The sequence below is a fragment of the Schistocerca piceifrons genome, chromosome 7, assembly GCF_021461385.2.
Source record: "Schistocerca piceifrons isolate TAMUIC-IGC-003096 chromosome 7, iqSchPice1.1, whole genome shotgun sequence".
NCBI lineage: Eukaryota > Metazoa > Arthropoda > Insecta > Orthoptera > Acrididae > Schistocerca > Schistocerca piceifrons.
In genome coordinates, this window is record NC_060144.1 from 516,600,379 (window position 1) to 516,888,736 (window position 288,358).

General features: G+C 42.3%; 2 protein-coding genes across 2 annotated transcripts; one reads left to right on the forward strand and one right to left on the reverse strand.

The window, feature by feature from the left end:
* The first annotated feature begins 20,225 nt into the window (after positions 1–20,225).
* LOC124804592 (apoptosis inhibitor 5) lies at positions 20,226–112,408 on the forward strand. Its single transcript, XM_047264783.1, has 10 exons — positions 20,226–20,494; positions 23,208–23,369; positions 41,097–41,262; positions 52,170–52,333; positions 52,413–52,619; positions 68,740–68,934; positions 69,401–69,570; positions 77,465–77,690; positions 77,901–78,054; positions 111,168–112,408. Exons 1-10 carry the CDS (start codon positions 20,420–20,422, stop codon positions 111,242–111,244), a joined length of 1,596 nt encoding a protein of 531 aa, XP_047120739.1. The 5' UTR covers positions 20,226–20,419; the 3' UTR covers positions 111,245–112,408.
* Positions 112,409–115,641: 3,233 nt separating this feature from the next.
* Positions 115,642–165,085, reverse strand: LOC124804593 (mediator of RNA polymerase II transcription subunit 7). The gene is made up of 4 exons (XM_047264784.1): positions 164,957–165,085; positions 164,351–164,552; positions 116,276–116,566; positions 115,642–116,199 (listed from the first exon to the last, which is right to left on the reverse strand). Exons 2-4 carry the CDS (start codon positions 164,537–164,539, stop codon positions 116,020–116,022), a joined length of 660 nt encoding a protein of 219 aa, XP_047120740.1. The 5' UTR covers positions 164,540–164,552; positions 164,957–165,085; the 3' UTR covers positions 115,642–116,019.
* Positions 165,086–288,358: the final 123,273 nt, after the last annotated feature.

Below are 288,358 nucleotides of genomic sequence, written 5' to 3' on the forward strand. Positions count from 1 at the left end.
GAACTCGCATAGATTTTAGTTATTTAAAAAGTCACAGTTTATACATAATATCCGGAATTTCGCGTATTCCTCTTCAGCAATGGTTTGTGCTCACTTTTTAGCACTCAACTATTAAGTGTAACACGTAAATCAGAAAAATTACCACATCTGTTCAAAGATCCTAATACATATGATCAAGCATGATGAAGGCTAAGCTCCGAGTTTAACCTGGACTCCATACAGCACTGCTTTATCTTACAAAGTATTCACCAATGGACTCTCGTCTTTTAGCTGAGAAACATCATAGCCAGTATGCCACATTATTAAACTGCACTATTCCATATTTTTTTACTATGAATCAATCAGGACATAATATCTTTTGTAGGGAATTTATTAAATGAACAAATTCAGAAAACCCACAAATCTAAAAAAGACTCCCAGTTTACATAGCTGAATTGTCATAAAGTATTTGTTGTTTTCCAGTGCCATAAACTGGTGAACTGGACTTTACAAAACTTCCCCTGAGCATATGACTCACTCTCAGTGTACAGACATATTTCTAACACTTTCATATATTCCTTTGATACACATAACAGTATTCATTTACTGTATTACTTCACATTCAATATTCATTTGTATCAATAACTAAACATATTACATCACGAATACTAAACATAACATATAATATTCACAGAAGATACAGTTTTGTTTCCAAAACATAACTTTTTGACTGCTTATGATTTCATAGTCTATGAGATGCTAACATAGTTTGCCCACAGCAGTCACTATTAGGAACGGCTGCTGGATTGGAGTGGATATCTGCCACACTAGAATTGTGACTTGTTGCCTGTCTGAATCTACCTGCTATTGTCTTGCTTCTACAGACACAAAAAATGGGCTATGCCTCGCACCCCTATGTTTATAAAAAAAATTTGCCAGTAAATTTTTAACAATATTATAACTTTGTGCCTGTTTCCCAAATGCTAATAGTTTTCCAAAAAGCTAACTTAATAAACTAAAATACACAATGCTTACTTCAAACTTTACTTTTTTTTATAACTACATAGTTCTAGAATAAACATATCCAATGTTTCTACAAAATCTCATTTTTGCTCAAAATTCTTATGCAATCAAGTTATATACAAACCCCTTTTCCAACGACAAATTTACTTCAGTTTTCAGAACATGTCAAATTATTTAAAACATTTTATTTAAACACTGAACATTTTACTTATTTATTTTAATATCTTCACATTCATGTTGTTCTACACATATCGCTCAGTAATGCATGAGCATATAAGTATAATTCTATTCCCAACATATAGCTGGCACTTCAATAGTGTCCTTTTACGTTTGTAACATCTTCATGACACCTTATTTTTGTGTCACATCCATAACACTCTGCCTTCACTTTAATACATTCAGGCCTGCAGTAACACAACAATTTTCTTGAAAACTTAGTATCATCTAAGGTAGTTTCCTGATAGACTGATATATGCCAGTGTTAAACCATTTCATAAAAAGGGGGATAGATCTGATGCCAACAACTGCCACTCACTCTCACTCCTGATAGCTTTGTTTCAAATTCTTGAAAAGGTAATGTATTCAAGAGTAGTTTCACATATTTCTAAAAATAAAGCACTAAAAAAATGTCAACTTGATATCCAGAATGGTTTTTCAAAAGAAAATGCCATAGTCTATGTGATTTCACTGATCGAATATGAAATGCTTTGAATAATCAAAAATCACCAATTGGGATTTTGTGTGATCTCTCAAAGGCTTATGACTGTGTAGCCCACAGAATGTTTCTAGATAAGCTTAAGTATCGTGGTTTGAGTGGGGCAATGCACAAATGGCTTATTTCATATTCAACTGGAAGAATGCAGAAGGTTGAAATAAACAGTTTACATAATATGGAAAAAGCAAGAGATACCTCTAATTTGGGAAGCATTAAGAATGGGGTTCCATAGGGTTCAGTCTTGGGTCCCTTATTGTTCTTGATATAAATATTCATGAAGGTGGAAAGACAGTTCCTTTTGTGACAATATAAATATAGTGATCACCCCCAACAGATAAGCTGAGAAAATAGTAAATAATCTCTTTCAGAAAATTATTTAGTGGTTCTCTGCAAATGGACCTTCATAATTTGTTAATAAAACACAGTAGATACCGTTCTTCACAGAAAATGGCATAACACAATTAATAAACTTAGAATTTGAACAGAAGTCTGTAGCTAAGGCAGAATATTCCAAATTTTAGGGCGTGTGTATTATAAGCGATTGAATTGGAAGAAAGACACTGATGATCTACAGAAACATTTGTGTTCAGCTACTTATGCTACTAGGTTTATTGCAAAGTTTGATGATAAACATATAAATAAGTTGGCTTACTATGACTATTTTCATTCACAGCTTTCGCACAACATCATATTTTGCCATAAATGATCATTAAGCAAAAAGTATTCATCACACAAAAGTGTGTAACCATTGTAATAGTTGGAGCCTACCCAAGACCATCTTGCACACAATTATTTAAGAAACTAGAGATATTCACAGCAGCTTCACAATATATATATTCACTTATGAATTTTTTTATTAATAACGCACACCAATTGAAAAGCAATAGCAATGTACACAGCTAAAACACAAGGAGAAAGGCTAATCTGCACTATTGTGCGTTTAGTCTAATTTTGGCTGAATTAAGCTGCCACAAGAAGTCTTTGGTCACTTACCAAACAGTATAAGAAAACCTGACAGGTAGCCAACTAGCATTTAAAAATAAAGTAAAGAAATTTCTGAAAGACAACTCTCTCTCTCTCTCTATTCGTTTAGTCGGTTCCAACACTTCGTGACCCCCATGAACCAAATCACTCCACTTTTTCCTGTCTTGCACTTTCTCCCGTAGACCTTCCAGGTTGGAACACATTGCTTCTGGGATGCCATCGATCCATCTCATCCTCTGACATCCTCTTCTTCTAGTTCCTAGACAACTACTTCTACTCAATAGATTTTAGAATTTTTAGAAGTAAATCAGTAATCACATATTAACTTAAAAAAAGAAAATGAGGAAAAATGTTTGGCTTATGACACGTAAAGAATCATTTGTCTAACTGGCAGGTTCCACATCATTACGATGCGATGTATTCATGATCTGAGGAACAAGTATTAATATAATCTAATCTTGTCTACTACTATTTTACACATCATTTTCCTCAGAAATAAACGTCTGTAGATATATTTTCTCTGAAATTATTTTTTTCTCTACATAATGAATTATAACATTAATTGTATTTTAATTGTTCTTCTCAATGGAAGTAAATTGACAGGGAATTTTCTTTAACTAGCACACTGAAGTCACACAATCTGAAACTATTTGAAATATGTCACAACTCCTTATCAGTTTAATAACATTAGCAAAATTGATTGCTAGTGGAAGCACCTTCTAATTTTACTTAAATGATTCAGAATACTTGCTTTGTGCTGGTTTATCAAAGTTTTCAAAAAACTTAAATCTAGCACCAATTATTTTGTTACAAAATTTGCAAAATAATATAGTTACCGTTATTTTTACCAGATTCTTTGTAAAGCATTGTAGACAGTCCCACATATAGTAAGGTAGGCTACAGTGCCTCTCAGATTCTTCACACACCTTTTGCCTAATACAGAAAGAGAGTATATCCCAAATCATGAAACTATTTAACAAAATTCTTCATATCACTTTCTTTCATTTGCACTCTTGTCACCTTACAGGTTAGTCATGTCAATATTAGGATATCTATTCCATTTTCCCATTGAAACTTCTACATCACCATATAGCTCAGTTTCTTTTACTAGCCACATTTGGTAATTTTTCCCATTCAAAAGATATTACCCACTTTCAATCACAAAAATTCATTCTTTTGTATATATATGGATGCTGGAGTCATTTGTATGAAAATTATGTTTACTGGACTCAAATGATTTGCAGCTTGCAGCGGTAGCTTGTATACTAGAGAAGTGCTAAAAATACTGTGGCTCAAAAAAATATCATTACGTAGTACAAAAGAAGAAGTTCACACGCTGCACAGGGAGTTTAAGGAGGAGGGATCTGCGCTTTATATTTCACAAAGTCGAACCATCAGTATTTTTAATTTGCTGCATCAAATTGCACTCAGAATTACTAAGAGGAACGCTGTGTCATGAGCTGCCATCATATCCTGTGAGCAACTGGATTGGTTAAGTTCAGGTTTAGTTGCCAGTCCAGTACAAATATTTGTGCTGTAGTCACATTCTCTCAATACTTCTCCGTTCAAGATTCATAGATTTTCTTTACATCTTGTATTTGGCTTCTAACAACTCAAGTGCCTTGTTTGTATTGGGGTTAGCTAGTAAAACTGTATGCTTGCAAAACTATTCCATGTACAGTCCAGAGAGCTACTAAACAATAAATAAGACTGCCAGAAACATACACTTAAACAAAAAACTCTAATACATTACTTGATGTACACCTACAGAAAAGGACCAGTCGGAAGAAAAGTTACTGAATTGAGCCCAGAAGTTAGAACAGCTCCCATGAAACGACAAAAAGCATACATTAGATTTAGTTTCAATGAAATGAAAGACTACCTAGCAGTGAAGCGAAAAATTTTGTGGTAAACAAGTAGTAATTTATGGATACTTGTGGGAAAAGGCCATATTAGGAAAGACTACCATAAAATCAAATAAGGCTCAGTTTTTGTACCATACAAATATAGGAGTAAAAGGGCAAGGGAGCAGAGATGAATGTCACACATATCAATCCCTCCCAACAAGTCAAATTTTAAGAATGAATTGTGGATAGGCATCTCATAAAACTAGAAAACAATGAGGATTCTAATGACACCATTATGTGGCATCTGCATAAAAAATAGATCGTGATCGAGGAGGAAGAGGGATGCTGAAAGAGTGAGAAATTTCCGGAAAAAGTGACCAGATAATACCATAGACAAAAGCATGTGACGCAGACTGAAGTGGAGCTTTATCTGCCTACAAAAAATCAGGAAAGAAATTTTTGGCGAAATTTCAGAACTATGTGGTGTAACAGAGAGCCAAGATTAACAGCAGAAGTAGAACTGACATATGGTGCACGCGAGCAAATTTTGGTACGAGAAACTAGGCAGTTTATGTAGAATGTGACAATAACTAACCTGAGGAAAATATAGTTCTGCCTACAAAAGTAATAGAAGATTTGGCAGTACAGCATATGAATCTGCAACGAAGACACTTCAAAGCTCACAGCCATTTCGTATGCTGCGCGACCGCTACGGTCGCAGGTTCGAATCCTGCCTCAGGCATGGAAGTGTGTGATGTCCTTAGGTTAGTTAGGTTTAAGTAGTTCTAAGTTCTAGGGGACTGATGACCTCAGAAGTAAAGTCCCATAGTGCTCGGATCAATTTTGAATTTCGTATGGAGAAAAAACACCTACTACAGAGATGTAAACAGTACAACACAGACTGGAATAGAACTGTGGCAGATTATGAAATCATAGAGAACGTGACGTAATTCACTAAGCTGGAAAAGCCACTGACGCTTACTACAGCGTTGAGACATGACGTAAGGAATATGCATCCAGAACGAGAGTATATTACGTTTCCTGTGCCTGATTTCGTAGACAGAATCCACTTCAAAGTGGAAAATTTGCCAGCAGAAGAGGAAAAACTATAGAAGTTACTGAAACATGGTTCTGGTGGAAGGTTTGAATCGTTCTCATTAGATATGTTATATAAACAGTTTGAAGTGATGCATGGTCGTATAGTGTGGAAGATGAGAATATACACCCATCATCTCTTAACGATAAAAATAGACATCTGAATGCCATGAGAAGTGCCAGCATAAGACTAGAAAAGTAGCAGAAGCGTTGCAATTAGACGTATTGTCACCCAAGGGCAGCGTTCTATGGCAGCAATAATAGTAATGTTCAGAACACGTAATCTGTTGGAAAGTGTTAACCAGAAAAGAGAGTTGGATCCTGGTTTCTATGTATTTTCAATTTAATGATGAGATCGATGAATAGCAGCTGAAGTTAAAGTATATTTGTCCCTTAAGACGAATCAAGCCTCTTCTGTGCACAGCTGATGCAAATGCGAAATCAGGATTGTGGCATAGCTACCTGACTGATGATCATGGAAGACAAGTACAAGAAACCATCATGGAGCTTAACCTACAAGTACTGAATACGCCTCACAAGGGAAGGTTGGAGAAATGTCAAGCAGATATGTCACTCTAGCAAATATGGAAACGGAGTGCCTAGTGAATAGGCTTGGAGGTTGTGAGTGAAATGATAACGACTCATCACAATATCATACACTATGCCATCACAACAAGGGAAATCCAAGTTACTACAGGAGATGTGCTCATAAGTCCCAAATACAACATCAAGGAGGCTAACTGGGAAGAACTCAGAAAAGTGTTTTAATGTCCAAGAACTCCACCGCTGGATTATGATGTAGACTTTAAAGTGCAAGAACTGGCGGTGGCCACCCATGCTGCAATGGATGCATTGATACCTCTCAGGATAGATCTCCTCCTAGAAGAGTATCTTGCATTTTGACTGAGACACTGCAAAAATTAAGATGTGAAACAAGAACAGCCAGGAACATATACCAGAGCAGCACGACCCAATGAGAAAGAATCTGAAGGTTGCATAGATATAGGCACGTTAAACAACGTTTGAAGTAAGAGTTATGGGGAAAAATGGAACGATGGATATGATTTGTAGAGACTAACTTTGAAACGAATCCATGGAGAATACCATACCAAAATGTCTGCGAGAAAATACGATCACCAACAGTCTTGTCCACCCTCAAGAGAAATGATGGGACAGTAACAGAAAGTTGGGAACAGTCAGAGCTGCCCTGCTAATGGAAATACCACTTATTGACAATGGAGAAGAAGATGAGACAGAAGATCAGTGTAGACTACGAATTATGTTAGGTGAATACTATAGAAGCAATAAGCTTGTGTACTCCTTCACACAGAAAGAAATTATACAAATAATTCTCAGGTCGAAAATGAAAAAATCTTTATTATCAGATGGGATTCCCACTGATGTAAAAGAATCCTTATGTGCCCAAATAGATATTTACTTGTGTAAATTGTACAATGAGTATCTCTTGCAAAGAAGGGTCCCTGCACCATGGAAGAATGATGTGGTTGTAATTATCATTAAAGGGAAAGACAAGGATCCGATTATACCAAAATCCTATCGACTAACTTGTCTTGCGAATGTTCTTGATAAGGTAATTGAAAAAAAAAAAATTATGTAAAAGATTATAAGATCACAAATTACTACAAGGGATGAGCTCCACCTGTATAGGTTTAGAAGAGGCAAGTCAATTGAAGACGCAATTAACAAGGTTCTCTTGCTAGCGACAGATACTGACTTTATGCACACTGTAGCGATGGCGATCAATATTACTGGAGCTTTCGATAACCCATCGTACCCGTCTTCCTTTGGTCACTTTGGGAGTTGAAGTGTCTGGAAGTGTTGTACAACTGCCTGAGAGTCAGTTGCCATGGGATACATGAAACTTTAATATGCGCAGGAAAGGAAATAACGAAGATTGTAACAAAAGGCTTTCTGCGGGGATCAATGTATGGTCTGCCATTTTAGGATATGTGCTGTTCGATCTATGCAGTGACTCCAGAAGAATCATACAAGATAAATGTAATGCAGCAGTCCACGGGCCTGAAAGAGAGTGTGGAAGTGCAAAATAGTAACTAGTGCCTCATAAAACCATGTGTCTCTTGCTGAAAGGGAATCCAGCAAGGATTCTTAAGGTTAAAATTAAATGATGTAACTATTAGAAGAAGTTCAGTAACGAAGTATCTAGGAGTACTGACGAAGAGATGTCGTAACTTTGCACATCATATAGAGGAGGCAGCCAGAAAAGGTACTAACATGATGAACAAAACTATAATCATCGCCAACAGGCAATCTCGACTTCCCTTGAAGACAATCACAGCATACCACCATCCTCTATTATCTCAGTCATTGGACATGGCATAAGGTCCGAACGATGTATTTTTAGTAACTCTGGGAATATGCCCACTGCATTCGGAAATTGGGAAATGGGGAACACTTTATTGGTTAAAGAAAGGCTGTCAAACAGGAGTACGAAGGACCCTTGGAACTGAGGCCAGTCCAAAAAGGTTAATGCAACTTTGGCAAAATGAGTGTGACTCTGTAGGCACCAGAAGGAGGACATATAGACTACTCTCTAACATCAGGAAGAGAATGAAAATGAGATTTCTTCAACCATCGAATGGTCTGATACATTACATGAATGGTCATAGTACACAAATTAAAGCAACAAGCGAAAATTTTGCAAAGTTGCATTTATTTTGCCACAGAAAAAAATAAACAGGTGATAGTAAAGCAGAAACAATGGAAGGAAACAGAACATAAACAGCTGCAACATGCATAATGGTAGACAAAAATGTTCTTCGTGTTTTACAACTTCACACAGATTTTCATACACATTCCAACAACTGGTTAATGTGTTCAGTATGTGGTGTGACCACCTCTGGCAGGGGGCATGCTGTGAACGATGTCATCAATCTCATGTTGCGGAAATAACGTCCATTCTTTCTGCAGAGTTGCTCACAAGTCTTGGAGAGTGGTCGGTGGATGCTTATGTGATGCAATCCATCTCCTTAGTGAATCCTAGACATGCTCTTTAGGATTCAAATCGGGAGAGCGAGCAGGCCACGCCATGAATGCAGTATCTTCAGTTTCCAAGAAAACATCAATTACCCACGCTCTATGAGTTCGAGCATTATCGTTCATCTGTACTAAGTCTGGGCCCACAGAACCTCGCATCAACCACGCACAAGGTCCCAAGATCTCGTCACAATACCTGACAGCAGTTAAACCTTGCCAATTCACCCATACAATTTCATGAACAGGTGTTCGAATGATCGAAATAATCGTTGCCCACACCATTAGGAATCCGTCTCGATATTGGTCTCTTTCCACATTGTTTTGGTCCCGAAATTGTGTTCCACGTTCCCTCTAGATGCGAATCCGTCGAGAATCACTCACCAGACCAAACCAGGACTCTTCTGTTGAAAGAACATTGGCCCACTGTTCGACTGTCCAGGTGGAATGTTGATGACTCCACTCTAGACGTTCTCTTCTGTGGAGACATGTGAGCGGTAAACACACAGAAAGTCTTCGACAGTAAAGGTCACTCTGTCAAAGCCTTGTGTGCACCCTTTGCCGCGATACAACACGTCGACTGGGTGTTGTGCGATGTCCTTAGGTTAGTTAGGTTTAAGTAGTTTAAGTTCTAGGGGACTGATGACCATAGATGCTAAGTCCCATAGTGCTCAGAGCCATTTGAACCATTTGAACAACATGTCGAGTGGATGCTGCGAGGTCATATGCCTTTTGCAGTGCAGTACTAAGGCGGCACCGTCGTGCCCTCACAGCCAAATAATGGTCCTCTCTGTCTGATGTCACACGCTATCGACCCTGCACTGGTACAGTTTCAGACTCTATAAACTGTCGCCACATTCGTGAAACAACAGAACGATTCACATTCACCCATCGTGTCAGTCTTCCTATGACCCTCCACAGCAGAGAGACTGGTAGGGATCTTCTCTGTGCCATGTTACACGGTCTGTAACTGTGCACACAGCATTTGTGGACGTGGGACTACCCAGCAAACACTCCCCCCTTTTATACGTGCCCTACTTCATCACTGGCGTGGTTTACCGTTGAGTGGATTGACACCTTTTGTGCAGGACTCGATTGAAAGGAGTCTGTTGACAGTTTGACGATTATATCGTGAATTAGACGCAGGATGGGGAAATAACGGTTTGTTGCCAATGTATGTTACATATATGTACAAAATCAAAAGGGCTATTAACGATAGATACCCCTCCAGCAGTATGCCCACTCCAGAGCAGATGTTGTGGGGCTGTGTACTCTATGAAGATACAGCTATAGTATCCAGATAGGCCAAGGAAGAGTTCACAAGGTACTCAGTGGCATGAGAGTATGCTGCCATCCGTTAGATGAGATACTCTACAGATGAAGAGAAGACATCTCAGATGAGTGACGACTAAAATGAAATTGTTCTTCAAGAATCTGATACAAGTGACCACAGAAGCGTGAATTCTAAGACATTACAGTGAAATGTGGACTTGTTTGCAAAGTCGGAATGCTGCTAATGTGCTGCCCTAAGTCAAAGGAATCCACAATCGAATTGCTACTAACCAGGTCGGTCTGAGGGCGGACCAAGCAGTGGAAACATATTAACAGTTTAGATGTCCCCTAACAAAAGATCATAAACACTACAGAAACTGTAGCACTAAAGTAGTATTAAGTGCTGAGTAATTGATTAAGTGTTTTTTAAATTGCAGTTTTAGTGGTAGACAATAATTGTGGCATTTTTGTTGAATTAGATATTTTAAAAGTACCAGAAACCGATTATTAATACAGGTATATTGATTAATATCCGCAAAAATGTGACATTATGCCCTCTGTTAGCTATTATACAGGATGGGCGGTTGGGAAGGCGGTGGGCGTTATGGAATGAATAGGATACAATTTAGACAAAGGCAATTTGTTGACGAAAGCATGTTAAAAAGGGGTCACATAGTCAGGACCAAGGAGGCGAGGTTGAGCCAGAGTGTAGAGTTTGGCGAAACATAGTTCGCGAAGGTAACGAAAGTTGGCGTCTGCCAATTGGGCCAGTCCGAGCCAGCATGCCGGCTGCAAAAATTAAGTCCACGGCGCCACAGCACCGGGAGAAGCGGGAGACGTTCGCTGCTACAGGATATGCCCAGATAATAAACTCCAAAAGGCGCTGTTCTGTTGAAAGTTGACAGATGAAAGTGGTTAGGATAGTCTAGGCCGCGAAACCGAAATGTGAAGGAACGGCTTAGGCAGCTAAGGGTCTTCACGGGCTCCAGCCGTGTCATGTCAGGTACGTGCCCTCATGGGTGTGATACTCTTGTTCATCCAACAGACTAGGTGTATGGCCAAAGCTTACTCGTTCTGCGGGCGTGATTCACTCTGTTTACGTTACCTGTCATGGGGGTAGACATGTGGTATTTCCCTCCAGATAAACATTCAGATACAAATGAAATAAAACATGGTTACATCTTAAATTACCCTTCCAAAATAATTTCTTACCTAAAGCATCATTACTACTAAACACTTAAATAATTGGCAATACTCGGGAACTTATTCTAGCATACTTGAAATGCCACAAAAATGATTACCCTCATCATTCTAGTAACACAGTGACACATGGAAACACCAGGATGATACAAATACTAAATTACTGGTGCTGGCAGACTCTAGCTAAAATTCTCTAAACATTTGATAGTAGCATAAATGAGTCATGGACAAAATGAACAATAGTAAAAATAATACATCGACATAAGTAATTGGCAACTCGCCATTGTGATGCAAGCGGTGGGAAAACCGCAACAAAAGCAAACGTTCAATACATTATTTCCTTTATACAATACTTCCTTATCCTACAGTTACATTTCGTAGCAAAATGAATGTAAGTATTCGCTGGTATTCGTTTACGCTCTTGTTTATGTTTTCATACCAACTGATAGTTTTTGGTACTTCTACCTACAAGAAAACTGTCGTTAAGTCATGGCATACATGTGGTATGCTGTTTCTGGTGTTGATTTGTATTTGTAAATATTGGTCATTATCAGTCTCCCAATCAATCGTTCAAGCGTATGATTGTTGTTCCTTTTGTTAATTCTCTCACCTATGTGCTTCCATACAATCATTATTGGTGGCTCAATGAAGCTAGTTGCATCTCGAAGGGATATACAGGATGGGCAGTTGGGAAGGCAGTGGGCGTTATGGAATGACTAGGATAAAATTTAGACAAAGGCCATTTAATTACGAAAGCATGTTAAAAAGAGGTCACATAGCCCGGCCTAAGTAGGCGAGGGTGAGGCAGCTTGTAGAATTTGCAAAACACAGTTCACGTAGCTAACAAAAGTTGGTGTCTGCCAATCAGGCCAGTTCGAGAGGCATGCTGGCTGCAAAAACTAAGTCCCCGGCGTCGCAGCACTGGGAGAAGCGGGAGATGTTCACTGCTACAGAGGGCGCTACAGGGCGCGCGTCCAAGAGAGCGAGAAGACGAGAGAGCAGGCCCAGCGACGGGTGGCCGGGTATATTCGATGCACTGTGTGGCTTCCTTCACCCTGATTGATTGGGATGGAAAAAACCGTGCTGGCGGCACGGAATTTTCCAGAGCGTCGCTTGTTCAGCAACACCTGGGGCGGCGTTACCTCGTCAGCATGCGAGGGAGGCTTGTGGACAAGGTGCCCTGCCTCGGTGCTGACTTCCTGTTGCCAAACTGTGGGACAAAAGAATTTACAGACAGCTAACACTGCCGGCCGTGGCTTGGCCGTAATGGAAAAATGAAGGTAGCATTTGAAAGCTCACGTAATAAAGTAAAATCCCCTACTGTCTGGCTCATCCTTTACAATATCTAGGTAATAGAGTGTAATGTGAATAGCAAATAAATAATTAAAAATTTGCTCTCATCTAATTTCTATAGGCATGATATGACATTCTGTACATCAATGTACAATCTAAAAAAAATAAACTTGAATCTCCACTTAACATTACTATATTATGCTTGGAAGGCAAGAAGTTTAATAATGTGTGAAGTTGTCTCACAAATAATTCAGATTTACCAGATGGTGACCTGTATGTTATTACTGTTATTAACTTTTCCCAAAAATATACTCCTGTAACAGAAACCACAAAAGACTGATCTCTGTAAAACCTATGAGTATCAAACCTTTTGCATATGTATCCATTCTTAATGTAAGTAACAGCTCTTCCTTTCTCCATAGCCTACTTGACCTGCAGTAACATGATGCTAAGTTATATTTACACATACTTTGTATTCCTATGCCACTGGTCCAGTGACGTTAAGAAACACATCATGTATTACAATTTTCAGGCTGTAGTTCTTAACGCATCAGAAGATTCTTGATTTATTTTTAAGCCCCAAATATTTTGCTGCTACACTTTAAGAATCTTTTTATCTTCACATATTTCAGGCTCAGCAGTTTCCATTAACATGTATTTCTTTCAATAGGTACTGACACCTTGAAATCTGAGTAACCCTAACAAAGGTGCTGCGTTTACACTAATGACTACAGGGATATAATCATGAGTGCTAACGTCCCTCTTTAAAGATTCTGCTATCACCTCAGCCATTCTTGTATGTGTTGCTCCAATATTGTCACGCCAGTGATGTTTTGTAGACCATTATAAATATGTTGCGTCAGACTTCATGCCAAGCTATGTGATTTTTTCTACATTTTGCAGGTCTCCTTGGATTATTAATAATATTAGGAAGTGGAAAATCCTCTTCTCTATACATGTCTCTGCTCAACACTTGACATCATATTCTAATATGTTCACCATGTAAAAGAAGCAAAATTTGAAAATAACTTACAAGTGAAGATAGAATTCAGGACTGGAAAGAAATCTATTGCGCACTTGGTGTGTCTGACAGGGTTCCTCATCCGAAATGTGGAGATTGCCTCACCTGTGGGTATTTAGCCTGCAGAGTGCAGTACTCCGCTCACGTCAGCACATGGGTTCAGGGGCTATCCTCAGTTCATATAGTCTGGGGTACTCCGATGAACACTTGCCAGTCAGTACACAGATAGCAAATCAGAACATGTTCAGAGTAAGGATACATCGACTGTCAAAATTTTGTCAGTAAGTTATCGAAGTATTCATAACAAAGTTCCCGCAATTTACTGCCCTCTAGGAGAGTTCTCACTCCTAAACTGTTCTTGAGAGTGAGTACTGGCTGAAACTCAAAGTACAAGTGGAAGGCACTGATATATTAACGAGTCATTGAACATATATTAAAAAGACAGTTTAGATGCCATAGGAGGTAGAGTGTTCATTGCAATTCACAAACTACTGTCTCTGTTGAGGTTGAAATTTAGTGTAATGGTGAAGTTACCTGGTCATGTGTAATAGGACTAGAAGAAACCAAGTTAATTGTTTGATGATTTTTCTAACTACCAAAATCTGCTATGACTTTCCTAGAGCCATTCAAAGAAAATCTATGGTCAGTAGCATGTTAATACCCAGATCACACAGTACTAGTTTCAGGCGACTTTAACCTACTGATTGTAGACTGGGGTCTTTATGGATTCACTGCAGGGAGCACAGACAGACAGTCTTGCAGAGTTCTTTTGAATACGTTTTCCGAAAACTGTCTTGAGCAGCCATCTCAGCAGTTCACATGCAATGGAAATATCTTAGACCTTGTAGCTTCAAACAGGCTGGACCTCATTGACTACGTTAGTATAGAGATGGAGATTAGTTGCCTTGATGTCACAACGACTCTGGTTACGAAAGTTAATAAATCAGTCAAGAATGTTAGGAAAGTGTTTGTGCTGGAAAGGACATATAAGCTGTTGTTAGCATCTCACTTAGACAATGATGTGGCATCATTTAGTTCCAGTATGATCGATGTAGAGGATTTATAGGCAAAGTTGAAACATATTGTAAATCGTGCTTTGAAGAAGTATGTGCCTAGTACGTGAGTTAACGATTGTTTAACAATGAAATTCGGAAAATACTGAGGAACCAAAGGCTGCTGCACCCTAGGTACAAACGAGAACGCGTAAATGACGACAGGCAAAAGTCAGTAGAGATTCGTGCATCTGTGAAAAGATCTGTGTATGAAACATACAACAACTACCACCACCACACCTTAGCAAAAGATCTGGCTGAGAACCCAAGAAAACTCTGGTCTTATGTAAATTGCTAAGTGGGTCTAAGGTTTCCATCCAGTCACTCGTTAGCAAGTCTGGTTTGGCAGTAGAAGACAACAAAACAAAAGGTGAAGTTTTAAATTTCACATTTAGGAAACCGTTCATGCAGGAGAATGGTCCAAACACACAATCGTTTGACCATCGTACAGAGTATGGACAACATAGTAATAACCATCCCTAGCTTAGAAAGTGCAGATAAGCAACTAAAAGAGCTCTAAACAAATAAGTCGCCAGATCCAGATAGAATCTCAGTTCGGTTTTAGAAAGAGTACTCTGTGGCATTGGGCCTTACCTAGCTTGCATTAATCATCAATCTTTCAACCAATTAAAAGTTCCAAGTGACTGGAAAAAAGCGCAAGTGACTCCTGTATATAAGAAGCACAAAACAAAGGACCTGCAAAATTGCAGACCAGTATCCTTAACATTGGTTTGTTGCAAAATTCTTGAACATATTCTGAGTTTGAACATAATAAATTTCCTAGAGACCAAATAGCTAATGTCTACGAATCAACAAGGTTTTAGAAAGCATCTCTGGTGCAAAACTCAGCATGCACTTTTCTCATGTGATGTACCGCAAACTATGGATGAAGGGAAACAGAATATTCCATATTTCTAGATTTCCAAAAAGCGTTTGACACAGTGCCCCACTGCAGACTGTTGATGAAGGTACGAGCATATGGAACAGGTTCCCAGATATGTGAGTGACATGAAGACTTCTTAAGTAATAGAACCGAGTACACTGTCTTCAATGGCAAGTGTTAATCAGAAACAAGGGTATCGCCAAAAGCGCCAGAGGTTAATGGGATAGAACCGCTCTTATTTTCTATATACATAAATAATCTGGCAGATGGAGTGGTCAGTAATCAGCGGTTGTTTATAGCTGATGTGGCGCATACTAAGGTGTCGAAGTCGAGTGATGGTAGGAGGATACAAGATGACTTAGACAAAATTTCTAGTTAGTGTGATGAATGCCAGCTAGTTCTGTATGCAGAAAATTGTTAAGTGAATGCAGTTGAATGGGAAAAAGAAATACATAATGCTCAGATACAGCATTAATAGTGTCATTTAAATATGTGGGCATAAAGTTGCAAAACGATATGGAGTGGAACAAGTAAGTGAGGATTGTGATGGGAAAGCACATGGCCGACTTGGGCCATGGGACAATTTTTGGAAAGTGTGGTTCACTCACAAAGCAGACTGCATATAGGACACTAGTGCAACCTGTTCTCGAGTACTCCTCGAGTGCATGAGATTTGTACCAGGTCAGACTAAAGGTAGACATCGAAACAATCTAGAGGTGGGCTTGATGTGTTACCAGTAGGTTTGAACAATATACAAGTATTATGGAGATGCTTTGGGAACTGAAATTGGAATCTCTGGAGGAAAGGCAATGTTCGTTTTGAGGAACACTATTGACAAAATAAAAAACAGGCATTTGAAGCTGGCTACTGAACAATTCTACTACTGCTGCCAACATACATTGCACATATAAAGACCACAAAGATATAGTATGAGACATTAGGGCAAGTACAGAGGCTTATAGATAGACGTTTCTCCCTCACACTTTCTATGAGTGGAACAGGAAAGGAAACGACTAGTTGTGGTACAGTGTATCCTCAGCCATGCACTGTTAGTAGGCTACATATATTGATTTATTTATTTAATTTTGGACCTGTGACATCTTGTACAGATACAGGACAAATAAATAAAAAACATGGGGGAGGTAAAAATTACACACACACACACACACACACACACACACACATATATATATATATATATATATATATATATATATATATATATATATACTAACAGAATTTACCGCAGGTGATTTCTTTGGATAAGTTTGATTTAAATGCAATACTAACTAGTGAGATGGAAGCATCTATGAAGGAGATGAGAAACGGAAAGGCAATGGGAATTGATGAGATTCCTGTGGAACTGTTAAAGTCACTAGAGAAAGAAAGTAAAAGGAAGTGGACTGAATGGTGTAATCAAATATAAATGACAGGAAAATGACCAAAGGACTTTACAGAAAGTATCTTAATACTATAGGAAAGAAAAAGAACAGCAAAATGTATGAGGAACATAGAACAGTGAGTATGATATTGCATGCAGCCAAAGTCTTGCTGAGGGCGCTCAGCAGAAGACCACATGGAGAGCTGAATTGCGTAATAGGAGATGAACAATTTAGTTTAAGGCAAGGCGTGGGACCTAGAGATGCCATTGGGCTACTGGGAGTGATAGGGGAGAGGTACGTGGAGCAGAAAAAGAAGGTGTATGTTGTGTTCAGTGATCTTGAGAAGGCTTTTGACTGTGTCAGATGGGACAAATTGATGGAAATCCTAAGGAAACATGGAGTTGACTGGAGGGATAGGCGGCTAATTAGAAATTTATATTTGAAACAGAGAGCAAGATTAAGAATAGGAGCTGTGATAAGTGAAGAAATTGAACTGGGAAGAGGTTGTTGTTTATCACCAGCACTGTTCAATATCTATCTGGAGGAAATTGTTAATGGAAATTTTGATTGAAAGAGAGGAGTTTGTATAGGAGGTCAGAGAGTGGAGTGTATAAGATTTGCAGGCAACATGGTTGTGATGGCAGAGAGTGCAAGAGAGGTGGAACAATTGTTAGATGATCTAAACACAAAATTAGAAGAATATGGAATGAAGATTAACAAGAAAAGAACGAAAAGCATAGCAGTTGGAGGAAAGGGGGGAAATGCCATATGAATATAGGGGGAGAGGAAATAGAGCAAGTGAATAACTTCAATTACTTGGGAAGTGTAATAAATGGATGGTATGCATTGCTCAGCAGATTTTAGGAAAAGAATTGCAGTGGAAAAAGAAGGATTAAAGAGGAAACAGAAATAACTTTATGCACCACTAAACAAAGATCTGAGGAAAAGACTTACCAAATTTACATCTGGAGCCTTGCAATGTACAGTGTGGAGATCTGGACGTTGAGGAAGGAAGTGAAAGAAGATTGGAGACACTAGTGATGTGGACATGGAGGAGAATGGAAACAAGTGAAATGGGAAGACCGAGTAAGGAATGAAGAAGTATTAAGAAGAGTTGGAGAAGAAAGTAACATGCTGAAAGTCATCAGAAAGAGAAAACAGAATTAGATTGGACATTGTTTGAGGGGGGACTATTTATTAAAGGAAGGAACAGAAGGAATGGTGGAGGGAAAAAGGGGAAGAGGAAGAAGAAGATATCAAATGCTGGACAATATCAAAGGAGACAAATATTCAGAAATGAAAAGATTGGTTATGGACAGACAAAAGTGGAAGAGGCGTAGTCCATGACAACACCTGCCGTAAGGCAGAATACCATACTACTACTACTGCTACTACTACTACTACATGCAAATTATTGTGCACACCCACAAACACACACACACACACACACACACACACACACACACACACATATATATATATATATATATATATATATATATATATATATATACAGAAATATATTTATAACAGAATTTATCAGAAGTTTGAGGTACATGCAAGTGACTTTATTAATACAGTATCATACATACAATTACTGTGATTTATCACAAACATGATTGCTACATTACATCTGATAATTTTATATTATAAGATTCCACTTAATCGGTAAGGAATTCGTTTATAGAGTAGAAGCTGTAATCCACTAGAAATGAATTACTTTTTTTTAACAATCTTTCTTCCTTTAATAATCTGATGTTGAAAGGAAGGTGATTATAGAATTGCATATTTCTATAAAGAACACCTTCATGAGAGGTTGGTGTCCTGGCATGGGACATGTGGATGTTATTGCCATTTCACTGTGCACAGAGCTAGTTTGCTGATATCCATTGGAGGTTCCTAAATATTCACTTATAAAGACTATAGTTTCAAATACGTGAAGGCATGCAATGTTCAGTATCCGTAATGTCAGGAAAAGAGGGTGACATGAATTCTGTTTCTTTATATTGCAGATGATTCTGACTGCTCGTTTTTGGGTCTGAATATGGATTGACCACAAGGTACATTCCCCCAGAGTATTATTCCATATCTAACTTCTGACTTGAAATATGCATGATATGCCTATATTACTGTTTCTCCGTCACAGCTTGCTTTAAGTATCCATAGCATGTAACAGATTGATGACAGTTTAGCTGTAACAACTTCAATATGTGTGTTCCATTTTAGGTCATCTGTACATATAGTCCTAGGAATTTCACGTCCTCGACTAACTGTAAACTTTTGTCAGTTATCATCAGTGAGTGGTCATTTTGTTGCTTAGGGTGGAATATATGAAAGTTCATGGTTACTGGTTTTTTGGTGTTTGTGATAAGTTTATTCCATTCAAACCAGTGTGTTAGGTCCAGCAATGATGTGTTTGTAGATGTTTGAAGGTCATTTTGGTTTAATCCTGTAATCAAAATACTGGTGTTATCAACAAATAAAGTTTTCTGTTTGGCATGAGCAATTTCATTCAGGTCATCTACATCCAAAAGAATAAGGATTGGACCTAATGTCGACCCCTGTGCCACACTATATTTCATTGTAGCTTTTTCTGATGTGTGTGTTGTTGTTTCTATGATGTTTCCAGTGATTTTATCCTACTTAAGAAAACCTTTTATGGTGGTTAGTAAGATATGATTTAACTCACTCATTTGTAACACCTCTAATTCCCTTTCTTTCCTATTTAGATAATAGCACAGTGTGATCTATAATATCCGATGATTTTGTTAGCTGAAAGAAGATTCCAGTGGCCATTTCCTTTTGATCTATAGCTTTTAGGAGAGCATGCAGGAATTCGTAGACTGCTGCGGTTGTGGATCTTGAGTGCCTGAAGGCATGCTGATGATTTTACAGCAAAGAATTTTTGTTGATAAATTCTAGCAATCTATTGTATAGATGTATATGTGGATATAGTACTCTATACTACTCTGGAGTTCTTATGTTTACCTCCGTGCCCTCATTAAGGGAGTGAACGTCTCACGAAAAGTCTGAACAACAGCTCTCGAACACACTGACTAGTACTTCCAATCCGAAAGTTATGAAAACTCATTTAGAGAATACGAAGCTAAGAAAAACATTACTTATTCATCAAGGATTAACTAAATAACGCATCGTAAGTTTGAAACAAAATTGCTCCAGTAAAACGTAGGATTGTGAAACACAGGCAAAGAATTGTTAGCTTGTGTAATAATCACTAAGTTTCTCCTAACACTCATAGTCAACTCAATTAAAGTGAAACGTTTAAGGATTTGTTGCGTGAAATATATATTTTGTGTTTCAGTTTTCTATTTTTATTTGTTTGGCCACTTTCGCTACTCTATAATGTTACTAGTATCAAATAATGCAATGTTTTTAAAGTGAGATTAGTGCACTAGCAGAGATCACTACTTAAATCGATAGTAGATTTGGCTCTTTGCCATCGAATGTCTGTATTCGTGTTTTCCCTCTAAATGTGGAGAAACGGTGTGCTGTGGGCTGATGCTGAGCAATTCACGGTGTTTGTTTACGGAAGTGTAGCTGTGTTCGTGTAGTGTGGCCTCAGTTTATTATTTTCTACGAAACTTGATTATTTCGGAAGAAAAATAATTTACAACGTAGATTTGGTGTATGCTGAAGTGCAATGGCTACTGATAGCATAGAAAAACTTTATAAAAATTTTGGTATTTTGGCAGACGCTAAAGAGAAGATTGGAGAGGTGAGAGCGACGTTTATAAACCATAGCAGGGATTTAAAGGTTTCAAGAAGTGCATTGATACTTTCTTAAACATGCAATAGGTGTAGTGTTCTCAAAAGATGTGCATGCGCCGAAGTAATTGGAATTCCTGAAATTTGTTGTTTGATAACTCTTTCTCCATTCAAGTTCTCGTTTTTTTTTTTTCCAGCATTGCACTCCGTATGTATGTAGCTATAAGCGGATTCAATGTGTAGAGCGCTTAACCTTTGCGGTCGTATAAAACTGTTATTACCAAATATTCAACATTAACAATGCCACTGGTTGTGTTCCAGTCATTAAATTGCAGCAGGTCACTGAATGAAACATAAACAGTATAGTAGTAGTATAATTTGTTTCCCAGATCATTTAAACAAAAAATATTTTTGACTGAAATTTGTAGAATTTAAAAGTCAGCCACCGCTACAGTTTTGCATTTATCGTATAACAATTTTCGATCTGTATGATCATCAATTATGCCTGTCTTGCCACCACAATCTTATAATTAGACAAATTTTAAACATTGTTTAGTTGTGCTCTTCACTGTGTCATAATGTCGCATTTCATCCTTAGTTGGGACAAGTCGTTGGCTATATGTGAGAAGGATGTAGTTAAACTAGGCCTGCTGTATCTTTTTTATTTGTTGGGTAAAACACGTGACTTTGAGGCCAGCATCTACTGTGGATATAGGTGTATGGTAGTAAACAGTTAAATGTTATTTTAAAGTGATGCTCATGTGTAAGGAGTATTTTTTTCCCTTGTTGATTGGCTTATGTTGTACGCTGACGAAATCGTTAGAGAGAAACAGTATGGTGAAGGGCTGAAGAAATGAAACGTGCATCGTAGCTAGTGAAGCTATATTGCAGTAGGCCAATATGAGAAATGTGAGCTTATGTTTTTGTGTACATGTTACTGATCTGGGACCATTAGGTAAAAGTAATTGTAGCTATCACATTGAAGAGCTCATTAAAGACAACAGGAAATACGGAAGCGTCCGATCCCGCCCGTCTGCTTTGACCCATGACGTCACAAATATGGCGGAAACAAAAACAAACACACACACTTTCCACAAGAAGCCTAATGACACTAACAGGACAAGCACGGCAATTGGGGTGTTTTGGGTGGGGGGCAAACTAAATATAAACAAATTTAGACGCCTTGCGTAGCTACAACGTGTAAGTGAAGACAGCCATGCATGAATACCCACCCAGCTCCCCAGGGGTCGTAACCCCTGGAACCCATAGAAGATAAAGATGCTTCAGTAGCTGATTAGTGTTTTTTGTCTTTTTTTAAAAAAAAATAAATCTCACGGGATAGAATGAACAGATCAGAAAGATAAATATAATAAACTAAAACAGAAATTCGAGGAAACAGATAATTAAAATATGTAATAAGTGTTTTTAAATTAAAAAAAAAATCTCACGAGATAGAGCGAACAGATCAGAAGAGTAAATAAAATAAGATAAAACAGAACTGGAGACAGCCACACTCAAACCAAACTCCGCGCCGTCATGACGTCACACACGACAACACTCTTACGTCACGGGTCAAAGCCAACGCGTGGGATCGGACGCTTCTGTCGACCCAGACAACATGTTGTAAACATCATCAGAAGTGCTGATAGAAGTCTTTTATAAACATAAGGAAATGTGTTTAACATGATAGTTTGTAAGTTTCTTTGCCACAGGACGTTGCTTTTGCACAAGACCATCCCCCCATCGTAATAGCATTAAGTGTCCTCAGATTTCTGTTTTCTTCTGCACATTAAAGTTTGTATCTCCTCATTTCTGCAATTGACAGTTAGTTCATACATGCACTGAAAGTTTTTCAGCTTTTCTTACATTAAGATATTTTACTAATTACTCTTCGTTTACGGGTTACCATAAAGGAAACAGATACCTATAATTATTCAGTCCCTTATTCAAATTTTCAAGTCTGCAGTTATACACAGTGCAACTTTGATGCAGTTTTGGCACATGAAAAGAAAAGGTTTCAATACTTGTTATAATTTGGCCAAAGATGATTTTCGAAATGTTTCTCCAGCCATTTCTTTCTGTTTTGTTCTCACATTTATCCATGTATGCCTTTCTCATTAGAGTGATCATTATGTTTTTTAAGATCTTGTAGGTCTTCCAGATTGTCATCTTTGGAACACTGTGTTGGAAATGTCGTGTGGCTAGGGCCTCCCGTCGGGTAGACCGTTCGCCTGGTGCAGGTCTTTCGATTTGACGCCACTTCGACAACCTGCGCGTCGATGGGGATGAAATGATGATGATTAGGACAACACAACACCCAGTCCCTGAGCGGAGAAAATTTCCGACCTAGCCGGGAATCGAACCCGGGCCCTTAGTATTGACAGTCTGTCACGCTGACCACTCAGCTACCGGGGCGGACGGAACACTGTGTTAAATAATCTCTGTGTTCCTCTTTGGCACATAATTACATAGATATACTCGGTCCTACAGCTAGCTGTAATTTTGTTGCGGAGTGCATTCTTGTGGAATTTTCTTCAGAATATTGTATGATATGTGAGGTTTCAACAAAACCGTGTAAGATCATGAGAAGCATTTAATTATCGCTGCTTTGTCTTTCCGTTTAGTACAATCTGAAGATCTTTAAAAAACTTGTAACTGTTTGTAAACTTTTGTTTTTAGTGTCTATAACTGTTCAGTTTCATGACTTTCTACAACACTTTCAGCATGAAAATGAATACCTTGAAATCCTAAAAGCTGTCAAAGGTTCACCAAAGGAAAAAAGATTGGCCTCGCAGTTCATTGCAAGATTTTTCAAGCACTTCCCAGCCCTAGCTGACAAAGCGATTGAAGCACAGCTTGATTTGTGCGAAGATGAAGACATTGCTGTAAGTATACCTAATCAGTCATCTGCATAAATGGAGAAAAAAAAATGAGCTAAAGTTTCGAATTGGATCCCGTCCTAAAACCTTGGTTGTGACGACAAACTGATCTGTAGTGCAGCCTGAGGTCTAGGTTAGTTTGGAAGGTGACAATTTTGTTGTAAGCTGGCGAAGTTAATGAATGTGAAAACAAAATCTGACTGTGGTAACAAACTGACCAGCAGCAAATCCTAATGTTTATGTCTGCATCATATTGAAAACTGCAATTGGGGTCCAATACATAACTTTTACCATAATTCAGTACCATTTTATTAATTATTGGGGTCCATGGAAGGGTTCTATTCCACTCATGATGTAATAAGGTTGTGGCATGTGTTTGTAGATGTCGTGTTGTATTTGATGGTGTCCTCTGGTGGTGGATGCTGACATGCTGAATTTAATATGTGGTATTAGGTTCATTTGAGTTTTGCTTGTCCTCGTGCTAATGTGGTTTTGAGTTTTTGGTAGTTGGTGTGGTAATGTAGGTTGTGGAAGTGTTTTTTAGTAAGTTGTTTTTGTGTTCAGCATTTTTGATGGGTTGGATTAGTTTGGTGCTTGTGTGGAAATGAGTCCAATTTTTCTAATTGCTTTCTTTTGTTAGGTTTGGCTATGTCAGTGAAGTTCGTGTGTGTGTGTCAATACACTCTGAGATGGGTAATAATATCATATCTGTCATACAGTTTCTGCAGGTGTTCGGTCTTATTGCTGAATAAGTTAGGTGTCACATTTGTGGAAAGAACATAAGGTTGACGATAGTTCCGGCAGCTTGAGCCAGGGGCATGTATACGTGGTGTTGTCGAGGCGCATGGGTGGGGGGTGGCCAACGTAGGTGGTATTGCCCGAGGCTTTGATCGGTAAATAATTTTTGTTTTGGTTTTATTCTATAGTAATTGTGATGTTTTTTGTGTTACCTATTTGCAATAGGTTGGTTACATTTTAATTAGTGTAGTGAATATGGGGTATTAGGGTTTTTGATTCCACCTTTTGGAGTCATAGTTGTTGATTTGGGTCGACAGAAGCGTCCGATCCCACGCGTCGGCTTTGACCCGTGACTTAAGGGTGTTGTCGTGTGTGATGTCATGATGGCGTGGAGTTTGGTTTGAGTGTGGCTGTCTCCAGTTCTGTTTTATCTTATTTTATTTACTTTTCTGATCTGTTCGTTCTATCTCGTGAGATTTTTTTTTAAATTTAAAAACACTTATTACTTATTTTAATTATCTGTTTCCTCGAATTTCTGTTTTAGTTTATTATATTTATCTTTCTGATCTGTTCGTTCTATCCCGTGAGAGGTTTTTTTTTTTTTTTTTTTTAAAGACAAAAAGCACTAATCAGCTACTGAAGCATCTTTATCTTCTATGGGTTGCAGGGGTTACGACCCCTGGGGAGGTGGGTGGGTATTCATGCATGGCTGTCTTCACTTACACGTTGTAGCTACGCAAGGTGTCTAAATTTGTTTATATTTAGTTTGCCCCCCACCCAAAACACCCCATTTCCCGCACTTGTCCTGTTAGTGTCATTAGGCTTCTTGTGGAAAGCGTGTGTGTTTGTTTTTGTTTCCGCCATAAGTGTCAGATTCGTGTGGTTTTGTTGGTGTAGTGGAATGCTGTTAATTAAATATTTTTGTGTTATATGTTTTGGGATGGTGCAGTGTTCTTTTGTTTATTTAGTGTGTCCCCACCCAAACCCACAATTTTCTGCTGTTGTCCTTTTAGATTCATTTTATTTTTGGAGTGAGATGTTACTGTGTCATTTTTATTTTTGTTCTTGTTTGTTGACATATCTATGTCGTGATGGTAATGTCATCATTTTACATACGCTGGAAGTAGCCGTTTCAGTCATATTGGTGACTTGATGGGTCAAAGCAGATGGATGTAATGGGACGCTTCTGTAATGCGATTTATTCTTTATGTGATTGGTAAGGTGCCAACTTAGTGGGATATAAAGAAATGACATTAACCTTTAGCGTTGTTTAGTATGTGTAGAATGCTAAGTTCGAACGTAGTTTAAATAGCAGAGCTGAAGATCGCAGTATCACCTGTCAGCTTTGACCCATGACATCATCAAGGAGGAGGTCGCCCTATTTCAAGTGCAAACAGTATGGTGACCATGACATCACTCACTACATAGGCAAACACGCATGAATAATTCTAGAAATATTTAATTGCAGAAATACAATGAAACGAACAGAACAACCACAAGTATTTGATGAAATGCTGTAGATAAGCAACCAAAATATATTACCTTCTGTATTATCCCAACAGAAACATTTTAAAAAATGGTTGTTCTGACTGAAGTTTTGTAAAGATATTTTTAAATATATATTTTTATAATGTATTGTGAAAGACATTTTAATTTTAACAGATGTATTCATATTTTTTGAAAGATAAGCTGATGTGAATAGATACGAGATTTTTAAACCCACACCTATAAAAGAGGTGACTGAAATGTAAATTTTGTTTTCTGTGGTTGTAAATTATCTCTGGATACACTTTGCCATGGATGTTACAAGTACTGGTACTGTTGTACTGTCAATTTCTGCCACTGCTACCAAAAATTAATCTGGTCTGCAGCAGACTTGCTTTTGATCTTCACTTTGACATAATTAGAACAAAAATCACACACTAGACATTCTTTGGTGCCTGTATCAGTATACTGCTTTCAGTGTCTGGCTGGGCAAATTCAATTTAATTTTGTCCATATTTTGCAGCTTCAAATGTGACTGTACTCAATACACTCGAGGTATGAGTTAAAAAATGCCTTCAGTCACAATTTTGTGTATTGAGTGCTGCTCCCCTAGGACTGATGTTGGTAAGCAGCACCTACATGGAGCCATCCACAAGGTGCAGTCATGGGGTGTCTCCCACGGCTTCCATTTTTCGGCCGCTAAGTCATGTGTTGTGCACTTCTGTTGGTGTTGTACCGTTCATCTGGAACCAGAACTTTACCCTCATGATGATCCACTCCCTGTAGTGGAGACATATCGATTCTTAGGACTGGTTTGTGACGCTCTAGTGATTTGCTACCTCACCTTCCTCTGCTTAAGTGGAAGTGCTGGCAGCACCTCAATGCCCTCCGCTGATTGAGCAACACCAACTGGGGTGCAGCTCTGCAAATCCCTTCTTCAATCCCACCTTGACTATGGGAGTCTGGTTTATGGTTCGGCAGCGCTGTCAGTGTTGCGTGTACTCGACCCAGTGCACACCACTGCAGGGTTCGCCTAGCGATGGGAGCTTTTAGAACGAGTCCGGTGACCAGTGTCCTGGTGGAGGCCGGTGTCCCTCCATTGCAGATCAGATGTGCACAACTGCTCACCAGTTACGTTGCACACATTTGTAGTTCTCCTGAGCATCTGAATTACCATCTCCTTATTCCATCCGCAGCAGTTCATCTCCTGTATTGGCGACCCAGGTCAGGGCTAACAATTGTGGTTCACATGCGATCTCTTCTGTCTGAACTGGAGTCCTTCCCTTTACCACCCCCCATCCAGGTCCATCTGCATACACCTCCATGGTGTACACCTAGGCCGCAGATTCATCTGGACCTTTGCATGACCCTAAGGACTCAGTTACTTCTGCCGCTCTCCACTATCACTTCCTCTAGATTCTTGACATGTTCCATGGCTCTGAAGTGATTTACACTGACGGCTTGATGGCTGATGGTCTTGTTGGCTTCGCCAACGTCCACAGAGGCCATTTTGAACAGCATTCCTTGCCCGATGGCTGCAGTGTATTCGCTGCAGAGCCGGTGGCCATCTCTTGTGCACTTCAGTATACCCGTTCGTGCTCCAGGTAATTGTTTCGTCTGTGTACTGACTCCTTCAGCAGCCTACAAGCTATCGACCAGTGCTACCCTTGCCATCCTTTCGTAGCATCCATCCAGGAGTGTATCTATGCCCTGGACCGGTCCCGTCATTCAGTGGTGTTTGTGTGGACCTCAGGACATGTCGGCATCCCAAGCAACGAAATTGCTGACAGGCTGACCAAACAGGCTTCGCGGAAACTGCTTCTGGAGATGGGCATCTCTGAATCTGATCTGTGTTCTGACTTACACCATAGGGTTTTTCGGCTTCGGGAGACGGAATGGCATAACAGTACACACAACAAACTGTGTGTCGTTAAGGAGACTACGAATCTGTGGAAGACTTCCATGCAGGCCTCTTACAGGGAATCAGTTGTCGTCTGGCGGCTCCGCATTGGCCACATTTGGGCGACCCACGGTTATCTCCTGCAATGTGAAGACCCGCCTCAGTGTCGTGCGGCGCCCGGTTTGACTGCCCAGTGACGCAATCTTGGGTTACCTGACTCGTTGCCGCTAATTTTATCTGACAACGCCTCATTGGTTGATTTAGTGTTACATTTTATTCATAAGAGTGGGTTTTATCATTTGATCTAAGTTTTTGCACATGTCCCTTGTCCCTCTGTGTCCTCCACCCTAGTGCTTCTAGGGTGGAGGTTTTAATATGTTGCATAGTGGCTGGCTTCTCCTTTTCTATTCTCATGGTCAGTCAGCCATGGTAATCTGCTTTGTAGTTTTAATCTCTTCATCCCATTTCTTGCGTTTCTGTGGTTTTCTTGTCCCCTTTTGTCCATTTATATGTTTGTTGCGCTTAATCATTCTTGTGATTTTTCCTTTCATTCTGTTTTGAGTTGTCAGTCGCGTTTGTTTTATTCGGAACAAGGGACTGATGACCTCGTAGTTTGGTCCCTTTCCCTCTCTTTTAGTCCAACTAACCAACCTTCTGATAGCAGACAAACAGCAACTGTATTGTATAACTTGCAAGGTATCAGCTTTTTTCGAAGTAACAGTTTTCTTTCTAATTTATGTGATTGTATTTAGCTGACTAAAGCCTGAATAGCATTAAGCATTGTAGCACAAGTTTATTACTATTTATATTTATTTAACATGTTCCATTACATTGTATTATAAAATTTGTGCTACTTTATTCTCAATAGAGGTTAATTTTCTGTGATTTGTATGTCTTAGATTTGTGGGTATCTCAATGTCTATGTAGGTTTCCTCATTGATGGACTTCACAGAACATGATGACTAAATTATTACTATACGTCTGCTTGTGTCTGTATATGTGTGGATGGATATGTGTGTGTGTGCGAGTGTATACCCGTCCTTTTTTCCTTTTTTTCCCCCCTAAGGTAAGTCTTTCCGGTCCCGGGATTGGAATGACTCCTTACCCTCTCCCTTAAAACCCACATCCTTTCGTCTTTCCCTCTCCTTCCCTCTTTCCTGATGAGGCAACAGTTTGTTGCGAAAGCTTGAATTTTGTGTGTATGTTTGTGTTTGTTTGTGTGTCTGTCGACCTGCCAGCACTTTCATTTGGTAAGTCACATCATCTTTGTTTTTAGATATATTATTACTATTTTTTATTTACTTACCATGTTCCATGACATTGTGTTACAAAATTTGGGTACTTTATTGTCTATGCATTTTAATTTTCTGTGATTCGTGTGTCTTATATTTATGGGTATCTTGTTGTCTGTGTAGGTTTTCCTCATTGAGGGAATTTACAGAACATGATGAATAAATTGTCCATTTGAGCATAGGTCATTAATTGATCTTTGCATGAGACTGATACTTGTTCTAGTTAAACACTGTAATGCCCAGGTCAGTGTTCCTTTCGTGCACGCAAGTCTTTCATGATGCAGAATAATACATATCACTGTGTAATACGTACGTAAGCTGTGGGCCAAACACATACGAGGCCTAAATTCAGTATAGTGAAGTCTCTCCAATCTCCATAATTCATAGAGTAATTTTACTAACATCCATCAGTAGTTCTAAATCAATATTTTCAAGTACATTAAAACTGGTAGCTGTTACAAATCTTTCTTACTTGAGTGTGACATACTACAACAAAGAAATTAGAAGTTTAGGATTGATCACATTTTAGACTAAACGATTTAGTTGGACAACCTGTGATGATGGTTAGCCAAATCGGAGCATTCGGTGTTTAAAACATACCTTGAGTGCACTGTAGATACAAAGTCCGAGAGCGTTATAATTATCTGAGGTTGTCTTCTTCTCTGTTCTCGGTACCTATTATTCATACAGTTTCATATTTCTTTGTACTTAAAACCATGCACTGCTTTTTTAAGAATATTGATGTGTAATTTTATTTTTCATTAATTTTAGTTTGATCACAGCAATGAAATACACTTTCATTTAATAGTCGTACATTCAAGGTTATAGTTGCAGTGTATTGTTATGCAAACCCAGTGCCACAAATGGACTCCCAGAAACCGTGTTAAAAGTTTATAAATGGCTGCCCATGCTCACAAAAAGTAAAGCTGTCATTATTCCAAAGGTAGGCTTGAATACCACAGTGCTTTGCTGGGAATGGACCTATTCAAGGTGACAGACTCTTGCCTTTTCTCTAACCCGTGAACTAATAGACCCTTGTCTTCCTATAATCCTTAAACTAACATATCCTGCCACTTACAGGGGCCCAAAAGTTTAATGTGTGCTCCAAAACATTGTGCATTTCTGCATTTTCCACAGTAACAAACATTGCGAGAGGTGGAGGAAGAGAGAAGTGACAGTTAAAAATCCTTGAGCTGACTGTGCATCCAACTGCAGAACTTAAGATATGTAGTCTGGCATTTAACCTCCAAGCCAAGAAATCACACTTAGCGTGACATAAATCCCTGTAACACCTCCTGTAAGCTAACATTGGAATTAAAATAGTTGACTTGACAGAAAATCCTAGCATGGTTTGGCCTTTTGCTAAGTCAGTAAATGGCTCAAAGTCATCTGTCCAAACTCTTTGTAACCATAATGGCACCTAAATGGAGGATGACATGGATAAGGTCAAAATACTAAACTCATATATATATATATATATATATATATATAAAAAACAAAGATGATGTGACTTACCAAATGAAAGTGCTGGCAGGTCGACAGACACACAAACATACACACAAAATTCAAGCTTTCGCAACAAACTGTTGCCTCATCAGGAAAGAGGGAAGGAGAGGGAAAGACGAAAGGATGTGGGTTTTAAGGGAGAGGGTAAGGAGTCATTCCAATCCCGGGAGCGGAAAGACTTACCTTAGGGGGAAAAAAGGACGGGTATACACTCGCGCACACACACACACACATATCCATCCACACATATACAGACACAAGCAGGCTTGTATATATGCTTGAATTTTGTGTGTATGTTTGTGTTTGTTTGTGTGTCTGTCGACCTGCCAGCACTTTCATTTGGTAAGTCACATCATCTTTGTTTTTAGATATATATTTCCTACGTGGAATGTTTCCCTCTATTATATATATATATATTAAAAAAATCACTGAGGAAGATTACACTGTAATTCTTCATTTAAATCATCGCACTAACATCAAAATGACAGATATCAAAATAAGTGTCCATGAGATAGAAAAGTGACTTTGCTCAAGAGAAAAAAAGCCCATGGAACCTGGCTGGGTACCACTACTTTTCTAGTGGCAGTCCACTATAGGTTGCTTAAAGGAGCAAAGTGTTGTTGGTGTTGGGGAAGAAAGTGCAGGTCAGTCCTGTTCTTGAGAAGGGTCTTCAGATGGATGCACAAGACTGACGTCAGTCTGTTGTAGAATTTTGGAACATGTCTGCTTGCATATTATCACATTTCTGGAGAACTGTGTCAACAATCGTCCTAATTTTAAATATACTGTTGCATCTTCAGACATGTGAATTAATTTTAGAAAGTACTAGAGACCAATCTTAAAATAAAATGAAAAGTGTCTAATGATGACAAAATTTTAACAAGATAAAATAAAACTTATTATACCCATGGCTTCCTTGGAGGATGGTAGGCGGAGCTCTCCTCAGCTGCTATGAAGTCAATCGATGGCTATGAGTGCTGAGCATGAGCTTAAATATGCAGGGGCTCCGCCTACTTCCTCTTGCACTACTTCACAACTGTCAGTCAGCATTCATAATATGACACTATCGTCAAAGTATAAAAGTGCAAAATACACTAATAACATAAAATTGATTCATTTAAAATGTCTGATTAACAGATAGCTAGTATGTGTAAAACTTATTATATTTTACATAAAAACGGTAAACTACGATGTGTAATAGCTGTGCCCTCTATGGGCAACTTTAATACTATTACAGTGTCGGTTAAATCAAAGATGTAAAAGTCATGGAGTTGTGGTATATATCGATTATACCGAGTCGCCTACCTGACAATTGCATCTTTGATGGATGTTGCAGAATCGTCTTGCTTTAACTGTAGTTTTCATAGTTACATTCTTTATAACAGTAGGGTAGCAGCCAAGAGTACGTTCCGCATTATGTATGTCTGAATAACTGATGAGACCATCGATTAAATATTTAGAACTCATTGATCTAATAGTTTTTATTATAATCAATCTCAATTTAATGAAAATTTTATATGTTGTATAGCATATTTTTCATACATAGCTTTTGCCATGGGTATAACTAATCTTATATTTTAAAACAAAAGAGTAGGTGCATCTTCTCTGTAAAATTTTGTCGAAAAGGTCGTAAAAATATTTTTCGCCAAAATCTAATTGTTCATTGAGCAGCATTGATGATTTGGTTTTCAAATGAGTATATATCTCGATTTCTTCTAAGATTTTCACAAGTAAGCCTTTATTTGTGTAATGAAGAACTTGTAGATTCTGCTCTACTGTCCCCTCAGCATGGTTGTTAAATGTTATGTGAGGGCCGAATACAGATTTTGTTCGTGAGGTACCCGACGTATGTTCTTTGTACCTTACTGCAAAATTTCGACCTGTTTGGCTGATATTTATTTTCTCACAGTCTTTACATTGGATCTTATACACTCCTGATCTGGTAAATTTTTCATTATCTTTACTTATGGTATGTCTTAATTTTTGTTGTAAAGTATTGTCAGTTGTGAATGCTATTGTTATTCCAGAATTTTTGAATAAATTAGTAATTCTATCTGATATGTTTCCCATATATGTCATCTTCATATATTTTTGATTACCTGTTAGTGGAGTACTTTGTGATTGTTGCACTTTATTAAAAATGATATCTACCTGACGTGTGTCGAAAGAGTTGGTTTTCGCAATTTGTTTTAAGATGATCATTTCCTTTTTGATCTCATTAGCTTCCAGCGGTAATTTTAGTATTCGGTGTATCATAGACTTGAAAAATGCTTTTTTGTATTTGTCAGGATGACATGATGTGGCAATAATAATAACAACAGTGGTTGTAGGTTTTCTGTATATGGTGAAGCAATGTTTCCCATTGTAATTAATTATAGTGAGATCTAGATAGTTAATAGACTTTTGATTTTCATGCTCAACCTTAAATTGTAACTTCGGATGCATAGAGTTTAATTTTTCAGCAAGCTTCTCAATTTCAACTTTTGAACCATTATAAAGCACTAATGTATCATCTACATATCGCTTGTAATATGTGATTTTGTTTGCGATATCAGGGATGTTTTTCAGGAATTGCACCTCAATGTGGCTCACAAAAATTTCTGCAACTGTCCCAGCTAAAGAATTGCCCATTGCTAAGCCATCTTTCTGACAATAGATTTTAGTATTAAAAGATAAATAATTGTAGTCTGAAGTGAACCACATTGAGATGCAACTTGCCTAACTCTGATTTTTTTCTTACTCAAGTAAGTCTTTTCACCACCTGCAGTTAAGGAAAAAACTTAAAGAACTTTTTGGTTCTCTTTCCAGTCTTCAATGATTGTCATTCCAGCATCCATTTCAAAGGCTAATTTAGTAACTGAGTTACCTTTGTCAAATCTTTTCAGAACACGTGGTTTCTGTTCAGTTGTGCACACATCACATGTCCTTGTCTGACTTGTAGCCTTTTTTAGTCTTTCAGAATTCCTTACGCTTCTGAATCACAACTTAATAAACTGTATGAAACTACACTGCAAATTTAAAATTGAAATGAATACAGTAATGAACTTAAAAAGCATGTGTATAAAACAACATATTAAAGAGTACAGTAAAGCAAACATCTACATCTACGTGATTACTCTGCTATTCACAATAAAGTGCCTGGCGGAGGGTTCAGTGAACCACCTTCAAGCTGTCTCTCGACCGTTCCACTTTCGAACAGCACGTGGGAAAAACGAGCACTTAAATTTTTCTGTGCGACCCCTGATGTCTCTTATTTTATCGTGATGATCATTTCTCCCCATGTAGGTGGGTGCCAACAGAATGTTTTCACAATCGGAGGAGAAAACTGGTGATTGAAATTTCATGAGCAATGAAAAATGCCTTTGTTTTAGTGATTGCCAGTCCAATTCACGTATCATGTCTGTGGCACTCTCTCCCCTACTTCATGATAATACAAAACGAGCTGCCCTTTTTTGTGCAGTCTGGCGGTACAGTAGTCTTTCATCTGAGTATTTGTGAGATGTGTGGACACCTGTTGTGACAGGAGTAAAATCGATTGATAATGATGGCACACTGTTCTGTATGGGCTGCAGACGGATTGTCGGATAATCCAAGAAGCCAGGAAACCAAAGATGGGATAATCAAGTTTCTGCTATAGTCCTGCAGAAAGTCTCTTGCTGAAGCAGGAATCTTCCCTATTCAATCCCTGTCGTACCACCCTTTGATGTGCTACACAGTCACTGTTCGACAGTTTTCTGATCAGGCCATGTATATTCCATCCTTTTTGCATGTCGGTATCCTAGGGAATAAAATGGCCAACCATTTGGCAAGAGGAGCGATTATTCTACCTCCATTAGTTTTGACGATCCCAGGTGAAGGTTTGCGGGTGCAAATAAAACCTCTGCTTATTCAAAAACGGAATGACATCTGGTTGGCTACTGCCCCCTCTAATACATTCCACACCATCAAAACTGCTGCTGCATGTAGCTCTCCCCTTCTGCATGGAAGGAATCCATCATACTATGTTGCCTCCATATTGGCCACACTGGGCTAATCAATAGGGTTTGGGTTTTTGTGTGTGTGTGTGTGTGTGTGTGTGTGTGTGTGTGTGTGTGTAAGTAATTGGCTACTCCTACACTATGGCTGTGTCACTCTACAGATAGTAGCTCATATCCTTGCGAAATGCTCCCTCCTTTTGGCCCACCATGCTAATAATGGCCTTTCAGATTCCTTGCATGTAACATTGACATACAGTTCGTGGACAGTTGAATTGGTTTTCAGTTTTCGGTGAAGGTGGTTGTTATTCTGAGATGTAAGGTTTTAAACTACCTTAGGGGCAGGGGTGTGGTGGCTGCAGGCTGGGTCTGAGGGACCCCTGATCTTACATCTTTGACGAGCTCACTTTTTTATCCCACTTTTTCTCTGTTGCAATTGCTTTTAGATATGGCTTACCTTCAGGAGCAGGGATTGGACAGCTTTGACTGGGATGACACCTGTCGCATGCTGACTCTCGGTAATACCTGCTTGCTGCATTACCTATTTATCTCCTCTTCTTTTTATAGTTGACAGTACAACTGAAGTCCATTATATTTTTAGCCTTCTTACTTTTAATGGTTACGAATCTGCCAACTAGAAGAAATTCTTTGCTTTGTTGCTGTCCTCGCCCTTCATCAGGTTATCAGGGCTCAATGCGGATTGGGGTTTTTCTCACCATTGGACGAGTCATGGGAGACCCATTGTCCACTCTGACCTACTTATCAGCCCAATCCAAATACTTCTCTGTAATTTATTTGTCATTCCTGGTTATTCCCTTGTTTTACTGCTCATATGTAGTTTCATCACCAGAATTCAGACTTGGCAGACATCACCAACAGTGGATGAATTCCCCTGGATCTAGGAACTGACAACCTCGCTGTTTAGTCCCTTAAGGCCCCAGTCAACCAACTGGAGGAGGATGTGCTAAGTGGGTGAGCCTGACAGGTGTTGCACTTCGACGTTCTGAGTGATATGACCCATTGGCAAACATTGGGAGTGATTGTAGCATAGAGATGGAGTGGAATATTGATTAGTTTGGAAGGGGGGGGGCAGAGGAATGCCGCTTCAGGACGTGTGAGAAGGGTTGTGAATGGCATGTTCCTAATTTCTGAGCACAATGATAGATGGCCAAATCCTTGGCAGAGGATATGTTTGATTTTTTCCAGTCTGGGATGACATTCTTGTGTAACTTTATGCATTTCATTTCTTAAAAAGGGGCTAAACCAGAGACATGTTGTGCTAATATCTCATTAGAACTTAGATCAAATGCTGTCAATAGATCACTGAGAATCCTAGCTGAAGATTCTTTGCCCTATTATTTATGTCCTCTGTCAATGAAATAATTTACTTAAACACCCTTCAATCTATTTCTTAATTGTTTGAAGTCTTGTGAAATAGAATTTACATCCAGTCTATTACATCCTTCAGAAGTCACACTTCAGTATTTCTTTTGTGTGACACTATTAGTAACTGTAATTAGGATGATACTGAGTTAAGGATAATTCTGTAAGAAATGATTTTGTTTGACATCTGCATTATCCAGTGAGTGACCTCTTGAACTATGACCTCACCGTATTCAAAGTGCTTCCTATTAACATGGTTTTTTAATGAGCCCACACATGTAGGTTTAATTTGATGATGTAACATTGTTGCTCTGAATGTTCCCAGTGAAATGATTGCAATAATTCTTTTGTTTGCTTTTGTGGGTGAGGGCAAGCATTTTCATCCAGAAGAATCACACACATTGTCAGGAGTGCAACTCTTCTCCTGTGTACTGCTTGTTAAGATTCCTACAGAATGTGTAGCAGTTTCTTTTTATGTTGTCCCCGGTATAGACCTACTGCATTGCTACACTGGCTGAAAAATGGGGTTTGAGGTAAACACTGACAACTTAGAATGATGTAACCGACAGACTCACATTTTCATTTCACAGAAGTTTACTTTTGCTTTTCACAACCCCCCATATACACATTTAATATGGCCAGTGCACTATTGTTTAACTTTTGATAAGCCTCATTAATAGTTTTCAAGCAAACATCTGCATACTGCTACAATATTTTACTATTGAACATCTACAAGCAGTAGAAACCTAACCACAAAGTTCACAGTCTTGAAGGATAGAAAGGTACATATGGAGCAGACACTGTCACTGTTTTAACACACAGCCTAATTGTGTAACACTTATTTCACAGTTACCTTGAAGCGTTGTTGTTGTTGTTGTGCTAACCAACACAGATTTCTCATCTGAAACTCATCCATTTTGTGACCAAAAATCGGGGCCTTTATGTATCCTCACAAAAATATGTGCTGAAACTACTCATTGTTCGAAGTTAAATTTACAGAAATTACAATTAAAACTTAACTCATTAAATTAACTGACTACATCGAAAAATTGTCTTTTTAACAGTTTCTTCTACTACAAGGGTTAAACTGAATTATTTGTTTAAATCAAGAAATTAACATATATATATAAAAAACAAAGATGATGTGACTTACCAAACGAAAGTGCTGGCAGGTCGAAAGACACACAAACATACACACAAAATTCAAGCTTTCGCAACAAACTGTTGCCTCATCAGGAAAGAGGGAAGGAGAGGGAAAGACGAAAGGATGTGGGTCTTAAGGGAGAGGGTAAGGAGTCATTCCAATCCCGGGAGTGGAAAGACTTACCTTAGGGGGAAAAAAGGACGGGTATACACTCGCACGCACACGCGCACACACACACACACACACACACACACACACACACACACACATCCACGCATATACAGACACAAGCAGACATATTTAAAGACAATATGTCTGCTTGTGTCTGTATGTGTGTGTGTGTGTGTGTGTGTGTGTGTGTGTGTGTGCGTGCGCGCGCGAGTGTATACCCGTCCTTTTTCCCCCCTACGGTAAGTCTTTCCGCTCCCGGGATTGGAATGACTCCTTACCCTCTCCCTTAAAACCCACATCCTTTCGTCTTTCCCTCTCCTTCCCTCTTTCCTGATGAGGCAACAGTTTGTTGCGAAAGCTTGAATTTTGTGTGTATGTTTGTGTTTGTTTGTGTGTCTTTCGACCTGCCAGCGCTTTCATTTGGTAAGTCACACCATCTTTGTTTTTTGATAAATTTTTGCCCCGTGGAATGTTTCCCTCTATTATATTAATTAACATATATAGTTACACAAACAATACTTTTGACAAAACTGTTGATTACTTTGGAATTAATAAAGGGCTGGTTTTGCTAACATGTTTTCAAATAGAGCCAAATAAATACTTAAAGACTGCTAGTATTTCGTCTTCCAAATGTTTGTAATTATTGTAGAATTTATATTTGTTCAACAACAGAATTTAAGCTACGAAACAATTACTGATTTTCTTCAATAAAATTCTTCAGGGTATCAGACCGCATCGTCATAATTTAAAATGCGCCAACGTTTCGGCCAGCGTTGCAGCTAGCCTTCATCAGGGCCTTACGTTAACTACTAAATGAACACACTTGGTTCCTTAAATAGCTGCACGAGAAAACCATGTCGTTACTTGATTGGCTGTAAAAGGTGGAGGAGGAGGGGTGAAAGGTATGCTTTATTGGTGTTTCCTTTATTATCTGTCATTGGCTGAAATAGCTGTTTTCTATTGGTCTTTATATTAATCTACCCCATTGGAGGAGACGGACGAATAGCGAACAGGTGATGGCTGTGACGTCACACTGTTTCCATGCTGTCCAGAAGCCGGCTGCGGCGTGCCATTGCTTTGTGTGCTCGCGACCACTGCTGCGGCACTCCGCGTGTCTGCATGGGCCGCCACGGCTCTGCCGCCGCTCCGTAGCCCTGCTATTGCAGGCAGCCAAGACCTCGGAAGCTTGTACCCGTCCTCTCTATTCATGTTGGCGGGTCTTTTGGCTATTTCTATCGCCTCTCTAATCTTTCTTTTGAAAGTGAGAGGCTGTTTCGCCAGGACGCGGGCTTGTTGAAAAGTATTGGTTTTCCGCACTCGTCTCGATGTTCCGCCACTGCTGACTTAGTGTGTTGTTTCAGGCGGATATATCTTTCATGTTCCGAGAGCCTTCTGCTAATCGGACGTCCCGTCTCACCTATGTAGACTAATCCACACGCACAACCAATTTCATACACGCCAGCTGTGTGTAGTTTGTCAACTGCATCCTTGGTAGAACCGAGCATGTCTGAAATTTTGTTTCTACTTCGGAAAATTGGTTTGATGTCGGCTTTTCGTAGAATTTTGCCAATACGTTCGGTGACCCCTTGTACATATGGTAACACAGCAATGCTCTGTGCCTCCTTCTCCTCTTCCCTATTAGTCTTCTCCCTTGTCGACATAGTGCTGTCTATCATCTGCTTCCCATAGCCATTAGTTCCGAAGATGGACCTGAGGCATTCAAGTTCTGTCTTCAGATGTTCTTCGTCGCTTATCATGTACGCTCTCTTCGTTAGCGTGTGCAGGGTGGACTTCGTCTGCGTGGGGTGATGGTGGGAGGAGGCGTGAAGGTACCTGTCCGTATTGGTTGGTTTCCTGTACACTTTGTGGCCAAGTTTACCATCAGGTTTTCGATAAACTTCCACGTCGAGAAAAGGCAGCACCCCATTCTTCTCTGTTTCCATTGCAAACTGAATTTTCCTATGCTGTTGGTTAAGGTGCTTGTGGAAGTTCTGTAACTCCTCTTCTCCTTGGGGCCAGATGACGAAAGTATCATCGACATAGCTATGGGAAGCAGATGATAGACAGCACCATGTCGACAAGGGAGAAGACTAATAGGGAAGAGGAGAAGGAGGCACAGAGCATTGCTGTGTTACCATATGTACAAGGGGTCACCGAACGTATTGGCAAAATTCTACGAAAAGCCGACATCAAACCAATTTTCCGAAGCAGAAACAAAATTTCAGACATGCTCGGTTCTACCAAGGATGCAGTTGACAAACTACACACAGCTGGCGTGTATGAAATTGGTTGTGCGTGTGGATTAGTCTACATAGGTGAGACGGGACGTCCGATTAGCAGAAGGCTTTCGGAACATGAAAGATATATCCGCCTGAAGCAACACACTAAGTCAGCAGTGGCGGAACATCGAGACGAGTGCGGGAAACCAATACTTTTCAAGAAGCCCGCGTCCTGGCAAAACAGCCTCTCACTTTCAAAAGAAAGATTAGAGAGGCGATAGAAATAGCCAAAAGACCCGCCAACATGAATAGAGAGGACGGGTACAAGCTTCCGAGGTCTTGGCTGCCTGCAATAGCAGGGCTACGGAGCGGCGGCAGAGCCGTGGCGGCCCATGCAGACACGCGGAGAGCCGCAGCAGTGGTCGCGAGCACACAAAGCAATGGCACGCCGCAGCCGGCTTCTGGACAGCATGGAAACAGTGTGACGTCACAGCCATCACCTGTTCGCTATTCGTCCGTCTCCTCCAATGGGGTGGATTAATATAAAGACCAATAGAAAACAGCTATTTCAGCCAATGACAGGTAATAAAGGAAACACCAATAAAGCATACCTTTCACCCCTCCTCCTCCACCTTTTACAGCCAATCAAGTAACGACATGGTTTTCTTGTGCAGCTATTTAAGGAACCAAGTGTGTTCATTTAGTAGTTAACGTAAGGCCCTGATGAAGGCTAGCTGCAACGCTGGCCGAAACGTTGGCGCATTTTAAATTATGACGATGTGGTCTGATACCCTGATGAATTTTATTGAAGAAGACAACGGCCGCGGAAGCCTACGCTTACAATTACTGATTTTGCCCTATAATGAAAGATGCTAACTAGAAATATTCAAAATAAATTAGAAAATCAATTACATACATAAAACTAAGCATAGAATCAGATCTGGTGTTATCGTCTTTAAAACTGAGGGCCAAATGAAGATTGTATTCATGTATGTTAATGGTACTTAATTCAAAAAGGAAAAAAATGAATTTTTAGGGGGCAGATGGCAAAACGAGATGAGAAATAAAAATATCCCAGCTTGCTTCATCACAAATGGTGCAGTAGGAATGTGGCTTTCACTGTTGCAACTGAGATAATAATGTAAATGATCTTCACAGATTGTTCCTGACTCATTGCAGCGGGACATCAGAAGAAAATTACACAGGACCACCAGTCTTTCTCATCTTTTGCTGATTACTCTAGTGAATTGAACTTAACTTTCTGTGAAATACAAACTATCAGCAGATACAGGATGCATTGCGTGTTGAACATCTCTTGGACGATACCATTGACAGCAAAAATTGCACAGCTGCGTACTGTCTTAATCATATATACTCCATTAATGCACCTGCTGTCTTACACTGGCTGCGGTTCATTGTCCCAGAGCATTGGAACACTTGTTGTCTTTCAAATGAAATGTGCTTCCGTCTTCTAGAACCACATGAATATGAAATTTAAAACATCTTGCAGTATTCTGGCTTTTGCTACTTATTCATTGAATCACCTTTGTAGAGCCTTCTTGATGTTTACCTTATCTGACGCTCATGTAATTGTGGCTAGGATAGTTCTATAAGAAACGTGTTTAATTTCAGTTTTAACACTGTTTAAAAATAGTAGCAGAAACCTGGACTTGGAACTAGAATGGAGCATCAGTCAAAGTACAGAATATTATGTACAAGATTCCATGGAAGAAAGAAGTACATAATTCATGGCAGTTAGTCATTGTTCTTAGAAGTTTTACTGTTTTATGACTTTATTGAGGGTTTTTGTAAATTTTGTTTGAGGCTTGGCTTTGGGGCAATGTCACATATGAAAACTGCCCAATGAGCAGCTTTAGTGTGTGTATTGTAAATGGCCGAACAAATCGCTTTCTTTCCGCAGATACGAAAACAAGCTGTAAAAGACCTACCAAATTTGTGTAAGGATAACAACAAGCACACAAGGAAAATAGCAGACATTCTGGCTCAATTGCTGCAAGTTGGAGATCCTACAGAACTTAGCGTGGTTCATAACTCACTGATGACACTTTTTAAAATGGACGCTAAAGGTAAGGAGACTTTGGTTCATATTATCTGTTTACTGTTAAGTTACTGAATGATTGAAAGAATAGCTAGTATGCTTATTTCCATATTTTGCTTATACCTGCCTTCATTTTTTAGTATTTCAAGTGGTATCTACTACCTCTCAGAGATGCAGCAAAACTTTGTATTAGAATTACCTGGAAAATAATGATGCAAAACAAAGTAAATTTTCTGAGACACCATTTTTTTATTTTAATATGATGAATCTCAAGAATATACCTTCAATTGCTTTCCCATGTAATAATCACTAATGCCCATACATTTTTTGCTTATCCCAAATTCATATTTTGTTCCGTCATCCACTTTATCACTGCCTCTTTTTAATATCTTCACTGTCAGAAAAATACTTTTTCACCTTTGTATTCCTTAAACTTTGGCAATAAATGATAGTCACTCTGTGAGAATAGGAGCACCAGATGCTCTGACCAAAGATTACCAACAATTACTATGTGCAATACACAGACAGCCGTTATCATAAGCTGTTAACATATTTTTCCCAGCTGAAAACCTCATCTTGTGTTTAGAGTATCCTGGCACCATTTTATAACTCTCGCAAGAGACATGACCATCTGTTTGTGTCTATGTGACAAAACTTAGTACATTTCCATTGACTGCCATTTGTTGGTAACTTGCAACCCATCCCAGCTTTGCGAGATGGTATTTAGTACCTACAGCCAGATGACTTGTCTGGCATAGCATATTTTGTTTGTGGTCTACTGGGTAAAGTTATGAATAAATTTCAAAGAACAACATAAGTAACTGCATATCATCATTTTCATATAACTTCACCCATGTAAGCAGCACATGCCAGGAAAGCTGTCTGGTGGCAAGATGTTGTGTGTCACATATTAATTTGGTATTTGGAATGATACCTCATTTCAGTGTGGTAGCACATTGTGGTGTAAATGATATGTTTACAACCATTCTAAATATTGTGTGTGTGTGTGTGTGTGTGATAAAGAAAAAATAAGAAAAAACATGGATGATGTATGGGGTGTCAATATTAAAGTTTCAGTTTCAGAACACTGTAGAAAGAGAACCATTGCTCAGAATATCAAATTTGAAGAGCATATTAATGACACAGGAGGAAATGTCATGGAAAAAAAGAACAAAAATTTTACCAATAGATGGCACTGTCATCTTGCATAAAAGTGATCCTACCCACACAGCCACACTGTTGGAGGGTTAGAATGACATTGGCGCACAGAAAAATCTATTATAGTGTTTACCAGTGATGGTACAGGTAACAAGACCCGCAGAGCTCATCTCAAAAAAAATACGGCCCTTTGATGATGCAAGCCAATGACGCAACACAGTCACCTTTGTAGGATGAAGTGGTACTGGTTGATGTGCATGCAGATTTTCCGTTACCCATATTCTGCAATTTTGTGTATTGGCTTGTCCTTGAGGATAGAAGTGGGCTTCGTCCGTCCACAGAATGTTCCATTGCCATTCATTGTCAACTTCCATGTGAGCAAGAAATCCCAGAGTGAACGTTTTTCTTGCTAGCAGGTCAGCAGGAAGCAACTTCTGAATATGGGTGATATTGTATGGATAGCAATGCAGGATGTTTTGTAGAATTTTATGCTCTGTCCTTGCAGGGATGTCCAACATTCCGTCTATTGCCCGTCCATTGCAAGTTTGCACACCACTACTTGACCCCTCATGCAATGCTATGACCACATCTTTGACAGACACCGGATCAACTACTTTCCTCCCTCTGCCGCATTGCACTTAAGAGAACTTGTCATTTTGAATTTTATAATCTTTTCTCCAGACTCTTAGCAGACATTGGACCAATTTGCCAGCAGTGTGCAATCCTTCATGGAAGGTATAACTGTGTGCCGTGTGTCTCTTGGTGTGCATATTCTGACACTTAACAGTGCCATGTACTGGTAAAATTTTTGTTGGAGTTGTTTTTATTCCATGATGTTTCCCCATGCGACAGTAATATTGTTGATATTGTGATCTTTAGTCAGAAGACTGTTTGATGCAGCTCTCCATGCTATTCTATCCTGTGCAAGCCTCTTCATCTATAAATAGGTACTGCATCCTACATGCTTTTGAATCTGCTTACTGTATTCATCTCTAGGTCTCCCTCTGTGATTTTCAGCCCCCTCTATATCTACATCTATACTCCACAAGCCACCTAACGGTGTGTGGCGGAGGGTACTTTACGTGCCACTGTCATTACCTCCCTTTTCTGTTCCAGTCGCGTATGGTTTGCGGGAAGAATGACTGCCGGAAAGCCTCCGTGCACGCTCAAATCTTTCTAATTTTACATTTGTGATCTCCTCGGGAGGTATATGTAGGGGAAAGCAATATATTCGATACCTCATCCAGAAACGCACCCTCTCGAAACCTGGACAGCAAGCTACACCGCGATGCAGAGCGCCTCTCTTGCAGAGTCTGCCACTTGAGTTTGCTAAACATCTCCGTAATGCTATCACGCTTACCAAATAGCCCTGTGACGAAACGCGCCGCTCTTCTTTGGATCTTCTCTGTCTCTTCCGTCAACTCGATCCGGTACGGATTCCACACTGATGAGCAATACTCAAGTATAGGTCAAACGAGTGTTTTGTAAGCCACCTCCATTGTTGACGGACTACATTTTATAAGGACTCTCCCAGTGAATCTCAACTTGGTACCCGCCTTACCAACAATTAATTTTATATAATCATTCCACTTCAAATTGTTCCGCGTGCATACTCCCAGATATTTTACAGAAGTAACTGCTACCAGTGTTTGTTCCACTATCATATAATCATACAATAAAGGATCCTTCTTTCTATGTATTCACAATACATTACATTTGTGTATGTTAAGGGTCAGTTGCCACTACCTGCACCAAGTGCCTGTCCGCTGCAGATCTTCCAGCATTTCGCTACAATTTTATAATGCTGCATCTTCTCTGTTTACTACAGCATCATCCGCGAAAAGCCGCATGGAACTTCTTACACTATCTACTAGGTCATTTATATATATTGTGAAAAGCAATGGTCCCATAACACTCCCCTATGGCACGCTAGAGGTTACTTTAATGTCTGTAGACGTCTCTCCATTGAGAACAACATGCTGTGTTCTGTTTGCTAAAAACTCTTCAATCCAGCCACACAGCTGGTCTGATATTCCGTAGGCTCTTACTTTGTTTATCAGGTGATTTCATTTGTTTCTTTTAATGTTTGCTCAGTGTACAGATTGAATAACATAAGGGATAGGCTGCAACCCTGTCTCCCTTCTCAACCATTGCTTCCCTTTCATACCCCTTAACTCTTATAACTGCCGTCTCGTTTCTGTACAAGAAGTAAATAGCCTTTTTCTCCATGTGTTTTACCCCTTCTACCTTTAGAATTTCAGAGAGAATGTTCCAGTCAACTTCATCAAAAGCTTTCTCAAAGTCCACATTTATCCTCTAGCCATTCCTGCTTAGCTATTTTGCATTTCCTGTTAGTCTCATTTTTTAGCTTTTGTATTGCCTTTTGCCTGCTTCATTTGTGCTGCATTTTTAAATTTTCTGCTTTCATCCATTAAATTCAATATCTCTTGAGTTATCCGAGGATTTCTACTAGACTTGTCTTTTAACTTGTTTTGGTCCTCTGCTACCTTCACTATTTTGTCTTGTAAAGCTATTCATTTGTCTTCTTGTGTGTACTATTCCCCTGTTCTAGTCAGCTGTTACTCATTGCTCCTGAAACTCTCGACAACCTCTGGTTATTTCAACTTATCCAAATCCTTTTGTGCTATTTCTTCAGTTTTAATCTACAGTTAATCAATAAATCATGGTCAGAGTCCAGATCTGCCCCTGGAAATGCCTTACAATTTAAATTGGTTCCTAAATCTCTAACCGTTGAATGATTAATCTGAAACCTTCCAGTGCCCTTAGGCCTCATCCCCTTCTTTTATAATTTTTAAACAAAGTGTTAGTGATGATTAAATTGTGGTCTGTGTGAAATTCTACCAGGCGGCCTGCACTTTCATTCCTTTCCCCTAGTCCATATTCACCTATTACTTTTCGTTCCCTCCCTTTTCGTATTATTGAATTCCAGTCCCCTAATCACAGTTAGATTTCTGTCTCCTTTAACTATCTGAATACTCTTTTATCTCATTATACATTTCATCAATCTCTTCATGTGCAGAGCTAGTTGGCATATAAACTTGTACTACTATGGTAGGCGTGGGCTTCATGGCCATCTTTGCTACGGTAATGTGTTCACTATGCTGTTTGTAGTAGGTTACTTGCATTCTGTTTTAGTATTATGAAAAGGATAGTTGCTACTCACCATATATTGGAGATGCTGAGTCACAGATGGCACAACAAAAAAGATTGTCACAATACAAGCTTTCGGTCAACAAGGTCTTTGTCGAAACTGGACGACTGACTCGAATGTCACCCCTGTTGGCTGATTTTTTAAACCACGTCAATGTCTCCTCATATTTGGGTGCATTTGTAGTTGTATCAAAGTACATGATATCAATAAAGATCGTTTTACGAATGCCCCAGAATACAGTTGTGGTTACCGTTATTACAGCTCTGTCTATCAGTATGTTTTCGATTTTGGATGTCGCTGTCTTCTACCCAGACTGTGTTTTTCACTGTATTTTAACTGTGTAATTGTACGTAAATGATAAAGGTTGATCTCACGAAAACTTGGGGGGGAGGGGGGGGGGGGGAGTGGAAAGAGGGTACACAACCCAAAGTAGTGTCTGCTTAACACCAAACAAAGCTTATTTTGTGACAGTCTTTTTTTTATGCCTATCTGTGACTTGGCATATCCACTGTATAGCGAGCAGCAACTATCCTTTCATAATATGGCTGCCAACATGAGTAATTTAGAAGTAGGTATACTCGACATAGCAAAGCCTCTTATGCTGTTGCAGGTGGAACATTAAATAATTTGTGTGGTGTGCTACTTATGAAAATAAACAGAAAAAGTTCTATGAACATGAGTTTGTTTTTCAATCATTTGGGAACTGGACCGAGCTGAGGACTACACACATCCATGAATGATTATGAAGTCAAATGTATGATGTATGACAAATGTATCCATTAGGAAAGCGCAGTGAAGTGTGGCATTAGTGGGCTATGGAAGCAGACAACTAATACGAGTGCCTTTGCTAACAGCGCGACATCACCTTTCATGGACCCGTGACCATATTGGTTTGACCATAGATGACTGGAAAACTGTGGGGTGATCAGAGGAGTCCCTATTTCAGTTGGTCAGAGTTGAGAGTAGGGTTAAAGAGTGGCACAGACCCTATGAAGCTGTGGATCCATGTTGTCAACAAGGCACAGTGCATGCTGATGGTGGCTTCACAATGGTGTGGGCTGTGTTTACATGGAATGGACTGGGTCCTCTGGTCCACCTGAACTGATTATTGACTGGAAATGGTAATTTTTGGCTACTTGAAAACCATTTGTATCATTCAAGGATTTCATGTTGCCAGGCAATGATGGAATTTTTATGGATGGCTGTGCTCCATGTCACTGGGCCACAGCTGTTCGTGATTGATTTAAAGAACATTCTAGAAAGTTCGAGCGAATGAGTTGGCCCTACAGATCGCCGGATGCAAATCTCATTGAACATTTATGGTATATACTCAAGAGATCAATTTGTGCACAAAATCCTACACCGGCAACATTTTAGTGACAGTAGAGGCAACATGGGCAACTACTCCTGCAGGAGATTTCCGACAACCTGTGCAGTCCTTGCAATGTTAAGTTGCTGCACTATGCTGGGCAAAAGGAGCTCCGACTCAATATTGGGAGGTATCCCATGACTTTTGTCTCCACAGGATGCCCGAGCTTTCGGCGTCAGTAGCTCGTTGTTGTGGTAGAAGGGTTGAAGGGGAAGGAATAGGGATGAAGGAAAACGACCAGCAAGGTTTAGGAAAGACTGATCAGTATTTCCTTCTCACCCTGTCTGGTAATCTCCCCCGACCTGGGACTCTGGGCGACTTTTCTGCACTCTCGCCATTTCTTAAACCTTGCCACCCTTTTTCATTGTCCCTCTTCCTTCCCCTTCAACCCTTCTGCCAGAAGGAGGCCCCACTAGCCCTGAAAGCTTGTGCATTTAGTTAACCTTTATGCGTGTTTTGTCGTGGCGCCACTTGGTGAGTAGATTCTTTTGATCTATACAACTGCCTCTGTGAAACTTCCTGGCAGATTAAAACCGTGTGCCCGACCTAGACTCAAACTCGGGACCTTTGCCTTTCGCGGGCAAGTGCTGTACCATTTCTGCTTCGGTAGCTCAGATGGTAGAGCACTTGCCCGCGAAAGGCAAAGGTCCCGAGTTCGAGTCTCGGTGGGGCACACGGTTTTAATCTGCCAGGAAGTTTCATATCAGCACACACTCCGCTGCAGAGTGAAAACCTCATTCTGGGAACTGCCTCTGTATTTGCAAAGAGTAATGAGTGCCACTGACAGGGTTTCTCAGCTTGATTCTATTTGTCTAGATATCCATAACACTTTCGACACCATTCCTCACAAGTAATTATTAATCAAATTACGTTCCTGTGGAGTATTGTCTTGGTTGTGTGACTGGAGTCATGATTTCCTGGCAGGAAGGACACAGTTTGTACTAATTAATGGAAAGTCATAGAGTGGATCAGGAGTAATATCTGGTATTCCTTAGGGAAGTGTTACAGCTCCTCTGCTGTGTTAATATGAATTATTTGGGAGGCAGCGTGAACAGTCTTCTCAGTTTGTTTGCAGTTGCTGGTGCTGTTTACTGTCTAGTCAAGTCATTAAAAGAAGAAGAAGAAGAAGAAGAAGAACTACAAAATGGTTTAGAAAAGATCTTTGGTGTAATGTTGTGAAGCGATATGAAATGGAATGACCATGTGAGGATTGTGGTAGGGAAGGCGAATGGTCGACTTCAGTGTATTGGGAGAATTTTAGGAGACACTGTGTCATCTGTAAAGGAGACCGCATACAGGATGCTTGTGCAACCTAGTCTTGATTACTGCTAGTGTGTGTGGGATCTGCAGCAGGTCAGATTGAAAGAAGACAGCAAAGCAGTTCAGAGGCAAGCTGCTAGATTTGTTACAGGAGGTTGATCAGCATGCAAGTATTATGGTTATGCTTCAGGAACTCAAGTGGGAAGCTCTGGAGAGAATAAGACAATCATTTTGAAGAACACTGCTATGAAAGGTTAGAGAACCAGCATTTGAAGCTGACTGCAGAACCAATCCTACTGCCACCAGCAAACATTTCGCATAGTGACCACAAAGATCAGATATGAGAAATTAAGATTCATACGGAGGCATATAGATAGTCGTTTTTTCCTTGCTCTATCTGCGGGTGGAATAGGAAAGGAAACTATTAGTACTGGTACAGCGTACCCTGTACTGGTACAGCATACCATCTGCCATGCACCGTGTGGTGGCTTGTGGAGTTATGTATGTAGGTGTAGAATTGACCTCAAACACTGAAAAATGTGAAGTGATTCACATGATTACTTAAAACTGTTGATTTCAGTTAAATGGTAAATTGCACAAAAGTAATGCTTGCCAATTCAACTAAATACCTAGGGATTACAATTACAAACAACTTAAATATTGGAATCATCACATAGAAAATGTTGTGGAGAAGGTGAATTGCATTTTATTGGCAGAGCACATAGAAGATGCAACAAATGTACTGCACTGCCTACATTACACTTGTGTGTCCTCTTTCCTGGAGTATTGGTGCATAGTGTAGAATTGTTACCTGATAGGATTGACAGTTATCAGAATAGTTCAAAGAAGAACAGCTCATTCTGTATTGTCACGAAACAGGGGAGAGAGAGAGTCACAGATAGCATAAGATACTTGGTGTGACAATCATGAAAACAGAGGTGTTTTTCATTGCAGCAAGATCTTTTCTTGAAAATTCAGTCACTAACTTTTTTCCTCAGAATGTGAAAATATTTTGCTGGCTCCCATCTGCATAGGGAAAAATTAACCATCTTAATAAAATACGAGAAATCACATCCGGCATGGAAATATTTAGCTGTTTGTTTTTCGCTTGTGCTATTCAAGAGTGGAATGGCCGAGAAATAGTCTGGAAATGGTTCTATGAAACATTTGCCAGACACTCAAATGTTAATTCCAGAGCAGTTATGTAGAAGGCTAAGTTGAGACCAATTGACACCCCTGTGCCATCTGCCATCCCTTTGGTCTGTCATTGGCACATCCTATGCCATTAAGAAGGTGTTCTTTTGTGAAGGCAGCTGTGCCACATGTGAATTTTGCTGCAAACATTGCATGGCTTTCAGTGTGCACTGTGGACACATTGTCTGTATGAGTTGTCAGCTGCCCTATTGCCACCAAGGGCAATCTTGACAACTCAAGAGAAACTCATCACACAGTTTGGGCCATTTAAAAAGCTAATTCTCAGTGGATACATTACATCCTCATTGCTGTTAGTTCTTGCTGCTTCCAGTTGCGAACATCTTGGCCTAAGTATTCACTGTTCCTATCCCCATTTCAACCTCCTGCCCTCACTAGCTATATTTTTCTGCTTCTGCTCTGCTTTAATTATATTGTAATTTTTCCTGTGAGGGTGTTGCTGTCCTCATGCTCTGTTTTTTTCCCTACATCAAACAAAGTCTTCAACAGACTCCCTACCTTTCCATTTTACCCTTCCTGTGTACTCCTCTCTATAGACTGGAGGCAGCACAGTGGTAAGACACTGGATTTGCATGTAGTAGGATAGTGGTTCAAATCCCCATCCAGCCATCCTTATATAGGTTTTCTGTGGTTTCACTAAATCACTAAAGGCAACTGCTGAGATAGTTCCTTTGAAAAAGGACTTGGCTGATGTGCAGATTACAATGGTACTGGGCACTATGCACTGTAGTTTGAATAGTTAGCTTGAGCTCCCATGTGCTATGGCACAAAAATGTATGTATATTTGTTACACTCAACACAGCTTAATTGCGCAACCCAGAGATGTGGTTGGTCTCGATGTTTGATTAGGTTTTTTGTCATAGGGTGCCAGCTCACACCTGTTGTAAACTCAATTTTCAAGCTGAAATAAAATTTAAGAAGCAATGCAGCAGGTATTGCAGTGAAATTTGAAAATATTGAGTCACTCACATTGATTTATAATTTGAAAAAGTAGTTTATTTCTGTTTTTTTCACAAATAGTCTTCAGTATATTGACTAAACACTTAAAATGCAGTCTCAGGGGCTTTTACGTAAGGGTGGCCATTAATAACTGATGCTACAACACTTCACTATAAAATTCACCTGTCGTGATCACAGAACTCGACAGTCAGTTCACAGTTCACAAAATACATTGTTGTCTGCTGTCCTAAACCACTATATTGTGCTCAACTTGATCATTTTCGAATGTCGCTACATACATACATACTTGTCCCCGATTGTGGCTACCAACCCAATACTAATCCCAGATGGGCAGCACGTCTGGCTCTTAGCATCGCTCAAACTCAACTGTCCAAAGAAGGGCGCCCTATATGCCCTTGAAATGACTGCCTAACTCAAAACAATGTTTGACAAAAAAAAAAAAAAAAAAAAAAAAAAAAAAAAAAAAAAAATGCGAATATTCTAAAACTAAACACAAAAACACGCATGATATGTGGGAAAATATGTAAATTTTCTGGGCAATAACAATTTAAAGTCCAATTTTTTGTATCTGTCACCGCTCTTTTTTTTTTCTTAAATAGTTTTCTTGTGGCATGATTTTGCTTTTCGCGGATTTTTTATACTAAACATAAATAAGAATACATACTTAATTACTCACCTTCCGCTTTAAACTTTAGAATGCTGCCACCAGCTTTGTCTCTCTAAATTTATTTATTAACAAAAACACAGTTTCTCTCTGTCGAATCCCATATTCCGACCTCTCGTTCAAAAATGGTACATATTCTGCCAAATGAGCTATGATTGCTCAATGCAGCTCTACTAGCCACATTCATAAACACTTTTTTTGTATTGATCGGCCAAAACGTTGCCGAGATATTAGCTTTTGAATGTTCATAAATTTACAGTTTTTAAGACAACAATAACTTTTAAATTATTATATATTTTTGTGGCACATCTAGATAATTTAGCTTTACATATTTTTCTGTCCATGCGTGCCATTTCACACCTCTGTGGCACTGTTTTTTGTTCTGTTTTTATCTATTTTTCTTTGGCATATAAATTCCTCCAAATGCTCCAACACAGCCATACGCTCCCCTGCTGAGCTTGCACTCGGGTTTTTCCTAAGCCGCGTAATTGTTAGTCGCACGCCACGTCCCTGTAGCAACCACCAGCCATGTGCTCTGCAGCAGAAAACTGCCGTTAGCATTGCTGACTGCTTGTGTAGTTTGTAGTTCCCAAGTTAAATTCTTTGATGAGCTATGAGAGTTAAAACTGGTACATGAGCTTCCAAGTCAGAAGGTTCCTCTAAACATCTGAGCCGCATGACTACCAAAAGTGTTTATCTATTGATCCCTGCACAGAAAGTCTTGGTAAATTGACCACATAATCCAGTTAGTAAGTCAATTGTGTTGAGTGGTAATATTTCCTTGCAAGTGGAGTTTGTTACACAACATTATAAGAATTACAAACTTCAGCCTGTCTTTATCAGTAAACTCTTCCGGGCTAAGTTGCCGTGGTCGATCTGTAGAACTTCTTCTCCCTGACGTTTCGTTCTCAACTGCGGAGAACATCTTCCGAGGTGAGTCGACTCACCTCGGAAGATGTTCTCCGCAGTTGAGAACGAAACGTCAGGGAGAAGAAGTTCTACAGATCGACCACGGCAACTTAGCCCGGAAGAGTTTACTGATAAGGACGCCGGCCGTGAAAGCCTACATGGAATGATTCAGCCTGTCTGTCATTTTTAAGGTTTAAGTTCCATTATAAACATAATTATTTTCCTCCTCAGGTACCCTCGATGGAATTTTTTCACAAATTTTTGGAGAAAATGAACTCGGCAGAGAGAAATGTATCAAATTTCTAAATGCAAAAATAAAAGTACTAGGTCGTGATGTTATTGACAAAGAAGCTGAAGATATTCTGATTTCGGAATGTAAGAAAGTGCTAATGCAGGTGAGTTTGTAATGAGACAGTAGTAAAGAGAAAGATAATTTGTTTTGAAGTTTAGGATTGGTCATTTCTTCTTTTACAGGCAGTGACAGAAGACGAATTTCGTCACATAATGGAATTATTAGGTTGGTCACGCTTAAGCCAGACAGTGAGCGGACAGCAAGAACTGGTAGATTTGGTTGCAGAACAAGCTGATATTGGCCAACCTTTTGATCCTCACGATCCTGAGATTGAGAATGTTGTTGACAGGCTCATACAATGTGTTCGGCATGCGTTGCCGTATTTTTCAGTGAGTGAAATATTGATATGCAAGCACTGTTTGTTCTTCATAATCACTACCATCTGCTCAAGTTACAGGACTTGCACATCAGTCTTCTAATTTTTTGCTGCATTTCGTTAGTATACAGGGTGGACAGAAACCGTCTGAAAAGCCTGTATTTTGCGGGTATGTTCAGCTGAGAAATAATTTTAAGAAAAAAAAATTAGACATGTTTCACTGTTTTTGAGTCGGTTGTCATTGAAGTTAGCCATACAGACCATTGTGTGTGCATATTCAAGCAGCCTGCCAGAGACAAGGTTGCCAAATGTGTGCTTCATTTAGTTTCCTAAGACTGAACAAGAAAGCGAATCACAAATTGGACATGAGACAGTAATAAGGACTGAACATGAGCCAAAGGCAGAGCAGTCTCGTGTGCTATCATTTACGCTACGAAGAACAACTGACACTAAATGTATGTGGCAGTCTGCTTGAATTTGTGCTCACAACATACTGGTTAGCTAACTTCCGTGCCAATCTGCCTGAAAACAGAACAACATTTATTGCTCAGCACAGCCTTCTGTCCAACACATTGACCAGCTTTTCAGACTGTTTCTGGGTACCCTGTATGTGGATGGTTTATTTTAATAGTTGTAATTCTTCTCTCCAAAATAAGTTACGTACAGGATGGCAATTGCTGAACTATATGAAATATAAATAAATTAGTTATAAACTATGGCGCGCACACATTGTATTTAGCTTCTAAGTGTCTTTACAGATATTTGGATTTAGGTTATGTCATGTTCGATATGCCTGCCATCTTTGGCGATGACATGCTGCAGACGAATATCGAAACTCTGCATGACCCGCTGAAGTGTTGGAACATTGATGCTGTTGATGACCTCCTGAATGGCCATTTTCAGCTCAGCAATGGTTTTGGGGTTATTGCTGTACACTTTGTCTTGCCCTACAAAAAGGAGTCACATGTGTTCAGATCCGGAGAATAAGATGGCCAATCAAGGTCCATGTCAGTGGCCTCTGGGTGCCCCAGAGCCAGAATTTGGTCCCCAAAGTGCTCCTTCAGAACATCGAATACTTTACTGCTTTGATGGGGTCGAGCTCCATTTTGTAGGAACCACATCTTGTTGAAGTCAGGGTAACTTTGGATAATGGGGATGAAATCATCTTCCAAAACCCTCATGTACTGTTCGGTAGTCACTGATTATTCCGTGACCCAACATTGCACTTGACACAGTCACCCATTGAGGGTGGAGAGACTTCTCAATTGCAAAATGCGGATTCTCAGTCCACCAAATGCGCCATTTTTTCTTATTGACCAACCCTTCCAAATGAAAGTGGGCTTTGTTGCTAAACCAAACCATACGAATTCCCACCATGCCCCATGGCCAACCATGCAATTTGAACATTCTAATGTGCTTAAATGTTCTCTGGGAGTCCATGTTCTATTTGGCCAGCTTCCAAGTGTGAGCTATGTGATGACAATACAGTGTTGTAGCCGCACTGAGGCGTTAATATGGCTGAGTGTTTTAAACTCTGTTCTGTATCAGATGATGGTGTGGAGAGGTGGTTAAGCACTTCTCAAAAAATTCAATGCTCTGTTATACAGTGTAAATCTCCATCTTTTTATTAATATCATTTCTGTTTATTTTTATATTATTAATTTTGTTGCTATCAGAATCAAGTATGGGAGCCTTATGTAGAGAAGATGCATCATAGTGAAATAAACCTGACCCTGTGCTTAATACAAAAACTTGGCTATTATACTTTTCAGATATTAATGTTGTTCAGTTAAAGAATGGAAAATATCATGTGGAAATAATAACCGTCCAATTCAAATTATGTTTTGTTTTATTACCGTTTTAGTATGTAACAAACCTCTCTAACAATGCATAAGCATATCCAATCACATGTTTGGAATTATAGTTTTTTACATTCACAATGAAGTAACCATTACTACATTGCATCTCCATGTTAATTAAACAGATAATCACTGACCATGAAAGCATTTTCTTTTACATTCTATTATTGATATGTTCCTCCATGACAATTACTGATTCACAAGCATGACACAGTTTCAGCTATCAAACTCGGCCATATTAACGCCTCAGTGCAGCTACAACACTGTGAGTGTGCCTGTCCACGAAATAACTGAATTATTGAAACTTTTTCTTCCACAATGCAACTTATAACATTTAACTCTTACATCACTTTTGGACTAGCTTGCCTCAGGAGACGGTACCACGACATTTAGACACCCTTACCAACTGAACTGGTTCACGCAGCAAGGCCAGAGCGTGCTGCAACCTCGTCGTGATAAATGGGTGTACACTGTCAGGTTCTTTGTAAATTTGACTGAATTTTGTAATCATTGAAATTACATCACATACCCTCTCAGCCCAAGAAGTTTAATTTTTGTCTCCTCCTGGGTACTTTAATTTTTTTTTTTTTTTTTTTTTTTTTTTTTTTTTTTTTTTTTTTTTTTGTCAGGCAGTGTAAAATGAGGGTACTTATCTTGACTGTAGGTACTAGTCTCATCTGGAGCAGCAAGAGTATATGGCAATTTGAGTATTCACTCTGTCATGAGTACTGCCCCATGTTTCTTGTTGACAGTCAAATTTCATGTTGCCTTGTAGATTGCGCCTGGTAATGGTGGCACGTATTCTCTTGTCTCTTCTTTTCTCTTGTCTCTTTCTTTTCTTTAGATTCTACATAAAATGTCCAGGACAGGTGAACAACAAACCCTTCACAAGGAACCTGTGTGAAAATTTTATGAGGGCACTGAAATAAAGTTGTTACTGTCATGAATACATCTTAGTTCAGCCAGTCGGTCTCTGAGAAATGTCAATTTGTGAGAGAAAGCATGTATTATCAGTCAACATGTCATACAGAGAAACTTATTATTGTGAAGTAAATAATCTAGAAAAATTTAAAAATTTTGCTTTCTTTGTGTGGCTGCATCTGTTGGGAGACAAGTTGCATGTTAGTGAAATTACAGTGGGATATGAACTCGTTGACTGTGTGTGTTGTACAGAGGTAGACGTTGAATAATACCTACAGGTGTCTTTGTTGTGATGCTCATCTACTGCTCATGGATTTACATCTTTTGCTGAACATTGGTACTTAAAGATGGAAACTGTGATGCTCGATGATCATTTCATAGATTCATAATCGAAAACTCTACCGAGATTATTACACAGCACATGACTCCAGTAGACTGTGCTTATGTAGACAACCAATGTGGATAGGTTCAGATAATTTTTTCCCAGATAAACCCAATTGTTTGTATGGTATTTCTCAGTAATGGATTACAGTTATTATCAGCATTAAAAATAACTTGTTTACTTTATTATTAATGTAAAATATGAAGTCAAAGTCAGTGCTTTGCAGCAACATATTAGCCAAAAAATAAAATTGCATGATATGCAGAGTTACCACTAGTCAGTCCCTAATACGGACAAAGACAGTAAATAAGAAAAGCGATTTTGCAAGAAAATCTGTACATGTTGGCTGCCTTGACAGTGACTGCGAGTTAGGGAGTTTTCCCCAAATTATATAACAATATAGTGCAGCTCTTTGACTTCAGTGTGATAGGTGTATATATTTTTCCATTTCAAACTATTTGTAATAATTGTTAATTGCTCTGTATCAGTCCACAGCTCGTGGTCTTGCGGTAGCATTCTCGCTTCCCAAGCACGGAGTCCCGGATTCGATTTCTGGAGGGGTTAGGGATTTTCACCTGCCCCAAGATGACTGGGTGTCGTCGTCATTGTCATCATCATTCATCCCCATTACGGTCGGAGGAAGGCAACAGCAAACCACCTCCACTAGGACCTTACCTAGTACGGCAGTGCGGATCTCCTGCATCGTTCCCCTACACTCTGTTAAGAAGCATGGGACTTCATTTCCATTTCCACTCTGTATAAGAAGCAGATGAATGATTATGGAAAGATTAAATGAAGCAGTGAAACAACTAGATTGGTCATACTTGTCTTATGTACAGCCTCGTCTGTTATGACAAAGTTCATGTCCACCTTGCTTTCTATTTGTAATTCAGAATGTTCTTGGATAATCATTCATCTCACTCTATTTGTATGTCGTTTCCACCTATCTGTGCCCTGTACTTGCCTCAAGAGGCTTACATCTGTGCTGTTTATTATTTTACTGCTACCTTTGTCTCTCTTGCCTATTTCCCTTGAAGCAATAATCTTTTCCAAGAAGATTTTAATATTGTATTAAATATGTATTTTCTTCAACTTATGTACTGATAGCTGGAGATCATCTTCACTCTCTTGTATTATTTCATCATCTGCAAATAATAGTGCACTTATGTGAGTATATTTCATCTAATTATTGGAAAATTCTCTAATTTCTAATACTGAAGAGCATCATCAGTATGAATGTTGATAAGAGAGAATGATGCTTGTCTCACTAATTTTTATTTCATCAATACTTTTCTCCTTTGTATTTATTACCATTTTTGTTTCACAATATAAGCTTTTATTAGCCCTTACAAGATGTGGTAGGTTGTCACTGTCACTCATTTTTGCCCATAATCCACTTCAGTCAAAAGCTTTCCTAAAATCTAAGAAAACAGTGTGTGTTTGAAGATCAAATTCTCTTTGTGGTTCTGTGAGTTATTTTGTTGTAAAAATGTTGGGACTACTCACTTTTCTAAGTCCACTGTGATCATCTTGAAGTTTCTCAGCTTCTTTTTTTTGTCATCATTCTACTGACTGGTTTGATGCGGCCCACCACGAATTCCTTTCCTGTGCTAATCTCTTCATCTCAGAGTAGCACTTGCAACCTACGTCCTCAATTATTTGCTTGACGTATTCCAATCTCTGTCTTCCTCTACAGTTTTTGCCCTCTACAGTTCCCTCTAGTACCATGGAAGTCATTCCCTCATGTCTTAGCAGATGTCCTATCATCCTGTCCCTTCTCCTTATCAGTGTTTTCCACATATTCCTTTCCTCTCCGATTCTGCGTAGAACCTCCTCATTCCTTAACTTATCAGTCCACCTAATTTTCAACATTCGTCTATAGCACCACATCTCAAATGCTTCGATTCTCTTCTGTTCCAGTTTTCCCGCAGTCCATGTTTCACTACCATACAAGGCTGTACTCCAGACGTACATCCTCAGAAATTTCTTCCTCAAATTAAGGCCAGTATTTGATATTACTAGACTTCTCTTGGCCAGGAATGCCTTTTTGCCATAGCGAGTCTGCTTTTGATGTCCTACTTGCTCCGTCCGTCATTGGTTATTTTACTGCCTAGGTAGCAGAATTCCTCAACTTCATTGACTTCATGACCATCAATCCTGATGTTAAGTTTCTCGCTGTTCTCATTTCTACTACTTCTCATTACCTTCATCTTTCTCCGATTTACTCTCAAACCATACTGTGTACTCATTAGACTGTTCATTCCGTTCAGCAGATCATTTAATTCTTCTTCACTTTCACTCAGGATAGCAATGTCATCAGCGAATCGTATCATTGATATTCTTTCATCTTGTATTTTAATTCCATTCCTGAACCTTTCTTTTATTTCCATCATTGCTTCCTCGATGTACAGATTGAAGAGTAGGGGCGAAAGGCTACAGTCTTGTCTTACACCCTTCTTAATACGAGCACTTCGTTCTTGATCGTCCACTCTTATTATTCCCTCTTGGTTGTTGTACATATTGTATATGACCCGTCTCTCCCTAGGGCTTACCCCTACTTTTTTCAGAATCTCGAACAGCTTGCACCATTTTATATTGTCGAACGCTTTTTCCAGGTCGACAAATCCTATGAAAGTGTCTTGACTTTTCTTTAGCCTTGCTTCCATTATTAGCCGTAACGTCAGAATTGCCTCTCTCGTCCCTTTACTTTTCCTAAAGCCAAACTGATCGTCACCTAGCACATTCTCAATTTTCTTTTCCATTCTTCTGTATATTATTCTTGTAAGCAGCTTCGATGCATGAGCTGTTAAGCTGATTGTGCGATAATTCTCGCACTTGTCAGCTCTTGCTGTCTTTGGAATTCCCCCCTGCGGGTCCGGGGTAAGAATAGGCCCGAGGTATTCCTGCCTGTCGTAAGAGGCGACTAAAAGGAGTTTCAACCGTTTCGGCCTTCCATGTAATGGTCCCCCTTGGGGTTTGACCTCCATTTTTCAAAAGTCTACAGAAGTACGAGCCTTTTGGGGAAGGACACCTTACATGGTGTACCACTGGTCCTAAGTGCACTAAGACCTTGGCACTCAGCCTTGCACCGGCGTTGTAACCATACCCACTATTCCTCAAATTGGGCCTAAACGCCTGATGGGTTGTCCAAGTTACGCCCATAATGCATCTCCATCTGCACCAGCGATCATGATGGACTTTCCATGGCACCAGAAATCCAGCACGGTAGCCAGCCCGTTGTGGTGGGGTCGTCATGTACCCTCTAGGTTGTAGCCCCCTGACAACACAGGGATCGTACTGCCGATACCTGAGCTGCACCCTCCCCACGTCAGCCAAGGAGTAGATGCCCGTCTCCTTGGGGCATCAGGACTCCCGGCAATGGTCATCCTGCCAGGTGGCCCTTGCTGCGGCTGGGTGGCGCCCGTGGGGAGAGCCCCTGGTCGGAGTGGGTGGTATCGGGGCGGACGTTTCGCAGATGAAACGTCAACACGTATCAGGTCGCTCTGCGGCCGAGTCTTTCAAAAGAAAAGGTACCGTTTCTAGTTCTGGTTCTCCTGCCCTTTCCCCCTTGGCCACTCCATGGGAGGAGGGACAGGCCCGCCGGCTTGGGGCGAAGTACTTCCCCCGCTATTTGGTCTGTTCTCGAACCGATGGGGGGACGTTCGCCACCTCCAAGCCCATGTTCTTTGTTCAGCACATTGAGGACGTCTTCGGGGAAATCGAGGCTCTCAGCAAGATGCGATCCGGGTCCGTTCTTATCAAGACCACCTCCGCCACACAGTCGGTGGCGCTCCAGGCGTGCGACCGCCTAGGGGACATCCCAGTATCCATTGTCCCACATCTGGCACTAAATAGGACGCAGGGGGTTATTTTTCATCGTGACCTCCTGCTACAATCTGATGAGGAGCTCATCGCCAACCTGGAGCGCCGCGGCGTGTATTTCGTCCGGCGAGTCCAGCGCGGCCCCAAAGACCGTCGCATCGACACCGGGGCCTTTATCCTGGCCTTCGAGGGGGACGTTCTCCCGGAGAAGGTCAAGGTGATGTGCTACCGGTGCGACGTGCGACCTTACGTCCCGCCTCCTATGCGCTGTTTTAGGTGTTTGCGCTTTGGGCACATGTCATCACGGTGTGAGGCTGAGCCCCTTTGTGGCGATTGTGGACGTCCTCTTCGTGAGGAACATACATGCACCCCACCACCTCGGTGCATTAATTGTCCTGGCGTCCACTCGCCTAGATCCTCAGACTGCCCCGCCTATCAGAAGGAGAAAAAGATACAAGAAATTAAAACTTTGGATCGGCTCTCTTATTCTGAGGCCAGGAAGAAATATGACCGCCTTCATCCCGTGCCATTGACCACTTCGTTTGCCTCAGTTGTGTCCACTCCTTCCGCGGTATCCTCACCCCTATCCTGTCCCCCCCTCCGCCTCCTCCGCCCATCAGGGGGCTCTGCCTCCGCCTCCCAAATCCCTCCCTTCCAAATCCTCCTCCCCCGTGGCCCCCACCCCCTCTGCCCCAGGGGCCACCCTTCCTCCTCCTCCTCCTCCTCCTCCTCCTCCTCCCACCACGCCACCTGAGAAGCGATCCTCTTCTCAGGCGTCCATCGGGGAAATGTTCCGGACCCCAGCTTCCGAGGTCCGGCGTTCCAAAACGGACCCCGCGCGTGAGGGCCTTCTTCGGGTCCAGCCCACCATCCCTGTGCCTCCTCGGCCTTCCAAGAAGGCCTCAAAGAAGAAGTATCTATCCCCCTCTCCACCCCGGCGCGTTTCGTCTGACGCTTCATCCGTGAGTCGCTGCTCCCGGCCGTCCTCAGTTTCGCCGGGATGCTCTGCTGCCAGGCGCTCCGCCAGCCTTTCGTCGGCAAATGATGCGGCCCCTCCTACACAATCAGGGACAGCGGCCGCAGCTGGCGACGAGTCGATGGAACCGGATCCGCCTCCTGTCGGTTGTAGCGTTGTTCCCTCGCAACCTGGCCCTCCGCGGCCGTCGAGGTGACCAGCTCTTCTCCCGTCTCGTTCCCCCAACTTTTTGACTAGCAATGGCGTTGTTTCATTGGAACATACGAGGTATTCGATCTAATCGGGAGGAATTACAACTGCTCCTCCGCCTGCACTGTCCGCTCGTCCTTGGTCTCCAGGAAACCAAGTTGCGCCCGACTGACCATATTGCCTTTACCCACTATACCTCGGAGCGGTATGACCTCACCCCTGTGGACGGTATCCCAGCTCATGGTGGGGTCATGTTGCTCGTTCGGGACGATGTCTATTACCATCCCATCCCATTGACCACCCCACTCCAAGCAATAGCTGTCCGCATTACTCTTTCTGCTTTTACTTTTTCAGTTTGTACCATCTACACTCCACCGTCATCTGCTGTTAGTCGGGCTGACATGATGCACCTGATCGTTCAGCTTCCCCCGCCGTTCTTATTGTTTGGCGACTTCAATGCCCATCATCCCCTTTGGGGCTCTCCTGCATCCTGTCAAAGAGGCTCACTCTTGGCGGATGTCTTCAACCATCTCAATCTTGTCTGCCTCAATACCGGCGCCCCGACTTTCCTCTCGGACTCTACTCATACCTACTCCCACTTGGACCTCTCGATCTGTTCTACCACTCTTGCTCGTCGGTTCGAGTGGTATGTCCTTTCTGACACCTATTCGAGCGACCACTTCCCCTGTGTCGTTCGTCTCCTGCACCACACCCCATCCCCATGTCCTTCGAGCTGGAACATACTGAAAGCTGACTGGGGACTTTACTCCTCCCTGGCGACCTTTCCGGACCACGATTTTCCCAGTTGTGACAGTCAGGTCGAATACCTCACGGCTGTTATTATCAATGCTGCCGAACGTTCCATTCCTCGTACTACTTCTTCTTCACGTCGCGTTTCCGTCCCCTGGTGGAACGAGGCTTGTAGGGACGCTATCCGTGCTCGACGACGTGCCTTACGCACCTTTCGCCGCCATCCTACATTGGCGAATTGTATTGAATACAAACGACTCCGAGCGCAATGCCGTAGAATCATAAAAGACAGCAAAAAAGCTTGTTGGGCCTCTTTCACCAGCTCCTTTAACAGTTTTACTCCCTCTTCCGTCGTTTGGGGTAGCCTGCGCCGGCTGTCGGGCATTAAGGCCCACTCCTCGGTACCTGGCCTGACCTCAGGTAATGAGGTCCTTGTTGATCCTGTGGCTGTCTCCAACGCCTTTGGCCGCTTTTTCGCGGAGGTTTCAAGCTCCGCCCATTACCACCCTGCCTTCCTTCCCAGGAAAGAGGCAGAAGAGGCTCGGCGACCTTCCTTCCACTCGCTGAATCTAGAAACTTATAATGCCCCCTTTACTATGCGGGAACTCGAACGTGCGCTTGCACTGTCCCGATCCTCTGCTCCGGGGCCAGATGCCATTCACGTTCAGATGCTGGCACACCTTTCTCCGGCGGGCAAAAGCTTCCTTCTTCGTACCTACAATCGCGTCTGGACCGACGGTCAAGTCCCCAGGCGTTGGCGTGACGCTGTTGTTGTTCCTATACCCAAACCCGGGAAGGATAGACACCTTCCTTCTAGTTACCACCCCATTTCTCTTACAAGCTGTGTCTGTAAGGTGATGGAGCGCATATTTAATGCTCGGTTAGTCTGGATTCTTGAATCTCGACGACTACTTACTAATGTCCAATGCGGCTTTCGTCGCCGCCGCTCCGCTATTGACCACCTTGTGACCTTGTCGACATTCATCATAAACAACTTTTTGCGAAGGCGCCAAACGGTAGCAGTGTTCTTCGACTTGGAGAAGGCTTATGATACCTGTTGGAGAGGAGGTATCCTCCGCACTATGCACAGGTGGGGCCTACGCGGTCGCCTGCCCCTTTTTATTGATTCCTTTTTAACGGATCGAAAGTTTAGGGTACGTGTGGGTTCCGTATTGTCCGACGTCTTCCTCCAGGAGAACGGAGTGCCTCAGGGCTCCGTCTTGAGCGTAGCCCTTTTTGCCATCGCGATCAATCCAATTATGGATTGTATTCCACCTAATGTCTCAGGCTCTCTCTTTGTTGATGACTTCGCGATCTACTGCAGTGCCCAGAGATCATGCCTCCTGTAGCGCTGCCTTCAGCGTTGTCTAGACAGCCTCTACTCATGGAGCGTGGCAAATGGCTTCCGGTTCTCTGCGGAGAAGACGGTTTGTATCAACTTTTGGCGATATAAAGCGTTCCTTCCGCCATCCTTACATCTCGGTCCCGTTGTTCTCCCATTCGTGGACACAACTAAGTTTCTAGGGCTCACGTTGGACAGGAAACTGTGTTGGTCTCCACATGTCTCTTATTTGGCGGCCCGTTGTACACGTTCCCTTAATGTCCTCAGAGTTCTTAGCGGTTCATCTTGGGGAGCGGATCGCACTGTCCTGCTTCGCTTGTATCGGTCCATAGTCCGGTCGAAGCTGGATTATGGGAGCTTCGTCTACTCGTCTGTTCGGCCATCCCTCTTACGCCGGCTCAACTCCATCCACCATCGGGGGATACGCCTTGTGACCGGAGCCTTCTACACTAGTCCTGTCGAGAGTCTTTATGCTGAAGCTGCCGAATTACCGTTGACCTACCGGCGCGACGTACTGCTGTGTCGGTATGCCTGCCGGCTGTTGTCTATGCCCGACCACACCTCTTACAAGTCCTTCTTCGCCGATTCTCTCGACCGTCAGTACGGGTTGTATGTGTCTGCCCTGCTGCCCCCCGGAGTCCGCTTCCGTCGCCTGCTTCGACAATTGGATTTTGCCCTCCCTACCACCTTCAGAGAGGGTGAGAGCCCGACACCACCTTGGCTCCAGGCTCCGGGTCATATTTATCTCGACCTCAGCTCACTCCCGAAGGAGGGTACTCCGGCTGCAGTGTATTGCTCACGGTTTGTCGAACTTCGTGCTCGCCTTGCCGGTCACACCTTTATTTACACCGATGGCTCCAAAACTGACGATGGTGTCGGCTGTGCCTTTGTCGTCGAGGCCGCCACCTTTAAATACCGGCTCCTCGACCAATGTTCGAGCTTTACGGCCGAGCTTTTTGCTCTCCATCAGGCCGTTCAGTATGCCCGCCGCCACCGCCATTCATTGTACGTACTCTGCTCTGACTCACTCAGTGCTCTTCAGAGCCTTGGAGCTCCCTATCCGGTCCATCCCTTGATTCAACGGATACAGCAGTCCCTCCATTCTTTCGCTGATAATGGTGGTTCTGTCAGCTTTCTGTGGGTTCCCGGACATGTAGGAGTGCCTGGGAATGAGGCTGCGGATGCTGCAGCCAAGGCTGCAGTCCTCCTGCCTCGGCCAGCCTCTCACTGTGTCCCGTCATCTGACGTTCGTGGGGATGTATGTAAGAGATTTGTGTCGTTGTGGTGGGATGCTTGGTCATCCCTCCGAGGAAACAAGCTCCGGGCAGTCAAACCGCTCCCAACTGCTTGGACAACATCCTCCCGACCATCTCGGCGCGAGGAGGTCCTTCTGACCAGGTTGCGGATTGGGCATTGCCGGTTTAGCCACCGCTACCTGCTCTCCGGTGACCCGGCCCCGCAGTGGTCAGGAATTAACAGTGCGCCATGTTTCATTGTCGTGTCCCCGTTTTAGTCAATTTCGTGTTGTCCTGTCCCTGCCATCTACTTTACCGGATGTTTTAGCTGATGACGCTCGAGCAGCTGCTCGTATTCTGCGTTTTATAACTTTAACTGGCTTGTCCAAAGACATTTAACCTTTTTACTTATTTTATCTGCATCTTTGTCAGGTCCGTCTGGTGTCCCCCATCCCCTTGAGTTTTAACAGATTCCATGTGCTCTAACAACAGTGACTGGGCGCTAATGACGTCGCCAGACTCATATATTCTACACACCAATGTGAATAGTCGTTTTGTTGCCACTTCCCTCAATGATTTTAGAAATTCTGATGGAATGTTATCTATCCCTTCTGCCTTATTTGACCGTAAGTCCTCCAAAGCTCTTTCAAATTCCGATTCTAATACTGGATCCCCTATCTCTTCTAAATCGACTCCTGTTTCTTCTTCTATCACATCAGACAAATCTTCCCCCTCATAGAGGCTTTAAATGTATTCTTTCCACCTATCTGCTCTCTCCTCTGCATTTAACAGTGGAATTCCCGTTGCACTCTTAACGTTACCACCATTGCTTTTAATGTCACCAAAGGTTGTTTTGACTTTCCTATATGCTGAGTCTGTCATTCCGACAATCATATCTTTTTCGATGTCTTCACATTTTTCCTGCAGCCATTTTGTCTTAGCTTCCCTGCACTTCCTATTTATTTCATTCCTCAGCGACTTGTATTTCTGTATTCCTGATTTTCCCGGAACATGTTTGTACTTCCTCCTTTCATCAATCAACTGAAGTATTTCTTCTGTTACCCATAGTTTCTTCGCAGCTACCTTCTTTGTACCTGTGGTTTCCTTCCCAACTTCTGTGATGGCCCTTTTTAGAGATGTCCATTCCTCTTCAACTGTACTGCCTACTGCGCTATTCCTTATTGCTGTATCTATAGCGTTAGAGAACTTCAAACGTATCTCGTCATTCCTTAGTACTTCCGTATCCCACTTCTTTGATTCTTCCTGACTAATGTCCTGAACTTCAGACTACTCTTCATCACTACTATATTGTGATCTGAGTCTAAATCTGCTCCTGGGTATGCCTTACAATCCAGTATCTGATTTCGGAATCTCTGTCTGACCATGATGTAATCTAATTGAAATCTTCCCGTATCTCCCGGCCTTTTCCAAGTATACCTCCTCCTCTTGTGATTCTTGAACAGGTATTCGCTATTACTAGCTGAAACTTGTTGCAGAACTCAATTAGTCTTTCTCCTCTTTCATTCCTTGTCCCAAGCCCATATTCTCCTGTAACCTTTTCTTCTACTCCTTCCCCTACAACTACATTCCAGTCTCCCATGACTATTAGATTTTCGTCCCCCTTTACATACTGCATTACCCTTTCAATATCCTCATACACTTTCTCTATCTGTTAATCTTCAGCTTGCGACATCGGCATGTATACCTGAACAATCATTGTCGGTGTTGGTCTGCTGTTGATTCTGATGAGAACAACCCGGTCACTGAACTGTTCACAGTAACACACCCTCTGCCCTACCTTCCTATTCATAACGAATCCTACACCTGTTATACCATTTTCTGCTGCTGTTGATATTACCCGATACTCATCTGACCAGAAATCCTTGTCTTCCCTCCACTTCACTTCATTTCACTTCACTGACCCCTACTATATCTAGATTGAGCCTTTGCATTTCCCTTTTCAGATTTTCTAGTTTCCCTACCACATTCAAGCTTCTGACATTCCACGCCCCGACTCGTAGAACGTTATCCTCTTGTTGATTATTCAATATTTTTCTCATGGTAACCTCCCCTCCCGGAGATCCGAATGGGGGACTATTCCGGAATATTTTGCCAATGGAGAGATCATCATGACACTTCTTCAAATACAGGCCACATGTCCTGTGGATACACGTTACGTGTCTTTAATGCAGTGGTTTCCATAGCCTTCTGCATCCTCATGTCATTGATCATTGCTGATTCTTCCGCCTTTAGGGGCAATTTCCCACCCCTAGGACAAGAGAGTGCCCTGAACCTCTATCCGCTCCTCCGCCCTCTTTGACAAGACCATTGGCAGAATGAGGCTGACTTCTTATGCCGGAAGTCCTCGGCCGCCAATGCTGATTATTTATCAAAATTTAGGCAGTGGCGGGGATCAAACCCGGGACCGAAGCCGTTTTTGACTATGAATCAAAGACGCTACCCCTAGACCACGGGTACTAGAACCACTATTTGTGGTTCAAGATTATTTAGTAGTTATGTGCAGCATTCAACAAGCCTCTGTGATTTCCAAATTTAGTTATGTTGTCTTATTTGAACAAGAAGAGAATGTCTGCTCTCTCACAAAAGTATACATTATTACTACGTTTTCCAGGTCTGCGATTGTTACAATGTCACTTTTTAGGAATTATTTTTCATCACTAAAATATAAATAATTCCCCAACAGCATCATGTTCGTACCAGTACTCTTGATAATGTCTTGTCCATATATCTCTTTTAATATTAACTAGATTTTGTGTCTAATTACCCTGTGTGTTAGTGTTTGTCTTTTGTGTTTATTGCGTTCAACGTTGGAAGATGAATCTGTCCCTAGATTCCTTATGTGCCTATCATGAAAGCAGGCTAGCATAATTTTACTGTTGTGTATAATGGTATTAAATGCAGTGATACGCCTGTTATGCAAATGTTGGTATTCATGTTAGTGATATTTTTTGAAAGTTAGTGTCTCGTATCAGACACCAGCAGCAAGACCCTTGCACAGGCTCATTGAAATTATTATTCTTTATATTAACTTAATGTAACCACCATAAACAAGACAGTCAGTAGAATTGTAATCTTGTGTTACTATATATTTATAAGTATATGCTGAAAGATGTAATACATCAGAACTAGTTATTCAGAAGTTGATTTGAGATATTGGTGATGTACCATTCTGTTGACGAACACTATTATCATGCATTTCAAATATTATGTAACAAGTAGCAAGAAGGTTTCTTTTGTCATAGTGCCTTCTATTTTACTGTCCAGTCTCGTCATTGTTTTGTGTCTTTCAAATGCTTATGTGGAAAAATTAGGAAACTTTTGTATGTGCTGTTGCTAATATATTTGCATAGGAGACTTTACTGTTAACCAATAGCCACAATTATATTTAACAATGACTGCACATAGCACATACAAAGTTGGACAAATAAGGAAACATCGGGAGAAATGCTTGCTTGAACATAAATGCGGGTGCTAGCTGAGCTTGAAGGTTGTGCTGTTGTATTTGATCATGACCACTACCTGTGCAATGTCCTCAGTACATTGCAAATGACAGTCGTAATCAGTTTTCTGTTTAGTTGGGAGTGCATTATGTCTGAGCATAGTGAATTTGAATGTGGGAAAATTGTTGGCACTCGTATGGTGGGTGCTTCCCTAACCGAGGTGTTTGGTATTTCAAGAGGCATCATATTGAAGATTTATACCACCTATAGGGAAATCAGAAAACATTGTTGGCTAAGTCACAACACAGAGACAAGTATGTGTTAAGAGATCATTGTGGACGGTCATTGAAGGCAATAGCGGTGAAAAATATGATGATGGCAGCAGAAAAAGGCACAACATAACTGAATGTTGAGCACATGAATACTCTTGCACCAAAACAACGCAAAAGTAGCTCCATAAGCAGGGAATTGCAGGATGTGGTGTAATTCCGAAACCATTTTTAGTGATGGAAATGCCTGCAACAGGAAAATGTTGTACTGAAGCCTTGACTATGGCAGTGGGAGAATGTGATTGGGTCGGATGAGTCTTGGTCCACAGTTTCCGTCTCTTCTGGCCTAATTTACCTACCAAGAGTGAAACACGGTGGGGGTTCAGTGATGATTGGGGTCATCTGTATCATAGTATTCCTTGGGCTCCATGGTTACTGTGCAAGATTGCCTTTCTGCCACGGATTATGTGAACATTTTGGCTGAACAGGTCAAACCCGTGGTACAGTGTTTGTTCCCCAATAGTGATGCTGCCTTTCAAGATGACATGACCACTGTTCACATCATCCAGGATTGGTTTTGTGAGCACAAAGATGAATTATCACATCTCCACTGGCCACTGCAGTCGCCAGATCACAGTATTATTGAGCCTTTATGCTCTGTTTTGGTGAGAAGAGTGTGTGATTGCGAAAGATATAAGATTCTGTTGGAAACTATACAGGACATGTATTTATCCATTCTGAGACTCCTTGAAGTAGTTTTGAATGCCAGTAGTTTTCCTACAATGCAGTAGGCATGGTAATGTTTTCTGTTCGTGGTGTTTCCATATTTTTGTTCATGCCCTGTACTTTATGTATATTTGCCGATTTTATACTGTGTTTTTCTTGTTACAAAGAAAAATTTATGATGACCTCTTGTTTTTAAAATAGTCGCAGGTTGACTCGTCAAAGTTTGTTACTTACTTCTGCGAGCAAGTACTTCGCCAGTTTGGTGAGATAGTATCAAATGAAGATGGAGTAGATTCACAGCTGGAGATTCTTAAGCTGTTTGCTGAACTGTGCACACATTGTGGACCTCTAGAAAATGCTGAATCAAAAGTTGATAAGGTCTTCCAAAGGCTAGTGGTAAGTGAAGATCAGAGAGTGACCTTTCATTAGTACATACTTCATGAAACGCTGAATGCCACCATAATCATCAGTTTATTGGTTGTTAGTCGACTGTAAAACAAATCTTGCAATATAACCTTGGTAAACTCAAAAGTTGTACTTTTGCTATGTATTTTTCTATTTGTTTTTAAGCGTGGTTTTACTTGTACTGTTAACTGGTTTTTTGTGTTGCTTTTATTATGTGGAATAGAGCTTTTGCACATTGGTTAGCCGCAATAAGTTTCTTTGCAGCTGTGTTCAATGTACTAACTGGAAGTAAGTTCATAATAAAAGCAGAAACAGTAAAGATAATAATGCTGTTATATTGCTCATTAGTATGTCTCTCTTTTGGGATATTTTCAATGTTACATGCCTGTCATTGTTTTACTTATATTGTTATTACGTGTAGTTAAATAAAATAAAATTTACAATTTTCTTTTTAAAGGAATACATGCCGTTACCTCCAGATACTGAAGTTGAAGGGTCAACGCAGGAGCAGCCACGACTGGAATTTTCGTATGTCGAATGCCTTATGTATGGCTTTCATCGTTTGGGACGTCAGTGTCCAGAGTACCTGACAAAGGACCTGGAAAGACTGAAGGATTTTCGGTTTAGGTATGTTACAACATAACCATGTAGTAAAAATCATATGATAAGCACCTGCTATTGTGAACAGCCAAGCATTTTTATGTACTGTTCTTCAGGGTGATTATAATTAAAGCTAAACTTTCAAACCACCGTAGAAGTAACACTACTGTTTGAAATGCCATCAAATTGCAACAGAGTTTTATAGGAGAAGGGAGAAAAATAAATAGTTACAAAATGTAGCAATAGCTGGCACTGTAAGTATCATAACTTAATAGTGGTAGACTACAAATGACAAATGAATCATACAACAATCATAAGGTGTACGTGTGACGTTAAACAAACTGTACTACTTAGTGTGCATGGATGTACAGGTGTGATACTGTAAGCCCATCCACCATGGCAAGCTAATATTACATTGGATGAGAAAAATCAGTTTTTAATTGTCCTAAGGCCAAAACTGCATAAAAAGTTTCAACTACAGCGGTTTTTAATCGTCCTGAGGCCAAAAACTGCATAAGAAGTATCAACTACGTCGGTTTTTAATTGTCCTGAGGCCAAAAACTGCATAAATACCAGCAATCAAAATGAGAATGGATTATTAATGTCTGTGTGACTAGCACAAAACATGTTCAATATGCTGCTCATCGTTTCCTGCAACAAGTTGAAATCGAGAAAGAGCATGTTCCACAACTGATCAAAGTGTCTCTGGGGTCACATTCAGAATGTGTTGCACAGTGCATGCCTTCAGTGCAGCTAAGTTTGCAATTGGAACATTGTACACAGCATCATTCAGGTAGCCCCACAGCCGGAAGTCACACGGACTAAGATCCGGTGATCGGGATGGCCAGGCTGCAGGGAAATGGCGGCTGATAATTCTAGCTTTACTGAAATGGCACTTCAGCAGCTGCTCAATTGGATTTGCAATCTATGGAGTTGCACCATCTTGCATAAAAATGATCCCATCCACACATCCATATGTTGGAGAGCTGGAATGACGTGGTTGCGCAAAAGACACTCATAGCACTTACCAGTGACAGTACAGATAACAGGACCAGAAGCACCTGTCTCTTCGAAAAAATATGGCCCTATAATCAATGATGCTGTAAACCTGCACCACACAGTGACCATTTCAGGATGAAGTGGTACTGGTTGATTTGTGTGTGGATTTTCCATTGCCCATATTCGACAATTCTGTGTATTTGACATATCCTGTCGGATGGACGTGGGCTTTGTCTGCCCACAAAATCTTCCACGGCCAATCAAAGTCCACTTCCATGCGAGCTAGAAATTCTAAAGAAAAGTTCTATCTTGCTAGCAAGTCACCAGGAAGCAACTCGTGTACATGGGTAATTTTGAATTGATAGCAAGGATGTTTTATAGGATTTTACGCACCATGCTCACACGTATGTCCAATGCTCGGGCAATTCTCTGTCCACTACGTGTTTGCACACCACCACTCGCCTCCTCCTGCATTACTGTGGCTACTGCTACCGCTGACGTTGAATCAGTTTGTTTCCTCCCTCTTCGAGGTTGCACACCAAAAGAAACCGTCTTTTCGAATTTCCGAATCATTTTCTCCAGACCCACAGCAGTCATCGGACCAATGCCTTTTATCAAAACCTTCAGTGTCTGGAACTTCTGCAGAGTGATGTGTGCACAGTCATCATTCTTCTAATAAAGCTTTACAAGCAGAGCATGATTCTGCAGTGACACAGTCTTGGCAAACATCGCAGGCGCGAATGGAGGAAAAGCCGTGTACCCAGTGTGTTTATACCAACTTCAATGGGTCATGTGCATGACACGTGTTTTCATTTATGTATTCTGACACATACAGTGCCATCTATTGACCAAATTTCACACTTTTTTTGCTCTCTCTTTTTCTTTTTTTTCTGCCATACGTTTTCCCCCTTGTCCGATAATATTCCATTGCAATTTGATGTCATTTTGACCAGTGTTGTTACTTCTATAGCATTTTGAGAGTTTAACTTAAACTATACTCACCCTGTATATTTTAGCAGTGTTGTTGCCATTATCTTATAAGTTTCATTATTTTGTCTTGTATGCTGGACAGTGTCCTACCACAAACAAGATTCTAACCTGGGAATGAAGAGCTGATAAAGCATTTAAATATGTTGTCAACATGAAGCATCAAGAGCCAGTAGAACATTTTCTATAGAAACATGATATATGTTTACAGTTTTTAGCAGTCCATTGCAGCTACAAATGAAATTGAGGCAACAAGCAAAATAAAATATTTTGTAACAGCCCACTGGAGATTTGACATTAATTCATAAAAATGTTCAGCATAGAATCCATACCAACCTGTGAAAGGTTATGGGAAATTGTGGGCTGACCCTGTGTACACTAGTAAATCCAATGAGTAGTGCTCACATTCAGTAATGGTTACTTAAGAGCATGACATCCTACTTGGATGCTACATACCACGTTTATAGATAGCTGTTGTAGCAAAAACAGCCATTACATGGTATAACTATCACAACTCAATTGTTTTGGGCTTAACCAGTGCAGTGGGATTGTTTGGATGAACACTTGATTCCCATGCTGCTCTTAGGCTTGAATACAGAGCATTTCAATTCAAAATATCAGCTTCACAAGGGATTGAGTGGCCATGTGGACCTTAACATGTAACCCAAATGAAGCTCAGAAGTCAGCAGTCTTCTATTGATATAAAAGCTGGGTTAAGTTCTAGGACACAGTTGTCTGAAAGTTTGTATCATATCTACAGGAGAGGGAATGTCTAAGAAAATGTAGAATATTTATGTCTCTAAAGAATTGTCTTTAGTACATGAGATAAGGGAAAGGCAACCACTTGCATACAGTACATTGATGTGCAGAACACAGTAACTTGTAACAGAAAACAGCAGTCACACTAGCTTTCTGCCTTAGGCATGGGATTGTGCATTTAGGTGTGCGTGCGTGCTGTTGCTGGAAAAATGGCTAGTTTTCAAGGCTAGTGTAAATACTGTTTTCTGTTAAATGTTGCTTCACTCCACACATTGATGAGCGGTTGCCTTTCCTTTATTTTAGGTGAAGAAAAGAAAGAGAAAAAAAAAAAAAACTACTAGTGCATTACAGATCATGAAATTTCTAAATTAGAGAAAGTTGAGTATTGTATCATGATGGAATTGTGCCTTGAAGGGGTTTAATGTCTTTAGATCCTCTGAAGTTACAAGCAGAATGGGTAGATGGGTGTGTTATAGAAGTAGCAAACATTTTGAAACAAGTGCATGAAAATGCAGAGAAGACAGGTGCCTATATTCTAACATTTTTTTGTCCTGCTTGAACATATTGCTACCGGATGATTATTCAGTTGAAAGTACACTAATGGATTCAAAATAATCTTCTGCATCATAAATACTAGAAGTATGGTCATTCTTTGTGTATGTGTGATGGCTGTACTACATGTAGGAAATTTGGTCTGAGAAGAGTCGCTGGCTTCTCCTCCCCCAGTATCTGTTAGAACTGAATCAGGTGTGATGTCTCAAGCGTCAAAAATTTGCTTATTCTACACCCGCATGTTGTCGCACTAACAAAATAATAATAATAATAATAATAATAATAATAATAATGCTAACCTACTCATGATTCAGGTGCAGAGTAAACATCCCCATCATCACATATTAATGAGTGCTCCACATCTGACCTGAACACCCATGGCTCCTTTCGCTTATGATGATCAATTTGGTATGTGGGCTAAATAAACTAAAGATTTGAAAACAATAAATAAGGATTTGTCACTATGGATTATCTGTCTTGAGCTGGCTGTGATCTAATAAAGAAGAGTACTTATTTCTTTATTAAATGTTGACACAACACATTGTAATCAACTTGTAATGTTATTACTTTATATTGTTGCAATGGAATCAATGGGAATGATGAGATTGCAATTCACATCTCTTTCTCTACATTAATTCGTGATCTGTAGTTCATGTTGATGACTTCCAGTTCTGAAAAACGTATCTCATACGAGTAAAATGCTGCAGAAGGTATCAAAAACCATATGCCTTGTTATCTGTTTGTGGATACTGTTGCTTCACCAAGCTCCAAACTTCAGGTAGTGATGAGAAAATCAATTTTGATTTCATTGTGCAATCTGAAGAAATATAAACAAATTGGTCTTATTCGTCAGTGGTAAGTGTTGATGAAAGGTATGTACTGAAAGAATCTTTGATCTAGTTGCATTGATCAACTTTTTCTGGAACGTATTCAGAAAGTAATCACGGAGTTAAATGGTCCATGAACACAGGCTACAATTCTTCACTCAAGTGAAAGTCAGTCATCTAAAACTGTGTGAAGAGCAGGGAAAATATAATGTTATCTTTATCATCGAACTTTTTCTTCCACAATAGTAAGTTCTTTGAGAAAGGTGAAATTTTGCCTGGCAATTGCAGAATGTTGGCCTCATTATCTTGAAGTAAAGTGATACATGCAACTAATTGAATGTTTCAAAGATATAACAAAGATAAGCCATCATCATAACAGTCACTGTCTATGAACGTCTCAAAACTCAAATATTTCTCATGAACAAGGTAAAAGTAAAGTTCACGTCTGAATCCACACGCCCATTTCAAGAAATTCACACGTGAAATCCGGTGAGAATTGCTGTAATAAAATTGGGAAATGTGCTCAGCCTCCATATCAACAAATATTTGTTGAAAGCATCTCGACTTCAGTGGTTGACATTTAATGAAGTTTACGTCTTCGATCACCGATTTAAGAACTTAATCAAGGAGAGGGCCCATGCATTTTGATGTCAGGGCTCCATAAATAAAAAAGAAAATGTGTCCAAGTAGCATGAGAAGCCTCTTTACAAATCAGAGCCTTTAATCCAGTGTAACAACCAATCATACTACAGTCTCCATCTGTACATACACGTACATAATTTCTGCAGTTAGTATTTTCTACCATAAAAGAATGTAGTATTTAGAGTTCTGTTGATTTTGTTCCAAGAGTTACTTTCCTGCAGAAAAGATTCACGAATATTGTTGTCACATATATACCACTTGTAACAAATTCGATGTGTGTCATTGTAGTTGTCTGTAGCTTCATTCAAATGAATAGCGACTTCACCATTACGTGTGAGTTTTTCAATCGATTGATCGTTTATGTCGTAAGCCATATAGAGTTTTTGATGACCAAGAGAGTTTTTACACAAAAGCACACTTGCCGGCTGCTTAGCAATTGGCTCACCTATCATCATAGACATCTTGTCCAGAACAGCTGCTAAAATAAGATCTTCCGCTATGATGTGAGGTTTTTTTGTTCTTTGCTACTTGGTAGTCAACTTTTTAAGATGAAAGAAGAGCTAGTAAGAGTCACAGCTTGTTTAGTGAAAGTTTCTTGGTCCTCTCGTTTTCATTAACTTGCAGGACAAGTATTTTTGTGGTTTGTTTACCAGATTACTATGAATTGACTCCAAATGTCATTTCATGTTATTAAGAAGTGTGCTCTCAGAAGCTAGACCCCTACCGTAAGGCAGAGACGCCCCTAGGAACTGCGATTCAAGTTTGAAAACTCCTGCAATACAAGACAAATGGGTAGCTTTGAGACATGAAGTAGTGAAGGCAGTAGAGGATCACAGAATTGGGAAGGCCTAATATGATATCCTTGAACAACTTTGAAGAAATTGAATTTAATTGATGAAAGAAGGTAATATAAAAATGCAACAAGGTGACAGGTGATAGGGAATACATACATTTAATAAATGAGATGACAGAAAGTACGAAATGCTTAGGCAGGAATGGTTGAAGGACAAATTCAAGCATGCATGACTGAGGGAAAGATAGATGCAGCATACAGGAAAAATAAAGATGTCTATGGAAATAAGAGAAGCAATTCTGTAAATATCAAGAATTCAGTGACAAGCCAGTACTAAGCAAAGAAGAGAGAGCTGCTTGTGGAGACGTGTGTAACAAGGAAATCGATCCTGAAATAAATGCGTGGAGAAATCTAGATTTTCATCATATTTCCTGTTGCATTACAGATCATTATTTTTATTCAACTAATTGGTTTAAATGTAAGATTTTTATTTCTATTCCTTTGTCACATATTTTTAATCATTGTATCAGTTTTTTCATTTGCTCTCATTTTTCTTCTTATCATTCTTTTTCCACTTGGAACCTTTGTTCATGCGATTTAAATTAATTTTATGATTTAATTTTGTTTTAATTTCTTTTGTTTTATTATCCTGTATTTCTATCCATGGTACTGTAGTCAACATTTCTTTTCCTCATTTTGCTTGAATTTTGTTGTACTTATAACCCGTTCTTTCGTTAAAATCTTCATCTGCGTTGTTTTGTCCATAGAGCAGCAGGAATTTATATTTTAAATGTTTGTGTAGTATCACAATAAAAAAATCGCATTTTGTAATGAAAAATACATTTTTGACACAATTGCGCAGTGGTTAGAAATATTGTTCTGTCTTTTGTTTTTTAACCATTATCAGCATTTTCAAATGTTTAAATATTATAATGGGTAAATAAATATAATTGAATTCACATTCAAAAGAATTATGAGAAGAAACACAATTATGTAAAGAAAAAAATTAGAATAAATGAAAAAGTTCGTATGGTTTTGAAATGATGTGACAAAGGTGTAGAAATAAGAAATTGCGTGTAAACCAAGTAACTGAACAAAAGTACTGATTAAAGTCATTTCAATAAAGATTTTAAGAAAACTTAAAGCGGCTTATGAGATTCAAACCAAAACCTTCTGCATGAGAGCCCCTTCCCTATCCATTATGCTATGCGACCAGTCCATAGTTTTCAATTTTTTTAAAGCTATTGAACATCACACAAAATTCTGAATTTTTTTCATCTATTAATCTCAAATAAGGACCCACCATAGTATTGAACTGCTGCAGGTTGTGGTATCTGCGACCTTAAGCTACACCAAGTACAGATGGTTTCAAAATGTTGATCCCACCACTGGGGACATCTCCTTGTCAGAATGCCACATCCAGTGGTATGCCTGTGATACCTACACTTTCACACACTGATAACAAAACACCCAGTGTAACATCCATGGAAAAATGTTTAATCAGAAGGAATTAAGACATTTCTTGGTATAGTATTGATCACAGCTCTTAATGTAAAGATGTATATTGCTGACTGTTTTACTGGAGGTTGGCTAGACTGACCCCCTTTCTTCAAGGATTTTCTGTCATGCTAATTTTTGTGAATGTCCACCAACTTTGTTACCAGCTCGAAATAATTAAAAGCTGTGGAATTGATGGCTAACAGAAAAATGAGAGTATTAAGTGTTGAAGTAGTCATTGCATTGTTAACTCACCTCCCTTGTCCCATTCAATGGAGTGTATGATGCACTGTTTACATAGACAAATTGTACACACTAATTAGTGTTGCTTTCTAACAATTCACTCAAAAAACATTATGATTTTATGTACGGATCAGCTGTAGAACTCTGCAATGGTTGAAGAGTTTAATGATGAGAGAATTCATAAGGAATTTCATCAGATCAATAATGTGTTTTGATACCACCATTTTGTGTCTGCAACTATTGACATTTGGGTAATGTATGTTAGGAATCGTGAGAGAAATTAAAGCGAAATTTTCTGTCAGAAGTATTTCCAGTGGTAAAAGTTGAAAATACAAAATGCAAAATTTGTATAGCAGTACTGCGAGTTGAGTAATCAAAATGTTTCTCATTATTAGTGGTCAGTTAATTCTTCTAATACTCCGAAGCAGAACAATTTCAAATGTGCTACTGAAAATAAAAAAATGTAGGTTTTGTAATGTTAAATCAGTTTTACTGTGGTTTGTTATAACAGTATTTCCAATGAAAGTGAACAGTGGTGCTATTCCCAATTGTTAAATGTTAAGACATTATAATGCTTTGAAAATTCAGAGTTTGTTTGATACCAAAATGTATTATTTTCCAGGCTACAGTACTTTGCCCGTGGAATCCAAGGTTACATTAAAAAACTAAGAGAAGCCCTTCAAGGCAAGAGCCCTGAAGATCTGCGGAGTGAAGAAAACAAAATAAAAGTTGTGGCTTTGAAGACGACATCTAACATAAATACGCTTATTAAAGACCTGTTCCATAGCCCACCAAGCTATAAGAGTGATATAATTCTTTCATGGAAACCTACAAATTCATCAGCTGCTGTAAGTGAATGTTAAGCTAGTAACTCTAAAAACAAATATTGATAAGTATTAAAAACTTATTTAATCAGGCATTTATTGTTCTTGCAATAATTATCTGAGTAAATGACAGTAAATTTTTAATGAGGTATACACTCCTTCAGAAAGCAGATTTGTGAATATCCTATTTTATCATATTGTTCTCAGAGTAATAAGCAATATTTCAATTCCCAGAAAGAAAGTACTTCACCTGGTCAGAAACGTCACACACCGATAACTTTTACAAGTGGAGATTCAAGTGCTTCCAAGCAACCCAAGACCGATAAATCTCCAAGGGAGCTTTACCAGCCACCTAGTGGGAAATACAGCAACAAAGTTTCAAGTTACAGTAAGTGTGAACTTACTTTTTCATAATACTTTCTTTATTTCTATCCTTCAGTATCAAATGTGATAAGCAATGAATTGAAAATTATTGTACTCCTTTTACAAATCGTTAATGAGATTTCCTGTGCCACACATTGTAGTTATCAACATTCCTTTTAAATCCCTGGTTCAAGATACTTTTCTTGTAAGTATTGAAGAATACGATATAAGCTGTCAACATTGACCAGTGACACCAGTATGGCGAACTTTCTTTGGACATGAAAATAGTTTTAAAAAATCTGGCTTACTTAACCTGTATTCATTCACCAGTGTCTTACTGCATCATATTCGGTGGCAACTCTTCATTGAAGCAGAAAGTGTTTGTTGCACAGAAGCGAGTAGGATGGATGCTATGTGGTGCCCACTCCAGAACTTCTTGTAGACAGTTCTTGAATCAGTTAAGCATACTGCCAAGAGCTTCATAGTAAACATATTCTCTTATCAAGTTCATTATCAGCATTCAGTGACAGTTGAAAACCACCAGTAACATTTATACACTCCTGGAAATTGAAATAAGAACACCGTGAATTCATTGTCCCAGGAAGGGGAAACTTTATTGACACATTCCTGGGGTCAGATACATCACATGATCACACTGACAGAACCACAGGCACATAGACACAGGCAACAGAGCATGCACAATGTCGGCACTAGTACAGTGTATATCCACCTTTCGCAGCAATGCAGGCTGCTATCCTCCCATGGAGACGATCGTAGAGATGCTGGATGTAGTCCTGTGGAACGGCTTGCCATGCCATTTCCACCTGGCGCCTCAGTTGGACCAGCGTTCGTGCTGGACGTGGAGACCGCGTGAGACGACGCTTCATCCAGTCCCAAACATGCTCAATGGGGGACAGATCCGGAGATCTTGCTGGCCAGGGTAGTTGACTTACACCTTCTAGAGCACGTTGGGTGGCACGGGATACATGCGGACGTGCATTGTCCTGTTGGAACAGCAAGTTCCCTTGGCGGTCTAGGAATGGTAGAACGATGGGTTCGATGACGGTTTGGCTGTACCGTGCACTGTTCAGTGTCCCCTCGACGATCACCAGTGGTGTACGGCCAGTGTAGGAGATCGCTCCCCACACCATGATGCCGGGTGTTGGCCCTGTGTGCCTCGGTCGTATGCAGTCCTGATTGTGGCGCTCACCTGCACGGCGCCAAACACGCATACGACCATCATTGGCACCAAGGCAGAAGCGACTCTCATCGCTGAAGACGACACGTCTCCATTCGTCCCTCCATTCATGCCTGTCGTGACACCACTGGAGGCGGGCTGCACGATGTTGGGGCGTGAGCGGAAGACAGCCTAACGGTGTGCGGGACCGTAGCCCAGCTTCATGGAGACGGTTGCGAATGGTCCTCGCCGATACCCCTGGAGCAACAGTGTCCCTAATTTGCTGGGAAGTGGCGGTGCGGTCCCCTACGGCACTGCGTAGGATCCTACGGTCTTGGCGTGCATCCGTGCGTCGCTGCGGTCCGGTCCCAGGTCGACGGGCACGTGCACCTTCCGCCGACCACTGGCGACAACATCGATGTACTGTGGAGACCTCACGCCCCACGTGTTGAGCAATTCGGCGGTACGTCCACCCGGCCTCCCGCATGCCCACTATACGCCCTCGCTCAAAGTCCGTCAACTGCACATACGGTTCACGTCCACGCTGTCGCGGCATGCTACCAGTGTTAAAGAGTGCGATGGAGCTCCGTATGCCACGGCAAACTGGCTGACACTGACGGCGGCGGTGCACAAATGCTGCGCAGCTAGCGCCATTCGACGGCCAACACCGCGGTTCCTGGTGTGTCCGCTGTGCCGTGCGTGTGATCATTGCTTGTACAGTCCTCTCGCAGTGTCCGGAGCAATTATGGTGGATCTGACACACCGGTGTCAATGTGTTCTTTTTTCCATTTCCAGGAGTGTATATATAATATTAAAAGGAGAAATTATTTGTTCTTTGCTGTCTCTGACAGAAATACAATGTCATCAGAAAAACTTTTCATTCCTTGTCCCAGTCAGTATTCATGTTTAGTTACCTGTACTGGTTGCTGGTTGTGCAGGTAAAGTTACATGGGGTTAGACTCGAACCCTGTCTCATTTCTTTCTCAACTTCTGTGCCACTTCCGTTTTCGTAATATCAGTCAAGCTACTTTACGAGTTGTAGATAACCTTTCGCTCGTCTGTGATCACTTTTGAGCTTTCAATAATGTTGGTTAGAATGCACTCATTGTAATTCTGTAGGTACCAGGCATGAAATACAAGAGAGCAAAAGGTCATCTATAATTTGCACAGAAGCCAGGTTGCAATTCTAAGTGTTCAAGAACATAAAATGGGAAGGCAGTAGTTGAGAAGGGAGTGAGACAGGGTTGTAGCCTGTCCCCAGTGTTACTATGTTACTCAATCTGTCCAGTGATCAAGTAGTAAAGGAAACAAAGGTGAAATTTGGAAATAGAATTATAGTTCAGGAAGAAGGGATAAAAACTTCTGATGTAATACTGTCAGACAGTGAATGACTTTTGATAACAGTTTAACAGAATAGATAGTGTCTTCAAATGGGGTTATAAGATTAATATAAAAAGTAGAACAAGGATGATGAAATATAGTTGAATTCAATCAGGCTATGAGGAAGAAATTAAGTTAGGAAATGAGGCACCAGAAGTAGACGAGGTTCACTATTTGGGCAGCAAAATAACTGACAATGACTGAAGTAGAGAGGATATAAAATGCAGACTGGCAATAACAAAAAAAGTGTTTCTGACAGAGAGAAATTTGGCCACATATATACATAATAAATTAAAGTTCCCTGCCATGTTTTGCTGCTTGTATGTGAAGGCTAATCTCAGGAACTACTGCAGGGATTTTGGTATGTCTTTCACTAACAGATAGACTCATATATGAGGAAGGTTTGTGAACACAGAAGATAGACATAAGGCCACACGACAGCACCACCAAGTAGGTATGAGACCACTGCATGATCTGCACAGATTTTTTGGTACAGAGTTAGTGTTAAATATTAAGGGATGTGAATAGAAATCCAGGAAAAGGTTACCCACAAAATCTACACAGGACTGCTGTGTAGTTGAACGGCCAGCAAGTGGCCGTCACTTGGGCTGAACTCCATTGTGGCTGGGCAGACCAGGCTGAACTGGTGCTGCACATGGGCAGCTGGCAGCTAGCAACTGGCTATAGTTCTCATTGAACTGGCATTGTGGTCTGGTAGACCGGGACTGGCATTGTGGTTGGGTAGACCGAACAGTGCAGTAGCTTGCAGTTACCGTCATAGCCATGAGATGTCACTCTGAACACCAGTTAAATATGGAACAGTTAATATTCGTGCCTGCTGAGAATATTTCAGGCTTGTGCTACATAAATTGGTTAAGTTATATTGAAAGCAAGGATATTCAGTTACCTAACATTGTTCTCTGAATTTTAATAGTAATTCCATGCTGTGGCACAGCTAACGCCAGACTAGTAGCCCAGCCATAGATACTTAATATTACCTGTGCAAGGCCAGGGTGAATCATTAGTAACGTATAAATTTAAATGTTAAAATGTGTGTTCTGAAGTTATTTGCGGAAGTGTTGCCTGTATGGAAGTAAAACATGGACGATAAATGGTTCAGATCAGAATAGAATGGGAGCATTTGAAATATGATGCTACAGAAGAAGTTGAATTTGGAAATGAAGTCTCCAGAATCAAGTTTATCGTGCATCAACTATGGATTTAGAGTTGCAATGCCCATCTAATGATAAAATTACTTTATGTAATATTTTTGGGGAAATTTTCCAGTTGCATAATTTGTCATGCACTGGTCAGCTAAGTTAACACACCCATTGTGTCATTGTCTTTGAGGATAACTTCTTGCTTTATAGCCATTGTTTTTTCTTCTCAATTTGTTGTAGTTCATCATAGTAAACACTACAAAGTGTGTAAACATTTTTCTTATCTCATCATCATGTCATCAATAATTTATCATTCTAAAGGTCTTACACTAATGAGTCTCCTATAATGTTTGCCGACCTCAAAGCAGCTGGCATATCCTTCCTGTTATTTATAACTGTACCAATACTGTCATTAATGTAAGAGATTAGAAGCTCAAATAACTGGGGTCCTGTATTACACTTCTTGGTAAAAATGGTTTACACTTTGTCAAAATATCACTTAAGGAGAAGAAAAGTTTCAGGTGCAAGAGAACATTCGTTATATTGTGACTCAAATGCACTGTCATTTTCTGTGTATGCTGTAAACATTCATTATATTGTGACTCAAATGCACTGTCCTTTTCTGTGTATACTATAAAGCAACATAAATAGCCACAACTTGCTTCGCAGAAGTAGAATGATTTGATCCCAAAACAAGCAAGTTTCAATGGTATATACTGTTTTCACAGTAACAAGTACTTATCAGTAGATAATCCTGATTTAGGAGTATAAGTCTTTTCAATTTTTTTCTGGAAATTGGTAACTGCAGTTTTCACTTTGTATAATTCAGCAAAATACCATGTACCTCAGAATCCAAGATGAGGTTTTTTCCCAAAATTTCGTGCACATGAAAAAAGCCTACGTTTGGAGGTGACGAAAGGGCAAAGGACATCTGAAAAACATGAAGTTATCTAGGATAGCTTTCAGTGGCTCACCGATTGAATGTTTTGAAAATATTAAAATGGAAGTAGTGGCTGTTATGCATGAGAAACATAAAGAAGGAATGGCAGTTTCCTGTGATGTCATCTGAAATAAAGCATGTGTATTGGCACAGGAAAATGATGTCCAATTTAAAGCCTGCTCTGGGTGATGTACTAGGATGATGTGGCACAATGGACTTGTACTACAATGTCATACATTATTTACTCGGTGTCTTCCAGCATTGTATGTGGAGAAGTTGCTAGAGCATCAGCAACACTTTTTAAGACTGAGTAGGGAACATGCATGCCTTTAAGGGCAAATCAGAAATGCCGATGAGACTTACATTTACTTCGACATGGCATGCAATACAACAGTTGAAGAGAAGAGTGCTAAAAGTGCATTGGTTTGCACACTGTAGGCAGTGAGAAATCTCTAATCACCATAGTGTTGTGTGTGCTTGCCAGTGGAATAAACATGTTGTCGTGGTTCCACCTACTTATTTATTTGTTGATTGATGATTGTCCTCAGTATCAATGTACTGCGTTACTACACTGGATAAAAAAATGTGTTGTGGATTCCTATACTGACTACTGCCAATTATGTAGCTGACAGGTGCACAGTTGTGTTTCATAGTACTTTAATTTCACTGTTCGCAACCCCCCATTAATACTAAGTTATATGGCCAGTGCTCTATTGTTTAAACTTTCCATAAGCCTCATTAATAGTTTGCAGGCGAAGCTCCACATACTGTTACAATAGTTTAATATTGAACAGCTGCAAGCAGTAAAACCTAACCACAAAGTTCACAGTTCTTGAAGAATAATCGGGTACGTATGGAGCAGACACTGTCACTTTTTTTACACATGGCCTAATTGTTTAACACTTATTCCGCAGTTAATTCGAAGCACTGTTGTTCTAACAAGGTTACTTGTCTGAAACTCAGCCATATACTGACTGTCTCATGACCAAAAATCGGGCCCTTATATATTGTCACAATAATCGGTACTGAAACTACACATTGTTTGAAGATAAATTTACAGAAATTACAATTAAATCTTAACTCACTAGACTAACTGAATACATCGAAAAATTGTGTCTTTTTAACAGTTTCTTGTACTGTGGGGTTTAGGCTGAATTATTTGTTTAAATCATGAAATTAACAAATATAGTTATGCAAACAATACTTTTGACAAAACTGTTAATTACTTTGTAATTAATGAAGAGCTGGTTTTGCTAACATGTTTTCAAATTGATCCAAATACATACTCTAAGGTTGCTATTGTTTCGTCTCCCAAATGTTTATACAGTGAAAGGTGTAAAAGTTATGTATTGGATACCCCCCTTGCACTGTATGTGTGATGTATGTAGATAACAAGCATCAAAAGACTTGTCAGGGACTTTTTTATTATCTAGGAAAGGTTTATCATCTAATAAAAACTGCTTATGTAACTGGAATTGATAACTGTCTAGGAAGTGGAAACATTTGACTTAATTTCAAACCTCATAATCGATGTTTTTGGAAAGCCTGCAGCTGTCATTCGTTATTTAAATAATGAAATACTGCACTAGCTATGTATTTTTTCATGCTTAGCATGACGCATTTCGAGAATTGTTTCTCGTTGTCAAGTGCAAATATGTAAATAAGTATTTTGTATAGTGTTTGAATATGTGTATTTCTGCGTCTCTTGAACTGTACTCGTCTTTTTGAGGTTATCAGGTACTGTGCTTCATCAGTTATGTAGAAAACCAAACACCCCCCCCCCCCCCCCACACACACACACACACACACACACACACACACACACACACACACACACACCGGCGCGTGCGCGCAAACTATCACTCACAAGTTTGCTCAGCGTGAATACAATTCGTAACCAGCGCTGTGTTTACACTAAAAACATTTGAGCAACACAGTGAATGACGGTGTCAACTAGCGCTCCATGTGGCCATACGCCAAAACACGCTAAATATGGTTCGACAAAGGTGTCACGATGATCACAACAATCATGAAACTGCATTTGCGCAATACAATCAGTTTGAAAATGGTTGTGATTGGTCATGATATCTTCATTTGAATGAACCTAGTTACTCCCATCAGCTACCACACCACCTAGAGCTAGGCAGCGGCGGGAGATACGGCACGAATAGTTACAAATTTTACTCGTTTACACGTTCAAATCCACTGAATAGAGTCCCCTGGTGTCAAGAAACTTAACCACTTAATATTTGTAAATACTACTGGACAGCCAATGTTATGCCAGCATATATTTTCTCCACAAACATTTTTTCGTAATGCGTAAATCGCGGAAAAATTATAAATATGTTGACCCAAAATCAGGTGCAAACTAACATTGTGGGCATAGGAAATTTGATGGGACTGATATAAAATGTCGTAAACAGTGGGAAAACGTTAATTCCGGCAATGTAAAAGCCGGGTTATACTGTAATTAGTACAGAATTTTTATTTGTTTACACGTCAACAATAGAATTTAAGTTATGAAACAATTACTGATTCTGCCCTAAAACAAAAGATACTAACTAGCAATAGTCAAAATAAATTAGAAAATCAGTTACATACATACAACTAAGCACAAAATTAGATCTGGTGTTATTTACTTTAAAACTGAGGGCCAACCTTTCTCTGTTTATGAAAATACAGATGTTATGGTAAATAATTAAAAATAAAAAAAATGAATTTAAGAAGGCAAATGGCAATACAAGAGGGGAATTAAAATTATCCCAGCTTGCTTCATCACAATGTGACCCTACATCATCCTCAGTCGTAAAATTATACCAAAGGAAATGCTGCCACCTGGTGTCATATTTCGTTGCAATGGAAAAGAATGGATTGCCAATGATTTAGTTGTAATAAATGAAAAGCATTAGTTTGCTTTTGTTCTGCAATATTGTAGAACAAAAGCAAACGGTAACCATTTATAAATTTTCAAAATAAACCTAGTATGTGTATACGTGTTCTTTTGTCACTCCTTGTCAAACAGTGGGGAGTCATCTTGCATTAGGAGTCATTTTGGATTCAGAGGTATGCAGTACAGTTTTTAATAAAATTAAGAAACGCCAGCAGAAAACTAATTCTACTTTCTGACTTTAAGTTTCAGAAAATCGCTATTTCAAGAATTTGTGTCACTGAGTAGCATATTTCAAAATAAAGTTCTGAACCAAGCCTTGTAGGAATGACATCGCTGGCAAAAATTCCCTTTTGTTTGTTGGTACCCATTTCTCCACACATGATCATTGTTTCAGTGTGTCCACATGTTAACTTGCAGATGGTTCATCATATTTGTTTGTCTCATTTGTTACCATTGTTTCATGAAAAAAAAATGTGAAAAAAATCAAATGGATTTGGAGAATCTACAAAACAAATTTTTAAACCTTCTGTCTTTGTAAGTGCAAATGTGCTCCTATCTGCAAAACAATTAAGACATACATCTTGTGGAATAAGTAGCAACAGTCAGCACTTCTTTGACATCACCTTTGGCACTTAATGTTTCTGTACCACTGTCATTAGTCATCATCATTTCCTTCTTCCATGCTAGCAGTAGCTACTCATTACCACTTTTCATTCAACCACCTTTCAATATTTTCATCACACAAATACAAGGACAATGCACCCATGTTTACTCCTGCACAAACAACATATGTACTACTTGACGAAACAGTTACTTCACATAACAGAAATGTGTGTGGAATTTGTTAGAAGATATACATAACTCTAAATACATTTTGTAGAGTCTCCTGAATGTTGCTGACTTTGGGCCCAAATGCTCTTCGTAGAGCATGCAGAGCAGTGCTGCAAAGCAGCTCGAACTCGGTTCAAAGGGTACATGTACTGAAGTAATCTGCGTAACCGAGGCCAATTCATAGAGACAGCAGCTGTGCTGCAACAGAACCCGAGGCCAGCTCATAGAGCATGGTCAAGGGGTTAATAATAAGGTGCTTGTGACTAATATGTCAAAGATGAAAAAGGCTCTTAACCCCTTAACCTGCGATTTAAGTTCCAACAGCCTGAGCCCAAAATGTAAACACGATCACCCTCCCTTCAAGCCATTCCACAGTTTGGCAGATTGTTCTGATGTTGTACCAGTTGTGCATAGTGGTGTCTCACTGGTACTTTCTGGGGAGCAGATCAGACCAACATCCTCCATTTGTACTGGTCCTTTGTCCGTTTGAAACTAGTATTTTGTTTATGCATCTGCACATCCATCCATCTTGTGCCATTGTGGTATTTGTTTGGTCACTGGCTCCTTTTGTACTAGCCCAGTTGAGAGTCTGTCAGCAGAAGCAACCGAACTACTGCTGTGTTACCGCCGTGATTTTCTCTAGCAGATATGCATGCCATTTGTCTGCCATGCCTGGCCACCCATCCCATCCCATTGCCTCCTTTTTTGAAGACTCCTTTGATTGCCGGTATGGGCCATGTCTCTCTTTTCTGTTACCAGGAAAGCATTCACTTGCTCATTGTCGATGGAACCACTATGATGTTTATGTGGGTCCCTAGACCTGCTGGTCTGACAGGAAACGATAATGATGAGGCTGCTGCCAAGGCTGTTGTCCTCCTACCTTGGCCCACTAGTTCTTCCATTCCCTCTGATGATCTCTGTGTTGCCGTCTGTCAGCAGATGGTGTCACTTTGGCATTGCCATTGGACCTCCGTTCGTGGGAACAAGCTCCGGAGAATTAAGTCACTCGCAGCAGCTTGGACGACCCCCTCTCCATCCTAGGAGATCATTTTAGCTGGGTTGCATATTGGGCACTGTCTTTTTCGCCATTGCCATTTGTTAGATGGTGCTCCCCCACCACTTTGTGCTCATTGCCCTCAATCTTTGATGGTTCGCCGTTTCCTAGAGTAATGCCCTTTTTTTAACCATTTATGCTATTATTTATGTTTGCCGTCTGAGTTATCAGCCTTTTAGTGAACGATGCGTGGGCTTTTGACTGCGTTTTACTTTTTGTCTGTCGTAGTAATATGGCAAAGGACATTTAATTTTTAGTTCAGGACCTCCATTCATCTACAGTGTATTTTATAGACCTTTCTCCAAGTTCCTGTTTTTAGTTCTTTCCTTCCATTGATTGGACTTCATGTGTAGTCATTTTTAACTCCTTTTTCGTCTTAGTGTTCTACGGTTCTGACATGGTCGTGTATGACCCTAGTTGTTTTTGCTCCCTAAAACAAAACAAAATGAACAATCTCTGCAATACTACTGCAACCTACATCCACTTGAATCTGCTTATTGCAGTCAAGCCTTGGTCCCCCTTTACAATTTTTACCACCCATAATCATGTCTGCACTCAAATGGATTACACCTTGAAGCCTCAGTGTAGCTCTTCTGTTAGTCAAGTTGTACCATAACAGTAGTTTCTCTCTAGTTTGATCATTAGTTAACTGATCTACCCTACGTGATCTTCAGCATTCTTCTGTAGCAACACACTGCAAAAGCTTCTATTCTCTTCTCCTCTGCTCTGCTTGTAATAACCAGCCAACACTGTGTTAAGGTGTGTGTGTGTGTGTGTGTGTGTGTGTGTGTGTGTGGTCTTAGCTCAATAAAGAATTGATTTTGAAAGCTAGCAAGTTTTCAAGTTGGATAAAACATTCTCAGTTTTCAAGCCCCGTCAATTCGAATAAAATCCTCGAGCTTTCGATGACCATCTCCGCAACCATCGTCAGGAGTTCACTGACTGCCAGGGCTGCTATGGTTTCTCACTTATATAGGCATGATGACATCATCAGCAGCCAATCAGATAGACCCAATGTGGTGGGCACGCAGCTAGCAGAGCTATTGCCCAAGGCAGCATCAATGACATCAGGTGGTGCCAAGTGCAGGCGCTACGTTTGAAATTGCCACTCCTACGTCACGAATCTGTCTTTGCTTTCTTTTGATGTCCAGCGCCCACCCCCATGCCCTGCTGAGTGTGTACCCCTGGTCTCTGTTGAAATTGTTGTTTAAACGAATCTCGGCCGCTTCCTTTATAACCGGAGTCCCAATATGTAGGTGCACGAGCCAACACTTTTTGTATTTTCGAACTGCATTTTATATCTGTTCTCTAGGCAATGCTGTGCTATGTCCGACTTGTCAAGCTCCCTTTGTTTTATATGCCGCTTGTGCTCAATAAAACACTCCACAATGGTGTGAATTGTTTGTCCGATATACATGCTGCTACAAGAAAGCAAAGACAGGTGCGTGACGCGGGAGCAGTAATTTCAGACTGGCGCCAGCTGATGTCGTCAGTGCTGCCACGGGCAATAGCTCCGCTACCTGCCGGGGTCGACTTATGCGCACGTGCCACATTGGGTCTATCTGATTGGCTGCTGATGACGTCGTCATGCCTATATAAGCGAGAAACCATTGCAGCCCTGGCAGTCAGTGAACTAACGACGATGGCTAAGATGGTCATTGAAAGCTTGAGGATTTTATTCGAATTGACACAACTTGAAAACTGAGAACGTTTTATTCATGTACGCCATTGCGAAAGACTCAGAGGACACAAAGTTTTCAAGTTTTAATTCTCTTTTGTGTGCGCCAGTTGAAGACTCGAAGCTTCTACTATTTGGTGAGTGGTCTCCTTTATTCTTAAATTAATTACATTTATATTAGATGTCAACATCTATGGCGTGCACATGGGGGTTTTTGAGGGTAGGCGGTAGTGCGAGGTGTGCAGATGAACACTCACCATTTGACGTGCAGGCAGGGAAATCAGGACGCGCTCAGTGTAAAGACACTTCAGCTATCAAGATATTAGCTGTAAATTTTTAGAGTGTTCGGAATAAAGTTCCTGAATTTACTGCCCTCCAGGAAGCGTGTGGCGGGCAAATTATTGTCGGGACAGAGACCTGGCTGAACCCTGAGATAGGAAGTTCTGAAATATTTAGTGAGGGTTGGAACGTGTATCGGAAAGACGGATTAGACACCATAGGAGGTGGTGTCTTCATTGCAATCGACAAAAATATTCTCTCTACTGAGGTCAAAGTAGAGTGTGATTGTGAAGTTATCTGGACACGTTTAACAGGGCTAGGAGAAATAAAGTTAATTGTTGGGTGTTATTAGCGGCCACCCGGTTCCACCGTGACAGTTCTAGAATCATTCAAAGGGAGTCTACACTCTGTATTGCAGAAGTACCCGGATCATGCTATATTAGTTGGAGGCGACTTCAACCTACCTAGTATACACTGGGATGTCTATGGATTCATTACAGGTAGTACAGACAAGCCCTTGTGTGAATTACTTTTGAACACATTATCCGAAAACTGTCTTGAGCAGCTAAATAGACAGGCAACGTGTAATGGAAATATTTTAGATTTGGTAGCCATGAACAGACCAGACCTCATCGACGGTGTCTGTGTTGAGACAGGGATTAGTGATCATGATGTTGTCATTACGACTATGGTTTCGAAAGTTAAAAAGACGGTCAAAAAGGCTAGGAGAGTATTCTTACTAGAAAGAGCACATAAGCAGTTGTTAGCATCCCACTTAGTAAATGAATCTACTTCATTTACTTCCGGTACGATGGACATGGAAAAATTATTGGCAAATTTTAAACACATTGTAAATCATGCATTGGAGAAGTATGTGCTGAAAAAGTGGATTGCGGACGGAAAAGACCCACTGTGGTTTAACGGCGCAATTCGGAGAAGGCTCAGGAAGCAAAGGCAGTTGCACTCGCGGTACAAGAAAGATTGGGAGAATGAGGACAGGCAAAAGTTAGTAGAGATTTGTGCTGCTGTAAAAAGAGCGATGCGCGAAGCATACAACCTCTACCACCGTCATACCTTAGTAAAAGATCTTGCTGAAAACCCAGGGAAATTCTGGTCTTGCGTAAAATCGGTAAGCAGTTTGAAGGCTTGGCTTCCATCCAGTCACTCACTGATCAGTCTGGCCTGGCAGTGGAAGATAGCAAAACGAAAGCTGAAATTTTAAATTTAGCAATTGAGAAATCTTTCAAGCAGGAGGATCGTACAAACATACCGCCGTTTGAGTCTTGTACAGATTCCCATATGGAGGACATAGTGATAGACATCCCTGGGGTTGTGAAGCAGCTAAATGGGTTGAAAATAAATAAATAAATCGTCAGGTCCTGATGGAATAATCTCTTGCCCAACGTAAAGTCCTGAAAGACTGGAAGAAAGCGCAGGTGACGCCTGTATATAACAAAGGTAGAAGGACCTATCCTCAAAATTACAGACCAATATCCTTAACATCTTGGCTTTAGAAAGCATCGCTCCTGTGAAACGCAACTCACCCTTTTTTCACATGATATCTTGCAAATCATGGATGAAGGGTATCAGACGGATGCAGTATTCCTTGACTTCAGGAAAGCGTTTGACTCGGTGCTCCACTGCAGACTCGTAACTAAGGTACGAGCGTATGGGATTGGTTCCCAAATATGTGAGTGGCTCGAAGACTTCTTATGTAATAGAACCCAGTACGTTTTCCTTGATAGTGAGTGTTCATCGGAGGTGAGGGTATCATCTGGAGTGCCCCAGGGAAGTGTGGTAGGTCCGCTGTTGTTTTCTATCTACATAAATGATCTTTTGGATAGGGTGGATAGCAATGTGCGGCTGTTTGCTGATGATGCTGTGGTGTACGGGAAGGTGTCGTCGTTGAGTGACTGTAGGAGGATACAAGATGACTTGGACAGGATTTGTGATTGGTGTAAATGGCAGCTAACTCTAAAAATAGATAAATGTAAATTAATGCAGATGAATAGGAAAAAGAATCCTGTAATATTTGACTACTCCATTAGTAGTGTAGCACTTGACACAGTCACGTCGATTAAATATTTGGGCGTGACATTGCAGAGCGATATGTAGTGGGACAAGCATGTAATTGCAGTTGTGGGGAAGGCGGATAATCAATTTCGGTTCATTGGTAGAATTTTGGGAAGATGTGGCTCATCTGTAAAGGAGAGCGCTTATAAAACACTAATACGACCTATTCTTGAGTACTGCTCGAGTGTTTGGGATCCCTATCAGGTCGGATTGAGGGAGGACATAGAAGCAATTCAGAGGCGGGCTGCTAGATTTGTTACTGGTAGGTTTGATCATCACGCGAGTATTACGGAAATGCTTCAGGAACTCGGGTGGGAGTCCCTGGAGGAAAGGAGGTGTTCTTTTCGTGAATCTCTACTGAGGAAATTTGGAGAACCAGCATTTGAGGCTGACTGCAGTACAATTTTACTGCCGCCAACTTATATTTCGTGGAAAGACCACAAAGATAAGAGAGATTAGGGCTCGTACAGAGACATATAGGCAGTAATTTTTCCCTCGTTCTGTTTGGGAGTGGAACAGGTAGAGAAGATGCTAGTTGTGGTACAAGGTACCCTCTGCCACGCACCGTATGGTGGATTGCGGAGTATGTACGTAGATGTAGAACATATTTCTCTCTTTCAGAAATGCTTTATGCTAATGCCAGCCTGTATTTTATGTTCTCTGTTCTAAGACCATCAATCATTTATCTTGCTGCTCAAATAACAAACCTCGTCTATTCCGTTCAGTGTCCCTTATCCTACAAGAAGACTTGAAAAATTAAGTTAAACATTATCATGGCAGGCCAAGTAACTATTATTAAATGCTTCACTGCAGTTGAAAGTTTCACAGTACATGACACTATTTTTCAACTTAGTCACCAAGTATCTGTAAACAATGATCAGAATGTTCTAACTATAATTCTGTTCCTCAACAATAGAAATCTGCTCCTTGGGCACAGAGCGATTCAAAAACGGATGTGGAAATCGCTTGATGCAAGATCTGAACTGCATGGCACATCAGTGTTACCCATGCCTGTGCAGCCTGGGTCGAATTGTTGGTTCCGTTTCACTACGTCATATACAGACTTGCATTTGGGGTCCGCCACCGGTAGCTGAGTGTCAGCGCGACAGACTTTCAATCCAAAGGGCCCGGGTTCGATTCCCGGCTGGGTCGGAGATTTTTCTCCGCTCAGGGACTGGGTGTTGTGTTGTCCTAATCATCATCATTTCATCCCCATCGACGCGCAAGTCGCCGAAGTGGCGTCAAATCGAAAGACTTGCACCAGGCAAACGGTCTACCCGACGAGAGGCCCTAGTCACACGACATTTCATTCATTTCTTGCATTTGGTCCATACCCTGGCAAATTTTGGCGCTGAATCTTGTGCTCAGTTTAGACTTCTGCCTACAAGAATCATACTGTCCCTTGTACTCGAGCTTTGATGTATGTTTCTAGTTGATTTCATGTGCACACTGTGATGTACCTGTTACTCATCCCACAGTAGAGCTGTGTCTGAAGGACACCTCTCCTGACAACACTCTGCTCTTTTTGCATAATGGCATTAGCATGGGCTGAAATGTGTAACTTACTTTTTTACATCCCTGTGTAATTTAATTCCCATAGCAGCACATAACTTAATTTTACTGTACTGCATCACCATTGTTGTAATTTTGTTGATACTTATTTCACAACCTATTTTCAAGACAGCATCCATTCCATTCATAATCATCATTTGTGATTATCATTCTTGTGGTTTAGATACAACTGCTACATATTCCAACTGAGTTCCGGAAACCTATCAGTTTGCATGTACAATTATTTGGCATCTTAACGACTCTTTTATAATATTCTTAAAATGTAACCCAATAAGACGTGTAAATGAGGGGACTTAGTATTCCAACATTGAAGTCCAGCATGAAACACTGGCTGAAACTCTTGAATGGTTTAATGTTCGCACATTTCAGATTTAATGATATTCCTGTGTAAAAGATAATCATGCCTATGAAAATACTGAAATGTTTTCTTAAATTGGCAGCACTACTGTGAAAGTTCATGAGAATCTTGAATTTGAGGTTTTAATCTGGGCCTATTAGTATATTATTATTCAGCAAGGTGAAGATAACCTGGCCATAGTAGGAACTAACTAGGCTATGTGATTAGGTACAGTCATGTTTCAATTAAAAATAGCACAGTTTGTTACCTTACTGTGCAAGTGTGAAAAGTGACCACTAAAAGCAGTCACAGAAAATACTATTGTGGGAGGCCACGACAACTTGCTGCCAGCATCAGTTTTATAACTGACACTGTGAACTAGAAAGGTATGGTAGAAAGACAGAGAAGGCAAATTGTAAAAAGGAAAAATTAAGTTAGTCAGCGGTATCCAAATCACAGGAGGAAGAATGTGATGCTGGATGGAGCAGGATTCAGGTATCAGGCCCAGAGCAGAACAAGTAAAATGCACATAGTAAATATTTCATTGATGACATAGATTAAAGTATTATTAGTCAGTGACATTTTGAATAATACAAAAAACAATCTCTGCAAAACACTTCAGAGCATTTGTCATACAGAACTGGACTTCCAGGCTAGCAAAGGCACTCTGAGAGAAAACTTTACTATCTATAGGGTTCATGAATAAGAGTGTCATTATTTATTTTTCATACACACTGTATTGTGAATAAATGTTGAAAAATGACAACTTTTGGTGTTAACCCTCAAACAGGTGCGCCATTATTGCTTCAGCTAACACAGTGATAAGTTGTATTGTCTTGTCATGAGCCCAAGTGAGAAGCAGTAGTATAAAATAAAAACAGCAAACTAGCTGAGAAAAAATTTATGATCCATGCAAGAAAATGGCCCAGATTCTGGGCTAGCAGCACAATCCCATAATGAGGCAGTTATCTATGAGATAATTAGTAATCAAATAAGAGTTTTGGAGGGATCTGATGTAGCTGCGCTGTTTAATGCTTCGAGTGGGTCATTACTGTGGGGTAACACTTGTGTGTGGCAAAAAAGTAATACAATGAAACATTTGTTGTATTATTCTTTAATGAAACAGTGATATAGCTCATATAATGTTACTTTATTGTATTGTTGATTAATTGAACTAAGATTAAATAATAATTTTGTTCATATGTGTTTACCTTGGAAACATAAAGACAGCTATTCTTTACACGAGTACAAGGTGAACTGCATGCCCACTTGTTTTATGAGAAATGGTGTGCCTGCTCGAGTGTTAATTAAGGGGCACCAACTTTCTCCTCTGTATTCTAATGCAAAAAAATGTTATCAGATGCCCTCACCAGGCTGAATGGGCCTCCTTCCAGACCTTTTGATGGTTTTGCCATGGATTGATCCAAGGCCTTGGCAGTACTACTCAATAATTTTGACTACTAGATCAGGCAGTCAGTTTGCTTTTGCAGCTGTGACGTTGACTTTCACTGCTGTGACGTCAGAGGACTTGAATGGTTGTGTATCACATGAGTGTAATGACAACTGTGAAAAGAGATACTGCAATGGGCAGTGAAACTAAAAACATAATAAAATCAGTAGCCATATAAGTAGATTCAGACAAAGAACAATTGTTATCATTATTGACTGAAACAGTAGAGGACAAATCAACAGTCACCAGTGGTTTTACAGATGCTGTCATTGGAGTGTCACGAGCAGCTAATCTGAGAAGTATTATACTTCCTATTTTGAATAAGTATTATACTTTCTGTTTCTATTCTTGTTCTAAGAAACTTCATTCATTGGCACTTAAAAGATGAGAAATCTATCACAGTCCTCCACTTGTAAGGGCATTGGAGTGTATGCAGTTGTTACCTCTTTTCCCTGACTCTCCGGTGTAAACACGACAGTGCTGCTACTGTGGCCAGGTTACCAGTTTGTTTTGCCAAGTAATAACTTAATGATGAAGAGTGCCTTTTTTTTGGGGGGGGGGGGGGCATAATTATTAGCTACTGCTGTTGATGTTACTCACAAGTGTGGAAGGGTGCTAGTTTCAAAATAGGGAGATCATCTGTTGCATAAAGGAATACATTATCTGTTATTTTGGCAAGTGCATTTTTCTGCATCACTGACTGTATCCTGCATAAACAAACAGAAGAGACCATCAAACCCGTGTCCCTTTCCTGTCAGATGCGCAAGGAAGTATTCACAACTCTTATTTTTTCAGCTATTTATGTGCAATGGTGAAATGAAGCACTGCTAAGAACTTTGAATTAGCAGTTTCTTGCCTAATGCTCTACAAATCATTGTATTTCTAATTTAGTAGCGAAGGTAACAGCGCACCAGGTAGTAAAGGCACTGAGTTAAAAGGCTCACAAACAAGACTGTAAACTTTACTAGCAGTAGGACAGATTCTTTCTTCTTGAGCTAGAATACTCGTGACCATGTGTGTGTGCCGCCCCCCCCCCCCCCCCCCCCCCCCCCCCCCGTGCGCGCGCACGCGCACACACACACACACACACGCTGTACAGCTTCATTGTGCAGGCTAAATACACAAGTGCCGAGACAGCAGTTTGGCAGGCAGGCTGGGATGAGGGGTGGTGTCGGGTGGATTGAGTGAGCAGAGACGAGAGGTGGGGAGTAGGAGAGATGGTGGGGAAGGATTGCGGACAGCTCTGGGGGAGTCAGCAGTTGTATTAGATAGAAACGTGGAATGGAGAGGAATGCAAACTCACAGGCAGCCAGAACCAGTGAGTACTATAGCATACAATAACATAAACAAATGTAAGCGTTTTACGTAAAATTGTGTAAGTCACTTTTGCTCATTTTGAGAAATCGAATGTTTTGCAAAACAAACAGAAAACTCAGGAAAGCCTAATAGAAGTATGTACAGTAATAATGAGTGTAAAAACATCAGTATTAATACGGAACATAAATTAAGTGCAGTAATGTTAATATTATCACCATAATTAGTATAAATTCCATGAATTTCACTTCGAATAACAGTTTCACTTTGAATTCAGCAAAAGTAAGTGTAGTGATACTAATATTACCTTCATAATGGTGTATAAATTACAGAAATTTGTTTGAATTGACTCAGAAATAAATATGTCACCTTTGTCCTCAGAAGTTTCTTTCAGAGAATGAAAAATGTATGGTGAACAGGAAGGATGTATGGTAATGAGTCTTAACATGTCTTTTGTCTTCAAATTTTTGACTTGTCATGTTTCATTGTAGAGTGGTTCCTGTTTTACACTGTTGAGTTGAATTGGACATCACTTCTCTCCTGTTTGTATGTCTAAGGTGAGAAACTCTACATCAACATTTGGAGTTGACTTGTAATGTATCTTCGTAAATTCAAATCTTCCATACTGCAACCATTGAATTTGTAACCAAGATACTGGACACTGTAATTTGTTAGTTTTGCTGTTAAATACTGCCTTCTCCAAAGCTACCATCTATACAATTCTTGCTTCATTTGTGCTACCATTAATGGCTTTTTTCTTCATACTTGAGCAATGATTTTATATTAGTTTGATGGTGTAGATAGTTTTTCCTTTTTCCCGGAATTCCACAGAGCTAAACTCGGCATCGTTTGGTGGATACAAGTGTACACTTGTCATAAAAATACAGTCAAGAACATTCACTTGATCTATATCTACATCCATACTCCGCAGGCCGTCTGACGGTGTGTGGCGGAGGGTACCTTGAGTACCTCTATCGGTTCTCCCTTCTGTTCCAGTCTCGTATTGTTCGTAGAAAGAAGGATTGTCAGTATGCCTCTGTGTAGGCTCTAATCTCTCTGATTTTATCCTCACGGTCTCTTCGCGAGATATACGTAGGAGGGAGCAATATACTGCTTGACTCCTCGGTGAAGGTATGTTCTCGAAACTTCAACAAAACCCCGTACCAAGCTACTGAGCGTTTCCTGCAGAGTCTTCCACTGGAGTTTATCTATCATCACCGTAACGCTTTCGCGATTTCTAAATGATCCTGTAACGAAGCGTGCTGCTCTCCGTTGGATCTTCTCCATCTCCTCTATCAACCCTATCTGGTACGGATCCCACACTGCTGAACGGTATTCAAGCAGTGGGCGAACAAGCATACTGTATCCTATTTCCTTTGTTTTCGGATTGCATTTCCTTAGGATTCTTCTAATGAATCTCAGTCTGGCATCTGCTTTACCGATGATCAACTTTATATGATCGTTCCATTTTAAATCACTCCTAATGCGTACTCCCAGATAATTTATGGAATTAACTGCTTCCAGTTGCTGACTTGCTATATTGTAGCTAAATGTTAAGGGATCTTTCTTTCTACGTATTCGTAGGACATTACACTTGTCTACTTTGTTCATTAAACGACTGTGGGGAACTGTATCGAACGCCTTGCGGAAGTCAAGAAACACAGCATCTACCTGGGAACCCGTGTCCATGGCCCTCTGAGTCTCGTGGACGAATAGCGCGAGCTGGGTTTCACACGATCGTCTTTTTCGAAACCCATGCTGATTCCTACAGAGTAGATTTCTAGTCTCCAGAAAAGTCACTATACTCTAACATAATACGTTTTCCAAAATTCTACAACTGATCGACGTTAGAGATATAGGTCTATAGTTCTGCACATCTGTTCAATGTCCCTTCTTGAAAACGGGGATGACCTGTGCCCTTCTCCAATCCTTTGGAACGGATTGGAAACGCTACGCTCTTCTAGAGACGTATGGTACACCGCTGCAAGAAGGGGGGCAAGTTTCTTCGCGTACTCTGTGTAAAATCAAACTGGTATCCCGTCAGGTCCAGCGGACATTCCTCTTTTGAGCGATTTTAATTGTTTCTCTATCCCTCTGTCGTCTACTTCGATATCTACCATTTTGTCATGTGTGCAACAATCTAGAGAAGGAACTACAGTGCAGTCTTCCTCTGTGAAACAGCTTTGGAAAAAGACCTTTAGTATTTCGGCCTTTAGTTTGTCATCCTCTGTTTCATTACCATTTAGGTCACATAGTGTCTGGACATTTTGTTTTGATCCACCTACCACTTTGACATAAGACCAAAATTTCTTAGGATTTTCTGCCAAGTCAGTACATAGAACTTTACTTTTGAATTCATTGAATGCCTCTCGCATAGCCCTCCTCACACTACATTTCGCTTCTCGTAATTATTGTTTGTCTGCAAGGCTTTGGCTATGTTTATGTTTGCTGTGAAGTTCCCTTTGCTTCTGCAACAGTTTTCTAACTTGGTTGTTGTACCACGGTGGCTCTTTTCCATCTCTTATGATCTTGCTTGGCGTATACTCATCTAACGCATATTGTACGATGGTTTTGAATTTTGTCCACTGATCCTCGACACTATCTGTACTTGAGACAAAACTTTTGTGTTGAGCTGTCAGGTACTCTGAAATCTGCTTTTTGTCACTTTTTCTAAATAGAAAAATCTTCATACCTTTTTTAATATTTCTATTTACGGCTGAAATCGTCGATGCAGTAACCGCTTTATGATCGCTGATTTCCTGTTCTGCGGTAACTGTTTCAAATAGTTCGGGTCTGTTTGTCACCAGAAGGTCTAATATGTTATCGCCACGAGTTGGTTCTCTGTTTAACTGCTCAAGGTAGTTGGATTCTTTTCCCTACCACCCGTTATGAACGTTTGAGTCTCCATTCTATATCCAGCAAATTAAAATCTCCACCGAGAACTATAACATGGTGGGGAAATCTACTCGAAATATTTTCCAAATTATCCTTCAAGTGCTCAGCCACAACAGCTGCTAAGCCAGAGGGCCTATAGAGACATCCAATTACCATGTCTGATGTAGTGCATCTGCCAGGAGGTTCAAACAGGGAAGTGCCTTTTTAAAACTTCTCTTTTGTCCAGTGCAGTTACAGTGTTGTGTGTTTTCTTGTACTAGCAACTTTTGTATGTTTCACAATGCATGATGAAATTTATAATATGCTACTGAATATGTTAACTTTGGAAATACGAAGGCTTTTTCCAAATCAGATATAAAAGCATAAACTTTAGTTGTTGTTGTTGTGGTCTTCAGTCCTGAGACTGGTTTGATGCAGCTCTCCATGCTACTCTATCCTGTGCATGCTTCTTCATCTCCTGGTACCTGCTGCAGCCTACATCCTTCTGAATCTGCTTAGTGTATTCATCTCTTGGTCTCCCCCTATGATTTTTTCCCTCCACGCTGTCCTCCAGTACTAAATTGGTGATCCCTTGATGCCTCAGAACATATCCTACCAACCGATCCCTTCTTCTGGTCAAGTTGTGCCACAAACTCCTCTTCTCCCCAATTCTATTCAATACCTCCCCATTAGTTATGTTATCTACCCATCTAATCTTCAGCATTCTTTTGTTGCACCACATTTCGAAAGCTTCTATTCTCTTCTTGTCCAGACTATTCATCTTCCATGTTTCACTTCCATACATGGCTACACTCAATAGAAATACTTTCAGAAATGACTTCCTGACACTTAAATCTATACTCGATGTTAACAAATTTCTCTCCTTCAGAAACGCTTTCCTTGCCATTGCCAGTCTACATTTTATATCCTCTCTACTTTGACCATCATCAGTTATTTTGCTCCCCAAATAGCAAAACTCCTTTACTACTTTAAGTGCCTCATTTCCTAATCTAATTCCCTCAGCATCACCCGACTTAATTCGACTAAATTCCATTATCCTTGTTTTGCTTAGTTGTTCATCTTATACCCTCCATTCAAGACACTGTCCATTCCGTTCAACTGCTCTTCCAGGTCCTTTGCTGTCTCTGACATAATTACAATGTCATCGGCGAACCTCAAAGTTTTTATTTCTTCTCCATGAATTTTAACACCTACTCCGAATTTTTCTTTTGTTTCCTTTACTGCTTGCTCAATATACAGATTGAGTAGCATCGGGGAGAGGTACAACCCTGTCTCACTCCCTTCCCAACCACTGCTTTCTTTTCATGTCCCTTGACTCTTATAACTGCCGTCTGGTTTCTGTACAAATTGTAAATAGCCCTTCAATCCCTGTATTTTACCCCTGACACCTTAAGAATTTGAAAGAGAGTATTCCAGTCAACATTGTCAAAAGCGTTCTCTAAGTCTACAAACACTAGAAATGTAGGTTTGCCTTTTCTTAATCTTTCTTCTAAGATAAGTCGTAGGGTCAGTATTGCCTCACGTGTTTCAACATTTCTACGGAATCCAAACTGATCTTCTCCGAGGTCGGCTTCTACCAGTTTTTCCATTCGTCTGTAAAGAATTCGCGTTAGTATTTTGTAGCTGTGACTTATTAAAGTGATTGTTTGGTAATTTTTATATCTGTCAACACCTGCTTTCTTTGGGATTGGAATTATTATATTCTTCTTGAAGTCTGAGGGAATTTTGCCTGTCTCATACATCTTGCTCACCAGATGGTAGAGCTTTTTCGGGACTGGCTCTTCCAAGGCTGTCAGTAGTTCTAATGGAATGTTGTCTACTCCCGGGGCCTTGGTTCGACTTAAGTCTTTCAGTGCTCTGTCAAACTCTTCATGCAGTATCATATCTCCCATTTCATCTTCATCTACCTCCTCTTCCATTTCCATAATATTGTCCTTGAGAGCATCGCCCCTGTATAGAGCCTCTATATACTCCTTCCACCTTTCTGCTTTCCCTTCTGGGTTTCCATCTTAGCTTTTGATATTCATGCAAGTGGTTCTCTTTTCTCCAAAGGTCTGTCTAATTTTCCTTAGGCAGTATCTATCTTACCCCTCGTGAGATAAGCCTCTACATCCTTACATTTGTCCTCTAGCCATCCCTGGTTAGCCATTTTGCGCTTCCTGTCGATTTCATTTTTGAGACGTTTGTATTCCTTTTTGCCTGCTTCATTTACTGCATTTTTGTACTTTCTCCTTTCATCAATTAAATTCAGTATCTCTTCTGTTACCCAAGGATTTCTACTAGCCCTTGTCTTTTTACCTACTTGATCCTCTGCTGCCTTCATTACTTCATCCCTCAGAGCTACCCATTCTTCTTCCACTGTATTTCTTTCCCCCATTCCTGTCAATTGTTCCCTTATGCTCTCTCTGAAACTCTGTACAACCTCTGGTTTAGTCAGTTTATCCAGGTCCCAGCTCCTTAAATTCTCACTTTTTTGCAGTTTCTTCAGTTTTAATCTACAGCTCATAACAAATAGATTGTGGTCAGAGTCCATATCTGCCCCTGGAAATGTCTTACAATTTAAAACCTGGTTCCTAAATCTCTGTCTTACCATTATATAATCTATCTGAAACCTTCCAGTGTCTCCAGGATTTTTCCATGTTTACAACCTTCTTTCATTATTCTTGAACCAAGTATTAGCTATGATTAAGTTATGCTCTGTGCAAAATTCTACCAGGCGGCTTCCTCTTGCATTTCTTAGCCCCATTCCATATTCACCTACTACGTTTCCTTCTCTTCCTTTTCCTACTGTCGAATTCCAGTCACCCATGACTTAAATTTTCGTCTCCCTTGACTACCTGAATAATTTCTTTTATCTCATCATACATTTCATCAATTTCTTCATCATCTGCAGAGCTAGTTGGCATGTAAACTTGTACTACTGTAGTAGGTGTGGTCTTCCTGTCTATCTTGGCCACAATAATGCGTTCACTACGCTGTTTGTAGTAGCTTACACCCACTCCTATTTTTTTATTCATTATTGAACCTACTCCTACAGTACCCCTATTTGATTTTGTATTTATAGCCCTGTATTCACCTGACCAAAAGTCTTGTTCCTCCTGCCACCGAGCTTCACTAATTCCCACTATATCTGACTTTAACCTATCCATTTCCCTTTTTAAATTTTCTAACCTACCTGCCCGGTTAAGGGATCTTGACATTTCACGCTCCGATCTGTAGAACGCCAGTTTTCTTTCTCCTGATAACGACGTCCTCTTGAGTAGTCCCCGCTCGGAGATCGGAATGGGGGACTATTTTACCTCCAGAATATTTTACCCAAGAGGACGCCATCATCATTTAATCATACAGTAAAGCTGCATGTTGTTCTCAATGGAGAGACGTCTACAGACGTTAAAGTAACCTCTGGCATGCCACAGGGGAGTGTTATGGGACCATTGCTTTTCACAATATATATAAATGACCTAGTAGATAGTTTCGGACGTTCCATGCGGCTTTTCGCGGATGATGCTGTAGTATACACAGAAGTTGCAGCATTAGAAAATTGCAGCGAAATGCAGAAAGATCTGCAGCGGATAGGCACTTGGTGCAGGGAGTGGCAACTGACCCTTACCATACACAAATGTAATGTATTGTGAATACATAGAAAGAAGGATCCTCTATTGTATGATTATATATTAGTGGAACAAACACTGGTAGCAGTTACTTCTGTAAAATATCTGGGAGTATGCGTGCGGAACAATTTGAAGTGGAATGATCATATAAAATTAATTGTTGGTAAGGCGGGTACCAGGTTGAGATTCATTGGGAGAGTCCTTAGAAAATGTAGTCTATCAACAAAGGAGGTGGCTTACAAAACACTCGTTCGACGTATACTTCAGTATTGCTCATCAGTGTGGTATCCGTACCAGGTCGGGTTGACGGAGAAGATAGAGAATATCCAAAGAAGAGCGGCGCGTTTTGTCACAGGGTTATTTGGTAAGCGTGATAGCATTACGGAGATGTTTAGCGAACTCAAGTGGCAGACTCTGCAAGAGAGGCACTCACTTCGCGGTGTAGCTTGCTGTCTAGGTTTCGAGAGGGTGCGTTTCTGGATGAGGTATCGAACATTTTGCTTCACCCTACTTATACCTCCCGTGGAGATAACGAATGTGAAATTAGAGAGATTCAAGCGCGCTCGGAGGCTTTCTGGCAGTCGTTCTTCCTGCGAACCATACGCGACTGGAACAAGAAAGGGAGGTGATGAAAGTGGCACGTAAAGTGCCCTCTGCCACACCACGTTGGGTGGCTTGTGGAGTATAAATGTAGATGTAGATGTAGAAAAAGTACGGCTGTAGTTTCCCCTTGCTTTCAGCCATTCGCAGTACCGGCACAGCAAGGCCGTTTTGGTTAGTGTTAAAAGGCCAGGTCAGTCAATCATCCAGACTGTTGCCCCTGCAACTACTTAAAAGGCTGCTGCCCCTGTTCAGGAACCACAAGTTTGTCTGGCCTCTCAACAGATACCCCTCCGTTGTAGTTGCACCTACGGTACGGCTATCTGTATCATTGAGGCATGCAAGCCTCCCCACCAACGGCAAGGTCCATGGTTCATGGGGGGTAGATTCTGATAATTCCTTATACACTTCCATTGAATTTCATGCAGATTTGGCTCTCCTTAAATGTAATGTTGTAGATTCTGATAATTCCTTATACACTTCCATTGAATTTCATGCAGATTTGGCTCTCCTTAAATGTAATGTGGTAGATTCTGACAATTCCTTATACACTTCCATTGAATTTCATCAGATTTGGCTCTCCTTAAATGTAATTAATGTTACACTTTTAATTCCCCCTTCCCCCATCTTTAGCAACTGATACCTGTATGTGGTATTTATCGTATGTTGGGTATGTATCTCTTCTTGCTGGATGAAAACTTAAGATTGAAATTGTGATTGAAAATGTATATATACAGAGCCTTTGACAATGGTTTTATGTTATCTTCAACATACTTTCCTTTATATAAATTGTACACAAGTCTGATATTCAATTCAGGACTAAAGTAATATCTGTTAGGGTTGTCCGATCGAGAATAATATCACTGATGACATGAAAAACTTTTAATGTGGGTTTGAGTATGAGTAACTGTACTTTCTGGAGCTATATTGGAAGGTTTGTGATGATCCGTTAAATCACTTATCAGTTTCCTCTCTTTTCTTTACTTTTTTTTGTATGTCTTGTCATCCCGCCATTGGAAATCTGAAAACTTTTTTCAGAAAATACTTTTTACAACTAAACATGTAAATAGTACTTGTTCAAGACTTTAGATGTTGAGATGCTGTTTGTGGTCTGCTTGTTGCAGGAGATTCTGATTTGGTTAGTCCACATATGTAGGCATTTTGAGAGTTGAAAGGTATCATTTTCAAAAACTTACCAAAAATTCCTTACCTTTCTTCTTTTGTTATTTTTGAAGCATATTGTAATCATCAGTGACAAGACCAAGTCTATCTTCAAAAGTCTGTCAGTTCAGTTTCTTCAGAGTCTCTGACACTCTCCCACAGGTAAAACAAACTATCACCATTCATGCTGACTTTCTGTGTATATGTTGAATATCCTCTGTTAGTTCTATTTGGTATGTGTCCCACACACTTGAGCATTATTCCAGTATAGATCACATGGGTGATTTGTAAGCAATCGTCTTTGCAGACTTACTACATTTTCCCAGTATTCTACCAACAAACTAAATTCTACTGCCTGCTATACCCACGTCTGAGCCTATGTGATCATTCCATTTCATATTTCTACAAAATGTTACACCCAGGTATTTGTAGGGAGTTGGCCGATTCGAACTATGACTCATCGATACTATTGTCATAATAGTCATAGCATACTACATTTTTTGTTTCGTTAAGTGCACAGTTTTACATTTCTGAACATTTAAAGCAAGTTGCCAGTCTTTGCACCACTTCAAAATCTTCTCAAGATCTGACAGAATATTAATGCAGTTTCTTTCAGACATATTTCCTTATAGATAACTGCATCATCTGCAAAAAGTCTGAGGTTACTATTAATGTTGTCTGCACAGTCATTAATATACAACATGAACAGCAGTGGTCCTAACACTCTTCTGTGGGGCACACCCGAAGTTACTTCTACATCTGATGATGAATCTCCATCTGAGATAACATGCTGTGTCCTCCGTACAAAAAAATTCTCAATCCAGTCACAAATTTCAATTGATACTCCATATGATAGTACATTTGAAAATAAATGTAGGTGTGATAATGAATCTAATGCTTTTCAGAAATCAAGAAATACTGCATCTATCTGCTTGACCCAAAGCTTTCAATATGTCCTGTGAGCAAAGTGCAAGTCAGTTTTCACACTATACATGTTTTGGAATCCATGCTAGTGGGCATGGAGAAGGTAATTCTGTTAGAGGTAAATTCATTAGGTTTGAGCTCACATTATGGTGTAAGATTCTACAACAAATTGACATAACGGATATTCCAGAGTAGGTTTGTGGATCACTTCTATTACTATTCTTGTAAATGGATGTGACCTATGCTTCCTTCCAACTTTTGGCCATGGTTTTTTGTTTAATGGATCTATGGTAGATTATAGTTAGAAGAGGGACTAAATCAGCTGCAAATTTAATCTAGAATCTGATAGATATTCTATTGGTCCCTGGATCTTTGTTCCATTTTAATGATTTCAGCTGTTTGTCAACACTACTGATCCTAACATGGATTTCACTCATCTTTTCAGTGGGTTTTCCCTTGTGAAGAAACATTTGAAAATGGAGTTAAGCAATTAAGCTTATGCTTCGCTGGCCTTCAGTCCCGGTCTCATTTGTGTGTCTGGGCACTAACTTAGATGCCATTAACAGCCTTTACAGGTGACCAGAATTTCTTCGGTTTTTGTAAAAGATCATTTTACTGCTACATTAGTTATTGAAGACTTCATGTATTGCTCTCTTGACACCCCAATGCTTTTACACTCATTCTGCAGTACTCTTTGTTTGACAGTGTACCATGGAGGATCCTTTCCATCATGACCTGTTGTGCTGGTTACATATCTGTCCAGTGCACAATTTAAAAAACTTGAGCTGTAGTTCCTTGCTTTTTTATAAAGTTCACTGAACAGAAATAACTTTCTACTTGTTTTAGTAGGCCTTTGTACTTTGTTAATGATTGTTACCATAGCCATGTCATTGTCACCGATATCAGTTTTGATGTGGATATCCTGAAAGAGGTCAGGTGTATTTGTTGCCATTAATCTAATATTTCCATCATGCGTAGAGTTACAAAGTATCTGTTCTAGGTAGTTTTCAGAAAAGGCATTTAGTAACATTCACAGGATGTCTTATAATCCCCACCACAAAAACTGTAATTTTCCCAGTTGATTGTTGGATGATAAAGGACTCCACTGATGATTTCAGTATGATTGGGGAACTGAGGATTTCTCTAAAGTCTGGTGGGTAATAGAAGGATTCAGTTACTTTTTTCTGCCCACCCCTAATACTGAGTTGCCCAAACAATTTCACATGCACATTCAATTTCTATCTCAGTGTATTTGAGTCTCTTGTCTACTGAGAGAAATGCACCACCTCAATTTCCCATTAGCGTAACCTTTCAACAAACACTCAAAAAGCTTACTACTGCCATAGATTTCAGGTTTCAGCCAACTTTCTGTATCTAGTATTATGTGGACTTCACTTCTTTTCAGAGTGCTTCAAACTCGGGCACTTTGTTGTGAATGCTTTGGCAGTTAACCATTAGGATTTTGATACTCTTATGTACAGGGGTGTTCTTTTTGATCTTAACACTTATAATTCTGGGTCTCCTACAACTGTTACCTGGACTGGATGTAGAGTCATCTACCCAAAAATTCCTTGTGTGCACCTCACAAGCAGCCAAGTTGTAGTCTATCTTGTTACAGAACCCTCGAAGTCTCTGGTTCAGTTTTTCCTCTCGACTCAGAACCAGAGGCCCATGATCAGTTCTTGGGACAATGCTACAAATTGTGAGCTTTGTTGAGACTGTATGCAAGGCTGGTCTTCTCAGCCTTCTCTGCCAGTCGCTGAAATGACCCAAGTGTGACCTCGGAGCCCGGCCGACTGGCATCATGTGCTCCAATGTGCACCACAATCTGCAGACGGTTGCACCCTATTCCCTCAGTGGGTCCCAGAATAGCCTGTTTAACATGTTGAATGAGACCCTCAGGCATACACACAGTACATCTGGTGTGCCTTCCTGTCCCCTGTTGCCATTTCCCTGGTGAGTACAATTATTCACCATATATTTGAACAGCCCAATAATGACTAGATCCCTATTCATTTGTGTTTGCTTCTCTTGACACAGGACAAAGCAAGTTTCCCCAAACAGGTGAAGTGAGTCAAACTGGCTCAGATTCAGTGAAAAATAGTGCCTCCAACTTGTTGGTTAGGGGAATCGGTATAACACCTTGAGTCTTCCCTTGTCCCAGTCTACCATGTAAAGGACACCTAGATCTATCTTTGACACACAGTACCAGTCAAGTAGTTGAGTACTGACAAATTCCCAACTTCCTGCAGATGAGACAGGATCCACTGGAAGAGAATAGTACTTGAGGTACCTTTGGTACCACAAGTACACGACTCTCGAGAGCTCTTCCAATATAACGACTCACAGCAGCTGCTGATCATTTTACAGTAATCAGGACAATTTACAGCTACTTACAAACTTCAACTAACTCTTCTGGTATTTGAGAACAGCATTCACAGTGAGGCTGCATTGTGACTGGTGCAGTCTTTTGAGGACAGTAAACAAATAACTTTAAACTAAACCTGCTGACCATCTTTTTATCAGATGAGATAAAAAAATTACTAATTTGCCATAAGAATTAAAGCAAATACACAAAAAGAGATTTATATTAAGGCAACAGAAAAACCTATGGTAAAAATTAATAGTTTCCTAAAACTTTTTGAGGTTAATTATAGTCACTGGCAAATTCAAAAATAGAATTAATTTACAATAAATTTAGATAATATATAGCCTACTCCTCTTGTAAAGGAAAACTAAATGTAACATAATATGTTCATTTAAATATCTGCAGTTTACTAAATCACAAATTTGATATACACTGAAAATTTGGGTGATCTCTTCTTTGGGAGTAACCATGAGTCACAAATGCTGCTTTACTAAAAGTAGGTTTTCCACAACTCTTGTTTATAAAAATTTTCAAAAAATGGTTTTGTAAGTGTCCGAAAATTCTCAAAAATAACCCATTTCTCACCTAAATTCTACAGGGAAATTAGAGAATGATTGTTTTGAATGAAGATAGGCTTACTGTTCTCAAAAAATTTAAAATAGCACAAATTAGTTTAAGCCAGCAGTTGACAATAACAGTAAAAGTTTATCATGCTACTTGCAGTCGTTCGAAATTCCACAATGTATTGCAATACAAACAAGTTTTGATGCAATCAGTAAAAGATTATGCAGAAACGATGATAACGATAAAATACCTTTTACTGTAGAATTTCAGATCAGCACATGAATCTGGCACACATGGTCTCACACAATAGAAAATTCTAAAGCTGAAATTCAAATATAACTAAATGTCCGAATAGCACAGATTTTTTACAAAGTTGATTTTGTGACGCTTCTACACTGGCATGTCGAAGTTGAACACCTAAGTGTCAGTTTCTCAGTCAAAATCACCAAAATGTGCAGCACTAACAAAGCACGTCATCTGCCTAGAGCAACTGACAGTGCTAGGACACTAAGAGCATTTTGCCGATTGTTCAAATCTTCAACGACAAAAATTAGCTCTTGGATTATGGACTCTTTCTTGAACCACTGTGTGAATGTCCTCCTCATTAGAAAATATGCAAATCAGTTTGTCTATTGCCTGTGCGTTACTGTCTGTAGTTGGTGTTGATGGCCTTTCTTCCCACTCCGTGTCACACGTCTGTGTGGTCTTGATCAAAATTGGCGCCATTTCACCTAGGCGGGGTGCGACACTGCATTTATTGCATATAATGCCAGAATTTCATGGTGAAATTGTGTGCATGAGTACGGAGGCTTCTACAGCAAGTGTCATGATGATTAAAATTCTTCTGTATGTTGTACCAGATCATCTTGTTGTTGTGGTCTTCAGTCCAGAGACTGGTTTGATGCAGCTCTCCATGCTACTCTATCCTGTGCAAGCTTCTTCAGCACCAGATCATAAGATAAAATATTTCGATTATAAACTTAACACAGGTTCACAGTGAAATTCTGGCATTATATAGAGCAAATGCAGTGTCATATCCAGCCTAAGTGAAATAGCGCCAATTTTGATCGAGATGCTGAGCCAGAAGAAAGGGCATCGACATCAGCTACAGACAATAATTCACAGGCAATTGGTGATCTGATTCGCAGATTTTCTAACAGTGAAGACACTCACACAGTGGTTCTTGAATGGCTACATGACCCAAGAATTGTGCCCAGAGGAAGCCTGTTGTAATACATCCAAAACATTGGTTTTAAGTTCATAGTCAAAGTATTTCATACTATGGTGTGGTACAAGCAGAAGAATCCATGTGCGCTTTAGACGTTTTGCCCACAACAACCGTACTGTCCTGCATACATCAACTTTCGAGTACATTTCCAGTCACCACACCATTTCACTCTCGCATTGTGGTGAATTTTTCACCTGTACTGCAGCCAAACTGTCTCTGTAGGAATCCCAGAACATGTACTATCTTTGACAATGTGCCACTCTTGTTGGACAGTGGCCTTTGTGTGGGATGACATGTTTAATTTACTTTTTAAAGTCTCCTTGTACTTCTCATTTGGGAAAAGATAAATCCACAGCACTGCCATGAGCATCCACGTCACCCTCCTTTGCCAATCCGTTCATGGGACATCTGGAGGAACTCTTCCTAGTCTTGCCGGCCGAAGTGGCCAAGCGGTTCTAGGCGCTACAGTCTGGAACCGCGCGACCGCTACGGTTGCAGGTTCGAATCCTGCCTCGGGCATGGATGTGTGTGATGTCCTTATGTTAGTTAGGTTTAAGTAGTTATAAGTTCTAGGGGACTGATGACCACAGCAGTTAAGTCCCATAGTGCTCAGAGCCAACCTCTTCCTAGTCTTCCAAAACCCTTTGTCTGGTTCAGGTTCATTGATGACATATTCATGATCTGTTCTCAGATCCAAGACATCCTATCCTCATTTGTACACAGCTTTAACAGCACTCCCATTCACCTCACCTGGCCCTCCTCAGTCCAACATGCCACCTTCCTGAATGTCAACCTCCACGACTCTGATGGGTCCATCCATACTTCTTTGCATATCAAGCCCACTAACCATTAAACATGCCTGGATTTGGATAGCTTCATCCATTCCTCACCAAAAAATCACACCCATATAAGTCTGGCCACCTGTTGGCACATTTGCAGTGACAAAAATCCTCTTTCCCAGTCTGCTGATGGTCTCAAAGTTTCACTAAGGCCTTCAAAGAGAGACATTATCCCACAAACAGAGTATCAAATAGCTTTTCTGTGCAATTTCCTCACATGTCCCCACTGTCGCCCTCCACATGCAAGAACCAGCAGCAAAGGAGCACCCCGTCATCAGTCAGTCTCATCCCTGTGAACTGCTTCCTTCACCAAGGCTCCGACTATCATTGTGCCTGGACATACTACCAACACTTCCCCTATGAGCACCCAACCTACAATATATCCCTGTCCATCCCTATCTCGCACCCACTCCCTGCCCCTTACTGTGGAAGACCAGGTGTGAGACCTTTCCGATACACCCATACAGCACATGCTGCTCCAGTCCTGTTACAGGTTTACCTTATCCTGTCAGAGGCAGGACCACCTGTGAAAGCAGTCACATCATGCACCAGCCTCTCTGCAATTTCTGCAAAGCATTGTATGTAAGCATGACTACCAACCAACTGTCCACACAAATTAATGGCCACTGCCAAACTGTGGCCAGGAGGTGACTCAATCATTCAGTTGTGGAGCACACTATTGAGCATAACATAATGATTTCAGTGGCTGCTTCACAACCGTTGCCATCTGGTTGCGTAAAGTTTGGCCAGAAAATAATTAATTTTTGTCCATGTGAAGCTGTGTTTTTTTACACACAATCTCTTCTTTTTCAGCTCCTACCAGAGGCCGCGGTAGAGGTAGAGGTAGAGGAGGATTTCGTGGAAATCGTGGATGGCGACGTGGGTTCTAGGATCGCAGTCTGTACAGTGTGCTTTCTGTGTTAAATCGTCTCGTGTTCTGCTTAATTGTGAAGAGATGGTAGCAACCAGGAAACTGTTTGGCTGAATAGACTGAAGACGTATGTTCTGGAACAGACTTAAGAAGAGGTTAAGATGTGCTGCAGTAAATCGTGGGACTTTTACTCTGTAGCTTTATTTTGAGCCGAAAAAAATTATCAGTTCAAAACTTTTGTTTGCATTCTAGAGATAACTGGTAAGTTATAAGAAAACCATTGAAGATATTAACTCTTCTGGAAGAGCAAGACAAACTGCAAGAAGCTGTAAAAGATCGTCTCAAGAAACTCGTGTGACGTACGTCAGTGACTTGGGATAGAACAGAAATTTAAGTGCCACCGAGTTCTAGCTTCAGTCATTTGGGAGAACTTACGTAAAACCAGCTCTTGTCCTTCGCCATTTAATCCAAAACTGACCTACATGAAGTGGCTTTGCAGTTTTGTTGCACAAAAATTCATTATTGTAGTCTTGTATTGTATGTAATCTTGTCCAAATAACAATTGTGAAATTTAGAGTAACTCAGATGCAAAGAGAAATCATATCAGCACACAGTTGGCTTTTTGTTTCTGTTTAAGAAAAGTTATAGCCATATTAGTAGGTTGTATAACTACTCAGTTATGATCATTGTCTTTTTTTAAAAAATTGAAGATACTTGTGCTCCCAAAGATTAATACACTAAATTCTTATAATTTACTCTTTTTTTTCTGTGCATTGTCTGTTGAGACAATAGTCAGTTATTGGCTCATCATAAAAAATCATGTAAGATGTGTGTTATCTCGGTCACCATCTTTATATGTAGTAGCACTGTAACTTAAGTGAGGAAGGTTGCAGCTTCCCAATGAAATTGGTCATTGTATTACATCTAACATTGAGCTTCTAGCTCCTTATAATGATTTTTGGATATTCATTTGAAATTGTGTACTGATCTGTTTGTGTGCAGTGCCAGTCAGATATGTATTTGGAGTTTTGAATGTGTCATTACTTGCTTTTTGTAGAATCATCATGAGTAGAAGTCTACACATTCATATTGTTAAGAGGAGTAAGCCTTTTTGATGTTACCACGTTGATTGAAAGAGCTGTAAGGAAATGTAAACTGTTAATACAAAGACTGCTCCGGCGCATTCGTGCATATTGTTATGAATTGTGAACAAAAGAATGATGTAGCTGCGCCCTTGCAATGCACCTTATTTGTATAGAAACTGGAAGTTCTGTATGTTGTCATTGTGGTCACTTGGCCTATGTTGTATGCAAATTGATGATGGTGGTAGTAGTAGTAATGTTGATGACTGAATGATGCAGTGATTAACAGAGCTATATGTGAATGACCTTTGAATGTCTAAGCTCACAAAAAGCAACACATTGATTATTAATTGTTGCAGTTTTGGAACCAAAGTGTTGTTGCAGAATGTGTGCTTTGTGTCGGCTTAGGACCCATTAAATGAGGGGGGATGATGATGATGATGATGATGATGATGATTGTGTGCGTGCGTGCGTGCGTGCGTGCTTGCTTTGTACCCATTAAATGGCGGTGATTGTGTGTGTGTGTGTGTGTGTGTGTGTGTGTGTGTGTGTGTGTGTGAGAGAGAGAGAGAGAGAGAGAGAGAGAGAAACACCCTTAAACACTTTTCTGAAATTCGTGCAATTTTACTTATTTTAGAATATTACTCACATTACCATCAACATTATTTTTCAGTTCCTGAAAACTGACTTGTGCCCCAGCTGATGTGGTGTGCAGCATTGAGATACATCTGGCGAATAATAAAAAGTTCTGTTACAGGAAGGTGCAGACTGGCAATCTTTTTCTGCAGGGTGGCAATACAACTTACGGGCTAAAAAATTATTTATTTGTTCAACTAATCAGTCATTTCAGCAAACTGTGAAGGAAAAGGAGAAGACTGTGACAAGGTTATGTGTGTGTTTTAATGCCTTTGAATAGAGAAGGAAAATGATTATATTTTATAACATGATGAGTGGGCTTCTAAACTCCATGTACACATGAACGATACGCACAACAGCATGCAACCATGTGCACATATCATATCTGTATTATGAGACAAAAATGAATTAAAAACCAAGAGTGACAACTGGAAATTACAGAATAAATACTATATGCAATGGTTCGTGTGCATTGCCCCCCCCCCCCCCCCCCCCACCATCACCCCCCTTTTAGTATTTAGTTTATGAAACAGTTATACATTTTCCTTCTCATAACTTTCAAAGGAAATATAAACTTCCCTTGATTAGCACAAGAAATACCAAGCTGGTATTTGCTGCATATATTCTCAGTTCTGTTTTATATTGTCAAGTTTATTTGATGTTAGTGTTTTGCTGTTTATTTTCCTCCTCTCCTAAGTGTGAGCAATCACTTAAATAGAAGCATTTTGTCATATGCAGTTTCTTGTTGTATCCATTCTCAGTTTCTAATTTTCACCCTTTGCATAGAAAGATGGGGAAGTGTACTAAAATGGATGTTGCACATATGAGCAATTGCACCAAGAACGGACAAAGTTCAAATGTAAAAATGTATTTAGTAAATAGTAGGAAACGAGATAAACATAAATATGTGAGAATGAAATGCAGCAATCAAAACGAGCTGTTGGCAGTGTGTATTGTTGTAGTGTCTTCCACCGGGTGTGGGTGGCTTGTTGTGTTTTGTTCTGTTCATTTGTCGTCTTGTACTTGTGTAGGAGCATTACTGAATTGTAATAATAGCAAGAGCTATTTATTCCAAAGGTCATGGCTCCAAAACCAAGTCTTCCTATCTCTCATACTGCATATGACTGAAGGATGTGGTCTCTGTGCTAGAAATAATTCTGTGCAGGGTTTCTCAGTTGAGGCACTAAAGTGATTACCCACCCCAAAACTTACATTGTTCTAAAGCAGTCAGTGATCGTTCTTTAGGCTACTGAAGGACCCAGATGTGCTATGCCCAAACGCAGTTGATGCTCTTTTCCTTCTTGTAGACATGAGTGTATGGGTTTCCATGTTCTACTGTAGCTAGAAACTTATGATCTATGAAGAAACATTTTTGTAATTTGCATTGAAATTATGTTCTGCACTTTAGGGATTTCAAGTGTGCAAAAACCCAGAGTATAATTATCAACGTATGATTCTCGGGTCTGCCACTGGAACATGTTTTGTGAATCTTCAGTATTTTCTCAAGGCAACTGCTTGACATAGTCAGGTGGTGTCTGTTGCTGGCAAATAGCAACACTTATCAGCTGTAACCAGCAGTTATTACCTGAACACATCGATCAGTTGCGTCGAGGAAGTGTAGTCTGATGCATAAAATGTGATCCCATAGTACACCAAGGAACCATATATAGAACATATCTCCCACGAAAGCTTGAAGAGTCAAATCCAAATTATTCTGGTCACGCTGTTTGACTAAATTCCTGTCTATAGAAACTGTCTAATGTGACACTCCTGACTGCAGAAATCTACAATCGTGGGGAGACTTCAGTTATCCGTGTTTTATATCAACGTGTTTTTCCTGTAAAGTAGTTATGCAAGCAAGAAAAAGTGCAGTATTGTTTCTTTAATAATCATTCTTCCATTTTTATTATAAAAAGTAAATTGCATCTTTTCCCCTCTTTGAAGTTAGTATTTGTTGCAGTGGCTAGGGTATGATATCTATGTTGGATATAGCATATGAAGAATTTCTGTATCCTGACAAAAAAAAAAATATCTTGTTTAATAATGTGGTTTTCATGCTGTCAATTCTAATAATTTTATTATATTTGTTAGGATAACCTGCAATGCACAATACTGCATGTTTTAATTGTGAGCTTTTATTCATTTCTCTATTAACATCAGGTGCAAAAGGTAACAAATAATCTCCACAGAGGTCCTTGGAATATTTTTCAGGCATACCAAAAACAGAGTTGGGATACTAAAGCATTTAACATGAGAGTTTTGGAGTTCAAAAATTTTATTCTGTATGCTCTTGTATTAAACATGTATCTAAAATATGGGATTGAGTAAGAGTGGACTGAAAGTAATCTACATTTAGGGATATATTAATAATGTTACTCACTGTTAACATTTGTTGGAGTATTGTGTGTTGCATATTTCTCTTTAAGTTATAATTAATTCACATCTTTTTCATGTAGCTGGTCCAGAACATAACTACTTGTCTTTCTTTCAGCTGTTTACATGTTCTGTTCCTACCCAATTTACCTGGATTGTTACACACATCTACTATATTATTTAAATATGTGTAGTTTTTCCTTTCCAGATTTGCCAAGACTACTATGGATACTGCAGATATACAAAAAGCTAGATGTGGGAGCAGCTTCAGTGGAAATAAGTGTGCTTGCATAGCACATAAAAATATTGTACATTACCAGTGAAATGAAATGCAATTAATATCTTTCTTTATTGATATAGCAAGGCACTGTTGTCCCTATGGCATCCCCGTATATGTTATCATATGTTAAATTATGATTTTCTTTCTTAGCATTTCTGAGGACTGCCATATTGTTTATAAGGTGAGTCAACCCATACCTAACACATAATTTTTTTTCCATAGAAAAACAATGTTCATACAACCTTACTGTAACTCAAATGATTTATGTACACAATTGTGAATAAAAGTTTTATATTGATATGTTACATTTACTTGCATTGTATCCATCCTGTTCCACAAGAGTGTTTTGTCTTATCATAAACTGAACAATATAACTTAGCCTGAACATCCATTGATCTGAGCACTGAAATGACTTCAAAGACTTCACATAGAATCTACTATCTCACACATGAGTCTGTCAAGAGGATTGCATGATTCTTTGTCAGAATCTTCCTTGTTTGAAGTGTCCATATTCTCAAACAGCTCAGTGGGCACCAGCAATTTTGAGTCTGTTTCACTGTTATCAGGAAGCATTTGTAACGCCTGCTGTAGTATCTCCATCACCTGGAAAAGATTTGGAGATTATTTCTTAATCTTGTTTCCTAACACACTCAGGTAAACTCTATTAATGTAAGCACACCTTCTCCAGATGTTTTTGAAACCGTTGAGCTGTTTCAATCCGTTGCCGACGCTGCAGTTCCATCATTACTCTAAGCGTCTCTCGTGCCTGATGAGGTCTGAATTCATTTAGCAAGTGATGAATGTGAATAAAGAGTAGACTTAAATCTTCAACCTTCTCCGCTCTGCGAGGAGACTCTGGACACTGGACGAGCAAATCGAGAAGGTCCAGAAAATTGACAAGAAGTGAATGGTTCAACTTTCTCAGTTCTCGTCGGCGATCAAAGTGCTGCGGGTACAGGCGTTTGATACCCTGCGAAGAGAAAAGACATCTGAAACAAAACTTTTAACCAAGTCTATCAATAAGTCATTGGGCATAATAATATTTGCTGTGTGGGTAGAGTAGTGTTACAATGCCCAACATCTGCTGGCCATGAATGGTGTAAACTGCTAGTATGATAGGCAGCAATTTGAGGGAGAGAGACAGGGTTGTAGCCTATACTCCATACAATTCAATCTGCACACTGACCTAACAGCAACAGAATCACAGGGAAAATCTGGCAAAGGAATTGTTGAGGTAGAAGAAAAAAAAAATCATCAACAAACTTTAGTGTAATTTCTTCTGTCGGAGACAGCAAACGACTTGGAAGATCAACTGAACAGATTGAACAGTGACTACAAAAGACACATTGCAGAATTAATGACACTGATTTACATCAATGGGGGCAGTCAAAAATTTGTGCCGGTTTGGGATTCGAACCCAAGTCACCTGCTCACTAGGCAGATGGCCTGACCACTAAACCATTTGGTCACAGTGGTCATTGCAGCTTGGGGGCTTTCAATTAATAAAATTAAATGAGTGGCCCTGAACTATCTACCCTCTGACTCAGTGTTGAAATATTAGAAGTTTTGGCTGGTTTCGTTGTCTAGGGACTGGGATATGTAGTTGCCGTATTACAAGGCAAATACTGCTGAGTCTACAATATGAATATGCACATGAATCGAATGGTCGAAGGTTCCTATCACTTGGCAACTGAGAATTTTGAATGTTATATAGAAATTCATAAATGAAAGATTGCAATTAAGTAAATTCTGGAGGTACTATTTTAACGACTTCAAATGAAGGGTACGATAGCAGAAGTATTTTTAAGAATGCCCTTTATTACTGTACAACACTTATTGGTGTCGATGGTCCAGCAATTAAATAAACAATAAGTTGAATAACAGGGAAACAATAGATTCCTACTTCACACAATTAGTTATGAACAACATAGCTCACGAGATATTCACTTCTAAATGCGTACTACGTCTTCACTGCAGAAACCACGGAGATCTCACAAGTGCACAAGTAGGCACTCCAAAGTATTTCCATCTCTCGCGAACAGGCACAAACTGCTCCACTCTCCACATCTTTCCCAAACGTGCATCCATCGCACCCTACTGTCCAGGACTCTCCTGTCCCCTCTCGAAACAATCGCTGTTATTGGCTAGAGCGTTCCTGCCATGTCTCCAAGCCAACACACACTCATGAACATAATGAAACACATTCAAAATACTGGATTTACATTTCAATAACTTGAAATTAAATAAATATTCCTACGGCTGGACCATAAACACGCTCTAACACACATTACTAAATACGTAAACAAATTAAATAAACATATATCAAAGGAACAGAAATGAGGTGAGCCAGTAGCCTAATGTCTCTGTGCTTTCTAAAACACAGTAAATAATTGACCAATTTCTTCATGAATAGTATATATCAGGTATAAATAAATACACAGATGAACAAATATATTTATAAGCATGCTGCTACCGTTTTTTCGTGTAACTGTGGAGTACTAATGGCCTCATGCAATCAATAGTAATCGGCCACTTTGACCTCCAACAACTCGTGTACTATTCAAGTTACATGCCTGTAATTTATACCAATTTAGGTTTACACTAATAGCTCTCTAAAGACATGCCGGTCAACAAAATCAGATGAACCGTTTAGATTTTGGAAATTCGTTGCTGGGTGTTACTTGTATAATTTATCGTCAGATACTAAACTTTAAACTAATAAAGATATTGAAAATCTGATTACACCATCAGAATAGTTGTGCAAATAATGGTAACGTGCATGTTTCCTTTTGAGGTATCTGACTACTATTAATTTCAGCCACACTGTCGGCTGGACCCCATGGTCCAGCCATTTTGTGGCATCACGCGGTTGTTAATGAGCCGCAGCTTGCCAAGTGGCCCGAGCAGTGGTCGCCAACTCTGAACTTAAAATATTTCCAGAGCGCCACAACTCGCCCGTTACCTCACCAACTGCTTGGGCTACCCTAGCATATCTCCCATCAGACCCAAATTCTCAAGTTATCAACACATTATTGACATAGTGCAAGAAGAAAAACACCTTTCCCACTGCATAGCAGTCATACTGACTTGCTTTCTGCCGCTAAACCACCTTCCTGTTTGTGGCGGGGTTCTGTTATCCCCATCGTTTTAAATAAAGACTACAGCTTTTAGTGCACTATTTGTTTACAACATGATGTGAATGAAGGTTATTAGCTCTAAGGAAGTTAGCTATGAGGATGCGTCTTCTAGTAGTGCGAAACCGGCCGTGACTTTTAATAATAGTATTCTATAGCCAGTGCAGATTATTTCTTTCAAAATGTGGAAGTTTGGCTGCAGTTGCCTGCAATTTAAAATAACATGCTCAATAAAAATGCAGACTGCCAAATGGTTTAAAAAGAGTTTATGAAAAAGGATAATATTTTGTAAACTAATATACATGTGTTAGGAAGTCCTTTCTGAAAGTATCAGAGGGCGTAGTCCGTTACAGAAGTGAAATATGGATGTTAAGCAGTACAGACGAGAAAAGAATATGAGATTTTGAAATTTGGTGGCACAGAAGAATCCAGAGTACGTGGGTAAAACAGGTAATTAAGAAGTACTGAATGAAGTACAGGAGGAGAAAGGTCTGTGGCACTATTTCACTAAAAGAAGAGTTAGGTTATAGGACATATCCTTAGGCATCAAAGACTAGACAGTATGGCAAAGTAAAGAACGGAGGGTGGGTGGGGGGTTGGAGCTTCAGAGGGTAACCAGGGTACCACCGGATGAGGGTTGCAGTAGTTATGCAGAGATGAAAAGACTTTGGGTAGATAGCTTTTAGAGTCGGTGTGATTTAAGTTTACCAGTGGTTCCCTAAAATAACACAACACAAGTGCTGGGAAGGGTTCTTCGACAAGTAAGCGGCCAAATTTCTCCCTCATTCTTTTCCAAACTTGTGAGTTGGTGCTGCATCTCTGAAAGCCTTGATGTTGACAGAGTATTGATATATTTAACCTCCCTTCCTCAAAAATGGTGTTGTCATATTCACAAATGAGAAAACGGAGGCTTTGAAAAATTATCACTAACACGTGTTCTTTAAGGAGATGGCTTGGTGCCTTAAGACATTAGCTGTAAGGGGTCTATTGGAAGAAAGGAACACACCGTTTTTATTACCAAATGGTACTTATAATAGTTAACATATGTATGCTTTGTTCTGGCAATTGAAGACTATGAAAAAGAGAAATAAATCCCTCTAAATGGGTACAATAGCTCTCTGTTATGACCTTTGGAGATCTACTTTCAAGCCATAAAGTCAGAAATAAGTGCCTCTTATAATGGTGGTACAAGCTCTCTCACTCATGACCATTAAAGATCAACTGCTCAAACATAAAACAAGGTTAATATAATGGAAGGAAACATTCCACGTGGGAAAAATTATATATAAATACAAAGATGAGGTGACTTACCGAACAAAAACGCTGGCAGGTCGATAGACCACAAACAAACACAAACATACACACAAAATTCAAGCTTTCGCAACAAATTGTTGCCTCATCAGGAAAGAGGGAAGGAGAGGGGAAGACGAAAGGAAGTGGGTTTTAAAGGAGAGGGTAAGGAGTCATTCCAATCCCGGGAGCGGAAAGACTTACCTTAGGGGGAAAAAAGGACAGGTATACACTCGCACACACGCACATATCCATCCACACATACAGACACAAGCAGACATATTTAAAGACAAAGAGTTTGGGCAGAGATGTCAGTCGAGGCAGAAGTGTAGAGGCAAAGAAGTTGTTGAAAGACAGGTGAGGTATGAGTGGCGGCAACTTGAAATTAGCGGAGATTGAGGCCTGGCGGATGACGAGAAGAGAGGATATACTGAAGGGCAAGTTCCCATCTCCGGAGTTCGGATAGGTTGGTGTTGGTGGGAAGTATCCAGATAACCCGGACGGTGTAACACTGTGCCAAGATGTGCTGGCCGTGCACCAAGGCATGTTTAGCCACAGGGTGATCCTCATTACCAACAAACACTGTCTGCCTGTGTCCATTCATGCGAATGGACAGTTTGTTGCTGGTCATTCCCACATAGAATGCGTCACAGTGTAGACAGGTCAGTTGGTAAATCACGTGGGTGCTTTCACACGTGGCTCTGCCTTTGATCGTGTACACCTTCCGGGTTACAGGACTGGAGTAGGTAGTGGTGGGAGGGTGCATGGGACAGGTTTTGCATCGGGGGCGGTTACAAGGATAGGAGCCAGAGGGTAGGGAAGGTGGTTTGGGGATTTCATAGGGATGAACTAACAGGTTACGAAGGTTAGGTGGACGGCGGAAAGACACTCTTGGCGGAGTGGGGAGGATTTCATGAAGGATGGATCTCATTTCAGGGCAGGATTTGAGGAAGTCGTATCCCTGCTGGAGAGCCACATTCAGAGTCTGGTCCAGTCCCGGAAAGTATCCTGTCACAAGTGGGGCACTTTTGTGGTTCTTCTGTGGGGGATTCTGGGTTTGAGGGGACGAGGAAGTGGCTCTGGTTATTTGCTTCTGTACCAGGTCGGGAGGGTAGTTGCGGGATGCGAAAGCTGTTTTCAGGTTGTTGGTGTAATGATTCAGGGATTCCGGACTGGAGCAGATTCGTTTGCCACGAAGACCTAGGCTGTAGGGAAGGGACCGTTTGATGTGGAATGGGTGGCAGCTGTCATAATGGAGGTACTGTTGCTTGTTGGTGGGTTTGATGTGGACAGACGTGTGAAGTTGGCCATTGGACAGGTGGAGGTCAACGTCAAGGAAAGTGGCATGGGATTTGGAGTAGGACCAGGTGAAACTGATGGAACCAAAGGAGTTGAGGTTGGAGAGGAAATTCTGGAGTTCTTCTTCACTGTGAGTCCAGATCATGAAGATGTCATCAATAAATCTGTACCAAACTTTGGGTTGGCAGACTTGGGTAACCAAGAAGGCTTCCTCTAAGCGACCCATGAATAGGTTGGCGTACGAGGGGGCCATCCTGGTACCCATGGCTGTTCCCTTTAATTGTTGGTATGTCTGGCCTTCAAAAGTGAAGAAGTTGTGGGTCAGGATGAAGCTGGCTAAGGTGATGAGGAAAGAGGTTTTAGGTAGGGTGGCAGGTGATCGGCGTGAAAGGAAATGCTCCATCGCAGCGAGGCCCTGGACGTGCGGAATATTTGTGTATAAGGACGTGGCATCAATGGTTACAAGGATGGTTTCCGGGGGTAACAGATTGGGTAAGGATTCCAGGCGTTCAAGGAAGTGGTTGGTGTCCTCGATGAAGGATGGGAGACTGCATGTAATGGGTTGAAGGTGTTGATCTACGTAGGCAGAGATACGTTCTGTGGGGGCTTGGTAACCAGCTACAATGGGGCGGCCGGGATGATTGGGTTTGTGGATTTTAGGAAGAAGGTAGAAGGTAGGGGTGCGGGGTGTCGGTGGGGTCCCCCACAGAAGAACCACAAAAGTGCCCCACTTGTGACAGGATACTTTCCGGGACTGGACCAGACTCTGAATGTGGCTCTCCAGCAGGGATACGACTTCCTCAAATCCTGCCCTGAAATGAGATCCATCCTTCATGAAATCCTCCCCACTCCGCCAAGAGTGTCTTTCCGCCGTCCACCTAACCTTCGTAACCTGTTAGTTCATCCCTATGAAATCCCCAAACCACCTTCCCTACCCTCTGGCTCCTATCCTTGTAACCGCCCCCGATGCAAAACCTGTCCCATGCACCCTCCCACCACTACCTACTCCAGTCCTGTAACCCGGAAGGTGTACACGATCAAAGGCAGAGCCACGTGTGAAAGCACCCACGTGATTTACCAACTGACCTGTCTACACTGTGACGCATTCTATGTGGGAATGACCAGCAACAAACTGTCCATTCGCATGAATGGACACAGGCAGACAGTGTTTGTTGGTAATGAGGATCACCCTGTGGCTAAACATGCCTTGGTGCACGGCCAGCACATCTTGGCACAGTGTTACACCGTCCGGGTTATCTGGATACTTCCCACCAACACCAACCTATCCGAACTCCGGAGATGGGAACTTGCCCTTCAGTATATCCTCTCTTCTCGTCATCCGCCAGGCCTCAATCTCCGCTAATTTCAAGTTGCCGCCACTCATACCTCACCTGTCTTTCAACAACTTCTTTGCCTCTACACTTCTGCCTCGACTGACATCTCTGCCCAAACTCTTTGTCTTTAAATATGTCTGCTTGTGTCTGTATGTGTGGATGGATATGTGCGTGTGTGCGAGTGTATACCTGTCCTTTTTTCCCCCTAAGGTAAGTCTTTCCGCTCCCGGGATTGGAATGACTCCTTACCCTCTCCTTTAAAACCCACTTCCTTTCGTCTTCCCCTCTCCTTCCCTCTTTCCTGATGAGGCAACAATTTGTTGCGAAAGCTTGAATTTTGTGTGTATGTTTGTGTTTGTTTGTGGTCTATCGACCTGCCAGCGTTTTTGTTCGGTAAGTCACCTCATCTTTGTATTTATATATAATTTTTCCCACGTGGAATGTTTCCTTCCATTATATTGATATCATTAATTTGAATCCAACAATTACGTTTGTTATTGTCACTGTTGCATTTCGAAATCTTTTCTGTCGTCTTATTTTCCTCTTTCTGTTTTTGCCAGTAGTTTCACTTTGGTTTCACTTTGAATTCACCTTCTCCTTTTTACCGTAATCTGCTATACTATTTTATCCCGCCTATATATATACTCAATAATACGTAACCCACTTCCAAACCATAACCAAAAAAATTTTTTGCCGCTTTCAGCACTACCGCCGCTATAATATCCACCGTTTTCTAGTTCACAAACAGCTCCTTTCACCTTTTAAACAACCATTTCGGCCAGTTCTAATAACTTTCGCTTTATTTCCATCTCCGTTTTTCCCACACCACTGATCATTTTTAGCCGCTTCCCACAGGTTTTAACGCGATTATTTCTTCGTCAGACAATTGTTAGTCTCATTTTCATAATCTGCCACCACAATACCACTCCTTTTAATATACTACACGCAGTTTTTTCGAAATTTTCCCGAATTTCTGCGTCCTTTAACGTGTTTTGGCAACAACCACCTAACCTTTATGCACATCGTTATCTACCAACCCAAGTCCAACATAGCCCAGCTGTAACCAACACCTTTTCGCCTTTTTTCATTCCAGATCTCCTGTTTCTTTCCGGTTCACCTTTATCTCTCCCCATATATTTTTATTTTCATTTTCATTTCACCTCATGTTAACACTTTCCACCTTCTAATACCATGTCACCCTCACAACACCCCCACAATGACCCCATTAAGTTTTATTTACATTCCCTCCGCAAACATGCCTTCGCCCTAGCCAGATTACACTCCCATATTCTATTTTCTCAGGCTTGTCTGACATTTGGCATCACCCCCAAAGGCCTTACACTTAAAGTTCCCATCTCTGGCTGCAACCCTTCCTTCAGTCCCTATACCAGTTCCAAACTGAACAATCCATTGCCCTCACCCACCTAATCCTTCACCTACACATCAACTCAGCCAATGAACACACCTGTCAACTCCTATCCTTAATAAAAGTCCTTAATCTTTCCTCTCCCACATCCACACCGGCTGTCCAGAGCATCCTCCTACAGGCCAACCGTAAATTAGAACAGCATGCCACCCTCCACCTCAAAAAACTATCCAATCTCCTGGTTTCCCACCTCCGGAAAGGCAACTCACTCACCCTTCACAACCTTTCCAGCAAACCTCAACCTCCTCTCATTGCACACAAACCCAGTCTCTCCCATCTACTCAATCTCCCACTTCCAGCTCCACTCCCTCCAAAACTTCAAAATTCCGATCAACACAATCTGGAACCACAACACCCTAATTCAGTAGTTAACCTTTCCTCCAAACCTCTCTCCCAATCCGAAACCTCTGTCCTATCCAAAGGCCTCACCTTCAGCCCCACTCCCAGATTCAACCAAACAGCCCTCGTCAAAGATTTACTGTCCTACACTCGTACTCTCTGCTGGAAGTATCACTTTGCCACGAAGAAAAATGATCCTAATCCTACTCCTAATGATCCGACTCCTCAAGACACCATCCAAATTGAACCCTGCCTGGAACAGTTCCGTCCTCCGTCACAGCGGGACCCACCTCCTCTTCCTCAAAATCACCCTCTCCAAACCTTCCAGGAATATCTGTCTTCCAGCCTTGCATCTCAATCCTTCTTAAAAAACCTTAATCCTACACCCAACATCACCACTGCTGAAGCCCAGGCTATCCGTGATCTGAAGGCTGACCGATCCATCATCATTCTTCCGGCAGACAAGGGTTCCACGACCGTGGTACTTGATCGTCGGGAGTATGTGGCTGAGGGACTGCGTCAGCTTTCAGACAACACCACATACAAAGTTTGCCAAGGTAACCCCATTCCCGATGTCCAGGCGGAGCTTCAAGGAATCCTCAGAACCTTAGGCCCCCTGCAAAACCTTTCACCTGACTCCATCAACCTCCTGACCCCACCGACACCCCGCACCCCTACCTTCTACCTTCTTCCTAAAATCCACAAACCCAATCATCCCGGCCGCCCCATTGTAGCTGGTTACCAAGCCCCCACAGAACGTATCTCTGCCTACGTAGATCAACACCTTCAACCCATTACATGCAGTCTCCCATCCTTCATCAAGGACACCAACCACTTCCTTGAACGCCTGGAATCCTTACCCAATCTGTTACCCCCGGAAACCATCCTTGTAACCATTGATGCCACGTCCTTATACACAAATATTCCGCACGTCCAGGGCCTCGCTGCGATGGAGCATTTCCTTTCACGCCGATCACCTGCCACCCTACCTAAAACCTCTTTCCTCATCACCTTAGCCAGCTTCATCCTGACCCACAACTTCTTCACTTTTGAAGGCCAGACATACCAACAATTAAAGGGAACAGCCATGGGTACCAGGATGGCCCCCTCGTACGCCAACCTATTCATGGGTCGCTTAGAGGAAGCCTTCTTGGTTACCCAAGTCTGCCAACCCAAAGTTTGGTACAGATTTATTGATGACATCTTCATGATCTGGACTCACAGTGAAGAAGAACTCCAGAATTTCCTCTCCAACCTCAACTCCTTTGGTTCCATCAGTTTCACCTGGTCCTACTCCAAATCCCATGCCACTTTCCTTGACGTTGACCTCCACCTGTCCAATGGCCAACTTCACACGTCTGTCCACATCAAACCCACCAACAAGCAACAGTACCTCCATTATGACAGCTGCCACCCATTCCACATCAAACGGTCCCTTCCCTACAGCCTAGGTCTTCGTGGCAAACGAATCTGCTCCAGTCCGGAATCCCTGAATCATTACACCAACAACCTGAAAACAGCTTTCGCATCCCGCAACTACCCTCCCGACCTGGTACAGAAGCAAATAACCAGAGCCACTTCCTCGTCCCCTCAAACCCAGAATCCCCCACAGAAGAACCACAAAAGTGCCCCACTTGTGACAGGATACTTTCCGGGACTGGACCAGACTCTGAATGTGGCTCTCCAGCAGGGATACGACTTCCTCAAATCCTGCCCTGAAATGAGATCCATCCTTCATGAAATCCTCCCCACTCCGCCAAGAGTGTCTTTCCGCCGTCCACCTAACCTTCGTAACCTGTTAGTTCATCCCTATGAAATCCCCAAACCACCTTCCCTACCCTCTGGCTCCTATCCTTGTAACCGCCCCCGATGCAAAACCTGTCCCATGCACCCTCCCACCACTACCTACTCCAGTCCTGTAACCCGGAAGGTGTACACGATCAAAGGCAGAGCCACGTGTGAAAGCACCCACGTGATTTACCAACTGACCTGTCTACACTGTGACGCATTCTATGTGGGAATGACCAGCAACAAACTGTCCATTCGCATGAATGGACACAGGCAGACAGTGTTTGTTGGTAATGAGGATCACCCTGTGGCTAAACATGCCTTGGTGCACGGCCAGCACATCTTGGCACAGTGTTACACCGTCCGGGTTATCTGGATACTTCCCACCAACACCAACCTATCCGAACTCCGGAGATGGGAACTTGCCCTTCAGTATATCCTCTCTTCTCGTCATCCGCCAGGCCTCAATCTCCGCTAATTTCAAGTTGCCGCCACTCATACCTCACCTGTCTTTCAACAACTTCTTTGCCTCTACACTTCTGCCTCGACTGACATCTCTGCCCAAACTCTTTGTCTTTAAATATGTCTGCTTGTGTCTGTATGTGTGGATGGATATGTGCGTGTGTGCGAGTGTATACCTGTCCTTTTTTCCCCCTAAGGTAAGTCTTTCCGCTCCCGGGATTGGAATGACTCCTTACCCTCTCCTTTAAAACCCACTTCCTTTCGTCTTCCCCTCTCCTTCCCTCTTTCCTGATGAGGCAACAATTTGTTGCGAAAGCTTGAATTTTGTGTGTATGTTTGTGTTTGTTTGTGGTCTATCGACCTGCCAGCGTTTTTGTTCGGTAAGTCACCTCATCTTTGTATTTATATATAAAACAAGGTTATAAATTCTCGCTGTGCTTCGAGAGCTGCCGAAACTGCACATGAATAACTTTTTATGCTGGCCAGGCGATAAAATCTTACATTCAAGATAATAATTATGGAAATTCCTGGATGGGGCAATATGTAAAATAAGGGAAAGGCAACCACTCACCTCTACACCTACACTCTGCAAACCACTGTGAGGTGCATGGCAGAGGTATGGTCCATTGTACCAGTTATTAGAATTCTTCGTATACCATTTATGTATGGAGCACGGCAAGAATGATTGATTGAATGCCTCTCCACATGCAGTAATTATTCAAATCTTATCCTCACGATCCCTGTGTGAGTGAGGTATGGGGGGTTGTAATATACTCCTATAGTCATCATTTAAAGATGGTTCTTGAGACTCCGTCAGTAGTAAACTAGATGTTTATGTCTATCTTTTAAGTCTTTCAGTTAAGTTCCTTCAGCATTTCTGTGACACACAACCATGGATCAAACAAGCCTGTGGCTACTCATGCTGCCCTTCTTTGCATACATTCAATATCCTCATTTAGTCCCAACAGGTATGAGTCTCTCACACTTTAGCAATATTCTAGAACCGGTCTCTCGTATGATTTGTAACCAATCTCCTTTGTCAACTGATTGCACTTCCCCAGTATTCTACCCAGAAACTGATGACTACCACCTGTTTTACCCCAATTGAGTCTATGCGATCATTCCATTTGATATCCCTACAAAGTGTTACACCCAGGTATTTGTATGAGTTGGCCAATTCCAACAGTGATTCACCGACATTGTATTCATAGGATGCTTTTTCGTTTTCTGAAATGCACAATTTTACATTTTTGAACATGTAAAGCAAGCTGCCAATCTTTCCACCACTTTGAAATCCTATCACGATGTGACTGACTTATAGCAAATCAATGTGTGGAGAGTAGTAACACATAACAGAAAATAGCATTCACACTACTTTTTAAGCACTAGCTCTATTTCCAGCAAAAGTAAACATATTCCCACACACAGACACCAAAACACACTCCCGCGGCCGTGGCAAGACCGTCTGAGTACTGCCTTGGCCGAAGGAGGGTCTATGTGGTTATGTGTGTGAATGTGTGTAATTATATCTGCAAAAAGAAAAAAAGCTAGTGTGAGTGCTGTTTTCTGTTACTGTGCTCCGTGTATCAGTCCACTATAGATGGCTGTTGCATTTCACGTATTTTACATAATATTACCTAAGAAAGGTGGAAGGAGTATACAGAGGGTCTATACAAGGGCGATGTACTTGAGGACAATATTATGGAAATGGAAGAGCATGCAGATGAAGATGAAATGGGAGATATGATACTGTGTAAAGAGTTTGACAGAGCACTGAAAGACCTAAGTCGAAATAAGGCCCCGGGAGTAGACAACATTCCATTAGTACTACTGATAGCCAGCCCTGACAAAACTCTACCATCTGGTGAGCAAGATGTATGAGACAGGCGAAATACCCTCAGACTTCAAGAATTCCAATCCCAAAGAAAGCAGATGTTGACAGATGTGAAAATTACCGAACTATCAGTTTAATAAGTCACAGCTGCACAATTCTAACACGAATTCTTTACAGAGGAATGGAAAAACTGGTAGAAGCCGACCTTGGGGAAGATCAGTTTGGATTCCGTAGAAATATTGGAAAACGTGAGGCGATACTGACCCTGCGACTTATTATAGAAGATAGATTAAGGAAAGGCAAACCTACGTTTCTAGCATTTGTAGACTTAGAGAAAGCTTTTGACAATGTTGACTGGAATACTCTCTTTCAAATTCTGAAGGTGGCAGGGGTCAAATACAGGGAGCGAAAGGCTATTTACAATTTGTACAGAAACTAGATGGCAGTTATAAGAGTCGAGGGACATGAAAGGGAAGCAGTGATTGGGAAGGGAGTGAGACAGGGTTGTAGCCTCTCCCCGATGCCATTCAATCTGTATATTGAGCAAGCAGTAAAGGAAACAAAAGAAGAGTTCAGAGTAGGTATTAAAATCCATGGAGAAGAAATAAAAACTTTGAGGTTCGCCGATGACATTGTAATTCTGTCAGAGACAGCAAAGGACTTGGAAGAGCAGCTGAACGGAATGGATAGTGTCTTGAAAGGAGGATATAAGATGAACATCAACAAAAGCAAAGCGAGGATAATGGAATGTAGTCGAATTAAATCGGGTGAAGCTGAGGGAATTAGATTAGGAAATGAGATGATTAAAGTAGTAGAGAGGATATAAAATGTAGACTGACAATGACAAGGAAACTGTTTCCGAAGAAGAGAAATTTGTTAACATCAATTATGGATTTAAGTGTCAGGAAGTTTTCTCTGAAAGTATTTTTATTGAGTGTAGCCATGTATGGAAGTGAAACATGGACGATAAATAGTTTGGACAAGAAGAGTATAGAAGCTTTCGAAATGCAGAATAATGCTGAAGATTAGATGGGTAGATCAAATGACAAATGAGGAGGTATTGAACAGAACTGGGGAGAAGAGAAATTTGTGGCACAACTTGACTTTAAGGAGGGATTGGTTGGTAGAACATGTTCTGAGGCATCAAGGGATCACCAATTTAGTATTGGAGGGCAGTGCGGAGGGTAAAAGTCATAGAGGGAGACCAAGAGATGAATACACTAAGGAGATTCAGAAGGATGTAGGTTGCAGTAGGTACTGGGAGATGATGCAGCTTGCACAGGATAGAGTTGCATGGAGAGCAGCATCAAACCAGTCTCTGTACTGAAGACCACAACAACATACCTAAGATGGTTGCGAGAATATAGAAAACTAACAGACCAGTTTCACTGCTGACAGCTTTCTCAAAACTAATTGAAATCATGAAAGGTATACTAATGAGTTATATGAATAATTACAATCTTTTGAACACAGTAGGGGATCAATCTTAACGGAGTTGACAAAAGTGGTACTTGATGAGGGTGGCTGTGTGACAGGCATATTCTTATATTTTTCCAAAACATTTGACACTGTTGACCATAAAATACTGTTATATACAGCAAGAAGCACTGTGTGTAATAGCTAATGACTGATTCCAGTCTTACCTGGAAAAGTGTGCAAAAGATAGAGGTAGTTCACATGTCTGCTAATGATAAATTATTAGTAAAATAATTGTCTGCCAAGAAACAAACATGGATATGCCACAAAGTAGTGTATTGTACCTCATTCTTCTCATAATACACTGAAGTGCCAAAGTCACAGGACAGCGAAATGCAAGTATACAGATGGCGGCAGTATTATCTACATGTGGTATAAAAGGGCAGTGCACTGATGGAGCTCTAATTTGTACTCAGGTGAAATAAGTGAAAAGGTTCCCAATGTGATCATGGCTGTATGATGGGAATTAACAGACTTGAATGTGGAATGGTACTTGGAGCTAGATGGATCAGAATTCCATTTCAGAATTCAATATTCCAAGATCCACAGTGTCAAACAGTGTACCGAAAATACCAAAATGCAGGCATTACCTCTCACCACGGTCGACGTAGTGGCTGGCAGCTTTCACTTAACAATCGAGAGCAGCAACATTTGTCTCGAGTTGTTAGCGCTAACAGACACACAACAATGCGTGAAATAACTGCAGAAATCAACGTGAAGTGTAGGACGAATGTACCCACTAGAATAGTGTGACGAACTATAGCTTTAAAGGGCTATGGCAGTAGACAACTGATGTGAGTGCCTTTGCCAACAGCATGACATCTCCTACAGCAGCTCCCCTGGATTCGTGATCATATCATTTGGATCCTAGACGACTGAAAAGCTGTGGCCTGATCAGACGAGTTCTGATTTCAGTTGGTAAGAGCTGGTGGCAGGGTTCAAGTGTGGTGCAGACCTCATGAAGCCATGGACCCAAGTTGTCAACAAGTCACTGTGCAAGCTGGAGATAGCTCGATAATGGTGTGGGCTGTGTTTAATAGAATGGGCTGGGCTCTCTGGTCCTACTGAACCAATCACTGACTGGAAATGGTTACATTCAGCTACATGGAGGGCATTTACATCCATTCATAAACTTAAGGTACCCAAACAACGATGGAATTTTTATGGATGACTATGTCACCGGGCTAAAATTGTTCGCAACTGGTTTGAAGAACATTCTGAACAATTTGAGCGAATGATTTGGCCACTAGATAAACACTAACGTGACGTAATCGAGAGGTCAGTTCATGCACAAAATCCTGCACTGGCAATACTTTCACAATTATGGACAGCTATAGCAGGAGCATGGTTGATTGGTTTAAAAAGGGGCGAAGGGGGGGGGGGGGGGCAACGGTCCATTGTTTCCAATAAAATAATTACACAAGGGAAAGAAGAAAGGAGATTTACAGCAGAATAACAGGAGAAAGGAAGAACCAGAAGAATAACAAACAATACTACTATTGACGAAACAGGAAAAGAAAACCACAGAGAGAAACAAGAAGCAGGTAGAAGGGGTAAAAACAAGACGGCAACTGTGGCTGGCCAACCAAGAGAATAAAAAGGAAAATCCAGCCACTCTGCAACACATTAAAACATTAACCCTAAAAGCATTAGAGTGGAGAACACATAGGGACAAAGGACATGCACGAAAACTTGTATAGAATGATAAAACCCACCACCATGTATAAAACGTAAAACTAGATTAGCCAATGAGATGTTGTCAGCTAAAATTAATGGCAACGAGTCTGGTGACTGAAGAGTCCGTTGCAGGGCAGCCAAAGGAGGGCAACTCACCAAGATATGGGCCACTGTCACCCAGGCACCCCACTGACAATGAGGTGGGTCATCGTGGCACAGGAGGTAGCCGTGTGTCACCCAAGTGTGGCCAATGTGGAGCTGGCAGAGAACCACAGAGTCCCTGCGAGACGCCCGCATGGAGGACTGCCACACATTCGTACAAGGTGCTATCCAAAATTTTCGGGACTGGTGCTGGCATCTATTGAAAACCTTACCTTGGGACTAATGGTCACCACCACCCTTGAAGTAGTTCCCATCCCCACATACACACTGGTCCTAGCGCTTCTGCCACTGGTCAAACATTTTCTGGAAGTCCTGTTCTTTGAGGGGATTTATCACCGTCAGCGATGCTTCTTGAATCCTCTCTAAAGTGTCGAACCGACGGCCTTTCAACTTGAGTTTCAGTTTTGGGAATAGCGCAAAGTCATAAGGTGCCAAATCGGGCAAGTACAGTGGGTGGGGTACAACTTCCATGTCGTTTTTTGCCAAAAAGGACCTGGTGAGTAAGGACGTATGACAGGGCGCATAGTCATGATGCAGCAGCCAATTTCCTCGATGCCAAAGTTCGGGCTGTAGTCGGCGCACATTTTCATGGAGCCATCACAAAATGTCACAGTAGTACATGGAATTCACTGTTTGGTTGGGCGGGCCGAATTCTTTGTGCACAATTCCCTTGTTTTCAAAGAAAACGATGATCATGCTCTTCATCTGTCTCGCTTCTTTAGGTCTTGGAGAGCCCGGGCTCTTCCATTGGGATGATTATTGCTCTGTCACTGGGTCATAACCATAAATCCAGCTATAGTCACCGGTGATAACCCGTAACAGGAAGGTTGGATCATCAGATGTAGTCTGGCGAAGGTCCGTGCACACTTCAACACACTGTGCTTTCTGATCGGCAGTCAAGATCCTTGGCATAAATTCTGCGGCGACATGATACATGCCCAATTCATCAATCAACATTTGTTGAAATATCCCATAACCAATACCCACTTCATCCGCAAGGTCTTGAATCGTTCAATGTCGATCCGCACAAACCAATTGTTGAAGTTTGGTAACAATGTCTGGCATTGTGCGGCTAATGGGCCTTCGAGTGTGAGAATCATCTTCGACGTCTGTATGGCCGGCCCTGAACCAAGCATGCCACTCAAACACATGTGTACGGCTCCTGCTCTGTCCGCCACACACTTGTTGAATCATTGCAAGGGTCTCCGTACCACTTTTCCTGAGATTTGCACAGAATTTGATACACACACGCTGTTCTGTTAGCGGATCCATCATAAAATCACCACATACCAAGCACAGAGTATTATGGAAATCACCGTGGACACTCAACACATCCTCCCAGCTGAATGCCACTCCGTATACTGACTCATATCAGATACGCAGCTCTCGCCACCTAGTGGTGCAAAGATCATCTACTACCACTACATTCCAGATGGCAGCAGCGGTCCCGAAAATTTTGGATTCCACCTCGTAGTCTCCTTAATGGCATGCAGTTTATTGTGAATGCTGAGGTTATGCCATTTCATCTCCCAAAGCCGCAAAACCTAGTGATGTAGTACTGAACGCAGGTCAGGTGCAGAGAAGCCGATCTCCATAAGCGATTTCCGCGTAGCCTGTTTGACCAGCCTGTCGGCAAGTTCGTTGCCTGGGATTCCGACGTGGGAGATGAATCGCCGTGGGTGGGAAAATGAGACAGTGATTCGGATGGGCAGGAGAACTACGAACGTGTGCAATGTAACTGGTCAACAGTTGTGCACGCCTAACCTGCAATGGAGGGACTCCGGCCTCCATAAGGATGCTGGTCACCGGACTCGTCCTAAAAGCCCTGTCGCTGGGCGAACGTCACAGTGGTGCACTGGGTTCAGTAAACGTAACACTGAGGCACCGCCAAACCATAAACCAGACCCCATTGTCAAGACACCAAAATGGTTTCACAAGCCAATGTGCCACGGTGATTAGTGCTATAGAGGTGAGAACTGCAAGGTTCCCCAAAATAGATCAGGTGCGCACTACACATTAGCGGCTGTTAACCAGGTAGCTGAACTTGTGCAGGGTGCACACAATGGTTTTTTAGATTACGCAACTCTCCATCCAATTCAGATAATGATAGCCGTAGGTTGGTTTGTTTGGGGGAGGGGACAAAACAGCGAGGGCATCGGTCCCATCTGATTATGGAAGGATGGGAGAAGAAATTAGCCACAACCTTTCAAAGGAACCAGGCCGGCATTTGCCTGAATTGATTTAGGGAAATCACGGAAAACCTTTATTCAGGATGGCCGGATGCGGCTTTGAACTGTCATCCTCCTGAATGCGAGTCCAGTGTGCTAACCACTGCGCCACCTCATTCGGGTGATAGCTGTAAGAAACCCAGAAGTTTCAGTGTATGATTGAAAGAAATGCCTCCACAAAAGAGAGTGTCAAAATCCTGTTTGTTAACTGCTGAAGTATTTGCAACAAAATGCCAGTGTTCAAAGTGCTCCTAAAAACAGTGAAGCTCACATAATACTACGTACTGAAAGCTTATTGAAACCCAAAATTGATAACAGTGAGATTATTGGGAAAAATTAAGTGTATGTCAAAACGATAAGCTAATGGGAAATGAAGGTGGTGTATTTGTCTCAGTAGATAAACTCAAATCCACTGAGATAGAAACTGAAGCTGCATATGAGATTGCTTGGGCAAGGCTCAGTATCAGGTGTGGGCATAAAATGGTTACTGAATCCTCCTGTTGCCCACCAGACTCCTGATGTAACTGAAAACTGTAGAGAATACCTCGGTTCACTTGTATTTAATTTCCCAAATATACTTTAATCATACGTGGAAACTTCCATCATCCAACAATCAACTGGAAAAATTAGTGTTTTGCTAGTGGTAGGCATAACAAGACAGCCTGCAAAACATTACTGAATGCCTTCTCTAACTATCTAGGACAGATAGTTTGGAACCCCACTCATGTTAGAAATATTAGATTGAATGGCAACAAATATACCTGACCTCTTTCTCAATGTCCACATCGAAACTGATATCAGTGGCAATTACACAGTTGTGGCAATAATGATTACCAAAGTACAAAGAACAACTAAAATAAGTAGAAAGTTATATATGTTCAGTAAACTAGGTGAAAAAGCAGTAGCATTATATCTCAATGAAGGAACTTGAAACTTCCAGCATAGGGCAGGAACATGTAGAAGAACTACAGCTCAAGTATAAAAGAACAGTTGACCATGTACTTGACAGATGTACCCTGTAGAACAGTTTATGATGGAAGGGACCGTCCATGGTATAAAGTCACTGTAAAGAAACTTTTAAGAAAAGAGAGACTACTGCATAGAGGGTGTAAAACAAAGCGTAGGACTATAGATAGATAGATACTGAATGAAAAGCATTTGTCTATCAAGAGAGCAATGCATGAAGTCTTCAATGAATACTGTTGTAGAATATTGTAAAATGATCTTCACAGAAGCAAAGAAATTCTGATCATATGTGAAACTGTTAGTAGCACTACAGTTATAGTCATGGCCGAAACTGGAACTGAAGTAGAGAGTAGCAAAGCAAAAGCAGGAAATCTTAACCGCGTTTTCAAATATTTATTTACAAAGGAAACATAGGTGAACTGCACCAATTTAATCCTCGTACCATTGAAAAGATCAATGAACTAAATAAGTGTTAGTGTCAGTGTTGGTGGTGTTGAGAAACAGCTGAAATCGCTACAGTTGAACAAAGCTCCAGGGGCTGATAGGATCCCTATCAGTTTCCATACTGAATTTGCAGTTGGGTTAGACCCTCTTCTAATTATAATCTATTATACATTCCTCAAGCAAAAAACCATGCCTCGTAGTTGGAAGGAAGCACATGTCACACCTGCCTACAAGAAGGGGAGTAGAACTGATCCACAGAACTACTGCTGAATATCCTTGACATCAGTTTGTTGTGGAATCTTGGTACGTAATGTGAGCTCAAACAGAATGACCTCCACCATGCCATCCAGCATGGATGCTGCAAACATCGATCACGTGAAACCCAACTTGCACTTTTCTCATATGACATACATAAAGCTTTGAATCAAGGCACTTAGGTAGATGTGGTATTTCTTGATTTCCGAAAAGCATTTGACTCAGTACCACACCTGCACTTACTGTAGTAAGTACGATCATATGACGTATCAGACAAAATTTGTGACTGGACTGAGGACTTTCTTTAGGGAGGACACAGTGTGTTATCTTGGATGGAAAGTCATTGTCAGATGTAAAAGTATCTTCGGTTGTGCCCCAGGGAAGTGTGTTGGGCTTGCTGTTCATGTTGTACATTAATGGCCTTATGGACAATATTAATATTAACTTCAGACTTTTTGTAGATGACACTGTTATCTAAATGGAAGTACTGTTTGAAAAAAGCTGCATAAATATTCTGTCAGATATTGATAAGATTTCAAAGTGATACAAAGATTGGCAACTTGCTTTAAATATCAGAAATGTAAAACCGCGCACTTGACAAAACAAAAAAATGTACTAACCTAAGACTATAACAGCAATCAGTAACTTTTGTAATTGGCCAACTCATACAAACACCTCGTTGTAACACTCTGTAGATATACAAAATGAAATATTCACATAGGTTCAGTTGTGAGTAAAGCAGGTGGTAGAATACTGGGGAAGTGCAGTCAGTCTACAAAAGAAATTACTTACAAATCATTCATGCAACCAGTTCTAGAATATAGCTGAACTGTGTGGGATCTGTATCAGATTGGATTAACAGGGGAAACTGAACGCATACAGATAAGGGCGGCATAAATGGTCACAGGTTTGTTTGATTCAGGGCAGAGCGTCACAGAGATACTGAAGGAACTGAACTGGAAGACTCCTGAAAATAGACATAAACTATCCAGTGAAAGTCTACTAACAAAGTTTCAAGAACCACTTTAAGCGATGACTCTAGGAATATACTACAACTTCTTACATATCACTCACATAGGGATCGTAAGGACAAGATTCAATTAATTGCAGCACGCAGAGGTATTCAAATAATCATTTTTCCTGGGCTCCATTTGTGAATGGAATGGGAAGAAACCTCAATAACTGGTACAATGGGATGTAGCCTCTGCCATGCACTTCACAGTGTTTTGCAGAGTGTAGATGTAGACAGTGCTTGATAGTAATGCTTTGTCATTCTCTTGAGATTAACATCCTACTCAGCAGGGGTGATGCTGACTCAGTTTTCTAGACAGACCAAAGGGAGGAGATGGAGACATGCATGTTTGTGCTTCAGCGGTTATCCATAGCATGTGTGTCTGAAACTACATTTGGCACACATTGTGGTGATAAAATGATAATTGTATAATAGGGACCAACCGAATGGGGAAGTGTAATTGATAATACACTGACTTCATATTCAGGATGCCTATCAATCCTACACCGTCCATCCATCCTGATTTAGGTTTTCCTAGGTCATTTCAGACAACTGCCAGGATGGTTCATTCAGCAAGGCCCTGACTGACAACTGTCCTATCCTTGTAAACATATATTCTGTGTGTATGCACATGAAAACTATTTATTTTCATTGTATTATGATGACAAATCCTACAATATTTTGAGATGATGGCTAGCTGAACAAATAATCAAAATAAATTGCGGAAGACAATGTGTGTGTGTGTGTGTGTGTGTGTGTGTGTGTGTGTGTGTGTGTGTGAGAGAGAGAGAGAGAGAGAGAGAGAGAGAGAGAGAGAGAGAGAGAGAGGGGAGGAGGAGGGGGGGAGGGGGGGGGGGGGAATGGAAGATATAGATGAGTACGTGCCATGAAAGTTGTCAACCATCAGTAAAAATAGTCCACATCGCTCCAGAAGAAAGGTAGAGTCTCAAGGGTTATGGCATCACAACTGAAGGACAGGGTGGTCTCAGAGGGTCTCAGAGTAGGTTGCGGACATTATTTAGGGAGGTAGAGGCTCCCCTCTGGATTGAGTATCTCCCAGGGCTTTAACTTTTTCTGCATCTTCTTTCTGTTGGATGGATAGGCTTGGAATTTTACCAGAGTTTGGAGAATGGTAATACACTGCCTCTGCTTTCCTACTTCACATTTTTCATTTTAAGCTTGCTTGTGTGTGTGTGTGTGTGTGTGTGTGTGTGTGTGTGTGTGTGTGTGTGTGTGTGTGTGTATGTATGTATGTATGTAATCCCAAGTCTCCTGCTAAGATTATCTATGGGATTTCCTGTTACGCAGATCAAAGTATCCCCGTCACATCGATCAATAGGTTGAATCCCACCTCAACAACCATATTGCTCAATCCTTGTGATGAAACCCATGCCTGGAAAATGACAATATTTCAGCAGTTTATGTAGGTTTGATAGATAGAATAGGTCAGCAAGTCACAGTCTGGATATAATAAATTGGACATGGAGATTATGAATCACAGAGTATGGGATACCTTGTAAATTGTCCAAATGTAGTTTTGCAATGTCTGAGATCTTGTCGCATAAGAATGGTGAAAGTTTGGTTGGATAGGAAAAGCTTGAGGTTGTCACAGAATTAGATGTCTAGCTTTAATTCATTTCCTGATGCTGTTAATAGGGTGGGAAAACAGACAATTTATAGTTTTATTTGTGTCTTACACCCCTACAGCGCTTGCCTGAAATTGCCGACATAAATTTCATTTTTACTCTTATAATGAATTTAATAAAATGTTGAGAAAATACTACAGGAGCTGTGAATGTGGCAAGTGAATCACAGATGCTACAAACAAAACATTTTCCTTTGTAGATGCTTTCATTCATATTTGCATAAGGGTGGCAAACCAACAACTAATGTCGCAAAGCACACACTTCTACATGCAGATGAACACCTACCACCTATTTGGTGTATTGAGGAAGGTTTATTTATTCCCTCCACATTCCGCAGACCATACTTACGATCAACACTGAGATGGAATATGTAAATGGAACAACAGATAATTAAAAAATATATATTTACATGCTGACATGCACATAGTTTAAAGGTTTGTCATTGATTACTTATTGCTGTCCATGAATTCCTCTAACAAACACAATAACCTGAAAAGAAACAACTTCTTGAATGAAAACTATTTTGCATTTAAAAAGATTTCTATTGTCTATCGGTTTTTATTATTTCCACAAGCAACTTGTCAAAGAGGTTTAAAGCTGTGTATTTCACTCTTTACTGTGCCAGAGTCAGATTAACTAGTGTAGAGAGTAGTACAGATCATTTTTTCCTTCCAATACTGTATTATTCTCAACAACAAATTTCATGCGATTAAATGAACCACGAGGCTGTGGTGATAATTTTCCGCACTGGACTTCCAAAGCTGTTGATTGAAGTATGTTTAAAAACCACGACCCCAGAATAATATTTCATCAAATACCAATGAATTAAAATGTCCAAAATATGTTACCCAACTGATTTCTGTCATTCTTATAGCAAGAATAGGGGAACCTAAACATTTTCACATATCTATGATATGGATTTTCCGTTTAAGTTTCCATCAATATATACTCCCACAGACACACAACTTTGTACTCTTCACATACACTATATTAGTAAGAAAAGGGGGGGGGGGGGGCTATTTTTATCAACAGAAAATTGGATCTGCTGTGTCTTTTTTCCCTTCAAAGTTTGTAACTAGTCCATTTGTGCAAAACCAATGAATAACTTCAACAAAAACACTGTTTACTTTCCTCCCAGCTGATGTTGCTTGGCTGTTTGCCTATAATATCCACCATTACCTGCAAAATCAAACTAATTCTGCCTCCTGATTCAAATAAAGTGGCTGCCATTAATATCCACTCACACTGATACAAGGACACAGCTAAACGTTATAAACAATACAGTCCTATATATCCAAAATTTATCACATTCTACTGTCACAGCTGTCACATTCATAAAGCACTTAGGAAGAGATGCTGAGAAACTAACCTGGATGTAGCATGAATTCCACACTGATTAGTGGTAATGATGAATGATTTACAGTCAACATAGGGCAAAAACTACAGAAATAGGTCAACTGAACCTACCAATACCTGATGTCAGCTTTGTCCCCTTAACATAATAATTAAGTGGCATGTGCCCTTATACATGTGCAAACAGAAGTAGAGCAGAAAACTGACAATGTTTCTTTTGCATCTATATTAGTTTTTGGAATCTATGTTGTTGTGACAGGCTGATCTGTAACACAGAATGAGGACTGTGTTGGTTTGGTTGTGATGTCGCAAGGCCAATGAATGCAAATACGAAAACTTATAAGGGGTGATATACTGATCTTCAATGTAGCCCAAGGTCTACATTAGGTCGAAAGGTGACAGTTTGGTTCCGAGTTGGCAAAGCAGAGTCAAGTGCTTCAGTTAATTCCGGAAATCTAATTGTGCTCCTGTCCTGCTCAAATAAAACAATACAAAAATATATTGTTTCTTTCTAAAGGATCTGCTGCAAGACTGAAATAAGTGATGTCATTTACTTTCTGCATTTTAAAAAAATGATATAAGTGTCAGTAAAATGGCACACTATTTGTCACAAAATGAGGCATCTGTTCTTACTGATCCATGTGAAAACCAGTTTTATAGAATATTCAAATAGATGAAAAAGGATTCTCCCCCCCCCCCCCTCCCTCCCCCCCCCCCCCCCCCCCCCCCACGGTAGCAATACGGTAATCACCAAAATAAGAACGGATGTTGCTGTCTCCAAGTAAACTCAAAAAGTGCCTCCTGTTGCCAACTCCACCTTGTTGACCTTTCCTGTAATCATCTGAACTGGAACACCAACAATAATTATAGTCATACTATAACTGTGCAAAAATGCCTTTAAGAACCCTGCGACATTAGCAGAACTTAACTGATCTCTTAAAATTCTATTGCAGTTGAGAGATGTACATTATGCAACTTATAGTGAAGTCATGAGAGGCGAGGAATTAAGACTATCTACAGCAGCAACAGAAAGTTAGTTTCACATTCCATGGATAATTTGCACAATAAATCAAATAGATGTGGAACTAGGCCTTTTACACATTTTTGGAAAGTGACTATCAACGGCTGCCAAGTAATGAATAAAAAGCATGTTTGACCATTAGCTGCTTTTATTTTAAACCCAAATATCAACCAGTTTCAGTCATGGACCATCTTCACAGATAAGGGTTAAAATAGTTTAAGCCACAACAGTACATCTGTCACTACTTTAATAATGTGCAGAGCAAGGTCAAGAATATGAATATATGAATTCCAAGAGTCCAGTGTCGTATACTGATGTTCCTGACATGTTCTACAAATTAGTTAAGTAAAGACAAATGTAATGTTGTGGCTTAAACCGTATTAACCCTTTTCCATGAAGATGGTCCATGACTGAAACCAGTCAATATTTGGGTTTAAAATAAAAGCAGCTGATGGTCAAACATGCATTTTATATGAGTCCTTTTACATTCACACTGCAAATTAATTTGGAAATATGGCTATATGGCTATATGCTGAACATTTATATGCTGTTTTTATGTTTTTATGTGCAACCACAACAGAGGGGTATCTGTTGAGAGGCCAGACACATGTGTGGTTCCTGAAGAGGGGCAGCAGCCTTTTCAGTAGTTGCAGGGGCAACAGTCTGGATGATTGACTGATCTGGCCTTGTAACACTAACCAAAACGGCCTTGCTGTGCTGGTACTGCGAACGGCTGAAAGCAAGGGGAAACTACAGCCGTAATTTTTCCCGAGAGCATGCAGCTTTACTGTATGGTTAAATGATGATGGCGTCCTCTTGGGTAAAATATTCCGGAGGTAAAATAGTCCCCCATTTGGATCTCCGGGCGGGGACTACTCAGGAGGACGACGTTATCAGGAGAAAGAAAACTGGCGTTCTATGGATCGGAGCGTGCAATGTCAGATCCCTTAATTGAGCAGGAAGGTTAGAAAATTTAAAAGGGGAAATGGATAGGTTAAAGTTAAATATAGTACGAATTAGTGAAGTTCGGTGGCAGGAGGAACAAGACTTTTGGTCGGGCGAATACAGGGTTATAAATACAAAATCAAATAGGGGTAATGCAGGAGTCGGTTTAATAATGAATAAAAAAAATAGGACTGCAGCATAATGAACGCCTTATTGTGGCCAAGATAGACAAGAAGCCCACGCCTACTACAGTAGTACAACTTTATATGCCAACTAGCTCTGCAGATGACGAAGAAATTGAAGAAATGTATGAGGAATAAAAGAAATTATTCAGATAGTGAAGGGAGACGAAAATTTAATAGTCATGGGTGACTGGAATTCGGTAGTAGGAAAAGGGAGAGAAGGAAATGTAGTAGGTGAATATGGATTGGGGCTAAGAAATGAAAGAGGAAGCCACCTGGTAGAATTTTGCACAGAGCACAACTTAATCATAGCTAACACTTGGTTCGAGACTCATAAAAGAAGGTTGTATACATGGAAGAAGCCTGGAGAGACTGACAGGTTTCAGATAGATTATATAATGGCAAGACACAGATTTAGGAACCAGATTTTAAATTGTAAGACATTTCCAGGGGCAGATGTGGACTCTGACCACAATCTATTGGTTATGAGCTGTAGATTAAAACTGAAGAAACTGCAAAAAAGTGGGAATTTAAAGAGATGGGACCTGGATAAACTGACTAAACCAGAGGTTGTAAAGAGTTTCAGAGAGAGCATAAGGGAACAATTGACAGGAATGGGGGGGAAAGAAATACAGTAGAAGAAGAATGGGTTGCTTTGAGAGATGAAATAGTGAAGGCAGCAGAGGATCATGTAGGTAAAAAGACGAGGATTAGTAGAAATCCTTGGGTAACAAAAGAAATATTGAATTTAATTGATGAAAGGAGAAAATATATAAATACAGTAAATGAAGCAGGCAAAAAGGAATACAAACATCTGAAAAATGAGATCGACAGGAAGTGCAAAATGGTTAAGCAGGGATGGCTAGAGGACAAATGTAAGGATGTAGAGGCACATATCGCTAGGGGTAAGATAGATACCGCCTACAGGAAAATTAGAGAGACCTTTGGAGAAAAGAGAACCACTTGTATGAATATCAAGAGCTCAGATGGAAACCCAGTACTAAACAAAGAAGGGAAAGCAGAAAGGTGGAAGGAGTATGTAGAGAGTCTATACAAGGGCGATGTACTTGACGATAATATTATGGAAATGGAAGAGGATGTAGATGAAGATAAAATGGGAGATATGATACTGCGTGAAGAGTTTGACAGAGCACTGAAAGACCTGAGTCGAAACAAGGCCCCGGGAGTAGACAACATTCCATTAGAACTACTGACGGCCTTGGGAGAGCCAGTCCTGACAAAACTCTACCATCTGGTCAGCAAGATGTATGAGACAGGCGAAATACCCTCAGACTTCAAGAAGAATATAATAATTCCAATCCCAAAGAAACCAGGTGTTGACAGATGTGAAAATTACCAAACTATCAGTTTTATAAGTCACAGCTGCAAAATATTAACGCGAATTCTTTACAGACTAATGGAAAAACTGGTAGATGCGGACCTTGGGGAAGATCAGTTTGGATTCCGTAGAAATGTTGGAACACGTGAGGCAATGTTGACCCTACGACTTATCTTAGAAGAAAGATTAAGGAAAGGCAAACCTATGTTTCTAGCATTTGTAGGCTTAGAGAAAGCTTTTGACAATGTTGACTGGAATACTCTCTTTCAAATTCTAAAGGTGGCAGGGGTAAAATACAGGGAGCGAAAGGCTATTTACAATTTGTTCAGAAACCAGATGGCGGTTACAAGAGTCGAGGGACATGGAAGGGAAGCAGTGGTTGGGAAGGGAGTGAGACAGGGTTGAAGCGTCTGCCCGATGTTATTCAATCTGTATATTGAGCAAGCAATAAAGGAAACAAAAGGAAAGTTCGGAGTAGGTATTCAAATCCATGGAGAAGAAATAAAAACTTTGAGGTTCGCCGATGACATTGTAATTCTGTCGGAGACAGCAAAGGACTTGGAGGAGCAATTGAACGAAATGGATAGTGTCTTGAAAGGAGGATATAAGATGAACATCAACAAAAGCAAAACGAGGATAATGGAATTTAGTCGAATTAAGTCAGGTGATGCTGAGGGAATTAGATTAGGAAATGAGACACTTAAAGTAGTAAAGGAGTTTTGCTTTTTGGGGAGCAAAATAACTGATGATGGTCGAAGTAGAGAGGATATAAAATGTTGACTGGCAATGGCAAGGAAAGCGTCTCTGAAGAAGAGAAATTTGTTAACATCGAGTATAGATTTAAGTGTCAGGAAGTAGTTTCTGAAAGTATTTCTACTGAGTGTAGCCACGTATGGAAGTGAAACATGGAAGATGAATAATCTGGACAAGAAGAGAATAGAAGCTTTCGAAATGTGGTGCTACAGAAGAATGCTGAAGATTAGATGGGTAGATCATATAACTAATGAGGAGGTATTAAATAGGATTGGGGAGAAGAGAAGTTTGTGGCACAACTTGACTAGAAGAAGCGATCGGTTGGTAGGACATGTTCTGAGGGATCAAGGGATCACCAATTTAGTATTGGAGGGCAGTGTGGAGGGTAAAAATCATAGAGGGAGACCAAGAGATGAATACACTAAGGAGATTCAGAAGGATGTAGGTTGCAGTAGGTACTGGGAGATGAAGAAGCTTGCACAGGATAGAGTAGCATGGAGAGCTGCATCAAACCAGTCTCAGGACTGAAGACCACAACAACAACAACAACAACATGTTATTATTATTATTATTATTATTCTGATTTGATCCATTATAAATGGTTTTTTGAAAGCCTGCGACTGTAGATACGATAGGTTTGTTTATAAATAAATAAATAAATGTGTAAAATGTACAAGTTGTGTGTGATGTCAAGTGTGTGTGACTCTCTACACAAATGGACCATTAGAAAATTTAAAAGTCAACAAAATGAAGCAGACTCACACACACTGACAACATCAAAAGAAATGGCTTAACACACATCATAAAAACGCACTTGAAAATGGGAATTATTTCTCGAAACGCGTCGTGCAAATAGTAAAATAAAGAAAATCGTGACTGGTAGCAGAAGATTTATTTATTTATAAACAAACCTATTATTATTATTATTTCTTTCCTTTCTCAGACGTTATGTCTGGTTAAAAATGGAAAGTGTCGCGGACCTCAATCAAGCGTGCCTTCCTTTTAACTGTACGGTATATGTTACATTGCATTTAGGAACTTTCGAGTAATTGAACATGTATCAATAATTACAGATTTCTGTAGTTGTATATATACGTTTGGATGGCTGTATTGTGTTGATGTTCTGGTGGATATTGTGTGGTATGACTCCTGTTTTGGTATAATGTCAACTTTATCCTGATGCCACATGTCCTTGACTTCCTCAGCCAGTTGGATGTATTTTTCAATTTTTTCTCCTGTTTTCTTCTGTGTATTTGTTGTATTGGGTATGGATATTTCGATTAATTGTGTTAATTTCTTTCTTTTTATTGGTGAGTATGATGTCAGGTTTGTTATGTGGTGTTGTTTTATCTGTTATAATGGTTCTGTTCCAGTATAAATTGTATTCATCATTCTCCAGTACATTTTGTGGTGCATAGTTGTATGTGGGAACATGTTGTTTTATTAGTTTATGTTGTATGGCAAGTTGTTAATGTATTATTTTTGATACATTGTCATGTCTTCTGGTGTATTCTGTATTTGCTAGTATTGTACATCCGCTTGTGATGTGATCTACTGTTTCTATTTGCTGTTTGCAAAGTCTGCATTTATCTGTTGTGGTATTGGGATCTTTAATAATATGCTTGCTGTAATATCTGGTGTTTATTTTGTTTGATCCTGTATTGCAATCATGAATCCTTCCGTTAACTGTATATATAGCCTTTTCTTAGCCATGTGTTGGATGCGTCTTGATCGATGTGTGGCTGTGTTAGATGATATGGGTGCTTTCCATGTAGTGTTTTCTTTTTCCAATTTACTTTCTTCGTATCTGTTGATGTTATGTGATCTAAAGGGTTGTAGAAGTGGTTATGAAATTGCAGTGGTGTAGCCGATGTATTTATTATATGAGTGAGTGTTTTGTGTATTTTGCTAGTTTCTGCTCGTTCTATAAAGAATTTTCTTAAATTGTCTACCTGTCCATAAAGTACGTCTTTTATGTCGATAAATCCCCTTCCTCCTTCCTTTCTGCTTAATGTGAATCTTTCTGTTGCTGAATGTATGTGATGTATTCTATATTTGTAGCATTGTGATCGTGTAAGTGTATTGAGTGCTTCTAGGTCTGTGTTACTCTTTCACTACTCCAAATGAGTAGGTCAATATTGGTATAGCATAAGTATTTATAGCTTTGGTCTTGTTTCTTGCTGTCAATTCTGTTCTTAGTATTTTTGTTAGTCTTTGTCTATATTTTTCTTTTAGTTCTTCTTTAATATTTGTATTATCTATTCCTATTTTTTGTCTGTATCCTAGATATTTATAGGCATCTGTTTTATCCATCGCTTCTATGCAGTCACTGTGGTTACCCAATATGTAATCTTCTTGTTTAGTGTGTTTTCCCTTGACTATGCTATTTTTCTTACATTTGTCTGTTCCAAAAGCCATATTTATATCATTGCTGAATACTTCTGTTATCTTTAGTAATTGGTTGAGTTGTTGATTTGTTGCTGCCAGAAGTTTTAGATCATCCATGTATAGCAAATGTGTGATTTTGTGTTGGTATGTTCCAGTAATATTATATCCATAATTTGTATTATTTAGCATATTGGATAGTGGGTTCAGAGCAAGGCAGAACCAGAAAGGACTTAATGAGTCTCCTTTGTATATTCCACGCTTCATCTGTATTGGCTGTGATGTGATATTATTTGAATTTGTTTGGATATTACGTGTGGTTTTCCAATTTTTCATTACTATGTTTAGGAACTGTATCAATTTAGGATCTACTTTGTATATTTCCAATATTTGTAGTAACCATGAGTGGGGTACACTATCAAAAGCTTTTTGGTAGTCAATGTATGCGTAGTGTAGCGACCTTTGTTTAGTTTTAGCTTGATATGTCACCTCTGCATCTATTATCAGTTGCTCTTTACATCCTCGTGCTCCTTTGCAGCAGCCTTTCTGTTCTTCATTTATAATTTTGTTCTGTGTTGTATGTGTCATTAATTTCTGTGTGATGACTGAAGTTAATATTTTGTATATTGTTGGTAGGCATGTTATGTGGCGATATTTTGCTGGGTTTGCTGTGTCTGCTTGATTTTAGGTTTCAGATAAGTTATTCCTTGTGTAAGTGTATCAAGGATTATGTATGGGTCTGCAATATAACTGTTAAATAATTTAGTTAGATGTGAATGTGTTGAGGTGAACTTCTTTAGCCAAAAATTTGCTATTTTATCTTTTGCAGGGGCTTTCTAATTGTGCGTAGAATTAATTGCTCGGGTGACTTCATGTTGCAAAATTATCACTTCAGGCATTTGTGGTATCATCTTGTACGTGTCTGTTTCTGCTTGTATCCACCGTGCATGTCTGTTATGTTGTACTGGGTTTGACCATATGTTGCTCCAGAAGTGTTCCATGTCTGTCATGTTTGGTGGATTGTCTATTTTAATGTGTGTGTTATCTATTGTCTGGTATAATTTCTTTTGGTTTGTGTTGAATGTTTGGTTTTGTTTCCCTCTATTTTCACTTTTTTTTGCATCTTCTAAGTCGTTTGGCCAATGCTTGTAATTTCTGCTTCTTTTCATCTAATTGCTCTATCGCTTCTTGTTGTGAGATTTTACCTAACCTTTTTTGTTTTTTGTCTGATATTTCATTTCTTATAAATTTGTTAGCTGTCCAATTTCTTTTCTCAGTTTTTCCATTCTGATCTGTAGCCTGTGTTGCCATGCTGGTTTTGTGGGTTTCTTCTGTGTGTTGGTTGGTTCTGATCTCTGCCTAGTGTGTATATTTAGTGTAGTGAGTGCTCCTATATAAATCAGTAGTTGTCACTCTTCCATAGTTGTATTTTCATTTATTTTGTTGTGAATGATTGTGTTGATAGTTGTTATTGTTGTATCGACTTATTATTATTATTTCTTTCCTTTCTCAGACGTTATGTCTGGTTAAAAATGGAAAGTGACGTGGACCTTGATCAAGCGTGACTTCCTTTTAACTGTGCGGTATACGTTACATTGCATTTAGGAACTTTCGGGTAATTGAACATGTATCAATAATTACAGAAGAGGAACCTACAGCCGTAATTTTTCCCGAGAGCATGCAGCTTTACTGTATGGTTAAATGATGATGGCGTCCTCTTGGGTAAAATATTCCGGAGGTAAAATAGTCCCCCATTCAGATCTCCGGGCGGGGACTACACAGGACGACGTTGTTATCAGGAGAAAGAAAACTGGCGTTCTATGGATCGGAGCGTGGAATGTCATATCCCTTAATCGAGCAGGTAGGGTAGAAAATTTAAAAAGGGAAATGGATTCAGAAGGATGTAGGTTGCAATAGGTACTGGGAGATGAAGAAGCTTGCACAGGATAGAGTAGCATGGAGAGCTGCATCAAACCAGTCTCAGGACTGAAGACCACAACAACAAATATATACGTTTGGATGTAGCTGCATTGTGTTGTTGTACTGGTAGATATTGTGTGGTATGACTTCTGTAGTGGATAGTATAATTGGTACAATGTCAACTTTATCCTGATGCCACATGTCCTTGACTTCCTTATTATTATTATCATTGTTATTATTAAATCTAAATATGTGAGTTAGCTAAGTCCTACTCACCATCTTTTACACATTACAATAACAGAAATTATTCTACATAATAGGAGGAGTTGCCAAGAACAAAATTTTTCAGTTTGTTTTCAAGTTTTATTTCGCTATCTGTCAAACATTTTATATCACTGGGTCAGTTACCAAAACATTTACTGCAGTGTTGTGCACTTCTTTTTGTGGAGCAATGAATGTAATTTTTTCTTCTGTGATTGTAATTATGCACATTGTACCTACTGAGCTGCAGTGGATAATTTACAACAAGCTTCTTTTGTGTGTGTAATTTCCTGCCGCCGCTTTGTGAGTAGATTTTTTTTATCTATCCATTTACATTATATAACAACGCAAACAATCAATTATTGGCAAAATTATTTAATTGGTGTGTGCATGTTTTGGGGTCTTATGGGCACCCAGCGGTGAGGTTATCAGTGCCCTGAGATCTATTAAAACAAACGACTGTGGATAAGAACTAAAATTGTCGTACACGCGTGCACTCAAAATGACCACACAATCTCTCTATCACACAGGCACTGTCACATGCACTAAAACCAATGAGGAGGGAAGATAGCTAATCAAGAAAGTAAAACAGAGGGAAAACAAAACACAGAAGAGCTACAAGAACAACACAGGGAAATGTGACCGGCTGGCCACTTACAAAAAACTTGGGTGAGCCAGCCACCCTGTTGACACATTAAAATCATCTCCCCAAAATCTTGTTAAAAACGTGGGACAAATCACAAAAATATAAAATGCGAACCATATTCATTTGATCATTACATAAAATAAACTGCAGGTCCACCAGCAAATCCACTGCAGTCCGCTGGTCAGCAAATAAAATGCAGTCCAATAAGATGTGGCACGTCATAGGGCTGTGGCTGATGCGAAGACGAGTAAGAAGGATCTTGTTCCATTGACGTGGCTGGGAGGAAGTACGCCACGTCCGAGTTGTGGGCTTGACAACACGGAGCTTGTTGGTCAGCTGCAGCCACTCGTCTTCCCATCGACACAGGACTTTATACTTCAACAGCGAGGCGAGAGTATGCACGGGGATAGCACACCGAAAGACATGACAGTCACAACCTTGGATAGATAAAAAATCTACACACAAAGCGGCGGCACACACATAAGAGGCAGTTATAAATGGCAGGCTTTCGGAGCCAGTAGTTCCTTCTTCAGGCAGAAGGGTTGAAGGGGAAGAAAGAGGTGTGAAGGAAAAGGACTGGAGAGGTCTAGGAAAAGGGGTAGATTTCTGGAAAGTCACCCAGAACCACAGGTCAGGGGAGGCTTACCATACACGATGAGAAGGAAAGACTGATGGTGGGGACTGCATTGGGCGAGATTTGAAAACCTGAGAGCTTAAAGGTGGAAGGCAGGGTAATAAGCAGACAGAGAGTGAAAAGCTAAGTGCATTGTACATAAGAGAGGTGGGGCGCAGTGAAAAATAGACAGGAAAGACAATGAAAGATGTAGAAAACAAATGGAGTGAAGCAAAGAGTAGTTACAGTGAAGAAACTAATGTAAGGCAGTACCAATCTTGGTACTGCTGATCTCTTTACAAAACAGCTTCGGAGCACAACATTGGTGACTCATTATTATCCTGGTCTGGAATGTGTTAATCAGCCACTTCGACAGGGGCATGACTTCCTAAAACCATGCCCTGAAATGAGATCCATTCTAGCTGAAATTTTGCACACCACACCTAGAATAGCTTTCCGTCGCCCTCCCAATCTCCATGTGTGCATATTACCCTGTCTTCCACCTTTAAGCACTCAGGTTTTCAAATCTCGTCCGATGCAATCCCCAACAATCAGTCTTTCCTTCTCGTCCTGTACGGTAAGTCTCCCCTGACCTGCGGTTGTGGATGACTTTTCTGAAATCTACCACTTTTCCTAGACCTCTCCAGTCCTTTCCCTTCACCCCTTTTCCTTCCCCTTCAACCCTTCTGCCTGAAGGAGGAGCCACTGTCTCTGAAAGCTTGCCAATTACAACCGCCTTTTATGTGTGTATTCTGCCGCCATTTACATTATATTGTCAATAACTGATTATTTTCATCGTTATATACGCTTCACGAAGAAATAGGTGTATTGTGAAGCAGTAGTCAGAATGCCCAACTCCTTAACAGATGTCTACAAGATGACTGTGGATGGGCACCACATATTATTCTCACAGCATGTTTTTGAGCAACAGATACTTTCTTAAATATGAGTTGCCCCCAGAACATTATTCCATTATCACATTATTGAATGAAAATATGTCAACCTAGTGATCTGTCTCTGCCAAAGATTTGCAATGATTCAAAGTGCAAATGTGGCTGAACTAAGTTGTTTTAGGAGTTCCAAAATGTGCTTCTTCCCAGTCATGTGGCACCCCTAGATGTGGAGAACTGAAGATGTTGTCTTTTTAAAATATAGGGTGACACCATATTCAGAAAACCAATCAATGATACTTTTAAGAATGTTGTTTACCATTTCTTCTGTTGCTGTCTGTATGCTTAAATTGATTACAATACTAGTATTACCGACTAGAAGAATTAATTGTGCTAGTTGTATATTAGATGGAAGATTATTTCCGTGTATGAGGAATGCTAGCAGACCTGAGACGGAGCCTCAGGGACCCCCATACACGATTTATCCCAAGTCAGACTTACATCTCCGGACTACATTGGTTGGATTACCAAATACAACTTTCTGCATTCTTTTGGCTAGATATGACCTTATCCATTGGTTGGATATACCATTAATGCTATAAAACTTCAGTTTATCTTGGAAAATACTACGATTCATGCAGCCAAATGCATTAGATAGGTCACAGCAAATACCAAACCAGCACTATTTTGTTATTTAATGCCTGCAAAATTTGATGAGTGAACATGTAAATGGCATTCTCAGTAGAGCAACTCTTCTGTAACACAAACTGTGATTTGCTGAGGATACGATTGTTGCTCAGGTGAGATACTATTCTAGAATACATCATCTTCTCAAAAATTTTGGAAAATGCCAGAAGTTAAACTGCTCGATAGCTACTGACATCTATCACCTTTCTTAAAGACAACAGCATACTTCAGTCTCTCTGCAAAAATGCCACGAGTCAGTGACCCACTACATATTTCAGATACGACAGGGCTTTTTATATGGGAACAAATCTTTAGTACTCTACTGAAAGCACCACCAAAACCAGATGAGCTTTTATTTTTGATAGAGTATATATCTATTTCAGGAGAAGTTGGCAATACATTCAGATGACTGAATTTTATGTGGCTTGTTTTTTCAACATACTGCTGTGATTTTTCTCTTGAACTATTTGTCCCTATGCTTTCTACTACATTTACACAATTATTATTAAATATATTTGTAACCTGTAACACATCATTTATAACCTTCCATTTAGTTCAACAGTGGTATTATCCTGTTCTGTGGCTGTTGTTCTGTCATTTGTTTCACTACCCTACGGTGACCAGACATCCCATATTTTACAGAATAGTCTCACGTTTAGCTTAAGTGTCCCGTTGTCCCGACAAAATATGTATCAGATGTATATTGTCCCAGTTTTCATTATATTATGAAATAGCTTGATTTTAAGTAACGTGCAGCATAACCAAATGACGAGCAAATGTGGTCATACCCAAAGAATAAAGGAAATACAATCTTGGATTAAACCAAACTGAACTACGTCTATCATTTTCAGTTCCCTTAAGTCTCAAGACAACAGCTGCAAGAATTTGTAGCTCACTACTGTGTTTGTGCTAGCTGTAACTTGCCCTAATGCTACTGCAGAATGTGTGTTCTCAATAACAAATGGTTTATGAATTGAGGAAAAGAGGAGGTTTAGTGTCGAAGCCATTATGAAAATGATTATAACTAAGACTCATTTTCAGGACACTTCTCGGTTTTATTTTTATAAAATTCTATTTGAAAAAATCAAACTCCTGAATGACATACATTCTTCTGCAAAATATAACAAAAAAAGTTTTTCAGAAACTTCCAGGCCAATTGAGAGTAAATAATGTAAAGGTATTTTGATCAATAGGCAACTGAAACCACACTGCGAGCCCTGCTTGTCACTATTGATGCCACCTCCCTTTATACTAACATTCCTAAATCCCATGGCCTTACTGCTACTGAACACTACCTTTCCCAATGCCCGATGGATTCCAAACCAACAACCACTTTCCTAGTTGCGATGATCAACTATATGCTCACCCACAGCTACTTCTCCTTTGAAGGCATTACCTGCAAACAAATTCGGGGTACGGCTATGGGTACCCACATGGCACCTATGCCAACCTATTCATGGGCCATCTACAAGAATCCTTCCTAAAAACCCAGGATCCTAAACCCCTCACCTGGTTCAGACTCAATGATGACATTTTGCTATCTGGATTGAGGGTAAGGACACCCTATCCACATTCCACCCATTGCACCAGTACCCCAACAGCTTCTCCCCCATTTGCTTCACCTGGTCCTACTCAACCCAACAAGTCACCTTCCTAGATGTTGATATCCACCTCAAAGATCGCTACATCAGTACCTCTGTCCGTATCAAACCTACTAATCGCCAGCAATATCTCCACTTCGACAGCTGCCACCCGTTCCATACCAAGAAGTCCCTTCCATACAGCGCAGCCATCTTTGGTCGTCACATCTGCAGAGACGAGTGGTCCCTTTTGAAATATACCGAAGGTCTCACTGAAGCCTTCAAAGACCATAATTATCCTCCCAACGTTGTACAAAAACAAATCTCCCGTGCCTTATGTTTCCAGTCTCCCACCTCCCAAAGTTCCACTGTCCAGCCACAAAAGAGCATTCCCCTCATAACTCAGTACCAACCAGGACTGGAGCAACCGAATTATATTCTCCACCAGGGTTTCAACTACCTTTCATCATGCTTTGAAATGAGATATGTCCTGCCCACTATCATTCCCACACAACATACCCATCCACCTTACACAAACTCTGCTCCCAATGCCTTCCCTCATGGCTCGTACCCCCAAATAGACCTAGATGTAAGATGCGTCCCATACATCCTTCCACCACCACTTACTTCAGTCCAATCACAGACATTGCCTATCCCATCAAAGGCAGGCCTACCTGTGAAAGCGGTCATGTGATCTACAAGCTAAGCTGCAACCACGGTGCTTCATTCTATGTGGGCATGGCAACCAACAAGCTGTCTGCCCACGTGAATGGCCACCAACAAACTGTGGCCAAGAAACAAATGGACCACCTTGTTGCTGAACATGCTGCCAAACATGACATCCTTCATTTCAATGACTGCTTCACAGCCTGTGCCATATGGATCCTTCCCATCCAACACTAGCTTTTCTGAATTGTGCAGGTGGTAACTCTCTCTGCAATACATCCTACGTTCCCTTAACACTTGCAAGCTAACATCCCAAAGATGTCCGGGCTCACATGCGGTTCCTCTTCGTCGAAATGTCTTGGCTCAAACTCGTCTAGAGGTTGAACCGCACGTCGCGTTAAGTGCCCTAAATTAGACACTTGTGACCCTTTGGTTAAATTGTCTGGCTGACGGCACGTATGCGAAACTGTATCTTTAATATAATATATAACAACAGCAATAATAACATCGGGAACTAAATTAACGACTCATAAATGGTGTAGCCCACACACTTGCGATTTGGTTAGGATAACGTTTATTCAGAAAGCAAATTAATAGCGAAAGAGGTCATATTTAGAATTACTATTACACTCGAGCACATATCCATTTGACACAATTCGATCATTCACAATCTCATCGCAAATTACAAGTCCAATACTCCACCCCATTAACTACGGGAAAAGTTGAGAGTTCACACCAGGCGCTCACCGCTCAGAGACTAAGCCCTGCGATACCACATAACGCGAAATTTGCTAAGTCATTTCACTCCCTAGCTACCTAAAGAAATACCATCCGCTTTCGCATCTCCACCGGCACTGTTCCTCTTTGTTGTCTAGACCAGAACTGTCCGCCTTGCGCCTGCACCAACACTGTCTACTTTGGTGTCTCCAGCCGCGTCCCCTGCGTGCCAAACATCGTCGCTCGACTGACTAGGGCAGTTCCCTTTCCTGAAGGCATCCATCTGATTGGCTACAGCTTATTCTACATTACTTTACATTATAACATATTTAAATAATCAAAGCCTGGCCACTTTCACGTGCTAAATAAAGTAACAATAATATCCATTACATAATAAACTTTAAATTCCTTTACATAAAAGCAACACGATTTCCTTCTTAACTTTGAATGTCATAGCCAGTAGCCTTGCACCAATGTGCTTTCTGATAAATAAATAAAGAACAAAAGTAACTATTATGCACTAAACATTACAACAAATATTCTATTACCTAACGATTCAATAAGGTGTCATGCTGTCATCATTCAGTGTGTTTTGTGTGGAGGAAATGATGATCTGAAGCTTAACAGAAAATACCGATAATTTACATTTACTACATCTTTTAAACAAATAAAGTTACAGAGTTGATATTTACAACATTTGTCATTTTAATGATGTGCTTCTATAAGAAATGTTGATAATTAAGATCGACCAAAGCATTCAGATTTTAGCATTCAGGTCTTTGTTACAAAACTTGTTAATTTCACTTTAACAGTAAATCTTAAACTATTATAGATATGAACAATATTCAAGATTTATCGGGAACACCACGAAAATTTATGAAGGATGGTAGATTAAAATTATTGTGGCTTCATTCCCTGAATTACTGAAGAATTAAATAGTTTTCATAAATGTTTCCCTTTATGGCCAATCTTAGGTCTGCCATATTTAACACTGCTACGTCTCCTTGGTCACAAACAGCTTCAACAGGGTTTCCCCATGATGTAGGTTCTAGTCTGCCTCATGTGTACACTACAACTCTTAGGCCTCGTTCAGCACATTAGATGTCTGTGCATTTCCCCATCTTATGGCATATCTGTGCTCCTTGTGGCACAAGGTCCTGGACGACAGGGTTCATTACACAATTCCTGAGGGCTGACTCTTTAGGCCATATACTTAAATGAGAGTGAAATGCTTGTTAACTCACACCTTGCTGGCCTCAACCTTCATTAGTCATTGTCCTCACCCATCCAGCCCCTAACCTGTTCCCATTCCAGCACTACACAGCCATCATTCGACCATCACATTCAGTCTTTTTATTTTTCTCCTTTTCTGTTACTTCCCCCTCCCCCCTTCTGCCATGCCCTCCGCCTTACCTGCAGCATGTCACTGTCCGCCACCCCCACCATGCTATCCCTCCCCCTCCCCGCCCCAGCTGACTCTCACCCCCACCCAGTCGCCACCGCATGATGCACTGGTGCTGCTGCTCGCAGTGTGGTTTCAGTTGCCTGAGACTGCGGTCGTGTGTGTGTGTGTGTGTGGTTTCAGTTGCCTGAGACTGCGGTCGTGTGTGTGTGTGTGTGTGTGTGTGTGTGTGTGTGTGTGTGTGTTTTGTTGACAAAGGCCTTACTGGTCGAAAGCTTTATTTATTTGTGACATTCTTTTTGTTGTGCTTATCTGCAAATATATGGTGAATAGCAGCATTCCTTTTGATAATAAAGGTATTTTGATGGTTTTTTTTGTATAAATTTTAAGAAATTGGTATGATGATCTATATAGTTGTAGCATAAATCAAGTAGTTTGACACAAATCTTAACAAAACTTTCCACAAAATGTCAGCTCATTTCAACTTGTAATTTGGGTCCCATATTTAGATTCTGCAAATCTGGTCTGCTTAAACAATACTCCATATAGTCTTAAGTTTGTTGTCGAAATTACTTAGTTCTGAAATTATGTGCATGTACACTGATTTTGTAATAACTTTTTTTAGTAATTTTGAGTAATTTTTGTAGTGTGCAACTACTGCAGGATCTCTCTATTTGTTCTTGCCAGCAGGCACAGTTCCCTTTTACTTTCACAAAATACTTCAATCCTTCTAGTGATACAAAGTTTTTTTACACAGCTGTTTAATGCCCTTTCTGATTATCTAATGCAGAACACTATTTTCAAATAGTGATATGAATTTAGATTACATTTGATGTTAGAATGTGACTCATAATAAATTTCATCCCAGGTCATCTCTTGTAAAGCGTTCTTTAAATTTATTCTATTCTATTCCTACTGGCTCTATCCACGCTTGTAAAGTTAATTTCTGAGATCAAATTGTAGGGTACAATTTAGGTTTCCAGATCATTTTTCCAATCAGAATCCTTTCGAAAAGGTACACTGAAATCACCACAGACTATTAACTGATTGCTGTTGACTGATAGATAACATAGTAGGGAATTCAGATTCCTAAAAACAGTTCAAAATTTCCCATTGGAGATTTGCATACAGTTACAATTAGAAGTGAACTGGTTTTCAGTTTTAATTTACAAGCATGCATTTCTATATGCTGATCACTAAAAGTTTCAATGTTTCGAAACTTGTATTCTGTTTTATAAATGCAACAACTCCTCCTTTTCCCATACTAGTTCTGCATGAGTAAGATACTAGAGTGTAATCTTTTCTATGTAACTTATCTAATCCTCTGGTTTTTGTTGCTCAGATAGGCACAGGATGTCTGCAACAATAGCAGGGTCATTCCACGTCAGGGGGACCAGGGGTCCCCACTCAACCATCTCCAAATTTTACGAAATTTGGTGCGGAAGTTCTATATGATCTTTGGTGGCTACATACGAAATCTCAGTTCAGTATCTTCAGTGGTTGAATTCTTAGGGAGTTTTAAAGAGAGGCTACTCACCTCCACATCATGTACGAAGGTGCAAATGTGCCAACTTCGCTAGGCTTTTTTAAAAGTTCTAGCAAATATTTGGTCATTTGCTTTATTATATACAAACAACTTTTCATGCTAAATCACACCGTGGTGAAAATTAGGTATTTAGCCATACCTAAATATAGACACAAGCCTCTACAGTGGCTAAAAAATTCATAGCGCTATTCTGAGAGCCATGGTTTGACCAACCACTGCTACTTTTCATATGAACCAATCACGCCAGAACTTCAGATAGCTATTCCTACCTCTGATGTCAATATACCAATCAAATTTAATTAGCACTGGATGCCCAGGTCAAAATATATGCATCTGCAAAGTTGGCCAAAATTTTCTAATTGCAATTTTAGGGTATTTTTGAGGAGCTAGATCTCAACTGTGCCTTCTTCAATCCTCTTTTTCTTGCTACAGCTGGAAAAAAACATGCTTTAAGCTGCCAAAGAAATATTATTTAATTTCTCGATCTTTCAGTTTCACGAGTAAGAATACGTTTCAAAAGTTATTATTTTATCACTTGGAGAAGATTGAAAAGTCAAATATTTTGCTCATTAAGTCCCATAATTAATTATTTTTTTCGAGTGTATAACACAGTTTCAAACATTAATTTAACACATGACATAAAAACAAGTGAAATAAAAAACACAGCAAATTTGTAGAACAAAAATACTAAAGAGTCAGTTCCATTTTTAGTTAAGCAGTTCTACAATTTTGTCAATGACCGAGTGTGGATAACTATCATCCTGGCGATGATATGTTGATCAGGAATCTAGCAGGTATCTTTAGCAGTCGGCCAGTGGAAGGAATGAGCATGACCGTGTGGGTGCATAAAGCTGATGAGGATGTCTTGTTGTTCATGTGAAACCTCACATTTCCAACCCACCAAAAATCGCCATACATACAAGTAACATACTGTCCTGGTTGTAAACTTGGAATTGAGACTGCTGGAATTTCTTCATCTGTTTCGAAGGCATTAACTGTGAATGCTGTAGCATCATTAGAAACTCTGCTTATTCTGAGTTGATTACAATTAATAGATTTTCTCTTGTTCCAGATACTGTATGTACCATGGTAAACCTTGTTTCTTAATCTGGGTGTATTTTTTCCATTTCTTCTTTTGATACATTAAAAAGCTTTACACCTGGAATACTATCATCACAGAATTTGAATAAATCATATGGAGTCAATATTTTATGAATATAATAGAGGGAAACATTCCACGTGGGAAAAATATATCTAAAAACAAAGATGATGTGACTTACCAAAAGAAAGCGCTGGCAGGTCGATAGACACACAAACAAACACAAACATACACACAAAATTCAAGCTTTCGCAACCAACGGTTGCTTCGTCAGGAAAGAGGGAAGGAGAGGGAAAGACGAAAGGATGTGTGTTTTAAGGGAGAAGGTAAGGAGTCATTCCAATCCCGGGAGCGGAAAGACTCACCTTAGGGGGAAAAAAGGACGCGTATACACTTGCGCACACACACACATATCCATCCACACATATACAGACACAAGCAGACAAGGCCTTTGAATATGTCTGCTTGTGTGTGTGTGTGTGTGTGTGTGTGTGGGGGGGGGGGGGGGGGGGGGGGGCGCGCGAGTGTATACCCGTCCTTTTTTCCCCCTAAGGTGGGTCTTTCCGCTCCCGGGATTGGAATGACTCCTTACCCTCTCCCTTAAAACCCACATCCTTTCGTCTTTCCCTCTCCTTCCCTCTTTCCTGATGAAGCAACCGTTGGTTGCGAAAGCTTCAATTTTGTGTGTATGTTTGTGTGTCTATCGACCTGTCAGCGCTTTTATTTTGGGGAGTCAATATTTTGTTATCTAAGGCCCTCTGAAGACTAGTACAGGCTGTACGTCCTTTTTCTGTTCCCCCAGTGTCGTCACAAGGCAATTTACTGCGGCTTGTTTCAAAAAAATTCCATTTGGCAGTGATGCCAAAATCCTTTTTTTGCAGGCATAAATTGATGGAAAGACTCACCTTAGGGGGAAAAAGGACAGGTATACACTTGAACACACACACACACATATCCATCCACACATATACAGACACAAGCAGACAAGGCCTTTGAATATGTCTGCTTGTGTGTGTGTGTGTGTGTGTGTGATGGAATTTTTGAAATTCTTATACTGAGCAGCTGAATCATCACTAAAGTAATAAATGTTCTTAATATTTTCAGTCTTTGTCTTTAAATAGTTTATCAACTTTATTTGAAGGAAATGGAAAGCAAAGGTATTATGAGAGAACAGTCGCTGGCCATACAAATGCTAATATTCTGACATTCTTTGCCATCGAAATAGACATCAGAGGGATGAAATGTGGCCTGACTATTCTTCCAATGGAATCCTTGCACAGTATCCAGAACAACAAATGAATAACTCTCAGCAAAATCTATCAATATAATTAATTCATTTTCTGCAAGATTTCTTTTTAGCTGCTTAAGATATAAACTTTGGTGTTCTGACACAAAGTGATGGCTTCTTAAACTGGTAATTTTCAAAATTAATGATTCCATGAAATCTTCAAAAGTTCTCTGGCAAGCCTCCAATGTGTCTCTGCCAGCACGGACCCACTGCTTGTATTCCATTGTTTCTCCAGGTTCATAGTCTTTAAGAGTCTTCAAGAAAAGCCTCTAGTCGCATTTTTCCTGGACATTCCTCACAATATTGGAGCATACATTTTTTTAAATTCCAAACTGCGTACAGTTTTTTCATTAAATCCTTGTAGTCATCTTGAACGGATGTTGCTGAAGCCAACATTAATTTGACATTTTGATGAATTGCACATACACATACTGAATGTGATCCATGGATATGACCGATAAATTGAACAGTTTTCGGCTGTGGGGAATGATGGGTGACACTGCTACGTCACTCATCAAATTTTTGCAGCTCTTTGGACTACTGGCCGAGCTGGTTAAGTGCTCTGTATGTGGTGAGTATATGAAGTTAACAAAAGTTCCAGCGTCTTGGACCAGGGACAGCTATACGTGGAGGTGCCAGCGTGACAAAGTTTGGCGCTCCATTCGTTGGGGTATTACCATTTTTGTTACCAGTCCTCACACAGTTTTTGCGCGCATGAGGTGGGTGTGAGTGAGCGAACGGTCCTTGATTGGTATTCTTTTTGTCGAGAGGTCTGTTCAGAATTCTCTAAATACAGGGGTAAGTTGGGTGGGTCTGGAGTAAAAGTTGAGATTGATGAGTCACAGTTTGGTAGGTGGAAGTATGGGAGGGATAAGCCTGTGATTGGTTTATGGGTGTGGAGGGGCTGTGGTATCGGGGTCTGATTCTTCTGAGAGTGTGTTTAGGGTTGTGGAAAATCGTAAAAAGAGGGAGTTAGCGGAGTTGAGTCAAGATTATGCAGAACAGGGGAGTACGGTAGTTTCTGATGGGTTTGTGTCTTATAGTGGGTTGGGTCGGGAGGGTTACAATCATTTAGTTGTTAATCACAACGTAGAGTTCAAAAAGGGGAGAGTGGGGCCTGTACAAATACTATAGGGGGATTTTGGGGGGGGGGGGGGGGGGCTGTTAAATCTGTAATAGGGAAGGGGAAGAGGCGTTCTTCCAACCTTCAGGCTCATTTATATGAGTACTGTTGGCTGAAGAGCGTACTGTATTTTTAGGGTTTTTGTAAGGGCTGCTAGTAAGATGTACAGACCCAGGGTTGTGAGTTAGTGAGGTTTGGGGAAGGGGGGGGGGGGTGATTGGGTCTGGGTTGGGGGGGGGTTACGTTTGGGGAGGAAGGTGGGTGGGGGATGGTTGTGGCTTTTTGTTTTTGTTGTGGAGGATTCACTTTGTTGTACTTTTTTTTAGTTGTAGGCTGTGTATGGTTTTTGTTTTGTTTTTGGTTAGTGTTTGTTTCTTTGGTTTTGATTTTTTGAGGGAGGAGGGGTGTGGGGGGAGGGGGTTGTGAAGTTAGTTTGTAGTTTATTCTGTTTGTGTGTGTGGGGGTGGGGCGGGGGCTGTGTGTGATTATGGTGTCCGATCTAGTAGGCAGCGCCAAAGCTTTCATGTGGTGAGTTTTTGTTTATTTTTCTTCATGTTTTTATCTCGTTAGATGATATGTGGATCATGCATCGGGGCGGGGGAGTTGTGTTGTGTAGCTGGTATTGGTGAGTTCGTTTTGTGTGTTGTTGTTTACCCTGTGAGGTTAAGGGAAGTGTTCGATTCCCGATTTGGTGTTTTCTTGTAGTTTTTGAGGTAGTGATGATTGTGGATGGGGTTGTAGGTTTTGGGGTTTATGAACTTGTATCGGTAGTTTCCGTTGACCTATATAGGTCAAGGGAAGAGTTCGATTCCATTGGATATTGTTTCTAGATGATTTTGCGAATGTTGTGGTTAGTTCACTTTACTGGTTTTGTCATTTGGTTTAATGGCGTATGTTTATTGTGAGTTTGTCCCCACCCAAAAACCCCCAATTTCCCCCGCTTTTCCCGTTAGTTTCATTATATTATAGGAGGAATGCGTGTTTGATGGTTTTTCGATCTACACTCCTGGAAATGGAAAAAAGAACACATTGACACCGGTGTGTCAGATCCACCATACTTGCTCCGGACACTGCGAGAGGGCTGTACAAGCAATGATCACACGCACGGCACAGCGGACACACCAGGAACCGCGCTGTTGGCCGTCGAATGGCGCTAGCTGCGCAGCATTTGTGCACCGCCGCCGTCAGTGTCAGCCAGTTTGCCGTGGCATACGGAGCTCCATCGCAGTCTTTAACACTGGTAGCATGCCGCGACAGCGTGGACGTGAACCGTATGTGCAGTTGACGGACTTTGAGCGAGGGCGTATAGTGGGCATGCGGGAGGCCGGGTGGACGTACCGCTGAATTGCTCAACACGTGGGGCGTGAGGTCTCCACAGTACATCGATGTTGTCGCCAGTGGTCGGCGGAAGGTGCACGTGCCCGTCGACCTGGGACCGGACCGCAGCGACGCACGGATGCACGCCAAGACCGTAGGATCCTACGCAGTGCCGTAGGGGACCGCACCGCCACTTCCCAGCAAATTAGGGACACTGTTGCTCCTGGGGTATCGGCGAGGACCATTCGCAACCGTCTCCATGAAGCTGGGCTACGGTCCCGCACACCGTTAGGCCGTCTTCCGCTCACGCCCCAACATCGTGCAGCCCGCCTCCAGTGGTGTCGCGACAGGCGTGAATGGAGGGACGAATGGAGACGTGTCGTCTTCAGCGATGAGAGTCGCTTCTGCCTTGGTGCCAATGATGTCGTATGCGTGTTTGGCGCCGTGCAGGTGAGCGCCACAATCAGGACTGCATACGACCGAGGCACACAGGGCCAACACCCGGCATCATGGTGTGGGGAGCGATCTCCTACACTGGCCGTACACCACTGGTGATCGTCGAGGGGACACTGAATAGTGCACGGTACATCCAAACCGTCATCGAACCCATCGTTCTACCATTCCTAGACCGGCAAGGGATCTTGCTGTTCCAACAGGACAATGCACGTCCGCATGTATCCCGTGCCACCCAACGTGCTCTAGAAGGTGTAAGTCAACTACCCTGGCCAGCAAGATCTCCGGATCTGTCCCCCATTGAGCATGTTTGGGACTGGATGAAGCGTCGTCTCACGCGGTCTGCACGTCCAGCACGAACGCTGGTCCAACTGAGGCGCCAGGTGGAAATGGCATGGCAAGCCGTTCCACAGGACTACATCCAGCATCTCTACGATCGTCTCCATGGGAGAATAGCAGCCTGCATTGCTGCGAAAGGTGGATATACACTGTACTAGTGCCGACATTGTGCATGCTCTGTTGCCTGTGTCTATGTGCCTGTGGTTCTGTCAGTGTGATCATGTGATGTATCTGACCCCAGGAATGTGTCAATAAAGTTTCCCCTTCCTGGGACAATGAATTCACGGTGTTCTTATTTCAATTTCCAGGAGTGCATTTTCATGTTTGTTGTCATGTTTACGTAATGACCATCATAGTCGAGATATGGGAGTAGTTGTGAATGGTCGTTTCCGCCATAGTGGTGACGTCGCTGGTCTAAGCAAACGGATGGAATCTGACATTTCCATTAGCCCGAAGTTCAGGCATAATTGGCTAAAACTATGGCTCTCAGCATAGCAAGACGAATTTTTTTAGCCACTTTAGAGGCTTGTAGCTAAATTTTTTGTTGTTGTTGTGATGGTCTTCAGTCCTGAGACTGGCTTGATGCAGCATTCCATGCTACTCTATCCTGTGCAAGCCTCTTCATCTCCCAGTATTTACTGCAACCTACATCCTTCTGAATCTGCTTATGTATTCATCTCTGGTCTCCCTCTATGATATTTACCCTCCGCGCTGTCCTCCAATACTAAATTGGCAATCCCTTGATGCCTCAGAACATGTCCTACCAACCGATCCCTTCTTCTAGTCAAGTTGTGCCACAGACTCCTCTTCTCCCCAATTCTATTCAATACCTCCTCATTAGTTATATGATCTACCCATCTAATCTTCAGCATTCTTCCGTAGCACCACATTTCGAAAGCTTCTATTCTCTTCTTGTCCAAATTATTTATTGTCCATGTTTCATTTCCATACATGGCTACACTCCATACAAATACTTTCAGAAATGACTTCCTGTCATTTAAATCTATACTTGATGTTAACAAATTTCTCTTCTTCAGAAACGCTTTCCTTGCCATTGCTAAATTTAAGTATGGCTAAATCCCTAATTTTTGCCATGGTGTGATTCAGCATAAAAATTTTTCTATGTACATCAAAGCAAATGACCGAATGATTGCTAGAACTTTTAAAAAAGCCTAGCAAAGTTGGCACATTTGCACCTTCATACGTGATATGGAGGTGAGTAGCCTCTCTTTAAAATCCCCTACGAATTCAATCAGTGAAGATACTTGTCTGAAACTTGGTATATAACCATCAAAGACCATGTAGATAGAACCTTCACACCAAATTTCATTAGATTTATAGATGGTCGAGTGGGGCCATTTTTTAATATTGGTCCCTTTGACTTGGGATGACCCAACATTCACCATTTTTATTAATTTATTTTTTAAGGAACTTTTCATGAATTTGTGGTACATTACCTGACTTTCCAATGGCCGGATAATGACGTCTTCTGCAGTGAATGGGTTACCAAACATGGAATAATTGTCATGTATTGGTGGTGGTGGTCTTGGGGCACGTCCTCTTCGAATGTTTTCATCTGTGTATTGGCTGATGTACTGGACCGGTGGTAATGGCAGTGAACTAACCTGGGCCGTTTCCGATGCCATGGTAGGTTATTTACTGCAAAACAATACATGTATTCGATGAATATGGATAGCTTAACACTGATGTTAACCTATCCGTCAGACACCTAACTGCTCTCCCCCTGGGTCGACAATTTATTACATTTGAATGAATGTCTTCTATGAGACTGTTCTCCCAAGATATATATAATTTTAACTATCTGCTGCGATATTACGAAACGCGATTTTCTGCATGCAAATACTAAGTGTGAGTTTTCACTTGCTTCTATGCGGAGCAGGTATCAGTATCACGAGGTCTACGTTGAATGTTGTTCATTCGTACAATTATAATTTCACAATAAATCATTAGTAACTTCGTGTTAAGCGGCACTACTATTACACACCACGAGTACAAAAGTTTATATATTTACAAAAGTGATAACAGAAATCGCAAGAACTGACCTTTTCCCGTGAGCTGACTCTAAACGAAAAGCCATGCATTTTCGTTGCAGTGTTTACTATAACAAAACAATTGACTGATTCAAAACATGCTTCCGCACGTAAACTGCAGACAACAATTGTTTTGAAGACTGCTTTAGTCGACTATGAACTTGGATAATAATTATGAACTTGTGCCATTTCCATTTCACGAAGGGCTTGACATGTTTTTCAAACTGTGTAAATAAAATAAAATAAACATTCTTGAATCGATGGTGCATAGCATGCTAATGACTTGTATAGGTCGTACATTCGGGTGACGTTGTACGTATATTTCCGACTTCCTCGTACGAAGTTGAATGAAAATATTGTAGTCGTATGCTGAATGGAAGTTTGAATGAGAAATCTGAAAAAGCAAACTTTTGCTGGAGTAATTTAATGATGTAGAGTTTCGTGAAATCTAGTACAGCTGGGTTTCCTGTATAAGAAAAAGTGATGTAAGTTAAATGACAATCAAACCTGTTTATATGCGGTTGAAATGTCAAAACACGTTGTCCCATATTTTGACATCTATATGTCCATATGATTTGATGTTCCTTCTCAGTGTGTATGATAAACCCCAAAAGAATTATTGCATAGTGAAAAATTACGCAAAAGCAATAGAACTATTGCCTCCAAAAGATTTTGAAATGTTAACTCATAGCTTAGAGATACTTGTCTAAGAAATGACCGAAGATGCAGCATATTTGAGAAGTTATCTGTCAAAATAAACTATAAACCTAAATACATACGTACAAAACAAAACATTTGGGGAAATAATGTGCCATTGTTTTCACTTTGAGGAACTGTATCATTTTGAACAAATACATAACTTATATTTTGACAAATTGTTAAGAACAATTCGCATAAATGCCTATAGCAAGATTTTTGAGCAAATTTTCAGTGAGAAACACCCATAAATTGCACTGATAAATGGCACCGTTTACCTACCTTGGGTAGTTGCTTACTCATTAACATTAATCATGATCTTTGCAGAATCGTGAGAGAAAACCTAATGTTATCCTTTATTTCACATATATTCCCATGGTTTTTAGGAGTTATTATTTGTTCAAGGAATGGTGCCATTTCAGTAGGCCTACTTATTTGTCTAACTGTATTCAGATGCAGATTTCCAAATTTTGTAGCTAGTAACCAATGAGTTGTGGAACATTCACAGATTTATTTGGTGCTTCTACATGGTGGTCAAACTATGGCAGGAAAAGATGGTGCAGATGAAGTAGTTAAACAAGGTTTGATGATAAAACGGTCTCAAAATAAAAAGAGATTCACACCAGTGAATTACAAGCAGCGATGGTTCGTCCTCACAAGGCGTTTTTTGATATATTACGACAGTGATGGCGAGGTGAGTACCTTTTACTGTGTTTCATTGTACTGTTACTATATCATAACAGCTAAAATTATGAAATGTGATTTCTCATTGTATAGCACGTTCAGATGCACCCACAAAGTAATCTTACAATTAGAGAAGAGTTGACATTTACATTATGACCTTCACCTATTTCTTCTCATTTCAGTATTTGTGTAAACAAAACTAAATGCTTCTCTTGATTCTGTGTGCTATTTTGTAAAGAAATTTCTTAGAAACAGAAGCTCTGTGTATGTTTTCGGGTATGTTCAATTATATTTTACCAAGATGCCTTGTAACACAACTAAATACTTAAACCTCTGTTGAGTTTGCCTATTATGTCAAGTTAGTGACTTGACACAATCCATTGAAAGGAACTTCATCTAAAATGATGAAAATATTTCCAGTTTTTGTATCATCATGCTTAACGATGTTGAGAAGAATTTTATTCATCAGCTTTGAGAAGTCACAAATCCATCAAATACTTATTGGCGTAATTCAGCATTATTTCACTTTGTGATTTAAGTTGACAAGAAATGGAAACAAAACAGGATACATGAATGTTTTAATCAGTTCTAAGAATTATCACCTGCAACCTGTGAACATTATAATAATACTGATATATGGGTGTCATGTATTTTCATGTACTCAAATCACGGGGTATTCCCCTTGTTTAATTCTTACATTACTTAAAAGATAAGTGGTGTAGACATTATTGTCAGTGGTGTTGTGATACAGCTGAAGTCACTAAAATTGAACAAAGCTCCAGGGTCCGACTGTGCCCTTATCAGATTCTGTACCAGATTTGTGGCTGAGTATGCCCCTCTTGTAACCATAATCTACCAAAGATCTGTGGTAGATTATGGATGGGGAGGAGAGAATATGCCAATGATAGGGAGAACACATTGATCACACGAGTCTATAAGGAAGGTAGCAGAAATCATCCACAAAGCTACCCTCTAGTATTCCCAATGTCCAGTTGTTGTAAAATCTTAGAACATATTCTGAGATCAAACATAATGAGGCATCTCAAACAGAAGAGGTCCACCATTATGAGCAGCAAGGATTCCAAGAATATCAATCATGTGTAACGTGACTTGCATTGTTCCCTTTTAACATCTTGAAAGTCATGGAACAAGGAAGTCAGGTAGCTGTAGTGTCTTGATTTCTGAAAGGGTTTGACTTGCTATCACATCTACACTTATTATTGAAAGTACAATTGTGTGGGATATCAAGCAGAATTTGTGACTGGATTGCGCATTTGTTGTAAGGGAGAACGTAACATGTTGTCTTAGGAGAGTCATCAACAGATGTAGAAGTAACTTCAGGTGTGCCCCAGGGAGGTGCACTGGGATCCTATCTGTGCATGTTGTATATTAATGATCTTGCTGACAACATTAATAGTAACCTATAACTTTTCGGATGTGACACATTTATCTATAATGAAGTACTGTGTGAAAAAAGAGCAGAAATATTCATTCAGATTTTGAGAAAATATCAAACTGGTGTAAAATGGTGGCAACTTTCTTTAATTGTGCAGAAATGTAAAATTGTTCACTTCACAAAACTTAAAATACAGTACCCTGCGACTACAGTATCAATGAGACGCAATTGGAAACATTCAACACTCACAAATACCTGGGAATAACAATTTGTAGTTGCTCTAGTTTGAAATTGAGTGGAAGTGTTTGTTACACTGTGAAAACAGTGTAGGTGACATAAATTGTGGCTGTACTTTACAAAATGTATTTGTATTTATTGTTCAGCTAATTCAATCTTTACAGTGTGTAGCCTCTTTAACATTATGCTAACAAACGCAGTTCAGTCAATTGTTCAGTGCCTCTCAGTCTCTTGCCATCCCCTGTCTGTTGAAGCAGGCAACATTTCCTCAGTTCTTTATCCCAATGGTTGGTTGATCTTTCTGTGGGACTCCACGCTGGTACTGCCTTTGTCCATCTTCCATTATTTCTTCATGCAATTGTTGTGCTCATTTCATTACTCCTTTCACAGCATCCTGTTATTGCTCTTATTTTTTCATATTTTATCCAATCTTTTGTAGTCAAACCTAGGAGTGACTTTTTCATAGTTCTTCGCGTGCGCACTCACGCACGCACGCCCACACACACACACACACACACACACACACACACACACACACACACACACATTTTGAACAGAAAAGTAGTTAGCCTGGGAACACTTATGTCCAATTATAATGTGGTCACCACCAACAATGATCTGGTCACTTTTTCTTCAAAAAATTTTTATATTCACATTTCAGGTGCAGCCCATCTTCAGAACATCAAATGGAATAGCCTTCATTCAAAGTCTGGAATCATTTGTGTTTGTTTTTGCCTTCAGTGCTCAATTAGCTATCCACGTGATTGAGTTCTGACATAATATAAAATTGAATATTGCCTATGCTAGGGTTCTTATATTCTGTGTTGCCCACCCGGTTGTCCGTGCGGTCTAACGCACGGCTTTCCAGGTGGGAAGGAGCGCTGGTCCCCGGCATAAATCTGCCTGGCGGTTTTGTGTCGAGGTCCGGTGAACCGGCCAGTCTGTGGATGGTTTTTAGGCGGTTTTACATCTGCCTCAGCGAATGCGGGCTGGTTCCTCTTATTCCAACTCAGCTACACTATGTTGGTGATTGCTGCACAAACAAGTTCTCCATGTACGCGGACACCACCATTACTCTACCATGCAAACATAGGGGTTACACTCGTCTGGTGTGAGACATTCCCTGGGGGGTCCACCGGGGGCCGAACCGCACAATAATCCGGGGTTCGGTGTGGGGCGGCAGAGGGGTGAAGTGGACTGCAGTAGTCGTTGTTGGGTTGCGGACCACTGTGGCTGCTGCAGGGATGGAGCCTCTCCATCGTTTCTAGGTCCCCGGTTAACATATATATATATATAAAAACAAAGATGATGTGACTTACCAAATGAAAGTGGATGGATTGTGTGGATGGATATGTGTGGATGGATATGTGTGTGTGTGCGAGTGTATACCCGTCCTTTTTTCCCCCTAAGGTAAGTCTTTCCGCTCCCGGGATTGGAATGACTCCTTACCCTCTCCCTTAAAACCCACTTCCTTTCGTCTTTCCCTCTCCTTCCCTCTTTCCTGATGAGGCAACAGTTTGTTGCGAAAGCTTGAATTTTGTGTGTATGTTTGTGTTTGTTTGTGTGTCTGTCGACCTGCCAGCACTTTCATTTGGTAAGTCACATCATCTTTGTTTTTAGATATATATTTCCTACGTGGAATGTTTCCCTCTATTTTTATATATATATATATATTTCTGCTTGTGTCTGTATGTGTGGATGGATATGTGTGTGTGTGCGAGTGTATACCTGTCCTTCTTTCCCCCTAAGGTAAGTCTTTCCGCTCCCGGGATTGGAATGACTCCTTACCCTCTCCTTTAAAACCCACTTCCTTTCGTCTTCCCCTCTCCTTCCCTCTTTCCTGATGAGGCAACAGTTTGTTGCGAAAGCTTGAATTTTGTGTGTATGTTTGTGTTTGTTTGTGTGTCTATCGACCTGCCAGCGCTTTTGTTCGGTAAGTCACCTCATCTTTGTTTTTTTTATATATATATATATATATATATAAAAAACAAAGATGATTCGACTTACCAAATGAAAGTGCTGGCAGGTCGACAGACACACAAACATACACACAAAATTCAAGCTTTCGCAACAAACTGTTGCCTCATCAGGAAAGAGGGAAGGAGAGGGAAAGACGAAAGGAAGTGGGTTTTAAGGGAGAGGGTAAGGAGTCATTCCAATCCCGGGAGCGGAAAGACTTACCTTAGGGGGAAAAAAGGACGGGTATACACTCGCGCGCGCGCGCACACACACACACACACACACATACATATCCATCCACACATATACAGACACAAGCAGACATATTTGTCTTTAAATATGTCTGCTTGTGTCTGTATATGTGTGGGAATGCAACTACTGTCTACTGTATTTATGTAGCCAACAGATGCACAGTTGCATTTCACAGTACTTTACTTTCACTGTTCACAACCCCCATATACACGCTTATATGGCCAGTGCACTGTCGTTTAAACTTTCGATAAGACTCATTAATAGTTTTCAGGCAAACATCCACATACTGCTACAATAGTTTTCTGTTGAACATCTACGAGCAGTAAAAACCTAACCACAAAGTACACAGTTCTTGAAGCATAGAAAGGTATGTATGGAGCAGACAATGTCATTGTTTTAACACATGGCCTAATTGCGTAATACTTATTTCACAGTTACATTGAAGCATTGTTGTTCTAACCAGCACAGGTTTCTCATCTGAAACTAGGGTGTTGACTGACTGTCTCGTGACCAAAAATCGGACCCTTATATATCTTCACAATGATAGGTGCTGAAACTACACATTGTTCGAAGTTTAATTTACAGCAATTACAATTAAAACTTAACTCATTAAATTAACTGAATACATCAAAACATTGGTTCTTTTTAACAGTTTATTGTAGTACAAGAGTTAGGCCAAATTATTTGTTTAAATGGTGAAATTAACAAATGTAAACAATACTTTTGACAAAACTGTTAATTACTTTGGAATTAATGAAGGGCTGGGTTTGCTAACATGTTTTCGACTAGAGCTAAATAGATACTTAAAGAATGCTAGTGTTTTGTCTTCCAAACATTTATAATGATTACAGAATTTATATTTGTTTATACGCCGAGAATAGAATTTAAGTTACGGAAGAGTTACTGATTTCACCCTGTTACAAAAGATACTAACTAGGAACAGTCGAAATAAATTAGAAGATCAATTTTCATGCATAAAACTAAGGACAAATTAGATTGGGTGTTATATTCTTTAAAACTGAGGGCCAAGCTTTCTGTATTATGTAAATACAGATTATACGTGCGTATGTTAATGGTAATTAGTTAAAAGTGAAAAAACGAATTTAAGGAGGCAGATGGCAAAACAAGAGGGGAAATAAAATATCCCAGCTTGCTTTGTCACAACTTGGCACAGAATTGTTAAAATGACCATCATCAGCAGTTATTTCATTACAGTAGGACTATGATAATATTTTTGAAAAGTGCAACCTGTAAGGAGGTTGCAGAAATCATCATGTCACTAAAAAGTAGAAACTGTGCTGGCTATGATTGTGTTTCTAGCAGAACATTAAAATCTTGTGCCAACTTGTTAGGATTATCCCTAAGCTGTCATTTTAATCAATCAACAGCTTGGGGAATATTTTATAACAGATTTAAACATGCTGTTGTGACACTTATCTACAGAATTGGAGATAAGGAAACCATCTTTAATTACAGACCTGTATCACTCCTTCCAGTAATTTTAAAAGTTTTTTAGAAAGTGGCCTACGACAGAATACTTACTCATATAATGAAGGAAAAATTGTTAGCTACCTCTCAGTTTGGCTTTTGTAGATGATTCTCCACAGAGAAAGCAATACAAACTGTGACACATGAAGTGCTAGTTGTGTTAAACAAAGAAAAACTGTCCTGTTGATGTATTCTGTGACCTTACTGAAGCCATTGATTGTTTGGATCACATAACTTTACATAGGAAACTAAAATGTTATTGTATTAATGGCATGTGTCTTGCATGGATAATCTTCCTTCAGAACAGAAAGTAGAGGCTTCCATTAGCAGACTGTGTCACAGGTATGAAACTAACTTATGAATGGAATAACATAACATCTTGAATGTCACTGTGCACTTTGTACTTTTGTTTCTGACCTACATAATAATGATCTTCCAATAACCTCAAAGTGTGATTCACAAACTGTAATGTTTGCTGGTAACACCATCATGCTAATTGAGGGTCTGAACTCAACTTTAGCACACACAACTCAATGATATCTGAACAGATGTACACTCAGGTGACAAAAGTTATGAGATACTTCCTAATGTCCTGTCATATGTCCTTTTGACGGGCATAGTACAGCAACTCAATATGTCGTGGACTCAACAAGTCATTGGAGATCCCTTGCAGAAATATTTAGCTATGCTGCCTCTACAGCAGTCCATAATTGCAAAAGTGTTGCTAATGCAGGATTTTGTGCGCAAACTGACCTCTCGATTACGTCCCATAAGTGTTTGATAGGTTAAATGTCAGGCGATCTGGGTGGCCAGATCATTCTCTTCAGTTGTCCAGAATGTTCTTCAATCCAATCATGAGCAATTGTGGCCCAGTGACGTGGTGCATTGTCACCTATAAAAATCCTCTCATTGTTTGGGAATGTGAAGTCCATGAATGGCTGCAGATGGTCTCTAAGTAGTCGAACATAATCATTTCCGGTCATTGATCGGTTCAGTTGGACCACAAGATCCACTCCATTCCTTGTAAACACAGCCCACCTGCATAGAGCCACCACCAGCTTGCACAGGGCCATGACAACAACTTGGATTTGTGGCTTCATTGGGTCTGCATCACGCCCAAACCCACTCATCAGCTGCTACCAACAGGAATCGGGACTCATCTGATCAGGTCACAGTTTTCCAGTTGTCTGGGGTCCAACCAATATGGTCATGAGCCCAGGAGAGTCACAGCTGGCTTTGTCGTGCTGTTAGCAAAGGGACTCCTGTCTGTTGTCTGCTGCTGTAGCATATTAATGCCAAATTTTGGCACACTGTCCTAACAGATATGTTCATTGTATGCCTCTCATTGATTTCTGTAGTTATTTCATGCAGTGTTGCTTGTCTGTTAGCACTGACAATGCTGTGCAAATCCTGCTGCTCTTAGTCATTAAGTGAAAGCCATCGCCTACTGCATTGTCTGTGATGAGAGATAATGCCTGAAATTTTGTGTTCTCGGCTCCCTCTTGACACTGTGGATCTTGGAATATTGAGTTCCCTAACAATTTCCAAAATGGAATATTCCATGTGTTTAGCTCCAACTACCATTCTAGGTTCAAAGTCCATTAATTCCCACCGTGTGGCCATAATCAAGCCTGAAACCTTTTCACATGAAACACCTGAGTACAAATGACAGCTCTGCTAAAGTACTGCCCTTTTATCCGTGTGTAAGCAAAACTTCTGCCATCTGTATATGTGCACGTCGCTGTCCCATGACTTTAGTCACCTCTCCGTATGTACATATTTTCTTTGAAATATACCATTGTAGTTGTGAAAATATTAAGCTATTAATAGCTGATAAACAGCAACTGTGTAGTATAACTGAAAAGACAGAAGCTTTTTGTCAAAGTATAAGCTCACTTTCTAATTTACTTGATGCCATTAAAACAGATTGAGCATGCAGAACATTAATCAGTGTGCTGATAGTTAGTTGTTTAATTCAGTATATTAAATCCATTCATATTATGTCCTTTCCTTTTGTTAATGAATACTTTTACTTCTTCCTCATCCCTAGAGGTTCTCCTTCTTGATAAATATACAGAACACGATGAATGAATAAATGGAAGGAAATAGTGTGAATATTGATGTGAATGTGGAAAAATCAGGAGGAAAGATGACAGCCAAAACCTGATAAGTTGATGCAGATTTAGATGATTAGCATCAATTATATTGAATGAAGGAAGAATAGGGTTTGACATCTTGTGAACAGTGATGTCATTAGAGATGGAGTATTAACAACAATTTTGGAAAAAGTCATCCATTTCTTTACAAAGGAAACATTCTAGCATTTACCATTAGCAATTCAGGGTAAACCTGAATTAGAATGTCCAGACGGATGTTTGAACGACCATCATCCTGAATATCTACATGGAAATACATATTCCGAAAGCTGTTGCATAGTGCATGGCTTAGGGTACATTGTTTAAATGTTATCAATTTTCTGTCCTCTTTCAGTCATATATTGAACAAGGGGGAAAACGATTGACTCTATACCTCTGTACACATCCTAATCCCCTAAAACTTATTCTCTCGATTCCTACATAAGATTTACATTGCTGGGAGGATAATGCTCGCTCAGTCTTCTTCAAATGCATATTCTCTGTATCTACCCAACCAACATGGTCTACATCATTTTCCTTCAAAGGATTCACACTTTTAAGTTCCTGAAGCATTTCGGCTGAACTTTTGTATGGGGTGAACGTGAACTGTTGATGAATCTAGCAGCATGTCTGAATTTGTTCAATGGTTGTTGTCATGCCTCTTTGCTAAGGACTCTGAACATTACCTGCCACCACAGCTAATGTTACTGACACATGCTTGTGCAGTGGCACTCGATTCAGAGGTAATCCGGTTCAAATCCTGGTGGTGGATAAAATTTTCAATTTCAGTATTTGGGCGGCACAGGGAGGAGGGGTTGTGATGTAAGGTCTTTGCATGTGCATGTCATGGATTAAATTGCAAACCTCTCTGCAGTGAGGGCTAGCGACACTGTTACACACACACGCACACGCGTGCGCACGCGCACATACACACACACACACACACACACACACACACGCGCGCGTGCTCGTTACAGTCAGCTACACGTAACAGATACACTTGCATACACTGCTCAATATGAGGCCAGCATCGTACCACTGTTCCATTTTGCTTGGTTAGTCACTTAAGACAGTAGGATACATGATCACTGAGAGCTTTACGTTTGGAATGTTAAACACAGCCCACACATATAGAACAGAAGACAGAAATATGCTCTCATAGTAGCAAACCTAAGATTACATAGTTTTCTCATCCTTCCATAGTGAACTACATACAGTGTCCCATGTCTCCAGCTGTGTGTACAAACAGTGTTGCCACTGAATGTTGTCTGATTCTAGTTGTTGGTGGATGGGTATGTGATAGATAAAGGACAGTGCCATTACTTCTGTGTTTTGTTAAGCAATGTTGGCAGCACATGGGATGAGCTGTGATGAGAATTATGGGGGGATGTGGTGACTGCTCTTTGTAAGCCCCAGGGAGAGAGCAGTCAGTCAGATGATGAGTTCTGTTGCAATAAGTTAAAGTAATTCTCCCAAATAGTGGTGGGAGTATTAACAACAGAATGCATAATGAATTTGGGGAAATAGTCGTAATAATAAAATAATAATTATTATTTATAATAATATAACAATAATAATAATTTATAATAATAATTATTTTATTATTATGACTCTTTCTACGAATTCATTATGCATTCTGTTGTTAATAGTCCCGCCACTATTTGGGAGAATTACTTTAACTTAATGCAACAGAACTCATCATCTGTCTGTCTGTATGTAAATAATAAAATAATGTGGCTCATGATACACGGACAAAATCATTACTTGAACTGTTCATTTCAAACCTTTTCTCTTGACATCATCAGCAAGTGTAGTTGAGGCTTCACCAATCCTCTGCCATATTATCACTTTCCATCCTAATCTAGACTATGTGTGGTTTCAGTTGCCTGAAACTACAGTCATGTGTGTGAGTTGTGTTTGCGACTGTGTGTGTGTGTGTGTGTGTGTGTGTGTGTGTGTGTGAGGGGAGTGGAGGGCCGGGGTCGCGCTCTTACGCTAATCTACACTATAGTTATAGTGTTACACTACAGATCAATTAGTCACCACAATCTTCATTCAAAAAAAAAAAAAAAAAAAAAAAATGTGGATTTTGTGATGATAAGTGTTTAAAGGAAACTTTCAAGAGCCAACATAAACAATAATAATCAGCAACAAATATCAAATGGTTTCAATTCCAGCACTCATAGTATATCGTTGCTTTTCTTATCCCCCATTAGTTAATTTGCTCCCATTGCCAATGCGAAACAGTGCGTTGCAGGCTTATGTATCGTAAATGAAAAGTGCTCAGATTGGCACTGCTGTGATTTTAGACTTTAGGCCATTTGGTAGGACAAAGCATTAGCGCTTTTTGTTCTCATCTCCCCACCCACCTTCTTTCTGAAAGTTGTACAATACATTTCATTGTCTAATACCTAAACACGACTTGCAGTTTCAGTATTGTTTTGTTGATTGAATACACGGTTTTATTTCTCATTTGACAGCTTTGTTGATAGTGGGAGTAGCTGTGCACAAAATAAAATGTGCTTGACAGCACAAAATTGTTGATTTTGATTATTTTGACAATAATATAAATAATTTTCCTCTGCATCTTGTATTTTGTCATGCTGTTTCTTATTTATTACCAATACAATATTTTCATAAAATTCTTCAGGTTTGAAGCCCATGTTATATTACAAACAGTTATTACTTTCCAACATTTTGACTATACTGCAAGTGGCTTTCAATAGGATATATCTTGTAATGAATTTTACGTATCCTGTTGAAGGGCAGTTACAATAGTGGCCAAAATGGCAGTACCTACACAATTTTACAGTACAACAAGGTCTGCATTCCAGTAACATTTTATGGAAACTGATTCCAACCCTGGAAGCTTACAAATTTACAGCTGTACACTATATATCATATGAAAAGTAAATTAATCTTTTCATTAATGTTTAACACTTCTTTTCATTCACAGTTTTGAACTTCAGAAAGAGATGTGAATTCTGATCCTGTATTGTTGTAGAGATAATTTCTTTGAAAACTGTAGCCATTAGTTCACATGCTTTTACTTTAAAATTATCAACTTTTACCATGTTGTGATCCTATACAGTTGCAAAGCTTGCAAACACTTTAGTGGAGGACATAGGCATAGATGAAGAAATGGTTAACAATATTAATGATATTGTGTTGGAAACTTATTGTTCAGTTTCTGAATATATTTAATTTTTTCATGCTTGCCAACTCGTTTCTGTTGACATTCTCCTGATTTGGCGAAGAAACAAAAATATAGCCATTTGTATCATTCAAACTCTCCACTGCACCAGGATATGAGTTTTTTGGTCGTCAGTCTACCGCATGTTTGATGCAGCCAGCTATAATTTCTTCTCCTGTGCCAGTCATCTCAGACAAACATGCGAACCAATGTTACTTGTTTTATATACTCCAGTCTCTGTTTCTTTGCCACAGTTTTTTCCCCTCTACAGTGCCCTCTAGTGCTGCCAACGTTATTCCCTGATGTCTTAACAAAATGTCCTGTCATCCTGTCCCCTCTTTTGCACAGCCTTTTCCATAGATTTGTTTCCTTGCCAGTTCTGCGGAGAATCTCCCCATTTCTTATCTTATCAACCCACATAATTGTAGCATTCTTCAGTAACATCGCATTTCAAATGCTTCAACTCTGTTCTCTTCCAATTTTCCCGTATTCTGTTGTTCACATTTACACAATGCTACGTTCAAGATGCACTTTCTCAGATACATCTGTCTTTCTGAATTGTACCTCGACTGTCACTGGTGATTTGGTTGAGCTTTGCTTTACTCCTTATCATTGCCAAATTATGATTTCTGTCTCTCCATGATGTATCCCATATCTCCAGGCCTTCTTAAGTATACATTCTGATTTTGTGATTTTTGAGCAGTGTTTTTGTGTTGTGAGCTGAAGTTTTTATTCTCTGTTTGCTACTGTCGAGCCTGTATTCTGCCATAACTCTGCCTATTATTCCTTTTCTGTTATAGAGTTCCACTCCCCCATAATTATTACATTGGCATCTTATGTTACCTACTGAGTTACCCATTTAGTTCCCTACATGCTTTCTCTCTACATCATCATCCTTAGCATGTGATATCAGCTTGTAAACCTGGACTGCAGTCTACAGGAATAATTAATTCCAGTGTGCTTTAATTATCTCACTAGTCAAGGTGTAACAACTTTATATGTTGTCTGGTTCAATTCATCATGCCCACCCCTTTGTCTACTAATTTTGGTGCTAAATATTATGATCACTTCCTGCTGGAAAGCTGATGAATCCAGTTATTATTGAAACTTGACTTGGTTTGTCGTGCAGATGACACGTGTTAACAAAATGTATCTATGGCTTCAAACTGAATTCGAGCAGTATTATCTCATGTCATGACATTTATATTACTGTGTTGTTCGTTCAGCTATTATTTGATGTAGTAATGTTATCTTTCAAAAGCAGCTGTGACTAAGTACACATAATACTCATTAATATTTAGAATGTAGATTGGCTACACCTTCATCTCACTTTGTAATTGACTGTAATAATGGAAACATATGACACTCATTCATCATGTTCTGTAGACCCCTATCAAGAATGAGAAACTTAAAGGATATGAACTGAGTCAAAAGAGAATCAACTGCAAGAAACTAAATCTGTGCACTTTATTGAAAACTATCACTTTACTGCTTTTATAGTGATGGTGCACATGCTAGCTACATTTAACGTAATAAATTATAAGGGAAGATGCTCCTTTGGAAAGAAAGAAATCTGTGAATCCTCATTTATATTAAGTATATTGTGTTTATCTTCTAAATGCAGCTTAATATTTTCTCGGTTTCACTAAGAAAATTGTCTACATGTCTTAACGTGTTCTGGAACATGATCTTTCATGCAGTGCCATTTTGGCTTTGTATGTAACTTTTGTCCATTTTCTGTCTGTAATATGCTCTCCCAATATTTTTATCTCCTTTTTTACTTGCTTCTCTGTTCCTTTGTATTTATATGTACAGGTGAACCACCTAAAACTTGCACCACAAATATTGCAGAAATGAAAAGTGCTATTGATGTGCAGTTCTCACAGAATGGATTGGTAGTCAGGGGCTTGTATTGTAAGCCAATACACAGATTGTAATAATACTTATAAAGTGTATTTTTTGTGCAAACATCACTTTTGTAAATGGAACAAAGTGTACTGACATTACAAAGTAAAAATAGAGTAAATTAGAATGTCAATGGTGTTTGTTGCAGCAATCTAGTGTGTTCATTTATGAGATATCATATTGCGTAAAGTTTCCACACCGACACTTGTTTGTGCCATTCAACTTGCATGGTTCCTAGGTACAATGTTATTATGTTTACTTAAGTTGCTTCGTATTCCTTGAGTGCAATGTGACTTGCTAGTCAGTCAGTGTGTGGCACTCCAAGCAGTAGGTTGTGAGTGGATGATGAGATTTACCAATGCAGAAAAAGCCAAGATGCTCATGTCGTATGGAGGGTGTAGGAAGAATGCAGTTCGTTCTTGTATTGTGTATGCGGCATGATATTCCAATAGACGTCAACCATCTTGGCTGTTATTTATCAACCTCTTCAACCAGGTACATGAAACTGGTAGTGTAACTCCTAGACAATGTAACAGAAGGAAACAAGTTACAGAAGAGGGGGAAATTAATGTTCTTTCTTCTGTTGCAGTTGATCCACACGTTACCTCCCATGCAATCTCACTAGGAAGTGACATGAGTCAGACAAGTGTCCTGTACATTCTGCATTGACATATGATCCGTCCCTATCACACCTCTCTCCATCAAGAGCAGTGTGGAAATGATTATGAAAATCATGGTAAATTCTGTACATGTTCCTTATGACAGGATACTCTAAATGTATTGTGTATGTTGTTTAGTGATGAAGCCACGTTTATCAATCGAGGTAAACTGCTGAAACAAGCACTGTTAGTCTGTTGACAATCCCCATTGGCTTCGTCAAGTGGAATGTCAGCATCCATGGAGTGTAAATATGTGATGTGAGGTAGTGAACTATCAGCTCATAGGTCCATTTTTCATAGATGAAACACTGGATGTACACAAGTATCACAGCCTAACAGACCTTCTTTCACAGATGCTTGAAAACTTTTCTCTGCAGACTAGGAGGAACCTGTGGTACCAACATGATTGCTGTCCAGCGCAAAGTGCACAAAGTATTACAGCATGTTTCACGAATTGTTTCCCAAATTGTTGGATTCCCGAAGCAGAGGACCTGTACCTTGGCCAGCTCATTTTCCAGATTTCACACCTGTAGACTTTTTTCTGTGGGGAAAGCTGAAAGATGCTGTCTACAAAGACATACCAACTACACCCAATGATATGCAATGACGTATTACTTCAGCCTACTTGGACATCTCCACTGAAATGCTAGCATTCGTGCAGCAGTTGTACCATACCAGACTGGAAGTGTGTATTGCCACTCCCAGTTGTCATTTTGAACACAGTTGTGATAATCAGTTGTCTTGTTATTGGTCAGAATCCACATAATTAATGTATGGAATTGTGTTGTTCTTTAGTGTGTGCTACCATAGATACTGTACAAGTGTCAGTGTGGGAACTTTTCAAAATAAAAAGTCTCATAAACGAGTCTCACTAGAATCCTACAACGAACACCACTGACATTCTAATTTACCCTGCTTTTAGTTTGTTTATGTCAATAGGCATTGTTCTGTGTAAAAAAGTGTATGTTTGCATTTTCTAAGTATTATGGTCGAAGTAGAGAGGATATAAAATGTAGACTGGCAATGGCAAGGAAAGCGTTTCTGAAGAAGAGAAATTTAACATCAAGTATAGATTTAAGTGTCAGGAAGTCATTTCTGAAAGTATTTGTATGGAGTGTAGCCATGAATGGAAGTAAACGTGGATGATAAATAGTGTAGACAAGAAGGAAATAGAAGCTTTCAAAATGTGGTGCTATGAAGAATGCTGAAGATTAGATGGGTAGATCACGTAAATAATGAGGAGGTAGTGAATAGAATTGGAGAGAAGAGAAATTTGTGGCACAACTTGACTAGAAGAAGGGATCAGTTGGTAGGGCATATTCTGAGGCATCGAGGGATCACCAATTTAGTATTGGAGGGCAGCGTGGAGGGTAAAAATCGTAGAGGGAGACCAAGAGATGAATACACTAAGCAGATTCAGAAGGATGTAGGTTGCAGTAGGTACTGGGAGATGAAGAAGCTTGCACAGGATAGAGTAGCATGGAGAGCTACATCAAACCAGTGTCTGGACTGAAGACCACAACAGCAAGTACTATTACAATCTGTTGATTGGCTGACAATATGAGCCACTGATTATCAATCGATTCTGTGAAAACTGCATATCAATAGCACTTTCCATTTCTGGGATATTTGTGGTGCATGTTCCAGGTTATTCACCCTGTATATGTTTTTCTGATCTGTTTTCAATGCTTTGTGTGTGTGTGTGTGTGTGTGTGTGTGTGTGTGTGTGTGTGTGTGTGTGTTTTTCACACTCAGTAATTCATGATCCACGATAAATAACAAGATTTAAGAAACTTATTCCTTCAGTTCAATATCTAGGTTTATCTCACTTTTTGCTAAATTGTGTAACCTGATGCCTTTTGAATTGTACGATCCGCACAATATTCGCTTTTATGATGGTGTTTGGTTAAGACAGACAAGAATAATAGCAGTTTACTCAGTTTAATCTGATACAACAATGAGAACTGAAATATTTTTGTTTTGTGAATGTGTACTAGTTATGTCTTGAATTGTATCATTCATGCAGCCATAGCAGTAGAAATGGTGTTCAACAAGATACGTGAAAAGATCAGTGTATTGGTGGTTGCCATGGAAAGATGTTTTGGATGATAATACATGCTTTATGCTGACAACTGATATTCAAGCCCAGGCTAGTTTTTTTATTCACTTATTTATTTGTTTATTTATTCATTCATTTACCGTGTTCTATAAATCATAACAAGAAAGAGAATTTATTGGGATGTGAACTTACAAAAGTCTACATGAAATATTTTTTGTGTCTTGTAATGTGAATATGCAAATCACAGTTAAGCTAAAATTGCTTTTTGTCATCAACCAACAACAAAACCCATTAATGAGTAAATGTACTAACCATAGAGTATAAGAATTCAAAGATCCTTGAAGAAACCTCTGCAAGATGTGTAGTTATCTACTTTGCACAATGTTCTTACTACGTATTAAAGTGTGCTCCTTGAGAAGATTATTTCATAAGACAAAAGAGAGTGAAAATATGCAAATTAAGCTAACACTCGTCCCTTTAGTTCAACAAAGTACGCAGAACATGCTAAATTGAGCATCTTGATTACTTTGTTTATGTATCGACTTCGTCTGTAGTTCAACCATGCCTAAACGGTCAATAACATGGTTCGATCACGTCCACATTGTTACTTTGTGCCAGGAAGGACTCTCAACAAGGGAAGTGTCCAGGCATCTCGGAGTGAACCAAAGTGATGTTGTTCGGACATGGAGGACATACAGAGAGACAGGAACTGTCGATGACATGCCTCGCTCAGGCTGTCCAAGGGCTACTACTGCATTGGATTACCGCTACTTACGGATTATGGCTGAGAGGAACCCTGACAGCAACGTCACCATGTTGAATAATGCTTTTTGTGCAGCCACAGGACATCCTGTTGTGAATCAAACTGTGCGCAATTAGTTGCATGATGTGCAACTTCACTCCCGATATCCATGGTGAGGTCCATCTTTGCAACCTGACACCATGCAGCGCAGTACAGATGGGCCCAACAACAAGCCGAATGGACTGCTCAGGATTGGCATCACATTCTCTTCACCGATGAGTGTCACATATGCCTTCAACCAGACGATCATCGGAGATGTGTTTAGAGGCAATCCGGTCAGGCTGAATGCCTTAGACACACTGTTCTACAACTACATCTACATCTACATCTACATCCATACTCCGCAAGCCACCTGAGAGTGTGTGGCGGAGGGTACTTTGAGTACCTCCCTTCTATTCCAGTCTCAGTCAGTTCAGTGAGTGTACGAAGGTGGGGATTCCATACTGTTATGGGGTGGCATTATGTGGGGCCATTGTACACCACTGGTGGTCATGGAAGTCGCTGTAACGGCTGTACGATACGTGAATGCCATCCTCCGACCGATAGTGCAACCATATCAGCAGCATATTGGTGAGGCATTTGTCTTCATGTATGACAGTTCTTGCCCCCATTGTGCACATCTTGTGAATGACTTCCTTCAGAATAACGACATCACTCAACTAGAGTGGCCAGCATGTTCTCCAGACGTGAACCCTATTGAACATGCCTGGGATAGATTGAAAAGGGCTGTTTATGGACAATGTGACCCACCAACCACTCTGAGGGATCTATGCTGAATTGCCATTGAGAAGTGGGACAATCTGGACCAACAGTGCCTTGATGAACTTGTGGATAGTATGCCACAACAAATACAGTCATGCATCAATGCAAGAGGACGTGCTACTTGGTATTAAAGGTGCCGGTGTGTACAGAAATTTGGACCGCCACCTCTGAAGGTCTTGCTGTATGGTGGTACAACATGCAATGTGTGGTTTTCATGAGCAATAAAGAGTAAGGAAATGATGTTTATGTTGATCTCTCTTCCAATTTTCTGTAGAGGTTCTGGAACTCTCGGAACCGAGGTGATGCAAAACTTTTTCTGATGTGCGTATAATTGTGCCACAGGAAATTTTACATGTACTATTTCTTTTCGTCTGTGTCCATTAACGTATGCTTTGCTGTTACCATGTCATTTCTGCTAAATTGAAATACCATAACACGAGTTTTCATGAGATTAAGACTCAATCTGTTATCTGTGTACTATTTGTGTATCTGTTCAGCTCTTATCTGAGCTGTATCTGGTAAGATTGAATTTGGAGCCATGATTAGTATGCCTCTGTCACATTTAGTTAGTTGCATGTTTTGTAGCTCATATTCTTGAAAAATGTTATGATGTACAAAAGATGGGAGAGGCAATGTAAAAATTAATCTATTTATGTTGCTTCATGCTGAGTATTTACAGGTTTATAACTGTATACTTACTCCTGTTCAAGAATTCCTATATGGAATGTAAGCAGTTGTTAAGGAAAAGTAAAAATAATACAAACGTGAAAAAATATTTTGCTATCTGTCAGACATTTTACTTCCATGTAAAGAGAGACTTATAGTTATGCATCTCATTCCTTTCTGTGCCAAAGCTTGATTCACTAAATGGAAATGCAAATCGTTTTTTTCCTGCTAATGTATCTGTGAAAGTGTCTACAAAGTATACATGTATGTGTGAGAACCCACACACAATTCTAATTAGTTTCTTTTGTGCAATGAATACTTTTTGCATGAATATCAAAATATTTGAATTTTCCAGTCTAAGTTTTCATTACTGTGCACACTCCAGGACATGGAAAATTATACCATGTTTATCTTATACATTCATTCATTCACTGCATTAATAGGAATATTTTTCTGACAACTAAAATTGGTTGAACTGTATTTATTCATAGTTTAAAGATAATCCATTAGTGCAGATCTAGTTAATAACTTATCATTGTTTACTGTTTTTTCTTGTTAATGGATCTTTGCTCAGCCTGACATTAATGTTTGTGGCCTCTGCAAAAAGGACTAATACTGCCATTGTGATTCTTCCCATGCAGATAATATGGCATCCCTATTTGTATTAAACAGTCATTCTAGTGCAACTTTCTACATCCTGTTTCTTAAATAGGAACTAAACCAGAAATGAGGTGAACCATGCATAGCATAAACATTTAGTTTCTCTGTAGAATATTATTGTCTACACAGTCCTGTGCCTTTGTTAAATTGCAGATGATTTGAAGTGTTTATATTTTATCATTTAAAAGTTTTATTTTGTGCTGAGTGAAAGTGTAAATAACTCCACCAGTAGAGAAGTCACTTGAACTTCAAAATGCTATTGACTATCCAACAGATGTCTGTGTACTGCTAAATTCAAAACTTGTTTTATGGGAACGTTAGTATTAACCAAAATTTACAGCTCGGAATCGAAGTGTCCTGATACATTATAGAATGATTGGGTGATAGATGCTCTTTTACTTTGCTTGTCAATATCTTCGTATCTCCAGTTTCCAGTCTATGATCTGCCAGCAACTTGTTGTATACTTTTATACCACAACATAAAATTCCATTCTGAAACTTGGGCAACGAAATCTAGTCTGTAAGGAAATAATGTTACCTCTAGCACTGTGGTTATGAATTTTACATTTTATCCTAATTTCACTCTTATTGTTAACACAAATTACGATTGTGGAGAAAATATATTATTAAGGACATAGAATAATCTCTTCCTCCTTCCGCCTGTAGAGGCTTCCACAACATGTTCAGTTATCAAATTTGCATAGTATTCTTACTGCACCCTTCTGTAGATTATGTAGTTACTTTATTGACATTAACTCGTGTTGCCCCAGAAGATTATGTTATAGGGCTGTATTGAGTGAAAGTATGCAAAGTGCTCTAGCAGTCCTTTTTGCAGATCAGCAGAATCAGACAAATTTCTAAGTGTAAACGAGACAGAACTGAGTTAAGTTATCAATGTCACCTCTGTTTATTATTCATCAGAACGCCCAGGAACTTTACAGATAGAGGTGTATTGAGTGTGTGGCCATTGATCTCTATTTCAGACAACTGTAATTTTTATTTGTACACAGAACTGCATAAAATTAAGAATTAAGCTGTTTGATCTGAACCAATTGTTAGCCTGCTCGTCTGTTCACCTGGCTGTGTTGGAAGGGATGTATTTGTCCCATCATCAACAAACGTTACAGTTTTTGAAGAGTCCAACTGTTTGGCCATTATATTTAATGTTACCTCCTCTGAATGCTTGCTGTGATACTCTTTGTTTTCTGTTGTTAACATTTGACTGTGTCCATGCAGAGGAAATTCCTTTAACACTGTCCCATTTAAGTATCCCCAGTAGAATCTCGTCATCTGCACAATCAAAGGCCTTTGTAAGATCAAAGAAAAAAGCAGCAGTGTAATTTTTCTTGTTTGGTTGTATTGGGACAGAGTTTGAGAGATCTTACATTGTTTACTGTGTAGAAAAGCTTTTACAGAAGAGAAACAGAGATGATGGTAAAACATTGTTGTCAGATTCCTTCCGTCACTATCTGCATGTCATTTGAGTTCCTGCAAACACTGAAAATCATGAGGACCATGTCACTTGGGATCTGTGGAAGGTACATTAGCATTTTTGTTGTACTTCATAAATATTTATTGTTTTTTCTCGTACATTGTACATCTCAGAGAACCTCTTCGCTACGGTTCCATTTGAACGAAAAGAATCTAAGAGAGCGTGCTGAAAAAGAAATGCATCCGAACTTTGAATGTGAATATTACATTCTGCTTCTTTATTCTTAGTGTCTACATATTAATTTCTCAGTACGGTCGCTCTGGAGACGAATACATTTCCCCCAATAGGAGACCAGTTTGTTGACACCGTCACTGTATAATGTTTGACTTTCTCAACAGAGCCACAACCCCACCTCTGCTTGGACCGCTTCATCACTGTCGAAGTGAAGTCCTCGAAGGTGTTCCGTACGTCCTGAGGTCAGGACTGTAAGGAAGACGATCGACGACAGTGAACCTCAGGCGCCGGATTGTTGCAGCGCGCGTGTTCAGTCCGGTATTGTTGTACTGAAGGTGAGGGTGCTCCACGTGTAGACGTACTCTCCGAATTCAAAACTTGATTACAGCACACTGTTTCTCCCGTATCATTATAGTTCCGTTACACACCGCCATGTTACACGCAACATTTCGGAGCCCTCTACAGGCAGAGGGTTGTAAATTTGTAGACGTGAAGAATAAACGTGTAGAATGTTAATAACATTTGTGTTATTTCAGAATCTTTAAAAGAGTTTTATCATAAAACCTCTGAGGCATTACTATTGAGCACGATTCCGTAACCTGATGAGTCACGTCATCTTTGATGACTGGGTGTTGTGTGATGTCCTTAGGTTAGTTAGGTTTAAGTAGTTCTAAGTTCTAGGGGACTGATGACCATAGCTGTTAAGTCCCATAGTGCTCAGAGCCATTTGAACCATTTTTGAACACTGAGGTGACAAAAGTCACGGGATACCTCTTAACGTCACGTCAGATGTCGTTCTGTCCGGCATAGTGCAGCAGCTCCACGTGACACGGACTCGACAAGTTGTCGGAAGTCCCCTGCAGAAACACTGAGCCGTGTTACCTTTGTAGCCATCCGTAATAACGAAAGTATTGCTGGTGCAGAATTTTGTGTACCAACTGACCTCTCGATTATGCCCCATATATGTTCGATGGGCTCCATGTCGAGCGATCTGGGTACCAAATCGTCGCGCTAATTGTTCTGAATGTTCTTAACACCAATCGCGAACATAGCGCATTGTCATACACAAAAATCCCACGGTTGTTTGGGAACGTGAAGTCCGTGGCTGATTCCAAATGATCTCTAAGCAGTCGAACATAACCATTTCCACTCAGTGATCGATTCATTTGGACCAGAGGCCCCAGTCAGTTCCATGTAAATACAGCCTGCACCATTACGGTGCCACCAGCGGCTTGCACAGTGCCTGCTTGACAACTCGGGTCGATGGCTTCGTGGTGTCTGCACCACACTTGAACCCTAGCATCGGCTCGTACCAAATGAAATCGGGACTCATTTGACCAGGCCACGGTTTTCCAATAATCTAGGGTCCAACTTGTACAGTCACACGCCCAGGGGAGGTGCCGCAGACTGTGTCGTGCTGTTAGCAAAGGCAGTCCCGTCTGTCGTCTGCTGCCACAGCCCATTAATGCCTAATTTCGACGCACTGTCTGAGCGGATACGTTCGTCGCACGTTGCACATCGATTTCTGCCGGTACTTGACGCAGTGTTCCTCGTCAAGTTACAAGCAGCAGGTATTTTCTGTGATTTGTCAAAGGCATTCGATTGTGTGAACCACAACATCCTTTTAAATAAATTAGAATTCTATGGTGTCACAGGCAGTGCTGCAAAATGGTTCAAGTCATACCTCGCTAACAGGAAACAAAGGTTGTCAGCGCAAGGGACTAGTGAATTAAGTCATCAGTCATCATCAGAATGGGAAGAAATTACATGTGGTGTCCCACAAGGATCCATCTTAGGACCATTGCTTTTTCTTGTGTACATTAATGATCTCTCATCAGTTACACTGCCAGAAGCAGAGTTCGTTTTGTTTGCAGATGACACAAGTATTGCAATAAATAGTTTGTCGAGTGTAGTTTTAGAAAGATCTGCTAATGATATTTTCATGGATATAAATAAATGGTTTAAAGCCAACTCACTGACATTAAACTTCGAAAAGACTTACTATATGCAATTCAGAACCTGTAAGAGGTTTCCACCCAGCATATGCATAAAGTATGAAGAAGAGCAAATAGAAGAGGTTGACAGTCTTAAATTCCTGGGATTACAACTTGATGATAAACTCAGTTGGGAGGAGCACACCACAGGAATGTAGAATCGCCTTAACAAATCTGTATTTGCAAATTCGAGTGTTAGCAGACATAGGCGACATAAAAATGAAAAAGATTGCATACTTTACCTACTTTCATTCCGTAATGTCATATGGTATAATATTTTGGGGTAACTCTTCAAGTCAAACAAAAGTTTTCAGAGTCCAAAAGCGTGTAATACGTATTATTTGTGGAGTAAATTCACGGACGTCCTGTAGAAACCTCTTCAAAGAACTGGGTATACTAACTATTGCCTCTCAGTATATTTACTCCTTGATGAAATTTGTCCTAAATAATATATCTCTTTTTCCAACAAACAGCTCAGTTCATACATACAATACCAGAAACAAAAATGATCTGGACAAGGACTTAAAAGCACTTACTTTAGTTCAAAAAGGGGTCCACTACTCAGGAACACTCATCTTCAATAATTTGTCAGCAAACATAAAAAATTTAGTTACAAATAAAGATCAGTTTAAAAGGAGCCTGAAAGACGTACTAGTGGCCAACTCCTTCTACTCCATTGACGAATTTTTTAATAGAAACAAATGATGTATATATTCATACTATTAATATTGTTATTTCAGCTTTAAAAAAAATTACATGTTCTACATCCACGGGGATCTCCTCAGCACGGATCTATGGAACGAAAAACTAATCTAATCTAATCTAATCTAATCTAATCTAATCATCTGTTAGCACTGACAGCTCTACGCAAACACCGCTACTCTCGGTCGTTAAGTGAAGGCCGTCGGCCACTGCGTTGTCCGTGGTGAGAGGGAAAGTCCGAAATTTTGTATTCTCGGCGCACTCGTGAGACTGTGGGTCTCGGAATGTTGTATTCCCAGGTCGGTTTCCGAAATAGAATGTCCCGTGCGCCTAGCTCCAGGTGCCATCCCACGTCCAAAATCTGCGAAAATCACTTCGGAAACCTTTTCACATTAATCAACTGAGTACAAATAACAGCTCCGACAATGAACTGCCCATTTATATCCTGTGCACGCGATACTGCCGCCATCTGTATACGTGCATATCGCTTTTCCACGACTTTTGTCACCTCAGTGTGTTTTGGCTTGTCCGGCCTTCTGCTTCGGTACTGTGGCAAGGAGATTTCGATGTCCACCACAACTGCAGGCACGTACACAAAAAGAAACAATAATTGCTCAATTTTATTGTTATTTTTTCCACGTGAAAAAACCTCATCGACTATCCGTCGTACGGCGTGGCGATGTCCAGTGCTTGCCTCTGGTTGTAATATGGCCCGTTACCGTGCCTAGTACGGCCAGCGCCAAGTGCAGGAATTTGGGGGGGGGGGGGGGGGGCGAATTTGCGAGCGCCGCGGAGGCTGTCCCACGCAGCCGGGGGCGGCGATTGATTGCAGCCGGCGGCCGTATTGAGCCGCGCGCCAGAGGCAGAGGCTGGGTGGGCTCGGCGCGGCGCGGCGCTGCGGCCGTCAGTCAGGTGGAGGACCGGGGGCGGCTGCCGGATCTGGGGTGGTCCGGCCGTCCCTCACCACTTGGACGAATTGTCGGATCACTTTTTCGAAAGCCCGTAACTGTCTCCCATTGCGACGCACAAGTTTGAAATTCGGCTGAAAGGGGTCCTACAACATTCCTCTGAAATGGTGCAAAAGAGTGGCGCCCTGTGACGTCATCCTCTGGCTCGGTTACGCTTCAGACAGCAAGGAGTCGCCACGTGCGAAATAAAGTCGAGAGCTCAGAATACGTACACGGTAGTAGTTTGTTAGCTATATTCCACTGCATAAATGTTATTGTTATATTACATGGTAATATAATGCGTGAAGAGCTTGACAGAGCACTGAAAGACCTGAGTCGAAACAAGGCACCCGGAGTCGACAACGTTCCATTAGAACTACTGACGGCCTTGGGAGAGCCAGTCCTGACAAAACTCTACCATCTGGTGAGCAAGATGTATGAGACAGGCGAAATACCCTCAGACTTCAAGAAGAATATAATAATTCCAATCCCAAAGAAACCAGGTGTTGACGGATGTGAAAATTACCGAACTATCAGTTTAATAAGTCACGGCTGCAAAATACTAACGCGAATTCTTTACAGACGAATGGAAAAACTGGTAGATGCGGACCTTGGGGAAGATCAGTTTGGATTCCGTAGAAATGATAGAACACGTGAGGCAATGTTGACCCTACGACTTATCTTAGAAGAAAGATTAAGGAAAGGCAAACCTACGTTTCTAGCATTTGTAGGCTTAGAGAAAGCTTTTGACAATGTTGACTGGAATACTCTCTTTCAAATTCTAAAGGTGGCAGGGGTAAAATACAGGGAGCGAAAGGCTATTTACAATTTGTTCAGAAACCAGATGGCGGTTACAAGAGTCGAGGGACATGAAAGGGAAGCAGTGGTTGGGAAGGGAGTGAGACAGGGTTGTAGCGTCTCCCCGATGTTATTCAATCTGTATATTGAGCAAGCAATAAAGGAAACAAAAGAAAAGTTCGGAGTAGGTATTCAAATCCATGGAGAAGAAATAAAAACTTTGAGGTTCGCCGATGACATTGTAATTCTGTCGGAGACAGCAAAGGACTTGGAGGAGCAATTGAACGGAATGGACAGTGTCTTGAAAGTAGGGTATAAGATGAACATCAACAAAAGCAAAACGAGGATAATGGAATGCAGTCGAATTAAGTCAGGTGATGGTGAGGGAGTTAGATTAGGAAATGGACACTTAAATTAGTGAAGGAGTTTTGCTATTGGGGAGCAAAACACTGATGATGGTCGAAGTATAAAGGATATGAAATGTAAACTGGCAGTGGTGTTGAAAGGGTTTCTGTAGACGAGAAATTTGTTAACATCGAGGATTGATATAAGTGTCAGGAAGTCGTTTCTGAAAGTATTTGGAGTGAAGCCATGTATGGAAGTGAAACATGGACGATAAATAGTTTAGACAAGAAGAGAATAGAAGCTTTCGAAATGTGGTGCTACAGAAGAATGCTGAAGATTAGATGGGTAGATCACATAACAAATGAGGAGGTATTGAATAGGATTGGGGAGAAGAGGAGTTTGTGGCACAACTTGACTAGAAGAAGGGATCGGTTGGTAGGACATGTTGTGAGGCATCAAGGAATCACCAGTTGGTACTGGAGGGCAGCGTGGATGTTAAAAATCGTAAAGGGAGACCAAGAGATGAATACATTAAGCAGATTCAGAAGGATGTAAGTTGCAGTAGGTACTGGGAGATGAAGGAGCTTGCACCGGATAGAGTAGCATGGAGAGCTGCATCAAACCAATCTCATGGCTGAAGACCGCAACAACAACAACAACAATGGTTTTAAAGGGAGCCTCATACCATTTTCCCTACAAAATAGTGGCAAGTTCAGGTAATGTGATGGAGGCGAATAGCGATCACGCACCTTCTTCTCCAAAGTGGACCACAAATTACGAGGGCAGTTCAATAAGTAATGCAACACATTTTTTTTTCTGAAACAGGGGTTGTTTTATTCAGCATTGAAATACACCAGGTTATTCCCCAATCTTTTAGCTACACAACACTATTTTTCAACGTAATCTCCATTCAATGCTACGGCCTTACGCCACCTTGAAATGAGGGCCTGTATGCCTGCACGGTACCATTCCAATGGTCGATGTCGGAGCCAACGTCGTACTGCATCAATAACCTCTTCATCATCCGCGTAGTGCCTCCCACGGATTGCATCCTTCATTGGGCCAAACATGTGGAAATCCGACGGTGCGAGATCGGGGCTGTAGGGTGCATGAGGAAGAACAGTCCACTGAAGTTTTGTGAGCTCCTCTCGGGTGCGAAGACTTGTGTGAGGTCTTGCGTTGTCGTGAAGAAGGAGAAGTTCGTTCAGATTTTTGTGCCTACGAACACGCTGAAGTCGTTTCTTCAATTTCTGAAGAGTAGCACAATACACTTCAGAGTTGATCGTTTGACCATGGGGAAGGACATCGAACAGAATAACCCCTTCAGCGTCCCAGAAGACTGTAACCATGACTTTACCAGCTGAGGGTATGGCTTTAAACTTTTTCTTGGTAGGGGAGTGGGTGTGGCGCCACTCCATTGATTGCCGTTTTGTTTCAGGTTCGAAGTGATGAACCCATGTTTCATCGCCTGTAACAATCTTTGACAAGAAATTGTCACCCTCAGCCACATGACGAGCAAGCAATTCCGCACAGATGGTTCTCCTTTGCTCTTTATGGTGTTCGGTTAGACAACGAGGGACCCAGCGGGAACAAACCTTTGAATATCCCAACTGGTGAACAATTGTGACAGCACTACCAACAGAGATGTCAAGTTGAGCACTGAGTTGTTTGATGGTGATCCGTCGATCATCTCGAACGAGTGTGTTCGCACGCTCCGCCATTGCAGGGGTCACAGCTGTGCACGGCCGGCCCGCACGCGGGAGATCAGACAGTCTTGCTTGACCTTGCGGCGATGATGACACACGCTTTTCCCAACGACTCACCGTGCTTTTGTCCACTGCCAGATCACCGTGAAAAGAAACTCGATCACTGCCCGTTGTTTGCAACGCACATCCGTTACAGACGCCATTTTAACAGCTCCGTACAGCGCTGCCACCTGTCGGAAGTCAATGAAACTATACGAGACGAAGCGGGAATGTTTGAAAATATTCCACAAGAAATTTCCGGTTTTTTGAACCAAAATTGGCCGAGAAAAAAAATGTGTTGCATTACTTATTGAACTGCCCTCGTAATATTTAGATCTGGTGGCTGGTGGCAGGGTAGTGCGACAGTTCATCCTAGTGCCCACAAAATCAGTCCTGGACGATGCGATCTGTGTGTCTTTGAAAACAGCATCGCAATTGGGGAATAAACATTGTACCGTGTGGTGGAACTGATTATCCAGAATGGTCGTATAATCCTTGGCAGTAAGGCGAACTGGCAGAGTAACCTGGGCGCCCACGGAGTACCACGATGTGGCTCCCAAAGTCGTCACCTAACCCCTGCCATGTCTCACTGTTGTTGTTGTCGTTGTTGTTGCTCAGTCCTGAGACTGGTTTGATGCAGCTCTCCATGCTACTCTATCCTGTGCAAGCTTCATCTCCGAGTACTTACTGCAACCTACATCCTTTCTGAATGTGCTTAGTGCATTCATCTCTTGGTCTCCCTCTACGGTTTTTACCCCTCACGCTGCCCTCCAATGCTAAATTGGTGATCCATTGATGCCTCAGAACATGTCCTACCAACCGATCCCTTCTTCTAGTCAAGTTGTGCCACAAGCTCGTCTTCTCTCCAATTCTATGCAATACCTCCTCATTAGTTATGTGATCTACCCATCTAATCTTCTGCATTCTTCTGTAGCACCATATTTCGAAAGCTTCTATTCTCTTCTTGTCTAAGCTATTTATCGTCCACGTTTCACTTCCATACATGGCTACACTCCATACAAATACTTTCAGAAACAACTTCCTGACATTTAAATCTATACTCGATGTTAACAAATTTTTCTTCTTCAGAAACGCTTTCCTTGCCATTGCCAGTCTACATTTTATATCCTCTCTACTTACACCATCATCAGTTATATTGCTCCCCAAATAGCAAAACTCCTTTACTACTGTAAGTGTCTCATTTCCTAATCTAATTCCCTCAGCATCATCCGACTTAATTCGACTACATTCCATTATCCTCGTTTTGCTATTGTTGATGTTCATCGTATATCCTCGTTTCAAGAGACTGTCCATTCCGTTCAACTGCTCTTCCAAGTCCTTTGCTGTCTCTGACAGAATTACAATGTCATCGGCGAACCTCAAAGTTTTTATTTCTTCTCCATGGATTTTAATACCTACTCCGAACTTTTCTTTTGTTTCCTTTACTGCTTGCTCAATATACAGATTGAATAACATCGGGAAGAGGCTACAACCCTGTCTCACTCCCTTCCCAACCACTGTTTTCCTTTCGTGTCCCTGGACTCTGTGTGGTATAAATCTTCGATACGGTACCTCTTAAAACACCAAATACTTCGGCTACCCTAGTTACGGAAGCACCCACCGTACGAACAACAACAATTTGTCCGCGTTGAATTTCACTTAGCTCCAACATAATGCACTCACAACTGCGCACAAAGTGTTCTGAACACGACTGACACCCGCAACGCATTGAGGACAGTGCCGACGTGCCGTTCGTGGTGAAACACAACGACGCATCCTGCAGGCGTGCCGGCCAGGGTGGCCGAGCGGTTCTAGGCGCTGCAGTCTGGAACCGTACTGCTGCCACGGTCGCAGGTTCGAATCCTGCCTCGGGCATGGATGTGTGTGATGTCCTTAGGTTAGTTAGGTTTAAGTAGTTCTAAGTTCTAGGGGACTGATGACCTTAGAAGTTAAGTCCCATAGTGCTCAGAGCCATTTGAACCATTTTTGGGTTCAGGCGTGCATTTTTCACGGTGTTTCAACATTTTTATACAACTCCTGTAGTTCAGATTCTTGTCGACCCACAAATCAGTATTTTAGTTTTAAAAACAAATTTTTTCTTTAAGCGAAGGTGTATGTTAGTCAAATGAAAGATAGTAAAAGGAATGTATTAACGAAGCAAGGTTTTTTCTTCTTGAGTGGATCTGTCTTATGACAGGCTCCAACTGAAGACTCTCCATCGTGCCCTGCTCGGAGCATCTCCTTTCATGTTGGATGTTCGTTCATTTCTAATCTCGTCCATCATCCACGTCTACGTCCATCTCTTCCTCTCATTGCTTCCGCTTCCCTTCTATAATTCTTAATCGTTCGTTGCAGGCAATTACTACGCAGCATATGCTCCTGCCAAGATTGTTCCTCTTTCTTATCAGTTTCGATAATCTCCTTTCTTCCCCTTTTTCTTCATTACTTCCTCGTTCTTAAGTCTATCAACCGGCTTCACCTTAAGCATTCTCCTCCGTAGCCACATTTAAAAACTATATAAATATCTTCCTTCTTAACTGTCTGTGGTTCATTACTGTACAACGTAACACCTAGCAAATCTTGTCCTCAGCTCCATTGGAAATCTTTTCGCTTAGTATGCAGCTGTTTCTTCTTTTCAAATGCTCTCTTTCCCATAGATCTCATCCTCCTTATATCTTCTCTACAACTTCCAGACCATGTCATTAAACGTCCCAGGTGCAGAAAGGAGAGTACTTTTATCTTTTTTCCCCTATAAGATGATATTACCTGGCGCTTCTTTCTTGCCTATTCTCACCACATTTGTCTTTCCTATATTTATCTGCTTTCTTTACGCCTTGCCTCTCTTCACCATCTGCTGTAGCTCTTGATTCCTCTAGCACTGCTTGATCATCCGTGTATTTTGTAGTCTTGATCCTTTCGCCTCCAATTACAATGTCTCTTCCGTCCTCTGCGGACTTACAAAGACTGTAAGAATGACTTGGAGATAACATAAATGACAATACCAACCGGCCTGTAGTCTTCGAATTCTTTCGCATTGCAATTTTTAGGCAAAGGTACTACGATGATCTTAAGGAAAAAATTCTGTGTTATAAGTTCTGTTTACTACCTCTGTCAGCCTAGCAGCCTCAAGCAAATTTTACCTGTGTAATTCAAATACAGAACTTTCTCAGATAATTAGGCTTGAAATCAAAGTGTTAAATAATCCAGCAGGCAGATTAGTTTGTGCCTGTAGGTCATATTAATTAATTTACTTGTAATATTTTCAAAACTTAGATGTCTTCAAATTTCACTTTCAGTACTGAAGGAAGCCAAATCCTGATCCTGCTTTCTATCCCCCTGCAGGTCCGGGGGTTAGAATAGGCCCGAGGTATCCCTGCCTGTCGTAAGAGGCAACTAAAAAGAGTCTCACACTTTTCGGCACTATTAAGTTCAGGTTCCATTTTATGGTTTGACTTGCCACTTTCCAAGTTCTGCAGGCCATATGGGAAAGGACACCTTATGTGGTGCACGAGTTATTCATAGTGCCCTTAGATTCGATCTCCCGAACCTCTTGTTGTGGCTTTGCATCTCCACCTGCAATTCAACTGTTTGGGGAGGACACTTTCCGGTATGTGTCATCTTCTTCCGTTGTCTTCTGTCTCTTTCGCCCCCATTACACTATTGGATATCCAGCACGGTAACCAGTCTGTTGTGGTGGTGCCATCATGTACCCATTTCGTGGTAGCCCTCTGACAACACAGGGATCGCACTGCTGATGCCTGAGCTGTAAACTCCCCACGTATGTCCTCCTGGAGCATCAGGACTCCCGGCAATGGCCATCATGCCATGTGGCCTTTGCTGTGGCTAGGTAGAGCCCGTGGGGAGAGCCTCTGATTGGAGTGGGTGGCATCAGGGCGGATAACCCGCAATGAAGTGGACTAAGTCATCTCTTGCTGGTGTCTGTATGACGCCAGCAGTCTCTAAGAAGGGCAAGTACAATGCTGACAGATATGACCCTAAATCGTTTCCCTCCCTCGCAACACCATGCGAGGAACGTAGGGCTACAGAAAGAAAGAGCCGTATTCGCCTCGGTATTTAGTATGTAGCAGAATGGGAGGGGACTTTTTTCTACCTATGAATCCTCAGTTTTTTGTTGAACATCTTGAGGATAAGTTTTGGGAAGCGACAGCGCTGTCTAAGATGAGAAGCGGTGCAGTCTTAATTCAGACAGAATCCCCAGCCTAATTCGGGGCATTACTCGCTTGTGACCGGCTGGGTGATATTCCTGTTTCCGTCACTCCCCATTAAAGCCTCAACATCGTCAAGGAGATCATTTTCCATCGTGACCACTTCTTGCAGTCTGATGACGAGCTTATCTCCAATATAGAACGGCGGGGTTTTCATTTCATCTGGCGCATTAGAGGGGTCCGAAAGACAACAGGTTTGCTATCGGTGCCTTCATCTTGAGGGTGATTCACTGCCTGAAAAGGTCAAGATGATGGTTTAGCGCTGTGACTTTAAACCATACGACCCTCCCCCTGTGCGGTGCTTTAAGTGCTGTAAATTCGGCCACATGTCTTCCCATTGAACTTCGAGCACCACATGTCGCAACTGCAGGCGTCCACTGCATCTAGATAAAGATAAAGACGGTCGTGTGAAACCCAGCTCGCGCTATTCGTCCACAAGACTCAGAGGGCCATAGACACGGGTTCCCAGGTAGATGCCGTGTTTCTTGACTTCCGCAAGGCGTTCGATACAGCTCCCCACAGCCGTTTAATGAGCAAAGTAAGAGCATATGGACTATCAGACCAATTGTGTGACTGGATTGAAGAGTTCCTAGATAACAGAACGCAGCATGTCATTTTCAATGGAGAGAAGTCTTCCGAAGTAAGAATGATTTCAGGTGTGCCGCAGGGTAGTGTCTTAGGACCGTTGCTAATCACAATATACATAAATGACCTTGTGGATGACATCGGAAGTTCACTGAGGCTTTTTGCGGATGATGCTGTGGTATATCGAGAGGTTGTAACGATGGAAAATTGTACTGAAATGCAGGAGGATCTGCAGCGAATTGACGCATGGTGCAGGGAATGGCAATTGAATCTCAATGTAGACAAGTGTAATGTGCTGCGAATACATAGAAAGATAGATCCCTTATCATTTAGCTACAAAATAGTGGGTCAGCAACTGGAAGCAGTTAATTCCATAAATTATCTGGGAGTACGCATTAGGAGTGATTTAAAATGGAATGATCATATAAAGTTGATCGTTCGTAAAGCAGATGCCAGACTGAGATTCATTGGAAGAATCCTAAGGAAATGCAATCCGAAAAAAAAAGGTTACAGTACGCTTGTTCACCCACTGCTTGCATACTGCTCAGCAGTGTGGGATCCGTACCAGATAGGGTTGATAGAAGGGATAGAGAAGATCCAACAGAGAGCAGCGCGCTTCGTTACAGGACCATTTAGTAATCGCAAAAGCGTTACGGAGATGATAGATAAACTCCAGTGGAAGGCTCTGCAGGAGAGACGCTCAGTACGGGCTTTTATTGAAGTTTCGAGAACATACCTTCACCGAAGAGTCAAGCAGTATATTGCTCCCTCCTACGTATATCTCGCGAAGAGACCATGAGGATAAAATCAGAGATTAGAGCCCACACAGAAGCATACCGACAATCCTTTCCACGAACAATATGAGACTGGAATAGAAGGGAGAACCGATAGAGGTACTCAAGGTATCCTCCGCCACACACCGTCAGGTGGCTTGCGGAGTATGGATGTAGATGTAGATATTCCCAGTGCACCTCCTCCCACTTATATCAAATGCGTAGAGCAGCACTCCGTCTGCTCGCCAGGCTGCACAGCACTCCAAAAGGAGCGGAAAATCATGGAGTACAAGACCCTGGACAAGTTGACTTACACAGAGGCTAAACGTAAATTTGAATGATTACACCCCATTCGGTGGACGTCCACATACACTGCAGCTACATTACCATTGCCATAACAAGTACTAGTTATACCACGCTTTGTGCCACGAACAGTGGGCCCTCCAGACCTCCAGAATACATCTGCCCCCTTGGTGGTAGGGGAAAAAACCTCCTTCTGTTGCTCCCAAAGGATCTACTTCGGGATCAAGCGCACCCCCCTCTCCCCCCCCCCCCCCCCCCCCGCCAAACGCAGGGGACATCAGTCCCCTTCCCTCAGCTGGAGAACTGGAGAAGCTGCTCCGGCTCCTCTCGTGTGGAAGGGGTCCCTTGGGACCGACCCTCTCTCCCAAGTTCTCCACTAAAGCCACAGCAGACACTCGCCAGTGGCTAAAGGAGCCAAAAGCTGCTGGACAAAGAGCTTCACGGTCTTCCTCTGTGCCTAAAGCTACTTCAGAGAAGTCCGCCCAGCAAGCCCCTAAAGAGAAGCGAGAGGACAAGCAAACAAAGAAGTCTGCTCAGAAAAAGGACCCTCCAGTGGCCCCAATACCACCACTCACTGCCAATTCTGCACCTGCGGGTGAGGTGGAGATCTCAGCGTCCCTTGAGGACCTGTATCTCACTGATGCCTCATCCCAACAGGAATGGATACAAATACTCAATCGGTGGCAGCAGGTGACCTTGAGGCGTAACCTGCCTCCTTGCATGCTTCCTGCCTTCCCAGCCCACGATAACGTCATCCTCCAGCGGAATTGCTGCAGTTTTTTCCACCACCTAGCTAAGCTATGGCAACTGTTAAGCTTTACACCTGCTTTCTGCATTGCCCTCGAGGAAACCTGGTTCCTGACAATGCGGACCCCTGCCCTTTGCGGCTATAGGGGATATTACAAGAACTGTAACGACTATAATAGTGTGTCAGGTGGAGTTTAAGTCTATATCCTGACTTAAGCGTGCAGTGAACCTGTGCCCCTTCAACCCCTCTTGAAGCTATGATTGTAAAGATAAGGACGACGCAGGAAATAACTGTCTGCAACGTATATCTTCCTCCAGATGGTGCAGTACCCCTGAACACATTGGCTGCACTGATTCATCAACTCCCTAAACCTATCCTACTTTTGGGAGATTTTAACGCTCATAACCTCTTGTGGGGTGGCACAGTGCTTACTGGCCGCGGTAGAGATGTCGAAACTTTCCTGTCTCAACCCGATCTCTGCCTCTTAAATACTAGGGCTCCCACACATTTCATTGTGGCTCATGGGACTTACTCGGCCATTGATTTCTCCCATATGTCCACTGGGGAGCCCACGATGACTTGTGTTGTAGTGACCATTTTTCCATCTTCCTGCCACTCCCCCAGTGCCATTACCCCAGACGTCTAACACGATGGGCTTTAAACAAGGCAGATTGGGAAGCTTTCACCTCTGCTGTCACGTTGAATCTTTCCCACATGGTACCATCGATGTGGTAGTTGAGCAGGTCACTAAAACGATCGTTTCTGCGGGGGGAAACACAATGCCTTGTTTGGTAGGGTGCCCCCAGCGAAAGTCAGTACCTTGGTGGTCGCCGGAAATCGCTGAGGCCTTTAAAGAGCGTCGGCGAGCTCTACAGCAACATAAGCGGCACCCTTCCCTAGAGAACCTAATAGCTTTTAAACGGCTCCTTGCCCACGTTCGCCAGCTTATAAAAAGACGGAAACAGGCGTGTTGGGAGAGGTACGTCTCGACAATTGGGTGCCATACGTCACCTTCCCAAGTCTGGACGAAGATCAGACGTGTTTGTGGGTACCAGACCCCGACAGGTGTGAATGGCATTAACGTCAGTGGCGTGTTAGTTACTTTGCAGAGTACTAAGCTCAAGCCTCCGAATCAGAGATTATCCCCCAGCGTTTCGCACCCTCAAACGGCGGATGGAAAGGAAAGCACTCTCGTTCACTGAACGTCACATTGAACCCTATAATGCTCCATTTACAGAGTGGGAGCTCCTCAGCGTCCTTGCACATTGCCCCGAAACAGCTCCTGAGCCAGATCGGATCCACAGTCAGATGATCAAACATCTCTCGTCCGACTACAAGCGACATCTCCTCACCATCTTCAACCGGATCTGGTGCAATGTACACAATGTACACATCGGAATGGCGGGAGAACACCATCATTCCAGTGCTCAAACTCGGTAAAAACCCGCTTGATGTTGAGAGCTATCGGCCCATCATCCTCACCAACGTTCTTTGTAAACTTTTAGAACATATGGTAAGTCGGCAGTTGTGTTGGGTCCTGTAGTCACGTGGCCTACTGGCTCCATGCCCAGGCGGTTTCCGCCAGGGTCGCTCTACCATTAATAATCTAGTTTCCCTCGAGTCTGTCATCCGATCAGCCGTCTCCAGACGCCAACACGTGGTTGCTGTCTTTTTTGATTTACGAAAAGCTTACGACACGACCTGGCAACATCATATCCTTGCCACATTATATGAGTGGGGTCTCAGAGTCCCGCTCCCGATTTTTATCCAAAATTTCCTATCGATCCATACTTTCTGTGTCCAAGTTGGTGCCTCCCATAGTTCCCCCATATCCAGGAGACTGGGGGAAGTACTGGCATCACCTCAATGCCGTCTGCTGCCTGAGCAACACCAACTGGGGTGCAGATCGCTCTACGCTCCCGTCGACTGTGGGAGTCTGGTTTATGGTTCGGCGGCACCCTCAGCGTTATGTTTACTCGACACAGTGCACTACTGTGGCGTTCCACTGGCAACAGGAGCTTTTAGGAGTAGTCCGGTGACCAGCGTCCGGAGTCCCTGTATTGAAGGTTAGGCGTGCACAACTGCTCGCCAGTTACATTGCACACAGTCATAGTTCCCCTGAGCATCCGAATTACCATTTCCTTTTCCCATCCATAGCAGTTCATCTCCCGCATCGGAGGCCCTGGTCAGGGCTTAATATTGCGGTTCACATCCGATCTCTTTTTTCTGAAGTGGAGTCCTTGCCTTTACCACCTATACTCGAGGTCCATTGAGGTACATCTCGATGGAGTACGCCTAGACCAAAGCTTCGCCTGGACCATTCACATGGTCCTAAGGACTCAGTTAACCCCGCAGTGTTCTCCTGTCACTTCCTCTCGATTCTTGACATGTTCTGGGACCATGTAGTGGTTTACACAGACAGCTCTATGGCTGATGGTCACATTGACTTCGCGTATGTTCATGGAGGACGTATTGAACAGCCCCCCATGGGGTCCACAACTCTTTTGTGGATATGTGCGTGGCGAGCACGGGGCCCCGAGCTAATGCATTTCTCCTTCCTTTCAGGGCTGCCCTATCCCCCTCCCCCATCCCTCCTCGTCCCCAATCCTTCCACCCCCTCTTACCTCACCTTCATACTCCCTCTTCTTGGGAGTAATGTATCGAGCCTTCGTCCGGTGACGGACGTTTGAAAACTCCAGGATCCTGTTTCCTTAGTTTTTCTCCATCCTCACACTTTCTTCCTCTATTGGTCTTTCCCTACGTTCACTCTTCTCCTTGCTTTCATGCCTTTACTTCTATCTCTGCCTCATTCTCCTTGCCCTATTCTCCTTGTCTTCTTTTCCGTGTCTTATTCTCTGCTTCGGCGTTTGAGATTCTTTCTTCTATCCCTATATCCGTCTCTCTCTTTCCTCTCTTCTTTCCTCCCTGTGCGTGTCTGAAGGCCGACCCACGCGTTCGCACGCATAGCCGGTGACGGGGTAACGCGTAATTCCCCGCCCTGGGTAGACAAGTAAGGCACGCACATACCCCCTAGAAAAGGCGAGGCCCGGGGAGGGGTGATTGCCTGAGCTGTTACCTTCGGAACGTGCCGATTGGTCCCTCCGTCCGTTTCTCGGGAGGTGTGACCTGAGGTGTGAACAATCACCTAAGGCGGGAGTGCCCTCTGAGAGGGCCCCCACAAGGAAGGAGCGCGCCATCGGAGACGCTGGCAATCATGGGGGATTCATCCGCAATGGATTTCTCTTCTTCTTCTTCTTCTTCTTCTTCTTCTTCTTCTTCTTCCTCCCTGTCTTCTGCCCAAAAAAGAAAGCTAGATGAAACTCCTGTTCCGAAAATTCTACCACCAGCACTGAAGTTTCTTGTTGTTACAAAATCTGGCGGTCACGGTTTCTCAACAGTCAACCCTTTCGTCATTCAGAAGGCTGTAGATGTGATTGCAGGACCAGTGAAGTCTTGTACTCAGTTGCGCAACGTGGCGAGCACGGGGCCCCGAGCTAATGCATTTCTCCTTCCTTTCAGGGCTGCCCTATCCCCCCTCCCCCATTCCTCCTCGTCCCCAATCCTTCCACCCCCTCTTACCTCACCTTCATACTCCCTCTTCTTGGGAGTAATGTATCGAGCCTTCCAGGCCCAAAAATTACTTCGAGCCCCTCTCCTACACACATTGCCTGTACGGGTGGAGGCCCACCGCACCTTGATTTCGTTGCGTGGCGTGGTGTATACCAGGTCACTCGACGGACTAACTGGTGAGGAGATTCTGTCTTTCCTCTCTGATCAGGGAGTGACGGCCGTCCATCGGGTCGTGAAAAGGGTCAACAAGGATCTCATACCGAACCGAGCCATATTCCTGACATTTGACATTGTGTAACTGCCATCACGAATTAAAGCAGGTTATGAGATCATTTCTGTTCGGCCATATGTACCCAGCCCTACAAGGTGTTACCAATGTCAGTGGTTTAACCATATACGGCAGTCTTGTTCAAGTGCGGCTAAATGCGTTACCTGTGGCAGGGACGCCCATGAGGGTGACTATCCACCTCCGTCCCCTCGTTGCATCAACTGTATGGGTGACCATGCTGCCTCCTCTCGCAACTGCCACGTCTACAAAGATGAGAAAAATATACAGGAACTTAGAGTGAAAGAGAAGGTGTCGACCTCGGCTGCTCGCAAGTTATTCAATATCAGAAAGCCCACTGTGCTTCTGGCAGGTCAATACAGTACCGTTCTCGCCTCTCCTCGGCCTACCAGGGAGGTAGCTACACAGACATGCGATCTAACATTCAGCGATTTGGTCATCAGATCGGCCAGTGCTAAGATCGCCCGATCAACGTCTCCTCTTCCTCCCACCAACCCTAAGGCTCAAACATCATCTGCTACTGCTAAGACGAGGACCTCTAAATCAGATGCTCAGTCCTTCAAAAAAGAACCGACACGTGGAGATTTCTTCTGTACACAAACTTCACAGCCATCAACTGTTCTTTCGACAAAATGTGATTCTTCAAAGAAGGCTCATTGAAAAAAAAAAGAGTTCTCCATTTCCGCCAAGGCGCGTTTCTTCTCCTGCGCCACCCAGCGGTTGCCGTCCCCGGCTATCTTCAGTTTCGCCAGACCACACTGCTGGTAGCCGATCATCTGGCCTTCAACCGGCGGAGGAAGCCGCCCCCTCCTGACCAGCTCAGGAAGGTGGCAGACGCAACTGCTGAGTTGATGGACCATGACTCACCACATATCGATTGCAGCAGCGGTGCTCCCTCGAAGCCAGGCCCTCAGTGGCCATCAAGGTGACCCTTTCTTGTTTCTTCTTTTTCTTTACGTTTTCATAATGGCACTTCTTCAATGGAATATTCGCGGCATTCTGTCCAACCGAGAGGAACTAAAATTGCTCCTTCGAATGCACTGCCTGTTTGTTGTAGGTCTCAAAGAAACGAAGTTATGCCCATGCGATCGTATTGACCTGGCACACTATACCTCTGTGCGTTTTGACCTACCCCCTGTGACCAGTATTCCGGCTCATGGAGGGGTCATGTTGCTGGTTTGGGATGATGTCTACTACGATCCAATCACATTGCACACAGATCTGCAGGCAGCTGCCGTCCGAATTACTCTCTCCACTTTCACATTTTCCATTTGTTCTGTTAACACTCCATCATCATCTGCCTTTACTAGGGCAGACATGATACAACTGCTTGATCAGCTTCCTACACCATTTTTGTTGATTGGAGACTTTAATGGGGCTCTTCAGCATCCTGCCCGAGAGGCTCCCTTTTGGCAGACCTTTTTAACCACCTCAATCTAGTCTGCTTAAATACCGGTGCACCTACCTTCCTTTCAGACGCAACGCTTACCTATTCTCATTATCCAACTTGCACGTTGGTTCGAGTGGTATGCTCTGTCTGACACATACTCGAGCGACCATTTCCCCTGCGTAATCCATCTCTTGCATCACACCCCTTCTCCACGTTCCACTAGCTGGAACATCTCCAAAGCCGACTGGGGGCTTTTCACCTCCCTGGCGACCTTCCATGATCAAAACTTCTCCAGCTGCGATAGTCAGGTCGCATACCTCACGGACGTTATTCTCACTGCTGCTGAATATTCCATCCCTTGTACTTCCTCTTCTCCACGTCGAGTCCCAGTCCCCTGGTGGACCACAGCATGCAGCGTCGTTATTCGTGCTCGGCGACGTGGTTTACGCATCTTCCAACGCCACCCTGCAATGGCGAACTGTATCAGTTTCAAACGACTCCGTGCACAATGTTGTCGTGTTATCAAAAAAAGCAAAAAGGCTTGCTGGGTGGCTTTCACCAGCTCATTCAACAGTTTTACTTCTTCTTCGGTTGTCTGGGGTGGCCTGCGCCATCTATCTGGCACCAAGGGCCACTCCCCGATTTCTGGCCTGACTGTAGCGAATGAAGTCCTTGTGGATTCTGAGGTTGTCTCAAATTCCTCCGGCCGCTTTTTCGCGGAGGTTTCGAGCTCTGCCCATCACCACCCTGCCTTCCTCCCCCAAAAACAAGCAGAGGAGGCATGGCCACCTTCTTTCCAGTCTTTGAATCGTGAAAGTTACAATCCCACCTTCACCGTACGGGAACTCGAAAGTGCACTCGCCCGGTCCCGATCCCTTGCTCCGGGGCCCGATGGTATCCATATTCAGATGCTGAAGAACCTTTCTCCTCCGGGTAAATGCTTTCTTCTTCGCGCCTATAATCGCATCTGGACTGATGGTCATGTTCCCGCTCGCTGACTTGAAGCAATTGTTGTTCCCATACCCAAACCAGGAAAGGACAAATACCTTCCTTCCAGAATGAGATTTTCACTCTGCAGCGGAGTGTGCGCTGATATGAAACTTCCTGGCAGATTACAACTGTGTGCCGGACCGAGACTCGAACTCGGGACCTATGCCTTTCGCGGGCAAGTGCTCTACCAACTGAGCTACCCAAGCACGACTCACGCCCCGTCCTCACAGCTTTACTTCTGCCAGTACCTCGTCTCCTACCTTCCAAACTTTACAGAAGCTCTCCTGCGAACCTTGCAGAACTAGCACTCCTGAAAGAAAGGATATTGCGGAGACATGGCTTTGCCACAGCTTGGGGGCTGTTTCCAGAATGAGATGTTCACTCTGCAGCCCGCGAAAGGCAAAAGTCCCGAGTTCGAGTCTCGGTCCGGCACACAGTTTTAATCTGCCAGGAAGTTTCACCTTCCTTCCAGTTGTCGCCCCATCTCCCTTAGCAGCTGCGTCTGCAACATGATGGAGCGCATGGTAAATTCTCGATTGGTTTGGCTCCTTGAATTTCGACACCTCATTACCAATGTCCAATGTGGCTTTCGTAGGCGCCTCTCTGCTGTTGACCACCTAGTTACCTTGTCGACCTTCATTATGAACAACTTTTTGCGTAAGCGCCAGACGGTGGCTGTGTTCTTCGATTTGGAGAAGGCTTACGACACCTGTTGGAGGGCGGGCATTCTCCGCACCATGCACACTTGGGGCCTTCGCGGTCGCCTCCCTCTTTTTATTAATGCATTTTTAATGGATCGAATGTTCAGGGTACGTGTGGGTTCTGTTTTGTCAGATGCCTTTCGCCAGGAGACTTGGGTGCCCCAGGGCTCGGTTTTGAGCGTGGCCCTTTTTGCCATAGCTATCAATCCAATAATGGATTGCCTTCCAGCTGACGTTTCAGGCTCTCTTTTCGTGGACGACTTTCGATCTACTGCAGCGCTCAGAGAACATGTCTCCTGGAGCGCTGCCTTCAGCGTTGTCTAGACTGTCTATATTCCTTGAGTGTCGCTAACGGTTTCCGTTTTTCTGCTGAGAAAACTTTCTGTATGAACTTCTGGCGTTACAAACAGTTTCTTCCACCATCCTTACATCTCGATCCCGTTGCTCTCCCATTCGTGGAGACAACAAAAATTTTAGGTCTTACATTTGACCGGAAACTTTGCTGGTCTCCACATGTGCCTTACTTGGCTGCTCGTTGCACCCGTTCCCTAAATGTCCTCCGTGTTCTCAGCGGTACGTCTTAGGGAGCAGATCGAATGGTCCTGCTTCCCTTATATTGTTCCATTGTCCGATCAAAGCTGGATTATGGGAGCTTTGTCTACTCTTCCGCCCGGCCGTCCATCTTATGCCATCTAAACTCTATCCACCATCGGGGGTTACGTCTGGCGACTGGAGCATTCTACAGCAGCCCTGTTCAGAGTGTGTATGCCGAAGCTGCCGAATTACCGCTAAACTACAGGCGCGATATGTTGCTTTGTCGGTACAGCTGCCGACTGATGTCAATGCCCGACCACCCTTCATATTTCTCCTTCTTTGACGACTCTCTCGACCGCCAATACGGGCTGTATGTCTCTGCCCTGTTGCCTCCTTCTTTCGTCGCCTGCTTGAGCAACTTGATTTTACCCTCTCTACGACTTTTCGAGTGGGTGAGAGTGCGACGCCACGTTGGCTCCAGGCTCAGGATCCCGTTCACCTTGACCTCAGCTTGCTCCCAAACGAGAGGACCGCGGATTCGATATACCGCTTGAAGTTTGTCGAACTTCGTCCGAGACTCGCTAATAACGTCTTTATTTACACAGATGGCTCCAAGACTACTGCTGGCGTCGGATGTGCCTTTGTCGTTGGGGATGATACCTTTCAATACCGGCTCCTTGACCAGTGTTCAAGCTTTACAGCTGAGCTTTCTGCTTTCTATCAGGCTGTTCAGTATATCCGCCGCCATCGTCATTCTCCCTATGCCATCTGCTCTGATGCTTTGAGCGCCATTCAGGGTCGCCGTGACCCATATTCGGACCACCCTCTCGTGCAACGAATTCAACGGTCCCTTCAGTCGCTAGCTGCTACCGGCGCTCATGTGTATTCCTGGTGATGTTGGTGTGCCTGGGAACGAAGCTGCTGATGCTGCGGCCAAGGCTACTGTCCTCCTGCCTCGGACAGCTTCCTTTTGTGTCCCATCAACTGATGTTCGTGGGGTTCTTTGTCGGCGCGTTTCATCATTGTGGCATGAGGCTTGGTCCTCTCTCCATGAAAATAAGCTTAGGGCCATCAAACCGATCCCAACGGCTTGGACTACCTCCACACGCCCTTCCCGGCTAGAGGAGGTCATTCTGGCCAGGTTGCGGATAGGGCATTGCCGATTTAGCCACCGCTACCGGTTGTCCGGTGACCCCGCCCCGCAGTGCCCCTGTGGTCACCCACTGACGGTTCGCCATGTGTTATTGTCCTGTCCCCGTTTTATTCACTCTCGTGTTGTCCTGTGTCTGCCGTCTACCTTACAGGAACTTTCAGCTGATGACGCTCGAGCAGCTGCTCGTATCCTTAGTTTTATTACTTTGACGGACTTGTCCAAAAAGATCTAACTCTTTTGTTTATCTGCGTCTTTGTAAGTACTTTCCGGTGTTGCCCCCTTACGTTTTTCTACGCTATTAGTGCACTAACGTTTGTGACTGGGCGCTAATGACCTTAGTAGTTGAGCGCCCTCAAAAAATTTGAACAGCAATCCTTGCCAGATGGCTGCAGAGCTGGTGGTCATTTCTCGTGCTCTTGAGCACATCCGCTCATGCCCTGGTGAGTCGTTTCTTCTCTGTACTGACTCCTTGAGCAGCCTACAAACTATCGACCAGTGCTACCCCCGCCATCCTTTGGTAGCGATCATCCAGGAGTCCATCTGTGCCCGGCAACGGTGTAGTTGTTCCGTGGTGTTCGTGTGTACGTACCCCAGGCCACTTCGGAATCCTAGGCTGACCAAACAGACTACATGGAAACCACTTCTGATAGGCATCCCTGTAACTGAACTCTGATTATTATTACACTTCAAGGTTTTTCAGCTTTGGGACACAGACTGACATAATCTCAGTACGCACAACAAACTGTATGCCCTTAAGACTACAGATGTGTGAAAGACCTCCATGCGGGCCTCTCGCAGGGACTCTGTGCTTCTGTGTGATCTCCACGTTGGCCATACGTGGCTAACACATGGCTACCTCCTCCGTCGCGAAGACCCACCTCAGTGTCACTGTAGCTCACATATGACTGTCGTCCACATCTTGCTGGACTGCCCACTTTTAACCGCTCTGTGGCGGACATTTAACCTTCCCAGCACCCTACCTTCGGTTTTGGGCGACAATCCCTCAACAGCTGATTTAGTTTTACGTTTTATTCATGAGGGAGGGTTTTTATCATGCCGTCTAAGGGTGGGCATTTAGCCTTGTCTCTGAGGTCGCCACCCTCCCTCCATTTTAACTCTGTCGCACTTTCTTTGCATTTGTTTCACTTGGTGGCCGTCTTTTCCCTATATGTGTTCATCTCGCCTTGTCTTTTTGGGGTGGACATTTTAATGTGTTGCAAAGTGGCTGGCTCATCCTCTCTTATTATTATTATCAGCCAGCCCAGACCATATGCTTTGTGGTTTTAATACATTCTTCCACTTTTCCTTGTGGTGTATGTTTCCCCCGTTTTTTGTTCGTTCCATTCCTTTTCTTTTTAGGTGTGGTGTTGGGTGTTTTTGCACCTTGAGCCTTGCTTGCGTCAGGAAAAAGAGACTGATGACCCTGTAATTTGGTCCCTGTATATCCCAAACCAACCAGCCTACCAACCTGCCTTCTAACATGGAGGTTCGAAGCCTGTGTTTGACCAACTTCAATTTTGAAAGTGACCTTTTTGGGGTGATAATGGTGGTCTTAAGTAACAACTTTCTACATTCTTAGAGTTACCATGATATGACGAAAATAATTTCTGCGGATCCTGGTTTTCATAAAATGGTTTTGTCAGCAGAAAGCCTTGTTTTTAATCTGGAGATACTGGAATTTTGATGCACTGGAGCACGAGATTTGAGAGGGCTTGACTTCATGGCTATCAGCTATCCACTAAAAAATTCAGCAGAATATATCCATACTTCAAAATAATGTGTACATATTTTTTGGGTTGTATTGGTGCAGGCATCACTTTATTAAATTTTGGTGGTGCAAACCCCTTTTCTGGCGTAGAACCAGTGGCCTGGTGCATAAAAGCGTCCTTGTGCAGGGTGGGGCGGTGCCCTTGGAGTGGTTTTTGTGGGTGGCAACGATCTGTCTTAAACATCGACATTAATACATCCATTAAACAGGTTCAAAACTTTCTCATGATGGTTCACTGCCAAGTAACAGCTCGATGCAACTTGCACTACACCTAGTATAGTACGTAGGGTAACTGAAATATGTACGCAATGAGACGATCAGCTATGATATTTTTATTCTAAGACAATAATTACACTGATGTTAACGCATTACGTGATTTTCCCCTGAACAATACAAAGAGCGGGACATGATTCTTAAAACGGTGCGTGATTACCACAGACGGTGGTGCATGCATGCATGCTCTGCAGCATGCTCCCATGCGGTTTGTGAGGAGTCCTTGTATCAGGGCATTCCATTCCCCCACCAGCGCCGTTGACAGTTGCTGGACTGTCGGTGGAGCATGCGGATGTGGATGTGCTGCACTGCATCTCCCAACACCAACACACACCCCACACGTACTCTATGGGGGGGGGGGGGGGGGCGGCGAGCAGGCCAGTCCATTTCTCTCGTTCCAGGAGCTCCTCTACCTCCTGAGCTGTTTGATGTGGCTGCGATTGTGTTGTTGTGTTCTTCAGTTCTGAGACTGGTTTGATGCAGCTTTCCATGCTGCTCTATCCTGTGCAAGCTTCTTCATCTCCCAGTACCTACTGCAGCCTACATCCTTCTGAATTTGCTTAGTGAATTCATCTATTGGTCTCCCTCTACGATTTTTACCCTCCTCGCTGCCGTCCAATACTAATTGGTGATCCCTCGATGCCTCAGAACATGTCCTACCAACTGGTCCCTTCTTCTTGTCAAATTGTGCCACAAGCTCCTCTTCTCCCCAATTCAATTCAATACCTCCTCATTAGTTATGTGATCTACCCATCTAATCTTCAGCATTCTTCTGTAGCACCACATTTCGAAAGCTTCTATTCTCTTCTTGTCTAAACTATTTGCCGGCCGAAGTGGCCGTGCGGTTCTAGGCGCTGCAGTCTGGAACCGCGAAACCGCTACGGTCGCAGGTTCGAATCCTGCCTCGGGCATGGATGTGTGTGATGTCCTTAGGTTAGTTAGGTTTAACTAGTTCTAAGTTCTAGGGGAATAATGACCTCAGAAGTTGAGTCCTCAGTTGCTCAGAGCCATTTGAACCATTTGATTTTCTAAACTATTTATCGTCCACGTTTCACTTCCATACATGGCTACACTCCATACAAATACATTCAGAAACGACTTCCTGACATTTAAATCTATACTCGATGTTAACAAATTTTTCGTATTCAGAAACGCTTTCCTTGCCATTGCCAGTCTACATTTTATATCCTCTCTACTTCGACCATCATCAGTTATTTTGCTCCCCAAATAGCAAAATTCCTTTACAACTTTAAGTGTCTCATTTCCTAATCTAATTCCCTCAGCATCACCCGACTTAATTCGACTACATTCCATTATCTTCGTTTTGCTTTTGTTGATGTTCTTCTTATACCCTCCTTTCAAGACACTGTCCATTCCGTTCAACTGCTCTTCCAAGTCCTTTGCTGTCTCTGACAGAATTACAATGTCATCGGTGAACCTCAAAGTTTTTATTTTTTCTCCATGGATTTGAATACCTACTCCGAACTTTTCTTTTGTTTCCTTTATTGCTTGCCCAATATACAGATGGAATAACATCGGGGATAGGCTACAACCCTGTCTCAGTCCCTTCCCAACCACTGCTTCTCTTTCATGCCCCTCGACTGTTATAACTGCCATTTGGTTTCTCTACAAATTGTAAATAGCCTTTCGCTGCTTGTATTTTACCCATGCCACCTTCAGAATTTGGAAGAGAGTATTCCAATCAACATTGTCAAAAGCTTTCCCTAAGTCTACAAATGCTAGAAACGTAGGTTTGCCTTTCCTTAATCTTTCTTCTAAGATAAGTCGTAGGGTCAGTATTGCCTCACGTGTTCCAACATTTCTACGGAATCCAATCTGATCTTCCCCGAAGTCGGCTTCTATCAGTTTTTCCATTAGTCTGTAAAGAATTCGCGCTAGTATTTTGCAGCTGTGACTTGTTAAACTGGTAGTACGGTAATTTGAAATCAGGACTGAATACACACCTACACGTGAGGAAGGAAAGGAGTACAGTGTCACAATAACATTGACCAATGAATGTACTGTGTTCGAAGATTTGGAGGTTAGTACACCCATGCAACTTTGTACCTCCAACACCATAACACCAGGACCACCACAACGATCATGCCTGACAATGCTCGACGTATCCTCGTTTGTCGAGAGGGAGAGAATGTAATGTACTCAAGAACATTGTCGTATAAAATTGTTTTGGTGGTGTGGGTGTTATCGTATGGGACGCTGTGGGGTGGCTGAAATAGTGTCGCCATTTACAACAGTCTGAAAGCTGTTTTTGCAGTCAGCTAGAAAGCCTTGGAGAACATACTGATCATAATTTGCAGTCTGCAAGTCCACGTTACTCTTTGTATTCGCTGAAAGAAAATGTTCCTACTTGCTATTTACTCAGCGACATCATGAACTATAACTATAAATAAAAGTTTTGATTTGTAACTGATTAATATATTCAGCAAAAGTTCACGTGCACAAACATAATAATATTCCTGATAATAATGATATCAATATTAATAATAATGTTCCTATGAAAACAGTACTATTATAGCAGTTCAGCGGTGACCCCCACGGTAAGTTCCAAGTAAAATGTTCTATCGCCCTGACTTCTAATCATCAGAGTTAATTAATTGCTCACCTTAAAAGTGGAAAATAATCTCGTCGCTTACCACGCGGTTTTGTCAACATTACGGACGGCACACAAACAGTTACTTCCGTGAAATCTAAGCGAACCAGAACGGTGTACAGTTGTCACAAGTCCACCTCGTACTTTTACCGAAAACGGGTTTGGTAGCTGCCTGGCTGTGGCGTCATCCGAGGCGATATAGGCGTTTGACTGACGCGGACAGATTGATATCTCGCTGCCAGGTGTGTCCTGTTACTGTCTCACTCGCTGTATTTATATATGGGCGCGAAACGGAACATCTGGTACCAACCGCTCTAGGCACAGGCAGCAACACCTGTATGGCCCCTTTCCGGGACGCTTATTAATTACCATCTCTGTCGTTCAGTAATTTACAGTCTTCGTAATTTTTATATGAATGGAGTTAAGTTTGCTTTAGTTACTGAAAAAGTTTTAGATGAACTGTGTTTAAACTTTTCAGCTAGAATTTTTAGAGTGGAACTGACAGCAGAACATGTCCTCTGAACTGCTTCTAAGATTCTTTGTAATGATTGTTATTTACAATAAAGTTCAAATGGCTCTGAGCACTATGGGACTTAACATCTGAGGTCATCAGTCCCCTAGACTTAGAACTACTTAAACCTAACTAACCTAAGGACATCACACACATCCATGCCCGAGGCGGGATTCGAACCTGCGACCATAGCAGCAGCGCGCTTCCGGACTGAAGCGCCTAGAACCGCTCGGTCTCAGCGACCGGCTACAATAAAGTCTTGAAGCTTAGCACAGATGTATTATTTCATCAGTCTCATAGATTGCTGTGATTAGGACGTTCTATAACAAATACAAATCATACTTAATCTATTTTGAATAGGGACGATTTTGTTCCATATTAGGATATTTAGTGATGATAACCTAAAAACTAATAGAAGTATCTTAGTGGAGTCACCTAGTTAATGTTTTTATATCAAACTGAGACTACATACGAATTTTCCTCTTTCTGAGTCTAATATTTAGCGTCTTCAATTTTTCGTTAAAGCACCAATTTTGACCATAATATTTTACCGATCAAGCTGAGGCGTGCAGCTTTTGGTTGTGATATACATTTTCACGTTCTGAACAATTTTTGGCTCCCTAGCTTCATTTTTAGCGCCGCTTATCTTTTTCTTAAAAATAATGTATTTAGCCAAACTTATTCATCTGATCATTCTGAGATTTAACAAAAAAAAGTGTGAAATTTTTTGGGACTTAACTGTTAAAGTCATCAGTCCGTAAGTTTACACACTACTTAACCTAAATTATCCTAAGGACAAACACACACACGCGCGCGCGCACACACACACACACACACACACACACACACACACACACACACACACATGCCCGAGGGAGGACTCGAGGCTCCGCCGGGACCAGCCGCACAGCCCATGACTGCAGCGCCAAGGACCGCTCGGCTAATCCCGCGCGGCGAGATTTAACAATTTTAACATTAATACACTGGAGCATTAACTAACAAAGTTTGGGAAAGTTATTTTGATTTCATTCTTACATTTTGGCACAATATTTTGTATGCTACGGACAGGCGCGTTATGATGTGGCTCTAGTATTAGTGAACTGGGACAAGTGGCGGCACACTCGCCCGCCTCTGTACCCCTTGTGGCGATACAGCGCTTGTTTCGCCACAGTGCGTAATGTTTCATGGGTGTACTGCCGTCCAAACGCGGCACACTAATATGTAACCGTTATTGTGAAACAATACTCCTCCATGTGGGCCTTTTCATAGGTGCATTTGGACCTGAATTCATTTTTATGAATTACCATGCACGACCGCATCGAACAGTGCAGGTGTAGGAACGATAGGGTGTTCGCCGAATGGACTGGCCTGTCCTTCCCCCCAGCTTCAGTCCCGTCGAGCATGTGTGGGATGATTTGTGAAATGTACGAGGTTTGTCCGGAAAATACGTATAAAAGTTGAATAATAACTTTATTTTACAATTATTCAGGTATTACAATATGGTCTCCTTGAAAGTACTCGCCCTGAGACGCGATACACTTCTGCCAACGCCGTTTCCACTGTTGATAATATTGCTGAAAGTCTTCAGTTGTGATGTTGTTCAGTTGCCGTGTCGTTTCCGCTTTGATGGCTTCCACATCTCCCAAGTGCCGCCCTCGAAGCACCATTTTGCATTTAGGGAACATGAAGAAGTCACACGTGGCCAAATCGGGTGAATAAGGCGGGTGGTGTGTCACGGCGATTGAGCTTCGGGCCAAAAACTCGCGCACAACGAGCGACGTGTGAGGATCCACCTGCCCCCTTTTGCCAACTCCGGTCGAACTCGGGCCACACGAGTTCTGAGACGTGTCAGAACTTCAACGTAAAAATTTCCGTTCACTCTCCGGCCGGGAGGGACAAAGTCCTTGTGAACAATGCCCCTAGAATCAAAGAAAACAATCAACATTGTCTTCACATTGGACCTTGATTTTCGCGACTTTTTTGTTCTCGTTTCTCCTGCTGGTTTCCATTCCTTGCTTTGAGATTTGAGCTCCACGTCGAATTCGTAAAACCAGGACTCGTCTCCAGTGATGACTCGATTGAGAAAGTCCCCTCGTTCCTCTGCTTCCAACCAATCCTCACAACACTCAACCCTCTTTGCTTTCAAGTTCTGGCGTCAAGAGCTTCGATACAATTTTCGCACACAATTTCTTCATTTCAATTTTTTCCGTCAGGATTTCGGGAACGATTGTTTTGGGGATTGACAGCTCGTCAGCAATCATTCTGTCAATCTACGGTCTTTAAGAATACAAGCCCGAATTCATTCAACATTTGCAGCGGAACTCGATGTCGACGGGCGTCCTGTTCGAGGGTCATCGTTCACTTCTTCTGGGCCATCCCGGAACCTTTTTAACCTCTTGTTCACGGTTGGTTCCTTCAGAGAATTGTTTCCGTAAACCTGTTTCAAACACTCAAAAGCCTCACGGCCATTCTTGCTTAGCTTTGCAAGAAACTTGATGTTGACGCGCTGTTCCTCAATCAGAGCGAGCTCCATGCCGACGGCAGGTGAAAAAGGGTAACTGTCAACAAGCTGCCGCACACTCCCACCTTCACGCAGAGTGCTCTGACTCGAACTGAGCGTTGATGGGATTGATTACAGCAGTAGTCCCACCTTATTCAACTCTTATACGTATTTTCCGGACAAACTTCGTATTGCAGCACGTCCACATGGTGCAGCGTTGTGGACCACGCTACTGGAGGAATGGAACGCTCTACCACAACAAATCCTTACGAATCAGCGTGGTAGCACGATTCAGAGCATGCACAAATCCTTACGAACCAGCGTGGTAGCACGATTCAGAGCATGCATTGCTGTCCGTGATGATCACACACCCTGTCAAGAAACGTCCCCACGCCTTTTGTATTGTTCAGGCGTCTATCATAGTCGCAGTGACGTGAGTGTAATTATTTTCTCTGAATGAAAGTGTCATTTGCATTCATCTCACTGCGTGTTTCTTTCAGTTACTTTCCTGTACTATATTCTCATCAGTTCTTTCTACATACGGTCCAGATTGCATCGAGCTGTAAAACTTGGGTTGTGACGCTTCGTACGAAAGTTACTTTCGTTCTTAAATTCTGTAAAACAGTGTATAGAACTGATATGTAGCTAACATCGAAACATTTCCATGAGATGTAAGGGATTCACTTTTCTATTGATTTTCACTTTGTATTGGACGTAAGTAGTCTGTATTTTTGACTTATTCTGTTAAATGAACTTAAACAAGTGAAAAATCACTAAGTTTTTATCGTGTTAAAAAAATTTTATGAGCTTGTAGGATCCATTTTAGCAAACGTGGAGTTTCGGCTAGCCCGCCACAGGCGCGCGTCCGCCTTCTGGTGTGGGTGCGCCCATTTATTTTCACCTGACTCGTTAACCCTCTTTTCCTTCGGATAGGCAGCATCGGCGGCGAGTTTTGAGTAACACTTGTATTTTTGTCGTTGCCGTGTTAAATTTTACTTCTTTTGCCGAAACTAGCAGAGTTTGTACAGCTTCACCTTATTAGCATGCTACTTTAGTTGCAGTTGTCATAGAATACGGAGTATGTTATCAAACAGGCAGCTGAGGAGAAGACAGGCCCACAGCTTAAGAAAAAATTCATTATCGGTTTAAAAATAAACATCTAACTTTCTTCGTCTACTCGTAAGTTGTTGCAAGTCCACAGGATTTCTCCTTTCAATAGCTGTCGACGGATCTAAAAAATTATTGAAGTACGAAACTTTGCATGTTATTAACTATTTGGTAAATACTCTCCTCTTTGCGTGCTGTCAGTTGCCAAAACTTCGTATCCTTGGACGTTGTTCTCCTTGGACGTTGTTCTCTATCGAACAACCTCCAAGGAACTTCCTTTCGGGATGAAAATGCGAACATGGCGCGACGAGTTCTTCGCCTCCAAACCCCGTTATTTCTGCAGTCGCAAAATAGAAAAATTATCCCAGCGCTGGAAGACTGTTGTAAATAGTGAAGTATTATTGATGACTAAAATCTCTGTTATGTGTTGTGTTTATTAAACTTACGAAAAACAGCTACGAACATATGTACCAGCCTAATAGTTTAAACATTCAATGGCACCATGAACAGGAAAACGTTCACGAATTGCAAAGATTTAAACAACTAAAATTTTTCAATATACTTTAAAACAAACATTTCCCTAAAACACCAGAAACATCTGACTTCAATAATGTGATTCATCAAAGCCGTATTGAGCAACTTGCAGTCACTCAGAAATTTGCCAATCTGCACGCATCGCCACCTACACAAGGTGGCACAAACGGATAATCAGACGGTCAAACCATCTGTAACACAGTTGGGTAGATCACATACAATAACTCTACCGTGTCTCCCGTTATTAAAGTTACTGTTAATGTAACCCCACTACCACAACCACTGGCTACGCTAGGACTCAATTAGTGCATGTTCTATAGCGCGCATTACAGGATTCTTAGCTTAACACCAAGCATCGCTAAGTAGGCGGCAGTGGCCGTAAACACGAGGTTTTAATTTTTCTGTTGGGCACTAAGCCGTTTATTCTGAGGAGGCGCTACCCGCCAACTAAATGTACCTTACGAGGGGTACACGGCAAGTACCATAACCCTGTTTCCCACAAATTTCGCTCAATGGAAGCGAAAACAGAATAAACGAACACGCCTCTCGGTTTATCCGTAGATACTCGACCGTTTCTGAGAAAACGGCGGTTTAAGTTTCCGAAACACTGTATAAGTCTTGGGTTCGAAACCCGATTACTACTTTTATTTTTGTTTTAGTTTGTCTACTCATGACCATAGAAGATATATTGAAGTAAGGTTTTATTTGTGTACTAATTAAATCTGTGGTTAATGAATTAAAAATAATTGAATCAAAAAATTAATTGTAATTGTTTTCTGTGAAATTTCTGTAGTGCATTTTGCTTCGTACTCAATTGCAAGCAGCAGTTTTTGGTAAAGTGATCCGTTATGTGTGGCTTGCCGCGAAATTATTGCCCACGCCTGAAACCTTCTGCAATGTTAACAACGTTTCTTTCCCGAGTGAGACTCGTACAAAGAAATCTCACTGTGGCAAACCTACATTTTGCAGTGCTCGTGGAGTTCGGGTTTTCTCTGTTTCAAATGTTTCTGCGATCGGTACCATGCGAAGGAATGTACCAAATCTTCCTGTCGAATAAACATAAGTATTAATAAAAGAATTAAATAAAGAATATGAGAATTTAAAAATATTGTGACCCCTGAATATACGAGTGCCATAGACATATTGTATATTAAATGTGTGAGACTTACTGTGAAACCTAGTTGGTATTTCAGAATTAATATAATGCCCTCGTATCCCCAGAAAGAAAAATATTCGTGTAGTAACCTACAACTATGGGTAGGTAAATTTAAAAAAAAGTAAATAAAAACACTAACCAGCTTTCGAACATTTTGACTCATCTTCCACTGAGCGAAGTTTCTGGAAAATCGGGTTATGACACTTGCCGTGTTCTTCTCGTTACTTAACTGTGACCGAGCGAGATGGCGCAGTGGTTAGCACACTGGACTCGCATTCGGGAGGACGACGGTTCAATCCCGTCTCCGGCCATCCTGATTTAGGTTTTCCGTGATTTCCCTAAATCGTTTCAGGCGAATGCCGAAATGGTTCCTTTGAAAGGGCACGGCCGATTTCCTTCCCAATCCTTCCCTAACCCGAGCGTGCGCTCCGTCTCTAATGACCCCGTTGTCGACGGGACGTTAAACACTGACCACCACCACCACCACCACTTAACTGTGAGGAGTAAAATGGTTCAAATGACTCTGAGCACTTTGGGACTTAACATCTATGGTCGTCAGTCCCCTAGAACTTAGAACTACTTAAACCTAACTAACCTAAGGACATCACACACATCCATGCCAGAGGCAGGATTCGAACCTGCGACCGTAGCAGTCGCGCGGTTCTGGACTGAAGCGCCTAGAACCGCACGGCCACACCGGCCGGCACTGTGAGTAGTAGTCGCAATATTTCCATATAGGTGTAGTGTCAGTCAAAGTCCAGCCTTAACGTAAAAGTAGACTGTGATCAGCGTACTAAAGCTTTTTGCCAGAAACCAACATTTTGCAGTACCGCGGCCGTTCCGTAGCACCCAGTTAGTATTAAACAGTGCGACTATACCATACTAACATAATCAACCCGCACAGGTTGAAGAAATCTCCACCAAGGGCGAAATGACTGCAGTAGGCCAATTAGCTACAAGCAGAAAACGGAGATTTTTTTTTCACCCACAGGTGAGCAATTACTTTTTAAACATTCGCACCACAGACGAAGGTAGATAAAACAGAATCGAACCAACAAACATAAAACAGAATTTAAGGTACTTCGCTTCCCTCAGACGTAGCTGTCACACTGGGTCTCGCCCAAAGGCAACCTCAGATTTCATCGACCAACTGTCTAGCCAACGATGGTGTGGCTACACACACACACTGCGCTGCTAGTTTTTCACGCAACAACCAACCAACTCAAATATGACGTTCCGCCGTACGGCGTGCAGAATACCACTTCATCGATCCTCGGCCTGCACATAACTCTCACCCACCGTAACAGAGGAATATTGCCGATCTCCAGCGCTAATGCGCGTGGTTCGACGGCGTTAACAGCAGCAGAAAGTGCACAATAACTGGCACCTGCAATTAGCGATTGAGTTTCCAGGCGGTTTGAGGCGACCATCAATATTTACATCATTGCTCTGCAATTGACAGGTAGGGTTTATCGAACTACTTTCCGACTATTTTTCTGCCGTTCCACCCTCTAAAAGCGCAGGAAAAACCAACACTTAAATCTTTCTTTTATTTCAGTGATAATTTCTGCGCATTTAGGTGGGTGTCAACAAAATATTTTCGCATTCGGAGGAGAACGTTAGTCATTGAAATCTCGTGAAAAGTCTCGTCGCAATGACAAATGCCATTGTTGTAATGACTTCTACCCTAATTCGCGTATCATACCAGTGACTCTCTCTCCTGTGTTTCGCCAAAACACAAAACGAACTGCCCTTCTTTGAAATTTTTCCATGTCGTCCGTCAGTCCTATCGGGTAAGAATCCCATACTACAGAACTGTGTTCTAACAGACTAGTGTAGGCAGTCGTTTTGGTAGACCACTTGCATCTTTTAAGTGTCCTGCCTATAAAACGCACTCTTTCGTTCGCCTTCCCCACAACATTTTCTGTGTGTTCGTTTCAACTTAAGTTGTTTGTAATTATAATTCCAAGGTATTCAGTTGAATTCACGGCCTTTAAATCTGATTGGCTTATCGTGTAACCGAAGTTTAAGGGATTCCATTTAACACTCATGGGATGGCCTCACACTCTTTCATTATATAGCGTCAATTGCCAATTTTCGCACCATACCGATATCTTGTCTAAGTAATTTTGCAATTGGTTTTATCCTTCTCGTGAATTTACTAGACGTTATCTGACAGCATTATCTGCAACAGTGTAACAAGGTTGCTCAGACTGTCTCTTAAATCGCTTACATAGATTAGAAGCAGCAGAGGACGTATAAGACTTTCTTGGGCAATGCCAGATATCAGTTTGTTTTTTCTTTTCTCGATGACTGTCCGTCACTTACTATGAACTATGACCATTCGGTAAAGAAATCACGAATCCAGCCAGCCAAACAACTAACAAGGGAAACCCCCTCAGATTTAGTGGTAAAATGGCCCAGTGGATAACACGTCAAAAACTGAACACAGATCAAGCGCGAAAATAGAATGTGCAGCAGGAAGCAAAATAGAAATACTGAACGGTCCAAGCTGAAGATATGGAACATCCAGCGAATAGCAAGAAGCACGCCCGTCGTGGTTTCCCTATTCCGAACGGTTTCTGAGATATAACACATTTAATATACATTGTGTTTTATTTTTTGTATTTTCAAACATAGTCATTGTTTACAATGTGACGCAGTACTGTAGAGGAAGCGGAGACGTACAATTTAATAGGGAAATTTGTGGTCTAGTAAATCGGAAAACTACCTCTCAGTGGCCTACAAAAACTACCCAAGTTACAGCGCACACGCGTTGCGCCAGATTGTGGATATTCTCGCCATCTCTTCGTAAAAACTATTAGTCCTAGAGAAAAAAATAAATAGGGCCCTTTTTGAAGGAAATTTGACGTAGTTTAATTTTTTGCTGCGATACATTATCGCTGGAGCTAGTGGTATTCGAGTTACTCAAGAGAAAAATGGGATATATATATATATATATATATATATATATATATATATATATATAGGGTGTTACAAAAAGGTATGGCCAAACTTTCAGGAAACATTCCTCACAACCAAAGAAAGAAAATATGTTATGTGTACGTGTGTCCGGAAACGCTTACTTTCCATGTTAGAGCTCATTTTATTACTTCTCTTCAAATCACATTAATCATGGAATGGAAACACACACAGCAACAGAACGTACCAGCGTGACTTCAAACACTTTGTTACAGGAAATGTTCAAAATGTCCTCCGGTAGCGAGGATACATGCATCCACCCTCCGTTGCATGGAATCCCTGATGCGCTGATGCAGCCCTGGAGAATGTCGTATTGTATCACAGTCGTCCACAATACGAGCACGAAGAGTCTCTACATTTGGTACCGGGGTTCCGTAGACAGGAGCTTTCAAATGCCCCCATAAATGAAAGTCAAGAGGGTTGAGGTGAGGAGAGCGTGGAGGCCATGGAATTGGTCCGCCTCTACCAATCCATCGGTCACCGAATATGTTGTTGAGAAGCGTACGAACACTTCGACTGAAATGTGCAGGAGCTCCATCGTGCATGAACCACATGTTGTGTCGTACTTGTAAAGGCACATGTTCTAGCAGCACAGGTAGAGTATCCCGTATGAAATCATGATAACGTGCTCCATTGAGCGTAGGTGGAAGAACACGGGGCCCAATCAAGACATCACCAACAATGCCTGCCCAAACGTTCACAGAGAATCTGTGTTGATGACGTGATTGCACAATTGCGTGCGGATTCTCGTCAGCGCACACATGTTGATTGTGAAAATTTACAATTTGATCACGTTGAAATGAAGCCTCCTCCGTAAAGAGAACATTTGCACTGAAATGAGGATTGGCACATTGTTGGATGAACCATTCGCAGAAGTGCACCCGTGGAGGCCAATCAGCTGCTGATAGTGCCTGCACACGCTGTACATGGTACGGAAACAACTGGTTCTCCCGCAGCACTCTCCATACAGTGATGTGGTCAACGTTACCTTGTACAGCAGTAACTTCTCTGACGCTGACATTAGGGTTATTGTCAACTGCACGAAGAATTGCCTCGTCCATTGCAGGTGTCCTCGTCGTTGTAGGTCTTCCCCAGTCGCGAGTCATAGGCTGGAATGTTCCGTGCTCCCTAAGACGCTGATCAATTCCTTCGAACACCTTCGTTCTGGAAATCTGTCTGGATACAAACGTACCGCGCCACGGCTATTGCCCCGTGCTAATCCATACATCAAATGGGCATCTGCCAACTCCGCATTTGTAAACATTGCACTAACTGCAAAACCACGTTCGTGATGAACACTAACCTGTTGATGCTACGCACTGATGTGCTTGATGCTAGTAGTGTAGAGCAATGAGTCGCATGTCAACACAAGCACCGAAGTCAACATTACCTTCCTTCAGTTGGGCCAACTGGCGGTGAATCGAGGAAGTACAGTACATACTGACGAAACTAAAATGAACTCTAACATGGAAATTAAGCGTTTCCGGACACATGTCCACATAACATCTTTTCTTTATTTGTGTGTGAGGAATGTTTCCTGAAAGTTTGGCCGTACCTTTTTGTAACACTCTCTCTCTCTCTCTCATATAGAATATGAGCCATGTGGTAAGAATATATTACCGTCTCAAGGAAATGTGATGAATAGTGAGAACTGGAGGGAAGCCGCTTGTCTCCTCACATAAATGAAAGCAACATATAAACGGGTATGAAGAATGTAGCAACAAAGGAATTCCAGTGTCAAAATTTTCAAAACGGAATGGAAAAGTCATAACATGGGGCATTTGGGAAGAACAAATAGAAAGTACGTAGGGCTGGAGATCCCTTCCTTACACATCGCTGTTGCAAACGGGCGTTACGTCACGAGACACAAATTTGAATACAGCGAAGAGACACGTGACAGGATGGACAGTTCAGAATTTTGAGAAAAAAAGAAATATAAGGCACGAGGCAGATTTGAACCTCGATCTCTCCCATTGCAGACCAACACCGTGACCGCATAACCGCGACGCCGTGGCTATTATGTTTCACACCTTGAGCATGGACCGTTCACTAACATGTCCGAAACAGAAAACTCACGTTATTGTGAAAATAATACTACCAAGCAAAACTCGTCTCCCGAAGAGGAGAAGACACTATTATCCGGAAAACGCTCTCATGCTCAGATTGACCGCCTTCGCATGGAGATCGGCTAGTCAGTTTATAACGTAGCGTTAAATCTACGCAAGGTGACCGACTTTGCTGATGCATACTGCAGTCTGCAACCAGCAACGGTGGACTAAGTACACAAAGACCGCTGGCCTAGACTCAGCGTAGTGCCAAGTGCGCCAGTGCATTCTTGCACTTAACAAGCCAGCCCGACATACACGTATGCCAAGACTCACGTCAACAAGAAAACGCGAAGGTATACTTGTCCGCGCCGGTTGATGCTTCTGCTGCCTTCGGCGGCAGTAGAGGCGGCAGAGTCCGTCCACAGCACCGGGGACTAACTCTTTGTCTTGTCCTCATCATTCATCAAGGTAGCTAGGCTGGACTGTGTACAGATGGGGAATGTGTACGGGCGCTGATGACCGCGCACTTGAGCGCCCCACAAACCAAACATCATCATCACAGTGAGCGAACAGTCAAACAAAGCGTTTAACACGCGGTGTGTGGAGTTCTGGGGGCATTTTTCGTACTACGACCTGGCCCCACTCATTCAGATTACAGTGAGCATACCACTTTCCTCTACATCTCCACGATGGGTGTGCTTTTGACGCTCTAGTCTTGAAAGACGACAGTAGCTATGGACGCTGATCTGCTCACTTACGTATCTGGTTTCATGAAGATTTCTGCTGGTCCAGTAAATCACCTGAATCCAATCGAATAAAAAAATGCATGGGACTGATTTTAACAGCAGGCGAAACGCAGCAATGAACATCACCGCACTTTGGTAGCTCCAGTGGATGTGATAACGAATGGATGACTTCAGATGCATATGGGATAACTGAAGAAACTTGACAACTTTCATCTGCATCAGCTCTGCAACGCACCATATGGTGAGTGTTGGAGGACGCCTTGTACCATTACAAGTCACTCACTTTCCTTGTCCACTCGCAAATGGAGCGAGGGAAGAACGATTGTCTATACGCATTCTGTAGAGCCCTAATTTCTCTTATTGGGCCTTCACGGTTCTTACACGAAATATACGTTGGCGGCAGCACAGTCGTCATCCGCCAATTACGGTTCTCTTTCGCTAAAATAATCTCGTTTTCCGTCCAGGGGTTCCCTTTTGAGTTAACGAAACATCTCCGTAATACTCGCGCGTTGGTCGAACCTACCGTGAAAAAGCTACCATCACGCCTCTGAATTGCTACGACGGCTTAGTTAAACCGATCTGGTGGGGATGGCAAACATGCGAGCAGCACTCGAGAACTGAACGTTTTAGTGTTCTGTAATGCTGTCTTCTTTATAGGTAAATAACACTTTCCTAGACTTCTCTCAGTAAACTAAGTCGACCATTCGACTTCCGTGCTGCCGTCCGTACTCGATCGTTGCATTTGATATCGCTGTCCAGCGTTACGCCTGCATATTTAATCGACGTGACTTTGTCAAACAGCACACTATTAATGCTATAATCGAGCGTCAGAGCCATTGTTTATCCTATTCACAAGCATTAACTTACATTTTTCTACATTTAGAGCAAGCTGCCATCCATTACACAAACTGGAAATTCAAAGTCATCCTGTAACCTCCTACAGTCACTTAACGAAAACACTTCCCCATATACTGTGACGTTATCACCAAACAGCTGCAGACCGCTGCTCACCATATCCTTCAGTTCATGTATGTACACTACTGGCCATTAAAACCGCTACACCAAGAACAAATGCAGATGACAAACAGGTATTCATTGGACAAATATATTATACTAGAACTGACTTGTGATTACATTTTCACACAATTTGGGTGCATAGATCCTGAGAAATCAGTACTCAGAACAACCACCTCTGGCCGTAATAACGCCCTTGATACGCCTGGACATTGAGTCAAACAGAGCTTGGATGGCTTGTACAGGTACAGCTGTCCATGCAGCTTCAACACGATACCACTGTTCATCAAGAGTAGTGACTGCCGTATTGAGACGAGCCAGTTGCTCAGCCACCATTGACCAGACGTTTTCAATTGGTTAGAGGTCTGGAGAATGCGCTGACTAGGGCAGCAGTCGAACATTTTCTGTATCCAGAAAGGCCCCCACGGGATATGCAATATGCGGTCGTGCATTATCCTGCTGAAATGTAGGGTTTTGCAGGGATCGAATGAAGGGTAGAGCCACGGGTCGTAACACATCTGAAATGTAACGTCCACTGTTCGAAGTGCCGTCAATGCGAACAAGAGGTGACCGAGACGTGTAACCAGTGGCACCCCATACCATCACGCCAGCTGTGACGCCAGTATGGCAATGACGAATACACGCTTCCAATGTGCGTTCATCGCGATGTCGTCAAACACGGATGCGATCATCATGATGCTGTAAACAGAACCTGGATTCATCCGAAAAAATGACGTTTTGCCATTCGTGCACCCAGGTTCGTCGTTGAGTACACCATCGCAGCCGCTCCTGTCTGTGATGCAGCGTCAAGGGTAACCGTAGCCACGGTCTCCGAGCTGATGGTCCATGCTGCTGCAAACGTCGTCGAACTGTTCGTGCAGATGGTTGTTGTCTTGCAAACGTCCCCATCAGTTGACTCAGGGATCGAGACGTAGCTGCACGATCCGTTACAGCCATGTCGATAAGATGCCTGTCATCTCGACTGCTAGTGATACGAGGCCGTTGGGATCCAGCACGGCGTTCCGTATTACCCTCCTGAACCCACCGATTCCATATTCTGCTAACAGTCATTGGATCTCGTCCAACGCGAGCAGCAATGTCGCGATACGATAAACCGCAATCGCGATAGGCTACAATCCGACCTTTATCAAAGTCGGAAACGTGATGGTGCGCATTTCTCCTCCTTCCACGAGGCATCACAACAACGTTTCACCAGGTAACGCCGGTCAACTGCCGACCGCGGTGGCCGTGCGGTTCTGGCGCTGCAGTCCGGAACCGCGGGACTGCTACGGTCGCAGGTTCGAATCCTGCCTCGGGCATGGGTGTGTGTGATGTCCGTAGGTTACTTAAGTTTAAGTAGTTCTAAGTTCTAGGGGACTTATGACCTAAGATGTTGAGTCCCATAGTGCTCAGAGCCATTTAGCCGGTCAACTGCTGTTTGTGTATGAGAAATCGGTTGGAAACTCTCCTCGTGTCAGCATGTTTTAGGTGTCGTCACCGGCGCCAACCTTGTGTGAATGCTCTGGAAAGCTAATCATTTGTATATCACAGCATCTTCTTCCCGTCGGTTAAATTTCGCGTCTGGAGCACGTCATCTTCGTGGTGTAGCAATTTTAATGGCCAGCACTGTATATATCGAACAATAGCGGTCCTGTCACACTTCTCTGGAGCAACCTGACGATACACTTATCTCAGACGAATACTCGCCGTCCACTCGAGACTCATGGAAAAAAGTAAGTACTTTGTTTATTATTTCAAAAGTAATCGCCATAATTGTTAACACATTTATCCCAGTGTGAGGCAAGGTGATCGACGCCTTCGTGGTAAAATGTCTGCGTCTACGGAACCACGGTTGTACCCAAGCGTGCACCTCTTCGTCCAAAGCAAATCAACGGTGCGAGATGCGCTCCGTTGGTTCTTTATCGTAGTATCGTTTGGCGAAGTAAAGTAAGTCTTCTGGTAAAGAACGTCTCGTATATTGTACTCTTGTTTAAATGCATGTGCGTTCCAAAGGCCGGCCGCGGTGGTCTAGCGGTTCTAGGCGCTCAGTCCGGAACCGCGCGACTGCTACGGTCGCAGGTTCGAATCCTGCCTCGGGCATGGATGTGTGTGATGTTCTTAGGTTAGTTAGGTTTAAGTAGTTCTAAGTTCTAGGGGCTGATGACCTCAGATGTTAAGTCCCATAGTGCCCAGAGCCATTTAAACCATTTGAACTGATGTGTGAAGTGGAAAGTCCTCCCCCACACAGTCCCGATCTCTCCCCATCCGATTTCCATATTTTTATAGCCCTGAAGAAAGACCTTCGTGGCCATCGATTTGCTTCAGACGAAGAGGTGCAAGCCTGGGTCAATCACGGTTCAGTAGGCAGCTGCAAACTTTTTCCATGAAGGCATTGACGGTCTTCTCTCACAGTGAGTGATTAATTTTGAAATAATAAACAGAGTACTTACTTTCCCATCTGTCTCGTTTTCATGTGACTGCTTTTCATTTGACTGCCCCTTACAGCTGAAAAGTCGTAGAGCCACTCACATATTTGAGAACATATTCCGTATGCTCTGATCTTTGTTAACAATTACTTCGGGACATAGTGTCAAACGCTTTCTGGAAATGTAGGAATAATGAGTCTGTCTGTTGCCCTCAATCCACCATTCGCATCGTTAAAATCTTACTCGCTGAAGGGCATTATTAAGGTTAGAGGCAGTGCCATGGTATCAGCGTGATATCTTCTCGGGGAAAGGAGGCGGCCAGTTTTTTTGTCTGGTGCGATTATTTTGTGAAGTGGCCTCGGCCGGCACAAGTGCGCGGGGTTCGGCGAGTTTGGGAGTGCGCGCGGCCTGCTCCCTCCGGAATACGTGTGTGTGTGGGAGTGGCGCGGGGCGCGCTGTCGCCGCTATTGATTGCCGGCGCCGCCCCCGCCAAAGCCGCCTCCGCCTACGCCGCCGCCGCCGCCCCCGGCGCCGCTGCCACGTTTCCGCCGCGCGCAGCCTGGCGCAGACAGACAGCGAGGCGGCGGCGGCCGAACAGTCGCTACGCTCGCTCCTGCTGCCCAGAGCTCGCTCTCTGTACCGTTGGTCTAAAGCACGGCTAGAGTTCCCCATGGCGCGGCCGCGTCCACGGACACGGAAAAAGTATCGATACTTTCAATCTGTTTACTGCTTTCATCTCGATACATTGATACTTTTATTCATTTCATTACGTTCTTCATTGCACTTGTCATATCGAATATTCCGTGTAATGATACACTACTGGCCATTAAAATAGCTACACCAAGAAGAAATGCAGATAAACGGGTATTCATTGGACAAATATATTATACTAGAACTGACATGTGATTACATTTTCACGCAGTTTGGGTGCATAGATCCTGAGATATCAGTACCCAGAACAACCACCTCTGGCCGTAATAACGGCCTTGATACGCCTTGGCATTCAGTCAAACAGAGGTTGGATGGCGTGTACAGGTACAGCTGCTCATGCAGCTTCAACACAATACCACAGTTCATCAAGAGTAGTGACTGCCGTATTGTGACAAGCCAGTTGCTTGGCCACCATTGACCAGACGTTTTCAATTGGCGAGAGATCTGGAGAATGTGCTGGCCAGGGCCGCAGTCGAACATTTTCTGTATCCAGAAAGGCCCGTACAGAACCTGCAATATGCGGTCGTGCATTATCCTGCTGAAATGTAGGGTTTCGCAGAGATTGAAGGAAGGGTAGAGCCACGGGTCGTAACACATCTGAAACGTAACGTCCACTGTTCGAAGTGCCGTCAATGCGAACAAGAGGTGACCGAGACGTGTAAACAATGGCACCCCATTGCATGACGCCGGGTGATACGCCAATATGGCGATGACGAATACACGCTTCCAATGTGCGTTCATCGCGATGTCGCCAAACACGGATGCTACCATCATGATGCTGTAAGCAGAACCTGGATTCATCCGAAAAAATGACGTTTTGCCATTCGTGCACCCAGGTTCGTCGTTGAGTACACCATCGCAGCCGCTCCTGTCTGCGATGCAGCGTCAAGGGTAACAACCGCAGCTATGGTCACTGAGCTGATAGTCCATGCTGCTGCAAACGTCGTCGAACTGTTCGTGCAGATGGTTGTTGTCTTGCAAACGTCCCCATCTTTTGACTCAGGGATCGAGACGTGGCTGCACGACCCGTTACAGCCATGCGGATAAGATGCCTGTCATCTCGACTGCTAGTGATACAAGGCCGTTGGGATCCAGCACGACGTTCCGTATTACCCTCCTCAACCCACCAATTCCATATTCTGCTAACAGTCATTGGATATCGACCAACGCGAGCAGCAATGTCGCGATACGATAAACCATAATCGCGATAGGCTACAATCCGACCTTCATCAAAGTCGGAAACGTGATGGTACGCATTTCTCATCCTTACACGACAACAACGTTTCACCAGGCAACGCCGGTCAACTGCTGTTTGTGTATGAGAAATCGGTTGGAAACTTTCCTGATGTGAGCACGTTGTAGGTGTCGCCACCAGCGCCAACCTTGTGTGAATGCTCAGAAAAGCTAATCATTTGCATATCACAGCATCTTCTTCCTGTCGGTTAAATTGCGAGTCTGTAGCACGTCATCTTCGTGGTGTAGCAATTTTAATGGCCAGTAGCGTATTATTTTCTTCTTTGGTGCTTTTCCCCTTTACGTAAGGGGGCAGAATTTTAATCGTTTGAGTCCTTATAATATAAGAAGTATTAATTTTAAAAATTTTCACAAAATTGATCTTTATCACTAAGAAAAAAATTCTCAAAAAGTAAACAATCAATTGAGGTCTTAAGTTCAAAAGAGGGATATGTCATTCAGCAGTACTTTCGAGATATACTGGAAAAACTGTACGATGTTGAATAGTAATCCCAAACCTTATACTTACTCCCGCATGCTCATTAGGAAGAATACATTCTTATATCAAAATCTGTAATCATAGAATAAAGCAAATAATAGAAAGTGGTCATAGAAAATTACTGAAGTATTCCCTTTTCGATTTAAAAAACACTCATTTTTTCATAAATATCGAGTAACTAAAAATGGTACATTTCCAAACAAAATATTCTTTTCAAGCATTGTAGCATGTTCATACACGTTCCTATTACATGTGTAAACATGTGTATTAAACAATATATATCAAAATAGACAGTATAACGGAAGACAGTATCCTTTATAATGGCTTGGCTTGTAACATGGGATAGTGAATTCCACATTTATGACTTGTTAAAAAGCCCTGTTTATTCTGACAGAGACATATATTCATAAACTTGTCACTCTTGATCACTGTCCCAAACTTCAGCTGTATATTCATTGCCTTCTGCTGCAGAAGTCACTTTATTAACGACACATTTGTTTAGGATATTCTCAGAATACTCGCTAAACTGCAAAGTGATAACATCAGTCGTGCGTGAAACATCCTTTAGTTTCTTGGGTTTCAGAGGAGTGACGTAAATGTATGCCCCCAGCGTTTTATGAAAATGAGGCACTAGCCCAGTCTTAACCAGAGGCAATTCATATTTTCACCATTCCACTGTTGTCGAGTGCAATGGAGACCCATTTTGACTGAACATTTTACTCAGATATTTTGTTTACTGCATCACGCCTCTGTAACAAATCCTCTTTCTGCACGAAACGAGATTTCAACACTAGTTTGGATAGGGGAAAAATTACTGAACAAGTCCCATTTTAAAACTAACACATGCGGAATCGTGTGAAAATAACAACTGCAGCAATAACTCGTACACCCCAAAAATAAGTCCCCTTTATGATCTCACCTTCAATTGTTTTAAGGAAGTAGCTGACTTTGGAACGACTGGGCCGTACGGTTTTCAACTATGACTCATTTCATGAGCTATACACTGAAAGACAAAAAAAAAAAAAAAAAAAAGGACGCACTATGAAGGAATCATCCGAATGGGACGAAAAAAAGCACCACGAAGGTCGTCCGAATGGGACGGAAATCGATAGATATGATGTACATATACAGGCAAACAAATGATTATTATACAAAGAAAATTAGATTATTTGTGCAACAGAACAAGCTTCACAAATTCAGCAAGTCAATCACGCGTTGGTCCGCGCCTGGGCCATACGCATTCAGTTATTCGGCTTGGCATTAATTGATAGAGTTGTCAGTGGTGCTCCTAATGGACATCGTGCCAAACTCTGTCCAATTTTTTTGATGGTCAAAACCCCGATCCGGTTGAAGAGTCCTACCCGTATAATGCTGCAAACTTTCTCAATTGGGAAGAGATTCGGCGACCTTGCTGACCGAGATAGGTTTTGGTAAGCACGAAGACAAGCAGTAGAAATTCTTGCCGTGTGCGGGCAGACATTATCTTGCTGAAATATCAGACCGAGATGGTTTGCCATGAAGGGCAGCAAAACGGGGCGTAGAATTCTTCTTGCTGCCAAAAGAATCGTGGGAACCCCAAAACACCACTCCCGGCTGTCGGGCCGTAGGTCGGGCGGCAGTCAGGTTGCTGTCTCACCGTTGTGCAGGGTGTATCCAGACACGTGTCCGCCAGGAATAGCGGCTAAATTCGAAGAGGGACTCATACTTGAAGACAATTCTGCTCTAGTCAATGAGATCCCAAACCGACGACATATCTGGAGACGCTCATATGCTTAAACCAAATATTTTACACATTTACTCATTTGTATCCAGACGTTTGAAGCTGTTGTACAGGGTGTTACAAAAAGGTACGGCCAAACTTTCAGGAAACATTCCTCACCCACAAATAAAGAAAAGATGTTATGTGGACATGTTTCCGGAAACGCTTAATTTCCATGTTAGTGCTCATTTTAGTTTCGTCCACCTGCGCTCAAAGGAGCACGTTATCATGATTTCATACGGGATACTCTACCTGTGCTGCTAGAACATGTGCCTTTACTAGTACGACACAAAATGTGGTTCATGCACGATGGAGCTCCTGCACATTTCAGTCGAAGTGTTCGTACGCTTCTCAACAACAGATTCGGTGACCAAAGGATTGGTAGGGGCGGACCAATTCCATGGCCTCCACGCTCTCCTGACCTCTACCCTCTTGACTTTCATTTATGGGGGCATTTGAAAGCTCTTGTCTACGCAACACCGGTACCAAATGTATAGAGACTCTTCGTGCTCGTATTGTGGACAGTTGTGATACAATATGCCATTCTCCAGGGCTGCATCAGCGCATCAGGGATTCCATGCGATGGAGGGTGGATGCATGTATCCTCGCTAACGGAGGACATTTTGAACATTTCCTGTAACAAAGTGTTTGAAGTCACGCTGGAACGTTCTGTTGCTGTGTGTTTCCATTCCATGATTAATGTGATTTGAAGAGAAGTAATAAAATGAGCTCCAACATGGAAAGTAAGCGTTTCCGGACACATGTCCACATAACATATTTTCTTTCTTTGGTTGTGAGGAATGTTACCTGAAAGTTTGGCCATACCTTTTTGTAACACCCTATATATATATATATATATATATATATATATATATATATATATATATATATATATATATATATATATGTATCCCATTTTCTCTCGAGTAACTCGAATACCACTAGCTCCAGCGATAATGTATCGCAGCAAAAAATTAAACTACGTCAAATTTCCTTCAAAAAGGGGCCTATTTATTTTTTTATCTAGGACTAATAGTTTTTACGAAGAGATGGCGAGAATATCCACAATCTCGCGCAACGCGTGTGCGCTGTAACTTGGGTAGTTTTTGTAGGCCACTGAGAGGTAGTTTTCCGATTTACTAGACCACAAATTTCCCTATTAAATTGTACGTCTCCGCTTCCTCTACAGTACTGCGTCACATTGTAAACAATGACTATGTTTGAAAATACAAAAAATAAAACACAATGTATATTAAATGTGTTATATCCGAGAAACCGTTCGGAATAGGGAAACCACGACGGGCGTGCTTCTTGCTATTCGCTGGGTATTCCATATCTTCAGCTTGGACCGTTCAGTATTTCTATTTTGCTTCCTGCTGCACATTCTGTTTTCGCGCTTGATCTGTGTTCAGTTTTTGACGTGTTATCCACTGGGCCATTTTACCACTAAATCTGAGGGGGGTGCTATGGGGAGTTTCCCTTGTTAGTTGTTTGGCTGGCTGGATTCGTGATTTCTTTACCGAATGGTCATAGTTCATAGTAAGTGACGGACAGTCATCGAGAAAAGAAAAAACAAACTGATATCTGGCATTGCCCAAGGAAGTCTTATACGTCCTCTGCTGCTTCTAATCTATGTAAGCGATTTAAGAGACAGTCTGAGCAACCCTGTTACACTGTTGCAGATAATGCTGTCAGTTAACGTCAAGTAAATTCACGAGAAGGATAAAACCAATTGCAAAATTATTTAGACAAGATATCGGTATGGTGCGAAAATTGGCAATTGACCCTATATAATGAAGGAGTGTGAGGCCATCCCATGAGTGTTAAATGGAATCTCTTAAACTTCGGTTACACGATAAGCCAATCCGATTCAAAGGCCGTAAATTCAACTGAATACATTGGAATTATAATTACAAACAACTTAAGTTGAAACGAACACACAGAAAATGTTGTGGAGAAGGGGAACGAAACAGTGCGTTTTATAGGCAGGACACTTAAAAGATGCAAGTGGTCTACCAAAACGACTGCCTACACTACTCTGCTAGAACACAGTTCTGTCGTATGGGACTCTTACCCGATACGACTGACGGACGACATGGAGAAAGTTCAAAGAAGGGCAGTTCGTTTTGTGTTTTGGCGAAACATTGGAGAGAGAGAGTCACTGGTATATAAGAACCTCCAACATCGCAGCGCGTCAGCAATCGTTGGTTAATATATTAAAAAACTAGAAACCCGCCTCGATTGCGAAAAAAGCACCTAGAGTTAACCTAGGTTTCGGCGTAGATAACTACACCTTCTTCAGAACAATAAAACCCACAAGTGCCTAAGAAGACCTGCAGTTTATGGCGGGTCATGGCCCATCGAACATAGGCCGGTGTGAGGTGGAGCGTACGCCATTAAGTTAAGTAGTGGTTTTGACTTTGCACATATGTACTGTTTGTGTTTTCCTTTTTTTCGTTTATAAATGCATAGCTATGGTGTTCTTTTTAATCACTGACAAAGGTCTTCTTAGACACTTGTGGGTTTTATTGTTCTGAAGAAGGTGTAGTTATCTACGCCGAAACCTAGGTTAACACTAGGTGCTTTTTTCGCAATCGAGGCGAGTTTCTAGTTTTTTTTAATATAAGTCACTGGTATGATACGCGAACTAGGGTAGAAGTCATTACAACGATGGCATTTGTCATTGCGACGAGACTTTTCGCGAGATTTCAATGACTAACGTTCTCCTCCGAATGCGAAAATATTTTGTTGACACCCACCTAAATGCGCAGAAATTATCACTGAAATAAAAGAAAGATTTAAGTGTTAGTTTTTCCCGCGCTTTTAGAGGGTGGAACGGCAGGGAAATAGTCGGAAAGTAGTTCGATAAACCCTACCTGTCAATTGCAGAGCAATGATGTAGATGTTGATGGTCGCCTCAAACCGCCTGGAAACTCAATTGCTAATTGTAGGTGCCAGTTATTGTGCACTTTCTGCTGCTGTTAACGCCGTCGAACCACGCGCATTGGCGCTGGAGATCGACAATATTCCTCTGTTACGGTGAGTGAGAGTTCTGTGCAGGCCGAGGATCGATGAAGAGGTATTCTGCACGCCGTAAGGCGGAACGTCATATTTGAGTTGGTTGGTTGTTGCGTGAAAAACTAGCAGCGCAGTGCGTGTGTGTAGCCACACCATCGTTGGCTAGACAGTTGGTCGATGAAATCTGAGGTTGCCTTTGGGCGAGACCCAGTGTGACAGCTACGTCTGAGGGAAGCGAAGTACCTTAAATTCTGTTTTATGTTTGTTGGTTCGATTCTGTTTTATCTACCTTCGTCTGTGGTGCGAATGTTTAAAAAGTAATTGCTCACCTGTGGGCGAAAAAAAAAAAATCTCCGTTTTCTGCTTGTAGCTAATTGGCTTACTGCAGTCATTTCGCCCTTGGTGGAGATTTCTTCAACCTGTGCGGGTTGATTATGTTAGTATGGTATAGTCGCACTGTTTAATTCTAACTGGGTGCTACGGAACGGCCGCGGTACTGCAAAATGTTGGTTTCTGGCAAAAAGCTTTAGTACGCTGATCACAGTCTACTTTTATGTTAAGGCTGGACTTTGACTGACACTACACCTATATGGAAATATTGCGACTACTCCTCACAGTGCCGGCCGGTGTGGCCGTGCGGTTCTAAGCGCTTTAGTTTGGAACCGCGTGACCGCTACGGTCGCAGGTTCGAATCCTGCCTCGGGCATGGATGTGTGTGATGTGCCTAGGTTAGTTAGGTTTAAGTAGTTCTAAGTTCTAGGGGACTGATGACCATAGATGTTAAGTCCCAAAGTGCTCAGAGCCATTTGAACCATTTTACTCCTCACAGTTAAGTGGTGGTGGTGGTCAGTGTTTAACGTCCCGTCGACAACGGGGTCATTAGAGACGGAGCGCACGCTCGGGTTAGGGAAGGATTGGGAAGGAAATCGGCCGTGCCCTTTCAAAGGAACCATCTCGGCATTCGCCTGAAACGATTTAGGGAAATCACGGAAAACCTAAATCAGTAAGTAACGAGAAGAACACGGCAAGTGTCATAACCCGATTTTCCAGAAACTTCGCTCAGTGGAAGATGAGTCAAAATGTTCGAAAGCTGGTTAGTGTTTTTATTTACTTTTTTTTTTAATTTACCTACCCATAGTTGTAGGTTACTACACGAATATTTTTCTTTCTGGGGATACGAGGGCATTATATTAATTCTGAAATACCAACTAGGTTTCACAGTAAGTCTCTCACATTTAATATACAATATGTCTATGGCACTCGTATGTTCAGGGGTCACAATATTTTTAAATTCTCATATTCTTTATTTAATTCTTTTATTAATTCTTTTATTAATACTTATGTTTATTCGACAGGAAGATTTGGTTCATTCCTTCGCATGATACCGATCGCAGAAACATTTGAAACGGAGAAAACCCGAACTCCACGAGCACTGCAAAATGCAGGTTTGCCACAGTGAGATTTCTTTGTACGAGTCTCACTCGGGAAAGAAACGTTGTTAACATTGCAGAAGGTTTCAGGCGTGGGCAATAATTTCACGGCAAGCCACACATAACGGATCACTTTACCAAAAACTGCTGCTTGCAATTGAGTACGAAGCAAAATGCACTACAGAAATTTCACAGAAAACAATTACAAATAATTTTTTGATTCAATTATTTTTAATTCATTAACCACAGATTTAATTAGTACACGAATAAAACCTTACTTCAATATATCTTCTATGGTCATGAGTAGACAAACGAAAACAAAAATAAAAGTAGTAATCGGGTTTCGAACCCAAGACTTATACAGTGCTTCGGAAACTTAAACCGCCGTTTTCTCATAAACGGTCGAGTATCTACGGATAAACCGAGAGGCGTGTTCGTTTATTCTGTTTTCGCTTCCATTGAGCGAAATTTGTGGGAAACAGGGTTATGGTACTTGCCGTGTTCCCCTCGTAAGGTACATTTAGTTGGCGGGTAGCGCCTCCTCAGAATAAACGGCTTAGTGCCCAACAGAAAAAGTAAAACCTCGTGTTTACGGCCACTGCCGCCTACTTAGCGATGCTTGGTGTTAAGCTAAGAATCCTGTAATGCGCGCTATAGGACATGCAGTAATTGAGTCCTAGCGGAGCCAGTGGTTGTGTTAGTGGGGTTACATTACCAGTAACTTTAATAACGGGAGACACGGTAGAGTTATTGTATGTGATCTACCCAACTGTGTTACAGATGGTTTGACCGTCTGATTATCCGTTTGTGCCACCTTGTGTAGGTGGCGATGCGTGCAGATTGGCAAATTTCTGAGTGACTGCAAGTTGCTCAATACGGCTTTGAGGACGCCATCCGCCAAGAATTTAAATCACATTACTGAAGTCAGCTGTTTTTAGTGTTTTAGGGAAATGTTTGTTTTAAAGTATATTGAAAAATTTTAGTTGTTTAAATCTTTGCAATTCGTGAACGTTTTCCTGTTCATGGTGCCACGGAATGTTTAAACTATTAGGCTGGTACATAAGTTCGTAGCTGTTTTTCGTAAGATTAACAAACACAACACATAACAGAGACTTTAGTCATCAATAATACTTCACTATTTACAACAGTCTGCCAGCGCTGGGATAATTGATTGTATTTTGCGACTGCAGAAATAACGGGGTTTGGAGGCGAAGAACTCGTCGCGCCATGTTCGCATTTTCATCCCGAAAGGAAGTTCCTTGGACGTTGTTCAATAGAGAGCGGAAAAGGTGAAAATCTGAGGGCGCAGGATCACGTGAATAAGGTGTGCGGAACGACTTCCCAACCCAAATCCTCTGGTTTGTTCAAAAATTGTTCAAATGGCTCTGAGCACTATGGGACTTAACTTCTAAGGTCATCAGTCCCCTAGGACTTAGAACTACTTAAACCTAACTAACCTAAGGAGATCACACACATCCATGCCCGAGGCAGGATTCGAAACTGCGACCGTAGCGGTCGCCTTGAAATCCTTTGTGGACTGAGTGACATTCGACTTTCTTGGTGGAACTTTGCCTGGTTTATGCCATTCAAGAGTTTGTATTTTGGACAGAGGATCGTAATAAAGAACCACAGCTTCATCCTTTGTAAGAATGGATTCCAGTACTTCTTTCTGGTTGCCACGGCACAGCTCTAAAAGCTCGGTGCAACAAGTCACGCTCTACGCCTTCTGCGCCCCACAGAGAAGTTTGGGCACACACCTTGCACTCGCCTTTGTCGTGTGCAAATTATCATGGATCATCCGGAGAAAGCTGTTTTAGATAACCCTAACCTTGCTCCAATTCCCTTGAGTTTCAACTGTCTGTCACTCAGAACCTCACTGTCACCACTTTCTTAACAGGTCGACCTTCACGTGGATCATCAACAATGCTCTCGCCTAGACGAGACTGTTTGGACCATTCCTTCACTGTGGAGTATGGAGGGAAAGTATCACAATAAACACCGTCCAACCGGACTTTGATATCAGCTTGTGCAAGCCCTACTTTTGTCAGGTACTTGATCACAGCACGATACTCGAGTTTATCCAGTGCAGCACGCAACCAGTTACTGAAACGAGTGTCACCATTCGACTGATGGTAGTAGCCGGCTGTGGCAAATGTCGCTAGCTCCCCTCCAAGGCATTTTAACCTTCGCGCTCGTATTCAGGATCAGTCCGGAAACTTAACGGAACCTACCTTGTAAGTGCAAGTGCTATACAGTATAGCTATTCTATTGCGGACAAATAACGTACTGATTTGTGTAGGTTACTCGTAATGAAAGGGGGCGATCAAGAAGTTTCCGCTCGCAGGCCGTACAGTCTAGAATCAGTATGCCAATGAGGCAAAATCGCCTTGAACATTGAGGCAATCGTCCTACCGACTCACCCGGTTGAGGATACCCGTTTGACGAAACAACTTGTCCTGCTGTGTGAAGAAGTCTGTAACTGCCTGCCGCACATCCCCGTCCGATAGGAATCGCCGATCCTTCAAGGCTTTTTTAAGGAACCGAAGACGTGATAGTCGCATGGGGAGAGACCAGGGCCGTAGAGGGTGCTCGAATGTCTCCCATGCGAGTTCGTGTAATTTCTGCGTTACGACATTTGCGATATGGGGACGAGCGTTATCATGAAGCGGCAGAAACCTTTGGTGGGCCATTTTACAGCAGTGTTTTCGACGGACATGCTGCCCCATACACATTCTTCACTCTCGGTGGTTGTCTACTGGCCTTTGTCCTTCTCGGCAGGCAAGAAAAGAATAACAGCACACTGATCCTGTTTGGGCGCATTTGGTAGTAACGTCGCCATAGCTCACGTTTCCGCATTTACTGGACACCCGTTGGAAGTACACGAATGCAGCATTAATCTCTTGCCTACATGTCGGTGCTTGTATATACGCATCAGAGTCATGCTACTTTGCATACAGTGAGGTAACGAAAGTGATAGCACTGCGATATGTATATACACAGATGGCGGTAGTATTGCGTACAAAAGGTGTAAAAAAGGGCAGTGCATTGGCGGAGCTGTCATTTGTAGTCAGGTGATTCATGCGAAAATGTTTCCGAGGTGATTATGGCTGCAAGACGGGAATTAACAGACAGCGAACGCGGAATGGTAGTTGGAGCTAGACGCATGAGACATTCCATTTCGGATATCGCTAGGGAATTCAGTATACCCCGATCCACAGTGTCAAGAGCGTACCGAGAATACCAAATTTCAGGCATTGCCTCTCATCAACGACAACACAGTGGCCGACGGCCTTCACTTAACAACCGGGAACAGCGACGTTTGCGTAGAGTTGTCAGTCCTGACAGACAAGCAACACTGCCTTAAATAACCGCAGAAATCACGACGAACGTATCTGTTAGGACAGTGCGACGAAATTTGGCTTAATGGGCTATGGCAGCAGACGGGCGACGCGAGTGGCTTTAATAAAAGCGCGACATCGCCTGCAGCGCCTGTCCTGGGCTCGTGACCATATCTGTTGTACCCTACACCACTGGAAAAGCGAGACCCGGTCAAATGACTCCCGATTTCAATTGATAAGAGTTGACTGTAGGGTTCTACTTTGGCGCAGACTCCCAACGAAGACATGGAGCCAAGTTGTCAAAATGCACTGTCCAAGCTGGCGGTGGTTCCATAATGGTGTGGGCTATGTTTTCATGGAATGGACTAAGTTCTCTTGGCCAACTGGATTTAGAGACCGCTTGCAGCCATTTATGCACTTCGTGTCCTCAAACAACGATGCTATTTTGTGTGGATGACAGTGCGTCATGTCACCGGGCGACAGTTCTTCGTGATTGGTTTGAAGAACATTCTGGACAGTTCGAGCGAATGATTTGACCTCGCAGGTCGCCCGATATGAATCCCATCGAACATTTATGTGGCATAGTTGAGAGGTCAGTTCGTGCACCAAATCGTGGACAGGCAACATTTTGGCGATTATGGATGGCTATAGAAGACTTTCAACGACTTGTTGAGTCCATGCCACGTCGAGTAGCTGCACTACACCGGGAAAAAGGAAGTCCGACACGGTATTAAGAGGCAGTCCATGACTTTTGTCAGTTCAGTGTATACGCTGCAGCAACACTCTCAAACGGAAACATTTTTTTTTTTTTGCCTTGATAGTGTCAGTGCAGTACAGTACAGTAAAGTTCAATGTAATGACTTGGCAGAAAATCCTAAGAAATTTTGGTCTTATGTCAAAGCGGTAGGTGGATCAAAACAAAATGTCCAGACACTTTGTGACCAAAATGGTACTGAAACATAGGATGACACACTAAAGGCCGAAATACTAAATGTCTTTTTCCAAAGCTGTTTCACAGAGGAAGACTGCACTGTAATTCCTTCTCTAGATTGTCGCACACGTGACAAAATGGTAGATATCGAAATAGACGACAGAGGGATAGAGAAACAATTAAAATCGCTCAAAAGAGGAAAGGCCGCTGGATCTGATGGGATACCAGTTCGATTTTACACAGAATACGTGAAGGAACTTGCCCCCCTTCTTGCAGCGGTGTACCATAGATCTCTAGAAGAGCGTAGCGTTCCAAAGGATTGGAAAAGGGCACAGGTCATCCCCGTTTGCAAGAAGGGGCGTCGAAAAGATGTGCAGAACTATAGACCTATGTCTCTAACGTCGATCAGCTGTAGAATTTTGGAACACGTATTATGTTCGAGTATAATGACTTTTCTGGAGACTAGAAATCTACTCTGTAGGAATCAGCATGGGTTTCGAAAAAGACGGTCGTGTGGAACCCAGCTCGCGCTATTCGTCCACGAGACTCAGAGGGCCATAGACACGGGTTCCCAGGTAGATGCCGTGTTTCTTGACTTCCGCAAGGCGTTCGATACAGTTCCCCACAGTCGTTTAATGAACAAAGTAAGAGCATATGGACTATCAGACCAATTGTGTGATTGGATTGAAGAGTTCCTAGATAACAGAAAGCAGCATGTCATTCTCAATCGAGAGAAGTCTTCCGAAGTAAGAGTGATTTCAGGTGTGCCGCAGGGGAGTGGCTTAGGACCGTTGCTATTCACAATATACATAAATGACCTTGTGGATGACATCGGAAGTTCACTGAGGCTTTTTGCGGATGATGCTGTGGTATATCGAGAGGTTGTAACAATGGAAAATTGTACTGAAATGCAGGAGGATCTGCAGCGAATTGACGCATGGTGCAGGGAATGGCAATTGAATCTCAATGTAGACAAGTGTAATGCGCTGCGAATACATAGAAAGAAAGATCCCTTATCATTTAGCTACAATATAGCAGGTCAGCAACTGGAAGCAGTTAATTCCATAAATTATCTGGGAGTACGCATTAGGAGTGATTTAAAATGGAATGATCATATAAAGTTGATCGTCGGTAAAGCAGATGCCAGACTGCGATTCATTGGAAGAATCCTAAGGAAATGCAATCCGAAAACAAAGGAAGTAGGTTACAGTACGCTTGTTCGCCCACTGCTTGAATACTGCTCAGCAGTGTGGGATCCGTACCAGATAGGGTTGATAGAAGAGATAGAGAAGATCCAACGGAGAGCAGCGCGCTTCGTTACAGGATCATTTAGTAATCGCGAAAGCGTTACGGAAATGATAGATAAACTCCAGTGGAAGGCTCTGCAGGAGAGACGCTCAGTAGCTCGGTACGGGCTTTTGTTGAAATTTCGATAACATATATTCACCGAGGAGCCAAGCAGTATATTGCTCCCTCCTACGTATATCTCGCGAAGAGACCATGAGGCTAAAATCAGAGAGATTAGAGCCCACACAGAGGCATACCGACAGTCTTTGTTTCCACGAACAATGCGAGACTGGACTAGAAGGGAGAACCGATAGAGGTACTCAAGGTACCCTCCCCCATACACTGTTAGGTGGCTTGCGGAGTATGGATGTAGATGTAGATCCGAGATGCCCGTCCACAGTGTCAGTACTGGCTCTTCAGGAAATAAGTTTGACAGCTACTGGTCTGTGGTGTCTCCTGTTGCATTTGGGTATGCAGTGGGGAAGAATAATTGATTCAATGCCTTCGCGTGCACTGTAATCAGTATAATCTTCTCTCCGAAGTGCCTGCGGCAGCAATACGTAAGGCGTTGTAGTACATTCCTAGACCCATCACATAAAACAAGCTTCTGAAACTTTTTTAGTACGTTTTCCCCAGACAGTTGGCCTCTGTCTTCGCCTCCTTCAGCGTCTCTGTGACGCTCTCTCACGAGTGAAGCAAACCTAGGACCGTACATCCCGCCCTTTTTTGCACACGTTCGGTTTCAACTGTTAGTCGTATTTGGATAGGGACCACACACTTGAGTAGCATTCTAGGATGGATCGACGAGTGTTTTTTAAGGAATCATTTGCAATAAAAAAATTTAAAATATTTTACTTATCCACTGGAAGAAGCTAGAAGCACTTACAAATATGAAATAAAAGAAAAAAAAATCTCTCGACACTCTCAAGAGACAGACGCATTCAGTGTATATTTTATCGTGAGGATCTTCAAGACAAAATTTTCGCTATGTTGTTTGCAATGGGTAAGATAATGCTCATGGCTGATGAGTTTGTGTACTCTTAGACCTCATAGATCCACCGAGAAAGTTATTAAGAATGGGAACGTAATTACACCTTGCTGTAAACCATGAGCTGCATGTAAAGTATTTAACTGCCAGATCGTTATTCGCCCATAGATCGCGTCGACAGTGCTATATCTGATACCGAGGACAAACAGACACATTTATACAATTCTCTATTTGTAAGGTAACAACATTTTTATGCATAACAGTAAAATCGTAATATTACTTACGTATTGTGCATGTCCATATCAAATGACGTGCGTGTCATTTATAAAATCTATATGGTGTCAAAACTGATATGCATCTCGAAATCAGAGAACGCTGTATGTATTTAAAATCTCATTAGAACCATGTCTCCGTGATCAGGATATTTGTCCCACCTGTGCAGTACGCAGGTCGTTGCGCGCATGTGACACAGCTGTCAAACGCTAAACGGCCGCACTTCCTGCCCGAATTGGACACCACCGCCACGAAATGAAAACATGGCACTGGTGGTCAGGGCAGAAGTCTGTATTAAAGGTCTGTTGTTATCTCTGAGATTATATCTAGACACATCTGTGACGCGGCCTCGCTGTAGATAATGAATACCGCGTTTGGACAGTTTACTTACGGGAAGTTCTGTGGACAACAGAGCGTACAGTCTGGCTAAGGCCCTTCAATCCCGTAAGTGGGTTACAGTGAACAGCGGAGTAATTTAATAGCGCATGGCGCGAAATTTCCTCTTCCTTCCAATTCGTCCGCAGCTCGTGATCTTGCGGTAGCGTTCTCGCTTCCCACGCCCGGGTTCCCGGGTTCGATTCCCGGCGGGGTCAGGGATTTTCTCTGCCTCGTGATGACTGGGTGCTGTGTGCTGTCCTTAGGTTAGTTAGGTTGAAGTAGTTCTAAGTTCTAGGGGACTGATGACCATAGCTGTTAAGTCCCATAGTGCTCAGATCCATTTGAACCAGCCCTTCCACTTTAGTGACTTTAAAGTTATGAAGTTAAAATGAATTATTAGAGGCTCTACGGTTTACAAAAATAATTTACATTCTGCTGTGGATCGTTCGGAAAACGTGGGATAGATGGAACAACAGCAACTTTCAATCTTCAGCAGTTTACGTAGCTCGCAAGGAAACAACGGTCCTCGAAAAGTTCCGAACATATAACATGGTTTTCTGTCGAACGGAAACCTTGCTTCCTGGCAGCATTTTACAATTTTTCTAAAAGCAGTGGTTTTGAAGCAGAAAACCAGTAATTAAATGCACGTTCCTTCTACACTGTCCAGTCACATTAATGTGACTACCATTCAGAAGCCTGAATAACAACCTTCCGCTGCACGGACCGCTGCGAGACGTTCAGGCAGTGTGTCTCTGATGTTCTTGAAGGTACTGACAGGGGTGTGCAGCCTATGCCGTGGCCAGGGGCGCTCGGTGTCTCGGTTGAGGATGCACAGCGGGAACAGCCAGATGGGGGTGGTCCCACAGATTCTCAATTAAGTTTAAATATAGGGAGTACGGTGAATTCATCCTGGTGCTCTTCGAACCACGCACGTACACTGCGAGCTGTGTGTGTGTGTGTGTGTGTGTGTGTGTGTGTGTGTGTGTGTGTGTTGCATTGTCCTGCTGGTAGATGCCATCCTGTCGAAGAAAAACAAACTGGATGTAGGGGCGGCCGTGGCCCCCAAGGATACATGCATACTTGTGTTGATGCACTGTACCATCCAGCACGACAAGATCAACCAGGGAATGTCCTCAGGCTTGGACCCTTCCGTCAGTTATTGCTGGGTGTTTCCTTTCAGACGTTGCTCGCCGTACACGCCAACGGCTATCTGTCCGATGGAGCAGAAGACGTGATTCTGAAAAGGCAACCTGTTGCCACTCGGTGGACGTCCAGGGGCGGTACTGGCGTGCGAATTGCAGTATTTGTCGCCTGAGGAATCGGGCGTCTTCTTCGGAGGCCAATACACAGCAACTTTCGCTGAACGGTCGTCGAACAGACACTGTTGGTAGCCCCTTGGTTCATCTGGGCGGTCAGTTAATCAATCTCTTCACCCTTACACATCTCCACAGCCGTCGTTCACCCGTGTTATCTATGGCCCGAGATGGACCACAGGTGCCTCGGCGCCGGTTTCGGGTAGCGCCATTTTGCCATGGACGGTATACATACCGGGCGATCAAAAAGTCAGTATAAATTTGAAAACTGAATAAATCATGGAATAATGTAGATAGAGAGGTACAAATTGACACGCATGCTTGGAATGACATGGGGTTTTATTAGAACCGAAAAAATACAAAAGTTCACAAAATGTCCGACAGATGGCGTTTCATCTGATCAGAATAGCAATAATTAGCATAACAAAGTAAGACAAAGCAAAGATGATGTTCTTTACAGGAGAAGCTCAATATGTCCACCATCATTCCTCAACAATAGTTGTAGTCGAGAAATAATGTGAACAACACTCTAAAGCATGTCCGGAGTTATGGTGAGGCATTGGCGTCGGATGTCGTCTTTCAGCATCCCTAGAGATGTCGGTCGATTACGATACACTTGCGACTTCAGGTAACCCCAAAGCCAATAATCGCACGGACTGAGGTCTGGGGACCTGGGAGGCCAAGCGTGACGAAAGTGGCGTCTGAGCACACGATCATCACCAAACGACGCGCGCAAGAGATCTTTCGCGCACCTAGCAATATGGGGTGGAGCGCCATCCTGCATAAACATCGTACGTTCCAGCAGGTGTGTATCAGCCAGGCTGGGGGTGATGCGATTCTGTAACATATCGGGGTACCTCTCACTCGTCACGGTAGCAGTTACAAAACCAGAATCACGCATTTCCTCGAATAAAAAAGGCCCAATAACGGTAGATGTGGTAAATCCAACCCATACCGCGACTTTCTCGTCGTGTAATGGAGTTTCCACGACAGTTCTAGTATTTTCGGTAGCCCAAATTCTGCAGTTGTGGGCGTTGACAGACTCTCGGAGCGTGAAATGACCTTCGTCGGTCCACAACACGTTGCTCAACCAATCGTCATCTTCCGCCATCTTTTGAAGCGCCCACGCCGCAAATGCCCTCCGCTTCACTAAATCGCCAGGTAACAGTTCATGATGCCGATGGATTTTGTACGGATAGCATCGCAGGGTACGCCTAAGTGCCAACCAAACAGTAGTGTATGGAATGCCGGTGCGACGTGCGACTGCACGAGTGCTGACTTCCCCGTGCATAGACGAACCCGCTACAGTCTGCATTTCTTCCTGAACTGTCTCAGAAGCATTACGCCTTGTGCTCTGTCGGCCACTACGGGGTCTATCGTCTAAACAACCCGTGGCTTCGAACTTCGAAATCATTCTCGCCACAGCTGCATTTGTCAACGGACCTTTACCCTTTCGAATCTCCTTCCTATTGCGATAGGATCGTAACGCTGAACTGGCACATTCCCCATTCTGATAATACAGCTTCACTAAAAGCGCCTGCTGGCGCACCTGATTCTCTCTCTCATTACAGCTCCTTTTATACACGATTGTCATGCGCAGTCACTGACGTTTTGCTGTCCAGCGCCATCTGTCGGACATTTTATAAACTTTATTTTTTTTTTGTTCTAATAAAACCCCATGTCACTCCAAGCATATGTGTCAATTTTTACCTCTCTATCTACATTATTCCGTGGTTTATTAAGTTTTCAAATTTATACTGACTTTTTGATCACCAGGTACTTTAAGCGGGGCGACACGCGAACAGTTTACAAAACTGAGCCCTTTCGGAAAAGCCTCCACTCTTGGTCCGAAAGCCAGTGATCGTGCCCTTTTGGACGTCGGGTAGATCGCTCCGCTTCTGCGTTACGACAACGACTGCGCTGTTTTCCGTTTTACATGTCATCCACTGTTATGCTGCCACCTTCCGTGTGTGAGTGGTTATTGCAGGTTGACGTCGAACGTAGGCAGTGTTCACATTAATGTGACTGAGCGCATATTATCACGTTGTAGTTACATTTATAAGGCAAGTGCATTCTAGAATTTATTTGTGTAACTAAACGCTGCGCAACTCTTCACCGTTTGCTTTGCATAAACCGTAATGTGTAGCCACCATAATTATAATTGACGAATACTGTTTATATCCCCCAGTAAATATATAGTGTTCAATCTGTGCCCTTGAAAGCCACAAGAAGCTTCTACTTAAGGCACTCTTACCACCACAATGCCGTCCAGCCAAAGGTTCGAAATATCCTGCTACTGCAGCGCCCTCGGGGAGTCAAGTTATTTTTACAAGGTCTTTGGCTCTTGCATAGCGCCAGCCATGAATCTTTCCCTCGTAGATTGCCTCAAGGGGGTAGCCCTCTTCAAATGAACGGGAAATAGGTGATTTTTGTGTTTTTTTAGGTAACATAAAAAATAATACTAAATCCTTAAACTTTTTGCCTTTAAGAAATCATTTTTATGTACATAACGAAAGCTCTTTGTAACCACTGCACCAGATGGAAGGACCCCTTGCAGCGAGAATTCTCGAAGCGCTCCTATTGGACCTGTAACAAAGTAAGTTTGTATAAGTCATTTTCAATATATTTTCTATCAGCATACATAGCAATTAAAAAATGTTAAGTTCTACCAAAATGCTGATATGTTGAAATAAATCTCAGTTCAGAATGAGATTTTCTTCTCTGCAGCAGAGCGTGCGCTGATAGGAAACTTCCTGGCAGATTAAAACTGTCTGCCGGACCGAGACTCGAACTCGGGACCATTGCCTTTCGCGGGCAAGTGCTGTACCAAGGTCCCGAGTTCGAGTCTCGGTCCGGCACACAGTTTTAATCTGTCAGGAAGTTTCATATCAGCGCACACTCCGCTGCAGAGTGGAAATCTCATTCTGGAAACATCCCCCAGGCTGTGGCTAAGCCATGTCTTCGCAATTCCTTTCTTTCAGGAGTGCTAGTTCTGCAAGGTTCGCGGGAGAGCTTCTGCAAAGTTTGGAAGTAGGAGACGATGTACTGGCAGAAGTAAAGCTGTGAGGACGGGGCGTGAGTCGTGCTTGGCTAGCTCAGTTGGTAGAGCACTTGCCCGCGAAAGGCAAAGGTCCCGAGTTCGAGTGTCGGTCCGGCACACAGTTTTAATCTGCCAGGAAGTTTCAAATCTCATTTCCTTCCTCAAAAATATAGAGAGAAGTGCGTGCACCAGAAACAGACTTTTGAAGATATCGCATAACATCTATGCACGATGATAGAAAATTTAGTTTTGAATGCCAACACCAAATTTGGGTACCGTTATTATGTATTGTTTCCCATCAATTTGAAAAATACGGTTTCGAGAAAAACGCATTTGAAGTTTCAAAAACAATCACCAACCCAACAGGCCTCGAAGACCCAACGGTACCGGCCGGCCGCCGTGTCATCCTCATCCTTAGACCTCACTGGACGCGGATACAGAGGGACATCTGCTCAGTCCACCGCACTCCTGGGTGGTGCTACTTCTCAGTGAAGTAGCTCCTCAATTGGCCTAACAAGGGCGGAGTGCACCTGCTTGCCAACAGCACTCGGCAGACCCGTACGGTGACATGTCAAAGTGCTCGCCGAGCCCGACAGCTCTGAAATTTGGTGATCTGACGGGAACCAGTGTTACCACTGCGGCAAGGCTGTTGGCTCATTTGAAGTTTATTTTTTTGTAAGTAAGCAAAAACATACCTCTAGTCATGAATACCTGGACCATACAGAAAACTTTTCATATCCTCCTCCAAAATCGTCATGGCGGTAGTCGACCTGCGCGCCATTCTGGCAGCTTCTGTCATCTGCTTTTCTGCTCGCTCGATACGCTTTTCGTCTACTTTTTTGCACGAGTTGCAACAGGACAGTTCAGCATCATGTTGGAACGTGTTCATGATTTCCTTAATTTCTGTTAGGTCATCGTTGATATTACATGTTGCCACTTTTGCTGCGATGTTGACTGTTTTTTCCGCTGTGAGTGGTTTCCGAAGGCAATTTTTTCACTGATCGTCTTGTAATCGAACAACGGAATTTCTGGCGAACTTGGGATGAACACGACAGTAGAGTACACATTCCAGAGAAGATTTTAAGCAAGCAGTAAAGGAAACAAAAGAAACGTTCGGAGTAGGTATTAAAATCCATGGAGAAGAAATAAAAACTTTGAGGTTCGCAGATCACATTGTAATTCTGTCAGAGACAGCAAAGGACTTGGAAGAGCAGTTGAACGGAATGGACAGTGTCTTGAAAGGAGGGTATAAGATGAACATCAACAAAAGCAAAACGAGGATAATGGAATGTAGTCGAATTAAGTCGGGTGTTGCTGAGGGAATTAGATTAGGAAATGAGACACTTAAAGTAGTGAAGGAGTTTTGCTATTCGGGGAGCAAAATAACTGATGATGGTCGAAGTAGAGAGGATATAAAATGTAGACTGGCAATGGCAAGGAAAGCGTTTATGAAGAAGAGAAATTTGTTAACATCGCGTATAGATTTAAATGTCTGGAAGTAGTTTCTGAAAGTATTTGTATGGAGTGTAACCATGTATGGAAGTGAAACTTGGACGATAAATAGTTTAGACAAAAAGAGAATAGAAGCTTTTGAAATGTGGTGCTACAGAAGAATGCTGAAGATTAGATGTGCAGATCACATAACTAATGAGGAGGTATTGATAGAATTGGGGAGAAAAGGAGTTTGTGGCACAATTTGACTAGAAGAAGGGATCGGTAGTACAGGGTTATTACAAATGATTGAAGCAATTTCACAGCTCTACAGTAACTTTATTATTTGAGATATTTTCACAATGCTTTGCACACACATACAAAAACTCAATACGTTTTTTTAGGCATTCACAAATGTTCGATATGTGCCCCTTTAGTGATTCGGCAGACATCAAGCCGGTAATCAAGTTCCTCGCACACTCGGCGCAGCATGTCCCCATCAATGAGTTCGAAAGCATCGTTGATGCGAGCTCGCAGCTCTGGCACGTTTCTTGGTAGAGGAGGTTTAAACACTGAATCTTTCACATAACCCCACAGAAAGAAATCGCATGGGGTTAAGTCGGGAGAGCGTGGAGGCCATAACATGAATTATTGATCATGATCTCCACCACGACCGATCCATCGGTTTTCTAATCTCCTGTTTAAGAAATGCTTCTGCTTTAGCCTTTTCCGTAAGATTTTCCAAACTGTCGGCTGTGGTACGGTTAGCTCCCTGATTGCTTTATTCGTCGACTTCCGCGGGCTACCCATGAAACTTGCCCGCACGCGTTCAACCGTTTCTTCGCTCACTGCAGGCCGACTCGTTGATTTCCCCTTACAGAGGCATCCAGAAGCTTTAAACTGCGCATACCATCGCCGAATGGAGTTAGTAGTTGGTGGATATTTGTTAAACTTCGTCCTGAAGTGTCGTTACACTGTTATGACTGACTGATGTGAGTGCATTTCAAGCACGACATACGCTTTCTCGGCTCCTGTCGCCATTTTGTCTCACTGCGCTCTCGAGCGCTCTGGCGGCAGAAACCTGAAGTGCGGCTTCAGCCGAACAAAACTTTATGAGTTTTTCTACATATCTGTAGTGTGTCGTGACCATATGTCAATGAATGGAGCTACAGTGAATTTATAAAATCGCTTCAATCATTTGTAATAGCCCTGTACATGTTCTAAGGCATCAAGGGATCACCAATTTACTACTGGAGGGCAGCGTGGAGGGTAAAAATCGTAGAGGGAGACCAAGAGATGAGTACACTAAGCAGATTCAGAAGGATGTAGGCCGCAGTAGGTACTGGGAGATGAAGAAACTTGCACAGGATAGAGTAGCATGGAGAGCTCCATCAAACCAGTCTCAGGACTGAAGACCACAACAACAACAACGACAACAACATTATACAGGGAAATTTCACAAGACTGTAGCTTGTATATAAATGAAGATAATAAGTAGGAGAAAATGTTAACTTATGCACTGCACTACAAAGTTTTTATCCAGTTTTGCAAGAGTATATCTCCCACATGCTTGCACACACAGCCGTGGGATACATTTTACAATTGCGTATAGGATCGGAGTTTTCAATTACCTCGCACAAACGTTAATGCGCCCTCTACCCGATGCATGACCAACCCATTAAAGGTTAGTCAAACTCGTCGCATAATTTTACCATGCGCCGTGGCACCAGTGGTGCAGCGCAAGATTCGTACTGCCCTTTCGGACGATCCATCGTTGCGACATCTCACTCTTTAAAATGTTCTAACATACTACACGCAGGGCTGTTCGGGGGTGCTCAGACCTGTAGAAGAATGAAAGTTCCGGCATGTCGTCGCTGTTGTGGAGAAAGCTAGATGAACGAGGGGAGTCTTGCTGCACCACAGAGACCCAGATCGACTGTCACACAAACTGCCAACTTACAACTAGCGCCGAGCTAAACTTCTAGTTTGGTGGAAATTCACCCCATTTTCTGTCTTTGTTCATGTCGAAGATATTATCACGTTAATTGGACTGGTGTGACAACATTTGTAACCCTTTCATCCACATTAGTGTTTTTCAATATTTATAGTGGCGCTGACAACCCCACCGTTGAGCATCACTGAACCCTAAGCACACATCCACACACTTAAATGGACTAAATAGTTTGGAACCACCCTGTATTTACGTATCTTACAGGCTTCACATCTTTATTGCAAATGACCCTACGTACTAAAATACTGTAACGACAGAAGACCAAAATATAAACGTGAAGAACGAACGAAACTCTAGTGTGTCAACTCTGTACCAGAAATTCCGTACCGTGCGCAGGCCTTTACTGTACAGTATCACTCGTATTGAATTATAAAGTGCGACGACATCACAGAACAAAATGGTTCAAATGGCTCTGAGCACTATGGGACTTAACATCTATGGTCATCAGTCCCCTAGAACTTAGAACTACTTGAACCTTCAGTGGTATGGGGTAAATTAGAGGGTTCTAACAAGTAAACACGAGTAGCACAACCTCACGTTTTAAGGAGAGAAAGTACACTTACATAGCTCTAGCAGTGGGCCCCGCACGGTAATACGCCGTTATGATTTTCTGAAACTACAGCTTTTAGATTTTCGCGTCTACCGTTTGTCAGTCGGCTGCGCCCACTGCAGAGGCCTCGTGCCCAAGCGCTAGGAACTGTACAGCGGAGAGAGAACCACGTCGCCGCTGTTGGCGTGACGCAGAAGGTGACAGAAGACGAAAGCGAGGTGAACACATCTGTCCAGAGTGTTTGAAATCTTGGTAGGGAACACGTGTTACTCTACGCGAAAAGTAGCAAGTAATATGGATACGTAATATGTCACCCTCGCACACATACACTATGTGATCAAAAGTATCCGTGCACCTGGATGAAAATGACTTACAAGTTCGTGGCGCCCTCCATCGGTAATGTTGGAATTCAATGTGGTGGTGGCTCACCTTAGCCGTGATGACAGCTTCCACTCTCGCAGGCATACGTTCAATCAGGTGCTGGAAGGTTTCTTGGGGAATGGCAGCCCATTCTTCACGGAGTGCTGCACTGAGGTGAGGTATCGATTTCGGTCGGTGAGGCCTGGCAAGAAGTCGGCGTTCCAAAACATCCCAAAGGTGTCCAGTAGGATTCAGGTCAGGACTATATGCTGGCCAGTCCATTACAGGGATGTTATTGTCGTGTAACCACTCCGCCATAGGCCGTCCATTATGAACAGGTGCTCGATCGTGTTGAAAGATGCAATCGCCATCTCCGAATTTCTTTTCAACAGTGGTAAGCAAGAAGGTGCTTTAAATGTCAATGTAGGCTTGTGCTGTGACAGTGCCACGCAAAACAACAAGGGGTGCAAGCCCCACCCGTAAAAAACACTACCACACCATAACGTCACCGCCTCCGAATTTTACTGTTGCCACTACACAGGCTGACAGATGACGTTCACCGGGCATTCGCCATACCCACACCCTCCAGTCGGATCGCCACATTGTATTGTATGTTAACCGGGGACCTAGAAACGACGGAGAGGCTCCGTCCCCGCCACAGCCGCAGTGGTCCACAACCCCACGACGACTGCCGCAGTGCACTTCACCCCTCCGCCGCCTCATACCGAACCCAGGGTTATTGTGCGGTTCGGCCCCCGGTGGACCCTTCCAGGGAACGTCTCACACGAGACGAGTGTAACCCCTACGTTTGCGTGGTAGAGTAATGGTGGTGTATGCGTACGTGGTGAACTTGTTTGTGCAGCAATCACAGACATAGTGTAACTGAGGTGGAAAAAGGGGAACCAGCCCGCATTCGCCGAGGCAGATGGAAAACCGCCTAAAAACTATCCACAGACTGGCCGTTTCAGCGGTCCTCAACACAAATCCGCCGGGCGGATTCGTTCCGGGGACCAGGCGCTTCTTCCCGCCCGGAAAATCGCCACATTGTTTACCGTGATTCGTCACTCCACTCAACGTTTTTCCACTGTTCAATCGTCCCATGTTTACCATCCTTGCACCAAGCGAGGCGTCGTTTGGCATTTACCGCCGTGATGTGTGGCTTATGAGCAGCGGCTCGACAATGAAATCCAAGTTTTCTCACCTCTCGCCTAACTGTGATAGTACTTGCAGTGGATCCTGATGCAGTTTGGAATTCCTGTGTGATGGTCTGGATAGATGTCGGCCTATTACGACCCTCTTCAACAGTCGGCGGTCTCTGTCAGTCAACAGACGAGGTCGGCCTGTACGATTTTGTGCTGTACGTGTCCCTTCACGTTTCCGCTTCCCTACCACATTGGAAACAGTGGACCTAGGGGTGTTTAGGAGTGTGGAAATCTCGCGTACAGACGTATGACACAAGTGACACCCAATCACCTGATGACGTTCGAAGTCCGTGAGTTCCGTAGAGCGCCCCGTTCTGCTGTCTCGAGATGTCTAATGTCTACTGAGGTCGCTGATATGGAGTAGCTGGCATAGGTGGCAGCACAATGCGCCTAATATGAAAAACGTATGTTTTTTGGAGTTAACAATATTCTCGTATTGATATTGTGCAGGTATATATTCGCATCAAAATAAAAAATAATAAATATAAGTAACTGAAGAAATATTATGAAATGAAATTACTGATATTGGATTTACAAGTGAATCATGGCATTGACGTTGAAGAACAGCGCTTGTCCGGCAAATCTACTTCAGTTTAACAGTGCCAGCTCTAAAATTCAAAGAAGACAACGCACGACACTACTTCTCTAATGAAACACTAATTCGTTTCATTCATTTGCGTTGCATTTAGGAATCGGAATATATAAGTGTTCAAAGCAAAGAGATCACTGGCACCAGCTAGAGGCTAGAAACCACTTACTTGGACACAATTAACACAGTATACACTGATATGACAGATGTCTTGAGATACCTCCTAGTATCGTGTCGGACCTCCTTTTGTCCTGCGAAGTGGAGCAGATCGACGTGGCATGGACTCAACAAGTCGTTGGTAGTTCCCTGCAGAAACATTGAGCCGTGCTGCCTCTGTAGCTGTCCGTAATTACGAAAGTGCTGCCGCAGGGGGATTTTGTGTACGAACAGACCTCTCGGTTATGTCCCATAAATGTTCGATGGGGTTCATGTCGAGCGATGTGAGTGACCAGATCATTCGCTCCAATTATCCAGAATGTTCTTCAAACCAATAGCGAAAATAATTGCGGCCCGGTGACATATTGCATTGTCATCCAACAAAATTTCGACGTTATTTGGGAACATTAAATCCAAGAGTGGCTGCAAGTGCTCTCCCGGTAGCCGAACGTAACAATTTCCAGTCAGTGACCGTTTCAATTGCACCATAGGACCCAGTACGTTCCTTGTGAACACAGCCCACACCATCATGGAGGCAACACTAGCTTGCACAGTGCCTTGTTAACAACTAGGGTCAATTCGTGGGGTCTGCGCCACACTAATACCCTACCATAAACTCTTACCAACTGAATTTTGGACCCATCTGACTGGTGCACGGATTTCCAGTCGCCTCAGGAGAGGCGCTGCAGGCAATGTCGTGCTGTTAGCAAAGGCAGTCTGTCCGTCTTCTGCTGCCGTAGCCCATTACCGCCAGATTTCTCCGCACTGTCCTACGCCCCACGTTGATTATTGCAATGTGGCTTGTTTGTTAGCACTGACATCTATACGCAATCGCCGCTGCTCTCTATCCTTAAGCCAAGGCCGTAAGCCACTGCATTGTCCTTGGTGAGAGGTAATACCTGTAATATGGTATTCTCAGCACACTTCACACTGTGGATCTCAGAATATTGAATTTTCTAACGATATCCAAAATGGATTCTGCAATGCGTGTAACTGCAAGCAGCGTACCAAGTTCAAAGTCTGTTAATTCCCATCGTGTGGCCATGATCACGTCGGAAGCATTTTCCCATGAATCACCTGACTACAAATGACAGCTCCGCCAGTTCACTGCCCTTTTACACCTTATGTGCGCGATACTACCGCCATCTATGCATGTGCATATCGCTATTGCATGGCTTTTGTCACCTCATTCTATTACCATTGTCAAAACAGTATTTCAGAAATCTCTTGCTCACTTCACTGGACAGTACTTCGCACTCGGACGTTAGTCAGCTGCGGTGAATGAGAAAGAGCCACATGCAACGGGTGCTTGCGAAAGTGTAAAAGCTGTACTTTCACGTCACAAGTGCGTACTGTTATTATTGTGGCCCAAATTTTCGCGTGCGTGATCGGTTTCTGGGGCTGAAGTCTTGGGATTATGCTTTATCTTCTTAAAATGTGAGGTCAAGTTGTTGATGCTTCTTTGTAAGACTTCCGACCATGAACCGCCTAGTCTTACGACGGCAACTCTATTTGCCATTCGCCAAAGTAACGACTCTGCTGGAGCTGGATTATACAGAGTCGTACGCAGGAGCGACCCTGCTTAAACAAAAAAGGTGGATAATCAGCAATTTGAAGTCAACTACACACATCAAAAAAAGTTTTCCATCACCTCGGTTCCGAGAGTTCCGGAACCTGTACCAAAATTGGAATAGAGATCAACATAAACATCATTTCCGCCCTTTTTTGTTGCTCATGAAAACCACATATTGCATGTTGTATCACCAGAATACCTCTAATACCCAGTAGTACGTCCTCTTGCATTGATACATGCCTGTATTCGTCGTGGCATACTATCCACAAGCTCATCAAGGCACTTTTGGTCGAGATTGTCCCACTCCTCAACGGCGATTCGGCGTAGATCCCTCGGTGTGGTTGGTGGGTCACGCCGTCCCTAAACAGCCCTTTTCAATCCATTCTAGGCATGTTCAATAAGGTTCATGTCTGGAGAACATGCTGGCCATTCTAATCGAGCGATGTCGTTATCCTTAATGAATTAATTCACAAGATGTGCACGATGGGGACGCGAATTGTCGTCCATGAAGACGAATGCCTCGCCAATATGCTGTCGATATGATTGCACTATCGGTCGGAGGATGGCATTCACTTATCGTACAGCCGTTACGGCGCTTTCCATGAGCACCAGTGGTGTACGATGGCTCCCCATAAAGCCACACCAAAACATCAAGGAACCTCCATCTTAGTGCACTCGCTGGGCAGTGTGTCTCAGGCGTTCAGCCTGACCGGGTTGCCTCCGAACACGTCTCCGACTATTGTCTGGTTGAAGGCATATGTGACTCTCATCGGTGAAGAGAACGCGATGCCAATCCTGCGCGCTCTGTTCGGCATATTGTTGGGCCCATCTGTACCGTGCTGCATGGTGTCTTGGTTGCGAAGATGGACATCGCCATGGACGCAGGGAGCGAAGTTGCACATCATGGAGCCTATTGCGCACAGTTTGAGTCGTAACACGACGTCCTGTGGCTGCACGAGAAACATTATTCAACATAGTGACGCTGCTGTTAGTGTTCCTTCGAGCAATCCGTAGTTAGCGGTCATCCACTGCAGTGGTAGCCCTTGGGCGGCCTGAGTGAGGCCTGTCATCGACAGTTCCTGTCTCTCTGTATCTCCCCCATGTCCGAACGACATTGCTTTGGTTCACTCCGAGACGCCTGGACACTTCCCTTGTTGAGAGCCCTTCCTGGCACAAAGTAACAATGCGGACGCGATCAAACCGCGGTATTCACCGTCTAGGCATGGCTGAACTACAGACAACACGAGCCGTGTACCTCCTTCCTGGTGGAATGACTGGAACTGATCGGCTCTCCGACCCCCTCCGTCTAATAGGCGCTGCTCATGCATGGTTGTTTACATCTTTGGGAGGAGGGGGGGGGGGTTTAGTGACATCTCTGAACAGTCAAAGGGACTGTGTCTGTAATACAATATCTGCAGTCAACGTCTGTCTTCAGGAGTTCTGGGAACCGGAGTGGTGCAAAACTTTTTTTGATGTGTGTATTATGAGATGGGAGAGTAGCAAAACGTGTGAGGCTATGTCGCCAACATATAGGCTATTGTGGAAGCCGCCGTGTTGGGTGCAAGTCGCTGTTTTCAAGTGGAAAGGAGGTCATTTTCCATATGTAACAGCGCTTTTGTCGTCTCCGATACAGCGTGTACAAGAGATAAGGACGTCACGTTCACCGTGTGAACTGAAGGTTTATCTCCTGGTTGAGAGAAGTTGGTTTGACCCGACTGTTGCTGCGAAGTAACGTCAGAATGGCTTTGCATATTTGTCAACTGCTATCGAGTTTCGGGATCGCATGTCCAGTCGGGGTTCCGATAAAAGTAGGGTCTCCACTTGATATTTCTAACAAGCAAGGACATTCTGTCATAACACGCAACATATCCAATACGGCGTGGCCGAGGTCGCTAACGGACGTTCCCGGGTTCGATTCCCGGCGGAGTCAGGGATTTTCTCTGCCTCGTGATGACTGGGTGTTGTGTGCTGTCCTTCGGTTAGTTAGGTTTAAGTAGTTCTAAGTTCTAGGGGACTGATGACCTCAGCAGTTAAGTCCCATAGTGCTCAGAGCCATTTGAACCATTTGCTAACGGACGCTCGTGGGGTGACGCTCGACTCGAGGGTAAAGCAGGTTCGAAACGTGGAGGTGAATGAAAATTTCACTGCCAGTATTTAGCCAGCAAGGGGAAAAGAGATCGTGTAAAGTTTCCGATAGCCAAACTTTGCGCCAATGTCCTGATATAAATACCGAACCTCTCTGCAATGTCTCATGACGTGAGAGCCTGTAACACTGTTGATGGTCATCCGTCTATCAGGTAGGGACATTAAGCTTGGCTTGGCGGCCTCTTTGGTGCTGTTCGCGAGGAATAAGCTATGTGCTGGCACCAGGTTTCATCCTCTCCCCTCCTTTATCATCATCATAATACAACACAAACATTTCTCTCTCTCTCTCTCTCTCTCTCTCTCTCTCTCTCACACACACACACACACACACACACACACACACACACACACACCGCAGGAGTAGACTACTTGACCCCCATGTTCGGAATTTGCACCACGCCGCCAGCAAAGCGAATGAGTTACCGTAAGTCAGTTACCGCGAATGCTGGGATGGTTCCTCTGTAAAAGACTCGGCCGATTTCCTTCCCCGTTCGAAGCCTGTTTCCTCTTACGTAATTACTTTCCTCTCACCAGGACTAAGTTAAACCCTAATCCGGCTTCCTTTCCGTGCGCCCGCCGGCCGTAGCTGCCCGCGCCCGGCTCGGCGGCGGCCTCGCCACGCCGCCCGCGCCGCGTATCTCTCACTTAGCGAGTCGCGTCTTAATGCTGCAAGATGGCGGAGCCGGCCCTGAGCCGAGGGCCTCCTAATCGCGGACGACACGCCCCGGCCCTCTTAACGCTTTCCTCGGCCCTCCGTTGCCCCCCAGAGGCTCTCGTGTACAGCCCTTGTACGCCGGTGCGTCTTCTCTAGGAGCTGCTAATGGCGATGGGGGTTAATGGCTTGTCGATAACGGACACGGCGTCGGGACGGTGACGAGTACACGGGCCGACGCCTCCGCTTCACAGAGGCTGGAACAGCGGCGTCGTCGTCACTCGTGAGAGACTGATTAGTGCTGCATAATGCAGCAAGGGGCCAGGGGCTAGCCTTTCTGGGGCTCACAGTCTACATCTTCGGAATTATGTTGCGCGAGCGATCGGTAGGATGCTGTTATGTGCTCGATATTGAGAAGCATCACATAAATATTGAGGCAAACCGTGTGAAAAATGCATATGTTCTTGTAATCCCAGAGTATGGACATGGGTGTAGAAAAGCAAGCAAGCAGGTCAGGACCAGAAACAGTAACGTTTTTGTGTCGAGGGGAACCGACCCAGCCTTTGTGCAACAGTTCTAAGAGTGACTTTGTTCCACTTAGGGCGCCCTGGTCACGTGTCGGGAGTGGATAACCGCCTGATCCTGCAGGAAATATGTAGTGCAGTGAGGAGCCGTCTATCTTCGCGATATATGTACGAGTGTCTGGCAGTCGATAGCTACATGAATGATGTAAAAGGGACGATTTGTATGGCACAGGATATGAATTGTATGTTTACTACATCGACGCACTACGGGGTGATATATTGTCAGGTTGGAGATCGGTTTCACTCTCTAATATTCGAGCTTTCGTCCTCAGTGGCAGAGCAGTGTAATTGAGTAAGAGTCTTTCCATATTTGACGATCTGTATGCCATTTCTGCACAGTTTAACTGTCAGTACAAAATACTTTTGCCACTGAAAGTCTTGTGTGCAGAAAACAATGGCAGACGGTGCTCCCACACTACAGCAGTTTGACGAGTAAATTCGGTAAGGACAAATTGGAATGCTCCATTCGTTCACAAGACGTCCTTTCGTGCTGGGACATAGCAGCATCTACAAACTGATTCGAACAAGATGGAGGCTAGGTGTCTACGGAAGTTCTGTGAAAGCGAGTGTTCAACGACAAGTTGAAGCAGACCATCCATCTCTGGCGGGGATGTCGTCACACCTCCGCCATTGGGGATTAGGACATCTCCAGACCAGTAGCTGTAGGATACCTAAAATTTCCCCGATTTTTCTCTTCTGTAGGACTGCTTAGAATTCTGTGTGTGTAATTATTCTGATTCCCCCCCCTGTCTGTGCTTAGACAGTACTCTCTTTCCAAACATCGAGAATGCTTTTATGATTAATGGTGTTTTTGCAAGCTTGCACAGACATGTTGAAGGCCTTTAGTGGTGAAACGTTTAACTTTTCTGAGACATGTTGACAGTGGGAAGACCATTTCGCGGTGATGAGTCAGCCACGCTGGGCAGGTACGCACGCATGCACGGCTTGACGCAGCTCACATGTCCTTTTAGGATCGCTAGGAGCAGTGTACCCTGTGCTGTTCTGGGAATAAATTTCTATAGTGCTGGACCCACAACGTCATCACGCCAGCAATGGTGCCTAGGTGAACACATATCTCGACAGGAATTTCTCGGATGTCAAGTATGAAAGGGATGCCGGTGCCTCATCCTTGCGGGGCCTGAACTGACACCTGTGCGTGGTTCGGCAGCTGACTGCCGCTTCGTCACTTCGTGGGGGCCACCGATGCAGCCTGACTCTTGGGAGCATGTGCGGTAGCGTCCTGTGTGATCCAGTGGACAGGGAATGGCGGGATGTGTTTTTTATTAGCGATCTTTTCTTTAAACTATATTCCATCGATTTCACTGACCAATGTGATGCTGTGAATTAAAAAAACTACCCCATACATGTGAAGAATATCGATTTGATTAATTTGCATAAATCTTTCATATCAATGTGGTGTTAGCAGTAAAATAGTTAAGGGGAGGGTCCGCGTGAGTGTGTGACATGGAGCAGAACAGCAGATTAAGTGAAGAACACTAGGTTAATTTGCATAATTTTTATGTAAAACGCAGTACAATAGTTTAAGGGGGTGGGTGACAAAGAAGAATGGGCTAGAAATGGCGTTCAAAAGCATGTGAAATTCGAAAAGTGTACCAGAAAATGGTGGGAGGACATAACTAACTACTTAATTTGGTATAAAAGGCGGTACAATAGTTTAAGGAAATGGGGGTGACTTGGACAACCACTTAACACTACAATAGGTTAAGTGATGACAAAGGGCCGAACATTGGGTTAAGACACCCAGAGTACAGTGCTGAACATTGTGTTATACAAAATGTTTGCCCCAGAGTTGTTTGCATCTCTGCACATGAGCGTACTGTATTATTTACGAGTAGTTTGCAGGTCTGTAGACTATTTACAGCGACCTCAAGCACGTCGGGATGAGTGTTTTGTATCAGTGTGATAAATATACTAAGTCAAATCCATCCCTAAATAAATTGTTCCGAAATAAAGTACACTCCTTCCTCTCTGCAGCAGCCCAGAACACACTGAGTCATTTCCCCCCTCCAGACCGCCATTTTGGATTATGTCATGGGAGGGATGACAGCACCTTCTGGTGGCACTACTGTGTACTTGATCAGTTGGACTCCAGACCTTGTGGTGGACACACAGGATGGCATAACTGCCTCAAATTGTTTAAATAAAGGATGCCTGCTAAATAAAGACTTATGTCCATCCTATCCAGCACAGGCTGAGTCCTTTTCCCGCCAATTCCTGGGAAGAGGTGGCATTCTGATGACTTAGGTTAGTAGAGGTAGCCCAAATGACCTATTTTCCCACGATTTTCTTAGGTTAGTGGAGGTAGCCATGGTGTGTTGCATTGTCCTGATGGAAATTGAAAGGAGGAGGTAGGTTAATTAGTTGATCAATTTAGTTAAGTAGTGAGTCAAATTGATAGGAATGAGAGGGGCTATTCCAATAACTCAGACCTGAAAGTGTACCTGTAGCAGTGAGGGAGGAGGTTTCCTGAGGTGTTGGGGAGGGGGCTGGGGTACAATAGGCTAAGTACCTGTCAATCAAGAGGAAGGATCCTTGTAGCAGACCAATAGATTAAGGACCTGTCAATTAAAGAAGAACAATACATTTGCCCCTGAGCGCACACCTGCCCCTGATGTAGGCAACTCACATTAAAAATTGCGCTACCGCCTGCTTTGTCCCGTTGCTCATGCTGCCTCCTCACAGCTTTACTTCTGCCAGTACCTGATGTACCTTCCAAACTTCTCAGAAGGTCTCCTACGAAACTTGCAAGACTAGCTCTCCTGGAAGAAAGGATATTGCAGAACATAATTTAGGGGGGCCAGGGGGGGGGGGGGGGAATATTTCCATAATGAGTTTTTCACTCTGCAGCGGAGTGTGCGCTGATATGAAAGTTCCTGGCAGACTAAAACTGTGTGCTCGACCGAGACTCAAATCCGGGTACCTTTGCCTTTCAAGGTCAAATGCTATACCGACTGTGCTACCTAAGTCTTTAGATGAGGTGGTTCAGACCCTCCCCCGAATTGGGCACTGTCCCCTGAAACCTGGCTTTTTACTCTGGTGAGAGGACACCCCCTCTCCCACCCCCACCCCCGATCGCCCAGTGTGTGATGCCTGTAGTGTGCAAATCACTGTACGCCACATGTTAACTGAGTGTGTTTTATTTTATGATAAGTAGGTGGAGATCGGCCCTCATTTATATCTGAAGACGGAATGAGTGTGCTCAAGGTTTTAAAATTTTGTGAAGTGTCTGGGCTCTGGCCTACACTTTTAGGCTGAAGATGCTGAGGCTGAGCAAGTCCATATAAAGAGCCAAACAGCTCAGGTCATGAGTCTAACCCTCCCCCCTCCCCGCCACCTCCTCCTCCCCCCCCCCCCCCCCACCAAGGAAAGAAGCAGTTACCCAATCTGTCTGCATATAGAGTAAATTCTGTGTGCGAGGCCGATGATGTGGTCTAAGTGTTTGCATAGCTTGTTTCTTGTCTCTGAGACAAAACATGGGAACCAGCCCAGTATACACCTAGTCAGGTGAGAGAAACCACCCAAAAACCACATCCGTTTAGGCATCTCCATAACTCTCTTTCGCCAACTAAACCCTCTCCCTCTCTCCTCCATTCCTCCCTCCCCCCCCCCCCCTACCCTTATTAATCCTACCTGGTGAGGATTCCAGACTGATGAACAATATTGAAGAATAGATCTTACAAATGTTTGGTAAGCGACCTATTTCGTGGATGAATTATACACTACTCAACAGAATTGGAGGAACATGAATTTATGCCTCTGCTATATACCATTAAGCAATAATTGAGGACTGAGAATAATACCAAGTTATACCTTTATCTTTCACAAATTAAGTACTCGAAAAAACATTATTACATCCCACATCGTTTACACACAAAGAAGTGGAATGTCCGACATGTCGTGAAACCAAAGTTGCAACAATAATTCATCCTAAAATGTCAAATAAAAACACCTTCAGCCGTCTAAATTTCCAGTTTAATTTGTGCTACCGTTTCAGCGCTATATTATGCTTATTCAGGCCTCCTGACTGACGTTTAAGAAGAATGCCACCTCTCGTACAATGGATGTAGGAGCCAGTCATACAGTTCCTGGTGTCCGTAGACTTCTTTTTAACACAGTGATCCTTTCAGTCATCATTTGCAGACTGTTAACGCTGTTTGGTCTCACAGTATGCAAGTGGTAATCGAAGCGATCGCTTTGTTCAAAAAAAAGTGTATGGATACCAGTGACTGTATGCTGACCCCTATTTCGATTGTACAAGAGGTGGGATTCTTCCTACACGTCGGGCAGGGGGCCTGATGTGACGTAATGTAACGCTAAAAGTGGCACCACAAAAAAAGAAAAAAAAAACCTGGAAATTTAGGCGGCTGAAAGTGTTTTGATTTGACATATTATATTGAACAGCCAAGGTCCCGCAACCATCTAGTATAAAGATGGACTTACAGAGAATCAGTCATCGCGTCATCCAGAGTGTTTATCATTGGCTTTTGAGACCTTCAGTAACGTTCAAGCCCTCCAGGAACAGTTATCACTGCCTGACACCTACGTGGCATGCTTCGTATAAGTCTATGTAGCTCGCCCTGTGGCATCCATTCCCATTCTTCAGTGAGAGCCAGTGAGTTTGTGGTGGAACAGGACGACCACGAACACGTCGGTGCAGCATGTCCCACATATGCATGATTGGGATTAGGTAGGGACTCATCGCTTGATGGCCTACTATCCCATTATTTCGATGTGCAGGCTTCGCAAGACATCCCTGCTGACGCCTACCACATTGAACCTGGTATTATCGTGTATGAGAAACAATTCAGAGCCATTGCCATATACAGCAGCCACCACATGGTCCCCACGGGGCCCCAGCCTCTGCAACATTTTTTCCCCCTTCGTGCTGCGTGTCTATCCTCTTACTATTCATTTTCCCCTCCCTTGGGGAACATATCTGGGGTGGTGTTGGGAATGTTCTGCATTGTCTGTCACTGACATAAGAACAGCCTCACCATTGTTTTACACTCCCTTTACCTAATTTTTTGTTTCCCTTCTCCTCTGGTTCCTCCGCTTCGGCTTTTGAAGTTCCTCTTTTTCTTCATCCTCCCAGTGCGCCCCTGAAGGCCGGCCCACGCGTCTGGCGCGTAACAGCTCCAGGTCGACAGGTATGGTTCGCACGTACCCCCTGGTACAGGCCAGGCCCAGGGAGGGATGATTGCCTGAGCTACAACCTTCCCAAAGTGCTGATTGGTTCCTCTGTGAAGGGGGCCCCAGTTGGAAGGAGTGTGCCATTGGAGACGCTGGCAATCATGGGTGATTTTCTGCAGTGAGTCAGTCATCTTCACAATCAACATGTACGAAACTTAAACGTAATGAAGCTAATGATTCAAAGACTCTTCCCACTGCACCACGGTTCCTCGTGATCTCACGTACTGAAGACGGTCAGCCCTTCGCCACGGTAAATTCGTTTATCATTCAGAAAGGTATTGATGCAACTGCAGGCCCTATGAAATCCTGTTCTCGTTTACAGAATGGCACTTTGCTTTTGGAGACTACTTCTGATTGTCAAGCACAACAACTGCTTGCCGCCTCACTTCTCCACAGCTTCCCTGTTCGTGTTGAGGCCTATAGAACTTTGAATTCTTCCCGTGGTGTCATTTACACTAGACTGCTGGACAGGCTAACCGAGACCAAAATCCAGTCCTACCTCTCTGATCATGGTCTCATTGCCGTCCATCGTGTAATGAAAAAGGTAGATCCGTCCTTAGTGCCCACCCGCACTCTTTTGCTCACCTTTGATAGAGTGGTACTTCCATCCAAGGTCAAAGCAGTCTGTGTAATTATCACAGTCCGGCCGTACATTCTGAACCCAATGCATTCCTACTAGTATTATCGTTTCAGCCACACTAGAACGTCTTGTCGACACTTAGCCAAATGTGTCACCTGTCATAGGGATGCGCACAGGGGCGATTTTCTGACTCCTTCTCCCCGCTGTATCAACTGCAATGGCGGGCATGCCACCTCCTCGTGGGGATTGTCCCGTGTATCTTGATGAGTGGACTGTCCAAGAGATCTGGGTAAAGGAAAACGTGCCTTACCAAGTCGCTCGCTAGTTATTGGCTAGTCGCAAGCCCTGTGTTCTCCCGTCTGGCACCCATAGTTCTGTTCATGTTACCCCTCGCTCTATGAAGGACATGACCACACAGAAATGCGACCTCCAATTCGCCCAGTGTCAAGGTAGCATCGCCATCCTCCCATCCAGCTGCGCAACAAGCCATCAAACTCTCACCTCAAGGGACAAAGCCACCACCTACACAACTAATAGGCCGGAAAGAACAGGAGGAGTACTCCCGTGAATACTTCCTCCGTCCCTCCAGCCAAACAACACCCGAGCCTTCCTGTAACCGGAGAGGGCCGGAGAAGTCCACCAAAGGCAAGTGTTCTTCTCCTTCACCAACTTGAAAATCCTCTTTGACAGTGTTGCCACATTATACGTTAGCCCGGCTGACCTCCAAGTCACGGGTTTGCACCACAACCGTTTTTCAGTGTTTGACTCCACAGACTAACTGCATATGCAAGTCGATGCTTCTGTGGGCCCCATGGAGCAGGATCCTCCTGCTTCTGTGCCCTGTAGTAGCGACTATTCAACTGCTCACTCGACAGCCGCTGAGGTGACACATCTACATGTCTTCCTCATCATGACTCTCCTCCAGTGGAAATTTCACAGCCTTCGGTCCCACAAAGAGGATATACGACTGCTTTTAGCATCGCAGCGTCCCCTTGTAGTCTGCCTTGAGGAAACAAAATTGGGCCCTCGCGACTAATTTGTACTTTCACATTTTTTACTGATTCGTTTTCACCTTTCCCCTGAGGTCGGCATTCCATCTCATGGGTGCGTCATGCTGCTCACACGGGATGACATTCATAGTCAACCCATCTCCCTGACTACCCATCTTCAAGCTGTTACAGTTCGCCTTTTCCTTCCCCACATGACTTTTTCCCTCTGAACCATTTATGTCCCTCCGTCAGACGTCTTCAGCTTAGTGGGTAGCTACCTCCCCCATTTTTGCTACTCCGTGACTTTAATGTGTATTATCCCCTTTGGGGTTCTCCCAGGACCTGTCAGAGAGGTGCCCTCTTGGCTGATCTTGTTAACCAACTTTTCTGCCTTAACACTGGAGCACCCAGTTTCCTTTTCGATTCCTCGCTCACCTATTCTCATTTGGACATATCCTTCAGCACTGCCCAGATTTCCCATCGTCTTGAGTGATCCATCCTTTCTGACACCTACTCGAGCGACCATTTCCCGTGTGATAACCGTTTACTGACTCCTACCCCATCTGCGTGCACACCCAAATGGGAGCTTACTACGCTGACTGGCAGCTTTACTCCTCCCTGGCGTCTTTCGAAGAACAAGATTTCCCCAGTTGTGCTGATCAGGTGGAATATCTCACAAATATTATCCTCACTGTTGCAGAACGTTCCATTCCTTGCATTTCTTCTTTACTCCATCGTGTCCCAGTCCCTTGGTTAACTGCGGAATGCCGCGACACAATATGCACATGGAGATGTGCTCTCCGCGTTTTTAACAGTCACTCTATGCTGGCAAACAGCATTCATTATAAACAGATGCGTGAAAGGTGTCGTCACGTTCTTCGAGACAGCAAAAGAGCTAGCTGGATTTTATTCGCTAGTTCTTTTAACAGTTCCTCCCCTTCCTCTGTCGTGTGGGCCAACCTCCGACGGCTCTCTGGGACCAAGATCGATTGCCCAATTTCCGTCCTGACTGTAGCAGACGATGTCATCATGGACCGTATTGCTATCTCCAAAACGTTGGGCTACCATTTTGCGGACATTTCGAGCTCTTCCCTCTATCACCCTGCCTTCATCCATTGGATACGAGCGGAGGAGGCTCTGGCCATATCTTTCTCTTCTCCGAAACGTGGGTGTTACAATGCCGCCTTTAGTATGTGGGAGCTAGATCATTCTCTCAGTTCATCCCGATCCTCCGCCCCAAGGCCAGACGACGTCTACATTCAGATGTTGCTGCATCTTTCTCTTGTGGGCAAGCACTTTCTACTTAACACGTACAACCACATCTAGGCAGAGGGCACATTTCCCGGATGTTGGCGTGCAGCCACCGACATACCCATACCTAAGTCTGGTAAGGACAAATACCTTCCTTTTTGCTATCACCAGCTGGAGTTTGCAAGGCGATGGAATGTATCATTCATACCGTACTGGTATGGTGGTTCGAGTCTCGCAATTTAGTGACGAATATACAGTGTGGATTCCGAGTGCGGCGATCTGCAGTTGACCATTTCGTTACATTTTCCACCCATTTCATGAATGTTTTCTGTGGAAATCCCAGACTGTGGTCGTGTTTATTGATTTGGAGAAGGCGTACGACACCTGCTGGAGAACTGGTATCCTCCATACTCGTTACACGTAAGGCTTCCGTGGCCGCCTGCCCTGTTTCCTTCAGGCATTTTTAAAAGGCCGAGTTTTCAAGGTACATGTGGGTTCTGCCTTGTCTGACACCTTACGCAGGAAAACGGTGTGCCGCAGGGTTCCGTAATGGTCTATCTCCCGACGGGCATCTCTGGTTCCCTTGTTGTTGACGATTTTGTCTCCACCGATCTGTCTCACTGAGTGGCGTCTTCAGCGATGCCTTGATCGTTTTTACTCCTGGAGCATCGACACTGGCTTTCGCTTTTCCACTGACAAAATCCTCTGTATGAATTTCTGGCGCCGCAGTTGGTTTCTCCCATCATCTTTACATCTTGCATCTTGGGCCTATTGCCCTTCCGCTCTTTGAAACTACGAAATTCCTGGGGGTCATGCACGATAGGAAACACTCTTGGTCCTCCCATCCTCTGTGCGCGGTTCCTCAATATCCAACGTGTCCTCAATGGTACTTCTGGGGTGCTGATCGAACCACCCTCCTCCGTTTGTACCGGTCCCTTGTCCGTTCAAAACTCGACTATGGGTGCTTTGTTTATGCGTCTGCACGTCCATCCCTCTTACGCCATCTTAACACTATCCACCATCATGGCATCCGTTTGGCCATTGGCACCTTTTACACTAACCCGGTTGAGGTATGTATACTGAGGTTGCTGGACTACCACTGTCCTATTGCCATGAATTTCTCCTCAGCAGGTATGCATGCCATTTTTCTGCCATGCATGGCTACCCGTGCTATTCTTCCTCCTTCAATGATTCCTTTGATCGCCAGTGGGGCGCGTCCCTCTTCTCTGTTACCTCCTAGAGTCCGCTTTCGGCACTTGCTACAGCGGCTTAACTTCACAGTACCTGCAACTTTCCCAATGGGTGTGAACCCTTCACCACCTTGGCTTTGTGAAGTGGCCCGTGTTAACTTTGCCCTTCATTCACTTCCTAATAACATCACTCCAGCCTCGGTCTATCGCCTTCAGTTTCACGACCTTCGCATGGAACTTCGCAATAGTACCTTTGTATACACTGATGGCTCTCGGACTGAGCATGGGGTCGGATGTGCCTTCGTCATTGACGCCCGTGTCTTTCGATATCGGCTTCCGGCACACTGATCAGTATTTGCAACCGAGCTCCTTGTCCTGTATCAGGCCACGGAGTAGATCCAGCGACACAGCCGTTTCAGTTGTCCTCTGCTCAGACTCCAGCAGCGTCCTTCAAAGTCTACGTGTGCGGTACACTGCCCATCCCTTAGTGCAGCGGGTCCAGGAAAACTGTCACTTGCTCACTCTTGGTGGAGCCAGTCTGATGTTTCTGTGGGTTCCTGGTAATGTCAGTCTGCTAAGAACCGAGGTTGCTGACGCCGCTGCCAAGGCTGCAGTCTCGTAACTCAGCCCGCTACTTCCTATATTCCCTCCGATGATCTCTGTGTTGCCGTACATCGGGAAGTGGATTCTCTTTGGCATCGCCAATGGTCCTCGTTTCACGGGAATAAGCTCTGGCTTATTAAGCCTCTCCCAGTGGCTTGGACGATCCCCTCTCGGCCCTCTCGCCGGGAGGCGGTTATTTAAACTAGGCCGCGTATTGGGCACTGCCTTTTAAGCCATCGTCATTTGCTAAGTGGCGCTACCCCACCACTTCGTACACACTGCGCCCAAGGTTTAACTGTCCACCACTTCCTGACGGACTGCCCATTTTTTAATCGTTGACGAACCCGTTTCGGTTTGCCGTATGAGTTATCGGCCGTTCTAGCAAATGACGCGCGGGCTGCATTTTACTTTTTCTCCGACAAAGCAGTATGACGAAGGCCATTTAATTTTTAATTTTGGACCTCCGTTTCTCTATGGTGTCTTTTTTTTAGCTCTTTTATCATGTGCCTGTTTTTAGCTGTCTTCTATTATGTCAGTTGGGACTGACGTATAGTCGTTTTTTAACTCCTCTCTGTCTTCGTGTTCTATAGTTTTGACTTGGGCGCGTATGACCCCAGTTGCTTTTTACGCCCTAAAGCAAAACAAAACAAAAGCCGATGGTCCAAACGGGTATATTCGATGCACTGTCTGGCGGTAAGGCGACCATAGACGACAGGATCCGTATGCCTGTCAACACTAAAGCCCCCTCAAGTCATTACAGGACGTTGAACTGGACAACATTTGGCAGGTACCGGTCACCACGGGTCTCTGCACACGAACCTTGCCTCAGAGGACATCTGGACTCGTTTGCGAATGTCAAGTTTCGCCAGTGATGAAGCTGCCAATTGACGCGGGACCAGCAGAACCGAAGGTGAGCTTCAGGATGTTGTCGTGTGAAGTGGGATACGTCTGGGCCGTAAGGTCCTTTATCGTAATCTGCTTGTTGCAGTCTGATCGGACACAGCGGCTCCAGTGGCCCCTCTGAGACCATCTTGCAGTGCTCTGGCGGTATCCGTACGACGCCGCAGCGCAGAGACGCCCAGATATCGGTCTTCACGTGGGGCTGTAATGCATCGGCAGCCTTGACGAACTCGCCTTGCGTACTGACCTGTCCCCCTGTAGTGTGGCCACACGTGTAGAGACACTGGCGTCTGCAGCAACACGACCGAAAGTTCATTCTCTTATGCCCAAACCGACCGTTGCAATTTGCACTGCATTAATATGTTGATTTCATGTGCTTGGTTGAATACAGCGTCCACAAATGGTAACTGCCTTCTGAGAACCTCGCCAGAAGAGACTGGGACACCGGTACTCGCCTCCTCCTGAGGCATCGCTTTACTCTGTAATGCATAACTCAGCCAGTGGATGGCGAATTATTTTAATTGTTGCCAACATTGAAAGCGAATATCACAAGCTACAGTATAAGACCAGGGGTACCGCCTGTATCAAAGTAGACTTATCATACTGGACGTTGATACAAGTTTTCCCCTCATTCTTTTGAACAATGTGTTTCAAACTGTTTAAACGAGTATCAGATTCGAATCTGCTTTTCCGCCAATTAGTTTTATGTTATCGTAGTTTTCTATCCTATTCTGCGTGGGTAGAACATAGTTAATGATCACTCGTACTCGCGGTGGTGCAGAGAGCCACGGAATAAACAGGTGGTTCCCGTTATCAACGACGGTTGCGTTCACGAAGTGAACGGCTGGCCAGAAGGAAAGTCCAAAGTGTAGCAAAAGTTCTAAGGGTACGGAGGCAATCAGAGAACGATCTGAATCGAAATTTTAAACACGAGCATGGTCGATCACTCTACTAATCCGTGGTGCGTATTGAAGGCTCCAATTAAGTAGCGAGACTGAGAGCAAAGTGCGAGACGGCGGTATTTTAGAGGCACTCTCGCGTCAACTGACCTTTAACACAGACAAATGTAATGTATTGCGAATACATAGAAAGAAGGATCCTTTATTGTATGATTATATGATAGCGGAACAAACACTGGTAGCAGTTACTTCTGTAAAATATCTGGGAGTATGCGTGCGGAACGATTTGAAGTGGAATGATCATGTAAAATTAATTGTTGGTAAGACGGGTACCAGGTTGAGATTCATTGGGAGAGTCCTTAGAAAATGTAGTCCATCAACAAAGGAGGTGGCTTACAAAACACTTGTTCGACCTATACTTGAGTATTGCTCATCAGTATGGGATCCGTACCAGGTCGGGTTGACGGAGGAGATAGAGAAGATCTAAAGAAGAGCGGCGCGTTTCGTCACAGGGTTATTTGGTAAGCGTGATAGCGTTACGGAGATGTTTGGCAAACTCACGTGGCAGACTCTGCAAGAAAGGCGCTCTACATCGCGGTGTAGTCCAGGTTTCGAGAGGGTGCGTTTCTGGATGAGGTATGGAATATATTGCTTCCCCCTACTTATACTGGAACCGCGTGACCGCTACGGTCGCAGGTTCGAATCCTGCCTCGGGCATGGATGTGTGTTGATGTGTCGACAGAAGTGCCGACACAGTGTGATTTGAGGGGACCGCAATGCACGCTGTAAACACACGAAGGATGGCGTGAGGTCTGAAACAGGATACGTAATGAATGCTATAAAGAAAAGTACGTAGCTTTTGGAATACTTAACTTTAATCCATCCTTGTTGTATACATCGTTCTTGATGAAACATGCTTTAAACGATAAGTATCAATTGCTATGTAGGGCTAATGGCGCCTTGCTAGGTCGTAGCCATGGACTTAGCTGAAGGCTATTCTAACTATCTGCTCGGCAAAGGAGCGAGGCTTCGTCAGTGTAGTCGCTAGCAAAGTCGTCCGTACAACTGGGGCGAGTGCTATTCCGTATCTCGAGACCTGCCTTGTGGTGGCGCTCGGTCTGCGATCACACAGTGGCGACACGCGGGTCCGACATGTACTAATGGACCGCGGCCGATTTAAAACTACCACCTAGCAAGTGTGGTGTCTGGCGGTGACACCACATGTGTGATGTCCTTAGGTTAGTTAGGTTTAAGTAGTTCTAAGTTCTAGGGGACTGATGACCACAGATGTTAAGTCCCATAGTGCTCAGAGCCATTTTGAACCTACTTATACCTCCCGAGGAGATAACGAATGTAAAATTAGAGAGATTCGAGCTCGCACGGAGGCTTTCCGGCAGTCGTTCTTCTCGCGAACCATTCGCGACTGGAACAGGAAAGAGAGGTAACGACAGTGGCACGTAAAATGCCCTCCGCCACACACCGCCTGCAGCGGGCCCACTGCGGAAGTAAGCTGTTGCCGTGATATGATGGCCGAGTATCTCTGCCCGGTACTAGAGCTGGGCGGCCAATTCCAATCACAGCCAGATACTAAACATTCCTCTTTATTTTGCGCCGGTTGGTTACACTTAGGCATTTTACGGTACTTACTGCTTCCAGTTATCTGTAGCCAATAGTATATTCGAAAAATAATGGACCTTTCCGCGGGCGTTTTCAATGAGCAATAATTTACGTTTATATATTCAGGATCAGCTGCCAGTCCATTCGGTATTCGTTGCTCATCTACAGATCTTCCTGCATTTCGTTGCGGTGTTTTTGCGGGGCAACCTTTTTACAGACAGCGATAGCAACCGCGAGCAGAATCAAGGGACTTGCGTTGTTATCCTAAGGTCCGTAACATTTACAGTACTGTGTAACTTGATTGGAACAGGACGATTAAACTTCAGCTGTGCACATTTATCATAATACGTATAATACAATTGGCCTCTTACTGAATATTGTGTCTGGCCGGAGTGGCCGAGCGGTTCTAGGCGCTTCAGTCTGGAACCGCGCGACCGCTACGGTCGCAGATTCAAATCCTGCCTCGGGCATGGATGTGTGTGATGTCCTTAGGTTAGTTAGGTTTAAGTAGTTCTAAGTTCTAGGCGACTGATGACCTCAGACGTTAAGTCCCATAGTGCTCAGAGCCATTTGAACCATTTTTTAATATTGTGCCCTCATTTTGATCTAATGAGCTTCTGAACACATTGTGGCATAAATTCGTCCATTTTAGAGCAAATGTTTCGTAGTTCGTTGTCGTGAAACCACACATTCGCCGCATTTACTATCATGCATTCTTTTGTTGAACAGACCATTTTACCAAGACGCCTTGTCACAGAACTTCACAAATTCTCGATGAGATTTAAGTCTTGTGAATTACCAGGCCTGTGAAGCACTCGATTTTGCTTTCTTCCATGAACGTCTTGACTGCTTTAGAAGTGACACAGGTACTGAACAGAATTGGGGAGAAAATAAATTTGTGCCGTAACCTGACTAGAAAAATGGGTCGGTCGATATCACACGTTCTGAGATGTCAAGGGATCACCAGTTATGTACTGGCGGGAAGCGTGGGGGTCGGGGGAGTAATAGTTACTCGGAAATGAGGCTTGCACGGGATAGAATAGCATGGAGAGCTGCATCTAACCAGTGTTCGGTCTGAAGAACAAAACAACAGCGTACTGTAAACAAGCCGAATAACAGTCCCTTGGGAACACCCTACGTACGTGACGATTCGTGCGTGATTACTGGTGCGGGATCTTTTGAGTAGCGGCTGTAAGATTTTGCAAACATAAACTGAGCGACAAACAGCGCCTCAAGTGCGTGTGATTTACGACTAGGCGAGAGATGTGACAATGCCGCCGCTGCCTCTTTGTTCTTCCCCCGGTCACGTGCTCCACTGCCAGGCCGTGGGACAGGGAGCCCCGCATCCGTAATGCGGGTAATTTGCCCGGCGCCTCGTTTTGGCCAATAAATCACGTCTGCCGCTCGGCCACGTCTGTCTGAGAGACGCTCCTCGGTGTTCAACCTGCGCGGCGCGGCAGGTCTGGGTTGGCAAGAAGCTCCACCTCCGTGCTGTCTTCTGCCAGCCAGGCAGCAAAGCGGCGAGCCCTTGTTTGCTGCCTTCTGATAACGGCCGTAAAAGTAACCACTCAAGTCTGTACACTACGGCACCGTGTCGGAATAATACCCACGCAGTTCCATCTAAAACTAACTTCGGGCTGCGGACGCTATTTTACGTACTGGGTACATGAAGTGAGAGGAGGAATTAAAAACTGGATCAGACTAGGAAAAGGAGTAAGACAAGGATGCTGTTTATCACCTACTCTTTTCAACCTCTACTTGGAAAATATGATTGTCCAATGTTCATTAGATGCCAAAGGAGTAGAAATTGGAGGAAGGAGAGTAGGCTGTTTGAGATTTGCTGATGACATGGTCCTTCTAGCCACGGGGGAAAAAGAATTACAGGATTTTGTGGACACCATTGCAACTAACGGAAAAAAATATGGAATGAAAATTAACACAAATAAAACAAAAGTATGCTGAATGGAGAAACGCTAGAACAGGTGCAAAATTTTAAGTATCTTGGAAGCAGGATGACACCGACTGGAAGTGCACCACAGAAATTAAAACAAGGATAGCAATGACAAAAGAGGCGTTTTATAAGAAAAGGAGAATTTTCTGCAGCGGTCTGGACAGAGAACTGAGGAAGAGACTCATAAAATGTCTTGTGTGGAGTGTTCTTCTATATGGCGCTGAAACATAGACTATGAGGAAAAAAGACAGAGAAAGGCTGGAGGCTTTTGAGATCTGGACATGGCGGAAGATGGAAAGAATAAGTTGAATGGACAGAGTAAAAAATGAAGAGGTACTGAGAAGAGTGGGAGAGAGAAAAGAGTTACTAGATGTAATAAAGAGAAGAAAAAGAAATTGGATTGGGCATATATTAAGAAAGAATGACGGATTGATGAAAACAGTTTTAGAAGGTTATGTAGAAGGGAAAAGGAAGCGAGGAAGGAAGAGATTCCAGCTACTGGTTGACATGATGGACGGTACAACATACAGCAGCCTTAAGAAGGAAGCAATGGATCGCAGAAAATGGAGAGGCAAAGGACCTGCTAATACAGCAGATTGATGATGATGATGAGATGAAGTGATGTCCTAATAGGTCTCGTCAGTTAAGTTCGTGTATTGGTAGACAGCTAATCCTAGCTAATACCTCATAAACTGATTCCGAAGACAATGCTTAAGACGTTCATACATGTATGAGGAATTACACAGTGAGGTCACAAAAGTTACGGAACAGCCATATGTGCGTATTCAGATGGCGGTAGTTACACATACGCAAGGTATAAAAGGACAGTGCATTAGCGGAACTGTCATTTGTACTCAGGTGATTCCTGTGAAAAAAATGTCCAACTTGATTATAGCACCACGGAGATTAACAGACTCAAAACGTGGAATGTTGGCTGGAGCTAGCCGCACAGGGCATTCGAAAATCATTTGGGAATTTAATATTTCGAGATCCACAGTGTTAAGAGCGCCGAGAATACCAAATTTCAGACATTAGCTCTCACCACGACAATGCAGTTCATTTAACGACTGACAGCAGCGCCGTTTGCGTAGAGTTATCAGTGCTAACAGACAAGCAACGCCGGCCGTTGTGGCCGTGCGGTTCTAGGCGCTTCAGTCTGGGACCGCGTGACCGCTACGGTCGCAGGTTCGAATCCTGCCTCGGGATGGATGTGTGTGATGTCCTTAGGTTAGGTAGGTTTAATTAGTTCTAAGTTCTAGGCGACTGATGACCTCAGAAGTTAAGTCGCATAGTGCTCAGAGCCATAGACAAGCAACACTGTATGCATAACCGCATTAATGAATGTGGAATATACGACGGACGTATCCGTTAGGTCAGTCCGGTGAAATTTGGCGGCAATGGGCTGTGGCACTGCCGCGAATACCTTTGTTAACTGCACGACATGGCCTGCAGTGCCTCTGCTGGGCTCGTAATCGTATCGGTTAGACTCTAGACGATTGGAAACCGTGGCCTACTGAGACGAGTTCCGATTTCAGTTGATAAGAGCTGTTGGTAGGGTTCGGGTGTGGTACAAAATTCAGGAAGCCATGGACCCAAGTTGTCAGCAAGGCATTGTGCAAGCTGGTGATGGCTCAGTAATGGTATGGACTCTGTTTAAGTGAATGGACTGGGTTCTCTGCCCAGGGACTGGGTGTTTGTGTTGTCCGCATCATTCGTGACAGTGGCTAGATTCGACTGTGAAAAATTGGAACTTTACACGGGAGCTGATGACCGCGCAGTTGAGCGCCCTACAAACCAAACATCATCATCTGCAGGCATTCGTGGACTTGATGTTCCCAAACAACGATGTCATGTCATCGAGCCACAATTGTTCGCGATTCATTTGAAGCACATTGTGGGCAATTCGAGCGAATGGCTTGGCCACCCAGATCAATTATTTCTTTGTTGTTTTGGGACTTAAATTGTTTTCAGGATACATATGTTTTCTTCAGATGACACTCAGGACCTGTTTTTTTATCTTTTGACGTTCCTAATGATTTCTATTTTCATTTCTTTCTACGCTTACATCAGAAATCGGCGATAGTAGACGAGTGCGAGCAATTCTATGTCACTGTGTTGTTGTTGTTGTTGTTGTTGTTGTGGTGGTGGTGGTGGTGGTCTTCAGTCCAGAGACTGGTTTGATGCAGCTCTCCATGCTACTCTATGCTGTGCAAGCTTCTTCATCTCTCAGTACCTACTGCAACTTACATCCTTCTGAATCTGTTTAGTGTATTCATCTCTTGGTCTCCCTCTACGATTTTTACCTTCCACGCTACCTTCCAATAATAAATTGGTGATCCCTCGATGCCTCAGAATATGCCCTACCAACCGATCCCGTCTTCTAGTCAAGTTGTGTCACAAATTTCTCTTCTCTCCAATTCTATTCAATACCTCCTCATTATTTATGTGATCTACCCATCTAATCTTCAGCATTCTTCATAGCACCACATTTCGAAAGCTTCTATTTTCTTCTTGTCGAAACTATTTATCATCCACGTTTCATCTCCATACATGGCTACACTCCATACAAATACTTTCAGAAACGACTTCCTGACATTTAAATCTATACTCGATGTTAACAAATTTCTCTTCTTCAGAAACGCTTTCCTTGCCATTGCCAGTCTTCATTTTATATCCTCTCTACTTCGACCATCATCAGTTTTTTTGCTCCTCAAATAGCAAAACTCTTTTACTACTTTAAGTGTTCTCTTTTCCTAATCTAATTCCCTCAGCATCACCCGACTTAATTCGACTACATTCCATTATCGTCGTTTTACTTTTGTTGATGTTCGACTTATATCCTCCTTTCAAGACACTGTCCATTCCGTTCAACTGCTCTTCCAAGTCCTTTGCTGTCTCTGACAGAATTACTATGTCATCGGCGAACCTCAAAGTTTTTATTTCTTCTCCATGGATTTTAATACCTTCTCCGAACTTTTTTTCCCCTTTACTGCTTGCTCAATATACAGATTGAATACCATCGGGGAGAGGCTACAACCCTGTCTCACTCTCTTCCCAACCACTGCTTCCCTTTCGTGCCCCTCGACTCTTATAACTGCCATCTGGTTTCAGTACAAAGTGTAAATATCCTTTCGCTCCCTGTATTTGAGGCCTGCCACCTTCAGGATTTGAAAGAGAGTATTCCAGTCAACATTGTCAAAAACTTTCTCTAAGTCTAAAAATGCTAGAAACTTAGGTTTGCCTTTCCTTGATCTATTTTCTAAAATAAGTCGTAGGGTCAGTATTGCCTCACGTGTTCCAACATTTCTACGGAATCCAAAATGATCTTCCCCGAGGTCGGCTTCTACCAGTTTTTCCATTCGTGTGTAAAGAATTCGCGTTAGTATTTTACAGCTTTGACTTATTAAACTGATAGTTCGGTAATTTTCACATCTGTCAACACCTGGTTTCTTTGGGATTGGAATTATTATATTCTTCTTGAAGTCTGAGGGTATTTCGCCTGTCTCATACATCTTGCTCGCCAGATGGTAGAGTATTGTCAGGACTGGCTCACCCAAGACTATCAGTAGTTCTAATGGAATGTTGTCTACTCCCGGAGCGTTGTTTCGACGTAGGTCTTTCAGTGATCTGTCAAACTCTTCACGCAGTATCATATTTCCCATTTCATCTTCATCTACATCCTCTTCCATTTCCATATTGTCCTCAAGAACATTGCTCTTGTATAGACACTCTATATACTCCTTCCACCTTTCTGCTTTCCCTTCTTTGCATAGAAATGGGTTTCCTTCTAAGCTCTTGATACTCATACAAGTGGTTCTCATTTCTCCAAAGGTCTCTTTAATTTTCCTGTAGGCAGTATGTCTTACCCCTAGTGATATACGCCTCTACATCCTTACATTTGTCCTCTAACCATCCCTGCTTTGCTATTTTGCACTTCGTGTCTATCTCATTTTTGAGACTTTTGTATTCCTTTGTGCCTGCTTCATGTACTGCATTTTTGTATTTTCTCCTTTCATCAATTAAATTCAATATCTCTTCTGTTACCCAAGGATTTGTACTAGTCCTCGTCCTTTTACCTACTTGATCCTCTGCTGCCTTCACTATTTCATCTCTCAAAGCTACCCATTCTTCTTCTACTGTATTTCTGTCCCCCATTGCTGTGAATGGTTCCCTTATGGTCTCCCTGAAACTCTCTACAACCTCTGATTCTGTCAGTTTATCCAGATCCCATCTCCTAAAATTCCCACCTTTTTGCAGTTTCTTCAGTTTTAATCTACTGTTCATAACCAATAGATTGTGGTCAGACTCCACATCTGCATCTGGAAATGCCTTACAATTTAAAACCTGGTTCCTAAATCTCTGTCTTACCATTATATAATCTATCTGAAACCTGTCAGTCTCTCCAGGCTTCTTCCATGTATACAACCTTCTTTCTTGAACCAAGTGTTAGCTATGATTAATTTATGCTCTGTGCAAAATTCTACAGGGCGGTTTCCTCTTTCATTCCTTACCCCCATTCCATATTCACCTACTACGTTTCCTTCTCCCCCTTTTCCTACTATCGAATTCCAGTCACCCATGACTATTAAATTTTCGTCTCCCATCACTATGTGAATAATTTCTTTTATCTCATCATACATTTCATCAATCTCTTCATCATCTGCGGAGCTAGTTGGCATATAAACTTGTACTACTGTGGTAGGCGTGGGCTTCATATCTATCTTGGCCACAATAATGCGTTCACTATGCTGTTTGTAGTAGCTTTCCCGCACTCCTATTTTTATATTCATTATTAAACCTACTCCTGCATTACCGCTATTTGATTTTCTATTTATTACCCTGTATTCACCTGACCAAAAGTCTTGTTCCTCCTGCCACCGAACTTCACTAATTCCCACTATATCTAACTTTAACCTATCCATTTCCCTTTTTAAATTTTCTAACCTACCTGCCCGATTAAGGGATCTGACATTCCACGCTCCGACCCGTAGAACGCCAGTTTTCTTTTTCCTGATAACAACGTCCTCCTGAGTAGTCCCCGCCCGGAGATCCGAATGGGGGACTATTTTACCTCCGGAATATTTTACCCAAGAGGACGCCATCATAGTTTAACCATACAGTAAAACTTCTTGCCCCCGGGAAAATTACGGTTGGCCTCTCAACAGATACCCCTCCGTTGTGGTTGCGCCTACGGAACGACTATCTGTATTGCCGAGGCACCCAAGCCTCCCCACCAACGGCAAGGCATGGGGGGGAGGGGGGGGGAGGGGGTAAAGCGATTTAAAATCCACAAAAAATGCAAAAAAAACTGAGTGCCACCACCGCTTTGGGAACAGAAGTTATACATTCCAAATAAAATTAAACATTTTCAGGTATTAGCAAAGTGCGTCACTCGCCACATCAAAGAATGAAGTAGTACTAATACTGTGCCGTGCGTGCATAAATCGTTGCAGTGGATTGCTGTTTACCGTTTTGGGAAAGATCTCGATAGTTTACGGGCAATCTACACTGTTCGTTATGAAATTCTCTTGTGCTTGTTCAATCAAATATGTTGCTAACTGAGTCACTATCACTCAGTGCAGACCACATATCAACCCTCTATACAAGCAGCGCACCATACTATCTTCTCAGTGTGTCCAAATCTTCCAAATAAATACAGCAAACCTTCGATTGTCTCATAATGTGGTAATCACAGGTACAAAAATGCAGCAAACGCGCACTTACTGAGAGTTTGCTAAACGGGAACACAGCCCAAAATTTACGGATCGATTCCGATCGGTGCTTGACCGTAACTCGACTCACGTATCAAGTATCAACAATAAGTGCTTGGTCTCAGTACAGACCTCTTAAAGAAACGTTTCTGTCATTCAGCGCCGGCCGCGGTGGCCGTGCGGTTCTAGGCGCTTCAGTCCGGAACCGCGTGACTGCTACGGTCGCAGGTTCGAATACTGCCTCGGGCATGGATGTGTGTGATGTGCTTAGGTTGGTTAGGTTTGAGTAGTTCTTAGTTCTAGAGGACTGATGACCTAAGATGTTAAGTCCCATAGTGTTCAGAGCCATTTTTTGTCATTCAGCGAATTATTTGAGCCCTATCTTTACACCGTAACTTAGCAAGATATCCCTCACTATCATTTCACTGATGAGCAGTGGAAAAAACTATGTAGTAATTCATCGTCAGGAACTCGCAGACATAAATATATGAACTATATCGGTCAAGTAATCACTGCTCCCAAACTCTATTACTACTGCGATTTTCACCACTCTGCTGCGTCCAACGTTTAACTGTAACTGTTAGCACACCGCCTCCACTGAGAACTACCCAGTGTGAACTTGTGTGTCCACCACGACCACCCCACCATAGCTGATCTTAAGACCCATGTTGAGCCTTTTTGGAACAATTTACACAAACAGATGTACTGCGCTATCATTACTTGTAACAAGTGCATCATTATAACAGATGGCCGTCGTATCTTCCACTGCTGCAGTATCTTTGCCAGTCGAACTACACTGAAAGAAAGAAAATCGCAACACCAAAAAATAATTAATGTAGGGTAACCAAATTTCGGGAATATATTTGTCTGGGTAACATATTTAAGTCATTAACCTTGTAAGATCTCAGGTTAATGTAAGCGCGAGGTACTGGGAATGTGAAATGTTAGTCATTGAAAACCAATGTAACCGCCAGAATGTTGAATGAAAAAAAAAAAAATGCACTACTGGCCATTAAAATTGCTACACCACGAAGATGACGTGCTACAGACGCGAAATTTAACCGTCAGGAAGAAGATGCTGTGATATGCAAATGATTAGCTTTTCAGAGCATTCACATAAGGTTGGCGCCGGTGGCGACACCTACAACGTGCTGACATGAGGAAACTTTCCAACCGATTTCTCATACACAAACAGCAGTTGACCGGCGTTGCCTGGTGAAACGTTGTTGTGATGCCTCGTGTAAGGAGCAGGAATGCGTACTATCACGTTTCCGACTTTGATAAAGGTCGGATTTTAGCCTATCGCGATAGCAGTTTATCGTATCGCGACACTGCTGATCGCTTTGGTCGAGATCCAATGACTGTTAGCAGAATATGGAATCGGTGGGTTCAGGAGGGTAATACGGAACACCGTGCTGGATCCCAACGGCCTCGTATCACTAGCAGTCGAGATGACAGGCATCTTATCAGCGTGGCTGTAACGCATCGTGCAGCCACGTCTCGATCCCTGAGTCAACAGATGGCGACGTTTGGAAGACAACAACCATCTGCACGAACGGTTCGATGACGTTTGCAGCAGCATGGACTATCAGCTCGGAGACCATGGCTGCGGTTACCCTTCACGCTGCATCACAGACAGGAGCGCCTGCGATTGTACTCAACGACGAACCTGGGTGCACGAATGGCAAAACGTCATTTTGTCGGATGAATCCAGGTTCTGTTTACAGCATCATGATGGTCGCATCCGCGTTTGGCAACATCGCGGTGAACGCACATTGGAAGCGTGTATTCGTCATCGCCATACCGGCGTATCACCCGGCGTGATGGTATGGATTGCCATTGGTTACGCGTCTCGGTCACCTCTTGTTCGCATTGACGGCACTTTGAACAGTGGACGTTACATTTGAGATGTGTTACAACCTGTGGCTCTACCCTTCATTCGATCCCTGCGAAACCCTACATTTCAGCAGGATAATGCACGACCGCATGTTAGAGGTCCTGTACGGGCCTTTCTGGATACAGAAAATGTTCGACTGGTGCCCTGGCCAGCACATTCTCCAGATCTCTCTCCAATTGAAAACGTCTGGTCAATGGTGGCCGAACAACTGTCTCGTCACAATACGCCAGTCACTACTCTTGATGAACTGTGGTATCGTGTTGAAGCTGCATGAGCAGCTGTACCTGTACAAGCCATCCAAGTTCTGTTTGACTCAATGCCCAGGCGTTTGAAGGCCGTTATTACGGCCAGAGGTGGTTGTTCTGGGTACTGATTTCTCAGGATCTATCCACCCAAATTGCGTGAAAATGCTTTCACACGTCAGTTCTAGTATAATGTAGTGTAAATAAAAGAAAGGAGTTCATTGTAATGGGGTTGGGGTAAGTTTCGATAGCAAAATGGATCAAGTAAATATTGTTACTTGAATGTAAAATTTCCGAAGCTTGCAATGGGGCAAAGCATCTTCTCATATTGAATTACGTTTGTTTCGACAGGATTCAGTAATACAGAACTGTGATGTCCATTTGTAGCTTTACGATAGTAAGAAAATCTTTCGTCTAAATAAAACTGCAGAATCCAAAACAATACCAAACATTTTGTCCAAAAATAAGAGATTTATAGTGATAAGCACGTCCAGGCGTTTCTGCGTGCAACATGCCTGGCGTTCGCCGTGCCTAGCTGACGTGACGTCACCAACAAGCGCCGAGGCCTTCGTTTGAGTCGGTGTTGGTTCGACGCGCCAGAGCCATACGGCGAACGCGGTGGTCTTCCCTATCGGCAGTTCCACGTGGCCGCCTGGAGCCCGATCTTCTTGTGCCCGTACATTCTCATGACCACCGCTGCCCGCAATTCCTGCCAATTCTTTCTGTATTATCGAAGAAGGAACATCCGGTTTCTCGTAGCCGTATTATATGACCTCGTTTAAACTCAGTAAGGTGCTGATAACGATATTTTTTTCGCTTTAAGGCATTCTTGACAAACATCAACTCACCACGTCTAGCCACAAAGGTGACTAACGCACACGACCGTTACATTGTGTATTTAAAGCGAACTTGATTTGCATCCTCCTAGTGCCGCTACTAGCGCCACCCTTATGCGATTGGCACAAATTTGAATAGACATCATCCCTCAGATGTAGAAACACGTCTACCTAGTTTCATTCAGGTCTCACCACTCCTTCTTGGCGCTGCGATTTTTTTCCGTCAGTTTAGTGACGTAGGTCGTCACATCTACACCGGTATTGCCGAAGCACAGAAAAGGCGAATATGTCCGTCTATAAAAGACTCTAACAGAAAAGAGGGGAACCAGCTGCCTCAATCGTCATGCCGCCTTCCTCACAAAAATTGTTGGCTTGCGGACATATTCACAATATTTTAGTGCAAAACATTCCAAATCCTTTCACCCAGTCTCTCTTTGTAGTTAAGCCTTCATACTGAGACTCTCCTCTCACTGGTCAATATCCATGTACAGTATGTGATCAAAACTATCCGGACACTTGGGCTGGAAATGACTTAAAAGTTCTTGGTGCACTCCATCGGTAATGCTGGAATTCAATATGGTTTTGACCCACCCTTAGCCTTGATGACAGCTTCCACTCTCGCAGGCATACGTTCAGTCAGGCGCTCGAAAGTTTCTTAGGCAATAACAGCCCACTCTTCACGGAGTGCTGCACTGAGGAGAGGTATCGATGTCGGTCGGTGAGGCCTGGCAAGAAGTCGGCGTTCCAAAACATCCCAAAGGTTTCTATAGGATTCAGGTCAGGACTCTGTGCAGGCCAGTCCATTACAGGGATGTTGTTGTCGTGTAACCACTCCGCCACAGGCCATGCATTATGGACAGGTGCTCGATCGTGTTGAAAGATACAATCGCCATCCCCCAATTTCTCTTCAACAGTGGTAAGCAAGAAGGTGCTTAAAACATCAATGTTGGCTTGTACTGCGATATTGCCACGCAAAACAACAAGGGTGCAAGTTCCGTCCATGAGCCGGCCGGAGTGGCCGTGCGGTTCTAAGCGCTACAGTCTGGAACCGAGCGACCGCTACGGTCGCAGGTTCGAATACTGCCTCGGGCATGGATATGTGTGATGTTCTTAGGTTAGTTAGGTTTAAGTAGTTCTAAGTTCTAGGGGACTGATGACCTCAGAAGTTAAGTCCCATAGTGCTCAGAGCCATTTGAACCAGCCATTCTGTCCATGAAAAACTCGACCACACCATAACGTCACCGCCTCCGAATTTTACTGTTGGCACTACACACGCTGACAGATGACGTTCACCGGGCATTCGCCATACCCACACCCTGCCATCGGATCGCCATATTGTGCACCGTTCGTCACTCCACACAACGTCTTTCCACTGTTCAATCGTCCAATGTTTACGCCCCGTACGCCATGCGAGGTGTCGTTTGACATTTACCGGCATGATGTGTGGCTTATAAGCAGCTGCTCGACCAAGTTTTCTCACCTCTTGCCTAACTGTCATAGTACTTGCAGTGGATCTTGACGCAGTTTGGAATTCCTGTCTGATGGTCTGGATAGATGTCTGCCTATTACACACTACGACCCTCTTCAACTGTCGGCGGCCTGTATGCTTTTGTGCTGTACGTGTCCCTTAACGTTTTTACTTCTCTACTACATTGGAAACCTAGGGATGTTTAGGAGTGTGGAAATCTCGCGTACAGACGTATGACACAAGTGACACCCTATCACCTGACCATGTTCCAAGTCCGTGAGTTCCGCAGAGCGCCCCGTTCTGCTCTCTCGCGATGTCTAATGTCTACTGAGATCGCTGATATGGAGTAGCTGGCATAGGTGGCAACACAATGCACCTAATATGAGAAACATGTGTTTTTGCGGCTGTCCGGATACTCTTTTGATCACATAGTGTGTGTCTCTCTCCCACTGCCTCCTTTTTCTCCCATTTATTTACAGTATATCCCACTGCCACTGTGTTCTCTCTCCCCTGCACTGTCTCCTTTTATCTTTTTTCCCCACTGCCACTGTCTCCACAATACATTGGTTCAAATGGCTCTGAGCACTATGGGACTTCACATTTATGATCATCAGTCCCCTAGAACTAAGAACTACTCAAACCTAACTAACCTAAGGACATCACACAACACCCAGTCATCACGAGGCAGAGAAAATCCCTGACCCCGCCGGGAATCGAACCCGGCAACCCGGGCGCGGGAAGCGAGAACGCTACCGCACGACGACGAGCGGCGAACACACAATACATTGGCAACTCAAGAATTCTGGGGGCCCAACTTCTTTTTTCCCTTGTACCCTCGTGTTTAAATTTTCTGTCCAAAATGCGCCCTCCTCAGTGAAATGAAATGATCGTGTGGCATTGCTGGCCAGGAGGCGCCATTCGGGGAAGTTCGACCGTTAGATTGCAGGTCTTATTTCAAATGACGCGACTTTGGTGATGATGATGACAGCACAACACTACACTCAGTCCACGAGCGGAGAAAATCTCCAACCCTGTCAGGAATCGAAGCCAGGCCTGCTGCATGGTGGACAAGCACATTACCACTCAGCTATGCAGGCGGCCACCCATCCCTATTTCTATGTAATAAAGTTTGCTGGTCTGGGAGGGTCAAGACCGTCCAAGGCTAGATATAGTCTCCGCTCATCTGCATTTTTTCATTTCCAGTGTGTCCTCTCATTGCCTCAGCCTGTCACTGACCATCATTATCTCCTCTCTCTGTGGCTTCCATTGTTATTGTCTTCATCCATCTCTCTTTCTCTTTCACTGCCACCTTCCATATTCCAGCGTCACTGTCTCCTCTCTCACAATTTGCAGTGTTTCCAGTTTCACATAATTTTTGGCACTTATTTTAAGTTCTTTGTAGGCGCGTTAATACCCTTTTTAGCCAATTTTTGGTCTTTGGAGTACCACTTTGGGTATATTTGTATATATTCCTGAAGTGCCCATTGTACAGAGACGGCGCTCCATGAAGTTTCATTGGTGAAAAAATGCTGACTAAAAACATAGTTTGGTGACACTAGAACACATGGGTTACGATCCAAGAACACTTGCTATGTTTTCATTACGTCAGTTGAAACTAGTTTTACGCTTCAGACCACTTTAAAAGTGAATCATTCCACGGGAATACATGGCATCCCAGACAGCCCTATTATAAGATGTGGAGACCTCATTAGTGACCCATTAGCTTTTCCCATCGTGCCTAAAAACAGCTAAGCTCAAACCACTATTCAAAAAAGGTAAAAAGGATGAAGTGGATAACTACAGGCCCATTGCTCTACTACCTGTATTCTCAAAAACCATAGAAAAAATTGTTCAAAGTAGAGTAGTAGATTTTCTGGAAGAGCACAAAATACTATCCACAGCACAGCATGGTTTCAGGAAAGGCCGATCAACCGATACAGCAATTTTTGAACTATTAAGTGAAGCACTTCAGAGACTAGATAATGCCAAAAAGTCACTGTAATATGTCTAGATCTCTCTAAGGCTTTTGATATCATAGGTCTGGGACCAGAAGGGGTTATATGTGAATGACCTAAACAAATTCTGCGGGAACGTCATCCAGTTTGCTGACAACACAAGTGTGCTAGTGAGTGAGAAAGAAACGGAAATGCTTCAGAAGTCTACAACTGAGACACTGAAGAATATTGAAAACTGATTCAGTCACAACAAATTGGTAATAAATGCAGTTAAGGCAGTGGCCCTAAATTTATATAATGGGAAAAGAGGTGAGTAAATTGTTCAGATTCAGATATCTGACAAGGACCTTCAGAATGTAGACAACATTAAGTTCTTAGGAGTATGGCTCCAAGATAATCTTAAATGAGGGACGCATATTGAAAAAGTTTGTAAGAAATTAAGCACTTAATGAGAGTATTAGAGGGATGCTGCAATAGAGACTCTTTGAAAACTGTATATTATGCCTATATATACTCATAACGGAAATATGGAATTATTTTCTGTGGTAACTCTTCTCTTAGCCAAAAGCTCTTTAGGCTTCAAAAAAGAATTATAAGAATAATGGAAGATGTAAATGGAACAAAACCTGTAAACCACTCTTTAAAAAAGTAGAAATCCTCCCACTTCCCTGTACATATGTCTGTGAGATAACCGTGTTTGTGAAAAAATATTCAATGGCAAATCCCAATCTCTTCCAGAAAAAATGAAAATATCCACTCCTATAACACCAGGCAAAGAGGAGACTTCCATCTAGAGTCCACCACCACCACCACCACCACCCTAAATAAACAAGGAACCCTGTATTACGAGTAAGTTATTTATAATAAACTTCCCCCACAAATTAAATCAATAATGACCTGGCAAATTTCAAGTCAACTGCTAAGCCATATTTGACTCGTCACTGCTTTTACAGCCTCCACGAGTTCCTTCAGAAAGTTCACTAACGATTTGTGTCTTTGCCTCAGTAATGTATCATATATATGTTACTAGAACTTTAATGATTTACTGTAATACAAATATTAATCTGCCAGTAGAGCACATGCTCTTTCTGATTTAAAATATCTACTCTTTATTTTACACAATATTTGCTCTGTACGAGGTGCATTCAAGTTCTAAGACCTCCGATTTTTTTTTCTAATTAACTACTCACCCGAAATCGATGAAACTGGCGTTACTTCTCGACGTAATCGCTCTGCAGACGTACACATTTTTCACAACGCTGACGCCATGATTCGATGGCAGTGGCGAAGGCTTCTTTAGGAGTCTGTTTTAACCACTGGAAAATCGCTGAGGCAATAGCAGCACGGCTGGTGAATGTGCGGCCACGGAGAGTGTCTTTCATTGTTGGAAAAAGCCAAAAGTCACCAGGAGCCAGGTCAGGTGAGTAGGGAGCATGAGGAATCACTTCAAAGTTGTTATCACGAAGAAACTGTTGCGTAACGTTAGCTCGATGTGCGGGTGCGTTGGCTTGGTGAAACAGCACACGCGCAGCCCTCCCCGGACGTTTTTGTTGCAGTGCAAGAAGGAATTTGTTCTTCAAAACATTTTCGTAGGATGCACCTGTTACCGTAGTGCCCTTTGGAACGCAATGGGTAAGGATTACGCCCTCGCTGTCCAAGAACATGGACACCATCATTTTTTCAGCACTGGCGGTTACCCGAAATTTTTTTGGTGGCGGTGAATCTGTGTGCTTCCATTGAGCTGACTGGCGTTTTGTTTCTGGATTGAAAAATGGCATCCACGTCTCATCCATTGTCACAACCGACGAAAAGAAAATCCCATTCATACCGTAGTTGCGCGTCAACATTGCTTGGCAACATGCCACACGGGCAGCCATGTGGTCGTCCGTCAGCATTCGTGGCACCCACCTGGATGACACTTTTCGCATTTTCAGGTCGTCATGCAGGATTGTGTGCACAGAACCCACAGAAATGCCAA

Coding starts and splice junctions, on each gene's coding strand:
- LOC124804593 (XM_047264784.1), bottom strand. CDS start 164,539: ATGGCATCGGAAACGGCCCAGGTTAGTTCACTGCCATTACCACCGGTC. Junction 116,567..164,350: donor TCCGGCCATTGGAAAGTCAG/GTAATGTACCAC, acceptor TTCTCTTCGCAG/GGTATCAAACGCCTGTACCC. Junction 116,200..116,275: donor TTCAAAAACATCTGGAGAAG/GTGTGCTTACAT, acceptor AATCTTTTCCAG/GTGATGGAGATACTACAGCA.
- LOC124804592 (XM_047264783.1), top strand. CDS start 20,420: ATGGCTACTGATAGCATAGAAAAACTTTATAAAAATTTTGGTATTTTG. Junction 69,571..77,464: donor CTGAAGGATTTTCGGTTTAG/GTATGTTACAAC, acceptor ATTATTTTCCAG/GCTACAGTACTTTGCCCGTG. Junction 77,691..77,900: donor CTACAAATTCATCAGCTGCT/GTAAGTGAATGT, acceptor TTCAATTCCCAG/AAAGAAAGTACTTCACCTGG.